The sequence below is a fragment of the Mixophyes fleayi genome, chromosome 3, assembly GCF_038048845.1.
Source record: "Mixophyes fleayi isolate aMixFle1 chromosome 3, aMixFle1.hap1, whole genome shotgun sequence".
NCBI lineage: Eukaryota > Metazoa > Chordata > Amphibia > Anura > Limnodynastidae > Mixophyes > Mixophyes fleayi.
Window position 1 is genome coordinate 173,491,997 of NC_134404.1, and position 288,358 is coordinate 173,780,354.

The 288,358-nt window shown below is 37.9% G+C and overlaps 1 protein-coding gene and 1 long non-coding RNA gene across 5 annotated transcripts; one reads left to right on the forward strand and one right to left on the reverse strand.

Annotated features, from left to right (window-relative positions):
• Positions 1-59,337: 59,337 nt before the first annotated feature.
• On the reverse strand, positions 59,338-195,837 carry EPHA7 (EPH receptor A7). 4 transcript variants are annotated; one of them, XM_075202790.1, is made up of 18 exons: positions 195,494-195,837; positions 192,302-192,366; positions 188,732-189,401; positions 137,287-137,442; positions 129,944-130,279; positions 99,172-99,296; positions 89,664-89,832; positions 89,269-89,377; positions 87,577-87,632; positions 84,345-84,458; positions 77,034-77,219; positions 76,548-76,609; positions 73,358-73,468; positions 72,938-73,147; positions 71,713-71,862; positions 67,833-68,026; positions 60,472-60,627; positions 59,338-60,335 (listed from the first exon to the last, which is right to left on the reverse strand). In XM_075202790.1, exons 1-18 carry the CDS (start codon positions 195,585-195,587, stop codon positions 60,221-60,223), a joined length of 3,078 nt encoding a protein of 1,025 aa, XP_075058891.1. In that variant the 5' UTR covers positions 195,588-195,837; the 3' UTR covers positions 59,338-60,220. The 4 variants fall into 4 exon arrangements, with proteins under 4 accessions (XP_075058891.1, XP_075058890.1, XP_075058893.1 ...); XM_075202789.1 differs by having other exon boundaries at positions 84,345-84,470; XM_075202792.1 differs by lacking the exon at positions 73,358-73,468.
• LOC142144215 (uncharacterized) lies at positions 173,284-178,369 on the forward strand. The gene is made up of 2 exons (XR_012689672.1): positions 173,284-173,339; positions 177,249-178,369. It is a non-coding gene; the product is annotated as an uncharacterized LOC142144215 (long non-coding RNA).
• Positions 195,838-288,358: the final 92,521 nt, after the last annotated feature.

Consider the following 288,358-nt stretch of genomic DNA (forward strand, 5'->3'; position numbering starts at 1 on the left):
GTCTCCAGGTATACACTTTCTCATTCATCATACTGCATTCACTTTTTTCTGGCTGGTTTCATTCCTGTTATATTTTTTGCCAGATAGAAAGTTCTTATTTTCCCATGACAGTCTACATTACAAATATTCAACTGAAATTGTCTATTTTCCCACCATTTAGAATATTATTATTAATGTTGGTTTACTACACATAGGGAGCACTTTCATACCCAGACAGCAAAAAAACTTGTTATATTGGTGTCCTAGTTTTGTGCTTCAAAAATAAAGGAGCCCTACATAAATACATATAACATGCTTCATAGGAGGGCACCATTATATTCCATCCCTACAGTTATGAACATTGAAAACATGAGCAAGTCATTTTTATTGATAATTTAAAATAAAAACACACAAAGGAATGTAGCCTACAACTATTAATTCCTGGCTAGACTAGATCCATGTTGGCTGCCCATTAAATATAATGCTGCTGGCCCAGCTAGAATGAATATTGCTATAGTTATACATTTACATTTTCCATAATTTGAATTATAGATGTAACTGTAAATTGATATTCAGTGTAGACACTATATAGAGCTATACAAAGATATTAACCGTAGTTCTTCCTTTGTATTCAAGGCTGCAGATTCTATTAAATTCATTCTGTCTGTTGAGTCCATATTGCCTGAGGATAAACACTATTAAAAGAACTTTTTTTTGCAAACATTACTATGGTTGTTATACAACAAGTTTGTAATTGGACGTCTTTCCCACTTAGTCTCATATTTTGCTTTTATGAAATGCTGACCTTGTACAAAATTAAAACCTTACTCTGCAAATCTTCAAAATTACACACAGAAATCTCTTTTATGCTTTTTTTCCACACGGAAGATTGGACTGATCATAAAGGCAACTGAATGTGATCTGCAATATGACCTTGAATACATGTGATATTTAATTTAGCTTAAAATAACTTTTCTTAAAGTAAAACTAAAGCTTAAATGAAAATTGCTCTTGCGTGTGAGTTCAATTTTCACATTCCCAAAAATATAGACAAATGATTTCAGAATTTTAAAGGAACTAGAAATAAATAAGCTCTATCTTGGGAAGGTGCAATTTACTTTGGATGAGTTTAAGACATGTAGTTGTGTTGCAGCTTCTGTTCGGTTTGAAACCTCTTTCTCTTATTTATAATATATTTATAATGTTTATTTATATAATATTTATAATAGGCAATGCACACACATTTATGTGAAAATATGGTATGGAATTTTCCAAATGTAGTATCATTGTCTTCAATGTTGTGTTTTTTGAGCTATTTGTGTCATTTTTGTGACAGAAGATAGCAGCATTTGCAAACAGCTATATGGGCCTACTTCATCATCATCATCACCATTTATTTATATAGCACCACTGATTCCGCAGCGCTGTACAGAGAACTCATTCACATCATTCCCTGCCCCATTGGAGCTTACAGTTTAAATTCCCCAACATGCACACACAGACAGACAGAGAGAAACTAGGGTCAATTTTGATAGCAGCCAATTAACCTACTAGTATGTTTTTAGAGTGTGGGAGGAAACCGGAGCACCTGGAGGAAGTCCACACAAACACGGGGAGAACATACAAACTCCCCACAGATGAGGTCATGGTTGGGAATTGAACTCATGACCCCAGCGCTGTGAGGCAGAAGTGTTAACCACTTAGCCACATTCAAATTTAGAAAGTCTGTTCTCTGCTTTGGATTTTATTTGCGATTTACTGCATCAAAAGCTACATACCTCATTTTGCCTATTTTTCAGAGATATCCAATAAAGTCTTTAAAATCCTAATGAGGTCCTGCACAAACAGACTATTCAATTTCCCCAATGGGGCAGTCAGTTCTCAACAGACTAAACCGAGAGAATCCTACTGAGATGGTTAAAATGATTAAGGGACTATTGCCCATTTTCAACTAAATAAAATAAAAAAAAATATTGGCTAACTCTATAAAATAAATCCAGTGGATATAGAGTACTTTGAAAAACACTTTTTTTAAATAGTCAAAAAAGAATGTAGTGCTTAATATCATGTGAAAACTTTAATGTGTTACAAATAGGCTGCACAGACATTAGGAGGCACATTTACTATATGGCGGTTCCGTACAACCGCCGATTCCCAGAGATTTGAAAGCATTTTCTTCAAGCAGCAAATTTATTAAAGACAAAGCCCTCCTAGTTTTGTCTTTAATAAAATTGTCATTGGAAGAAATTGACTTCAAAGCAGTGGGAAGTGGCGGTTCTTTACTCTCTGTCCTGGGGTATACTACTGTAAACTTACTGAAAGGCAGAAATACATCACCTATTTTCATGCTTGAAGTTTATATTTGTTTTTCCTTCTCAGATCTGCACTAGTTATCATCCAAGACATTATGTCAGGACTGCATTTTCTATATCATTGAATACAGATACTCTAAAAGTAAATATCCACATTTTAGCATGTTTAATTGTCTATTGCCATGAGGCAATGTTTGTAGAATACAGGGGTAATGTCTTTAATAAAAGTGCCATTTTAAAACATGGCTTCAAATCATTGTTTCTACGGAACAGCTGCATATGTATTAGGTGTTTCAGGGTGGTCATTAGGTGTAATTTGCTATACATTTGCTTATAAATGGTGCAATACAAAAAAGCAACTAAAATGGTTTCTATAGAAACTAAAATTAGAGTGAATGGACTAAGTAGGAGCCATTCTTTTTCCTTTCACAATGTCACAGACCTTGTATGGATGGTAAACAGGGTTATTCTTCGTGAACAGTTTGCACACCATGGGCCTGATTCATCAGTGACATAAATGGGGATTTTGTGTGTACAATCTGTAAAATCACTCTGCACACAGAACACAGCCATATTCAGTTCAGTTTTGAGTGCAAAAGACACTAACTGCAGCCTATGATTTAAGGTAGGGAGCAGGGCAGGGAAGGGGCGTAGTCAGTGTACAGTGTACATTCAATCTCTGGGCATCTCTCTGGTACTTGTATTTCAGGAGTATCTATTGCTCCAGCTACAGGTCTAGTCTAACTGACAATTACTAGTGATGACAACTGTGTATGCTATTACATGTGTTTGCAATCGGAAGCAACTTTAAAAAATTATTTTATGCACCGTAGACATTCATAAAATACTACTAAATTTATTAAATAGTTCACCGTGTATGCCCTTCATCACCTTCACCATACCTTACATAAAATAACTAACTTATATAAAATAAAGACACAGAGACCTGGGTAAAGTGGCAAACTAAAGTATTTTATTATTATACCTAATTATTATGGTGGTGGAGAAAGAGCACTGCGGATCCGCTCTAGCTGATACCTGTAAACAAGCGTGGACATGGCGTACTGCCTTAAGTCCACCCACTCCTCTCATGACCCCCAACTGCTTGGCCGGCCCTAACCTGGCGTCAGAGTAAACTGCACTCCCTTGCTACTCACTCACCCTCCCTCACTGAGCCGGGCAAGGCCCCTCCCCACTGAAGGGACAACAGTTACAGTTGCATCGAAAGGGGACAGATACCTGCAGCCAATCACGATAGTGCCGTATTTATCAGCCGCTGATCGCAGTGCCTTCCTCCCACGCTGCTGCCTTAAGGGCAAAGCAGCCCGCCACCATCCAAACCAACCACCTTCCTCAGCTCCAACCAAATCCTCTCCATAAACATCTCCAACCCCTCATCTGATAGGTGCACACCGTCTCTCCTGTAGAGACTTACCCTGTCTGCTGTTATAGCTGGGTGATCCACCACAAATCCCCCGAGGGATCTAATTACTTTCCAAATTTCACTATTTAGCTTCCGCGCCATTATAAGGATCTTTTTTAACGGGATTGCAGATCTCCAAGACAGCCTTGGGACCATAGCAGACCAGCCAATCACGGTTGTTGGCCATGTAGCCTTAATATAACACAAGTCCTCTCTCATCTGAATAATCAGGTCCAGGGATTTCCCCTTACCCAAATCATTCCCTCCTTAATGGATAACTAGGATATCGGGGGCTCCCCACTGCTCTATCAGATGTCTTAACCATGGCAAGAGATTTTCCCAGACCAAACCCCGATTACCTAGCCAATAAATCCGACTATTCCCCATACTGAGAACTTTGTCTTAACCTTTGCCTGCTTGGCTGCCCAAAATATGTATGAGTGCCCGATGATGCAAATGCTTTTAGTTGCTACCACACCACCTGCAGGAAGTGATAAAGTGTTAAACACTGCAACATTTGCATGACCATCACACACAGCACCATGGTGCGCATAAAGGATGACATAGGCAGCCGAACAGACGAGCATGGAGCATAGCTGGCTAAAGGAAAATGGGAAGGGGGGAGAAACAGATTCGGGGACGGGTAAGTTACTCAAACGAAGGTAAAACCCGATCAAACCCCAGAGGCACACCACTAATCAGGTCTTCCGGGGGAAAAAAATGTGAGAAATCCCTTCGCGCCCTCGCTCAACGCGACGAGCAGATAAGCCTTGGGTAACCAGGAAAGGGGTAGAAGGATCCAACAAAAGGTAAGCAGAGGTTAAGAGGTAGAGATATACATAACAGCGACAAACAAAAACAGCTTGAAAGGAGAATTGAAAAAACAAGGACATCAATAACAAATTCACACAACAAAACTGTTCAAACTTTATAGATTAGTTCTAATGTAGTCTTTGTAGGCTGTGGATTTCCATCTACCAAGTGACTTTATAGACTCCACCGATGACCCTGCCAAGCTGCGGAGGTGGCCGCTCCGATTCTAAAACAGTGGGTGCTGTAAACCAATGGGTCTAGACCCAAAAACTTAACTGCATATTTCAACAACGGGTTGAATTCATATCTTGTCAGCTGCACCCCATTTCTGTGTACCAGAAAAATTGGGTTAACGGGCCTGATTTGCATGAACTGGGTGGTCAATTTGACCGGACATATTTCCTTATCTTTCTGGCCCTGAATCTGCAACCAGCAAACTTTGCCTCCCTGATCCGTCTTAGATCTGGCTATTTTACAGCTTAGTTGATGTTCCCATATGACCATTTCTTTAGCAAGCAATCCCATGGGGATATGCATCTTGGACTGACCCACCAACTCTAAGACCCTGAAAGCCCCAAAGAATGCAAGGCTAAATGCAGTGCGAAACAACAGAACTTCATAATCGTCCCTCGCTACGTCCGCCAGCGCCCGCATCACTTGAGGTAACATTTGAAAAGTGATCGGGTGACGCATGTTCGCTGTGACCGGCCTCTCTTTTGCCCAACTTTTCAGCGCTTTAGATATAAAAAAACCCTTAGTGACATCCACTGCGCTATTCAGCCGTGCCATAAACGATATGTCCGCCAGGGAAGATGACATACTCGCTTTGGAGGCGCCCTCGTTGAACTTCAGCCACATAAACTCCATAACTGCGTCCCTCTGACCTGCCTCTGACAAGTCTCTGGTACTGCTGAACTTGACCCACTGCTGCCAAGCCGCTCGATACACTCGCAGCGTGGATTGGGCTAGATCGCGTTCCACCACACCCCTTTTGCCAGCGTGATGATCTGCCAAACACAAGAGGGACAGGGAATGCCGATGCTATTGGCCTGAGGGAGTAGCTCTCTGAATCTCCTCCACTGAAACCGTGACAGCGCATCCGCTATATCATTTTTTACCCTCGGGACATGACGAGCGTTGAATGTTATTTTGTGCTCTAAGCAGCGAAGGATAAGGTGACGTAGCAGTGCTATAGTCTGCGGGGAAGACACGCTCTGTTTGTTTATAGACTGGATTACTCCCACAGCTTATTTACCCGATCTCCACGGATGTAACAGATGTCTACAAAATCAAACTATATATATATATGTTTTAAATTTTATTTTGTATTTGTATGGTATGCGTGCTACTATATAGTAAGACTCGCAAATTTTATAATAACTCCCATATGTGTTTAGAGAAAGAAAGGGGGATCTGATAACCTAACATTATCTGAGCAGATTTATGTATAGTTCCGTATGGGGATAAGATGCTGTGATTTTTATAATACTTGATTAATGAGCATTTTAAATATATTATGTGCTAAATGTTTCTTTTGATTATTATTCTAATTGTTTTATATTGTTCTCCACTGTTTTTTACGTTATCTGTTTGCTATTTTGAATTAGAATGAGCAATATACTATTAAAATTAAAATAGAGACTGATATTAATGATGTAGCGGAAGTGTAATGAGGCAAACCTGCTGCAAATTGCTCTATAAAAGCTAACCGGTTGTAGATAAAATCCACAACTCCTGACGAAGTTGTTTAATACAAAACGCATACAGGGCTCGAAATGTATTGATCGTGAGGACTGCCTTATACAGTTCATAAGTGTCATCCTGATATTTTACATGCTCATACTTGAATGATTTCTAGTACGTGTACATCTTTATATGATTTTAAGTAATAAAATGGAGATAATGCACTATGGAAGCGCCCCTGTTTGATTTTGTATATATATATATATATATATATATATATATATATATATATATATATATAAATTTACTGTGATGGTGATAAGGGGGCACAGTGTGATAAAGATGGCTTCATGACACAGTGTGATGAGGGGGAAACTGTAATGGAGGGCACGTTGTGATAAAGGTGAGGTGTGATAAAGATGGTACCATAATAATTATGTTTCAATTTGTTTCAGTGAGTTTTATTTCAATAACCAATTCGGTTTTTATACAGCTAACATGTGGTAGCTACATTGAAAGTACTATCATTCTATGGATGCTTATTACATAAAGATCCTTACAAAGCCAGAATGTGAAGAATGGGGAAGGAGGGGATTAGAACTTGTAAAGGACTAGCCACACCCCCACAGTAGGTTGACCATGCCCACTCAATGATTGTCACTCCCACTTAAATGGGGGGCGGCAGTGCCCTATCTCGCCCAGGGCACTAAAATGTCTAGTTACGGCACTGGGTACACATATATTATGCCACTATTTCCACTGACTGAAGTTTGCTGACTGAATTAGTCTCCATAAACTTTAAAATAATTACAAAAAAATAGTTAAATTAAAAATGGAGCATGTCCATGATAATTCTCCTTAATCATATTCAGCTTACTGTGTATATTCATTTATGTATATGAATCATTCAGCCACTAATGGGAATAAGATTATGCTGTAGTGTAAAAATATGTAAAATATCCCTGAATGGGAGTTTCATGGTGCATACTCCACCCCCTACCAAATTAATTTACCATAGAACATCTACTCTACGTAATAAAGTAATAAATAGCATCATTTCCCAACCAACTAAATTCACATCTATCAAGAAGACAGTTTCCATAGATGTCGTAACTGCATTATGTTCAGGCTATGTAAAAGAACTGAAGCCTGTGTTCAGGATGTGCTTATATTAATGAATGCATCACTTGTAATACAAAGAACTGTGTATATCTAATAGAATGCATATGTAACAAACAGTATAAAAGTATTTAGGAAACTAGAAAGATGGGGCAACAGTCTTGGCTCACTGTAAAAAAGCATAATTATAGCAGCAACTCTATTATTAACTATTATTTTCACTTGTAGGGGACTTTTTCCCCATTTTTCAGAGATTTTTGGTTCTTTATGTTTGGAAACACACATATTGAAATGGAAGCATGTAATTGCTCAGAATATATTTTGTTCTCTTAGTGTTTCCTCTCAATGTGCAGACTTTTAGGTGAATATCTGTGATTTTAGAGAAGGAGAAGTTGTTTTGATTGCTTTTTTTAAATGTAGAAGAATATGTCCTGCCGTTTATATTTTAAATTCGGGACCCCACCATGTGATTGAACTATACTAATGTAGATTTTACTATGTGCTTAGTTTCCTGCTGTATTCCTTGTTCTGGAGAAAATGTATATGTATTCTATAGATGCTTGATTTTTTTAATTTTTTTAAAAAAAGTTTTGTTTGTGTATAAACTATACATGCAATTGTTCAAGACCAGCAAAAGAGGCCGGTCCTGAATATCTTCCCCTTCACCTTGATAAAGATACAGATGTACTAAAATGCGTTGATGTTTCTTGGGTAATTAGTAGCAGTGCTTACCAGATGGATATCTCATGGAGAAAAACTCATATATGAAAGATTTATATTATAAGTGCGATTAATTAGCGTTCTTGTTTATTGTTTTAAAAATGTAATACACAAGAGAAGTGGTTTTGAATTCCCTTTCTCCTTTGTATGCATACAACAGGAATGAGTGCTCTTCAACCATTACTTTACAATATGGAGTCCTAATAGTAGAAAAGAAGTTCACTGCTATGATTAATTACATGGAAATTGATAATTGTATTCATATGAGTGCACAATTGACAGCATATATTTGATGGTTTAATACATTTTTGGCCTTATTAATTTTTTGGTGGTTAAATAAGAAAATTTTATATAATTCCTTTTAGAAATTATATTATATTTTACAAGTTTAAATGTCCAACATTTCATCTATTGCATGCTGTGGAGTTCACTTGGGTGGATATTATTTATAACCTCTATCCAATGGAGTATGCATGATAATATCACTGGGAAGATTGAGCTGTACATTGAATTTCATTTAATTCAACTCATCCTGTAATCTCTTTGATTTTTTGGATACTAAACATGAGAATATTGTCATATTAACGTTTATCAAAAGACTTCCTAACTTGAACATTTACAAACCTGTTCACTGTTTAGTGCTCATTTCTGCATGTATGAGGAGTAAAGGGATTGCAGCTTGTGATTTGTTTTCTACTCACATTCCCCCTTCACCACCATTTAAAAATGACAATATAAATTGATTTGCTGGCTCTGTGTTACAGAACCAAAGAGCTAATGGAAGGTGTGAATAGTAGTATAGCTTTAAGGTTTTTTCTTGTTTTGTTTTGTTTTTTAAAATCTCGAATAAAAACTGTATAAAAATGTGTCTGTATACTTATGTCGCTGATCTTTCAAGTTACATTTATCTAAAGGTATTTTCAATTTTATAGCAAGCGTATACATATGTTTAGCGCAAAAATACAGCCTTGATCATCATGACCTCAGAAAGTTGCAAAAGGCCAATGGGATATCATGATTACAGCATAATCAGAAGTAAGGAAAGTAATATATAAATATAGTCATGATTACTCTAAAAGATATGAGTACCTGTATGTAAATCACTTGTAGTAAAGTCGATTGATTAAGCAGCCTGAATTAAGTAAACATGACGTTTTATATAAATGTATTGTTTTTAAACCAAGATTTATGAATTATGAATAATTCATAAATAATGTAATAATGTAATTAAGTTAAATAGTCAAAGAACGATGTTGTATACCTGTAACCATAGCAACCGAATAAGCGCCCAACCTGTGGCTGGCAACCTGTGTGGTGTGTGCCTCGGAACCTATATTGCTTTAATCAACACATTAGACTCTGAACCTATATGGTAGGTAGTGCCAAGCTGGTCTGACCACTGTGGATCTCACTATTCTTGAGTATTTTCTGACACTCACACTATTTAGGAAGTCTTTGGTTGCTCCTTAAAATACTAACAAAGCCTATTTGATACACTAAGAACACAAAAACAGAACATTATTAAATGGAGTTTAATGTCATGAAAACGTCACAATACTTATTGTATGAAAAGGCTGGCAAATTGGCATGCAAAAATACCAATTGAGAATAGTTTCTTAAAAGTAACAGTAATAAAACCAGAAAATTCACATACTTTACTTCTTGTCTGTTATCTGAGGGAAGACTAGAATGTGGACAGCTTCTCAGTAGGAGACTGACATCCCTAAAACAGATAATTTTGTAGCATCATGTTAGCATTTTTAAACATTCACATCTTACCTGTAAATACCCTTTGTGAGGTCACTGTAAGAATACTGTAGAATGCTAAGCTGTTTTACCAAGCTGTTATTGTTTTTTTTCAAAACAACTTCTGGTCAGAAATTCTAAAATCAGTCTATTTCTGCATTACTTGTCTATCTACACGGAACACTGCAAATAGATAATTCTTTTGAATCCCCTAACTTTGTGGCTGTCATTCTTGAATCACAATGTTTATCAAATTGCTTTTCTTTGTCTCCATCCATGGCATTATCTTTAGGACTTTCACCCCTCCACAAACACAAACATTTGTTCACATTGCACCTTCATTACTCCACTCACCTCTAGTTAACATCCATGAACTGTTGTCCTATTTATTATCTCTAACAAGTACAGCCTCCTCCTGTCACCAGAAAATAAAAGGTCAAACATCTTACAATCCCCTTATCTATCTTTCTCTCTCTCTGCTTCTATTAGCCGGTGATATATCACCTAATCCAGGTCCCCCACACTCCTCACACACACATACATCAGAGCACTACCATTCTATAGCAAACCTCATACACATCACCTGTCTCCACTCTCTTCCAAAGTCCTTTAAATGTGCCCTTTGGAATGCACGCTCTGTTTGTAACAAACTTACCTCCATACATGACCTCTTCCTCTCAAAAAACCTCAACCTTCTGGCAATAACAGAAACATGGCTCATGCAATCAGACACAGCCTCACCTGCAGCACTTTCACATGGTGGCCTCCATCTCACCCACACCTACAGGCCTGAAGGCAGACAAGGAGGTGGGGTTGGACAACTTCTCTCCCCACAGTGCACATTCATAGTTCTACCAAATGTCCCTTTACTCGCATTCACATCATTTGAAGTACACGCTATTCGCATTTTTAATCCATTCTCTCTGCGTGTTGCAGTGATCTATCGTCCCCCTGGAGCACACCAACAATTTATTGAGGATTTCTCTGCATGGCTCCCTCACTTCTTATCTTCAGACATCCCCACCCTCATCTTGCATGATTTCAACAGCCCCATTGTTAACCTCCCTTCCAAAGCTGCTAACAAACTACTCTCTCTAACTTCCTCACTTGACCTCTCCCAGTGGATTGAATCATCTACTCATCAGGACTGCCATTGCCTTGATCTTGTTTTCTCTAGACTATGCTCAGTTTCTAATTTCCTTAACACACCCTTCCCCCTCTCAGATCATCACCTTATCAGCTACACGCTCACCCCCACTGCTCTAACCTCACTACTGTCTAACTCTACCAAGCCTCCTCATACCCGCAGAAATCCGAATTCTATTAATCTTCAAAAATTTTCCACCTCTCTCCAACACCTTCTATCCCCTATCTCTACATTCTCCTCCCCTGAGATGGCAGTACCTCATTTTACCAAACCTTAGCAATGGCCCTTGATCAAGTGGCTCCAGTGACTCTTCAGACTACACGTCAACTTCGATGTCAACCGTGGCACACTACAGAAACGCGAAATCTTCAAAAACTTTCCCGTAAAGCAGAACGTCACTGGTGTAAATCTCGCACCTCTACTGACTTCTTCACATATACTTCTATCTACCGCTCTTATTAAAATGCTATGAACACTGGAAAACAAACATACTTCCGATCTCTTATCTATGCTCAGGCTTCCAAACTCCAAACACCTTTTTAGCACATTTAAATCTCTTCTCAATCCTCCCACCCCAAACCCTCCGTATACTATCAGTGCTCAGGATCTTGCTTCCTACTTCAAGGACAAGATTGATAAGATGAGACTAGAAATGGTATCCTCTTCCTCGACAAGCAATCAGCTCAATTCCTTCCCACCATCCTCTGACACCCTCTCTTCATTTGACTCCAAAAATGAAGAGAAAATTTCTGCTCTTTTCTTATCTTCCTACTCTACCTCCTGTCCTCTTGATCCTATTTTCTCGAAAATTGGTAGATTCCTGTCTCCTGTGCTCATTTCACCTCTAACTAAAATCTGTAATCTCTTGCTCTCTACTGGCATCTTTCCATCACTATACAAGCACGCAGTGATTACTCCTATTCTAAGAAAACAAGATTCCGACCCAAACTCTCTCTCTCAAATTACTGTCCCATCTCTCAGCTGCCGTGCCCCTCCAAGCTTCTAGAGACTTGCCTACACTCACCTCACATGCTTCCTTTCCGCAAACATCCTGTTGGATCCTCTTCAGTCTGGCTTTCGTTCTAAACACTCCACAGAGACTGTGTTGACTAAGGTTGTCAATGATCTGATTACTGCTACAACTAAACGCCATTCCTCTCTCCTAATTCTCCTGGATCTCTCTGCTGTATTTGACACTGTTGACCACTCTCTTCTCATTCAAACGCTGCAATACCTACGTCTTCAAGACACTGTCCTATCCTGGTTCTCATCCTATCTTTCTAATCGCTCTTTCACTGTTAATTTCTCTGGGGCCACCTCTGCTCCGCTTCCTTTATCAGTTGGAGTACCGCAAGGCTCAGTGTTAGGTCCTCTGCTGTTCTATACCAATTCTCTTGGAAATCTAATAAACTCCTTTGGATTTCAGTATCATCTCTATGTGGATGATATCCAAATTTATCTATCCTCTCCTGATCTCTCGACATCTGTGTTATCCCGTGTAACTGATTGTCTTTCTGCCATTTCATCTTGGATATCCACTTGCCAACTCAAGCTCAATCTTACTAAAACAGAGTTAATAATATTCCCACCCACCAACAAGAGCATACCTGACATTTCTATCTCTGTTGATAACATGACCTTAAACCCCACCTCTCAAGCTCGCTGCCTAGGTGTGGTATTTGACTCAGAACTATCCTTTGTTTCTCACATCAATTCTATATCTAAATCATCTAAAAAACAATTGCAGAATTTGCACATATCTCACACAAGACACTGCAAAAACCTCAATTCATGCACTTATCATCTCCCGCATTGACTATTGCAATTCCCTCCTTACTAGTCTTCCCCAAAACAGACTCAAACCCCTACAATCTATTTTGCACATAGCGGAAAGATTGGTTTTCTATGCAAATCGTTATTCCTTTGCTGAATCACTCTGTATGTCTCTACACTGGTTGCCTGTTTTCTACCGAATCCAATATAAAATACTTTTACTAACCTACAAGGCCATCAACAAAGCTGCACCAACATACATCTCCTCTCTTGTCTTAAAATATCTCCCAACTTCTGCACAAGATCTGAGGCTCTCATTCACTCTCATTACATCCTCCCATTCCCGGTTACAGGTCTTTTTTCGGGTTGTACCCAATCTATGGAATTCACTCCCTCGCACAATAAATCTCTCCTCTGGTCTACAAACTTTCAAGCGTTCTCTGAAAACCCACTTCTTTAGACAAGCTTATAATATTCCTCAACCACCCTCTTAACCTCACTAGATTACCCTATTGCCACCCGTTACACAATTTCACACAAGACAACTACCCTCTGACCAACATTGTTGTGTGACGGGATCATTTAGCTTACCAATCACTTTTACATTTGCAGTCTGGCTGGACCGAAATGCAAAATGTAGACTTAACCTCATGTATCTAACTCCCATTGTCCCATAGATTGTAAGCTTGCGAGCAGGGCCTTCTGACCTCTTTCTCTGTTTTACCCAGTTTGTTTCTTACTGTATTTGTCCCCAATTGTAAAGTGCTATGGAATATGTTGGCACTATATAAATAAATGATGATGATGATTTCTACGTTGCATGATTTGTTGCTCTACCAATTGGATTTTGACTTTGCTTTCCTAATTGGGGAATTAGTTTAGGAAATCTATATGGAATCTCCAGAGCATTATTATGAGAACATGTTCCCAGAAGAATAAGTATGTTTGGAACAAAGTGGCCAGTGTTGGTACATCAAGCTAGACACAATGTTGATTGACATGGAATTTGTACAATAAGAGACTGGCCACTGTCTATACCACAAAATTATAGATGGAAAGCTGTTTATCATTGTTGTATATGTGGATGACTTGTTGCTTGCAGGTCAGAAAAATCCCATAGACAGTATAAAAAATCTGTTGGGAGGAATTCGGATTTAAATACTTAGGTCATGCATGTCACCTTTTATAAATGAGAATTTCACAAAATCTGAATGTTGGAACCTTTCACCATAGACCAACAAAATTACATTGAGTCTATATTCGTAAGCAATGGATAACAGATGCTAAACCAGTAAATACCTCAATTGATAAAAATACAAAATTAACCAAAGATATGTCACCAACAAGTGAATCTGAAATAGAGGAGAGAAAATAATTCCCCTATCAGAATGTAATTGGAAGCTTAATGTATGCAAGCTGTGGAACTCATTCTGACATCACACAAGTAGTGAGTCGAGTGAATCAATTTACAATAAATCCTGGAAAACTGCATTGGACAGCTGTTAAGAGAATCCTGAGATAACTGAAAGGTACAAGCTCACTAAAACTAAAGATCTCAAGATGTAAATCAGAACTAGAGACTTTCTGCGATGCAGATTTGGGAGCAGACGATCTGTGGAATAGGTATTTGCAGGCATCTTTCCTGCACAGGACTTACAAACTTACAGCACCTTACATATCAACCGCAGCTGCTGGGAGCAGTAGTTGCACAGTCACAGACCACAGATGCATCACACAGGCTTTGCATATAATACAGCTCACCCAATCGTAGACATATAGGCGTCTACCTCACAGATGCTCAGGACCTCCATTCCAATCTCCAGGGCCTCTCTCCTTTTGTTAGGTGCAAACGTCCTCTCATCCAGGGACTCCTCTGCCATGCAGTCTTCTCCTCTCTTACAGTCCAACTCCCAATTAGATGCGCTGCACTGTGCAGTGACCCCCCCCCCACCCCCACCCCCATCATAGTTTGAGGATCTTTCCAATGCACTACTCCTTGGGGTACTTGTAGGAAAGGGCTTTCCAGACTTTTCTTACTCACTGCCTTTTATCCTGTAGTGCCAACACTGGTACTACCATTTTGGGGTACCCCTGAATGTGGTGATCCCCCTGCTGTTAGTTGCTATGGCCCTTAGTTGTAAGTAGTTTAGACTCTTCCCCTCTTTCAGCTTCACACTGGCCCTTGTTACTGCCAATTTACATGCTGGGACCACCCCCACACTTTGAGGAGCACTCTTCTGTTGCCTCTTGTTATTTGGGGGTCTCAACACCCCCTAATGGGGTAAAAAAAAAAAGCATGCTTCCACAACACATGCCATCAAGCACTTTACTTTTATGGTGCTCTCCTTTCCTTTTTTCCCTCTCTCCCTTTAATTTTTTAATGGGGCTGCCTGAAAATATCCCAGTCTCTATACATACAAAATTGTAATTTTTTATGGTTTAATAGGTTACAAAAGTCTTGCATTTGATCATATTTTTTTAGAATTGTACAACTATTTGTGCTTATGTACTCACCAATATAAAACATGTATGCAGTGCACAGTTTGAATATTTCACTATAAACAAAATGTATGTGTTACGTTTAGACTACAGGTTATCTACACATAGTGAACACAGTCAGTTTCTTTGATCAATCAATACTTGTGAAAATACAAACTATTAATCCACTAGAAGCTAGTGACATTCCCGAGGTATATTAATGGGGATATGTTGGTATTAAACCAATAGGCTGCATTTTCATCATTATTGGTTCAGCCCATAGAATGTCTGTCCTCACTGGGGTTAGGCAACATACACTTATTAACACTGTCATACAGCATGCATTTGTTAAATTGCCTAGATGTTATTTTATTTAGAAGCAATATACACTTCTATTGCATATAAACAATATCACACGAGACAGCTACTAAATAACAATGTATAAAAAAAAAGTGAGTGAATTTAAACCTTGTATTCTATTTCAATGAGTTGTCTATAGTTACAGGGTATATAATGTGTGTCCTGTGAGGGACTAGTGACAACAGTCTATTAGTACCTCAGGCGTGGTGACCATTAGCTCATGAAGACTGGCCTACTCAGTATTGTGGGCTGCTGCTTTCATAATGCTTGGACTGGTTGATGTATCACGGTTAAACCTTCAAAATTCAAGATCTGTTCAACATCTTTGCAACCATTTCCTTATGTACTTCATAAGGGAATGGTGACATGCCTCAGTATTGTAAAGGAAAAGGTACTCCCACTCATTTATCAATTTAATTAAGGTCATCTTCTCTATGTGAGAATCTGACTTCTCTCTGCTGTGTGTCCATATCGCCATAGATGGAGTACATGACAAACTGCCACTAATATGTCTTATATTTATATGTATGTTAATGGTGTTTTATTGTTGCACAAGCAAAACCTGTATACATTACATTTCACCAGTATCATAAGCACCAACTGTTGGGCATGGGAAAAATAATAGTCTACTATGCAAATATGAATATGGTAAGTAGATTTATACTGAATCTACTAAATAAAATGTAGTAAAATACTGTGACACCAGCAAGAAACATATTGTAATGCTATGTAATGCAATACAATAAAACAACACTAATAATGAATGTCTATAGCAGCGGCTCCCAGGGCTGCCGCGGCACTGTCACAGGGGTGCCGTTGCAGGAGGAGGAAAAAAAAAACTTACCAATTCAGCGGCGCCCGGAACCCAGCATCCTCCTCCCTCCTTACTTCTCACTGAATGTCAGGCATGCCGTCATCACACCCGACATTCAGTGACAAGTGACAGGAGAGAGGGTGCTGGCTCCCAGGCACCGCCGAATTGGTAAGGCAGAAAAAAAGACAGAAGAAATAGGAGAAAGAAGGTCAAGTATGGTAAGTAAAGATACGTAGGGGAATGGTAATAGGAAACAGCAATAGAGGGGCAAAAGATTGAAGGAGGGGCAGAGTGAGAATGAAGACGGGGCAGAATGAGGATGCAGAGGGGGCAGAATGAGTGCATGCAGAAGGGGCAGAGGGAGTGTATGCAGAGGGGCAGAGTGTGTGGATGCAGGGGCACAGAGTGTGTGAATGCAGCACAGAGTGTGTGGATGCAGCACAGAGTGTGTGGATGCAGAGGGGCACAGAGTGTGTGGATGCAGGGGGCACAGAGTGTGTGGATGAAGGGGCACAGAGTGTGTGGTTGCAGGGGCACAGTGTGTGTGGATATGAAGGAGGGCACTGAGCGCGTGTGGATATGAAGGAGGACACAGAGCATGTGTGGAGATGAAGGAGGGCACAGAGTGTGCGGAGATGAAGGAGGGCACAGAGTGAGTGGATGTGGAGACGCCGGCTCCACACATGGGCCGCGGGCCAATCACGGCGCCCGGCCACGGACCAATCACGGCTCCCGGCCGTGATGAGGTCATAGGGAAGCGCCTGGCCCGGAGATTTCGTCGGCGGCCACGTGGGAAGCATCCTGTTCGGCGGGAAGTGAAGCGGGAGGAAGGACGTCCGGACGCAGCAGCAGCAGCACCCTCAGCAGCAGCAGCACCCACAGCAGCAGCAGCACCCACAGCAGCAGCAGCACCCACGGTAGCAGCAGCAGCACCCTCAGCAGCAGCAGCACCCACAGCAGCAGCAGCACCCACAGCAGCAGCAGCACCCTCAGCAGCAGCAGCACCCACGGTAGCAGCAGCAGCAGCACCCACGGTAGCAGCGGTAGCAGGACCGAAGAGGAGTTACGCTGACGTCGCGAGCGGAGGACCTAGACCAGGTAAGACCCCAGTGGGGACCACCCCTCCCGGGCCCACGCCCGCAGGCTATCGGACACTCTTTACCCGGGCCCAGGGCCTTCTGCCGACGTCCATTAAGTCTGTCTTTGTTCCCTCTATCCCTTTTCCTAACCGTATCACCCTTGGGGCAGAGTAGGACAGGAACACACACACTCTGCTTTGATATTATACTTTCCCGTGTTAATAGTGTCCTGGGTATTGTACTGTGCAATTGAGTATTGTATTGTGAGTATTGTACTGTCAATTGAGTATTGTATTGGGGGGGTATTGTACGGTGTAGTGGGTGGTTGGGGTGTGTTGTGTCTCCCTGCAGGGGTCGGGAAGTGGTGTGTTGGGACTGATCGCCGGGTGGACTCAACTCGTCCCCGAGCCGTGCGTACGGCCTGGGAAGGGCAAGTAGGCAAGCTACATCCCACCCCAGGGAGAAGGACCGAGGAGGGTCTCCCGAACCGGTAAGTATTGTCTATCCCCTTTCCCTTCCCCCTTCCGTGTAGACCCTGGTGGGGCAGATCCTTGGACGGCGATGTGGCACGACTTCTTCGCGGGCTGGGAGAGATCAAGGTCTCCCTCGGTGCCTTGGAAGTAGTGTAGCACAGCCCTTCTGAGTTCCGAGGGCGGTTCGGGCGTCCCGCGGTTCCACTGTGGCAGTGCAGCCCTGCCCTGGTGAGTTCCGGGGTTGGTCACGGCCGTCCACGGTTCCATTGGGGTGTCTGGCCTGAGTTCCGGCAAGGTTGCCTGACGGTTCCAGGGCAGACGGTGCCTCGCGGGGTAGGACGGAGTCCGCCCGCACGCCGGCAGGAGACTGACGGTTCTGGGTGGGGACTGTGATACCTCGCGGCACACCGCCGGCGGAGTGAGTCTTGTCCCCACACTTGTGGCCCTCTCCAGAGGGGAGTAGGGAGTTCGGGCGAGAACGTTCTCTACCCCGAACTCTTGAAGCCGCGTGGCTTGGCCAGAATAAAACGGAGAGTCGCCAAGCGGGGCTGAGTAACCCTCTAGTCCTGGGCGGCATTCCGGACACCCCCTCCCACTTCCCCCATTGTTTTCGTGCCTCTGTTCCTCTCGCACGCAGGAAGGACCGTGACTGCAGCAGAAGCCTCCTGCACTTGACGGGTTCCGCCCATAGCGACCCTCGGGATCAGGTGAGAACCTTTCCTCATTACAGGGGACCCTTCGAGACGTTCTTCGGGAGTATCGCTCTCACATGGAGATGAAGGAGGGCACAGAGTGTGTGTGGATATGAAGGAGGGCACAGAGTGTGTGTGGATATGAAGGAGGGTACAGAGTATGTGTGGAGATGAAGGAGGGCACAGAGTGTGCGGAGATGAAGGAGGACACAGAGTGTGCGGAGATGAAGGACGGCACAGAGTGTGTGGATGAAGGAGGGCATGGTGTGCGTTAGCTGTAAATTATTCTTTGACAGAAATATAATTGAAAAAAATATATAAAAATATTCTTTTCCCTTGGATTTATGTGTATTTTTGCATACAACTAAATAAGTATTTCAGTCTTGACCTAAATACTTATTACGATTTTTTGACCCAACTACTTATATAACGGGACTGCTCGTTGATTATTTTGGAGGGGTGCCTTGAAACAATTATGACACTCTAAGTGTGCCGCAAACTGCAAAAGTTTTGGAATCACTGGTTTATAGTAAGGTACTTAATTTAATGTTTTGAAGCATGCGTTTACTGTGATGTAGACCATTACATAATAGGTATTTTGGCAGTATCACTATCTTTAATACACATCCACATGATAACTGACAATACAAACTATTAAAACAGATATGAAATTAAAAAACTACACGTGCTATGTATCTTATACTGAGTCTCATTATAATAACATTTCATAAAACTTTCATTCTTCCGTCCATAACGAAAACCTCTGTTTTATTACTTTAACTTATCTTTATGATGTATTCCCCCCTGTACAAATTGCTTGATGTTACATCTCATAAATGTTGTGCCCTTTTCTCAGTCATTCATTTGTAAACTTGCCTGATGAAGAGGCCTCTGTGCTCTGAAAGCAAATATAAACATTTATTTTGGCTAGCCAATAAAGGTATCACTCCTATAATACTTTTGTCTTCTTTGACACAAACTTATTCAACATGACATAGATTTTTCTGGCTGACACGGTACTGCAATAAAAAATTATTTTTTTTGCTACACATTCTGATAATGGAAGATACCCCAAAGTACCAAAAACAGATGGATCTTAAATACCTACTGAAGAAACTGGCACAACTGAATATCAACATCTTCTACCTATCCAGATACAAAATGGAGAATCTTATTCCCAACGCCTCATAATCAGGAATCCAACTCAACACACCTACAATACTCATGTCTCACAAAAATGTTGCTACAGATCATCTGAACAACTGTGAAATCACCTTATTTGACTCTTCTATAACAAGAGGAGAACTATACAAGATAATATTAATTCTCTAAATACCACAATACAGGGACCTGTGTCATATACAACCAGGAAAGTACTAGGTGATTTTTTTAATAAATTACAACATCACCTAATCATAGATAAGGAAAATAAATTCAACAGACTAATGATGAAAGCTGGTCTCAATGTGACAGACAAAAAGCATAATTCACATAACAATTTGGATACATCATCATCTGTAGTGAACCTCTCACAGTATGATCCAACCACAGTGGAAAAGAGTGTTTTATCCAAAGGACTTACATTCTGTCCCACAAAACTACTCGACATGGCTCAGTTTTGCAGTGATGTGGAGGAATTCTTCAAAAGATTGCGGCTAAAGGAATTCTTTTATGATAAAACAGATATCACATTACAAGCTGATATGCAACAAGAAAATGCTAGAAAGAAAAAGAGGACAAACTGGACCCCACAGCCGGGACATAACCAAACTATGGATCACTATATAGAAATAAAGTAAAATCTGAGATTTTGGACAAACACCACAAAGTGACACACAATCTCAATGTGGAGGAGAGGAAGGCTATAAAATCAATACAATTTAACAACAATATTATCATTAAACAAGCAGATAAAGGAGGAGCTGTAGTAATTATGAACCCATCAAATTACATTCAGGAAGCATACAGACAGCTCTCGGATAAAAAATACTACACTCTGATTATGGAAAACCCCACCAAACAATACACAGAAGAAGATCATCCTCTCTACTGGACCTTATACTTGACAATTCCAAAATGGGTACCTTCTATTATTGAGACATTAACGGAAAATATTTCTGGCTGGATAGAGAATGTTCTAAAACCCTTGGTGAAATGTCCAGGATACCACAGACATTCTCTGCAAACTTTCAGCCCTGGGTCCACTACCAGAAGGCTCCACACTGGCAACTATGGATTTGGAGTCTCTATACTCTAACATACCCCACAAGGATGGCATAGCCGCATGCCAATACTACCTTCAAATAAACAGTCTAGCCACAGAGATGACCCTGCAACTGATCAGGTTCATAATTACTTTTCTTTTGGGAAAGACATATACCTTCAGTGTATGGGAAGTTCCATGGGTAGTAAGATGTCACCTAAGTATGCTAATCTTTTCATGGCTAAACTAGAGGAGGAATTCTTATCAACTTGCACAATGAAACCTCTAGCATGCTTCCGTTATATTGATGATTTGCTACTAATCTGGACTGGCTCTGAAGATAAGTTTCTGACTTTCCATAAAAACTTCAACAAGTTTCAGCCAACCATCAGACTCACTCTTGACTACTCACGATCTCAGATACATTTCCTGGACATGATCCTGTACAATAAAAACAATACTATACAAACATCAGTCTATCCTAAACCTCCAGGCCGCCAAGCATATATGAGATGGAACAGGTATATAATTTTAAAATATTATGCCGATTTATTTAGCAATTGCTTTGTATATGCCAGACTTGAATTGTCCTCTACTTCATGAGTGTAGACAAAATGTTTCAAAGTTCTTAATGGTTCACTTTTTAAGCCATTTACCCATATTCTATACCAGAGTTTCCCAAACCCAGTTCTCGTTGAGCCCTAACAGTACAGGTTTTCCAGGTCACAAGTAAAATAATTATACCACCTGTGGATCTTCTGTGTCCATCAGTGATGAATACACCTGTGCTCCTGCAAGCAGATATGAAAAACATGCACTGTTAGGGCTCTCTGAGAACTGGATTTGAAAATCCTTTCCTATATAAATATATTAATTCAATCAAACATGGAATCATATATATTACATTTTCCTTTAATAAAAAATAAAATTTGGAAATCTAACACAAATTCATAGAAGATTACACACTCTAATATTCCAAAGAATTTAAAAGTTCTTGAGTAATATAGACTGGCATGACATATAGGTCCTCTTTGATAAATGTCATGTGACAATATCTACAAATGTAAATTTTCAAAATGGAATCACACAGTTAACAACCCAAACTGGGCATATCAGTAGACTGGCTGACTGAATGGATTCCAATGGCCCTATCTTACCTGTTGATGACCGCACATACGGACTAATGAACTCATTATTGTCATTTCAAACACATTTTTTCGTGTACAGTATCTGTTTAGGGGATTTTTTAATGGTTTTTATTACGTTGGTCAAAATATGCCTAGAATTAAGCAATTTCACAAAGTACTGCTGCGAGTTTTAAAATATGTCCCATTAAAATATAGGGAGGGTTGATCGTTGGTTTCTGGGATAACTGACCACCCTGAGAATTCAAATTGTCTTGCAGGGAGGAAAAAGCTGTGTCCCAACCAATAAACCAATCAGAAAACTCCCTAAATGCTCCCTCATCCATGCCAGGTCATTTATATAATCCTGTTGCACAAGTATTGCCCCTGATTCGCTCCAAATCCTTCCACCGAAACCACCGTCTTAGCCGCATGATTCAATGCTTACCTGAAATACCAAGTGCATTTGTGTAAAAGTGGGTATGTGATATCACAAAAGGGTATTTAAACGCAGGATGACACCTTTGCAGATTTGTAAAAGACTCTTACTGTCTCCAACAGAAATGTTTTTATCTGAAGCTAGAAGATAAAAACAGACAGTATTTTCAAATTACTGTACAGAGGAAATTATCATAGAGAAAACTGACATAGAGACCTCAGATGCTCCCGAGTGAGCAATGCAGGGACTATATTTCTATCCAAAGAAATATTGACATGCGCAAAAACCGAAAGAGATATATAGAGAACCAAATATCTGACTATGGACCACGCCTCCCATACTATAGAGTGTAGTTTATACTTTAGTATAGATAACACATTTGTTCTGCTGAGAATCAAAGCTAAACTATAACTATAGCACACATCTTTCTATTCAAGCTTTGATAGAAAAAGTCTTTGCTTAACTTAATACTTACTATTTCATTAAAACTAGCATAGGGAATGCAAAATCTATAACACAAAGCTTTGAAAATAATACATTAATTTTAAAGTTACAGCAGTACAGTGCCGCTTACATGTAAGCAGTATGTAGAACTTGGAAGCTGTGTATTAAAAATAGAATAAAAAATAGGTGATTTTATATTGCATCCAGTGCTCAACCAGGGAATATTTTAATTATAAGTAAACTTCGGTATCTTAAGTCTACCCTTAAATATTGTTCCTATATTTACAATACATATGTTTTATCTAGGCTGTTAATGTCTGTTCCTAGGAAAAAAAAGGGACACGGTGTACTCAAACATATATACTTTATTGTTTTAGCTATTTCATTATTTATTTTAACAAAACTGAGAATTTTACAGTGCTTTAAACACATCTTAAAATCAATCTCATCATTCGAGAGAAATGATCACTTTGAACAGTCCATATCTTCCGCACTTATTATTCTCAGATATTTTGCAGCCACAATCTGTGTTCTCTGAAAGGGAATATCAACATACTCATATTTACTTTGATGTATTTAATATAAATCATCCAGCCTATCTCTTTCATGTGTAATTGATATAAAATGCACATCAACTTTAAGACTTTTATTTGCCTTGCTCAAAAATGTCTTTCTGAGTAATACATAGCAACTAATATGAAAATCCAATAAGGCCTTTAGCTCTGATAAAGAGATTGGTAAACTGTAAATACTACCATATATTTTGCAAGATAGTGTTGTGATGTAATCAGATTCAAAATCTCCACATTAAAAATCTTGTTAAGACATCTTATACAAATTGAAATTCTCAAACTTTAAAAAATAAAGTTATAGAGAATCAATTAGCTGAGGACTTTTTTTTACAATACACAAGAAGTCTGAATAACAATATAAACTATTAACTATATACTTATCTTTGATGCTTTCTCACATCAGAACACACTTGTAAAGAAAGACCTTAAGACGGCTGTGTAGATAGTTTACTTTATTTAAGCATGTACATTATAGATAGATAAGTTAGTTAGTAGTTAACATAGGACATTCGTGTTAGGTCAGGTAGAGGTTTGTTAAGTTAGGTTAGAGTTTAATTTTGATAAGGGTGAGGGGCACGATCTAGACTAGCAGTCAACTGGTTAATGTTCCTCGAGTTCAATGTTCCAAACTGTTGGGAGTTATAGTTGAGTTATGTGTCTCAGTGATGTTAGTCAATTAATATCTGGGGTCTCATGCTGTATGCTGACCTCAAAATAAAATTGTGTTGTACCATAATCCTGGTGCCTGTCGAGATATCAAAATACACATGCACTCACAACGCATAATACAAGACAGTTCCTATGTGCCTTACTGCCATCAACATTTATTTATATAGCACCAGCAAATTCCATAGCGCTTTACAATTGGGAACAAACATTAATAAAACAATACTGGTTAATACATACAGAGAGTTAAGAGAACCCTGCTCGCGCATATAAAGTATTTTCTTACAAACACAAACTCTAGACCCCCTGTCATTCTTGAACTGCTGTCGAGAGCAGTTTACATCCAATCCTATTGTCAAAAAAGTCACACAGGTGTACCCCATTTTCAGTCCAAAAGTCTTGCAGCCACTGTCCCAAAGAAACAGCCCTGCTGAGCCATAGATATATTTCTATCTATATAATTGTATGTACGGTATATTTTTACTCTCTACTTTTCTCACTGTACCTCTTTTCTGTTGAGGAACTAAATTTCTCATTCAGCCTCTAATACCAAGTCTACAATGACAACACCCAACTCTGCCCCACCTCTACTGATCTCTACCCTTCTCAATTATCTTGTGTATCCTTTGTATTTCTGCATCTTCTCCACGTGGATTTCACAATGTTATCTAAAGCTCAATGTGTCCAAAGCAGATTATTACTTTCTCTCATACCACAGTCACTGCCTCCTCTCAGATCTTCCTCACCTTCAATAAGAATACTATTTTCTCAGTCTCCCACGCTCACTGTCTTGGTGTCACAATAGGCTCTACCCTCTGCTTTATTCATCATATCCAGTATCTCTATCATTTCTGTTACCTCCACCATGATGCTAAAAATCTTATACATTCTCTCATCATCTCTTGTCTTGATACCTGCAACCTCTTCCTATCTAGCATTTCCCTCACCTATCTATACTTGCTTTAATTTATTTTGAATTCAGCAGAAAGACTGATCTTCCTCTCTCACTTCTCCACATGTGCAGACTCAGGCTATGGGGTAAATGTCATATAAAATTACACAGGAATAATACAATAATAAAAGGGGTTATGGTTAATGAAATAAACTTTAAACTCAGATATAAAGAAAAACACATATAAACCACATAAATATGACCATGATATGGTAGGGTTCCCAATTCCAGAGAGTCCGTCCCAGATAATCAGGGCTGTAAGGAACAAAAAAATTATATGGTCTGCCACAGACTTTGTAGCAACTCCAAAAGAAAGAGGTAGGCTAAGATAAAAAGTCCTAAACAGAACTAGGAGGCTGATATCTGCTCACACAACTGGGAAGGGTAGGTAGTGCACTTACCTTCCTCCCCAGGTAGACTCATGTAGACAAAAACAAATTTCACCGCACCATATACCAAATTGATGTAGTACTCTATCCCACCTCTAGGAGTGATTATAAGGGACTATAAGGGACTAGTTTCCTAGGAGAGGTAATCTGTATAGGAGTCCAAAAGAGATACATGGTATCCTATAACCATACCACTATATGATAGATAGTTTTGGACATACTATTCAGAAAATCTATTTACAATATACACCCATTATCATTATATTATCCAAGTGATATTGGTACAGCGTATTATACATCATTATTGAAAGAACACAGTGAGACAGCATAGTAGTCTTTTTTACTACTTCTTAACAGTGTTTCACCTAGTACATTTGGTTATCATGTTCATTCACTGAGTGTTTTTAATTATTTCGCTAATGTATCATCTGTTTATTAAAATAAAGATATTATCTTTAACAGACATTTACTATATATACTGAATCTAAAAAGAGTGCCCTGTATACACATATTCCCATCCCCTCCCTTTCTTCTTCCCCTTTTTCAAGACTCATGTAGACGTCTCGGTCTGGTTCCTCCTTCCGTGGGCACTGTCCTTCTGGGCCTGTTTAATCAGTATGTGTCACGGGCACTAGGAGTCTTTACCCAGGGATCACCAGGTGATAGACTTACCAGAGTACTATAGATGGTAATATGATACTCTGGTAGCGGGGTGATCACGGAACAGGAGACAGCAGATGGTAGAGAATGCTCGAGGAAAGTCTATGACTAGCAGCACTGGTAATATACAGATAGTAGTACACGAGGAACTGAATGGACAAAGGAAACGTGAGGGTAGTCAGTGGTCTGCGGTAGCAAGTTGTACCACTGCTATAGTGAGGAGGAATGTCCAGCAGCAACGAGGAGGTGATGAGAGTCAGTGATCTGCGTTAGCAAGTTGTACCACTGCTATGTGAAAGGATACTAGAAACAGGTGACTCGGGAAACAGGGATCAGTGGTCTGCCTCTAGCAAGTTGTACCACTGAATATATATGTGAGGAGGAGCACGGGGAGAGAACTGCAATACAGAGTATACACGGGCACACTGAACTTGATCCCACGATGATATGCACAATCTAGTAATGACTGAACAGCACTGCACAATAATACAAAGTCACAGGAACTATCCGGCAAAAGATAACACAGTCAAATGATGGCAATAGTCTCAGCGGATAGTACTCCAGGGGAGAACAACTCAGTCCAGCAAGATATGCAATACACCAGCACAGTCAATGAGAAGTATGCATACCGTGGTTCAGGAGCAGACTATCAGACAGGAGTGCAGAGATACCTGAACGGCTGGAGGCCGGCAGGATACGAAGTCCCAGGAGGGGAGAAGCGGTAATCAAGTAGGTGCAGCGCACAGGTAGGTAGACCAGCGGAGATGGGAACAAATACTCAGGAAGCAGTAGTATATAGGACTGGACACCTGGAGAACACTGAAGTGTAGAGATGGTCTAGACGAGATGAAAGCAGCGAGGCATTGATCCGATGCAGACAGGCGAGTTGACACAGGCAGGAACACTGTAGAAGCACGGAGAGTAGATCAGCTGGCTGCAGACACGAATAGAACTGAAGAGTAGCGGCAAGCAGGACACTGCAGGTACACGGAGGCAGCGGATAGGAATCAGCAGGTGCAGTCTCGATGAAACACAGGAGAGTTGAGATGAGCTGGAACTGTTGAGCACGGAGACAGCGGATAGGAATCAGCTGGTGCCGTCTCGATGTAACACAGGAGAGTTGAAGTAAGTTGATAACTGTAGTGCACGGAGGCAGCGGATAGGAATCAGCTAATACAGTCACGATGAAACACAGGATAGTTGAAGTGAGTTGATAACTGTAGTGCACGGAGGCAGCGGATAGGAATCAGCTAATACAGTCACGATGAAACACAGGAGAGTTGAAGTGAGTTGATAACTGTAGTGCACGGAGGCAGCGGATAGGAATCAGCTAATACAGTCACGATGAAACACAGGAGTGTTGAAGTGGTCTGGAAACCACAGGGAGTAGAAGTGGTCTGGAAACCACAGGAATCAGCAGAGCTGAATACACGAGGAAACACAGGAACACCTTCAGAGGCTCATGGGGAATGAGACTCCAAGATCAGGCAACGAGGTATGGAACTCAGGTGCTTTAAATAGGGAGTGTTGCCTGATCAGCCAATTAACTAAAAGGAACATGAACTGAAGGTTTGAAAGGGCTGCACATGCGCAGACCCTCAGGATGGTGGACGGCCACGGTTCCTAAATACACGGGAAGAAGCACTCACAGTCTGGTGAGTGACAGTATGTGAAGTGGAACAGAATCTAGATATTTTTTTAGATCTGGCCAAAAGGATTACACCTCCAACTGCAACCAATACACCTCCAACTGCCCCCACTCCATCATGCCTAAAAAGAAGGAGAAACTCCAGAGATCAAGAAGATCTAGGGGATGGAAAAGACATGGGGGCAAGGCCAAAGACATGGAATCAGTTTTAACTCAAAATGGCATCTTTAATCTGAGCCAAGCTCATTTGACAGCCCCACAGACCAACATCTTGAGTAAAGGCCTTAAGTTTGCTCCTGACAAAGGACTGAATAAGTTCAATGCCTACATTGATATATATAAGTATATCCGTAGGATCACACTCAAAAAGTTTTTTGCAGATCCCTCGAGATCTATGGCTAGTGTCCCGACAAACACAGGGACTGACACTTTTGTACATACTAATTTGAAGAAAAATTCTACATTCTATCCCAGATACGTGAAAGGTCCTTTCATCACTGCATTCGAAAAACTAGTTGAAAAAGATCTTGAAGATCTAAAAGTCCAAAATATTGGGAAACATTCCAATACCACGGCTTTAGAGAGGCTGGCTATCAAACAACTAACGAAATAATCGAGATATAACCATCAAACCTGCAGATAAGGGGGGAGGTGTCACAATTCTAGATACCAATAATTATCAGGAAGAACTCATGAGACAACTGTCGGATGAGACCACATATGAGCCTCTTAAGGGAGACCCTACAGCTGGGTTCCTTAAAGATCTGCAATTATTTTTGAGTGGAGCTGCCATCCGGGGTATCATCAATAAGGAAGAGTATCAATTTCTCTCCATACAACACCCCAGGATCCCTGTGATCTATCATATGCCCAAGATCCATAAAACTCTACATAATCCACCAGGTCGACCGATAGTTTCGGGTATTGGATCCCTGACGACGAATCTCTCAAGCTATATCGACTTCTTCCTCCAAACGCTTGTTGGACGTCAAAAGAGCTACCTGAGAGATACGGGTCACCTACTAGAGCTGCTTGAAAAAATTAGCTGGGAACCAAACTTTCTCCTTTACACATGTGATGTGGTCTCATTATACACAGTTATCGACCATCAGGCCGGCTGTGAGCACACCAAACGCATTCTTGATGATATATCAGATCTCTCATCTGAGCAGATTGATTTTATAGTTGATGGGATATCTTTTGTTCTTAACCACAACTATTTCAATTCCAGTGGGAATTACTACAGGCAGGTTCGTGGGACTGCTATGGGCGCGAAGTTCGCGCCTAGTTACGCGAACCTGTTTGTGGCCCACTGGGAAGAGCAGCACATTTGGAATAACAACCCCTTTACAGACCACATTGTGGTCTGGCGCAGATATATAGACGATGTGTTCTGTATATGGAAGGGGGGACGTACCCAATTAGATCTTTTTATTTCATACATCAATGATAACCAGCTCAATCTTTCGTTTACTCATACCATCAGTGAGCATAAAGTTGAATTTTTGGATCTAGAAGTGTACGTGGAAAATAAAACGGTATCCACAAAAAACTTTTTTAAGAAAGTGGATTGCAATTCGTTCATACACACGTCTAGTAGCCACCATCCAAACTGGCTGAACAACATCCCTAAGGGACAATTTACTAGGCTCAGGCGTAATTGCACACATCTAGAAACATATGAGGAGCAAGCTCTAATTCTGAAAGAGAGATTTTTTGAAAAGAGCTATGATCCAGAAAACATAGAAACTGCTCATAATCAATTAAAGTGCGTGGATAGGAGTACCTTACTCCAGAAAAAAGAGACAACTGTGGACCAAGACCCTATCAAGAAACCGATGCTTCCGTTTATTACAAAATTCAATAAAGACTACAAAAAAGTCGAACAGATCTTTAAGAGGCATTGGCATATACTCTTAGGAGACAAAGATCTTAAAGATTTATTACCATCTAAACCAGCCTTTGTATATAGGAAATCGGACAATCTTAAATCCATACTGGTCAACAGTGGCACTGCCCCAGAGACTGGCAAAGGGGGTACCTGGCTTAATGAAACCTCTTCTGGTTTTTTCCATTGTAATCGTTGTGTGGCCTGCAAGAGATGTGGGATTAAGGACACCAAAGCGGTCACTACATATACATCTCGGGCAACAGAAGTTTTCCCAATTAAAGAGAAACTGACATGTGACACAATGGGTGTGATCTACCTACTTACCTGTCCATGTGGAAAACAATATATTGGGCGTACGATCAGGAAGCTCTCAGTGAGAATAGCAGAGCACCAACGTAATATTCTCAATGAGGTCAAGACGCACAGTGTGTCAGAGCATTTCTCACTTTGCCATAGGCATGACCCTTCAGTATTAAGCTTTATAGGGATCCTGAAAGCAAAAAAATCCTGGAGGGGAGGGGATTTTATTAGATCCATATCACAGCAAGAATCCAGGTTGATATATACGCTCGAGACCCTTACACCACAAGGCCTGAACATTGAATTTGATTTAAACCATTTTTTATAATGGATTCTATTTGCAAATCTAGTTAGCTCTTATGGTCTTTTAGGAGTGGTTCTTCAAACACCACTACATGATGCTTTATATCTGGTCACTATGTATGGCAGCCTATATGTATCCATGTGTAGTTACTTATGTTTAATGTGGTATTTTCTCATTTAATCTGCTTTTACACTATGTGGTTTTGGTGGTTACAACCTCAACCGCATTTTTTTCTGCATTTATTTACTATAACCTGTATTATTTATCGCAATGATCCAGGAGTACACCATGGGAGGGATCAGCTGTCTGTCTGTCAGAACAGCTGACCTATTAGGAATGTCTTCCTGTTTGGAGCCAGTCTATAAGGGCTGTGTTATATCCCCATACAAACACTCTTGAAAACTATCCCTGAGGAAGCCCCTACTGGGGTGAAACGCGTAGGTTTAACATTTCATCCACATCTACTAACATTTTACCAGTGGGCGCTACTTTCATTCAAAACTCTTCAGAGACTGAAGCGCTTACTCGGGTATTGGCGCATGCGAGAACTTTCCATACCATCCTAGCGGGCTGTAGTCTAATAATTTTGGTTGTGAGTGCTCGTTTTGAAGACTGCTCGATAACAAGGCTTCTACACTCCAGGACAACTATCCGGGACCAACCTCACCTGAAAAATTGCTGGCGCTATCTGAGACGTGCGGGCGGACTTCACATACTGAATAAACAGGCCCAGAAGGACAGTGCCCACGGAAGGAGGAACCAGACCGAGACGTCTACATGAGTCTACCTGGGGAGGAAGGTAAGTGCACTACCTACCCTTCCCAGTTGTGTGAGCAGATATCAGCCTCCTAGTTCTGTTTAGTACTTTTTATCTTAGCCTACCTCTTTCTTTTGGAGTTGCTACAAAGTCTGTGGCAGACCATATCATTTTTTTGTTCCTTACAGCCCTGATTATCTGGGACGGACTCTCTGGAATTGGGAACCCTACCATATCATGGTCATATTTATGTGGTTTATATGTGTTTTTCTTTATATCTGAGTTTAAAGTTTATTTCATTAACCATAACTCCTTTTATTATTGTATTATTCCTGTGTAATTTTATATGGCATCTTTTTCTGTCCCCAGACACATAAATGCCTATTAGCACCATAATTTCTCTGGTCTACATTTTTCTATAACATACCTCTCTATTTGCGCTGGGAGATAATTTCAATTGTCCATTATAAACCAGGGGTGTGGGACTATTCCCCTTCTCTTCTCCCCGGCAGCCTCTTTCTCACTATCAGGGAAGCGCAGACTCCCCACTACCTGTATTATGGGGTAAATGTATCAAGCTGAGAGTTTTCCGGCGGGTTTGAAAAACCAATCAGATTCTAGCTATCATTTATTTAGTACATTCTACAAAATGAAAGCTAGAATTTGATTGGTTGCTCTAGGCAACATCTTCACTTTTCAAACCCGCTGGAAAACTCTCAGCTTCATACATTTACCCCTATATCTTTAAACACTCTCTGAAAATCCATCTCTTTGTTAGTGATGACCCTACTCCCACTTATACTACCCACATTATTTCACCATTTGACACTGCTTTCAATTCCAAGGTATGCTATCCATGGATTGAAGCTAAGCTATACACACTCAAAGGAATTCTTTATTATGCATGCATTGATCGATCAATTAGAGAACAGAGAGAACACAACACCATCTGTTCTGTTTATTACAATCAAGATTACACATTCTTATAGCACTCGTATCTTTTTGCATGCTAGAAAAAGTTTCTAACACCTGACATCATATGTTTAAAATAATTGGGGCTATAAATCTGTCATGATTTTGGCCTTGCAAAGTAAAAGTCAAAACCCTAAAAGTTACAATTTTATAAACTAATTCTTACCAGCACTTCTCTTATCTACTATTTAATGTTTCACATATCTCCTGGAACATTGCCACGTCCTCATTATTTTTCTTAAGACTTATACATTATATTTGAAACAATCTTAAAGGCACAATACACATTATTAGCTGACTTCTATATTATATTTAAAGCAATCATAAAGGCACAATACACATTATTAAATTATTTTTATATTATAATTTCTCACTGCAGAGCACTGCGTTGCATTACAAATAATAATAAGTGTCGTTTGAGTATGTATGGGTTTTTTAATATTGCAGCTGTAGGATAACATGCAAATACATGTTCCATGTTTATTTAGCCAGTGTGTATTTGTTCTAAGTGTGCTTTGTTACAAGTCTTCTGACACATTTAAATAGCATAGTAAGAGTTACACATGAGTTATGTTCTACATCAGAGAAGAGTGTAGAAGAATTTACTAATATCTTCCTCCCCTATTTCATTTACAGGTAAATATTTCTCACTACCCCTGCACCAGCTATTTTTAAGAGATCAGATGTGCAATTTTGTCTTTTAGATATATGGTATTATAACCGTTGATTTGTTTGTTTAAGAATTGTATTACTATCTTTGTAGTGTATGAGTTAATTCAAGAAAGGGATCACATGGCTCTTGAGACTCTAAGTAACCAGCAGTGTCTATGTATATAGCCAGTGTAGATTTGTTACAACTTTTTACAGAAAAGTTAAACGCAGGGTGAACAGGAATGTTCATTCTACCTGGGAACACAACAAGGACAACATTCAACAATTATCTGTGAGCTCTGATATCATTCACCTCATGCACTTGCAGTGCACGCTGCCTGGACACTCTCCGCTGATCTGTTTCTCAACCTTAATTCTTACAGCTGCAGTTTTATTACGGCTTGTTGGTTTCACTTATGCTTCTGCTTTTTCCACTGTCAAACCACACTTGCTTCACCACTTACCCTGAATCTTTATCTGGCTCCCCAGCTCCCCCTTGCCCAGTGATCATATACAGCCACCTCAGTGCACCTTCTGCTTTGTCTAATGTTATATAATCCCTCTCCACTCCAGCTGAAGATCACTGTCAAATCTAACTGTTTTTCACTCTCTCCTTGTATAATCACACCATTACCGCTTGACTTGAATCATTCGCCCCGGCTGTGACCATCAAGCTTTGTTGGTCCCTGCCCTCAACTGTGCACTCAAAACTTACCTGTTCTCTTCAAAACAATGCTCCTGTAGTGCAAAATGGCTCTGCAGACAGTCACACACTCATGCTGACTTCCTTCACTTCAAGTTCATACTTTTACAGTTTGGCCCAATAACTCTCTAAACAAGTCTTCTTTAAGGCTCTCATTTCTTCCCAACAGTCAAACCTCCATTGCTTTTTCCCCCATTCAACTCCCTTCTCTCCCCTCCCCCACTCCCACTCTCTTCCTTGCTCTCTATCGACTTTGCTACCCACTTCATCTCAAAAATTGGGTCAATACATCATGACATCTACTTCCATCAGTTCCTTCTTGCTCCACCCTCTCCCATTTCATATCCAGTTTTTCCCCTCTCTCACCCTCCTTTGTGGATGCTATCTCCTTCTCCTCCCCAATATGACCCCCCCACTTGCTAGCACACCCTCCTTCTCTTCCTTCACTCTGGTGTCTGCAGATGCACCCTTCTCTCCTTCTCACCACTCTCCACCTGCCCACGGGACTCCATCCCCACCCACCTCCTCTGCTCCCTCTCTCTTGAGGCCTGCTCCCAACTTGCTCACCTCTTCAACATATCCCTCTCCTCTGAAATCTTCCCATCCTCCATTAAACATGCTCTCATCTTCCCCATTTTCAAAAAAACATCCTTTGTCCCTGCCTCTCTCTAATTACCGCCATATTTCCCTCCTTCCTTTTGTCTCCAAATTTCTCGGACAGGCTTTCTACAACCATCTTACCTCCTTTCTCTCTCCTTACTTACTCCTTAACTCACTTCAATCTGGTTTTCACCCCTTCTCTCCACCAAAACTGTGCTCACTAAAGTCACTAATGTCCTTTTATTCGCTAAATGTAAAGAACACTTCTCCCATCTTATCCTTTTTGACCTCTCTGTTGCCTTCAATATTGTTGACCACTCCCTCATTTTGCAAACTCTCAAATCTATAGAGCTCTGTAACACTGTCCTCTCCTGGTTTTTTTCTTACCTCACTAACCACTCCTTTTCAGTCTCTACGCATGACACCACATCCCCCCCTCTTCCCTTACCTGTTGGAGTTCCCCAAGTTTCCATTCTTGGCCCCCTGCTCTTCTGCCTCTACACATTCTCCCTTAGTGTCCTCATCCACTCCATTGACCTCCAGTACTACCTCTATGCTAATGATACTCAAATCTATAGTTCATCCCCTGACCTCTCCCCTTCCCTTATGTCTCATGTTTTCTTTTGTCTCTCAGACATTTCATCATGGATGTCCCAAAGCTTTCTAAAACTCTATATTTCCAAGACTGAACTAATCATCTTCTTCCATCCCCCCCTTTCACATCCAGAACTCTACAACCTCTCCCCTCTCTATTTCTGTTAATAATACAACCCTCTTTTCTGTCCCTCAAGTCCAATGTCTTGGGGTCATCCTCGACTCAGCCCTCTCTTTCAAACCTCACATTATGTCCCTCTCAAAATCCTTCAACTTCCACCTCCAGAATATATTCAAGATACAAAAATCTCTTATTTACTCTCTTGTAATCTCTTCAAGACTACAGTGACCTCTTTTTTTCTCACCTGCCTGATTCTCACCTTGTCCCCTTAAGTCTGTCCTCAATGCTGCTTCCTGCCTCATTTTTCTCTCCCGCTGCTATACCTCTGCTGTCCCCCTCCTCCAGATGTTACATTGATTCCCCATGGCCTACAGAATGAAATTTAAACTCCTCACCATCACTTTCAATGCTCTCAATCAATCCACCCCCACCCTTCATCTCCAACTTCATCTCTTCCCGACACTCGTCCTCTCTGTTTTGCCAATGACCGCTACCTCACCACTTCACTGATCACCACTTCACACTCCCATCTCCAGGAATTTGCCTGGGCTGTTCCCCAGCTGTGGAATGATTTCCCATGCTTCAACAGGCTAGCCTCTACTCTCAAAGGCTTCAAGTGTGCCCTTAAGACTCATTTCTTTATTCAAGCCTATCAGTCTTCCACCTATCTCCCTTTTCCTAGCTTTCACCCCCACTCCACCAGTCAATACCACCCCATCTGTGTCTCCCCCTTTCCTTTAGGATGCAAATAATGCAAGGATTCATCACTTGAACTCAAATTTCAATAATGTCAATTTCCTACAAATCATTTGTAATTTCAGTGTATGCTATTGACAAAGACACATTTTTTATGCATTATTAAAGTACTATGGCACAGGACCCTAACAAAATATTTTTTTCTGGCTCAAAATTATTTAGTAAGCACCTATTTCCAACAGTAAAATAACAGAAATGGAGGCGTTAAATAGAGGGAGCAGACCATTTGGGACAAACACATATATTAGGTCTAAGCAATCACATTTGTACACATTGACACTGTGCTTAAACAAAGTAAATTAAAATAAAAACATATGGGGAGACATTTTTATATAATCTTGAATTTTTCATAGTAGAAAAAGGTTGCTTGCTCAGCATTTTTCTATGGAGTCATTAATGAACTGATGACATAGAGTAAGAATCTGCAAATGCTTTTGTGGCATCATGAAAGTTTTCTGTGAAGTGTGTGTATATTTCATCAGTGAGTTAAGCAGAGCATTTTGCATAACATGAGAAGTTGACTTGGAACAGATAAAAAGCATTACTCTGTATTGCAGTATATGCATAATATTATGCTAAACTATGCAAATGATCCACAAGCATAAGCATTTAATTTATTGGTGAAAATATGTAATGATTAGGGAAGGACAGGGATTGACCATATTTGAAGATGTTCCCTTTTTAAGCCACAGCAGATTACAGCCCCACAATTTGTCATGAAACTTGCATTATCTTTGAGAGAAAACAACTAAAATGAAATTTATGAAGCTGGAATAATAAAGACACAGAGCACAAATGTCATGCTTTGTGTCTGTTTTTGATACTTGACCAGATTGAAAAGGTAAGCACATAGCTGTGTGCAGCAAGATGGCCGCAAATGTTAAGGTGAAGCATATTACTCCCTCTAATGTGATAAACTGTGTGAATTGTGATGTTTCAATGTTCAATGTGGTCTAGGCACAATATTGTTCCCAAATTAAAATAATTAGTGTTGCAGGATTATGATCATAGACTTGCAAGGTGCTACAGTGCTCCGCATTGCGGTACAGTAGGGAAAACAGGACACACATAAAACAGGGACATACAACTTAAACAAAATAAATGCAAACATGAAAACAAAGAGCATGGAGGACCCTGCTCGAAAATGTGGCTTTTCTGAGGCATTACTGTGAATATTATTATCGGGGATAAATTAAAGATTAAAAAAAGAGATGGGTTTTTAGAGAACCTCTAAAGATTTAAAGACTGTGGTAAAGTCTGATTGGGCGTGGTAGGGTGGTAGGGAAATCCATAAGTGGGGAGAAGCATGGAAGAATTCTTGTAGAAGGGAGTGAAAGGTGATTACCATAGACAAGACAAGGCACAAGTCAGAGGTAGATCTAAGATTGAGATTTGATTTGAGATGTATGAAGTAGTGGTGGTGCTGAGGACTTTATAGATAAGGAGAGTCATTTGAATTGGATTCTGGAGGAGACAGAGGTCAGTGTAGAGATTTGCGAAGTGGTTCAGCAGATGTGGAGTAGTGATAGATGATCAGTCTTGCAGCAGCATTTAGGATGGATTGAAGTGTGGATAAATCGTTGTCGAGAATGCCAGATAGCAGGAAGTTGCAATAATCAACACAGGAGATTATGACATAATGTATAAGAGTTTTGGTAGCATGTTGAGTAAGAAAATAGCGTATTCTGGCAATGTTTTTAAGGTAGAATGGATAGGACTGGGAGAGAGTCTGGATGTGAAGTATAAAGCAAAGGATGGAGCCAAGTGTGACACCAAGGCAACGGGCATTGGAGATTGAGGAAATTGTGGTGTTATTGACAGTGAAGGAGATTTGAGGGGAGGTGGTGACTCTGGAAGGAGGGAAGATAATAAGCTCTGTCTTGGACATGTTAGGCTTTAGGTAGTGTTAGAATATCCATGTGAAGATAACTAAAAGTAATTTTTATTACACAAGATAATGCAGAAGGGAAGAGATCAGAGGAAGAGATATAGATTTGTGTGTCATCAGAGTAGCGTTGGTACTGGAGGCCAAGGAACAAATTAGTGCCCCAAGAGAAGTGTACCATAAAAAGAAAAGTAAAGAACCCAGAACACAGCCTTGTGGGACTCCAACAGATAGTGGGAGTGGAGGGGGATGTCCCAGAGGTAGAAACACTAAAGGAGCGGTTCAATAAGTAGGAAGTAAACCAGGAAAGAGCTGTCACATAGGGGAATGGAGTGAAAGGTGTGAAGGAGAAGAGGGTGATCAACAATCTCAAAGTAGCACGGAGATCCAGGAGATTGAGTAAAGAGAAATGACCCTTAGACTTTGCAGTAAGTAGATCTTTGATTACTTTTTTGAGAGCAGTTTCAGTGGAATGCCTGATTGCAGAGAGTCAAGAATAAAGTGAGAGGACAGAAAGTGAGACAAGCATTTGTAGATTAATCTCTCAAGTTGTTTGGAGGCAAAGGGGAGGAGATAAATAGGATGTTAGCTGGAGAGAGAGGCTGGATCGAGAGATGGTTTCTTTTGAATTGGTGAGATTAGCTGGTGTTTAAAGGAGAATGGAAATGTGACATTGGAGAGAGACAGGTTGAAGAGGTAAGCTAGAGGTCGACATGCAGTGGATGAGAAGGAGTGGAGAAGTTGGGAGGGAATAGGGTTGAAGGGACAGGTTGTAGGATGGGATGATTAGATGAGTGCAGAGACTTTGTCTTCAATTAATGGAGATAATGAATTAAGGGTGGATTGTGGCTTGAAGGTGAGTGGAGTGGGTGGAATTTTGCATTAATAAATAACTTGTTGATTTTGTCTTTGAAGTAGGTGGCAAAATCATGGGTGGTAAAGGAGGAAGTTGAAGGAGGTGCAGGTGGGCAGAGTAGTGAGTTGAAGGTGGTAGAGAGGCTACGTGGGATAGAAGCCTGGGTGGATATTACAGATTCGAAGAATGTTTATTTGGATGAGATACTTAAATGTTTATGGTTCACACAAAGTCTACAATGCACATCTCAGCACTTCGATAACAGCAGCAATCAGGGCTGAGGAGCAACATTAGATTGAGGCCCATGTGTATCCTCCAATATCAGCCTAGCTTTGCAGGAGCAAAATTTGCATTACAGTAATGCAAAGCTAGTAAACTAGCATTTTATTGACTTGCTTTTTACCTTTTCCTTTCCTCCAATTAGTCTACACTGTCACTATCCTACTCTCTTCAGTCATTTGACCACAGAATAGCCTACTACTCTGCCAAATACTCCTGCAAATGGGCCTCTACTTGGGAGCTGCAAATATGCAGTCGAGATTCTGAGAGTGACACAATTAATCACAACTAAAATGTAAAATATTAGAATGCTTCAAAATTGGGTGAGATGCAGAGTATCGAGCATAAGGTGTAATGGTTAAAGGAGAATACGAGCAAAAGAGGGTCCTGCTCATGAGAGCTTACATCCTAGAGGGAAGGGGTGGGCACAAATAGGGTGTCACTGAGTGGAGGAGTAGCAGAGGAGATAGGGTGAGGGTTGATAGGCTTGAATGAACAATTGAGTTTTAAAGGCACGTCTGAAGCCTTAGCGGTTAATCCAAAAGGTCACATTCTACAGGTAGGGAACAGCACTGACAAAATCCTAGAGACTGGAGTGGGAAGCGGTATTCATTGTGGTAGTATGGCGGCAGTCATTGGAAGAGTGGAAGAGAAGGGAGGTAGTGTGGATATAAATGAGCTTGGAGATGTAGGGGGGGAGTGGAGTGACTGTGGAGGTAAGGGGGATAAGTTTGAATTGGATTCTGTAAGAGACAAGGAGCCAATGCAACAACTGGAAGAGAGGGGCCGCAGAAGCAGAGAGGAAAATAAGAGGTAGCAGCATTTATATAGTGCAGAGAGGTGAGGTAGGGTCAGTTAGGTCAGAGAGGAGGAGATAGCAGTAATCTATTTGAGGGATTATGATATAGTGAATGACAGTTTTTTGAGGTGTTTTTTTTTAAGTCTAATACTCTGCTAGGGAACCTATATGTAGCCAACAATGCTAGTTAGTATCTAAATAGAGGGAACAAATGTTGAGAAAGATGGACATACCCTTGAAGTGCAATGGCAATAATCCCAAGAAGCTAACCTCCTCACATACTGTAACCTATTACAATATTCCCTCAAGCTCTAACCTTTCAGTCTTATTTTGCAAACAGTACTCCAGTAAAGTATTACCTTAATATGTAAAGAATGGAAGTTGATAAAATGAGGACAGCAATCTTTCATTTTCTGTCTTCGGTTTTCACAAAATCTTCTCTTGTTTCTGCTGGTTACTAAGCAATATAGTCCATGGTTTAAAAATGTCTTCGTTCCAGCTCTGACACCCCAAAAACACCACCACAGGGGCATGGCATGTCTCCTTTTATCCAATTGAACATTCTCTCTTACTTCCCTACATTTTATTATGCCGTATATCACAAACCAATGTATGTGATATCCTATGTATGTGCAGGATATTCATTTATTTCTATCTCCATTGTGCCAGCGGTATACAGAGTGCCCCATTTTCATGCTTTGTGACACTGTCGAACTCGCACATCTTTAAACCCCAATAAGATTATTAACATAATGCATAATACATGTAACAAACTATATAACAATGCAGTACATTTCCAAATCTAAAATTCATCTACATCTAACTTTTATATTCGTTATTTCTTCAAAAAGTGACAATACATAAAATTGAGGACTCCATTGTTGGGAGGCCTTAAATATAAAATACATCAGACACTGACAGTGATTTCTTATGTAATCACAAAAAGAGGCTATTTTAACAATAAAATATACATTCTTTTCTCAATTGCATGTCGATGACATTTTTAGCTTTAGTCAATAAAGTAATGCAATTGGTCGTTCAATATTTGATATTTAAAAAACAAAATTAAATATTAACTAAAAATTAGTACAATTATGGGTATTGGAGATGCTAGATAAAATGTTAAACTAAGGCAGATCTTGGTTTACAATGTGCTGTGTATGCCTATTGCTAGCATAGGGGCTCATTGAGAGTTGGATTTACCTCTATTTTTTGCATAAAATACGCATCTCATTATTGCACGTTCACACCATTATCATCATGAACATTTATTTATATAGCGCCAGCAAATTCCGTAGCGCTTTACAATTGGGAACAAACAGTAATAAAACGATACTGGGTAATACATACAGACAGAGAGGTAAGAGGGCCCTGCTCACAAGCTTACAATCTAATGGGACAATGGGAGTTTGATACACAGGGGCATGTGCTACATCATATTGCACATTGGAGCAGCTAGAATGTAAAGGTGAAAGTATTGAGTGGGCTGTATGTGCATGCATTCGTCTTATATAGTTTTTAGTATATATCAATGACATGCATCTACTTATGTCAAGAGAGGCAGAATGGGGACAGGCAAGGATGGGTCAGCACAGGCCAAGTGCAGTAATTGCATGTTCACATAATTGAGCCACAAATAGACAGAGACACATCAGCATAAATCAGACGAGCTGAGAAAGTTGTCAATTCAAAGGACAGAGAGACTCTAATTTATTCCCCCATCAAAATCAAGACAATAAATTCAAGAACAAGAATGATAGGCACATTCTGCTCGGAGTGGAAAGAAATAACCCAAATTTTTCAATAACATGGGCATGTCTTGATGCTAGACGAGAATTTAAATAAGACTCTTGAGGAAAGGGTGTCTATTACATGGAGACGCTCCAAAAACCTCAGGGACCATTTGGTTCATAGTTTCCTCATACCTCAGAAAAATATCATCTAGGCCAGCCATTTTATTTAAATGTGGAGTTTGTAAAGCCTGACAGTGTGTAGTGCAGACTAAAGAATACTCAGACAAATTCTCTAAAGTTTGGAGGATTAAACAATTTCTGAACGGCAACTCACCCAATGTTGTGTACTGTTCATCATGTCCTTGTCATCTTTATTATGACTAGCAGACCTTTTAAAAAGAGAATCTTGGAACATGTGGGTAATGTTCACAATGCCACTAGGGACAGGGTAAACTTCAGACCACTCACCACGGTAGCCAGATACTTTTTAAGATGTCACAATAGTGATCCAAAATATCTAACTGCATTTGCCATGGAACATGTAAACCTGGGCCTAAGAGGAGGGGACTTACAGAAGGAGCATCTGAGGCGTGAGACTAAATAAATCTTTCTAATGGGAAGCATAACCCCCCATGGCTTAAATGACAATAACAATTACTTGTTTTTTCTTTGATCTGTGGCTGATTCACTCATGAGAAGGATGTTATAATAAACACTTTGGAATGTTTCTCACTTTTTGTGGTCTATATATTTTATTTATAATTGTTAATTTTATTTCTTCATCCACCTCCCATTTTATCTCTAAGTCTTCACTTCGTTTATCCAATACAGTTTAAAACCCAACTTGTTTTCACTTTCTCACTTATTATTTTTTATTTCACCCATTAATTTTTTTCATCACTATTTTCAATTTCATGGTCACCTTCATAATTCTATTGACATAACTTTCCTTATTAGGCACTTTTAACCACTTGCATTTTCATATCTGTAATTTTATTAGTTGTTTTTGTCTTTGTTCCATATAAATAATAAATAAATAATAAAATAAATAAAAAAAAATATTAAACACACTGAAACATAATATTTTCTTATTCCCCCTTTCCCATAAAGAATATTCCACATTTTAACACTTTTTCACTCGTTAAATACTTCATATTTTCACCTTAATAATTTATATTAATTCATATTACTCTCACCTTGTTTATGAGATTTAATTTTATTTTGACATATTTGCTTAGCAACTGGATTTCAATCCTAGTATTCTAATTTTGATTTAATGTCAGATTTATATATCTTGTTAATGCATTAATAAATTAGATATTCCACTTTAATAAACTTGTACACTATGCCATTACATTTTATTTATTATTTGCTTAGATACCATTATTATCATTTTTTTATTTTGTCCTTCCAAAGTGGGTTTAATCCCTTACCTGGGTTTACTTATGAAACTGATGAATGGCTTATAGTGATTGATACTTTCCTCCCTCTCATTCATGTGTTTGTTTATTTACTTTGTTAATCCAATCAGATTCACACACAGGTGACACTTTAATGGCTATATGCGGCTCTGTTTGACACTTAGCGATCACATGATGTGTGAATTATACCGTACTGCCGGGGGAGAGACGTCACTGTTGGATGTGTGCCCTACCCTTTATAAAGTCAATCAAGGCATGCCATCGGGTTGCCTTGTAAAAGCCTATAGCGAAACACGCATCAGCGTTCGCTGGGCTCGCTGTCAGTATTTTACAATTTAGCAATTTTGCATTACAAGCAGTTAGATTTAGGTTTCTATTCTAGCTCTGTAGAAATCATGGCTCATATTAGGCACAAATTCAAAGCCAAAATACACTCTTGTCATTAAGTGAGATTGTAATTGGAAGAATACACTCCTGTCTCCTAATGATGAATGATCCTGTAATTGTCAACTAAGATCTAATAGGGGACGCTTTCATTCAGCCAAATTTGGCTATGCAAAGTAACAATGTAGTTGATTGATATACTGTCCATATATACTTTAGGATAGATGGCGTGGATATATTTTCTTCTGTGAGAGGTAACCACACTATAGAAGTAACAAACTTTTTTGAGCATCAGTACTATCACAGCATAATCAGGCTGTCTAACCAGCTAAACTAAAATCGGTTATATTGTAACTTTGCACCAAGGTCTACTAATTGGGGATACTTTTAATGCTTTAATAATATTGCCATTTGGATATCAATTTATAAATATTTTCCAATTAAGATTTGAGACCCTCTGAAAAATAATTTAAGATTTAGCTACTTTATTACAACATAGCATTACTAGGACAGCAAGACAGGATAGTTTTTCTACCTTTTTAACAGTATTAAGTATCTCTTCTACTGTCATTACAATTTCCTTTTGTTTAATATTTCGCTATAACTGTTTTTGATGTACACCAATAAAAGATATAGATATTTAATATTTGTTTATCATACATCGTATAACCCAAAAGAGTGCCCTAGAAACACAATTCTTTCTTCTACTTGTCTTCTCCGAATCATCAGCAAATGTGCCTTTTAAGATGTGTATCTCTTGCAGGTGGTGTAGGTCTGGTGCAACCTTACGCAATGACTATTATCAGCACTATATAGCTCATTCTGATTGTCTGACCTATTACTGATATCTTCACCTGATAGTATTTAATTCACTATTATTGTGGCTATGCTGTATCAGGTCACTGCCATTTATTTGCATTACTTAGTTTACCTTTCCAGTGACTACTGCAGGAAAGATTCCCAATTATTTTTTGAAGGGGTAAACAGATCTCTGTATTTAATGTAATTTTATTTGTATTTTGCTGTTGTATTTAAATAAATTCTAACTGGAACATGCCATTTTTTAATTTATTAACAACTGTCAAGAACAATATTGTCTCTTGTGTATACAACACTTCAATAAATTATTATATTGTGTACAAATTGGGTAACATTTTCTTGCATTTACTACTAACACTGTCAAGCCACACCTTTATGATATCTCAAAGCTTTCTCTATGCTAAAATGGGGGGCACTTTTTTTGCCTGACGTATGCCTGGTGCAAAATAGCTGTTTTGGACCTGGACACATCTTGAGCTTGTATCCGACTAAACATAATGCATGTAAATATGCTTTCTTTATATGCGTGCAAATCTAAATCTTCAATGAAGCTTTATTTCTTCTGAGGCATAGCAACAGCAGAGTATAACAAGCAATTCAAAATATATTAATCCATCATACAAATCAATTGATAGAATGAACTGAACTCATAACAGCAGTAATTGTACTAATATAAGTGTGTGTGTCTATCGAATTGTCTATTATTGTGTCACGGGCTGCGGGTCCACTCCTGGCCACCGCAGCTTGCTTCTCTCTGCTTCGGGCGTCCCGGCCGTCACCATGACAACCAGGACGTCACTTCCACCATCGTCATCCCGGTTGCCTAGGCAACAACTGGGACGCTTGTTTCTCCCTGTCGCAGCGTCCTGCCAATTGTCAAACAGCCGGGCTTGTTTGCGGAGTTCTGTATAACTCAGCCTCCTATTGTTGATTGGTGGGTGTTGCATTAGCCACCTGGGCTGATTAGTTACTTCTGGGCACTCTGCATTTTCATTGGGCCACATCACTATTTAAGACAGTGAGGGCTTAGCCTCACTCCCGATTATAGCTTTTTGTCCCTGGTTGCTGACCTGCACCTTTCTCCTTCTCCTCTGCTGTTTTGGATTGAGTCTTTGTGTATGACCCTTGGCTTGCTTACTGAACTTTATTGGATTGCCTGTGACCCTGACCTCTGCCTGTTTTCTGGATACGTTGCTTCCTGCCGGCCCTGACCCTTGCCTGGACTTCACTCTGCTGCCTGCTGTTGCCCCTCTGACCTCGGCCTGTTTCTGGACTCTGCTACTTTTTACCATCAGGCCCTCACCTGTGCTGCAGTAATATTATAAACTTGTACTACTCTGAGTTAAGACCTGGGGGCATCTGAGTACCTGTGAGCACGTACAACTCTACGGGAAAGGTGGCTGCTATAGGTGAAGACCTCTCCTGCCTGTTCTACAAGTTTATGATATTTTCTGCCAGCCCTAACATATAGTGACATGTTATGATTATTTAAGCTCCTATCTACATAAATTTAGAGTTACTAACCTTAACAAATTGCCTCTAAAATTTATGCATGTTTGCTAATTTTGGAAGAATTATATTTACTAAACTTAAGCAAGTATCTGTAGATTTTATGATTTCCTATCTCTACTTCTATTCAATCGACTATTTGATTCACTTAATTAATTATTTCAGATAGCTCCTCAAGCTATATCCTTCTCTAAATTCCTTATAAAACTCTCTGTAAACTTTATATGACTTCTATTCTGCAAAAAATAAAAAAATAAAGTATTGAAAGCAAAATGGTCTAACTTATACAATAACATTGCTTACGATTTACCAAAAGTTAATCTAAAATATAATCAATAGAATAAGCAACACAACTATAGACAGAAAAATAATAATTTCCAAAAATATCTAATCACAAAGGGCTCCTAGTCAAGAAAAGCAATCACCAAGGGGTCCATACAGTTCTTCCTGCTCTTTACTAATTTCTTTGAAATTTTCACTTACATTACGTTATCCTCTCCAATTAAAGCAAACACTTTACCCTGACTTACTAGGACAAAATCCAGAGCCAATCTATTTTGCTACACCACTTTTTTCATCAATCTCATCTCTTCATTTAAAGATTGCATAGCTAGTCTCATTAACCATTTTATCCAAAATTTCAGCTAAAGCATTAATTTATAAGATTAAATAATTAGACAATAAGATGGAAAAATACTAGCACCAATTCTCTACCACATATCCATGCATTTTCTCTTATTCCTGAATCTACCACAGATAAGACTAACTTTCTAGTTCCAGGAACTAAAACATACAGATAGCACATTCCTTTGGCATGCAATGGAAGTCAAGTATAAGCTATCCTATCACAAATATATAACATTAGTTAAGATGCAGGTTTTATTGAAAGTAAAATATTAAATATAATGCATAGCTTCTGATATGGTATAAGTTTTATTTAAAATGAAAAAAAAATTGGTTGCTAGTTTAAAAGTCGCAACTTTTTTTACATTTCTTTTTTAATCAGAAACTTTAATTAGTACCCCTATTAAAGAGCAGTGCCCGCATTTACAGTAACAACAGTCTATATTTGTGGCAGACGATGGTACATTTTGCCTGTTGTTCAGCTCCTACTGAAGATCTTTTAGGGTTCAGCTGTTTGTTCCCTGCATCTTGACTTCTGTCTAGTCTGAGCTTCTGTGTAGGTGTGTCACCTTGTGAAGAACTGTTCTTTGCATCCTTGCTTTCAATCAAGTCTTAGCTGCAGTGAAGGTGTGCCTTTCATGAATAACTGATTAGTGAGCTGCACAATTTCAAAACCCTTCTGCCTTCATGTCTGGCTAGTGTTAGAGCGGATTACATTGGATGTGCATGCTTCTTGACTCCCGTATCTTGTCGAATTTATCTTGTCCAAGTTTGTTCCTGACCTTGTACCGGTTCCTATCTCTGCATTATTTGTATTTTGATGCCTGGATTGCATCATACTAATCTGCTGAGTTCTGGCTGTGTTCAGATTGGACTCCTGACATCTGGTGGCATCATTCAAGTCTGTTTCTGTTTGTCTCATGGCGTCTTCTACTGGTCTGCATCTACAAACCATTCATATATAGCTCAACTCAGAATCCCCATGTACAGACTATGGTAAATGTACTTTTCTCTCTAGAGGGACTTCACAGTGATTATTGCACTCTTTATTAATTTGCACCAGTCTTGCTTCAAGAGCCATTCTGCATTATCTTGCCATGCCAATTATTTCAGTATTACACAAAGAGGGGCATCGCAGTGATTAACTGACTATGTGTTAATTTCCATCAGCATCGCTTCAAGAGACATTGTGCATTATACAGACTTCCCTAAAGGCTGTACATCTGCTCCAGTAATACTTCTAAAAATATTGATGCAACTAAAGACTGTGTAACTCCTGCATTTCATAGTGACATTTACTCAATCCTGCATTACTGCAATGTTTATTGTTGTTATTCCTGTTTGCTCTTGATTCTGCAATAAACTCCATAACATTTTTCCCTACAAAGCAATCTCAGTATTCCTGTGCGCACCTAACAAGATTTGACACTTTTTCAACTTATGATCTAAATTTTAAATTTCTCATAGTCAATGCCACTAAATAAGTATTCCAAAAACTAGACTATACTTAGTACATAGCACTTCTAGTACCACAAGTGTGTAACATAAATGGTGCCCCATCATGAAATAATAAGTGTTGTTCCTCTCAAAAATAAATATTGCCCCAATTAATATTTATCCATTAATAGAATTAATAATATTTTGCCCCTTAATATAAAGATAATTTAATTTTGCCCCTTAATATGAGTAATTTTGCCCACTAAGATAATTATAATTTTACCTACTCTTATGTTCTGAATGGCAGGATAGCTCAAATAGTATGCTGTTTGATCAAGCACTCCTCTAAAAATGAAGTCTATGTTTCTGGTAGTTTTTCTGGCGGATGCACGCCACGCTTTGTATTCTTATTATGACTAAAATTCAGGCCAACGATTTGTAATCTGGGGACTTTGAAAATGGTGCTTTCTATCAGTTCGTCCTTCCATACATCTGCGGTTTTCAACCCACACAACAAAATTGCCAAAATCCGATTTTAAAAAATATCACAAAAAATATCTCACACTAGTTCCAGCAAGTGATTTGTAATTCAATATAATATTCTGTCTTATTTTAGCTGTAGCTATACTTTCCTTGAAGGTGGAGATTTTGGGGTGTTGCAGCAGAACACATTCATTTTATTAATAGATAGGAAACAAAGTTGATTTTGTGGCTATGAACTTCAGTGGAGCAAGTGGACAGATATATACTGGATATTTTCCATGGGGGATGGCTAAATGGATCCACTTCTAAAACGCTAGCTGACCCTCAAATCCCTTTGCTCTCCATGGGCAATGGCCTTTGTCAGACTCCTACCCTCCACTAAGTGATGAGTGGGCCCCAGTAGGGGAGGATTCTGTTCAAAGCAAAATGGAATCACAAGCTAATTTAATCCGTTACTGTAAAACAAATAATTCCCTAAATAAACATAGAAACAAAATAAACTCATTCTCTATTAATCCCTTCATTTCAGAGTACCTGTTACATGGCAATATAAATGCTCTATATGGATCCAACATTAAAACACTTATTGCCAGCATCATTACTGTTGCAAATCTGTATACCTCTAATAAAATCAACATATGAGACATTAGTTCTTATGAATTAAAAACTAAAAGTATGAGGTATTGGTTTATCAACATACAAATTAATACTTCATGCTTTCATGTTGTTAGATACATACATAATTGCAATAGTAAGGACAAGCACTGATAACACCTATGCTTTAGTTTTGAGTACAATGTTTTATTTATAATATAGTGTAGTAACAGGTCTACTACTGTAGAAAGTATAAATAAATAACACTGGTTGCTACTTTTAAAAATGAAAGTTTGAGAGCCATTTTTACACCAAAACCTCCAAAATTTTTGGAAAAATAGGTTATGACAAAATATAAATACCACTTGGTTAGTAGAACAGAATTCTATTGGTTTTTACGCTGCTAAATGTAAAGAGTATACTGTAAGAATTGCTGAGCATATTATAAATATATGTAATAAGAAAAAAAAAATTACTGTACACAGAGTTCCAGAACATTGTCTTCTTAAATTGGGATTTGAAACCTTCCTAACATTATAAAATTATTAGTATATCTAATTATCCATATGTAAGTGAATATGTACAGATAAACCAACCTCTATTAATGAACAATGGCTGGAACATTCCTATGCAACAAATACAATCATAGAAATAATAACAAAAATTGTATTTATCAGGAAAGAATTCAAGAGCTGAATATATTTAATACAAAGGAGATAAGGGACAGAGTTCATATGATAGCAACATTCAAATATATCAAAAATAATAGAGCTTATGATAGCAATATTATAAAACAATAAGAGGATATCTAGAACAATGGTACACACTTTCATACTAGGGGGATCAATACTGAACAGTAACAAGAAATATTTTATGTTGTACAGAAAGAGTGATTGATCCATTAAATAGTCTGCCAGTAGTTCAGTTGGGACTCTTATAATAAAAAAAACTGCTAATGCATGAGACAAGCATATTGCTATAGTTGAGACGTGGAGCTAAAATACTTTTTTTTTATTTTTTTTATATAAAACACACAAATAGGAAATATTAGATGGACTTGTATGTTTGTTTTTTGCCATTAATTGTATGTTTGTATGTTAACATCTTTTAAGCCATTTATTGAATTATAATTAAAAATCCCTTAATCACCTTTTTTGAGGAATTGTGATGTATTTTTTATAAACCAAGACAGCTTAGACTACAAGGAATTTGTAGAATTATGTCTTTGTTTCTGCAAACACAAGGGACTCAACCTCTTGGATGCTGCCATCCAACAGTAAACGCTAATGTGCAGTTTGCAGACACAATAAACAATTTGGTGCAACATAGCACAATGCTTCCTCTGAAGGGTTGTAAAGCTATATTAGATAAAATGTGTTTTAAAAGTGCGGGGTTATAACTATGTCCAGTAGACTTCATGTAGCTAATAATATGCACTTCCTGAGTCTGCAAACATTTTGTGTGAAATGAACCTGACATCTTGCTTGCTTGCTAGGCATTTCCAAAGGCATAATTGTGCATTTCTGCATAATAAGCTTACTGTATTATTTGCATACCAGAAATGTATTCCCCGGATAATAAGTACATTTTACTATGAAAATGGTATACATCACAATTTATTGTTATGGAAAACTAATTTCAGCATTATTTTTAAAAATAAAAACATTGGTCCAATGATAAGCACACTCCAATGCTAGTATAATAATAAGACATCATAAATGCTACAATGCTTCAGATAAGATGTTTGGTTACATAGGAAACGGAATCAGTAGCAGAAAGAAAGAGGTATTAATGCCACTGTATATGTCATTGGTCCATCTAGAATACTGTGTTAGTTCTGGAGGCCATATCTCCAGAAGGATATAACTATACTAGAGAATTTACAAAGAAGTGCAAATAAAATGGTGCATGGCCTACAGCACAAAACTTACCCCAATAGTCCAAAAGATATTACTTAATATGTATAGTTTGCAGCAGAGAAGGGAATGGGGGGACATGATAGAAACTTTCAAATATATCAAGGGTTTTAACAATGTACAGAAGGGAGATTTCTTGAAAGGAAGAGATGTATTAGAACAGAAGGACATGAAACTGAAACTGAAGGGGAATTTTAGCTACAATAACAAAGTATCTTGAAAGGATTTCTTATGTTTATGGGTCCAATACTAATAGAGAGTAGTACAATTGATGGATTTGGGTCATAAACAACAGATATGGGTCATGCTGCTTTTCTTTCTCAATCAGCAATCAGGAATTTCAGGAGATTTGTAGAGTAGTGAAGGATAGTGAGAACACAAGGGAATCATTTTGCAGTTTATTTCCCAAACCCCACATTGCATGGATGGTTTTTACCAAAATAAAAAGCAAATGGCCTATAATTTGTGGGTGAATAATCTGCCATATTTTTTCTCTCTTCTATAAGAAAATGTTGGAATATTTAGAAGATCAGGATGTTTCCAAATATATAGCATGCATAGAGATATCAATGTTTGGGGATGACCTATGAGTGCACAAACGTTTTTAGGTGCAAAAGATGATGATTATAGACACTGGATCAGGCAGTAACAAAATGCATCATTTAAATGGTAAAATATAAATGTTATATCAACTTAACCCCTATTGTGTGTAAACTAAAGAACTATTGTAATTTTTAATAAAATTTGAATGAGCCTTGCTGATTCTGTCTTATGGTGTAGCCACATACACTTGGTAGTACTCAGTATTACTAAATTCACAATAACATTTGTTTGTATTGGCATAAGCATTTTCTTTTTAATCAGATGGACAAGATGATGTAAAGTTGAAGTTAGTTCAAGTAGCATACAGTACTAGCTACTACTAATTGCTTGTAAGTAAATTCAAGTATACATTTCAAAGTCCTTCTGAATACACCTATGGGAGTTTTCCACTGAACTGTATTGTGACATTATTTTAATTGTATGTTATGTATGATTAAGATATGACTAAGATCAGTAACTGCACTGTATTAGACAAGTAGAATCAATGAACCTCCAAAAACCAAGCTCTAATGTAAGAGGCTGGGAAAGACAAAATATCTATTAACTAATATGTATATACTGATTACATTAACTGTTTGTATTTGTCATGCAGCTATCCATGTACACAAAATGTTAAGAAAAATAAAGAGTAGATCAAACACATTTTCCAAGTTATGAGATCGGAAGACATAATGGTGACTGTTAATGGCATATCTGACACATGTATTTCCAAATGTATTGAATGGTATATGTTTATAGACACAGAAGAGTTTAAAGGTCACATCCATGAGCCAATCAGGCCACTCGGCTAAGCAGTTACATTCAGGTTTTGGCCATAATGACCTCTTGCACGGATATTTAGGGAATTGAATCTGCCCCTACATATTAACTTTATGTCATGGCATATCTTCCTGCAAACACGGTGTTCATAATTCACACTCTTAGGGCTAGATTTACTAAGCTGCGGGTTTGAAAAAGTGGGGATGTTGCCTATAGCAACCAATCAGATTCTAGCTGTCATTTTGTAGAAGGTACTAAATAAATGAAAGCTAGAATCTGATTGGTTGCCATAGGCAACATCCCCACTTTTTTATACCCGCAGCTTAGTAAATCTAGCCCTTAGCCTCTTTATGTGGAAAATGAAATCCGGAATGGACCTAAATAGAACATTGAAGGCTGCAAGTTTAACAATGTTACCTGTGACATCTATTATGGTATGTTGGCAGGCTGCTTGTCTGTTTTTCCCAGTTATTCTTCTTTGACAAGATACCAACCAGGTCTGCAGGAGCAGACCAGAAGCATGTTCTTATTCATTAGGATTTGTTATGTACCTTGTCATATCTAGGGACTTTAGATTTTTATATAGGTCTTGCATTATTCTGCACTCTACAGCATTATATGCATTGGATTTTGAATTTGTGAACTGGCTACCTTGTCTATACAAGGTAGCCAACATGCTCTGTCTATACAGAGCATGTTAGCCGTCTCACCACATCACCATCGTGCTACTGCTGAAAGTTTATAGATCCACCGGAATACGTGTGCTAAAATACAGTTGCCCACTTCTATATTTGAGAATTACTCCTATTTATATGTGTATTCTGAATCGCTTCAGGAATTGAATTGCGTTTACAAAGCCTCACTGAAAAATCCACAGTTGGCATTATTTTTTGTAGATCATGGTTTCTCTCTGGTTGTCACAAGATACAACTCACAAATAGAGTTGAGGAGAGTACATTACACTGAAAGATATAATGGTGATATTCATGGTAACAACATTAATATTATCAAAATTAGTAACACCAGCAAAGTGGAAGGATGCAATGAGTCAAGACTTAGAACATAAATGTTACCGTGCATCATCAACTTTTGCAAATAAGATCTAGCTGTGCTGTCTCGTTACCACTGGTTTCTCCCTGACAAAATATATTATGTTATTGTTGGTGCCATGCCATCTACAGACTGCTGCTTAGATCAGAGCCAGAGAGAAAATGATATCTTGGGTAATGTCCAAAAAATAGTTAATTTACCAACTACTAAACAGCTAAAGAGCAAGTAAAGCGATTTAAAATAAATATATATCAAACGATCTATATTACTTAGCGGAAACATATACATGAAATAATTAGAGCATTTGTAAAGTTTATACATAACTGACATGCTAAATATGTAGATCATCCTTTCTTTTACTGCTCTGCAATGAAGTGTCATGTTAAGAGGGAGGTGCTTTTCTAACTGAGCAGGTAGAGTTTGAGTGACAGCTTGGCAGCCTTGTTATGTAGAACTACATTGTGTGAATAGGTGGATTCATAAATGGGGCAGAGGCAATCATGTTACAGCAACTCAAATACCTCCATTTTCAGCATTTAAACATGTATCAGATACCATTACAATACGGTCCTTAATATATGGGATAAGTTGCTTGTAGTGGAATTGGTAATACATTACTATTAAAAAAAGTTGCACTGAAATGTCAGCTTAACACTGAACAGTGTATTTTATCCCATAGTTCATATCTTAAAATTAAAATGTTTGGGTTTAGTAAATCTTTAAAAAATGGCGATATAACTTCTGAAATGGGAAAAAAAATTAAAACCTAGAAGTACCAAAGAAGGTTAAAACACAGATGCCATTCATGTTATTAATGGGTCAGTACAAGTTTTGGCCATGTGTGAATATCTATACACTTGTAAGGAGATAATATTTTCAAGGGTTGAATCCCTGGATTGCATGTTCAATTCCATGTTTTTTAATCTGTAGCAAGTGAATAATTTACATGTTTATCATCCCAAAACCCTCACCTTGTGGACCAAAGGCTTCAAGAAGAGCAAGCACATACATTATTATATTTAGAGAAATAGAAATATGTTATTGTTGGTCACCCAGTGCCTCATTTTGAGTTAGTAATTCTGCACCTTGGTAAAACCATGTTAAGCTGTAGAACAAATGTAAAATGTGCAGATAGCTTTAGAGTTGGGAGAGGAGCACATTCTAGCACAACTTTCCATTTTAGTGTAGGTATTTGTGTGCTACATGCAAAAGCAGGAAAAGTTTTTTTCCAGCATGCAGAAATGAAATTGCATTTGCACCCCATTCATCACAATGTGGTTTATCCAAGTGTAAATTTGCAACATTCAGCTCCAAACTCTAAATGAGGCCGATAAAGTCTATGCCCCAGCAATTATTTGGGAACCTTTGTAATTAATGCAGCATTTTGAAGAAGCCACATATTTAGTAAGAAAAATCAGTAAAATAAAGTCTGCCTTTATGCTAATACCATTGTTATAGTATTAGCACATAGCAAAAATAAAAACTTATAGCCAGAGCAATAGATAAATATGTGTGATATTTCTTGTCTGCAATATGGAACGCTATGAAAGCTATGAAAATGTGTGTTCTTGGTAAAGAAAAACAGATCGAGGAAGTGGCCAGTGGGGGGTGAGAAATTTGGTTTAGGCAGATGAGGCAAATGCTTTATCACGACCTACAATACATAAGAGATAATTATGTGTACCACACTTAGGAAAGCATCACATGAGATTTTATTTTAACTTAATAAAAAGCTCTTTTCCTACTTGCTCATTTCACTCTCTCATTTGAGAAATACTGATCACAATGAATATTGTTGATGTGGAAGCGTTAATTGTTTAGGAGGTGGACTGTAGAAAGCACCATGCCTGAAATTTGTTTTTCCTAGGCAAGGGATAGTTTCACAAACAAATGCATTTTTTTTTGTGAACTTTGTATTCTATACTACCAACCAATACAAAAATAAATAATGATATTTGGTTCAACTGATAAAATATTGAGAAAGAATGTTCTGATGACACTGGCTAACTAATCAGATACATGTGATGCTGTAATGACATTCCTGGATTATACAGTTCCCTTTAGTCCTATTACTGCCCAGTTACCCTGCCAGTGTTTTACCAGTTACATTCCTTCTTGTCACTTTTGTTACCTTATGTTGATATAATTAATTAAAACCTCTTTTTTTTCATAACAGTCTTTTAATACATAACAAAGTTCTGCAATTGTCTAGTATTTGTGTAGGTGCATGTACTCAACCCATATGTTTTACCTTACCATAGAATGGTTTCTGTAATAAACACTGTGATAGAAACTAAACGCTTTAAAACTTCATATGAAGGTTTTAGAAATACAAATCCTAAAGGGGCAATATCCCTAATTATTTTACAAAGCAGAATGTGGAAAATTTTGCCAAGGTTCAACTGATGTGTTGTCAAGAACCATAATTGTTGTTTCCTGGCCCCCCATGTGCAGTATGGTGAACCGTACAGTGAAAGTGGAAGTGAAGGCTTCATCATTGATAGAAGGATGTTGTGACATAATCAGGGATTTCAGCGAGAGGACACTGGTTTAGCTGCTTTATTTCATCTATGCCAGGGTTTCCCAAACCCAGTCCTCAGGGCTCCCCAACAGTGCAGGTTTTCCATATCTCCTTGCTGGAGCACAGGTGTATTCATTACTGACTGACACATTGTAACAGATCCACAGGTGGTCCTAATTATGTCACATGTGATCCAGAAAACCTGCACTGTTGGGGAGCCTGAGGACTGGGTTTTGGAAACCCTGATCTATGCTGACATTTGAAGAGACCTGAAACAGACTCCCCTGGTTAAGAAAAATTAACTCTGTCAAAGTAACAATAAGGGAAAGAACAAGAAAATTTATTTTTGGCTATTTCTTCATTGTATAATGTGCAAAAAAAAAATATATATATATATACATATCAAAAGAAAGCATTACATGTCCTAGACAAAACAATGTGAACTTCTCTTGCACACACAAAGTACTTTAAATGTGTTCTGGTTATGAGGGTATAAAATAACACTGGTCATTAAGGGGCTAATTCTGAACTATGTATAGCTTCACCACAGATATTATACCAAATACCTAAAACCAAGCTAGCATAGCTAATTTTTGTTAGATATTTCAGTATTACACTAGTGCTATATTACTGTAATCTTCTATTTAGAGCATCCTTGGAACTATCTTGACATTTTGAACAAACCCACAATGTTCCTTAAATTCAAAGCACCACATTTATTTAAACGGACGCCTCAATCACATCTCCATGACAGCACTAAATGTCCTCATACATATTTAAATGAATGAACGTTAACTGTCGCTTTTGTATTCTGATTTTACTAGTAAGTTTCTGCACAGTCTTGCATGAAGCACATCTGATTGCAATCAAACTATAACAAAAGAGAATGTTGGCTATGCAATATTTATATTGTAAGTCTACCTGCCTGCCAAAATCCCCATGGTATAAATGCTGGCTCTGGCCTATGATGCATTCAGAAGGCAGAATTGTCTGTTGCAAAACACACAGTTTGTACAGAAAATGATTAGCAGTGGATGCAAAGCTGCTGGGTTTCTATAAGAAGCAGGTGGTGACCTTTCCTTACATTTTTGATTGTTTTTCTTTTGGTTCATATTGATGGAAATATTGAGTTAAATTTGTTATGTTGCAAACCCAAAAGAATCATGACAGTTCTTGAGAGCTTCTGAAGACCTTTTTTCCAGTTTAATTCAAAAGAGGTTTTATTGATTCCCTGTATTTCAACACAAGCATTTAATGATTTGTCCTTAGTGAGAGATTCTAACTTTCATTGTCAGCATGAGTCTGTAAGCAAGTAATCTACTTGATTTGTCTTCCTTTTACCATCACGTATATCCCATCTGCACAAAGCTTTCAGGCTATAATGAATTGCATTTTATATTGTTTATTTAAAGTATTGTTTTCCAAAAACTGCATTTGCATTTCTTTACATAGTTACCACTTTTTTAGTAAATTCTTCAGTTGTCCATAGCTATTATATAATGTCACCTTCATGTAGGCAATGGTGCATCTTTTTCAACCATCTTCTGAAAATATTTTATGTCAGGACTGCACAACTGGTGGTCCGTTGGGTGATTAGAGCCTTTCATGACTTTTTATGGCCCTCAACTCTCTGTTGTTTATGTTTGATCTGGCCATGAGCACGTATTTACAATAGTAATTATGGCCCATCCAGTGGAGAATTTACACAGTAGATGTATGTGCACAGTTTAAACTCATTGCTTCTGAACATAAAGTGCAATCCAGCTCCCCATGAGCTGCAAAGGATGCCTCACTAGCCTTGCTCACACCATTGTATTCCATTGTCAAGACAGTATGGGCTAAAGCTGATCGGCACCTTTACCATGCTGAGTGACAATCACTTTGTCAAACCATTAATCTGAAATGAATGTGCTACATCTGTATATGACTGTTGGCATGGGTGCTGCAAGCCATCCTTTGGGACATATGTAAACAAGAATCAGCATTGATTTTTTTACTAAGAATTTGTACAGAATTATCTCTGATTAATTTCTAATATGTATTTTTAGAAGCATTGGTTTTGCCATCATTAGCGAGCCACTGCTTGTTTATTAAGATACACAAAAAGTGATGAGTATGCGCCAGTGCTTACTTCCAATATTCTGTGGACTAAAGGCTCTGTCATAAACTGTCATAAAGATATATACATTTCTGATAAGCACTGATATCTAAAAGTGGTAGGAGGTAATAAAGAAGCTGCTTGATGTGGCCATTTATGCGTTGGCTACTTTAATAAATTAACCTTTTCCATAACAATGAAAAGAGATAGGGAAATTTTGAAAGATGCAAATAAGTAACGTCTGTTCAGGAAGTACTTCTAATAAATTTAATTTGCATGGAAGCCATTACAGTGGATGCTTTACAGAGCGATTGCTGAAACTAATCCCACCTACAAACTGTATCACTTTTATTAAGGCTCCTTAATATAGGATAAAGTTTCAGTGAGGCTATTTATAGTTCTTTACATGCTAAGTAGAAACTCCTACCCTACACTGCTGGACTACGATGAGAATGAAACAGTTTGTTGGTCAATCTTTGTGTATTCATAAGGTAAACTATTTACACAAAGGTGGGCATGTATATGATAATTCCCAGAATTAATTTCACATTAACATATATTGTTTATTTTGTAAATAAACCACATAAGACACTTACGACAGTGTAAGACATTGCTGTGTAGGACACTTTCTATAAATGACATAATGAATTGCCTATACGCATACATAAAGGGAAACTAAAACCAAAATATATATGAATCCAATATGACCTGTCACCAAATTGCTCCTTGCTTTGTTTTTAATCTATAAACGGCGCAAATAGCACATTTATCTCAAATACCTGTAGTTTATAATAAGTTCTTGAAAATATTAATAGTAGCTCTTTAAAACAAATAATCTTGCATGTCAGTTATCTATTTCTATATCTTTTAGAAACACATTTAGAGATTTGTAACATTTTTGCAACTGGTTGTAGTCAAAGAGTTTCATAAAAATGTGTGTGGTCCACATTTTCTACTTGTCAGTCCTTTTCTACAGTGTGCTGAATCTTTCATTATGTGCTTTCATGCCCATTGTAATGTTATTTATTGAAGGCACTTTGTAGTACTGGTATAAAAAATACCTTTTCTGTTTGTTGAATCTATCACGATTCTATAAAATGACTTTTGGGCACCATCGCAGCATGCTTGTCTTGAAATACTGACCCTGCAGGGCAGAACTACTTCGTACTATCACACTTGATTTCCTGATAAAAGGATGTACCTGGGTGGTCCCATAAAAAAAGAAACACAAATAATCCTCCAGCAGACTGCATTATAGTTCGAAAAATATATTTACAGTCTATTACAAAGATTACAAATGGAAGTGTCTATGAAATGGAAATTCAGTAAATGTATTTTACTATTTTTAAGGAAACATCTTAGAAATGAAAATTGTTCTAACAAATAAATAAAAGGTCATAAAATAACAATGTACAGAGAATTAAATTGACTGGAAAGTAAAGTAAGCAGAAGAGAATATCCATTTGTGTTTTCTGCAGCCATCTTTGGTCCTATATGGTAAAATACATTATGTAGCATTGAAATACCTGTTTTGTGAACCTCTGCAAGTAAAATAGAAAAATATAGTGCATTTTCAATGTATTCAGAGCTCACTACAGAGAAATGTGTATACAAAACAAGACAGTATAAATAAAATTTACACACTTTACACTGAAACATTTACAATTTCTGTGGACGCCCACAAAATCAAAGGAGACCGATTACTGATCAATCCCTGGGATCCTTCTTTACACAACCCAAATCTGTTTGGAAGGACATGATTCTACATGATGGGTTGTTCACCAACTAAACATATTTTACAAATATATCTCTTGCTCTAAAGATATACACAAAGGGAATATCTAGAAAGACACAATTTATTATTGCTTCTGGTAGACAGAAAAAAGGCAAAAAAAACCTTCTCTCATCAGATATTTATCTATAAAAAAAAGTCTATCCTAATTACCATGTGATACAGTTTAGCTATTCATGTGTGTTGTAAGATGTTTAACTCTTCAATGATAAACAAAAAGCTACCTTTTTCACCCTGATATATAATGCTAAATATAAAAGCTAAAACTGTACAATCAAACATGGAGTGCATTCAACAAGATCTTGTACAAAATATAATTTGGCTATTTCAAATCTATTGTTGTAAGAAAAAAAACAAACTGTTGATTCTTCAGTCACCTTGCACCTAATTGCAGGCAGTGAAAGGTTTAGACAGTGACTTTGCCACAAGAGTCTTCTTTTATTGAACTTGACATTCACATAGGGAAGGCTTTATATTTTACAGTACTGGTTTCTGGCATGTAGTTTGGAGACCCTGTTTTTTTCAGAGAATTAAATAACTCTCGATTTTAGCAATTTTTTAATGATAGAATGTTTTTACTGTGTTTTCTGTATCAAAGGTGCCATGACTGCACAGAGTGCCATTATTGCTTTGTATTCAGCAAGTCCTTAGAAAATATCTAAAAATAAACAGATATTAACCTGCAGAGTTTCACTTGCCTGCTGTTGATTTTACCAATGTCTACATAGATATCTAAGTAAAATGCCTGAATAACAGCATTTAAATTATAATTCAAACCATGCTAATATTAGTCTCCTAATATGTGTGCAATTAAATATATCAACCTCCTCCCCCCTCAAAAAAGTCTAAGGGGAATAACACATTAAAAAATAAGATTATATAATAAAACACAGCTTAAGGAAAATAGTTTGCCGTATTTACCAACAATCTTGTGATTTTTGTCCAACAAATATATTTTTTTCTTTTAAAATTATTTATGTACATTACATTTGAAAAAGTCCATTGGGCAAAAAGGAGGTTAGAGAGCTCTGTTTTGTTCTTTTTTTTCAGGTAGTACTTTGTTATCACTGCTGTTGTCCTTGCCACGTGCGTTTGATCCAATTTCTCTCTTAGGAAATGTCTGGTGGCACTTAGGAGTTCAAGTCTGTAGGTGCTTGAGGATCTAGTTGGTTTTTATCTACTGCAAAAAGCCATAGTATAGAGAACTCAGTTAACTGAGCAGATTCTAGCAGCAGTTTGTGTAAAGTAAAGGCCAGTGCTGTTGTCTCAGTCCTACCTCCCTCATGAGGGAGGGCTGTCTATCACACCTGTATTCCTGTTCCATGAAGGTGTATCACTTGTGCTCTCATAGTTTGAATACTGCTCATGATCTTCTTCTGATGGCCAACCAATGAAATCCCTAAGCTCATGACATCACTGCAGAGAGAGAGACCATTTCAGTATATGTGTGTATATACATATATGTATATTTATATATATATATATATATATATATATATATACACACACACACAGGTATACCACACAATAATAGCATTCATTCGTAACTTACTTAATAGTCATCCTGGCAACAGCTTCAAGGGAATTGTATCCAGCTGAACTGAAGTTTTCTTTATACCGTTCCATCTTAATAGCTTCTAGCCATTCACCAATTGAGCAGAATGTAGAGAAATCAGGGGTGTTCTGATCCAGAAGTGGGCTTACTGGTCTGAGAATTAAAAACCAATACAAAAAACAATCAGTTTAACAAATGATTCACACACCTCTATAGGATTAAAAACTATGTCAATGAGAATGAAGCACACAACATGGTGACCTCGTAATGGTTTCTGAATACAGTTTTTATGAGGTTTAAAAAAGTGAGCTTCCCCTTTGATAAAGTGAAGGCTAGTACTCACATGTTATGCTGCCCTGTTATAGCATTGGTTTCAAAATTGTAATTTGTAGATTCTTAAAAGGGTTTGGTCTCATATACATGAAGCCTGAACAAACACATGTTCATACATGTCACTTAACCTTGACATATTGGTATGTATATATTTTGCTCACAGAAATGTGTATAAAATCATCTTGCTGATATGTCAAGATTGAAACTGGTCCCCAGTGTGATGTTTGAGAGGGATCAAGAGTTGATTGGTAAGAAATACCTCTTTTTGATTGGTTTATTTAATATTGTCCATAGTAAGTGTATCATGGAAATTTCCATAACTCTTCCCTAATTCTGTCTCAGTAAGAAAATGAATGAAATTAAACTTAAAAAAATACCAGGTTATTTATCTACTAAGCATCCTTGAAGATAAGTGTTTTCAACACTTCTCTTCATCAGTTTAACAATAATGCAAGATTTTTTATTTTTCTTGGCATTCTTTTATGAATTTATAATCCACTTATGTATTGGACACATCCTGCTGCAACTGGTGTAGTAAAGCACAGCCTGCCCCCGATTTCAAAAGCACACACATTTTGAGATCCGTGCCTTGCTAAATCTGGGTTGGCGCAAAGCCGACCCAGATTTACACAAAATATGTGCCTTTAATACTGAACGCGGGTTGTGCTTAGAATACGTGCCTTGATGAATCAGGCCCAATGTGTCTAAAACTCAGACTAATGTGTCAGATTGTTGTTAATGTAATTAACACACTGTTCTATTGGATATTAACTGGGGGGAAAGCAGACATTGCAGGGATGCCCATCACAATTTTTGTAAAGAGCTTAGACATTTCTAGCTATGCAGCTTGGGAGAAAGGAACACAAGAGGGTTTGGTGTGGGACAGATTAAGTTTCCGGTGATGTCGCTGGTTTTAGTGATAAAAGCAGGAGCATGAGAGGAGGTGCCAAGTGGGATATCATCATCATAAAAAATGATACTGAAACCTACTGATTTTGTATCGAAGGGGAGTATAAAAAGTGAACAACACTGATCTATGTGGTACTCAAACAAATAGAAGAAGAAGCAGGTAGAACCTTTTTGGTGTGCCGAGGTGTGAGGAAACCACCCTTAACTGGGACAGTGGTTACCCTCCGTGGGATTCAACTCACTCGGGTATCCCAGAGTTTACCCAAAATACGGCTTTATTACGACAGCACAAAACCATAAGATGTTCACAAGGTACAAGGTAAATGGTAGCATGTACCCTCCAGCAGCCTCTTGCACTCAGCACTCCAAAGTAATAATCTCAGTAGCTTTCAGAATCATATCCTTCCACAGTATTGTCACTACCGTTTAGGTAGACAGTCCTGTAGCCCCCACCCTGGCCTACTGGCTCACACAGACCCTGTGCTAGTAGGATTTTCTACGGCAGCATTGCAATGCTTGGCTGTTTGTACAGGGACTAGGGTTAAATGTCTCATCCACCCCTTTTAGCAAGGGTTTAATAATGGATACTTAAATTATTTACCCAATAGACCTATTGGGCTAGATTTACTAAGCTGCAGGTTTGAAAAAGTGGGGATGTTGCCTATAGCAACCAATCAGATTCTAGCTTTCATTTATTAAGTACCTTCTACAAAATGACAGCTAGAATCTGATTGGTTGCTATAGGCAACATCCCCACTTTTTTAAACCCGCAGCTTAGTAAATCTAGGCCATTGTCTCTGTTACCTTGATTATACAATGGAATGGTTTGACTGAATTAGCTATTTGTCTCGATACACTAAACAAAGGATTACAATATTACATCAGGGAATGACACTTTCACGCTTGCATGAAACATTAAGACATTTGACACATTCTGAGTCTGTGTTACATTTTGATACAATAACATTTATATGGATACATATTAATACACTAAATAATAAATGCAGGTAGCGCTCAACTCCGCTAAAACAAGAGCAGCTATTATCGAAGGGAAATATCCTATCCCTTTAAAATCTAGTACAATAGTAAAATAATTGCGCTCAATTGTCTTTCAATGAGTATTGTACTACATATTAATACACTAGCTCAAGTATTTAAATCTTCAAGTTATTAAGTTATCTATGAGTTGGATGTAACTGTCACCCTTTTAAAAATTATTAGCAGCGTAGCAGCTCTTCCAACACACTCATGAGGTGGCTGTCCAGTTTCATTTTTGATTTTATATTAAATGTCATCCGAATCCATCCAATGGAAGGCTGAGAACATACTCCCGGATCAAAGTTCTGTCCAGTGTACACTAAATGGAGGTCCAACCGGGGCCCTAACCCCCATAAAACCTGGCCAGGATCCAACTGGACCACCTCACATTGGTTCCATAGCAACTGGTGCATTGGTGTCTGAATGCAGGCTCAGAACCAGCTTCTTGAGTCAAAGATCTGCCCAGCGTACACCAACCGGAGGTCCGACTAGGATCCTAACTCTCTAAAACCTGAGATTTCTGCATTTTTATGTACAAATAGAAATAGCAACTCCTTTCTTGTTATTGCAGTGTGTTGGGGATATCTTTCTGTATTTCTTCCTTTTAGGATAACCCTACCCTTTCAAGCACCTGCTATGAACCTATAAATTGATTGAGCTACTTCCACTTCTGTATTGTTTGTTTGAGAGGCATGTTGGCATCAGTAGCTGATGGGTAGTTCTTTTACTATACTACCATTTGGAGGAATTTGGGGTACCTCTAGGTAAGTTATCTCTCAATTTAAAACACATATATGTATGGCGAGGGTGGCTTTCCATAAGTGCGACTGAGATGCGACTGAGACTTCTGTATTTTTATGTACAAATAGAAATCGCAACTCCTCTGCTGGTTACAGCAGTGTGCTGGGGGGCTATTTTTCTGTAATTGCCCTGAAAATTTGGCCAGGATCCAACTAGACCACCATGCGTTGGTCTCATCCCAATTGGTGCAGCTGTGTCCGAATGCATAACTGTACAGACAAACAGACCAATGATTTTTATATATATATATATACGATTTCTCAATGCTATTTCAGCCTGTGTAATACATATCATTGAGAAGTTCTAACCTAATTACCTCTCAGATTACCTGTTGACCTAGCTAATTAACTTGGGCTACCACCTAGCAATGCTAACAGTCACTCAGACATTGTTCTGATTACAAACCAGATCTAAGTTACACCTCATAACAATGGACATTTGAGATAAGTGGTAATTACTTTAGCTAACATAAGCAAAATGACTTCTGCGGTTGTGTTATTTTCACACAATATAGCAATATTATTTATATTTCTAATACATACAATATTGCAAGTCATAGCAAGGACAAAATGTACTAAATAACATGAAATAAAAATACACATAATACACCGATGCTCTGGTGTATATACTGGACAAAGGATTTAAAAAGTACATTAAACTGTGAGAAACGCGTGATGAATAAAATGTTCTCAGTCCAGTGGGACCCCGTTTCATAACACAGGGTTGCAACTTTTAACTCCAGGAGCAGCAGAGAGTGGAAAGTACAACTTGATCTAGGACAGGAGAGGAAAGGGATAGGATAGATTAGGGTTTTTAAATGGTCAGAGAGGTATTGCATGTTTGTTTGTGCATGCAAGATTATCTATCTTGGATAAGAGGAGACAATTAAGTAAGATTATGATGCATATTAAAAACTGTGATCTGAGATAAGATAAGAGTAATTGGTTGAAAATAGAGAAAAGGCAGGTAAAGTTGAGATCAAAAGAGTCCTTTTGAAGTGGATGAATTTGTAAAGCGCTATATAAATAAATGTTGATGATGATGATGATGAATTTGGAGATGGGGAAATCATTCATTATACGACAGTGTGTGGCCTGTGGCCAAATTTATCATGTAAAACAGAAGAATGCTTGTTCTAAACAGGGATTATTTTTTTAGACCAAGAGTCTCTCAGATATTGCAGTATCCTCATCTAGGTGCACACTACAGGTTTTTCACATAATTATCGTGCCAATTACACGATAAACGATCCTTAGGTCCGATATTGCATTAGTGTGTACACTCCCATGATCATGTTTTATCTACCAAAGTACATTGTATTGTTTCATTTGATTTTATAAACTGACTAAAAATCAATATAAACGATTGAACGATGTCGGGCAAATTCTGAAGTGTGTATGCACTCACCACTAGCAGTGTAGGCAGATCTCTATAGAGTTTACAGAGCCATGATCTTTCACCTGATGGTTATGAAAGGTGTATAGTGTGTACGTATGAATCGACATGCTGATCAGGACTTTCTGTTGTTGATAAAATCACTAATGTTATCACATCGGGAGAAATTTCCTCTAGTGTGTACCCAGCCTTACTCAAGGCAATTCTTTAAAAACATACAGTATATCTATACGACATCTGGAGACTGAGACACCAATCCCAAAGACAATAAATGCACCAGCTGGGTCTAGGCTGTGATGATGTATGGATGAGATGCTACTTGTCAAACAAGAGCATACATGGGGCTCTTATGAGCAATGCTACTGCAAGGAAAACAACTGAAAAACAGCGAATAGCAGAATTGGAACAACAAATTGTCAGCATGATAGCAAAACACCAGTGCTTCCCAAAAAGCTTCATGTATATCAGACTAATTGTTGTCAAGGGCCAGCTCAATCAGCTCTTATCTATGAAATCTGCTGAGACACATCAGTGTTTCCAGCAGTAGCAACGTGAAAAGGTAGACAAAGCAGACACACTCCTATCCCAGAAACTAAGAGCATATCGAACCAGCACCAGAATTATGGCAATAAAATATTGCAAGGGTCAATCAACTTGTATGATATTAAAAAGATAGCCGTTCACTCTTATGATTACTATACCTCTATTTGTAACTTGGCCCTGCAATCCCCAGCAAATAAAATCCAAAACACAGGAATGCTTGTATTCATGCAATCTCCTATGTCTATCACCACCTCAAACACCACAGCTCAACAAAGATACTGTATATTGATGGAGAAAAGAAGTGCAGCCTAAAAAAAGCTTAGAAAATCTGTGGAACCAGGTTACAACAAATTTACAGCCCTTCACTACAAAACTTTTGCTGAAGCCCATATTCTCATTCTATAAGACCTATTTAATTCCATATTGCAGTGTGCTAAATTTATTGGAGTAACCACCAGAGCCATAATAGTGGTGATCCTAAAGCCAGGAAGAGATTTAAGCATTTGTGGCAGTTGTGGAGTGACCTCCCTTCTCTACATTGATTTAAAAATGTTTGATCAAATATTAGCCACAAGCCTGAGCTCAGTGATAGCCTCACTGGTCCACCCAGACCGGGTGAGCTTCATACCAGGTATTGGATCATTGATCTTATCAGCCAAATAACAGAAATTTCCAGCTATGGTCCTGGCCTGAGATGCAGAAAAGGCCTTGATAGGGTTGCATGGCCCTTTAAGCAGCAAACTTTCTCCAGCATGAAAATTGGGGAAGCATTCGGTTGAGGCATGGCAGCCTTATATCACAATGCTATAGCTTTGGTCCTAGCTAACAGCATTTTCTCATACACCTTTCAGATAAATAACGATACTAGGCAGGGCTGTCCTCTGTCTTCTTTAATACAAGGCCAATATTATTCTAACCATTGCTAAATCACAAATTACTATCACATATAACTTCAAGAGATATGTGTATATAGTGAAATATCAAACTTAAACATTAATGCAGAAAAGACAGAGGCCTTAGACCTCAAAATGTTACTATACATCCACACTTTTATAGATAAAACCTCAGAAGAGACCATTGGCTAAACATTTTTACACAATCGTGTAATCACTTGAGATTTTGGGACACTGCACACATATTTGGAAAGATTTTTCCAGAGGGGAATAAAAATCCTCTGAAATACCTGATTTCAGAGAAAGGATCTCAGAACTTAAATTTTATCCACATTCAACTAAATGATAACCACAGACCCCACATTAATTAACCTTACCCACAGTTGATTGGTGAAGAAAAATATTATATGATCTACTATTAAGCAACTGAAAGAGGAAATTATAATCTAATATCCTAATCCCAATCAATAGGTTGTTTATACTCTGAGACATCAATTTTAATGGGTGAATAACCATTCCATAAGTTATAATTAATGAGCTTGAAAATAAACAAGTCTCGCTTTTTTATATAAACTGAGAAATAACACTGTTAGTGCAATCAGCTATTGTTGTTTATATTTATTTACACAATTTATATATTCACTTATACATAACACTTATATTTCTCTGTTTTTTTCTATGAATACATTTGATATCAACTAAAAACAGAATACATTTAATACTAAGAAGATATATAATCCAAGATTATATATAATTGATAGGACTGATTGAGCACAGCGATAAGGTGTTTAGCAGAAACGTTGTGTATCGAGAGGTTTTAGAACAGTAAGACGATGGAGATTAAGGATGTGGTGATGAAGATGAAGGATGAGGTGATGGAGAAGAATGATGAGGTGGTGACATGTGGACAAAACCATGTTAAAAAAGGGCGCTTACGTCGGGAAGTAACGATCTTCCCTTGAGGAGGCCTGGCCTAGCCCCAAATGCATGACAAGAACTTTTTTAACACCTTAAGTAGCTTGATTTGACTAGAATGCATGAGTATCATGCACGGGTTAACTTGTAGTATATAAGATTGGTGCAAAAACACTTTCTTAACTTCATATAACTCTGGATAACTCAAACAATCCCAAAGGATGAAATCATTTTGAGACCCGTGAAAAGTATATAAAACAAAAAGTTCTTGTAGTTTTCCCCTTTTAAAAACATAATTAAGTTTAAAAATAAAATTAAAACAAAAACTTTTAGAATCTAGTTGCCAGAAAGATCCCAAAATCAAGGGTTAACCTTAAGCAAATTGGCCATATGAACAAGAAAACATTAAACCTAAAATTCAATCGTCTATTGGAACTTGGTTTTCACATGTATATATGAATATAAATGTAGTTTATAGTATCTAAAATTTAAATTTAACAAAAGTAGTTATACAGTAGAGAGGACTCTTACCTGTTGCAAGTTCCCATCGGAGTTTTCAAGCTGTTGGGGTTCCGGATCATTTTGTCTAGAATACCAACAATCTGTTCAAACTTGGGTCTTTCTCCACGCTCCTTTTGCCAACAATCTAACATTAGCTGATGCAGACCCGCAGGGCAATCCATTGGTGCTGGTAACCGATAACCCTCCTCAATCGCTTTTATAACCTTAAAAAGAAAAACACATTTTAATGCAATATTTCTTCCTGTATATATGTCTGCCAGTCCTTATTGTTACACTTTGATTCAAAAATCCCTCAGTGCTTCCTAGCATTTATAGCATACATAAATGATTAAGAATTTATTAAATATTTTGATATTTCCTTGGGGTCACCACAAAACCAGTACTCAAATCGTTTTTTGTGTGTTTAGTGTAAATTGTATAATTAAAAGTCAGAACTAAAATCAAGCTAACTTGCTGCAGTGAAAGTACAGGAATGTACATAACCTGGCTTATTACTGAGCTTTGATCCCTGCCATTCAAAATCCATTACTTTAACACATTCACATTTTGTGATGTCATCACATGCAAAATCACATAAATCATCTATTGTCCAGTAAATAAGAAAAAAACCAAAACCATCTGTCACAGAACAGTTGGCCTTGTCTTCAGCATTCTTAACAGCAAAGGCGTTAACGACAAATGCAACTAATGCAGAATTATCATTTTAGAGGTACGACCTGTCTATAACTGTACCAGTTACTAGTGACATGCACTTTCATAAATGGAAATGCCGAAATCCACAACAATTGATTCAAGTCATTACACCTATGTTAAAATAACAAAAAGAGTTAAATTTGATCCTACTGTGTTTTTGTGCTGATCCATAGTTTCACAATAGAGAAATCCTTAACTACAAATATGGTGGTTAAGCTAAAACATACTACTGTAGACTTCATTAAGCCCTGGAGACCAGAGTAGAAAGGCATTCAGAGAATCAATCAAAAGGACATGTAAAAGGTTAAAATGATGTTAATAGGTAATTCATGTCATTGACATTGTGTTACAAAGCACTTGTAAAAAATACTAGTGCAGTATTCATGCTCCTGAATATCATGCAGTGAAAGATTGTCTGAAACTGATTTGCGGGAAGACATGAACACAAAAGACTTTTTCAACCTGCACATAACCGAGAAACAGGTTTGACTGGTGAGCACCAATTAAATCCCATCATGTTGATAGTTCAATCAAATGAAATAACTATATAATAAATATAATAGATTTTTATGCATACATTTATACAGTTTTATCTGAAAATGGAGAAGGTGAAATTGTTAATTTTTTTAAGAACTAAGGCTTGTGCAACTTTCAGCAATATTAGATTGATAAAATGTTAAATAAACTGTAACAAAATAAGCAGTTTCCTTAGTCATTTTAATTTTTGTAATGTTGTGATAGTTGTTAGCAACAACTATAATAAAATTAATTTAATCTTTTCATGTACACAGCTCTAAAAAATAAATATGACGACCTTTCTGCAAAGTGTTGATTAATCAGTTTTTCTATCTGCTGGGCTGTCCCAGTAAGCTGGCTAGCTAAAATCCATGTTAGGTGCAAATCCAGCTGGTGTATTTCTGTGCTTACTGTCTGATGACAGCTATCTGAGAGGTGAGAACTCTTTTTACTGTTGTCTGCATGTGATCTGCACCACCTTCTGCTGCACAAAATTTACAGCAGTGAATCACAGTTTAATCAACATTCCAGTCAGTATAATTACTTTCTTCAGCACCTGGGTAAAGAGAAAGTTCAGTCATCTTTGCTTGCTTATGGTTAACTTCATATAGGCTGATTTGGGTAATTGGGTAAAATATATTTTAAGGAAAATTAAATTATTGTTTTTCTATTCAATATATTCAATTTATCAGTCCTTGCTAAAAAACCCAATGTGCTCATTTAGCTTTATACTATGTTACTACAATAGGGAAATTGTATAATCTTTTGAATCCATGGAAAATAGACTGAAGCAAAGTGACAATAATGCAGTATTTAAGTACAAATGGGTTATGATATATTTTAGCATAAAATATTTTACTAAAACAAAGAAATTTCTTGAGTGTGTATTTTGTGACTTCCAGGCTTCTATGGTAGCCTATGCAAAACATTCTTGTACGGGTGAGTTTATCATCCAACATTCAGAGAGCAGCATTAGCATCCAAAAGGAAAAAAGTGAAAGTGGGCAGCACACAGAGATACCCTTAGTGGAAGCACAATATAGACACATTTTAAATAACAGTGCATATGGCTATAAATCTTTGAATACAGTTTGCATTTATCCTAGCTTATTTTCTGTCTATTATTTATTTTATCCCTACTAAATGCTGTTAAATGTTTCATTTCTTTCATTAGCAGGTTTGGGTCATATATATATTATTTTATAAAATGTTAATTAATATCAACATTAAGAAGTATGTGTCAAAATGCATTATGTGTGCATGCATGCAGGCCCGGATGTAGTAAGCCACATATATTTTGGTCTATGGCAACAGTATTGCAGGGGCGGGTTCTACTTTTTGTTTCATGATCTAACCACAATGTTTTATGTTTTCTTATAGTCCTGCAACTGTTCATTTGAATTCAATACAAAGTCCGCTATTTTTTTTAAATGTATCTAAGGGCATAACTACCAAAGGTGCAGGGGGTGCAGCTGCTATAGGCCGACAGTTGAGGGTGTGCCACTTTCCCTGTCAAAGCCCCATGTGTATATGTACGTTGTTCACCATTGGGTGGTACATGAAGACCCGTACAAAGCTTTGCTATGGGGCCACAAATGTATAGTTATGCCCTTTCATGTGCCTGTGCTTATTCTGGGTTGAAGGGAATGGGTCTTCTAGGGCACCACAGCTTCCGACTGTCTCAAATTTCCAGGGTGTAAATGTATGTGGGTGTAAGTATGCCTGATGTAAACCTGGTGCATACACTAGAGTTGCAGAGGTGGCTTTTTTTAAAGCTTATTTTTTTAACGCATATGCATTCGCCTCAGCATCATCCCCATTGTCTTCAATAATGGTTTACCCAATGACTACTTGTCTAAGGTGGAAGAATACTGCCCATAATAAATACAATCTATGAAAAGGTAACCTTAGGAAGTATAGTTGTTAGTTCTGCTAGAAAACATGGTTTCAATATGAGATACATCTGTCAAAGCATGCAAGCTGAAAGACAATAGCTGAAAGTCAAGATTGTCAATTGATGAACTGCTTAAGATACGACTGACTTAGATTTAAACTTTTAAACACTACAGCAGCTGACTTTTGAATTGACTGCTTCAATTGAATCCCTTCATAGCTTATGTCCAGCTCCAGGATAAATACAGATGAGCGTCTTCTAACTCTGCAAGCTAAACAATAAATGATAAACACTACTTCCCATTCGCCTGTTTGAATGTTAAGCAGCTGTAGCTTTACAATCATTTTATATTCTTGTCAGAGATGTTTATGTTTGCCAGTAGAGCTTGAGGAAGGTGTCAAAGATATAAAACTTTACTGAGTATCTAGGGGAATGTAAATATTTATTTTTTTTCCCAACCCCAAGGATTTGTTTGCACATATTTTGACAGTCCATGAAATCTTTGACACTGAGTCCTGTCAGATGTTAACAACTTTGCATTCAGCAAAAAAATGTCTCTTCACTTAAACTTTTCACATCTTTTTCAAGATGTGTGATCTCTAAAACAAATATACACAAGAATGATTTATTTGACAGAAATACAATTGGTGTATTTAATCTAAAAACAAAATATCCTTATATTGTTTGTGTGCATAAAAAATATAAATTACATGCTATATACATTGCCAAATATTTAGTTAATAAAGTTAACTTGAATATGTTAATCCATTTAAAAATGAAAACTTACATCCTGATTTGACATATCCCAGTAAGGCCTTTCTCCATAGGACATTACTTCCCACATTACAATACCATAACTCCATGCATCACTGGCTGATGTAAACTTGCGGTACTGGATGGCCTCCGGAGCTGTCCATCTGACTGGAATCTTTCCCCCCTAATTAAAGGAAGGATACTAATTACTAAACATACAAATTGTGCAGGATCTTTGCCTGGGGTAACTGATTCTGCTATCACAGGAATTACTAATAGTTACTTATTTTTACCCACTGGTGTTCAAAAAGCATCAGTGACACCGCAATTGTACTTCACACTTCAATAACCCCCTTGCTTTCACTCGTAGTGAATAGACAAGACAGCATTCAACTTATGCAGTAGTGCTGCAGCTGCTCCAGACTGCAGGTGCAAGTAGAAGTTGGTATGGGGTCGTTGGAAACAAAAGGTTCCTTCCTCAAACCTGTTTATAGGATTTAGTAGCATTAAAAAAATGAACTAAAAGTATGCTATTTAACGCTAGTGGGTACTGGGCCTTGGGGTGCAGAACATGAAGATATAACATAGTTGACTATTATTGTAGTAAAAGTATATTTAAATATAATTGCATTCTTATGTTATAAACTCCCTAAGTGATATTTGGCACAACATATTGTGGAATAAATATGTGTCTTATAAAGGGAAACTAAAGGCAGATATTTAAAATGGACATATGAAAGCGCAGACACAGAATTGTTCATTAAACTTTGTCTGTCTATCAGGCCTCTTCCCGGAGACAGAGCTGGAGTACAGTTTATTGCAGTGAATGGAGCATTATGCAGTTAAGACAATCTGAGTTATCCACAGCTAAAGTAACCAGAGAGCACAAGATTGCCCAGATTCCCTACAATATCCTTAGCTATGGTGCAACATTTACCACAATCAACTGTAATCTCTCTATAATTGCTCCTTAGTCAGACCTCAAAGGTTACTATTGCCCTTGATTTTTTTTTTAGGCCAACCTAACTCAATCAGACACACATTTACAGGCAAACATGGAAAGAAAAAAAGGAAGACACAAATAGTTCAATATGAAAAGGCATAGGAGATAAAAGTGGAGGTAAGAAGAAATATAATAGAAGTTAAATATATTTAACTAGTTATATGTGTATTATATATTATGCTACAATGAGTTTTTTGCAAAAAATAAGTGAGCCAATAAGTGGTATCAAAATGTATATAAATAAAACAAAACGTACAGTTGTTGTGTATACTGCATCTTGGTCATCTTCTACAACTCGAGACAAGCCAAAATCAGACACTTTGCAGACAAGGTTACTGTTGACAAGAATGTTGCGTGCTGCAAGATCCCGATGAACATATCCCATGTCAGCCAAATATCTCATGCCTGCTGCAATTCCTCTTAGCATCCCCACCAGCTGAATGACTGTGAACTGCCCATCATGTTTCTAAAGACAAGAAGCAAATATGCTCAGTTAAGACTGAACTTTCCACATTGACAACAGAATGGATAATATGACTAAATGGCAATGACAAGTATCCTTTTGACAAGTATGTTTCCATGATGTTGAATTGAAAATGTATTTTCTCTATACAAATCATTTGCAAATGAACATATGAGAATTATGAATGCTGGAAATGGCTGTGAGCGCTTTTACCTGTGCATTTGATCCCGGGGTGTTTAGTGTTTGGACTTTTACAAAAGGCATTGTCTGAGTAGATCCTGAGCGTTTAGATTTTGGAGGTGAAGTAAACCATTCCAAACATTTCTAAAGCAGAAAATGGTCACAGCTTAGTTTGCCTTACACTTAAATAGTAACTTATGGGAAGAAAAAACAAATATATTTGAATGTATTCTGCTGGTAACATATTTTCTTTTTTTTTTACAAATACTTATGGCTTTTAGTCTAATTTTATGAAGTCATGAAAGCACATTGATATTTAAATTATTTGGGAACTCATTATTTACTGATTAAAGGGCAAGATAAATGTAATATTAATTTATAGGGATTTTTTTTATATATATTATTTAATTATTATATTATCCAGGCATTATTTAATATCAAATTGTGCAACATTAATAATTATATCCACCATTAACCACCATTCAGTTAATCAGTTATTATAGAAAAAATTCCCCCATAAGTTAATAATAAATTCATGTTGGCCCTTAATCAATAATGATTGCCCAAATAATTTAAATGTCAATTGAGCTTTCTCTTATGTTCTGTATGGCAAAATAGCTCAAACAGCATGAGCTATCAAGCCATTCAGAAGCAGGTATTAAAACTGTCCTTTTAGGTGGTTGTTTTGATGTCTTTTTCAATACACCACACATCGCCATCCATTTTAAATTGCACCTTTAAAGCGCTCTATAGTAAGCGGGACCACTTAACCCTCCGCGATGTGTGACGGTTTAAAACCACCACCATACTCGATTCTTAGTAAATCTAGCCCTAAGACTAAGAACAGATAATATCAAAAAGTATATCTTGTACACACAAAAAAGAATAACTGTATTGTACAGTTGGTCGGTATTCAAATATATGAACATTTCCAGGGACAAATCCTGGAAATTAATTACACATGACAATTATGATAATTCACACATAAGTTATCATAATGCAAGATATCATTAACAATGCTTATACTTTTACATAGCTATTGAATGTATAACAGAAAAACTGCACATCTTTCTTAAAGAAATACCACTAGAACCTAGAAACATGGCTATTATTGCTCTATTGTCATCACTTATTATAAATTATCAGAGAATTCTACCAATAGACTTGTCAGTTAATATTTTGGATGTTTCTCTTTATGAAATACAGTTGTATTCCTACAATTATACAATTACTGTGATCGACTGCCTTTCTTCATTTATGCCTTGGGAATCAATAGTTTAAAATTGAACAACCAGAAAATGTGCTTATTTTATATATTTATTGAGTTAGTTATTGATTATGAGGCTAGTATCCATGTTATAAACATTAATTATTTAAAATCTAAACACATGACAAACTTTAATTTGTTAAATGGTGTAGATGATACTCTGAGAATTTGGCATACCGATACAGAATAATATGTATTGTGAGTGTGGGTGCAAAAATGTATAATCTTCTGGTGCCAAAGTGGTAGCCACCTCATATGCCCTTTGCATCTTGGGGCTTGAGATTTTGTGTGCTGAAAAAAAAACTGCGCTGGAAATGTATTTTATCTATGTTTTTGTTTATCCTCCACTGACTTTGGTTATATGAGTGGATGAGAGCACTTTGTCATTTGTCATGATATTGAGTATATGCCTTTAGCTTCAATTTGACGTCAGCAATGAAAATGGTGTGAGGCTGACAGCCATACCTCTAAGTATGTTTACTAATGTTGACATTATCTGCCACGTTTACTACTGGTGACATTTTTGGAAATACTACTGCTTGTGGCTTATTACTGGGCAATAATGATACTGATGTATATACAAGTGGGCATTTCTGTATATTACTGGGAATAACACTGAAATTTAGTGGACCTCACCACAATGCTGAAAGAAATGGCTTCTATATGTTAAATCTGATAGCAGGCATGCTCCTTGGGTCTCTTAGGAATCCAAGAAAGACCATTGGCTATGAGAATTATCAGGCACTATAATGTCCCAGCTCTGGAACTGACTCTCTATAAGTCCCTCTAGAAGAGCACTAAAATATGAGAACAGTTATTACATTGCTGATGCTATCTAGTGGTTCAAAAATGCTCTCATGAGAATCCTCAGTGCATTGATCTCACAAAAGGGGCCCAATGGACTCTAATCTGTTCTTGTTTTTTTATTAATTATTTTAGTTGACCATATTATAGAATGGAATAAGTTAAACAAAATATACATATTTTTTTCCAGGCAATAGGTTAACAGCTATACTATATTATGACAACATGATATTCTACAGAGACCTTACATTTGATCTCTCAGACCTTTAGATCTCACATTACATTTGCAGATAAGTCTAGAATGAGAAGGGACCTGCCACAACTGCACTGCCATCCTCTCCAACTTAAGGTTAGGGTACATATTCAAAATATTTAGGGGTTTGGAATGCTGATGATTACATAAGATCCCTGTACTGCTTGTTGCCGCTTAAACTGCAGTGGAAAATATGTGCTTGGCTCCTTTATAGTGAGAGAACTGTAAAATTAAGAATCAATATATTTCTATACCAATAAATATTCTGTTTTACTGCTCTCTCAATATAAAGGAATTTTACATACATTTCAAAATGCAGTGAGTAAATGTAGGACAATAGGCAATCTAGGAAACGTATCTGATCATCAGGATTCCTAACCCATAACTATTTTGCTATATATCATAATAAATATATCATATCGAAAGTAAACAAAAGTAAATGTAACTGCTAAATATAGATGTCAATGGCAAACCTAGGTTGTTAAACTGAGATAAAAGTAAAATATTAAAACTGAACTGCATGTATTTGCACCTAAAATCAAACTGTTACTTTTTCAGATGGTTACTTCTATATTCACACATAAAATTATTATCTTGTGAAAATTACATTATTGCCATTTAGTAAAACCTATATTAAATATCACCTGACAAACCATGGGACACATCTGGTATAAAGGGAGAAAAAAACTAAAACTCATACAAGGGACTGTACTTCTTCACTTGCCAACCACAGTGCACCACTAGCATTTTTCAAAGCTTAATGTTTAGATTTAAGGAATAGATTTCTCATTCCATACCAATCCAATCTGCTGAAGGGAAGGTAAACGTAAACATATATTCCACGCCTATTTATGAAACACTAAACATTCATCTTAGAACAATATATGGTTAGCACTCACCCTTAAAAATGCATCTAGAGCTCCATTTTCCATGTATTCAATTACAATCATTACCGGTTTTCCTAAAAACATGAAACATTACATTGTGAATCCCTTCCCAAAATAGAAACTGCATCAATTTTGATAAGAAACACCTTGCTCTGCTTGAAAGTTTCCATCTAAGGAGTAGCAGAAATGGAAATGAGATAGGCAGTTTTAAGCATCTGTTTAGAGCATGGAAATAATTTGAACACATAAATAGTCAGAAACAATGTCAGCATTTGATGGAGATGCAGGAAAGAGACACTTTTAAATGCAGAAATTTACTTTTCTTTCCATAGAAAAGCTATATTACATTTGTGTCTAAAATAAATCCAGGAGAAACCTTATATTTGTTTAGTAATTTCAATAACATTCATTTGTACATTATAAATATTTACAGCAAGACTGAAAACATTCTTTTCAAGTGAGCGAAACCCCAAATCCACAACGGTAAGATTTGCTTACCACGTGTTACCACTCCTTCTAAATGAACAACGTTTGGATGGTCAAACTGGCCCATTATACTTGCTTCACAGAGAAAATCCCGTCTTTGTTTTTCTGTGAAGCCAACTTTAAGTGTTTTTATGGCAACTGCTACGTCTCTCTTTCCGGGAAGCTTCAGCCGACCACTACACACTTCTCCAAACTCTCCTTGAAGAGGGGAAAAAAAAGGTAGAATATCTTTCTTAGTTTTAAAAAAGAATTAATGAAACAGACACAACAATCAATGTTTAACTGAATTGTACAGTCTATTCTAACACGCATATTTGCTGTGTATTTTGTGTGTACATAGGTCAACATGTAGGACCTGCAGAAACTTTAACGAACTCAAATATATTACATACTGGATGAACTGACTGATGACCTGCAAAAAAATTGTATTTTTTTTAATCAAAAATGTCCACAAGAGTAAAAACCTCTCAGTAAATTACATTTAGAAAACATCCTAAATTTATTTTAACTTTTTTGTTCCTAGTTTATTTGTACATACTAACCTGCCTTCCCTTTAAAAAGCAGAAACAAAGACAAAGCAAAAAGAATTCCACTAAAAGTGGTGCCGTCACTTCTGAGGTAGCATAAAAAATCTGTCAGTTTTACATAGCTCACGTGTTTTGCACAGCATTAAGTGCAGCATTCTGCTCAAAACAGTCCAAACCACACTTGAACTGCAAGCAAATAATTGTTGATTCTAAAAGCATTGGCATATTGCTGTGAAAACCCATGTACATGTCTATAAAAGCTAAATGTAGCATATTAGAGATAGGGTATTAACACCAACAAATGACAGGATGGGCTTTTACAGACATAAAAGAATGTGGTTGACCAGGACAAATATTGTTACATCCCGCTTTGTAATATCAGGAGCCTTTTCTGCACCAGTGGTTCAAAAAAGCAAGTCACAATCAGGAAGTAAAGTGGTATAAGCAGTAGTCGAAGTGGGCTGGTATACAGTGGATTGCAATACTACCACCTCTTCTACTGCTTTCATTGTAAAACTATCAGATTCTATTCACTTAGATTTACCATCCCACCACTTCTAAATTTTCATACCGCCACTTCTACATTTCCACTTACGCCACTGGGTAAACCCTACACCTGTCACACTGCAGAGACATGATATTCTTCCCCATTAGCAACCACGCTGCAGAGACAACATCCACTGGCAGACATGTTGCACAGATAACCTGTATTTCCAGCTACAATACAGAGAACACCCCATCCCCACAGTTTTCATTGGTAGTCACACCACTCCACCATGATTCTGTGGGGAACCTCTTTGTTATTATGTATTAACAGTCACAAGCCAACTACTATGCCAAACTCAATGGTGCACGCAGGGGGGGTTTCTGGGTCTCAAGAAACCCCCCCCCGCCGCTAAAAAGTGCCCTACATGTCGGCACTGTAGTATACAGCAGCCGCGGCTCTGTCTAAGAAGCGTCCGCGGCGGTGCTGTATTGTATACAGCACCGCCGCGGATGCTTCTTTGACAGCGCTGCGGCTGCTGTATACTACAGTGCTGCCGCGCATGCGCGGCAGGTCTCTAGATTTATTTATTTTTTCCGGGGGCGGAGGAAACCCCCCCTGACAAATCCTCCGTGCACCCCTGAAACTGTTGCCACTCCGAACGCATTGGCTTACAGTCCTTGTTTTGGGAACAGATGGAGGAGAAATGGTGTAAGATGTGCTCAGTTTGTAAAGTAAGAAAGGCGGTGTATATACTAAGTTAAAGCAGGCAGTGGAAGACACCCAACTTGTAGAACAGCAACACTGTCAGTTTCATCTGCAGGAAAGAACACATTTGTCCTCCAACTCCTTCTCCTACACTGTAACTTTGCTTCAGTATATAGTCACTGAATGAATATCTCAATAATTTTCTTTGATTATAAATCATTGAAACTTAGCCATTCACAATCTGGTAAGCAAAGTGCTTATGGAAATCACAGCAACCATTGCCAGTTGGAGAAGGAACCAGTGGTCCTCCATTTAAGCAGACCAGGGTAGTAAAGAAGAGGAATTTTGGAGTAATTGTTATGAAGAGGTATAGACTTGTTTGTTCTGAGAGATGTATAAAGGCAGGTTGTGAGCTTTTAAATATGTATCATAATAAAATAGCACTTATGAGCATACAATAATTTGAGTTAATGACAGTCAATGCAGTACACTTCTGTTAATAACATTAGATTTCCCCCTCTCAATGAAACTAATTGAGCTTTAATATATGCTTTAGAATATAGACACAAAAAGCTATTTTCTTAATATACAGTTATCTCCCTTTGTAATCACTCTCTCTTTATTTATGTCATTTGTGTCATTGTTGCCAAACATACCTTTAGCAGCAGGCAACTTTTTATGTATGAAATAACTAATTAACTGATGACGTTTTTTAGAATGCATTAAGAATGTTTCCTTTTGAGTCTGAAACCAATTAACACTCGCTACTTGACTAATGCTGGCCACACATAGATAATGTTAGTTGGCCTGATTGCTAAATAACAGAAAATCAGAGTGGAAACAAATGTGGTGGGACAATCACAATCAGATTAAGTAGGGCCCAAGTAGCATGGTCTAGTTTTTATCAAGCATGCAATCTGTATGTGTGCAGCCATCAACTCATTAAATTGTATTTTATGAATGATAACAATACTATTGAACCAGAACAATCTTTGATTGGGATAGTAGGTTGTTTAGTCATCAAACCCTGAGATGTGTCCATGTCGACAATTGGAGCAAAAATGGCCACCAACAAGGGATAATTAATATCAGGTTACATCAAACTGCTTTCATTGCACAATGTGCTGTAGCTTTAAAAGTACATACACACAATAATGTGTCATGTCCCCCATTGCACCTACATCACAATTGTTTTCTATGATAATCATATAATATATCATATAATCATGTAACACTGAGCCTACTAGGCAATATGCAGCGGCCATATTAAATTAATTAACTTATGTGCACAAGAATGTATGCTCACATATTTTACAGAGATTATACAGTAAACCAACTTTCCTAGATATAGAAAACATTTAGATACAACTAGATATGCACACATCGAGATCAGCTCATCTAAGAACCGACTGAAGGTAATATGTGGACCCTTTATACCTATCTCATGATTTTGTATCTCAGTAAATGGAGAAACAAATTACTTCCCTGGTATGAGGTGGACACTGGCTGGTATATTGCCATTTGTATTCTGATGCCTGTGGAGTGTAGAGCTCCTGATTGCCCTGCAAGTTACACATTCTGACACTGTCAGTCTCTTGTTATATGCACTGGAGGTTAGGCAGCTAATTTATTTGATATAGGAATACATTTTCAACACCGTAATATGGATAATTTTTTTCTAGCAGAGGATGTATTTTAGAAATAAATTATGCTAAATGTACATATATGGCTGTAGAGGCAATGTACACTTAAAGCAACTGTGTAAGTGACATGTAAACATTATTGTATTATTATTATTATAGTTTTATTATACTTTCTCCAAAGAGCTATCTGCGGTCTTTAAACATATTTTATTACAAAACACACTGTATGATTACTTTAATTAAACTAAATCACAATGTATTAAGCAATTTGTTGTGTCTTTTGCTAAAGCAGCCATAAACATGTACTATCAACGACAATAAACACGATTTATTGCCATACCTTTACTGTTCATAAATTTTTACTAAGGAATACAATAAAAATGCATTTGATTTCTATGTATCAGTAAGACTGTGCTTGTGAACGCTATGAATGTTACTTGAGGTGTACCTCACGGAGCCATCACAATGAAGCTGTTTGTATCAGGCCCAAGGTTTGCTTTGACAGACAATAAACAAAGGACATTTCGTGCAGTCACAAAATCTCATAAGACTTCTTGTTGTGAAATTCTCTTATCACAGATTTCAGAAAATTATATACACACTGTATAATTTATAGATCCTGTCCCACTGTCGTTAAGCACTGCATCCTGTCATTTGATATTGAACTGATATTTAATATCTTTGTGCCACTGACAAAGTGCTTTTGTTTTTTAAGCTTGTGTTCAATTATGTATTAAATCACTAAATGAGATTAACTGTTTTCACCTGTAGGATTTATCTAAATAGAGTTGTTCTTAGGATAACTTGCTTACTGCTAAACAATTATAGTCTGAATATGTGTTCTGGGAAACGATTTAAATTTAAACATCTGTGTCTCAGCAGTGACACACAAAGGAAATAAGCTGCTTTTAAAAACTGTCCCACAAAGTAGAAGGTCAATGAAGAAAATCTTGTATTTCGGATGACTTCCTCCTCTATATGTAGCTATTTATTGCTGCTGCCAAAATGGACATTGTCAAACAAATACATTTCCAATTTCTCACCTGTGCTCAGTTTTCTAAAACCAAATACCTATTAATACATTTAAATCACTACTTAACCCTCCCATATGAAACTCCTTGACCTCCATCACTGCCCAATCAACAACCTGCTCAATTCCTTTCCCGCACCCTCTGGCCACTTCTCATCATTTGGTCCCATACAAAATGAAGTATGAAGTATCCACCCTCTTCTTCTTGTTCCACTCTACTACCTCTTCTCTCAACCCATCATAAATCACTTATCTATCTCTTATACTCACCCATTTATAACTAATATCTCTAATCTCCTCTTCTCCACTTGTATATGTCCATATTTATTCAAGCATGTCCTATTCTAAAAAAAAATAATCTGACCCAAACTGACCCAAAATTCAACTTCTTGAATACACTCGTCACATACTTCCTTTTCTCACACAACCTAATGGATACTCTACAGTCGGGCTTCCATATGCAACAGAGACTACAATGACTAAGGTGGTCAGTGATTTCATCACTGTTAAATTAAAGGCCACTGCTTACTTCTAATTCTTCTTAACCTCTGTGCTGCATTTAATTATGTTGACTACTCAACTCTCATATATGCATTCCTTAGGTCCTCAGAACACTGTCTCTTTCTGGTTCTCATCCTACCTGTGAAACCATTCTTTCAGTATTAGTTTATTTGGATCCATCTGTTCTCTTTTTTCCTCTATAACACAACTCAGTCCGAGGCCCTCTACTCTATCCATACCACTTTACTTAGTAAACTAATGAGGTCCTTTGAGTTTCAGATGACACTCAAATGTATCACCTCCAGATCTTTCATCGGGTATTCCTGTATTATTGAATGTCTTCCTGATATTTCATTGTGAATGCCATTTTACCACCTTAATCTTCCAAAAACCGAGTCATAAATCTTTCCACCAGCCAGGAGAATCTACTTATATGACTACTGTATTTCAAGACAACAATAAACTGCACCCCTCAAGCTTATTATGTAGGTGTCATCTTTCCTCAAAACCGTGTTCCCCCCCTTCCCCATATACTTTCACATGCATTTAAGAAAGATCCCCAGAACATTTAAATACCTCACATGTGATCGTGCAAAACTTCAATACATGAACAACAGTGACTATTGCAATTCCTTATTACTGGTCTTCACTAACCAGAATTTCACATTTCAAACATTCTTCTACTGTTGCTCCACTCTGCCAGTCCGTGTACTTTACAAAATTTACAATATAAAATACTTCTAGTAACATAAATAGAAATTAAGAAAACTGCACCAAAATACATCTTTTTACTTGTCTCAAAATACCTTTTAACCCTGTCCCTCTGTTCTGCCCATAATCTCTACTTACTCATTACTTGCTCACATTCCCAGTTACAGAACTTTTTCAGGCTTTACTGATCCAAACCTTCAATCATTCCCTGAAAACACACCTCACCTTCAGTCAAGCTTACTAAATTTCCAACTGACATCTTAAGCTCTCGGAACAGACTAAATTATATCCAACCATCTGCATAGTGCACACAAAATTTAAAAGTATTCACTTCTATACTCAAAAAAACAGTTTGCGCCCAAACCAACACTGATACACTTCTAAGCACTTCTTCCCATTTCAATCTGGCTAGACCAATTCGCCAACTGTGGCATTCAGCCTCCATTATTAAACTCCTATTTCCCCTTTGATTGTAATATTGCGAGCTGGACTCTCTTACCTCATTGTTATGTGATACTCAGTCTCGTTTTATAACTGTGTTTGTTTCCAATTATAAAGCACTGTGGACTATGCTTTGGCTTTATAAGTAAATGGTACTAATAATAATAATAATAATAATAATAATAATAATAATAATAATAACAACAACATATATTCTGTTTCCTGGAGTATCAAATGTAACAGTCAAAAATTACAGATTAAGTGGTAAATATGTGTGACATTCATTTTAATATGTAGAGTAGTTGTATTTGCACAGTGATTTTCCTTCCTATGATTTAAACTATAAACCCTATGTTATTTTATATGTTGAAATGAATTCCCCATATACACGTAAAACATTTATATTACTCTATACCTCTGCTAATGAAAGTGCATGGGTGAATTTATAACACCTTAGCAATATAAATCCATCGACTAGATGATAGAGTTATAATGCGATTTGAGACAGTTATTCATATGACACCAGATCAATTAGGAAAAATCAAATCACACATGATCTGTTGAAAGAAAATGAAAGGTTTACTAAACTGAAACTTGTTACATATTTTTTTATTTAATTATAAGCCTACATTTTATATTAAATAATATTGTTTTAGATAACATGCACATTTTTAGTTTAAAGTACGAATAAAACTCAAAATATAAACTGATCTGAGTAATATCAAGGCAATCAATAAACATTTAAGGGTAAATAAAACAAGGATATAATTGAAAGTCAAAGCAAAGTGTGAGGGGCACAAAATAGGAGTAAAGGAGGAACATAAGGCCCCACAACATGCCTGCAATTTGCAATGTTTGTTTTTGTTTTTATAATTTATGCAAAGAATTTACATTCAAGATCACAAGCAAAAATTCATTTTGCAGATCTGCCTGTTTCTTTCAAACACAAGATAATCCTATTTTCTTATGTTAGGATAGAAATACATTTTAGATGGAGGGCTGTATTTAGTTACAAGGGCTTCCGGCAGGACAGACCATTATAGAGTACATTTTGCCTTGAAAGGATGAAATGTTAAATTCATAAAAGGTCTTTCAGGAGAACAACATCATTCGTTTTTTTCAGAGTTTTGCTGAAGTGACACTACTCTGCATTTAGAAATGCTGCTTAAAACAAAAAGGTTCAGTATATGACTTGTAATTATTTGCCTGTCATATCATGTCTGAGATTCAATCTTGGCTAAATGGAAATGTTGAAAAAAGAAGATACCACTGTCTTACCTGCACCAATCACACGCTCGATTTTTATACAAGATGCATCTAACTCCTTGGCAAATTGATGGACAGCTCTATTTGGATCCTCATAGGTTTCAGGGTCAATGTAGGTTTTGGTGCCTGGAAATTTAACTGTAATGATGTCAGAAAGCAGAACAGTGATGAAGGAAGGCACGTATTGTGCAATCAGCTAGGACTTGCATGTTACAGAGTTGATGGGTAGAAGGCATTTGTTTCATGAGACCAAACACATACAGTATAAGAATCAGGATGTGCAAGCACAGCATGATCAGCAGTACGTACAGACATGCATATTAAGTAAGATTCACTGAAAATAATGTTATTACTGAGAATGCTAATAAAGCACAATGTTATTTGATGAGTTACCAACAGCTACATAAACAATCCTATACTGTTATAAGGCTGGTTTGCTGGAATGCAAATGAAAAATGTTATGTTTAGTTCATCCAGAATTTTTTAGAAACCAAATCACTGGATAATTCAGCCACCAGCAGAATGTGACATGTGCACTACATTTGACACATGAATCAATTTAAAGTCTCAGGAGCATGTATCATTTAATAGACAGATGATACACGGTCATTGACAAAGTGGAGTTTAACCTCAGCAATGCTCATTAAGTAAATAACTTAAGGATATTAACAAATGTGTTTGTGACACAGTTAATTTGCTGCTAATATTGCCCATAAAAATAGATAACAGCATAACACAATACACTCCAGTTTTGTATAGCAGGAGTACTTCAGCCAAGATCACTGTTTAATTATAGAAGTTGGAACTCTGGAAAGTCTATGCTGCTGCATACCTCAATGAATTAGCATTCTGCAAAAGTAAATGTAGAACTGGTCTAAAAAGAATTTAAAAAAATACCTAATATTGATTAACAAGCTTCCATTTATGCAAATTGAAGTGTACTGTATATATAGGTGGTAGTCATTTATTCGGTCATTATTTAACTGTTTCTACACATTATCTTTTAGAAGGGAAGATGATGTAAGGATTGAAAGACTGGTTATTTTACTTATGACTGCTTACTGCAATGAATTTGACTTTAACTTCATGTTTCTACACAAATTCATAAGACAATGCTGATTAACACCACTGAAAGGTACCAGAAACCAGTGCTTTACTTGTGTTGTTGTTATTAATCAATCTTATTGTATCAAAACACTTCCAGGGTGAGTGCAATAGTGAGAAACAATATACAGAACAAAGATTACTGAATTAATGAAAGTTTCCTAGAGAGACTTGCGTTTCTGACTCCTTATTTAGATGAATCTGAATTTTCTGACAATGTTGGGCAACAGTTTGTAAACAAGGTGCAGGATTCATTTATCTTTTAGCCTTTCATTTACATAATTTAATCACTTATTCTGTTATTTATTTTAATGTTATCACCAGCAGACTCTTATCGGTAAGTGTGATTAAAATACATGAATGGGCAAGAGAGGGCATAGGAAACAATAGGTTAACCTCCTACTCTGTGATTTCAGGCAGGCAGATGGAGAATGAGCTACACTCTCATTTTCTATGATAAGCGGCCCGGATTCCAAGTAACCTCGTGCATCTCAAACGGGTCTCTGATGGTTCTTTATTCAAGCTGTCATAAAACATTTTGACAGGAGAGAACTACTCTGGCATACCAACATGAAATAGTGTTGGCTGGGATATCAAGGCATTGTTGGTATGAAACCATAGGAGGAAATAAAAATGTAAATTGCAATTGCTTTAGTAAACACAGACATTGTTTTTTAAGGAGCTTGATTCAATGAGAGAAGGAAGTGCACAGAAAAATAAGGTACAGTATGGAAAGAATTCACTAAGCCAAGTATAATGCTTTTTTCCATGAGGAAAAAAAAATCAATAAAACGGCATTCATACAACTTAAAACTTGTTTTATAGAAAAGAACAATAAAACACAACCAACTGTAAATAGCTGGTGACTACTGTGTTCTGTTGCTGCTGATGCAGTCAGATTAAATTAATCACAACCCTTCTTTTCAATGCATGCTGACAAACTGGATCAGCAAAAAATAAAATGCAGTCTATTCCAAGAATATGTTGCTTAAAGCTGTGATTCTTGTAATTGTGAATGCATAAGGTATTATGAGGAAGCTATTTTATGTAAAAGCCAAAAGACCAACAGTAAAATGCATCCTGACTTTATAAAAAAAAAAATAATCTGAACTAATAACAGCACAATAGAAAAGTAATAAAAAGTGTAATGTAAAGAGAATACAATATGCAAATGCCCATAAGCATTTTAGAAAAAAAACAGTGCATTGAAAGAGATTAACGTTATAATGCAAGGGAAGACCAATATCTATTCCTACAATAACTTACATAGATGTTATGTCATTAAATTATACTTCATAGGTGTTATTTCAATAAGTAATACACAGCTTAAAAGTCAATTTTGTAAAAATTTGTTTTGTAAGGGAATACATTAAACTGAAATTCCCACCCACCATTAACAATGAACATAGGCATGGTAGCCTACTGCATCTGCACTTTTTTAATTTCTGTCATAAATACAAATGAATTGTATGCTTCGTCTAATTTCCATGTCCTCATTTTGTCTCAGAAGATTGATGCTCATATATGATGTCATTGCTCTTATTTATAATTGCTTCATCTTTCTGGGATATTTCGCAATTGTCATATAGCAATCCACATTAACACTAAAATAACAAACTGGGCCAAGAGAAAACAATTTTGCTCATATGTAAATGGGGATTATTTGTATATATTATAAATACAGAAGTTACACACTGTAGTTTGTGTGAAACTTGTTAGTCAAATCATGTTACCATTGACTTGTAACAAACATATTTCTTGTACTTAAGAGCAATATTTGAATAAACAGCTCCACTTTCAGGACATGTGCAATGATTGCATCCCATTATGATTGATTGATAAGAGATTGTGCAAAACAAAACCACGAGCAAAGATCACAGTAACTTTAACACTGACCTTCAAATTACTGACTCTCAGGGGAGGTCTCAAAGATGGTGTGAAAGTAATAATTATAGAGGTGAACAATATAACTGCTTGTTTTAGAAATATATGTGCTAAGTGGAGTCAGGTTCACCTGTGCTTCAGTAAGCCCTGTAGACACACTGAAGTCAGATCATCACAGAGAGAAGGTTAATTACTATTATGAATTGATAAAGTTAATATAGAATGCTTCCCTAAAATAAAGAAAACAAACACTTACAATGAAAGTAAAGCTCTTCGTCTCCTTCCTGGTCAGCCTTGCTGTAACCACAATGCCTATGAAACATAAAATGAAAAAAATGAAAAAGAATTAGGAATTTATATATATTTTCTGAGGATACAATTTATTAAATATACTCATGTACAAATAACACTAAACACAACAAATGGAATCCTACTATTTGATTTACAGCCGTATACTCTGAAAAACATACTTTAAATGGTAATGTTATGTCTAGTAATGTGCTGTATTGGAGCTGAATGAAAAAGAAAATCAGAAAAACAGCACAACTAAGTACTCACAGTAAGCAAAAAGATAGTTTGTTTATATCAAGAACGGAAAAGAAAATTGCAGTACATCAAAATAAAAACGCAGAGCTTTTAATCTTTCCAGCCCAGTTCATGGTGAATGAACTGATTCACATCAGTTCCTGCCTCATTGGAGCTTAGTCTAAATTCCCTAACATACACACAGACACACAGACAGAGAGACTAGGGTCAATTTTGATAGCAGTCAATTAACCTACCAGTATGCTTTTGGAGTGTGGGAGGAAACCGGAGCACCCGGAGGAAACCCACGCAAACACAGGGAGAACATACAAACTCCACACAGATAAGGCCATGGTCGGGAATCGAACTCATGACCCCAGTGCTGTGAGGCAGAAGTGCTAAACACTAGGCCACTCTGCACCTTTGAGAGGAAATAGATACTCTACCCTTATCTTTTGCAAAATATTAAAGAATGCCACAAGACATTTTTGATACTATAACAATGGAGAGCATTTGGCTGTGACTAGGTATGCAGTCCCCCATATTGTTATATAAAGGAGCAGACATGATTGACAATACAGATGGGGGGCTACATATGGCAAAATCAGCCGCATAATCTACATCTTTGTGTTTGAATAATCATGCCATATGTTCCAAAGAAAACTCCTACAACAAGTAAGCTGGCCAACTTGTCCCAGAGTCTTCTCTCTGGTCATTCCAGTGAGCCAGATTAGAGGCAGGGCAACTGGGACAATAGTCCCACAGCCCCATAAGCTAAGAATGCTGTATGTCTTGCAGCACCCACCTCTTTTTGTTGTACCAGGAAGTGGCTTGAACTGTTCACAGGGAGATGTGCATGTCCACTTTCCAGCAGTGCAGTGTTTGCAGACCTGCATATGCACATATTGAATGGGACATGTGCAGGTTGGGTGAGCAGTGAAGTTAAAGTGGCAGGGCGTCAACAAGGTAATTGCCATCGAGACACCACAAATCCTAATCCGGCCCTGTCAGCCTCTACACCCAACTAAACATCAATTCAATCAGAATTTCAACACAATCATTGTCACGCTCCATCCGTTATGCTTTGTAGCTCCAAACAACATTTAAATGCATAGGTTACAACATTCTATAAAATTACTCGCCACAAAACTGTCAATAGTTCAATACTTTCCTAGTGTTCTCAGCCTGTTTTTATTGAGACTATCATCCAAAAAAAAAAATACACAGTATCAACTCATTAATGATTCTAATGACAAAGACGGCTCTGAATAGTCAGTGTTCTTTGCATTAATAGTAGTGTATTTGAGGGGGGGGGATCCAATATCATCATAATCATAGCTCAAGTTTTCTACTGATCGAAGACCAGAAAAATAATATGTTTGTTTGATTTTTGTGGTCTGTTTGCTCCAATGCCCATATTTACCTTCTTCCTATGATGAAACCAAAGACCATGAACACTAAAATAATAGTGCCAGCCACTGCTACCACTGCAATTATTATAACAGGATTCTGCTCACTGGATACAGCAGTAGCTGCAAAAAAACACACAAAATATGAAAGATACAAAAATGGAATCATGTAATTAAATATAATACTAACCAAAATTCAGATCCACAAATACAACTGATTGTTTTAGAAAATGTCCACATATTCCACTGGAGGAGCATGCATGGCTCTTGTTATTTATGTGACTTCTTGAGATATATATATACACAAGACTACAACATTTTTATTGGAATTCATCTTTTATTTTGCAAAGTAAATAATACTTCAGAAATACAAGTAAATCTGCTACATAGAAAAAAGTGGCAATGTTACCAGTAGCCTCCTCCAGCGTGGTGACATCAAGCCTAGGACTGTACATTCCATAGCCAGCAGCAGTAAAAGCTCGAATTTGAAACACATAAACTGTTCCAGGTCGAAGATTATTGATTGAAACAGATGTTGATTTTGTTTTCAATGTAGAATATGTACGCTCTCTTTGATCCTAAAAGACACAAAGTATATCTCTGATATGCTGTGATGTGCTTAAACTACTTATATAAATGGTTGGCAACTGCAGTTTGCATCAGTAACTGGATTGAACAAGTCCTTCATGCCCATCGAAATATGTATTTGTTGATTAGGGTTGAGATGCAACAGATGGCATCACAATTCTGAAATATGCATGTGACTGTTAACATGTAGAATATGAATATGATTGAAGTGGTAGTGGAAACCAGCGAGGAGATGTGGGTTTCTGACATGACTAAGAGGAGTGGTGTACTTGTATATGTCTAGATTCTATAGTGGCTAATTGGGTGGTCTTAGAAATATGGTGACATGTAAACCAAGTAAAATAATACCCACATCAATTATACAGTCTTATTAAGAAAAAAAGTGCTAAGGGTAATATATACTGAAACATAAAACTGAATGTTGCAGATGTTCATATAGTTGTTCTTGTATTTGTTATTTTCCAATGCATTCAAGGAAATTACCATTTTTCGTTCAAAACCAAACCTGGACATTTAAGCTCTAGTTTCTATGGTTTATTTATTTTTTTTGACACTGACTTGACGTTTACAAGATTAAAACTTTGCACCCACTTAGAAATAAGGTTGTCTAAAGAGGTTTTCAAGGTGATGGTGACAAATGAAGGAGAGGCGTGAGTAAAAATGACTCAAGTAGGCAGAAAGGTGGTGATGTTGTGGTAATTGTGATGAATTTCATGTGATGGACACAGCAGGTGCTAAAAAAAAACAGAGGATTGTACAAGAACAAGTAATGAGCGTCTCTATCTTTATAGACTTGACTGTATGGAAGGCAGCATGCTGGGTGTGAAGCCAGGCCTTGGAGCAAATTACATGGTTTATGAGGTAGGAAAGTAGTATTTGAGAAGTTTATGTTCAAGAGTTGATTTCTTTGCGGTATTATATATGATATGTAGGATATTTCATTTATCATGGATGGGTTGCAGAGATCAAGTAGGATGAGATTTATTGTAAAATAAACAGAACAAATAACAGGAATTGTGTGGAACAAGACAGTTAAGTTACAGTGGAGGTCAATACAGAGATGCTCCTCACAATGAGTGGTTTGGATATCAGAAAGGTAATTGATTAATGGTAACAGATTGTTTGCTTCAGTACATAAAACACCAAGGGCTAGATTTACTAAGCTGCGGGTTTGAAAAACTGGGGATGTTGCCTATAGCAACCAATCAGATTCTAGCTTTCATTTATTTAGTACCTTCTACAAATTGACAGCTAGAATCTGATTGGTTGCTATAGGCAACATCCCCACTTTTTCAAACCCACAGCTTAGTAAATCTAGCCCCAAATATAAAAATAAAAAAAATCAACAAGTTACTGATAATAGAAAAAGTGTACAACAGAGGTACAACAAGCACAATTTTGGCTACACGGTATTTATTGAACAAAATCATTGGTAATGCATGCCTTTGGTTAGTACAGCAAAGTCAGCTATGGTGCAGTAAAATTGGGAACACAAGCTATGCAGAGAGTGAAATAATTTATAATACATGTCTTTCAGACACAGCTAAGCTATGGAAATACCTCTGCAAGAAAGGAAACCTGTACTGAATTGCAGGGTTGTACAACAGGAGGCTCCAAAGCTTTTTTGACCTCAGCTTCCATGAAAGATACATAGATTCTGTTGTATGGCAAAAATACATATCCTTTTTCCTGGAAATATGTCACACGGCTCTCATTCGGGTTCCATAACCGAAGACCAAGACACTCACCTGTCCCTCATTAAGCATACCTCAGCTCCCGGCGTTGGATCCGCACATGCGCAGACGTAGTACCCGTCTGTCCGTTGCAAGTTTCCTATTGGTTCTTGGTTCTGGCTCTAAACTTGAAAAGGCACTTCCTCCCTTTCTTCTGGGCCTGTTGATCAAGTTACCTGTCTTATTAGGACCTTGCCTATTCCCTGTGTGTCTACTTGGATCGTCAGTGCCTCTGCTGTGCTGCTGTTCCACGGGCTATACCGCTCAAGCTGCGTCTGTCTCCGCTGTGTTGCTGTTCCACGGGCTATACCGCTCAAGCTGCACCTGTCTCCGCTGTGTTGCTGTTCCATGGGCTATACCGCTCAAGCTGCACCTGTCACTGCTGAGTTGCTGTTCCACGGGCTATACCGCTCAAGCTGCACCTGTCTCTGCTGTGTTGCTATTCCACAGGCTATATCACTGAAGCTGCACCTGTCTCCGTTGTGTTGCTGCTCCATGGGCTGTACCGCTCAAGCTGCACCTGTCTCCGCTGTGTTGCTGTTCCATGGGCTATACCACTCAAGCTGCACCTGTCACTGCTGAGTTGCTGTTCCATGGGCTATACCACTCAAGCTGCACCTGTCACTGCTGAGTTGCTGTTCCATGGGCTATACCACTCAAGCTGCACCTGTCACTGCTGAGTTGCTGTTCCATGGGCTATACCGCTCAAGCTGCACCTGTCTCTGCTGTGTTGCTATTCCACAGGCTATATCGCTGAAGCTGCACCTGTCTCCGTTGTGTTGCTGCTCCATGGGCTGTACCGCTCAAGCTACACCTGACTCTGCCGTGTTACCGCTCCACGGGCTGCATTGCTTAAGCTACACCTGTCTCCGCTGTGTCACTGCTCCACGGGCTTTACAGCTCAAGCTGCATCTGTCTCCGCTGTGTTGCTGTTCCACGGGCTATACCGCTCAAGCTGCACCTGTCTCCGCTGTGTTGCTGTTCCATGGGCTATACCACTCAAGCTGCACCTGTCACTGCTGAGTTGCTGTTCCACGGGCTATACCGCTCAAGCTGCACCTGTCTCTGCTGTGTTGCTATTCCACAGGCTATATCGCTGAAGCTGCACCTGTCTCCGTTGTGTTGCTGCTCCATGGGCTGTACCGCTCAAGCTACACCTGACTCTGCCGTGTTACCGCTCCACGGGCTGCATTGCTCAAGCTACACCTGTCTCCGTTGTGTCACTGCTCCACAGGCTCCTCCACTTAAGTCACATCAATTTCCATTATCGTGCTGTCTGGATCATCTACTCTGCATCCGTCCCTGTGGCTTGGCTGCACTGCAGGCTGTATCTCTCAAGCTGCTTGATTTCATCTGCCTTTGTTGGCTGGACTGTTCCTGCTGCATTTGTCTCTGTTTGCATAGCTGTATTACAGGTTATTCCACTCAGGCTGCACTTATCGTTATTACCCTGCTGGCTGGACTGTTATCTGTATCTCTCCTATCGTGCTGCCATATTGTGGTCCCAAATACTTAAGCTGCACTTGTCGCTACCATTCTGCTGCTGGACTGTTCATGCTACCACTACTCTTAATTATGCCATTATACTGCTAAGCTGTATTTACTCCTGTTACACTGCTAGTGGAACTGTACACATTGCTATTATTCTCCTTGTGTCAATATACTACAAACTGTTCTGCTCAAAACTATAGTCATCATTAAATCACTACTTGTATTGTTCATCCTGCATCTGTCTTCACTCTGCTGCTTGGTTGTAGAGCTTACATCCCAATATCCCCAGTGTGTCTGCATACCACTTACACCTACTCCCCTGGGATCCCGCCTGACACTCCTGGTAGGGACCGCAACCTGCAGGCGGATGCCGCTAAGCCCAAATCACCTTGCGGTGATCCCTGGTGAACACCATCCATCCATTAGACTCCGCGCCCTGCTGGGAGTAGCACCAAGTTGGGCAGGTCCAAGAGTCCAGAGTATTCAACCGTGACAACATAATTGGATAGCATCGGGTTGTAGAGTATGCAGCTCTTTTGTATCTTCCAAGTTATCTGAGGTCATATATTTGACCAAGTCTTAAAATTTGATTAATCTACGCTGAGGCAACAAATAACCCATAACAGATTGAATTTTATTATTTGTTATTTATTCAACAAAAAATATGTGAACGTGAAGAAGCTATGTAACCTTTCCGACTCCGCCATCATCAAAATTCTTGCCCTTTCCTCCTCTCTTGGCCTCACTCAGTGGACCTCCTCCCCCACTCACTGTCTTGGTCACTCCCTCGACCTTGTCTTCTCTCATCTCTGTGATCTCTCTGACTTCTCCAACTCTCCCTTCCCACTCTCTGACCACCATCTCCTCTCCTTCACTCTGTCCTCCTCCCCTACTCCCGCCTCGCCTAAAGCCACCCTCACTAGGCGCAACCTTGATGCTATCGACCCCACCTCTTTCTCCTCCTCTCTTGAAACTCTACTATCACCTCTTCCCTCCCTGGTCTGCCCTGACCAGGCGTCCTCTCTCTACAACTTCTCCCTCACTATTGCCCTCAATGCTGTTACCCCGGCCTCCGCTATCCGCAGGCGCCGCTTTATTCCTCAACCCTGGCACTCCAAACTCACCCGCTTCCTCCAAAGGTGCTCTCGCACCGCTGAACGCCTCTGGAGGAAATCTCGTTCCCTGGCTGACTTCCTTCACTTTAAATTCATTCTCTCCTCTTTCTGCTCCGCCCTCTCCCTCGCTAAACAATCCTACTTTAAGTCCCTCATTTCTTTTCAATCCTCCAACCCCCGCTGCCTCTTTGCCACATTCAACTCCCTCCTTTGCCCCCCTCCCCCTCCTGTCCCGCCCTCCCTCTCACAGCTACTGATTTTGCCACCTTTTTCTCATCCAAAATTGAGGCCATCAGACTGAACACCTCCTCCTCCCCTTCTCCAGCCACACTCATCGCTTCGCCTCCCTCCAGCAACCAACTCTGGTGCTCCTTCTGCCCCACATCTGGGGAAGAAGTTCGCTCCCTTATTCTTTCCTCTCCTCCCTCCACCTGCCCGCTCGATCCCATCCCCTCCCACCTCCTTCGCTCTCTTTCTCCCACCGTCTGCTCTTACCTCGCACACCTCTTCAACTTATCACTCTCCTCTGGTGTAGTCCCCTCCTCCTGTAAACACGCTCTTATCTCTCCTATCCTTAAAAAACCCAATCTTGACCCGACCTCTCTCGCTAATTATCGCCCTATCTCACTGCTCCCCTATGCCTCCAAATTACTGGAGCGGATTGTCTGCTGCCGCCTCGCCAGACACCTCTCTGACTTTTCTCTCCTCGACCCCCTCCAATCTGGCTACCGTCCTCTTCACTCCACCGAAACTGCCCTGGCCAAGGTTACTAACGACCTCCTATCAGCTAAATCCAAGGGTCACTTCTCCCTACTAATCCTCCTTTGACACCGCGGACCACCCCCTCCTGCTGCAAACTCTTCTCTCCTTCGGCCTCTCTGGATCTGTCCACACCTGGTTCACCTCATACCTCGCTAACCGCTCCTTCTCTGTATCCACGTCCGGCTCCTCCTCCTCCCCCTACCCTCTCCCTGTAGGAGTCCCACAGGGCTCTGTCCTCGGCCCTCTACTTTTTTCGCTCTATACTTCCTCCCTTGGTGCTCTCATCTCCTCCTTCGGTCTTCAGTATCACCTTTATGCTGACAATATTCAACTCTACATCTCCTCCCCTGATCTTTCTTCCACCCTCCTCTCTCGTGTATCTGACTGCCTCTCCGCCATCTCCTCCTGGATGTCTGCGCATTTTCTCAAAATCAATATCTCTAAAACGGAACTCATTGTCTTTCCTCCATCCAGACTCCCATCCCACCATAACCTCTCTTTTGTCGTCAACAACACCACCATCTCCTCTGTCACCCAACTCCGCTGTCTGGGTGTCACCCTTGACTCCTCTCTCTCTTTTGCCCCCCATATTCACTCCCTTGCCCAAGCCTGTCGCTTCCAACTTCGAAACATCGCCCGCATCCGTCCCTTTCTCTCTCAGGATGCTGCCAAGACTATCATCCATGCACTCATCATCTGCCACCTGGATTACTGCAACCTCCTCCTCACTGGCCTCCCCCACTCACATTTCTCCCCCCTCCGCTCTGTACTCAATGTGGCCGCAAGACTCATCTTCCTCTCACGACACTCCTCCTCTGCCTCGCCTTACACTGGCTTCCCTTCCCCTACAGAATCCTTTTCAAACTCCTCACCACCACTTACAAGGCTCTCTCCCACTTTACAGCCCCCTACATCTCTAACCTCCTCTCCATTCACACTCCTGCCCGCTCCCTTCGCTCAGCCAATGATCAATGCCTCTCCTCCACACTTATCACCTCTTCCCACTCCAGAATCCAAGATTTTTCCCATGCTGCCCCCCTTCACTGGAATGACCTCCCTCGTTCCATCCGCCTCTCTCCTACTCTGTGCTCCTTCAAACGTGCACTGAAAACCCACCTCTTCCTTAAAGCCTACCAACCTTCCCCATAACCCCTTCATCTCCTCCACTCGCTCTCTCCCTTGCCTCATCTAGCTCCCCTTGTGCCTGTTCTGTTTTCCCTCCCTTAGGATGTAAGCTCACTTGAGCAGGGCCCTCTTTCCTCCTGTCTCCTCACCTGTTCTTCTGCTCCGTGTTTATTGCTTTAACCTGCCTGGAGTTCCTGAAGTACTGGTATCTCTGTTTATTGTTTTGTACTGTTTCACCCTGTATAGTGTACTGTCTGTATGGTGTACGGCGCTGCGGAAATCTTGTGGCGCCTAACAAATAAAGTATAATAATAATAATAATAATATGTGTGAAAAAAAGTGCAGCACATGATTCAGTAACTTGAAGAACCACCTTTAGCATCAGTACCTTTAAGTAATGATTTTCTCATATTGGATGATATTTGGCCCACTCCTTACAACACTCCATCAACTCATAAGTGTTCTAGGGCACTCATTATGCACTGCTCTATTTAGATCCAATGGATTTTAACTTGGCTATTCCAAAACCATGATTTTTTTGTTTTCAGTTAGTAAGTTGTAGATTCGCTGGTGTGTTTAGATCATTGTGCTGTTGCAATTCCAGCCAAACTTCAGATGTCGGACGGTGGTGTCACAATTTCCTGTAGAATACTCTGGTATAAAGAGGAGTTCATGCTAGACTCAATGGTTGCGAGATGCCAAGGACACGTGGCTGCAAAGCAGCCTCAAATCGTCACCCACTCCAACACAGTGCTTAATGAGGTTCTTGTGATACTCTGCAAATTGTTTTCAAACAGAGCATTATGCAGTAAGAGTAAACAACAGTCATACTGTGGTTTTTATTTTAATAGAAGGGAATTTTAACCTTGTTACATTTTTATGAAAGTTTTTCAATCTTTTTTTATGCTAGAGTCATGAACTTCAATATTTACGGTGTTGACAAATACCTATAGATCTGTGGCTGTAGCTTTTGGCTTCTTCACAATGTTTGGTTTGACTGTAAGTGAATTTCTTGGGATGCCCACTAACTGGAAGCTTTGTATTTGTCTTCAATGTTCTCCCTTTGTAAATAATTGTTCTCACTGTAGAATGATTGTTTGGAAGTTGCCTTATATATAACCTATGATTATATGAGCTCATTACAGATGTATTTTCTTTTGTCACAGAGTTATTATTATTATTATTATTATTATTATTATTAATTTTTATTTATAGGGCGCCACAAAGTATCCTTAGCGCCGTACAAGGACAAACAATGGCAAAGTACAAGGTGAAACAGCACAGTACAAGTAACAGTAAGCACTATAACTCTGGGGGCTCAGTCACAGCAAGAAAGAGAGGGAGGGGAAAGTGAGTACAGGCAGGTAACTATGGCCCAAGAGGGTGGGCACGGATGACAGGTAAAGAGTCACTGAGGGGAGCGGAGAGAAGCGAGAGGAGACAGAGGGCAGAGGGTAAGAGAGGAGGTGAACTGAGTAGCTGGAGAGCGCAGTTAAAAGTGATGGAAACAGGAGGTAGGAGAGCCCTGCTCAAAGGAGCGTACAATCTAAAGGGAGGGGAAGACAGACAGGTACATGGATGAGACGGGAGAGACGAAGACGGAGTCGAGGAAGGGGGAGAAGGGAAAAAGGGATGAGAAAGAGAGGAAGCCGACCAGTGGGAGTTTAGGCATGAGACTGGAAGGCTTTTAGGAAAAGGTGGTTAGCAAAAGAAGTTAGCAAAAACCAGCATTCTCCAGACTGCCAAAGGTTCTACTTATATAGGGTTGGTAGCACTTTCTAGCAATCAAATAAAAGAGTGCACATGATTAGCAGCGCCTGCTACGAATTAACTTCTTTATTCAAATGAAAGCACTATAGTTATACTTACTTTTTCACATAAGGCTTCTTCATGTTGGTTTAAGATGTGTTCAATAGATCATTTACTATTGCAGTAGTGTTAGTATAAGTATAGTCATACTCTTATCTCATATCACCGAAGGGACCCTGTTTTGGAGGGACAGTACTATGTTTGGATTCAATGCCCCTGCTCCTGTTTTCTATTACACTGCTCCTCTGATTCTGATATATTTATCTTTCTGGTTAAATAAAAAGTGGAATAGTGGGGAAATGTGTCTAATAATGTTGTTAAATGAACAACATTCTTTAAACATATCAGAACTTTAATATTACAAACTGCAAATGACATGCCAGTCAGCAAAATTGTCTGTGGTTTTAAATTAGCACCAAAAAAATGCCACTTTTATCAAATTGTCCTTAAATTTTCAGCAAAAAAACTAAAAACAAAGATGTTATTAACTTTATATTAACACTTCTATAGCATTTGCCTATATTGTAATCTATTTTCATACTGTTGTGATATATTGTTTGTGCTGTGGTGTTTTAATCTAGCTGAATACATTAAACTGTGCTAATTTGTATTTCAAAGCCTTACGGGAGCAAGCAGATGTGCCTATATATACAAACAAATGTGGGTCAGTCTTAAAGTTTCTTTTGGCCATTTGAACTGTTGAGAGATATGTGATCCCATTACACATTTACAACTTTCTCTATATCAAGATATCCTCTGGTCTCCATGACACTACAAAGCTATGGAATTTATTGGTGGATTCTCCAAGCAATCAGGCAGATTTCTGACCATGGTCTTTGAAACTCTTTAGTAATATTTTCTTTTAATGGGCTACACAGCATTATTCTGTTAGGAAAGAAAAAGCAGGAGAAATTAAATTTCTCCTGGCAGATGCCCCGAAAAGTGTAATAAGAACCTCTAAGAATGCTCTTTGATATCTTTATTTTCATTTTTGCCGTTAGTGCTGCTTTAAGAGAAGATAAACTGAAAAATAGTGATCAAAAAGTGAACAGTTGAAAAGATAATAGGTGTAATGTAGACAGTACATTATATCATGATCACAGCTCCTTGCACATGTGACAAAAAACTCATTGTTTTTATAGCATTGCATTTATTTTGGAACATAAGATAAATAAGCAAAAAAAAAAGCACAAATCAGTGATGTAGAACATGTACTAGTTATTTACTAAAACTGTAGTTTTGTTTTTATGATTCTAATATAAAGTAAAATGTTCTATGTGCTAACGGCTCTTACTTTCTCATAATACTTGATTTCATATTCTGTGATGACTCCATTGGGATGTTCAGGCTCCTGCCAGGATAGATCGACAATGCGCTGTAACACTCTCTCCTTCATTACCCCACTTACTTGAGACGGAGCTGTTGCAAGGCAAGATGATAAAAAATAAAAACATTTTTTAGCAAGTATCAAATAACACCACACCACATTTGATCAGTCTCTCACAGAGTGACTTCAATTATTTAATTACATTAAAAAAAAAAACCTTTTTCATAAAGTATAATAAAATTCAGATACTAATGAATATTCAAACAAGGGTTTATCCTGCTCATAAACTATAATCGAAATGTAAATTAAAGTACAAACAGCAGAAAACAACATTGTTGGAGTTAGTGCAAACAGGAATTGTTCGGATTATACTGACAATTAAGCAAATGAATTCTAATTAAGACAAAAATCGCAGGCTTTGAGATTAATCTCTTGTGCTGCATTGACAGGCCAAATATTTATTATAGATGAAAACAACAAAACAAAACAAAACAACAAAATAAACCTTTTACAACAATTTGGACCCTTCAATTTTATTGAAGTATGCCAATTATCAAGTAATAACTACATTGATTCACAAGCATACGTACATTCTTTCACCTAATGGTAAAATATAAGATAACATACTACATGATGAATAATGCAAACTGACACCACTGTAAAACTTACCGTCACTCATTGTAAACTATACTTTTATTAACGTGCAGGAATCTGACAAGGTGCATGTTGGCCTCCATAATCATTTGCTCCAAGTCGATTAAAGTACCTTTATGCATTTATATATCATATATTCTCACCCCCCACATTAGTATGACATTCATAACACAATCACTTTACAAAAATAGTCAAAAAAAACAGGTTTCAGAATAACAGTAAATGTCAATCTTTCGGCAACTGACAGACCTTAAAATATGTTCCATAGCTCTCAGCCTCACAGCAGCCAGAGACACGAATTGTCTGTTGTACTGGCACAAACCATCTATATGTTTATGTGAAGTAAATTAAAAAAACTAATAACAATGTGATTTACTTTGAAAGTTTTGCATACTACAATTCATAAAAAAAAAGTGTTTTGTTTTTTTTTAAAGGCAAAACATTCCTAAATAAGGAAAACTTCCTATAATCAGCACTTTTCCTGCCTCTGAATACAACCATACAGAAAAAGTTGTTAAAAAAAGCATTGAAAAAAAACAGACTAACATTGGGAAGTCCTTTTAAAACAGACTGTAGTAAGTTAATTTGCATAATTCTGCCTAGCACAAGGGAGTGCATATGCTAGACATTGGGGTAAATGTATCAAGCTGAGAGCTTTCCAGCGGGTTTGAAAAACCAATCAGATTCTAGCTATCATTTATTTAGTACATTCTACAAAATGCAAAATGACAGCTAGAATCTGATTGGTTGCTATAGGCAACATCTCCACTTTTCAAACCCGCCTGAAAACTCTCAGCTTGATACATTTACCCCATTGTCTTATGTGAACTCTTTGCGCAGGCTATGAGCAAACACAGGGGGTTGTGTTTGCTCTCTCTTTTCAGTCCTTTCCTGACCTGACCACTCCCCAATGATAACCAAGACAAAAAAATAAAATAATTATATTATGATTGTGCACACACCCAATTATGTCACATGCCACCACTAACCCACCATCATAAAGACTAGAACTATTTTCTATTTAATATTCTATAGCAAGAACATTTTAATATATTTTTCTGTAATATTTACCTTAGACAAGTACAAAGAGGAAATAAAAAAAAATAGAGTTAGATTTCCTTCAATACTTATTTACAGAGCCACAGTTACATACTTGGGGCTAGATTTACTAAACTGCGGGTTTGAAAAAGTGGGGATGTTGCCTATAACAACCAATCAGATCCTAGCTTTCATTTATTTAGTACTTTCCACAAAATAACAGCTAGAATCTGATTGGTTGCTATAGGCAACATCCCCACTTTTTCAAACCCGCAGCTTAGTAAATCTAACCCTTGGAGTGTGTAGGCAGACACACTGGACAACACATGTCCTGCACCATCCAATAGCAAGGCTTTATTTACACAGGCCATAAGTAATCACTGTAAAAGTGTTTTGTAATATGCAGGTGATATATATATATATATAAATAATAAATAAATAAATAAATAAAATATAGTGGCACTAGCCCTTCCTCATATGCCCAGTGTTAAATCCGGTCCTGCATATTGGTACTGGTCATTCAGCATACACAACTATTTTGGAGCATTACTACTGAAAGCATAAATTGCAGAGCTATCCATTTAAAACATTTCTTTTAAGATTTGATTATTGGGATATGTACGGGTTATGAGCCGAGAAATCACACATTTATTTCAGCAAAATATTTAGATTAATTTAATAGCATAAGTAATGCCCATAAAATGCTTTTAAATTGTTTGGGCACATGTTCTCTGACATTAAAGATCATACATCGGAGCTAGAGGTCATTTAAAAAATAAAATTATGCAAAAGAAATTGCTTGTAATTTGCACCCCTTGCACTATATTTCATCTATTTTTTTTCTTGTTTCTACCATTGCTCATCTCTGGTAATCGAGTGAAAAAAAATCAATGCATTTACCCAGGGACACCACTTGACTCCAGGTCATAAGCTACAGACAAGCCATTGCATGTTTAATTTAAATTCTTGTCCTATTGCATTCTCATAGATGTAACAGTTTTTGAAGCAGCAGAAAGCAGTTACAGGGAAAGCAGAAATAGGTGTGAATTACAGATGCATCTCCATGTCTCAAAACCTTCGATTAAGAATTACCTCCTTTATTCTGCAAGTACATCAAAATAAGACTCAATAGCACTGCCAGAAGCTTTTCAAGTAAAAATAAAGAAAAAAAAAAAAGCAAAGCATTTTTAGTGTACAAGCTGTTTCAATCACATATCTACCTGTAAAATCCTAGATTTTATATTACAGTATGATTCATTTGTTCTTTGAGGTTTAATGGTTCATCAATTCTTCCACTCGAACAAGAGAAATTGTCAGTGTGTTTCTTACACAGCATATTTAAAAACAAAGGGGGTCATGTTGAGATGTTTCCAAACTACGTTTTCGGCGTTTCTGAAACTAGTGCTTTGTGCTGATGCTCAGAAGTACAAAAGCAAATTAGATGCTGAAAATCTCCAAGTTTTCAAAAACACTGCATATTAGAGTTACAATTAGTTATTGATACCTTAAACGTATATTGTCAACTAAAAATCATTCATTTCATCATTATGTCTCACAGTTTAACCATCAATAAAAATGTATTTATTTTTTATTTAGGCCAGTTACTCAATTGTGTTAAAAAACATGCTCTTACTACCATTTTTAAAGCCAGTACAAGTATGCAAACAAATATGGGAAATAATTTATTGGTTCCACTTCTATTTGTGCGTGTGGTTGGCAGTGGACACTGCCTGGTCTATTAATTCAGTATCATCTATTGCCCCCTCTCTCCTAGCTATACACTGATTGCACATTGCATGTCATTCGCTATCATGATTGACACACTGTGTCATTGGCGTTTTTTCTTAATGTGAGTTAGTAACCGGCCTTAGTTTGTCCTCCCCAAGTAGTCCCACTTCCTTCAAGTGGTAATAATAGTGTTGTAAGGATTGTAATTTGACACTATTTTGTATACCAAGGACACCTATTTTAATACAATCAATGTCATGAATTAGGCATTACAATATATGACAAAAGGTAAATTTGGGTTAATAAGCCACTGTAAAAAGATATCCCTTAAAATAACAAAAAATATACAGTCAGTTAATACGTGTATAAAGACTGAAGGAAGACTTTAAAGTAGCAAGATGTAGAGAAAATATAAAGAGTATATAGGTAGACTAGTCGGGACAATTGTTAATTTTCTGCAAGTCAACAGGTACGATCTATTGAAAGCCAAATCTAGAACATAAACATACATCAGAGCATTATTGCATGCTTTATGTACAGTAGGTCTGGACGTTAGAGTAGGCAGGGGATGAAAGTGTGGAAGACCAGCAGTAAGCATGTGCCATTTCTCCTCTGCTACTGAGCTGAAAACTGTCAGTAGGGCAAATTAGAGGACATAATGGCCAATTGTAACTGGTTAAAATTGGAGATGGTGCCATCTCCTAAGAATTATGTCCCTGTTTTTTTGTTTTTTTCTGGCATGGATGGTTCAATGAATGACAGACAGTCCTTAACTAGCGATTGCAATGTAATCAATTTTTTTGCACTTAAAAATGTGCCATATATTATAATTTCAGTAATTATTTATTTTCTAACAAAGAGCAAAAGTGCAAATGTACATTAATCCATTTTAACCAATAATCAATTTATTTTCATTCATCCAGTTAAACAATGAAAGCTAACTGGTTTGCATAGGTTGCTGCATATTGGTCATTTGTTAGTAGCTTTATGAATCTTACAAGATCCTGCAAGCTCCATTCTAAACTAAATAACAACTTGCTAAATAGCTAGATAATAAGTAAGACTGCATCTTTAAGGACACAGAAAGAGCAATGTACTGTACTTCAACACAGCTGGGTTCCATAAAATTCATGGAGAAAATAGCTCATTTATCACTTTGTGCTGTGCGTTTAAGCTCATGTGATCTGCCATAAGCTTCATTGGCAAGAAACTTTACTAAGAATTAAATGGGTCCATGCAGGGGTATTAGCTGGCCAGCAGGTGTTCAATAAAATATTTTAATGTAGAAAGCAGTGACAGTATACACATCTCAGAGTGAGGCAAACTTGTTATACTACAAACTAAAATGTCCAACTCATTTTTTTATTGATAACAAACTATAATAATAAAAAGGTTTCACATATTGAAACAGTAGTTTGTTTACAAACTGAAAGCAATACAAGTTTTGACATTTCAGAAACAACATGTTTGGAATCAGCCTGAAAAGAAGAAAAGGGCTAACAATATTTTCTGTGGGAAGCAAAGAAATTGGTTTAAATTAACAGGTCCTTATACTTTGTTACATAAAGTTATAAAGGCAATGTTAGGTAACACCCAATGTAATACATCGGTCAATAAGCAGTATTTTTAGAAAACATCATTGGCTAGAAAAGGGGTAAGGATCTTGTTGTCATTATTTGACCATTGCAAAAATATACATCAGAAAAAAGGTCAGCTGTGTGAATTACAGAAGGAAATAATCATTGTCCTAACATGTATTTCTTCTATCCCAGGATGCCACCAGGTAAGTAGCTTAGCTTAAATTTATAAAACTTGCATTAATATAATTTTTCTTCAGTACATGACAGCAGAATAATTCACTGAATACTGTGCACTTAAATAGGGAGAGAACAATTCTATCTGTTATACTGATGCGGCCTTGCTAGTTATCTGTTTTCAGGATCACCTTCCACTAATCAACTTGGTTCAATAGCCCAGACGTATTTGTATTGTTGAAAGCTGTAAAGTAACGTCTATATGTTATGGAATCAATCCTGCTATTTAACAAACCACTTCTGTATGACATGAAAACCACCAAGCATGAAACTCAATATAAAGGGGAAGTCTACTGTACAGTCAAACAGCTGTCAAGCATAGAGCCACCAGTTAACTTATTGAATTACCAGTGTGTCACTTTGTTCTTGGGCTTTAGATAATCTAAAGACTTTTTTTCTTGAAGTAAATTAGATTGTAGTATTTAGTTGTTCCAAATGTTAAAATCTCTCCACAATCCTGTTTTTAGCTGCACAACAGCACTAAGAAAAAAAATGCTGACTAAATGTAACCCTGAGAACACTAATGAAAACCTTCACACATAAGGTAGAACTATGAAATTAATTAACATATGGTTTAGCTGTTAATATGATAACATTTATAAAGCAAATTTATAAAGCAAAAAAAAGATAATGGTTTTACAATTGGTTTTTTTTGTACAGTACATAAATATGATCACTCTTCAAAGGTCAAGGTAAGGTCCATACGATCAGATCTTATGTACAATCTTTAGGCATATTTTGGCAGGCAGAAATGAAGAATAATTTATATAGCTGCTTAAACTGAGACTGCAATGATTTGCACATCATTTTGAGGAAAAAAGTATCGTAATGAGCAAATTTATGGAAAATCTGTGCATAAAAGCAGAAGCAATTGATGCAAAGTCAAACCTAGGAGCCAGCAAGATCTTTTAGAAAGATGTGCATCTACTGACATCAATAGAAATGACACCCAAAAGCTAAGCGTCAGCAGTAATTTTACTAGGTGCATTGGCTACATGGAAAATTGCCTATTTAACAAGGATGACGCCACCACATTTATTCTGTTATCACCATCTCAGGAGGCTGATAACAGAAGAAAATGAATGAAAAATGCTTCATTCTTTGAATAAAGCATTTTTTCAATGGTCAACATTTTAAAATATTTTATATTCTTTTTTCCATATTTTTATCTTTTTTTTTTTTTTTACAAAGTGAGATTGACTGGCCAAGTCTGAGATTTCAGTTCCACTGCGCATGTATGAATGGATAGCCGGGTCTCGCATGCACGTATGCCCTCAGAACTGGTGAGTTACCCCTTACTGCGCCGTGTTAGTAATGTCATTTACACTCCGCTGGCTCCGCTATTTTTTATTGCTAAATGCAGTGATAGAAAATTACCTAGCTCCCCGCAAATTAATAAATGGACCCCTAAAAACTACAGTAAGAAGTAAATTATAGCTGCCAACTATACCTAATTTCCAGGGACTGTCCCATGTTTTAGATTTGTACCTGGAAATTTTTGCCATTGGAATTGTCCCTGGATTTCAATATGGAATATCTGCACATTTCTTATCATTTTGCATTTATCACTATTATAAATTCTTATTCCTTGGGAACTTAATATTTATTGAATAGGAAAATAAATAAATCAAATTATATCCAAATTCAAGAAGTATCACATGATTGTTATTCATGAATGTCTACCTATACCATACAGCGTAGTATGTCAACCTAGACTGATAGGCTGAGATGCACCTGCTCAGTACCAAAGTGTCCCTGGAAATGATTTAAAGATGTTGGCATCTATGACTAACTTCCTATCCAATGCAATATACTGGATGATAGCAGTGTTGAAGTATGACTACCCCCACATCATGTAAAAAAAAATATAATTATCAGTCTAGAAAATTGTTAGTTCCTATCAGTTTGTGAAAGTTATGTGACTTTTAAAAATTGAAAGCTTCAAAGTATGTTGTGTAGATTAGCTTTCTTGAAACCGCTTTTATATTGCCTGGATCAATTGATAGCTTTCATACTGGACTCCTATGAGCCTGTAGATAAAGTACGTTACTTTAACCTATGCTTGATGGTGGTATTTAAACATAGTGTAGCTAACAAGCATCAAAACTCTATGACAACAGACAAATTAAGAAAAAATCTGAGTAATGTAATCAATGTGGCTAAAAGCACATTTGTACAAATAGCAGACTCTCATGTTGTTAGATGACGGCATGCTGTTTAAAAATCATTAGCTGATTCGCTTGACTCTATTACAAACGTAGTTGTCAGCTCATTGTCCACTTTATCTGCAACTGTCAACATTGGTATTAATCAGATCTGATCTTATGTCACATTGCATATAAAAGTGCTAAAACGGATTCCCAAAGCTTTCGCCAATGTTTCTCCTTCAATGGGCTTTGACATATCTGGCATCTGAAGCTTTGCAAACATTCTGTAGTGATGGCAAAGCCTCATAAAGAATAACTAAATACTACAGTTATCTAGTTTGATTTGTCTAATTTTATAGAGGAAAAAAATTGCACATTTATTTTCTCATTCAATTTCCTGGAGATGGAAGGTGAGCAGACACTGATTTCTACCTGATGTTGTTCTTGTATGCTGTTTATCATAAGATGAATGCATGCCACCAGCTTCTGAACTAGAGACTTGAACCCACAGGCTCTGCAATTTGTTACCGTTTCCCAAAGGCAAAACAGACATCTTTATTCCTAGTGGTCTTTACATGTTTTCTTTTCCTTTATTTTAGTATAAATGTTTTATGACAACTGTTATTTATAGTCATTACATACGTGATTCAATTATGAATCAAATATTAATCTATTGGTAAAAGTATAGTTTTTATTTCACGTTGATATAAGCTTCATATGCATATAGCTTGGATAAGAGATAAGGAGATCCAAAGCAGAAACCAAACTTAGATTCCCAACTTTTAGGCTAAAATGCTAATTAATATTCAAAATCTGATTAGATATTTAAATTTCATAATAACCATAAATCAGCTTTTACGTGTCTAGTGCAGCTTCACACACATTATGTTTTTGTACAAGTTAAACACAAATTTTAATTATAGATTCTATTATTATACTTATGTATATAGTAACAGCATATTCCTTAGCACTTTACAATTGTCATCAACAGCTCTGCAATTTTCCCACACATAGTACACAGATTGTTATGAGGTTGGTCTGCATATAAATAATATCAGGAGATTCCCCTACACATGAAAATGATTCCATTTACGTTGGCAGAATATGCAGTTTACTGATCAATGTTACAATTACAGCATACACAAAAATTCAATTGTGTTAACATAAAAAACATTAAGGGCCTCATGTAGAGTCGGACGCAAGTCCAACTCGTAAATGCAAAAAGCACTTTTGACCAAGGATCCGTCTCAGTTTGCACTATAACCGAGGCAGATCAGTGTAAATTGCACCCAACTCTACACCAGGCTCTACCTCATCCAATCTGATTGTATAGTTTTGATTATACCTGATTGCAAGTTTTCCACAGAGAAATTTCTGTAGAATTCAATCAAAACCATGCCACATTGTACAACGAAATTGTAACCTGTTTGTGTACCTTCAGACTACATAGACATAAATCTGATTGACAGCTATGGTTTTAGCGTAGATTTGAGCAATATTAGCAGGTCGTGCAGATCTCCTTAGAGTCTTCAATTGAGTCCACAATGCAAAGGTAGATAAGGAGAAGGTATATAAATTTGCTTTCACAAATATAATTCAGTTAAGACAGATCATACATAGTTGGCATATACCTTACATGCACACATACAGTACACTTTACAGACTCTTTTTCTACACTGCATATTTAATATTCTACAGCCTACCTGTATAAACTCTCCAAACACAAGTATAGTATAGGCACTTTTGCACAAAACAAACAATATATACATCTTTCATGCTCATACCAACTGGGCAATGTGGACTGGCCTGGAGAAATAAAGCAACTTTGTGGGTTTAGTTATCTTTATATATAGCTGGCACAGGGAGGACAAGGCATAGAGCACAGGCCTAGTCGCAGCTGCACACTGAAAAGCCTGGCGTTGTACCTCAGGTTAAATGCATAAACATGTCTTTATTGTGCAATATATGAGAATTGTTGAAACTTTATTATGCAGCTACTATCTTTATGGAAACAACATGTTCCGCTCCATCCAATAAGCCAACAATTTCAGTATAGAATTTGTACTGAAATGTATGCTAAGAATGCTTCTTCTGTAATACACAAGTCCAAAGGGAAACAAAACATTTTGTCAAATTCTGAGTCAGTGTTTCGCTGGCTTATGTCATTCTTGAGCAACTTCTATAACAACACCATGAACAAATGAACATTATAAACAATTTTATAAAAACAGATTTTTTTAATTATTTTTTTTAATTAGTAAAAGGTTTGTGAACCAAGTCACTGCAAATAGAACTATTGGCAAAATAGTGCTTTCATCATGCAAAATATATTGTCTGAAAAAACAAAATGTAATTTCTAGCTTACTGAGTCCTACAATCAGTTTTCACAAACAATAAATAGTGCCAAACACACTGGATTTACTATAACTAATCACACATAACTATTTTTTCAAGTCTGATGTAGCAATTTTAGTTTTGATGCAAATCTTATATAATTCTGAAAAACAATAAATACTCACCGACTGCTAGAACCTTAATAATCTCAAATCCTTGGCAGCAATTCCAAGGACTTTCTGGTCTCTTTGAGACAATTAACAACATCTGCATAATAATTATTGTATGCTAATAGGCAGTCTCTATCAATTTTTCATTACATTTTTTCTGCAATATTAAGACGATATTACAGGCAATTCTCTCCATAAGGTCTGTGCTGAATAAAACAGAGATGTCCTGATTTGTTCATTGTGCCAGAAAACATCAAAGACATATCTGTGCCCTTGCCCACAACTATTTTATCAGCCAAGGGAATCATGATATTGTAGTCTTTTCCCTTCAATAAATCTGACATTCATTATAGCAGGAATATTGAATTATGTCATGCTTATATAATGATACAATTTGCTTTTTTGTCTTGCACAGATTTGACAAGGACCACCCAAACAGTTCTGTTTTTGTTTCTGAGATACAATAGTCCAAAACAAACAATCTAAAACGGAAATTCCTCATGGAAGCTTCTCCCACAGCTTTTCACTTTCAGATGTACACAAAAATACTATGATAAAGCTAATGTTTTAGCTATTACTATCACAATTATCTTTAGTTGCTGCTCTCAGGTTTTAAGTATATAATATGCATTACCAAAAACAGTCATGTGTTTTAATGATGTTTTTCAATGTATTTGCATTACCTTTATGTTAAAAAGGTTCACTCAGGAGTTTAAGACACAAACTGAGGATTTCTGGGTAACATGAAAAATGTTAACATACAATGTTAACATCCCTATTTTCAAGGGTGAACTCCTTTGACAATAAAGGACAATTCATTGACCCTCTTGAGGTGAATACAAGCAAATAAAGCAGGCAGCAGCCAAAAGATGCAAGCACAAGTGGGTATAAGGGCCACTGGAGCCAACAGGTTCTATCCTCATATCTATTTACATGTTTGTACTAGCATTAAAAAACTCTATCAAAAGCATGTTTTTTAACACTAGTGGGTTACGGGCCTACAGCATGCAAATAGGTTACCAATATCTGAGTATTCTCTTCTAGGTGTGCCTTGTGAGTACTTTAGGAGGAACTTAAAGGTCAACGGTATTAGTCCCAAGGTTATGGCACTGAAGGCCTCATGTAGACTTGGACACAATTTTCGCGCAAATTGTACCCCCAAAAAATACATTGAGAGAGAAAAAGTTTTTATGTCGCACAGGTTTATAGAAATAACAGGGTGGGAGTCATTTTACCATATGTTTAAATTCCTGAGGTGATATTCATATATTTTGTAATGGGTGCAACCACTAAGATAAATTTAATAACAAAAAAAAGAGAAATAAGAGTTTATTTGATGTGGTGCACATAAATTGCTTCTTATTTCTGATATTACTAGATTGATGACTCTTAATACTTGAAAACAACTGTATTAGTCTTTAAAACTTATTTAGTAAATAAAAACAGCGAATTTGTGAGCATGTGATTAAATCAAATCTGAGATTAAAACTGCTGGATGCACTTGCTATTATTTATTGAGGTATAAATGACTTGCTTTATCAGTTGGAGTCTCACGACCTCATTTAGAGTTGGACGCAAAGTCCGTCTAAGAAGTGTAGGAGTAGGAGTGTGCCGCAGCTTGGTAGGGTATTACGAATGGCATGCAACCCCAGTCATATCCCACTCATAATACCCTACTGAGCTGCGAGTAGTTCCTGCAGCTAGCTAACTCCTTGCGCCACCTAATTCCTGCCGCACAGTTTTAGCCCTTTTTTGACGTGCGTTGCATCTGCACCTCACTGCTTCTATGATTTACTTACGGGGTCACGTCTTCACAATTCCGCGTTCCGCCCTTTCTCTCGTAGTGAGCCGTAAGCTGTCGCAAGTGTCAATTGCGTCCAAGATGCAGGTGGAACATACTTGCAAACTCTCCCAGAATGTCCGGGAGACTCCCGCATTTCGGGGGAGTCTCCCGGACTCCCGGGAGAGTGTGGCAATCTCCTGCATCTGCCCACTTCTGAAGTGGGCAGACTTGGGCATAATTAGGGGCAAAATGCGCGATTCTCCAGGAATCGCAATTTTGGAGCCCCAACCCCCACACGCCCATCTGCCCCAGGGAGGCTCCCGGACACCAACGCTAGAAAGCTGGTAAGTATGAGGTAGATATGGTGCTTGCTGCACATGCATGATAGTGTTTTTTTGTTCGATGCGCCTAAAATGGACTTTGCGTCCAACTCTAAATGAGGTCTTTACTGTTTAGACTGTTTGCAGGAAGCTATGTATTCATTGTCATTCATTCATACAAGGTGTATTGCTAGCTGCCTAATACATGCTCCATTTTGTCTATGGGTTGTGTGGAGCTGTAATACACCTAAGTGATCTTAATCATCCCACTACTTGTTAGTATATTCTTTCAATACACCACTTATTAACATTTCAGGAACTCCGTGCAGTCAGCTGACCACCGATGTGCATTTCGCTTGGCAAACTGCTTTATTAGGGCAAACCCGATATGTGAAAGAGCGAGTTATTTAAATCACATCTATCCAGTCATGGTTTACGTTGCGTCGTCCAGTTTAATCATATAAATGATTCCTTGCTTTTGTATTCAGAATTACATTAATATTTATACTACATATAAATTATGTTATATTCATTCATATCATGTATGTTCTATAAATTTGACAATTTTGGTCCAACTGATACATTTGTTCATTTTATAATGTTTTCCCTATTGGTGAACTGATATTGCATTTTACAAAGGATTTGAGTACTAAGAAATGTCAATCTAATAATATCAAGAATAAGGAGCATTTTATGTGTACCACATCAAATAAACTCTTTTTCTGGTTTTTTTGCTAAGGGTATGTTGAGCCAGACTCATCTAAGTTGAGGGTCATCACAATCATTTAGTACATTACACAAAGGTTCAAACATCCTCAAGCTCCCATTACTTGACAGACGCATGTGCGTCTGAGTCTCAGTGTACACAAGTCACTTTGCTCCAACATGCCCCATCCTTCCCCCATTATGTCTCTTTAGTCAGAAAGGGCCACAAGCAACCATTAGCGCAAGATGCGACTCAGTCTACATATGGTCACAAACATAACTACTGCTTTGTGGGCCTGTGCAGAAGTAGTAAAGCATATTAAACGCAGACCATTTTATTTTGCATTCAACTCTACATGAACCCCTGAATCTGTAAAACATGAAATGCTGAAAAATGGCTAGTTTATTTGTATTTGTGTGTATATATATATATATATATATATATATATATATATATATATGTCACTTTTCCAATTTCAAGACTTAGCCACTATTGAGAATTGCACTGTGTGATACTGCAAAGAGCTACGCCAGTGCTTGGTGTGGTCCAAACTTTTTATTTATTTTTTTACACTGCAAAAAACGCTCAATGTCTCAATAAGCTTAACCCACTGTGTCTATTCATCACTTTCTGTAGCCAGTAAAAGAGTCCACAATTCAACCCTGACTTGCAAAAAAAGAATGTCCTTTATTAGTAACAAACTTCAATAAAGAAACTAAACTAAATCAACACTAATCCCCCTTTCAAAAAATAAAATAAAAAAAAAAAACTGAAAAGCACACAGCTGGTGCAATGCTGGGCGGAGGATTAATCAAACCTAATCTGCAATAAATTCAGGATGTGATCTCTTCTGACCTCATCAATGAAATCAGCTGAAAGTTACTTTATAAATCCTTCAGTCATTCTTTAACAGGATGAAAGCTTGGCAAATCGCCCCTCCTCCCTCCTTGAAGAGATTACATTAAGAAAAGCCTTAATTTCAGAAATTCTTCAATATGTTAAAACAAGCTTGCCACAAAGACAGCTTTAGTTCTATATTTGAGCAAATTGAGGGGGGGAGTGTTACCAAAAGGATATAAAAAAAAAGGAGAAAAAAGATTTAGTCTGGCTGTTTCTCTTCTTTTATAAGAACCATTTTACGCATTAAGCCTTATCTTGTTATTTTTATTCAAATGCTAATTTTGATAGAGATTACTAAGAATGAGATTTGTCAAGTACAGTAAAGTGGCTATTCAAAATTATACAAAGATGCTGTTTATAGCAACAGCAAAAAATTTGTTGCAGCAAAAGGTATACTGACTATTGTGAATGCAATTCAGACATGCCACTTAAAAAGAAAATATGCCATAAATGTAAGCAATGTTAACTTTTATTTAGTTTTAATATGTATTCAATAAAACAAATGGATACAAGTTATTGCCCACAAGGAACTTATTTAGTGAACAACATTTTTTTGTTCTACAAAGCCGAAACAAGAGATTTAATAGTGCCAACTAATAAGCAAGAGAGGCCATGTATATTGCAGAGTAAGTATTTTTGTAATGACAGAGATATCCTTTATCAGTTTTGGCAATTCACTCTTGGATGCAATGTTACACTTAGACTAAATAGTCAAGAGCTCTGCACTCAGGTTTGCATTCAAACTGTATGGCCTGAACTCACTAAGTGGCAACATGGAAATGTACACTGGGTTCTAGAGTAGCACCACAAACATGATAATATATTCTACATACTTGTAAACTAACATAGAATATAGAATAAGAACAGGCACTGAGATTCAAGTACCCACAATAAATACTATTAGTACTAGGCAACAAGTCAATATTAAAAACCAGGGGCATTGTTAGTGAAAATCTTGGGCCTGTTCCTGGGAATATGAGGCACATGGCAGCTTTGGACTATATTTTACATGACATCAACTTCAAACCAATTTAAAACTTTAACAAAAAAAGTCAGATATTATTGATAACTCAATCAATGTGGAACAACTTTGGTACCGAATGATATACAATAGCAAGCAATATACTTTAACGACTTGCTTTATAAACTGGAGCATTATATAAAGTGTCAAAAGACAACTAAATCCCAATCTTGATTTTTTCAAAATTGAAAATATAAATATGAAGTTAAAATGCATTGTTCAGACAAACTATAACTTTCTACTTCAGCAATGTTAAAAAGTAAAATTTAAGTTTTACATCCCTCCCAGCCCAATCCAGTGAAACCAATTTCACTACTCTAAGGCACTGTCTAAATTGGTACTGAAACAAAAAAATGGATCAAAAGATAAACACTTAAGTGGGAATTCAATTTCCGTGATTTGCTGCCAAACATCAGCACAATGTTCGGCTGTGAAAATTTCTGTGTAATACAGTACCCCAATAACACGCATTGTCCTGCACACCAATAATAGGGTCCACAATGTTGCATCGCCGAAAAGTGACCTTGTGACCATTCCCGAGAAGCTCTGGGGCACATTGTGGACAATTTAATTCCCCCTTTAATGTCCGTTATGCTTGCTTTGACACTACCAGGCAATTAAGTAATAACACTTCACATAATTTAGGCATAAGCATATATTTAGTTTTAGCACAATATTACACAGGCATTAAAACATATTACTGTCCAAAAATTGATTTTCTAGGTCTTTAAATATATAGTGAGAAGGGTAACTTAAAAACAAAACAGAAGGGCACGTACATTGGAAGAAAAGTTTGTACCAACAGATAAATAAAGATAGATAAATTAGTAAATAGTTTAAAGTACTATGTGACTTAGTAATTATATACTAAAATCCCCTGCCACACCTGTACTTAGAGCAAAAGAATCTGTTCTGTGCTCCTATATCATTCACTAAATCATAAACCAGACAGGGATAGAGAAGATAATTCACTTGGCCTCACAAAATAAATTAGCCATAATTCCAGAGTTGTCTCACAGTAAAGATATTAGCATTACAGCTCACATTAGTACTATAAATCCCATAATTGTGAACATGCTTTCTACATTAAAAACGCATATCAGTTATAATCACCTAGAAAACTGCCAGAGGGAAAAAAAAAAACACCCTGTTTATTGACAATAGATAGGATTATTTGCAAAATAAAAACATGGCATTGTGGAAAGAATCGATTACACCTTATTGAAATATTAATATGTTTAGAATACCAATAGTATATTTTCTGATGCGCAGACATAACAGTACCACAGCTGTCTGCTTTACAGTACATGCACAGTATGTGTAATAAGAATTGTAGACACATAGAAAGGCTCAATACATTTGGTATTCTCCAAGTAATAGTTCTGCAATATTGGAAGGTGAAATTGACTGTGCAACTTACAAGTGTGTATACTTAAGCCCAATGATAACGTAGAGAAAGTGTCGGGATGCGGCTTGAGAGCGTTAGAAGTAAATGCCTTACTCTATTTGTCTGCATTCGAATAATGTAATGAAATGTCCACCATGCAAAGATATATAAGAAGAAGGTATATCAATTGGCATTTACAGACATAATTCATATTAAACAGATCATACATAAGGCCTGATGCTGAGTTAGGAGCAAAGGAAAAAAAAGGACCAAATTTGCACCTTGGCAAAAGCATACTGCTTGGAGGGGGAGGTACATTTAAAATGTGGGATTTATAGTTGAGATAGGTCATCAAGTATTTATGTAAGTATAATAAATACTTGTGTGCTACATGAAGAAACAGCCAGTATTTTCTCCTTGTGTGCAAAAAAAAAATATTTTGCACCCCTTGCATTGTAACATGGTTTGTCCAGGAGCAAACTAAGGCTGGGTACACACTACAGGGAACTTTTCCCAATGCGATATCCTTAACAATTTTACCAACGATTAAAAATGAAAATCCCGATCAGCATGCTGATCCATGTACGCACACTAAACACATTTTACACAAATTACCTTCAGATCTGTGCTCTTCATCTGTCATAACCATTGGCTAAAAAGATTGTGACTCTGCACACTCCAAAGAGATCTATTGAGACTCCCGATCGTGAGTGCATACACATCTCAGGATTGGAACAACAGCGTTTCATTGTTAAGCAAGATTTTTAGTTCAGTTTAAATATCAAATGAAACGATACAATGATTTTTTGAACGATAATTTTTCATCGTTGGAGCGTACATACTAATGCCATATCGGGTCAAACGGTCGTGTGATTGGCCAGACGATTGGCTGAAACCCCCCATAGTGTGTACCCAGCTTTACTCCTTTCATTTTGCTTTGCTCCTACCTCAGCATCAGGCCCATATCTGGCATATACTTTTGTATACTTTACATATCTATCTATCTATCTATCTATCTATCTATAATCAAATAATGTAATAAAGAGTCAAAAGAGAATAGTGTCTTGACAGTTATTAACAAATGCAAAAGTCGTATTTACCATTTCAAATCTACATATATACCAACACAAATATAAAATGCTAATCAAATTAGCAATCAGCCAACCAGTATAGAAACGCACATTTTACGCAAATAAAACAGACATACTCCCAACGCTACATGAGCTCCATTATGTGTACAAACATTACTAAGCCTTTTTTTAATAAAACTATTTTTAAAATCCATAATAAAGAGATTGAATACCTTAATGTTGCTCCTGATACAGACATATACAGCTTATACCTGCAAAAGATCCCTGAACACCTGGAAGATTGAATGTCTTTAGCTTATTTATTTATAAGAAATAATAACGCATAAATAAAATCACATACTTAAATATTTAAACCTGTATTATTGCAGAAACACTGAACAAAACTAACACTATTATCAGCTTGATTGTTAAACTGCTGAAGCGACAGGGCAAAAAGAACAGATTTCCTGCAACTGTTTAAAACGGAGGGCTGCCAAATGAGAGAACAATTGGCTAAGCATTAGTGCACATGGCTCATGGCTCCTACACAGATCTACAGACATAGATAGGCTAACAAAGCACTGACATATCGGACACAAACAAGATTATTGGAGGCAGTACAAAACTCCCAACAAATTCAGTGTTCTATACACCTGTGCCTGAAAATGACTTGATGGCTTTACACTTATATGTCTTCATAGTTATTTTATCAATATGCAAATACTTTTACCAAGTAGATAAACATGCCAAGATACATTGGGTATCATTACCAATATCAATCATAACAGGAGCAATTATTTGTCCTGTCATCTAAAACAGAAGGCCATGCTGACCACAGATTTTAATTTAAGTTTAAAGTTAAGCTGTGCGTTAGTATCACATATCTACTGATGTCCTGAGCATAATAATACAGTTTATTTACTCCTGGGTCGAGGCTCATTCTGATCTCCAATTTGGTCGACAAACATAGAAGCAGCACCAGAATAAAAAGTAGCTTTCTGACCTTTATACAGACCTAACTCCATCCACCTTGTACATGGGTAAATGATGAACTTTTTATTTCTGGATTCTGGTGGTGTAGATTACTTGTTTGTACTGATGCAGTGTAGGTACACACAATAGCAGAATAGGTGAACTATAATACACATACAGTGTTATGGTAGCTACAAAAAGAAATAATATTTTGTATTTTAAGTAGCTTGTATTTTTGTATAACTGTTCAGTAAAATATTGGCAACTATTATTCAGAAAACATTACATCTTTGCAATTTTGTATTTGTTATCATGATCAGTAGCTATTACATTGTTTTCTTATTTGAGATAAAATGAAATATTAGCTATAGATTGCACATGATAATTTGACCCCCCCCCCCCCCTTCATATTATAACATTGGAAGAAGCAGTGTTATTTTAATAACGGTTTCTGTGTAAACGGAGTGCAGACATTTTCATAGCAACACACGTTATCCCTGTTTTTCCAAAGCGTACTTCTCCTTTTATCTTTCAGAATGCTATATAGCTGAATCAGAATTTTAATCAAATCAGTCTGATGTTTCCTATCAATGAACACAATAGTGCAACAATGGACACTACAAGTGCCAGCTTAATCAATCAGTTACAGGCTACCAGGGCTTACTGGGATCAGCAGTGCCACATATAAAAATACTATTTTTGCTGATTTTTAAACATTATTACCCCATGAACCACCTATAGGAGGTGTTGGCCTCATTATCTAGGGAATTCAGCCACTTGCTGAACAAGTTGGGGCGGACTGTATCCCACTATGACAAGGGGACCCCCACACTGTGGGTTTACCCTTATACTGTGACCAAGCTGACCTGCAATAGCCTGGTGCCAGTTTAATCAATCAGTTACAGGCTACCAGGGCTTACTGGGATCAGCAGTGCCACATATAAAAATACTATTTTTGCTGATTTTTAAACATTATTACCCCATGAACCACCTATAGGAGGTGTTGACCAAGCTGACCTGCAATAGCCTGGTGCAGATTGGCAATTTTTCGGGGATCCCACACTGTTCATTCCCCCACAATAACAGTAATCAGCCTGTGCTATGAGTGTTGGTGCATAGTTCACTTTCAGGGGAGTGGGTGTACACAATTTTTTCCATTTATTTATCTTTTTTTTACACTGCAAACATCTTTGCTCCAGAGGTTGAGCCCCTGCAATAGATATTTCTGCTGAAAGGCATATCTGCGTTTGAGTCCACCTCTAATTGATTCACAATTCCGTTAACATGCACTTACTGTACTCGGTCAACACTTAAGTTCCACTTTACTCACTCCCCCCCCCCCCCACACACACACCCGTTCCACCTCTCCAAGTGCAAGGAGATGCAAATTACAGAAAAAGCAAGGCCATGAGTATTCAGATATGGGGGCACACTGATTTTAATATAATACTAATTTAAAAAAAACTGATGTTTCCCTTCTCTTATCCTCAAAAGAAAATTCTCTTATAATTTAGTCCAAATGATTAATCATACATTTTTAGAACCAAACTTTGCTTTAAAACTATGTCATTATTGTACCAGAAAGATGAACTAGTACAATATATATTTCAATGGAAAACTGTGAATGAATGTTTGATTCTAGAAATATATCAATAAACAAATGGACATAAAACGGAAAATAATTTTCTATGGCATTTTGAGGATTAAAGAGGGGAACCCTCATTTGTTACATTGTTTTTTTAATCCTATCTTTGTCACTTATTTTTTTCTTTATCCACAACAGTATTTTAATTAATTAACAGCTTCATATTTCACACAAGAAAATATATTGAGAATTTGGGAGATATAGAATATTGATAATTAACAATAATAATAAAATATGGATTTTTAATATTAGCATTATGTTGGAATCAGAGAGAGCCATAATTTATAATCTATGCTTGCTACTCTCCTGGAATGTCCTGAAGACTCCCGAATTCCAGGTTGGTCTCCCGGACTCCTGGGAGAGCAGACCATCCTCCTGCATCCTGCCCACTTTCTAGTAAAGTGGGCAGGATCCTCCATGCGGCAAAATTACGCGTTTGTGTCATTTGCGGGAACGGGACCAAAATGACGCGGTTCACTGCGCCCCACCTCTGTCCGACATCACACTTAACCTCCCATCAGCGATCTCCCAGAGGTTAGGTAAAAAAAAGTTAAGTATGACTCTTGATCTTCTTTTATTTGTAATTTTCTATATGAATCCCCCCTCCCCCCACACACATTCGCACAATTGTAAACTATAGATAAATAAATAATAGAGTAATTATTGCAGGGTATATTGCATCTGTATATTTCTTTATTTTTTGTAAGAAGACACAAGTCAAGGAAAAATCATCTTGATACAGACATATGCAAATGTATTTTTGTTGACTAGAGTCCAACTCTAAATGAGACCCATATTGTTTGAAGTGTAAGGTTTCTTGTAAGGCAATACTTAAAAATTCTCAATGCTTTTCATTTGAAAAACAAAAAATGTTTCCTGCAATCTTCGGCTTAATAGACACTCTTAAATCTGTGTGAGGCGTAATTGCCATACAGACTCAGTAAGAACATCATTTTCTACACATTGAACATTTACAGGCATTCTTTTAATTAGTTTCCTCTCTGTAAATGATTAAACTTCAACTTGCAAGCATATACAATTAAAATAATTTCTCTTTTTGACTCTGATATAAAATATTCTTTCAACATAACTAGTTTATGTATTATAGAGTAATTTTTCATCGAGTCCTCTTAATAGTTAAACCCAATGACTTTTGTTTTTAATTAGCGTGTTTCGCCCAAGACCAGATTTAAGAGGACCATGCATCATATGACAACTAAAAGCTATGTTCTGCTCAATTTATAAGAGGGAATAACTTTTCGGGTTTCAAGTTTCAACACACATAACATTGGGAGCACATCCCCTTTTCTGCTTTAAGAAAGAAAAACGGCTGATTAAAATATTTAACTTTCTTTTAAAAGAAAATGACTATAAATGAATATAAAAAATACCTTCCAATTCTCACTGGCAATTAAACAAAGTTTCTAAGAGTGGGAAATATGTTTCCAAATGAATGTTCCGCTTTGCATACTATGGGTAAAAGAGCAACATATGGTTCTAATTATTGCTGGTCTCTCTGCAGGGCTTTGCTATGTAAGTTTTGTCTCTCCTCCCTAAAGCACCTTGTTGCTGAAGTTCACAGATCAGGCGCTTTTAATGATGATCTATTTATGGCCATGTGCCTCTTGGTATACATTTTAGAAATGTCAAGGAAATATCTTTCAAGAGAAAGCCCTTGTGACTTGCCCATTAGTTTAACCTGACCTGAACTTCACTTTTAAATTGGTGCTACTGCAAAAACTACACATTTATATAATAATTGGAATCCTCCCTTGCTCCCTCCACCTATGAGCTAATCTGATTTAAAAAAAACAAAACCTGAAGGTGTTGATCTTAAATGATGAAATTAGTAGGCAGTTAGAGGTGAGAAAGGATTTATAAAACACAGGGGCTTTCATGCAATTCCCTGCTATTCCTTGGTCCTACTTTAAATAGCAATCTGAGTAGCCAACATTGGTTTTCTGGCCTGTGTGGTAAAACAGAGCCACTCAAGCACACACAATTCAGAAGGTTTGCCTGCAATAAAGGCCGAAATTGGATACTTGGTAAGATTAATTACCTAGATAGGGTCTTATAATGCAAGTCAAATGGGAAAGTAATTAAAGTGCACCTTCCATGAAAAATATTCATTACTGACGTATCAGGTGACAGATAAATCAAAAGGCATTTAAAAAGCTATAGGTTAACCTTTAACGGGTCTTTTCCTTTTCTAGACTTCCAAAGCAAGTAGTGATATTGAATTCACTTATTTAACCAGGCTCACATTATGTTTCTAAGAAGACAAAGGCATAGATTGTAATGGAAACTGCAAAAGAAAAACCCCAAAAAGCAAACCAAAACAATAGGACTGTGTCTGAAAACAAAAAATTCAGATAAAGGAGAATCAGTGGACTGTCAGTTTTATGATTTGTTTCCAATTCTGTTATTTTACCTTAGTAAAGGATTGCAGCAATAAAGAGGATGCAAGGGATAAATGAATATGTTTAGTGGTCCCGAGGGTGCGATTTCTGGAGATGAAAGGCATTGTACACTTTAACAATCAAGTACAGCTGTATATTAGAGAAAATCGAATAACACAAGAAGTTTCTCACATCAGTAGTACTAAATAAACTCTTTGGATCAGGCATTATTATAGAAGTGTCGATACAGTTATTTACATAATTCAGTAATTATACAAGACAGTTATTTTATGTGGCAACAATCATTTTACCCAGGGGAATGCTAGTCATAATTATTAACACATTTCGGCCACTCTGCTTTATTTCTGAAACACAAGATTTAAAGAAGTTCACAAGAATATTATTAGGCCAAAAGCACAAAGCTGGTGTATGTACTGCTGGTATTCTACAGTTATCAGCTTTCTGCCACAAATCCAAAATTCAAATGATAAAACTACTTGTGAATAATGCTACTTACACTACTGTATGAGGCCTTAACAGAGGCTTGTATTTACGCAGATAAAAGAGGGCACAAATGGCTCACATTGGTCTCTGACTGTAGCATATATTTTATAAGTTGTAGTAGAGCAGGGATTTGTTAATTTGTGACGTTTACCCAGAGGGGCAGATTCAATAGACAATTCAAACAAGTTATTTCATGCAAAATAACAGTTTATTGCAGATATATATATATATATATATATATATATATATATATATATTATACTAGACAACGTCAACTGCCTGTGTGTACATACCCTCAAAGAGAGGCGGTTTGCATGTAGCTAAAACAGATTACTAATAGGAAGTCTGCTGTGCAGAGGTAACAATATCTCCCACCATGATTACAAGTTTCTCTGAAATACATTTAGCCCTAAAACATGTACTTATATATTTATGGATCATACCAGTAGTTCTTTTAAATAAGACAATATGTATTTAACAATCCACACATGCTGCAATATCAGGCCTGTCCCCAAATTTTGCAGCATGTGTAGTCAGCTTTCAGCAGTACATTTGTGTGATTAAGGTGAAAGAGAAGCAATGTGCCCTGGATTTTGAAATAGTTAATTTGGGAGGAGTGAAACAGCCCAATATACATTGTAGGCAGGGGAGGGCTGTCATATTTTAGCCCAGGGGCAAGACTCGACTCATCAGCCTATTATACTGCTTTCATACTGCCGCCCCGGCAACATCCCAGGTTCATATACCTGTGATATTGCTGGGGCACAGAGGCTCCCACGGAGACAAATTCCCGGGTAGACCCTGTTCATACAGAACACGGGTCTGCCCGGGTCTCCATGGCAACATCACAAGAGGAGCCAATCAGAGCTTTATAATTGTGTTTGGTGAGACCCAGGTTGAAAAACCCGGGTCTCACCTTTCATAGTGCAGGCGATCCGGGTTGGACCCGGGAATTACCCCACCAAAAGTCCCAGGTCTAAATCCCGGGTTTTCAGATCCAGGATTTTTTTACTAACACCATTCATACTGCGCCTGAACCCGGGTCGTCTGGGATTGCCCCAGCAAAAGCCCAGGTTTTTCATGCAGTATGAATGGGGTATTAGGAACATTTTAAAGGGAAAAAAATGCAGGTGGCCCAGTGACCCGCCCAAGGTAGCCCACTATGGGTCCGGCCCTGGGGCAGATGGCCTCCTGCCCCCTAGCTCAGCCTGCCCATGATTGTACGTATGTTCATACAAGTGAACTATGCCATCATGCAGTATGTGTTTTCATATGTGTCAGGAAACAATACATAGCCAAATCAGCCAATGTGTACAGACACAGTATCAAATTGTGCACAGCAAACAAATGTGTCCTTACATAACTATTGACTCTGTTTTGGTCTCAGTTCCTACCTCTAGGTGATATGTGTCCCTGGCCTGTTCTATTAAAATGTGGCTAACTTCAAATGAAACTAATGTATTATTTCAGAACCAGTTTTCTTTTAGCAGAATCTTATTTTCCTACACCTAGTATTATTGTATAGTAATGTGTATTTTACCATGCTGTTACGCATCAGTTCTACTGAATCAAGTGAAAAGACAAATTTATGTTTGCACAGAATGCCAAAAATAAAACCTTTTCAACAATGAATTCTCAATAAACAGAAGAAAATGTATGTTAGCTCCCTAAACTATCCTCCACTCCCACAATACAATCACATATGGTAAAATAGAGAGGTGCTGAGCAGGTTTTCTCACAAGCTTGTGCTGAAATCAGTCAAAGTGAAAAAACAACACCTGTCATAGGATTAAAGGCAAAATACACAACATATAGTCCTGGCTTCTGACAAAGGTAAATGATTACACGTGAAGACCCTATCATGTTAACACCTGATGCTATTTCAACATGAAAATGTCATTCTCATTGCTCGCATGTTCCAGATGGTTAATTTATCCAAACTAGCTGCACAAAACAAAACATTTTAAATGTTAGTTTAGTGTATATGAGCCATTTTAAAAATGTAGCTATTGGACACGGCAATCAAGGCTATTTAATCCATTAAAAAAAAACAAAAAACAAACAGCAAACAGTAAAAGTGTAAGTAATGTCACAACATATAATAATGATAAGTTAGCAATGTCACAGCACTGCAGCTGTTTCTCTTATATAGGGGGTACAAAATCTGTTTTTGTTGCTTTGACATTATGCAACTACTTCTTGTACCAATTGTACCTGGTAACTCTGCTGTGTAAAGATTTGCCTGGGAAGATGAATTCTTTTGTAAAACAACAATTTAGTACTCAGAGTGACCTAACAATGGGCAGCTTAGTGCCGATAGGGGAGTTGCTTATGTATAACTATCTAACACCAATTATGCTCATGTTTTCATGTCACAACCACTAAAACAAGATTTTGTTCTGCACATAAACTATTAAATTAGATATACTGGGTCTGATGCAGAGTATAACACAACTTGGATGTAATTTACGACCTAAAAACATGCAGGCACAAAAATCATATTTTAACTAATACGCTGCGTCGCATGCTTCTCAAGGTGCGACCAGCGCTGCATCTGTAGCATATACGCCAGGTTAACGATAGGTATACTTACACCCACATTCCAAGAACCAGGTCGTAAGTGCCATAACAATTTGTAAAGATTTGTTTTCATAGGGCAAACGCTTTTGCTATAAGACTTCCTATAATACAGCAGATCTTATTTGTGAATAAAAGTAAAAGTTTTTGTTTATATACACACAAAATCCTATAATAAATGTACGATCAATGAAGAAACCATCCAGTAGTTTCAGAGGTGAAACCACAAACAGTAAATCAGAGGCGGCTAGCTAGTGCTGGCGATTGTGATTATTATCCTTATGTAGTTGCACCAGCCCCTACACTGGTTTCAAATAATACAGTTGTAAAAGGCATATGTGTGTCTGCATTCAGATGTGCATTGGCTTGTAATTCCACAAACACACCCTTACGGTACATGGCCTACATTAAAATGCCCCTCCCTCTTCCGTCGTGCCTCTTTTGGCGCATCTAGGTGCAAGTATGTAAGCGTGGAACACAGACATGGCTACTTTCAGAGATTTTTGTGTGCATGCGCAGAGCGAAAACATGCAATTTACACTAGGCAAATGGGTGTACATTCAATTCTGCATCAGGCCCAATGTGTGTAAATAGTAGAGTTTCCCAATTTTGTGCGTATCACACAGCTTTTTTTACGGAGAAAAAGGCCTTGGAGGTTTTGTTATTAGCTAATAGCTAACAAATTACGCCTGAGCAAGATTCACATCGCCACAAGTAGGCTGCTTATATAACATTGTTAAGTGATATTACCAACTGTGTAATTATGACATTGGAAAGATGAGAATATAATCACAAATGCCTTAATTATCATGAGTTCTGAGGGTGAAATAAGAATAGCCTGGTGTAAAGGTCCAGTTGTGTAAACAGGCAGTACTTTGACCAGATTTCTTCAGCTTTACAACCTGGCACACTGAGAAGCTGTAGACCACCAGAAGCAAGAGGTGAACAAAACTGTGAAAGAGCACAATTGAGCAAATGGCTATTGTAACACTAGGAACAATGATTTCTAGATCTATTTATATGCATTTTACATGCATTAATGATGCATGTAAAATGTATAATTCAAATGCCAGTGGGTATGTAACCCAATTATTTAACTAGAGACTTTTCACTGTCAGTCTTCACCCAGTGGCTAAACTACCATGAAAAATATTAATATTTATTTTATTGACGTTATTTGTTTCTATATAATGGTCTTATAAATTGCCAAACACTTAGCAATAGAGAGTTGCCTGAGTAGATGGTTAATAGTTATAGTGCAAGATAAAACAACTAATTAGTGTTGGCTATATAGACATATGCTTGACTGTACTGTATAATGACTTCTGTCTGTAACCAGGTCACAAATTTATCTAGGATGTATTGAAAACAAGAGATGGCTCTCAATATATTTTTTCCTGGTAAAATACATTACAAATAAATAAAGCAGTGCAGTAATGTGCTCTATAATAATGGTCGCAGTGGAGTCTGGTATCACCAATCACAAGAAGGGCACACACTCTGTTGAGCAGAACTGAGCACAAATTACCCTATTTTAAGCTTTACAAAGTCCCTCACTAATTTTCCATATGCAGATAGTATCCTTGTCATCTTTAATTAATGATTTAATCACACTGTGCACATAAAAAATATCACCATTTTCAAGCTCCCTGTTACTCGATATATGATAAGGATTGTAGAAGTCTTTATACCAGAATAAACCCCACATACATATGTTTATAACAAGTAACGATAACTAAAACATTCTGTAATGTGTGTAAACATCATTAACCTACATTCCATTTTATGTGAAAGGAAAATACAATTTAATTTTCAAAATTCCGTTTAGTATAAATTAGTATTGTCGTTTATATTTTAGCACAGAAAAATGTTTGACCATCGTTAACACGCGTATGGTAATTATGTTATCAACTGACAAATCAAGTAGAAAAGTAAAGTAGTTCTGCAACTGTATTGTTTTTAAATGTATCCTTCCTTTGTCCTTGTGTTACAGAACAGACTAGCAATAGCAGATCTGCACGAAAATCCCTGTCACATACTTTGCTACAGGACATATATCATCCCTTCCAGCTCATCCCTGTTTAAATTTACTGGCTAGCAGCAATTACCTCTCCCTCTGAGCCTGACCCACTAGTAAACGAAATACAGATTGCATGGCTAATTTATTCTCAGCATCACAGTTCTTAATTGGACCTCTTTAGTTGTATGCTACTATATGCCACCACAGGATGGTATAATCATAAAAAAATTAATTAATATTCATTTCTTTCTAGTGGAAATAAATGTTTTTCCATTTGTAATTGATGCATATGAAAAGTTAGTTCTGGATTATGGTCTCCCATTTACCCCTATTACTTAGATCAGTTATTTAAAGCTGTTAATGATCCATCTGGATCAATGTCTTCGCTTGTAGATATAATTTACTGCATTGTTGGATTAGTACAGATGTTTTTATAGATGGCTATGCTCCATTTGACTGGCTGGCTCTCCACATCATATTTCTGTAACTAGGCACAAATGAAACAAATATAATTATAAAGACTTTTTTTTATGTAATTATGAAGACTTTTCATTTGATGCTTAGCTGCAATCAGCAACCAATTAATATTTTTAGCACTATCTCTTATGCATATAAAGAACATAATAATTATAACTGCAAATTATTTTCAGAATGTCATCACTGTCCATATATGAAAAATAACTGAGATTTTCATTTTATATTGAAAAAATGATCAAAGCAGAAAATGTGACTTTATTTAGGGCAACAATGTGTAGTAGACACAGTGCAATCATTTTGTGTTTGTTACTATGGTTGTAGTAAGTAGTTATCACAAAAACAATGGAGGTCATTTATGAAGTGCACTCAATGCGCACTGCGGAATGCTTTGCTCTTTCACTGGTGTGTCTGGCTGATCCACCAAGCATATGTCAAGGTACACTCTGACTCTCTGCTCACAGGAGAAGCCTTTGTAAGCTAGACGTGCACCTAGGTGTGAGGTGGGGCAAGAACATCTCCATTGTGCAAATGTCTAAATGTCACACCAGTCTTCTATCACATTAGAATCACCATTTTATTAAATAAACTTTTCAGATTGTTCTCTTAAAAATGCTGCTTTTTTTTTAGCCCAATTTATGACTTAAATTAGTCATAAGAGTGAAAGAACACAGGCACTGTTTTACTACATGTGACAATTTTGGGTGTGAAGCTTTTTTTTTTAAAATACTCATAGTGCGCCGCAATACGTGTTTCTCTGTCAATTTCCACATGGTAGAGGAAAATTTGTCAAATTAAAAGTATAGGAAGAGACAACAGCTCTAATGTAAAATGTAAGCAGTTTTGCAGAGTGGAAATTACCATATGTCACTCCACACACCAAAAATGTCCCCCACTTTATTTTAATGATTACACTCAGTAAAAAAAAATATTTTCCTGCACTGTTCTGCAAAACTAATTGGAACAGTGTGTCTACTTCATACATTGCAAGGAACGCATCATCATCATCAGCTATTTATATAGCACCACTATTTCTGCAGCGCTGTACAGAGAACTCACTCACATCAGCCCCTGCCCCATTGAAGCTTACAGTCTAAATTCCCTAACATACACATACACAGACAGAGATATTAGGGTCAATTTGATAGCAGCCAATTAACCTACTAGTAAGTTTTTGGAGTGTGGATGGAAACCGGAGCCCCCAAAGGTAATCCACACAAACACGGGGAGAACATACAAACTCCACACAGATAAGGCCCTGGTCCGGAATTGAATTCATAACCCCAGTGCTGTGAGGCAGAAGGGCTAACCACTAAGCCACCATGCTGCCCATACACCCTACAAAGCTTTTCCACTCTGCCTGGGCAAACTTTGGTTCGTCCACAAACATTGCTATCTGCACTCCAAACCCATGTTTCTTAGAGGACATCTACACAAACTTGAACAAATCAAGGTGGTTTTCAGGCTATATGGCTACGGAACTCAAGAAAACCAGAGAAATAGCACAGAGATCAATGGATCTTTAGGCTGCACTATTTCTGCTCTCAGCTCAGGCAGCAGCAATGCACACAGTTAGAAAGAGACTGTAAAAATAATAGTGCTGACATCATTTGCTTAGGGTAATCTCTGAGTTGGGTATTGCTGCTGTCCGTGCGGACAGAAGAGGCAGTGCTCCGTAGAGAGAAATGGATCTCTATGCCACACGATTTCTCTTGGGGATTTCTCAAGATGAGTTCTGTTTTGAATGAAGGTCATGAAACTGTTCATGTGGACAATCCCTAGATGTAAGCGATAAATGTTGTTTCTTTAAATATACTTGAAACTTCATAAATTATAAAACAGATCTGCTGTTTGTACTCATTAATGCATTAAAAGTGTGCCACAATTTAGGTGGTGTCTGGTGCAATAGTTAAGATAATGTAAATTGTATAAACAACCACACGTGTATTCCTGCCTTACATTTTCTAACAAATAGAACTGTTTTGACTGCGCACTTACAACAACTTACCTTCAGTTAAATTACATATACACAATGATAAAATAAATACACATATTAATGCATATAAATTGCAATTTTATATATTAAAATACTTATTTGTTAAATTTTTATATTAACATATTTTTCATACAATCTATATACATGTTACTGCAGTGACATTTGCAAGAAGTGTCTGCCTCTTTCAGACTACTGATCAGTATATTTGATTAAGATGTACTATGGTACTTTGGCAACAAAGTGCAACTAGTTCCTTATGACTGTCATAGAGATAGCCATGAGAGGTTCCTATTGCAGGCAGTTCCGTCTTATGAGTCTGTCATGAAGACATTCCAGCCATGAGACTTGTTAGGGTGATTCACTTTACAATTGATTATGGTGCTCACCAAGATGTCAGCAATGACAGATGGCCTTAACCTCCTACACTTCCTATCAAGCAATTGCAGCTGAATTATACCTCATTCCCAGACTAATAATTCTTTGAGACTATGACAGCATTTTGAGAACTGCATGAGCCTCAAAGTCCATGCAATCTCATGACAAATGTATATTAGACTTAGATATCTTTAAAACGTAACATTGTATCCAGCAGTTTATTAAGCACTGGATTTGAACAGCTTACTGGTAAAATCATTACATTTAGCATTTAGCCAAGGCAATGCACCACCAAGGCGAAGAGCGATACATAGTGAGGGAAATTGTTCATAGTTCTATTGCTTGCAAAAACTGTGACATTTAGACAGGGTGGTTTTAGAAACAAAATGCCATCACTAACTGTGTCAAGTTAAAATCATGCTGCAAGGACTTTAAGGTGCTTATTTGTTGGTCGATTAGCAGTTATAAAAATGTGACTTGTGATGGGGTCCATCGAGCAGTAGCCTACACAAAGTAGTAACAGTATCGAAGCTCTAATAGCACACTGGACACATTTTTCATTAGTGAAATTCCCCTCTATTATTTTGATAAATGTGTAGCAATTTAGTCTTCATACATATGCTACACATACTTCTCTTTAACTGTAACAGTATGTTAGGCATGCAGAACAATATTGAATAATCAAATATAAAACATTGGACATACCAGCTTGACCAGTTGTAATACTGACTGCAGCAAATAGCCTTTGGGAACGGCTCAGGTCTGAAACTCCATTCACAGCTTCAACTTCAAAAGTGTAGTTAGCATGAGCGAGCAGGTCCACAATAGTAATACAAGTATCTACTAATCCACTTTGCTGAGGCACATATCCCACATTGCTCCCACAGGGTATGCATTCCCCCTGCTCCCAGCTGCATCTTTTACATATAACGCGATAGGTGACATCATTTCTTCCACCATTGTCTGCTGGTGGACTCCATTCCAGGCTCACTGTAGTCTGGTTGATATTGTAAATTAGATTCTGTGGTGCTGACGGTGGTCCTTTTAAAGAGAAAATGAGAAGGCATACAAAATTACTATGCAAAAAATATGTCTTCCTTCCCATGATAAACAGCCCCCAAAAATTCCCTAACCATTACTATACAGTTTTAATTTAAATTGCATTTTGAGATTCTACAGTGACCCATTTTCAAGATCAACTTGTGTGTGTCTCATGTGCTCCACTTGCAATGGTGCAAATTCAGTGCTCCTGTTTAGTTACCTCTGGCCCAGCCTGATCCTTCTCTATTAATAAATCAGTCATAAATGCTAACTGATAACTGTTTTTATGAACTTTATTTGAGTTTAATCAAATCAGGATTGTAAAATAATATATGGATTGCAAGCAAAGCGCAATGCGTGCCTTAAGTTGTGCACACAGCCTGCATTGATGACCTGACATAGAACTACCTTGAGACCTTACAAAAGCAGCCTGCTTGCTTTTGCTTCTTTGTGATGTGCTAGATGTAATGCATACACTAAACCAGTTGTAGATATTAACTGCCCAAATTGAGTGCACATGTGCAAAGATGCCAGATGCCATACAGAGATGCCATCTACACAGCCGAGCACAAAAGGGAGAGCAATAATCTAAATAATGGGCAATGCAGCCTTTGTGCAGCTTGAATCAATTGTAGGTGACAATGAAGGAGAGAATATCTTAGTATGATAGTTATTCCTATCACAATAGGATAGGAACACCTTAAATATTTTAATATATAAGAAGAGTTTGAAAATTTCTAAGTGCAGTTAAGTACTTGTGACGCCTGCATCTTTTTAATTTACTAATGTACTTTCAGGTCCAGTTTTCAGCTTTTAGTTGACACATGCTCAGTATATGAGAGAAATCCCTTAATTTTATTTCCATAATAATTGCATCTCAATCTCTTTATTTTGATAAATATAACACAGCACAAATATTTTTTTTTTTAGTTGCTACATTAGACTGAGCTATCTGAAAAGATATTGATGTTGCTAAAACTAGTTATGTGAAAATTGATAGAACTGGGGAGAAAAAGCAATTCTACAAATTCAAAATAGTTGAAGTATGTTTATGAAGACGAGGATTGGGCTTAAAAAAAATTCTTACAATACAACATTGCTGGTACACATCCACACTCAGGATATATCTCCTTTTTTTTTATTTTTTATAAATGTTCATTTTGGAGAATCAAAACGATACAAACAAAGAAGCAACAAAAAATCAACAGTGGTATTAATACAGTGTATGTCCACAATGTAAAATACGCAATATTAAGAAAAAAACAACGACAACAAAAGAATAGAGATAAGACAATAGCACCATTATGTCAGTACCGTTTGACTCCGAATTTTGTATAAGAAGTGAGGGAGAGGGTTGAAAGGAGGGAGGGAAATAGACGGCGTGGCTAGAGCCGTGAGGAGAAAAAGGGAAAAAAGAAAGAAATTGAACGGAGGGCTTGTGTTTATTAAGAGATAAGACAGGGGGAGCAAGTAAGTCGCTGATAGTTAAAAGGGAGAGCAAAAGTTGAAAAAGGCTAACCAAGGAGACCAAATTTTGTTAAAGGATTTGGAGGAGTTGTTAAGAATGCTGGTCATAAATTCCATACGCTGTATATGCCAAACTTTGTTGATTATAGATTGAATAGAGGGAGAATTAGGCTGTTTCCAGTCCGCTGCAAGTTGACATGTGGCCGCTGTTAGAATGTGTCGAATGAGTTTGTTTTGATGGCGTGTAGCCCCAGGGATCCCTAGTGGCAGGAGAAAAAATTTAGGCTCCAAAGGTACAGAAATCTGAAGTATTGCATTTATCAAATTATTCATATCAAGCCAGAAGTTAGTCAGCTTTGGACACTTCCACCAAATGTGGATGAATGTCCCTTCCAGGGAGCAGTTTCTCCAACAGCGGTCAGAAGTATCAGGTAACATCTTTTTAAGGCGAGTTGGCACATAGTACCATCGATATAAAACTTTGTAGACATTTTCTTTGATTTTTACTCATATGGAACTAGAAGCAGCATTCTCACGAATTTCACTCCAATCATCGGGGGTCAAGAGTTTCCCCAATGTCCCTTTCCCAGGCCAATTCATGGGGGTCTCTCTATCTATTGTGTCCAAGGAGAGTTCAGAATAAAGGGTAGATATTAGGCCAGCCGTAGATGATTGACGGAGGCAACGGTACTCAAAGGAAGTGAGTGGGCGGGCAGTGAGCCAGCGTTTAACTGTGTTATGGAAGTTACAGATTTGTAAGTATTGATAAAAAAGTTTAGTAGGGATCGTAAATATTTGCTGAAGATCAGAGAATTGAGGGAAAGTATCAGTGCCGGCAAGGTCATTCAGAAACCTGACACCTTGAGAGTGCCATGGATAAAATGCAGTAGGCTTGAGGCCAGGGGGAAAGTCTGGAGAGTTAAATAATGGTGTAATTGGGAAAGGCTGAGGAGAGAGAGCGAATTTCTGAGAAACCGAATCCCAGATTGTCAAAGAATGAGAAACCACAGGATGAAGCGAGACTCGTTTTGGTCGACGGAGTCTTGGGAGCCATAGGAGAGATGCAGGGGACAACAAACCCAGAGCTTAGGCCTCAATGTGGATCCATATTCTAGGGGAGTTGGAGCAACACCATGGGACACACTGAGCAAGGTGAGCGGAAATATAGTAACGTTTAAAATTAGGGATACCTAGGCTGCCACCCAGTGAGGACCTCTGCAGAACCTTCAGGCGAACTCGAGGACGCCTACCTGACCAGATAAATCGGGAGGTTATGAATTGGAGAAATTTAAATACGTAGGAAGGGACGAAGATAGGAAGGGTCTGGAATAAGTAGAGAAATCTAGGGAGAATATTCATTTTAATTGTATTGATTCGACCTATCCATGAGATCAGACACCGGGACCATGTGTGTAGGTCGGACTTCGCTTGAGTAAGCAGGCGGGGAAAGTTGGCTTGAAAGAGTTGGTGGTATCGTTTAGTAATATAGACTCTGAGGTATTTTATTTTTTGGAGATGCCATTTAAAAGGAAAAATTTGTTCCAAATGAGGCTTTTCAGGTCCGGTTATATAGAAGTCTAAGACCTCAGTTTTATCTGCATTGATCTTATAGCCAGAAAAATAACTATAGAGATCCAATTCGGTCAAAAGAGAGGGCAGAGAAGTGGTTGGGTTGGCCACAGTGAGTAAAACGTCGTCAGCGTATAGGGCCAACTTGTGCTCCATAGAGCCCACCTTAATACCCGAAATCTGTTGATTAGCACGAATTCTGACAGCCAGCGGTTCTATCATGAGGGCAAAAATGAGTGGTGAGAGGGGGCACCCCTGACGAGTGCCGTTTGAGATTCCAAATGGTGTTGATGTAATGCCATTAACTGAAACAGTGGCCGAAGGGGATCTATATAAAGACAATATGCCACTCAGGAATCTGCCAGAGAAACCCATCGACTCAAGGACTCCGCCCATAAATGACCAGGAAATACGGTCAAACGCTTTTTCAGCGTCTAAGACCATAATCAGGGAGGAAATTTTACCCACATGAATAGAGTGAATTAAGTCGATGGTCCTCCTGGTATTGTCCGGTGCTTGTCTTCCAGGTATGAAACCGACCTGGTCAAAATGAATAAGGGAAGGCAGGAGTGGGTTTAATCTATTGGCTAATATTTTGGCATAGAGCTTCACATCAACGTTAAGAAGCGATATGGGTCTATAACTGGTGCATAAGGTGTGGTCTTTCCCTGGTTTTTGGATCACTACAATATTAGCTTGAGTGGTGAAAGGGTCGAAAGAGGCGCCTTCTAAAATGTGATCAAACAGGGAAGTCAAGTGGGGTTCAAGGACTTGCGCAAACTTTTTATAGTACTGTGCGGTGAAGCCGTTTGGTCCTGGGGCTGAGGAAGAGATTTGATAGCTGCCAGGACTTAGTCTTGTGTAATAACAGAGTTCAGGTGGGAAAGCTGGGCTAAAGTAAGCTTGGGGAGTGGGGAACTGGCCAGGTATGCGCCCAAGTTCTGCTCTAAAAGGTCCACACGCGGCGGGGGCGGAGGAAGGTGATAGAGGAATGAATAATATTCTCGAAAAATACGTAGAATAGAGGAAGGGTCATATGTAATCGGATCCTGAGCTGTCTTATGAAGCTTTTCGATAAGACCTGCTGCCCGTTTTTTCCGTAATTTGCCAGCCAGCACAGAGTCCGCTTTATCTGCTTTGTCGTAAAAGCGTTGCTGGAGTTTCTGCATTGTACGAGACGCCTTCTGAGAGAGAAGGGTGTTCAACTGGCCCTTCAGAGTATCTATTTGCTTCAACAGACTAGAGTCTGGGCGGAGTTTGTGCTGGGTGAGCAAGGCGGAGATTTGCTGTTCAAGTGAGGATATCTCTGCTGCCGACCTCTTTCTAGCTGCAACAGCTGTACTAATCAATTCCCCACGGATAGTAGCCTTGTGAGCTTCCCACACGACTCCAGGCGCCACAGAAGGGGACGAGTTCTCCAAAAAATAGTTAGTGATAGATGTGTGGATGGATAGTGCGGCAGAGTCAATCAGAAGAATCTAATCATCCAAGCGCCATCGCCTAGAGCTAGGAGGTTGGTAGATAAGATCCAATGAGATATATACTCCTGCATGGTCAGTCCATGAAAATGGAGTGATTCCTGCTTGGGTCGTATGGGATGTGAGAGAGTGAGATACATGGAGCATGTCAATACAGGAGTATATCTGATGGGGTGCCAAGAAATGAGTATAGTCCCTAGCCGTTGAATTTCTGAGGCACCAAGAGTCGTACAGGTTGTATTGCTTAAGAAGGGAGGCTAAAGTCAGAGAGTCTTTTTAGGGAGGATGGGGTCTTTTTTGTAGAGGGAGGGGAAGATTTATCTAAGGACGGATCCAGGACTGCATTAAAGTCTCCACCTATTATCAGGTGCCGCGGTATATGTTTAAATAGAGCAGTGAAAAAGGAGCTTTGTCCTTGGTTAGGGGCATAGACAGATACCAGGGAAATTGGGCAAGAGCGGAGAGTACCAAAGACTATCAGAAAACGGCCCTCAGGGTCCGCATATGTGGAGGTATGGGAGAAAGGAACCTTACTGTGAAAGAGTATTGCAACTCCTCTTTTTTTGCAATTAGCAGATGCAAAAAAAGTCTGTGAAAATTGTTTACCTTGGAGTTGAGTATGAATACCTGTGAGCTGAGTCTCTTGTAAGACTATAGGCTCCCAAGACTATAGTGCGCTTACGAGGGGAGTTAAGCCCATTTACGTTAATAGAGAGAAGTTTCAGCACCATTTGAACAGGGTGATTTCTGTCTCAGGATGCAAAATACGGATAAAAAGTTTTTTCCCGTCCGTACTTGTCCTTATTTGTCCGTAGAAGTAGAAGATATATCTCCTTTTTATCTGTATTTGCTTCCATTTTTTATTCCGTAAGGCCTACTTTATTCAATACATGCAACATCATTAATTATATGTTCCCTATGTACTATGTCTGCCAAGATGAGAATTAAAATATATAAATATTTAGAAGAAAACAAATTGGATTTACAAACTAAGCAACTTAAAGGACAACATGCAACTTTTCCATAAGCAAATTTTTCAATAGCAGAAGCAATGTTCTGAGTGGATATCAGATATTTATTATGTTTATAAAAGATTTGTCAGTGGAATGGCTGCACTAAGACAGGATGTTCTTGTATAGAGCTTCTTATTATATAAAACTGTCTTAATATCAAGCCTGTGTTCCTACTCACCTCTGTCCCACTGTGATTGTATTCAACATGAACACATTTTTAATGGATGTAACCATTTATATTCATTGAAATCTATAGTAAAAGTAGTGCCAGTACAGATTAACACTTTTACAACGGCTAAATGCACCAAATATAGAATAAGGAATGTTCATTGAGAGTTCAGCACTTGCAAGTGTCAGTCTGTAATGAAAATACATTTACCACATAGATCAGTGAATCTCAGTAGTAACACAAGTGCATTTAGAAGAAAGTAAAACAGACTCTATGTCTATGACCTTGTATCATGTAAAGTAAATTGTAAATGCTGCCAGAATAAACCTGTGGCTACCTAACTATATTCAGGCTCAAAGACCACGCCTTTTCTGTCTATATAACTGAGACTTGAATTTAATTCACACATAGCTCTTTCGCTTTTCTACATCTCCACATTTCATTTTTTTCATTGAAACGTTACTTCCTTTACAGTAAAGGGAATTGAGTAAAGCCAAAGTTATTCTTCTGCTTAACATCTGCACTTGCTAAATATACTTGTGTAAAACAAAGTGAAATGAAAGCAATGAGGTTAGAGTCATCTTAATGTACTGTATGTCTATTTGAGGAAGGAGATCTTTGCACTTATGTAGTACTTATAAAGGGGGAAACTTCTGTCATGCAACTGCTATGGAGGCCAGTACAGTTGGGTGGTAGAATCCAGAAGATAAAGTGTGTCTGTAAGAACATGATCTGGTTGAGCTGGTTGGATTCTGTAGCTATTGAAGATAAAAATTGTATCTATAATTCAGGCAACTACTTTAGAATAAACATACTTAAGGGCCTGTTTAAGAAAAAAAACAAAAAACCCTTTCAACTGTGAAAACGGGTGTTTTCCCAATGTATTTGGAAAACAACTAAATTTAAAGCGGCGGTGTGTTTAAAGGCAAGATTTGCCTTTAAACACGTTGCTCTTCTAAATTTAGCTGTCAAAGTTGCCGAATATTGGTGATTTGCAAAAATCGCTCCTTAATACATTTCCCCTCTGGGCCGTTTTGATGGTTAACAGAAGCATCTAGTATTAACAAGATGTCACAAATTAAAATACTATTTTACATGTAATGCATCAACAAATATGACGCATTCAAGAGAAGCATATTGGAGATTGCATGAAGCTAAGGTTCCTTCTTCAGTTTCCATTTCAATGTGGCAACTTTAATTAGTAAATATTAAGAATAAATGAAGACTTGCCATTTTTGCATAACGGGATGCCAAATTATGTATGATGACTTATTGGTTGATTAAGCAATGACATTTAAATGATGAACTCACTTGTACATGCAATATACGATGGATCAGAATAGGCTCGGTAATAACCATCTTCACAGTCGCAACGAGATGAGCCTTCCCTGTCTGAGAAGCTATGTGCTGGGCACCGGGAGCACTGCAAGTCTTGAGATGAGGACTTATAGAAACCACGTCCACATGCTAAAAGAGGAGGAAAAAAACTGAAATGAAACATTTACTGCAAATATTAAACACTCTTAGTGTCTGCTTTTTTAAGTAAGCTACATAAAGCTTTACTGATACTTGCATTCAGTTGCAAAAAAAACCCCTACCCTTACAAAATCCCACTGGTTTTAGCTTTAAGCTAAACTATAACCATAAATGATGGCAGGTTTTCTAAGCTTAAAGAATAACTTCACCCAAAAGTTAAAAATTTAGTATAGGAGTTTACTTTGTTAAAATAAAATGCACCATTCTACTTACCTGGGTGCTTCTGGTCCAATGGACCTCCAAAGCCATCACTATTCAGCCTTGCTTTGAAATAGGCAGCTATGAGGTCTATGTGCTCCTCCCCCATGAACTTCCTATACTCATGCGTTGAGAAGTTCACAGAAAAGGGTCAATAACACCTTTGCCTCCTGTTAATGGCTTTGGGGGGTCCGTGGGATTGAGGTAGCGGTAAGTAGAACTTAATTTAGTAGCATCCATTCAGTACTAAATGTTAAGGTTTGGGTGGATATATTTTTAACACGATTATGTTATTCCTAATGAAAACAGATATCTAAATCAACATTATGAATAAATAATATAGCATTTGAATTAGTGAAGTATCTTCTTACAGCCCTTGGGTGACACTATGAGTATTAATGTGCAAGAGGAGCTTTTAGTCCATTAGGTCACTTTATAGACTTGCTTTGAGCCATTGTATGTTCACATGAAAATATACATACAAAAAAATGTGTTTTCTATTGAAGCAGCTTTTTATAATCCTGAAACATCGAATAAATCCAAAACTGCATGCTGTATGCACTATATATAACGGTATACTGACATATAGTGACGTATCACTGAAATGAAACATCTTCAGTTGTTAGAGTACAACTGAGGAGTCAACATTATCACTATAGCAGTTGTCAAAGAAAAGGGAACAAAAGCATAAAACACATAACTGATTTAATTCCTTTTTTTACATATGCTCCTTTATGTGAAAAAAAATCTATTGTTCAAGTTGTGGTACAGTGACCTGTCGGTGAATCATGAGAGAAGTATTTGGTGAAGCTGATGCAGCAACTGCAATGCTATTTAGCTTTTATACGAAACGGATAGTACCATGTCTGTGGTCTGAATATATTGATGTCTCATTGTTAAATCCCAAAAACAATAAGAAAGAAGGAGTGAAAATGGTATCCATAAGAGGAATTACTTCACGATCTATGCCTTTCAAAGGCAACACATATGGCTTGTTAAATATTTAATTGTTTTTAGACATTTTATTTTATTGAGTTAATATTGTCGCCAAAACTAATAGAATGTAGAGATCAAAAGCAAGCGTTGGTGCGGCAGACAATAGCAAAACACTACAAGTCACAAACTGTTGGCCATTTTTACCATGCAAAATATAGAAATGCTCCGATTTTCCAGTACAAAAAAAAACATGTCTATTATCAGGACTTTAAACTTTGCAACATTTTCGATATACAATGAATCATATGAATATTGTACTCCCTTGCCTTTGTGCATTTTTATTTTGCATTATAGCTGTCACAGATCCAGAGCATCCAATGGAGAAGCATTAGCAGTATAATTCTGTCTGGTTTGTTTTGCTTTTTTGCTAATTTTTCTCTTCACAAAATAACTTATACAAAACGAACAGAACTCATTTCACATTACAGAATGCTACAAATGTCAAAGCAATAAAGTCACTGTGGTGAAATGTCATTTATTTTTCAAAATTAACATGTAAAAAAATGCCACAAGCTTGTGGTATTTTAGATGTCAGATGTAAATTTGTACACTGGCAGCATAGGGAGATATTGAGAGAGAGAGAGACACCTGGGAGGCTAACAGGCAGCAATGAAAATGCAGTCAAAGCTTTGCATAATGCATTCTTGTTGTATTTAAGCTTTCTTTATTTGGCTTTCACAGGTTATTGCACTAATGTCATGCAAAGTATCAGCATTAGTAAATATCTGTTTAAACTGCAGAAACTAAACTTACTTAACTTACAGAAAGCCAGTCACCCTCATACATTTACAAAAGTTGCCATGTATATTTATCAGAGCTTTCATTCCATCGCTTTGAAAAGCTAAAAAACATGCCAAATATAAAGATACATCACAAGATGAAAGAAAGGAAACTTGATGTCTAGCATTTAGTTTAAATACTCAAATGCCATTGCTTGCATTTTAAACGTTTTGTATTTTATGTAGTAGAAAGCCCTACACATAGCTAAGAAAAGTTAAATAATATATACAAATATCTGGAAATCCACCTACACTAATCACTAGGTGATATACTAATTAAAAAAGCGTAGAAAATTACAAAACAAATGCATTAAACAAAACAGACAAACAAGAGTGCTAACATGCCCTATGCCCAATAGGGAAACGTTTCACTACTACAGGAGCTAGATACACCAGGCACATGCATTATCAATGCCTCAAACAGGATAATTCAAATATAGCTGTCATTAATAAAGATTTCCCATGAAACAACTGCCATGTGCAAAATAAAAATAAAAGCATTCAACCTGCATATCTTATAAACCTATACTCTCAAAGGAAATACTCCCAGGTTCCGAGTGATAAAAATAGAAGAAGTCAGAAATAGGAGGAAAAAAGTGTCAGAATATCAAGGAAATGTAGACACATTTTTCATTCTAGTGCTTCAGAAATCTTAGTTAGAATACTTAAAATATATTTTTATAGTAACTGTAGACATCATTTGTAGGCTTCACCCTACAGTGTAATCAGCCTTTTAATGATAAAGTTGTCTGAGTGGATTATTACGCACGGCCAAATGAACTCATGAGTAGAGATTAACCGGTTAATTAAATCGGTACGTAAAATGTAAAAATGCCCCTGACATGTTCACAGTTCATATTTTAAAAATGTTAAAATACTTGTTTTTAATTATTTAAAAATATTATTTAAACAGTGTTTGAAAATTTTAAAAAATTAAAAACACTAATTTTAACATGGACAGTGAACCTCGAAAGAGAATGGCGTACCTCAAACATGATGAACTGCAAATGTTGTATGTAGCCTGCGAATGTGAGCCGCAAATTTATAACCACAAATTTGAATCAAGGTCAACTGATGACTGTACAGTGAATATGTTCATTGCCATCAAACTGATAACATTTAATTGAATTTCAAACAGGTTTAAAATTATTGAGCATCTCAAGTCCTGACTTAAATTGTATTTTGAGGCACCACTGAATTGTTCCGGGACACAATTGTGTTTCGTACTACGCCATTAAACAGTACACACAGCATCACTTTAGATGTAGGTGAATTTTTGGATATTGGAAATAGCTGCAATAAATTATGCCCAAACCCCACACTTTCATACACTGTAGCCATTGCATTACCCACCAAACACACACTGCAAATGGTTTCTCAAGTAAAAATAAGCAAATAAGAAAAAATAGGGAGTGCTGTTACAGTAAACAGATAAGGTGGCAGCCTAATGTCTTTTTTAAAATAAATCCCACCCCTTCACCCTTAAATTAACTGTGGTGGTCCCTGTACTGGAATCCATGTCATTGCCAATATATATCATAATGTATCATATATTTTACTGTCTCTCACCACCGCTTCCTCTAGAATGTAAGCTCTCAATGGCAGGGTCTGCGCTATCTATTGTCTAATGTCTGTTTACTGTCTGACTCCCTTGTACATCCTTTCATGCATATTGCTGCACTTTGCATGAGTCCCCATAGCATTACTCCCACTCATCTGTGCTACTTATGCATATTATCTTATCTTTTTGTTACTTTCTTCTGTATCAGATGCTACGGAACCTGTGGCGCCTTATAAATAAATAAAAATAGCAGAACCTGGTTGTCGTGGTCACTGAAGCAAGTGCCAAGTCTATAGCCAGCACAGTACAGACCTTATGCCTAGAGAATACAATCTTAGGTTGTAATGTAGCTCAGTAATTTTGAGGAAATGAGGGTTTATGTAATAATGGGTACATTATGCCATTCTCTATATAACATAAAATAATATACTACCCAATGATTATAAGTGATTATTTGAATAGGAAAATGGCTAAACCACATCTTGAATATAGAGTACTAATTATGGCGTCTGTCCATCAGAAAGACATAGAAGAACTAGAAAAGGTTCTTAAGTGGGTAATCTTTTAAATAAAGATAATTGAGGGGTTACATTATAAAAAAAATGGGTAAACATATTAGGTTTGATTTGAATTGGGAAAACACCCAATTGATGATTTAATTCATGTCAAGCTCAATACTAAGATTTGTATTATATTATTTCATACTAAGGACTGTACAAGTAACACTGACAGATTCAGTGCGACTGGAGCAAAAGTGGTTTCTACCAAAGAAATGGGTTTTTCACTGTGAGGGTGCATCGTCAGGAAGGGTTTAACATCTGCCTGTGACACGTTGAGTCTTTGTGATCAATCGTTCACATTTATATGCTCTATTGCAATACCACAGTTTTAACAAATGCCATGGGACCATGAACGAAACAAGCTGTCCATTACAAGCAACACACATGGGTGGCTGTTATACTGGCAATAAGTACGGAACCTGTGAACAACAACTGATGTGGTGAAGTCAGAGTCAGTAACTAGATTTTCCTTTCCTATCTTACAAGATGTAATTTGTAGCTTTAACTAGTAACTGATTGGATTAATTCTCTAGATCCCAATAACCACAAAGCTAATGGCCTCTGAACAATGTCATGCTAAGTAGGAGCATAAGAAATACCGGTGTAAACTACGAAAACTGAAAAGATATCAATTGAATTGAATTCAACTGAATATAATGGCAAATATCCTCGTGCATATAAAAACACAATGAAAATGATCAACAGAACAACTGAAATAAATGGAGTTGTGTCTGTTTTCAACCTAACAGTGTCAGTTTGGTTTATGCAGGGGCCACTAGTCGATCTAGTTACAAGGGCCCATTTTTTTTGGTTAAAAATATTATATTTATGATGCAAACATGCTTTTATACTATTAATAACCATATTACAATATTGCCCTTGTTATTCAATTATATTGTCATAGCTAACAGTAAAGTCACTATTTTCATCACTCAAAACATACTATGAGCCCCACTTAGAGTTTGCCTAGGTACTTGAGGCTTCACTGCTAACTTTAATGTCTAATTGAAGCCTGCTAACCAACTCAGCGGCAGATTATAATAACTGCAACCATCAGTTGCCAGAGTGGTAGGGGTTCCACAGCTGCAGTCACATCCACCTTGGAGTATTGGTTTTATAGTAATACCACAATGATAAAAAATGTTAAGGCTATATCGCTATTTTGTTTATTGCCATGATATTACTGAACAAAGTGCAGAGCTGCATGTTGTTTTTTTGTTTTTGTAACCATCATAAATGACACGGCATGGAGCGTGTTGGATTGAAGGGGCATGGCTTGTTGCTTGATGTATGTCTGACAAGTAGTCAAAACTCACGTGTGGAGTGGGGTCCAAAGGTGTACTTTACAGCCCTGGGGCCCAGATCATTTTAATTTACCACTGCACTATGTTTTATGTTACACTGCTACTGATATTATTTCCTGTAACTTATTCATGTAATCACAGTTATAGTTTTGTGAATATCAAAACTTCATCCAGGTCTTAAAAACTTCAAAAACTTGATAAAAAAATAAACTGCCCAGCTCCTTTACCTCAATATTGGGGTTCCTCCCCGGGATATCAAGCCTCCGCAAAGGAGGTCCCAAGTTGCATTGGAGTGTAATATTGGGCCCATCTATTAACATGGTGGCAAGCCCAGATCACCCAATGGGGCCTGCCCGCCGCCGAACGGGGCTGGTTGTCCGGGTCGTCTAGCAGGGCAATTTGCATTGCATGCCCTGGCCATAAAGGGGGATGGCCCTGCTGTGCTAAGTGCGAAGACTCGCTAACCTTTTTGTGTTTTGGTAATCCAAAGTGGTTATCCTTTTGGGTTTTTTTAGATTTGTAACGTTTTTAAAAAGTTTCAATCATGTGTGTTACAATTTAGATAAAAGAGCAAATTATGATGTTGAAAAAATACCTTACTGTAATATCTTACAACTGTCAGGTTTATTAGCTTTCTATCTGTAAATAGCCAAAAAAAAGGACATTTTGGGAGATAGGTGATAAAATATCAAGATTTATTCAGAGGTATTAGTTATTGTGTTTTATGAGTGACTGACAATGTGAAAATAACAAATAGAGGACTTTTAATTAGGATAATTACAAGCACAGTTACAGCACATATGGTGAACCTTAAGTACCAAAGTCTTAGGATACACAATGTGAGCTTCCTGTCATGTTAGTGTCTACTCTGCTATAATTCAGCACAGAATGCACAGCTTGCAGGAAGGGTACTCCCACAGTCAGTGCTGCTGACCTCATCTGGGATGGACAGGCCCAGAATCTTTATTTTAATCATATTGACAGCTCACACTGGGAGTAATTACAACAATCAGACTCAATTCCAAACATCCTGTTTCACACACACAATGCAATTTCTCAGACAGAAAATGAACTGTATATGATATATGGCAATTCAGAAAATGCATATCAAGATTTATGACCAAACAAAAGTGCTTAGAGTATTGACTAGTGTATTGAGAAGCCACAAATCTGCTGATTAGCAGAATACTGCAATAAACAAGGCAGACATGGTTTGACATATCCTTGTAACAAATATACAGGTAAATATTAATTACATTTTTGCACCACCAATTTGTTCTGAAATATTGACAAAAAAAGAAAAAAGGTTATGCTGCCTATTCCTTACTAGTAGTCCAAAATGTTTCTTCTGTTTTCAAACGTTTTAAAAGTTCTTTGAGAATCAGAACTTTGGTTGACTGTGTAGAAAAGTTGCTTTCTTTTGTCCTTTAGTTTGATGGACTATATTGTTGACACTTATTTCCATTCCTTTGCCCCTGACATTAGTCAGCATCTGACTGATGATATGTCCCCCAACAAATGTGTTTTCAAAGTCGCAATTTATTAACACATTGTGTCTCTTGCATTCATTTTATCTCATATGTCCTTGTTTTCAATGTGAAACCAAGTTTAGTTGTGTCATGTCCAGTTCCCTGTGTCCAGTTCCTACCTTATACAGGATTTCCTTGCTCTTACCTCTGCCTGACCTTTGTTTCTGATGCTGTGCTTTATATTGACTATTACAAATTTGTTACGTACATTGCTACTTTGGAGCTTCCACCCTTGGCCAGCAGTGGTTCATCTTAAAAATCCATTTAAGACCTTCAGGTCCCATGAAAGTATTCCAAATACGTATATGAAACTGTCATGGTGTAAAATGAAAAATAAAGGAACAATAAATCATATCAATGCCAGTTGCAGCAGCAGCTAGTGGCTGCTATGACTGCACCCAGGTCAATACATTGGAAATTATGAATGACTAAAGCAAGTGGTGATCACGGCAAAAGCTCAGGAGTAATGATGCCATTAAAATTGTATGTACTGGTAATTTGTGGAAATCTTGACGTTAAGAGTACCTGCACCAATATGAAAGAACAAAATCAATGCGAGTGCCTATAATGAAATGCCTACAATATTTGTATTATATATCATAATACACAATTTAAGACAGTATAATATGATGATGAATGTTATTACAGGGAAAAATGAAAACAATTGGTGTCCCCTGAATCAGATTTTGCAAACTTACTTGTGATGGAGACTATTAAGGAAAGGATAGTAATGTTTCACGCCATATTTCTTCACTTACACTGCAGATAGTCAGCAACTTGTAATAATTCTAGGCTACAATAACATATTAGTGTATTGTAGGCATATTATTGCAGGCTTGCTTTGGTGACCTTGTCATTTAAACCAGTTTAACATACAGCATTGACAAAGTTGTTTCAGTAAGCAGGAAGTCTGACCTAGTTAACAATGCTATATGTCATAAATTGTGCCTATTGTGTCAATTTACTTAATACTATTCTATTCACTCTTAATACTGTATTTGAAAATAGTGAATAATATTACATCATGAATGAAGCGGGTGCTCAGAAATATAGACTGCCCTGTTTGTTCCCTCAGCTACTCTGTGCTCTTATATATATTGTACATCTTATCTTTGTTGTTTATATCATCCTTTTTACTCAGTGAATTCTAAGTAAAAAAGAAAAAGTGTGTCTATGACAAAACAGATGAAAGTATCTCAGTTTCCTGGTAGAAAACACTCCTTTGTGTTTCTTCTTTAAAGTACTCCGGCAGAATTCCAAATAGTGGAGAAAATATGACCCCAGCCTGTTTTTTACTCTAACTTTAAGCTTAAAGGGAGTGGCATACCAGACAACCAAAGTGTCCCCAAAGGGTCACAATACTGTGTCCAATACAAAATGTCAAGGGTCGCGTATGTTGTTGCCAACTAACTGACCACCTGGCTCTCTGTAACGTTGTCAATCATAATCGGGCTAGAATAGCCTATAATGACCCAGTTCATGAGAAGTGAACCCCTCAGGACTACTGTCCAGACTATGCCCTGGAAATCCCACATCCTAGCTTAATAAATAGGCCACTAAATATCTTTTTTTATTTATATTCCTCTTTTATTTAACATTTCCAAATATATAATATTTCCTTTAGGGTTTTTCTTTATAAACCCTTATCTTTCTATTCTTTTCCCCTTTTTTTATATATCTCATTTCTCTACTATTTTCTCTATTTTTTTTTTTTTTTTTTAAAGAAAATATAACAAATTTCACATAAACTTGTACAAAATAAAACCTATTAGTACAATTAAATAAAATGTCAATGTTTTTCCCCTCTGGACTCCTAGTTGGGCTGGTTGGTTGGGGAAACCCTTAAGTGTTCTGCTTGAAGAAGAGGTAGATGAGAGTGTTTTATTTTATACACTCCTGTAGCGCCGAACATGATGCTGCTCAACCCCCCTGCTCTCCTGTACTTATCCTTACCATCTACGCAGAGCTTCCTAATGTCCCCAAATTCCCACCTACTCACGCTAGAGGGGAAATTTTGTCTTTCCTTCCCTGCTCGCAAAGTGGCTGAGGGACTAGTGACAGGCTCCCAGCTGCGGTCATAACCTACCAACTGATTCTTATTGGGTGCTTTATGAAAAACCTCTGTTTAGAAATGATTTAAAGATGTGGCCTTAGAAAACATCCAAGTGGCTGTCAATGCCATTTCCATAATCTATGAACCCCTTCACATATTGATTATAAATGAGTAGCCTAAAATCTGGTTTTATAAATATGCATAGTGCATGTGTGTTTGGGTTAATGTGCATATTTAAAGTGATATGCACCTTTTTCAAATTCAGCATGTCAAGTGCTGAAATCTTACTTTCACAGACCCTTGTTTTGCATTAGTAAAATGTGGAATGTTTACTCATTCTAACTGATGCATATCACATACAATACACTTTAAAAAAAAAAAAAAAGACACATGTGAAAGGGCTCTATTTTATTATGCAAGACTTGTATTTGTTTCCAAACTTTATTTATTTCTAACCAGCAGTGTATTGTGGCACTGCTCAGAACATACTTCCATGAATTGTCTGCAGAATATTAATTCTATCCTTCAAGGCCAACTTTTACTTAACCTGATGAGTGAAGGATAAATATAGTGTTTCCGTATTTTCTCTTGTGGATTTGTGGAATAATATTAGGCTTCTCTTAAATGTACTGCAACCATTGTAAATGGTCCAAATTATTTTATTGTGATAAAACTTATTTATCAATACTTGTATTTTAGTTTTGCTAGACTGCAATCCTAGTTGTATGCACAATATTACCTCATCACATAATGGCAATTACAGGACATGAAAGTTCATAACTATTAATGAGGCTTTGGTGAAATTACCTTTCAATGAAGTCTTCCAAATTGCTCTAATGTCACATTTTGTACTATATCCTTATTTTTACATTTCTATATATAAATGTATTCAGGTTTTTTTTTACTGATTTTTATTTGTGAAGATAAATTTGAATATTATAAATATTATAATAACACAGCTTTATTGTCAATAAAGATGATGTAAAAGCTCAAAGGACAAAATGAAGTTATTGTTTCTATGGCCATGATACCAACAATTATAAAGGCATGGATGTCTCCCTCATTTCATTAAAACTGGACACTATTAAATGCAAAACATGAATGATTAATATATGTTTTTAATTAATATTGCCGTGTATAAGCCACAATTTCTCAACGCATTTCAAAACGATGGTTGTAGAGTCTGCCCTAGTTCTTTCCCACCATCTGCACTTTCTTTCCTGCAAACCATCTACTTTTCCCGCGTTTTTTGGGTGATGTCTTGTATTCTGTTGTGTTTATCATTTTGAGCCAATAATCTGGGCAAACAAGAAATTGGTGCCTGTGGCACAAGCATTAATGTGAACATTACTTGTACTTTCTGATGGTTTTATATTTCTCATTTCTGAAGAGTAAAACGGAAAAGTTTCCCTTATGAAACAGGTGGCTCTAAAGTGGTAGGGGGTCTTTTGATGTTATATTGTCACTTTTGCATAGTTCGCCTCCTCAGATTTTTTTTCTGTCTTCCCACAACCCCAAGTGCACTTCAAGTTTGCAGAGGTATCTGACAGCGGAGAGCAGGCAGGCACCTTGATATGCACTGGGCGGACCATTTAAACACAATTGCAACTCCAAGGGGTTTTGCTTTGCGCATTCAGGAGGTCATGTAGAGTCAGACATATGTATGGCTCCTTTTAGCAAAAACAGTTGGTTTGTTTTTCACAAAACGTGTCTCATCTGCTTTCAGACTGAGGCGTATCTATCCCTTGCACCTCTCTAAATTTAGAGGGGTGGAAAAGTGGATGAGATGGGTCGGCCAGGGTAGGCATAGTGCAGTAAGGGCGTGTTAATGCTTCTTACTCACTTATCTCACTACTACTAGGAGGAAGTAAGCGCAGATATACCTCTTACCCCCTGATGCATTTTGCATATTATTCCAAGTCACACGCATCTTAACATACGTATGGCTTAGAATACAGGCATCCATGCAATTTACACTTACATTGTAAGTGCACATTGCGCCCAACTGTACATGACCCCTTAAATAAGGTCCATTTTGTGACTTCATTAAGCCTTTGTGTTAATTGCAGAGGTTATTGTATGTTTATTAAAATGCAATACATTGTTTTAAAAGACAAAAAGTAAAGAAAAAAAGAATATGAATGAAGGTTGATGTTAAAGAGAAACTGTCATTTGTCACATAACCAGGGCCTTTTATATGGGAGCAATAAACATTTAAGGAAACACAGTTTTTGTATGTTATCTGTATTTTTTGATGCTTGAGCTTCCCGGGAATGATACTTTTTGGCAAGTTTGACTCTGTCTCTTCCCTCTTACAAATGATAGGTGAAATATTTGTTCTGAAATTATTTACAGGATATATAATCTTATTCTATTTATTCCAAGCACATTTAAAAGCATACGCAGCATGCTGACAAGTTAGTAATGACTGCACTTTAGATCATCTCTACTTGCCACATAGTCATCTTATGACAAATGTAAAAATAAATTGTTAAAAAATGTTTAAAGAATCATGAAGAAGGTGGAGTTGGGGAGTGTGATCACACCAAGGACAGGGTTCTTTTGAGGATTTACCTGTGGATATGAAGAACAAGTGTCCAGGCACTGTACAGCAGTGAGCATGATGCCATGGAAAAAACACTGGTCAGATAGGTAACCTGAGCTGATGGATAACCATAAGATAAGGGCAGAACTACAAGCCCAAGAGGTCCAGGAGATACTGATAGCCATGTAGTACAACAATTCGCCATCTGACACCAAATTGAAGAAGGATATAGGCTGAGGGAAAACTCTTGGCTTTGATTCCATCAAATTTCGGGTTAAAGTGCCTATTCGACACAAAACTGAGAGAGGATGAGGCACATAAGCTGGAAGGGGTGGTTGTGAACAGAATGGGAATATGCATGTGGAGTGGGTAGCATGTGTGATTTAAAGTGCAGAGGTTATTGTTGTGGGTAGCATGTATGGTGCGAATATTTGATTGTGTCTGGGAAGCTTGTATTCTTTGTGTATAATTTGCCCCCTCTTTCACTTGGTACTATGTATCAGTGAATTTACTGGATGTCATTTGTGTTTTAACTGTGCACTGCAAACTGATTTTATTCTCTCTTTTGTTTTGTTGTGTGTTGTCCGTTGCACTCGCCTTTGCCTCATTGCACAAGGAATTCAGAGCAAAGAAGGTGGATTTTGCTAATGATGGCTGTAACAGGGAGTTACATATAAATAATCAGTTAGTTACCAATATTAAATGAAAAACTATCACATTCGATTTTTACTGTTCACTCCAGGTGTTTATATGAGCTAAAGGGTATGGAAATTGAACAAACTTAATGCTGTGCTGGAGTAAAGTTTTGGCACTCTGCCAAAGGTCCCATTTTAACTTCAGCTCAGAGATGATGTTAATGACTATTTCAATGCACAAAGAAGAACCTGGCCAGCAGGATGGTGCAACTACATAAATGTATTTAGTATTACTCAACAAATATAACACTTATAAATAAAAATAACCCCGTTGCCCCCTTACTTTTTAATCAATAACATGATCATACAAGCTGCTGAATGGAAGAAATCATTAAGAGTTCAAGTTAGCGAGAAGTGAGTCCAAAGTAAAGGAGGAAGGTTCTCTGACTATATTTATGTGTATTCATGGATCAAAATCAAAGGCAACAGTGCTAAATGAGATTTATACCACACCACAAAACAGTTGGATGAACCATCCACCAATATTTGGCTTATGTGCCTGATTAAATATTATGAACAAATGCCTTTTTGTACACAATAGTTTCACATTTTATGTGGACATCACTGCAATAAGTATTCAATATGCAAATCCCAATCAATATTTTATGTGGTGATTGATATAGAATAATTTTCATTCAGAGAGAGAAAATGCAGAGCAAATAATGATCATTAACTAAGTTTTATAACACAGAGCCGTCTGATTATAGTTAAGGACTTCTTCTTGACTGCTATTGGTTGCAATTTCCTTATTTGCCCCTGGGTTGAATACCATGCATATGTTAGTATATTAAGGATTAATCAACATAACAATTTAATAAACTGAACATATGCACAAAAAGAGTCTGGCTACTTTTAAAATATATTTTTTTCTAACAGTGGTAGCAGTTGAAAGGCTTAGAAAACTGATTTTGACAGTGATACTTTTGGGACACGGGAAATATGAACACAGTCTCAGCATTTTTGATACAGTAGAAACATTCAATATGTTTGATGAGTGGTACGAATTCAAGGTTCTTGAGAAAAGACTAAAACATTGTGAGCTTTTGAATGATGTGTTATACAACAGTGAGAGTTTCACTGTTTTAGAGAAATTGTTGTCTATTGTGTCTATGCTGCCTGTGTTCATTGTTTGCTGTGAAAGAGGCTTAATTTTCTTGAATCTCATTAAAAGTTGAGGTCAGGAATAGAAGCAGACAGCTTAAGTTACCTGGTGGTGAGCAACATGAAATAGCTTCGGTGAAAGAAGTTAACCTTTCACAGGCTGTGCAGCTATCACAGAAATCTAGTGAATGAACCTGCTGGTGAAGCATAAAGGTAGAAGAGATACAGTTGAGATATACATAACATCTCCATCTATCTCTCTCTCTCTCTATGGGAGGGGGTCAATTCAGTGCAAAGACCCATCAGAGCCTTGCATGATGAGACTTGGTGCTATGTTAGGGTACTAAAACATCAATGATCTTTTCTCGCACCTCGAGGTGCAAGTATTCTTACTTCATCTATTACCCTGCTGTGCAGCACACTGAATGAAGAATCAAACACTAGGTCATGCTCCAACTCTTTTGTCACTTAGGAGTTTGTCAGGTAGGGTGTCCTGGCATCAGGCGCTTATAATGTGCTATGTTTAAGAATCACCCAAGGCAATGGTGGAAAAATCACAATTAATCAAACAGATTTCATCATACAATGAATACACTCTCTGAAGCCCAATAGAAGCATCTCTGAAGAATAGAATTGTGTTACAAAAAGACTTTCTATTCCTCTACTAAACTAATCAGAATCAATCTGAGAAACATGCACACATCATACATACACACATATTGATAGACAGCTTTTACAACCAATCATAAGTTCTTAATACACTTATACTGACTCCCTAATTCTGTGTGGACTAATGGCCACTAAAAAACACTAATCCCTGGACTAATCAAAATCACAAAAAAGGTGGTCAGATCTAGTGCCATAAATATATATATATATGTATATGTGTATATATATATATATATATATATATATATATATATATATATAAATATATGGTTTGTTAAATTACTCTAATAAACCTTAGTAGTAAAAACATCATGAAGAGTCAGAAGGAAAGATTAAAAAAAGGGTGTTAAAACTTTAAGGATGCGTCTGCCTTGTTAGATCATATGCGGTGTCTTTTCTGCCTCTGATTTATTCTAAATAAATGCCACTCTTTATAAAAGAGGAAAGTTAGGACTATGTATATTTAAACATTAATCATGCTACTACTCATTTACAACATACCCATAAACCAGACGACTCTCTACTTCCTATATTTAAAGGGTACAACCAAACCGCCAATCAGCATCAGGAGGAGTGCCCAGTTCTCCTTTTATGGATCTACTAACAATCAATGAAAACTAGGGCTCTATCAGGTTATCACTGTAAATACTAACAGCAAACCCCCTTATTTAGAATAAGGAGACAAAGGCCCCTAGGCATAACCAGAGTAGTGGCTTCTTAGCCCCCTGTAAATTCAATTCTACAAGACATACAATTAAAAAAAACAATCAACTTGCATTAAATAGCATTATAAAAAGGATAAAATAACAGGATGATATATAATAAAAACGCATTAAACAAATACAGGTATTGATTAACATAGATGCAATGTGAACTCAATAATTACCTGGCATTAAAAAAAACTAGAAGAAATCTATATTTTGCATTTACAATTAAAAGTATGTATAAAATATTATATTTTAAGAAAAAAAATAGAAAGCATACCAGGAAGAACTAAAATGATAAAACTTAAACAAATAGGAGTTATAACCATTATTTAGCTTTATAAAAATGGGGTTGTATCATAACCTTCATTTAACCCTTTACATATAAAAACATTAAGGACCTCATTTAGAGTCGGACACAAAGTCTGATTTAGGCGCATCTAACCAAAAAACACTACCACGCATGTGCAGAAAGCTTCAAATCCGCCTGCATCTTGGACGCAATTAACACTTGCGACAGCTTGCGACTCACTACGAGAGAATGGGAGGAACGTGGAATTATGAAGGCGTGACCATGTAAATGCATCCTAGTAGCAGTGAGGCGCAGACGCAACACACGTCAAAACAGGGCTAAAGCTGTGCGGCAGGAATTAGGTGGCGCAAGCGTTAGATAGCTGCAGGAACTGCTCACAGCTCGATAGGGTATTACGAGTGGGACGCAACTGGGGTTTGCTTGCAACTCATAATACCCTACCAAGCTGCGGCACACTCCCAATCCTACAATTCTTACACAGACTTTGCGTCCGACTCTAAATGAGGTCCTAAGTGTCAGGTTCCAGAAAGTCTACCTTTGAGCCAGCTAATACATATTTTAGCCCTTTCTAAACCATCTTGGATTATTATTGTGTTGCATGTGACTATATGTTTCCCCATGCTCCAATTAATAAACACAAACCCCACTGGGTGTACTTTGACTTCTTTATTAATTCTAATTCAGGCTCTATTAGAAGTATTATTATTACTATTATCCTTTATTTACAGGACGCCACAAAGGATCAGTACTGCCATACAGACAGTATAGGTCGAAACAGAGTACATTGCATCTCATTATTTTTTTTATTCTAGGGAATTGAGCCCCTTGCAGACTGGGCTGGAGATGGTGTCATATTATTACAGGGGGACCCCATAGTGCCTGTTATAGCTTGACAAACCTAGCCTGGTCTTGGTTACCACTTTTAAAGTGGAACCCCAAGCTTGCAGCCCCATAACCTTTTAATGGTAAACAGCATAGGTGCTGGTTACATTGGCTGCAGTCAAAATTAACTGTAGTTCATGTGTGTGTCTGTGTTTTAGGGAATTTAGACTGTAAGTTCCAATGGGGCAGGGACTGATGTGAATGACAAATATTCTCTGTGCAGCGCTGCAGAATTGCTGGCGCTATATAAATAAATGATGATGATACTGTTGTTATCATCCGTACACATCTTTACAGCAGCTCCTACTTTTGTACCCAATCCGTATCTCTACTGCAAGTGCAAATTACTTACAACTTTAAACATGACTGCATTTTTCCGTGCATACAAAGATTTGTACCGACTTTTTATCGGCTGTAATTGGACATATGTCAAACTCTGTTAGGCCCTTAATGTCTAATGAATACATTTGTTTAGGAATCTATTTATGAATGTGCAAAAAGTCCTAAATCTGTCAAAAACTGGAGTCATTAACAAATTTAGGGCTTTTTCCTCTTTAACAAAGCTCCCTGGCTGGTGAAAACTATTGCCGAGTATCGCTGACTACAGCCGAAGGCTTCTGGCGAAGCTTCTGCATGCAAACTGCTGCTGTCCTCCTCTCGCTATTACACAGGCAATAGCGAGAGGAGGACAGCAGTAGCAATAGCACAGGCCCCCCACTGAATAAATGCTTTATTATTTAAATAAAGCCTTTGTTCCTTCTATTTTTTACAATTTATTTTAGCAATTATTTTTGCAAAAGTGTACCTGGAAGACTCACTCAACTTACCAAGTTAAATTTAAAATTTGGCAAACTACGATTTCCGATAAGCAGTGATAAGGAAACTTTCATATCCAGAAAATCATATCTTGCCAAATTTAAAAAAAATAAAAAAATTATATATATATATATATATATATATATATATATATATATATATATGTATATATTTACGTATATATATATATATATATATATATATATATATATCACACACACACACAACACTTAACTTAAAAGACCAAGGCCCTAGGTTTCTAGAATAATCTGATTTTGTGTCTGTATCTACAGCTGCTAAGTATTCCATTAGATATACTTTGTTGATATGCTAGAAACTGGAACACCATGGGAGACCAAGCAATGAATAAAGGCAGCTCCTTTGATGCACATATGATACTTTGGATGTGCAGTGCTCTGTTATTACTTATTTGAGAGCAAATGAATCATCGGCACAGTGCACCATCATTTGAGGTTCGACTTTTGCATCCCTACAAACATGTTACTCTGAAGTAGAAGATCATTATATAAACAACTTGGCAGACTTTGGTAAAAGTGATTATTGTACTCCCACAAGTAATCACTGAATTACCTTGCTTGCTTGACGACATAATTGTACTTTTTCTACAAAAATGTATGTATTATGTGATTCGTATAACAGTGCATTTAAATTATTTATTCCTGCAAGTAGTTTTAAAATAAAATATATTTGTAATGTACAGGAAAAAAATAACAAATGCAACGTTTGTAAAAATTAAACATAAGTTATGCAGGATATATATAGGAGTCAAAGGGAAAACACATTCAAGTTGCAAAACGTAAAGCTTCCAGCAGATGCATTTTAATAGAACTTATTATTTTGTATTCATTTTGACTTTCATTATGTTTAAAAAACCAAAATAGTGAAAACAAACACTTTCTAATATGTAAATTTGAATAGTTGATGTGTTATTCACCAAAAAGAAAACTTTCACGTCAAAGGGGAACAGTGTGAAAAATCATATCCCAAAAAAGGAAGAGACATCAGTAAATTGGAAGTTGTCATAGGAGGACACTTTCTGATAGGGATAGACATTAATTAAAGCTGCATGCAAATAAAATTGAGCAAATAGGTGGTATTAATAGCATATATGTTGAGAAAAACAAAAAACCATTAACAGAAATGAACTGTGCTGACCCAAACGCAACAAAACTGTAAATAGGTAGGTTCAACTTTATTTTGGATTGTCTTTAAACACCACTTGTAAAGAAGGCCATTGCAGAAATGCATATACTTATGTAATAAGCCCATCATCTAGACTAGGAGCAATAGAAGTATGATCAGGTCATCCTTTAAATCTTTTTAAATCAATTCTGGTTGGGTGTACTTTTCAGTAAAAAGAAAAAAAAGACTTCAACTGCACTTCCTGTGCCCATATAAAGACAATTACATCAATACACACTGATGGATGATTGGGAAGTGTAGTCAAATCACAATCTCTAAACATTATTGAACTTTTGCAATAATATCTATAATGAAAAATGTAATAGAAGACACATCCTGCTAGTTCATTCCTCAAATCACAGTACTGGTGGAGGAGCTGTTTGGAATTTCTAACACAAAAAGGAAGGTGGCATGCTGGTACCATAGGGTAAAAATTATTCTAAGTAGACATCTCTTTTCAGTCTAGCTATATCACCTATATAGATAAAGGACCTTAATGAAAAGACAAACAGTGAAGCAAGACCAGAACTTGGAGATATTACCCACCATATACATCATTGCTGAATCTGTCATTCTTCACAAATTATCAAATTTAATCTCTTTGCTGTATTCAATTTATAACATAAGCTAATTATATATGCAAATTCAAAATGTAGGCAATCTTTAAGCACGTGCATGTCTTCTAATTAAGATAATGGCAACATTTTACTTGAGGCAGAATACAAAGAATGTCGACAGTGTAGTCACAGCACATGCCGTTTTCAAGATCAAATGAGGCTTGAAATAGTGCTGTATATTTTTTTCATTTGTATTATAGCATCATTGTAGTATATTTATTAAATACATCCTAATGTATTATAAAATAGACTGCTACCCACTCAATTGTTTTGCATTTAGATTTTCATTATGTTCATTTACATTCAATAGTAAAAAAAATACTAGTATTATATAATAAATGTTACATATGTTACAGCTTTGCATTTGTTTGTACCTCTACAGTGGCGCACGCGGGGAGGGGGGGGGTTCTGGGTCTCCAGAAACCCCCCCCCTCCGCTAAAAAAGTGCCCTATATTGTATACAGCACCGCCGCGGACGCTTCTTTGACAGCACCGCGGCTGCTGTATAGTACAGCGCTGTCTAAACTGAGCTGCTGCGCATGCGCTGTTTTTTTTCCGGTGGAGGGGAAACCCCCCCTTAAAAATGCCCTGTGAGCCCCTGCTCTACATCACTATAGCAGGATGGGCAAGGAAAATTATTGTGGTAGCAGTCAGCACTGTATGAACCGTGATCATGTAGTAGATACGTGCATAGGTAGCTCCATGACAAAATAACTTAGTCATAAGCAGTGTTCCACAGACACATTTGTAGCAATATGAAAACTATTTCTTAAGGTTGACTTGTCATCATTGATTTAACACAAGTACCACGTTTATGTAGTTACGTAATATAATGCAAATAACTTCATTTTTGACTCCGTTAATTTATTTTGCTGGAGATGCTTATTAGAATTGCCACTCTTTAGTGATCTGTATTTACGTTAGATGAACCTTGGCCAGTGAGGAGCCTAAGGACATCCACAGGAGCCCTTCTCCTTTTGTAATCAATCTCTGGACTTTTCCTGCCTTCTCTGAGTTCTTTTATAATCTGAAAGCATTCATTATAAGGGTGTGTGGCAATCATCTCCTGCCAGAGCATGCACAATAAATTTAAGTGCTACCTATAAATAAGTTCAGGTGACAGGGATTTCACTAACTGTACAGGGTATATAGTGAGCATGGGACGCTTTACCTTGTGCGAAAGTGGGTTTTACAGCATTATTATTATCATTGATATGCAAAACGTCCTAATGCCCTTCAGTGCCGTACAGTGGATGTGCAGGACATACATAAAACAGGGACATACAAGGTAGGCAAAATAGATGCTTATATGAAAACAAAGGGTAGAGAGGGATGGCATGCCAGAGCTTACATTCTAAGTGGAAGAGAGCACAGTTGAAATGAAAGGAATGAGTGGAGATTGGGACAGCTGTGAGGGTGGGTTTTCATAGAGCTTTTAAAGAGTTGATGGCTGTAGGAGGGTCTGATCGGGCGAGGTATGGTATTCCATAAGTGGGTACCAGCACGTGAGAAGTCTTTTAGGTGGGAGTGAGAGGTGATTAACAGAGGCGAGGCACAGATCATAGGTAGAAGAGGGTGCGAGGGAAAGTATTTTGAGATGAGATTTGATATATATGAAGAGGTAGAGTTGATCATGGCTTTGTAAGTGTCAGTCATTCGAATTGGATTCTGGAGCCATTGTAGAATTTTGCAAAGTTGTGTGACTGATGTGTTCTGGCAAGAGAAGATCAGTCTTGTTGCTGCATTCAAAATGGATTGAAGAGTGGGGGATAGCTGGGTTAGGGGAAAGCCAGATAAGAGGAGGTTGCATTAATCAAGGTGGGAGATGATGAGAGACTGGATGAGAATTGTAGTTTCATCTTGGGTAAAAAATGGGGTATTCTGACAATATTTCTAAGGTGGAGGTGAGAGGACTGGGAGAGATGGTAAGGAATAAAACAGAGGACGGGGTCAAGTGTGACACCAAGACATTGTGCTTGGGAGACTGTTAAAAATGTGATGTTACTGATAGGAAGATTTGAGGGGAGATAGTAACTCTGGGAAATTAGAAGATAATAAGCTCTCTTTTGGCCAAGTTGGATAACACATTATCAAGAACAATCTACTGCTTGTTTTACCTTCCATGTTCCATTTAATCCTTGATAGTAAGGGAACATCAAATCAGTTAAGCATATTGTTTTATGTATCCTTGCGCTTTTCAATGATCTACAAGTAGTGTACATTGGTAATTTTGCATGCAACACCATGGTAATTATCATGTTATAATTACTTTGTTTCAAATGTACATTTTCTATCCTGCGTTACCTAAACAGAAAAAAAATATATATTTTAATTCACATTAACAAAGAGCCTATAAAGGCAGAAACAAAAGTGTTGAAAGATTTAGTAAAAGTGACACATTACTCACTCAGGCAAAATGTTATATTTAATTTGTCCATCTACTGTTTAAATTGAACACTTTTAAAGGGATAGACTATATTTATTTAAGTATATCTCTGATTCAGGAGTATGCTTGTATGAAGTGGTCTTCATTTTCTTGTGTGTCTTTACTGACAACTATGGGCCTGATTTTGAGTTAGGAGCAAAGTAAAGAAAAGGAGCAAATTTGCACCTGGACAAACCATGTTACAATACAAGGGGTACAAATTGACTTATTTTTTTGCACGCAAGGAAAAAACTGGCTGTGTTTTCATGTAGCACACAAATACTTGATAGCTTAATTTTTACACTGAAATTAAAGTTGATCTAAAACATGCCATATCCCAACTATAAATCTGTCCCTACATTTTAAATTTACCTCCCCCCTCTAATACAACATGGTCTTGCGAAGGTGCACTTTTGCTCCTTTTCTTCACTCCTAACTCAAAATCAGGCCCTATGTGCTCCTACTATAGTAGTAACACGAGTGGGCATAGTTATACTTACGCAATCTGCTACGTCATTGCATCTTTAGTCTATAAATAACAAGTGCAAAATGTGTAAACTTTTGTATGCATCTGCAATTACTTTTTTTGTTAACCACATGGCAGCAGAAACATTGTAAAAGTACATAGTAAAAGTGAAGATGTTGCCTACAGCAACCGGTCAGATTCTAGCTGTCACTTTTTAGACTCTACTAAATAAATGACAACTATAATCTGATTGCTTGCTATAGGCAACATTTCCACTTTTACAAACCTGCACTTTAGTAAATATACCCCAAAGATTATGTGGGCCGCAAGAAAACTAAAAATATAAAATAACCATCGGCAGCATAAATAGGTAATTCATTTGATAGACAATCAAAAAACTGTCATATAAATGTACTTGGACACCAACTCACCAAGTAAAGATAATGTTTTGAGCCCAAGAAAGCGAACTGTTCTGACTGGGTTCAACAACATTCAGCGTGGGTGGAGAGGGACAAGCATGTCTTGTGACACCGATGGGGAAGGTTGACTGAGCTCACATAGAAAATGTTCTGTTGTTTTCAGTGAATTTTTAAATCATTTAACCGAATAAAATAAAATGCTGCCGCACGCCTTGTTTTCCCGTAGTAACGCAGGGCCGCAAAAAAATATGCGTTTGGGCCACATTCGTCCCATGGGCCTAAAGTTTGACATGTCTGTAGTAGAGAATATGATTCATTTTCTGTCTCTTTAGAACATCCAATGTTACTTATCAATGACTTCTATAATCAAGAGCAAGTATTCTCAAAGGAGCATTCCATATTAGCTAAAATATTCGTATTCCATTTATACGTATATTGTGAGTATAATATATAAAGCAAATGTTATACACACATTTTGGTATCTGTTGTTATATCGGGTAATGTAAGTCTAAAAAAGATGGTAAAATTCTCTAACAGACAGATAATAGGCAAGATGGAAAAAGTGCCTAATAGTTCTGTAAATGTAGAATGTGCAAATTGTGCTTATTTAAGGTGTGTATACCAAAGGTAAAACACTCCTATTATTTAATAGTAATTAAAAATATAGGACCTCAGTTAGAGTCGGACGCAAAGTCCGTTTTAGGCGCATCCAACAAAAAAAACACTATCACGCATGTGCAGAAAGCCCCAAATCCGCCTGCATCTTGGACGCAATTAACACTTGCGACAGCCTGCGACTCACTACGAGAGAATGGGAGGAACGCGGAATTGTGACGACGTGACCATGTAAATACATCCTAGTCGCAGTGAGGCGCAGACGCAACACACGTCAAAACAGGGCTAAAGCTGTGCGGCAGCAATTAGGTGACGCAAGCGTTAGATAGCTGCAGGAACTGCTCGCAGCTCGATAGGGTATTAAGAGTGGGACGCAACTGGGGTTGCATGCCCCTCGTAATACCCTACCAAGCTGCGGCACACTCTCACTCCTACACTTCTTACACGGACTTTGCGTCCGACTCTAAATGAGGTCCATAATGTGTACATTTACTTTAATAACATCATTTTCTTTAGCTCTATTGAAATTATTTCACCATAATATAGTGTGTATAGCTTTCAGATTTTTCCAATGGGAAGCCAACTCTGGACTAGTGAAATCAAGTTGTATTTTAACGTATTCCCCTGCCCTACTCTTAAACAACGTGGAAGTGTACACATGGTTTGTTGTGCTTAATGTTAACACAATTTCTTACACTTTAACTGTCATTATCTATAGATGGCAACCTATTGTGCTTGATCATTATATTTTAATTAACTATATACACTAAAGTAATAACAAAAACAACTCTTTATATACACACCAAATTATTTGTGTAAATTTCAAACTGTGACAGCCCTAGATTAAGAAAATTAATTAATTTACATACAGATTATAATAAACAGAAGAGCAAATTTATTAAAACTGTTCCCAGGCATATTTGTCCTTTTTTTGCATTTGGTTGTAGTATCTCACATGTTTCGGCAGAATTTGACCTTAAGTGTTCCATGTGAAATTCACATTTTAAATTTTTGTTCCGCCCATCCTTTTTACTTACCCCAACCACACCACAGAGAAGAATGAATTGTGACTGTTGTTCTCCCAGCTCTATTTATATACTATAAATTCTACAAAATGCAGAATGTAGCATTTACATATACAGTGCAGAATTCTGTGGAACAGAGAAGTCAAAGCAGAAATCAAATTAAAAACATTTAATTTGTAGGTAATTACGCAGCAACTTCGCTCATCTTTAATGTTAAAGAAAGTGACTCTAAGAAGGCATTTACATACAAGAAGCAAAGGTACAACATCAAAGTAATTTATCGCTGCATTGTAATATCATGTATGTCTTTTTGCACTGTTGCACCTGTTTTAAAAGACGTATGCATGGATTAGTGAAGCAGCATGTCATTCCTTGTATGAGGTACAAATGTTTCCTCCTTATGATGGGTCAAGCTGGCCAGACATGGGCAGATAATGCTACCTTAAAAGCAGAATGTGCCTACTTTTGTACATTAATGCAAAACTAAAATTAAGCAGCTGCCTAAATGATATAGCAGACTGTCATTTGAGCTGATATTTTTACTTTTTCAGCCCTGTACATTCCAGTCTCTGAGAAGACATTCAAAACATTTGCAAAATGTTGTGCAAAACAGTTTAGTTAGACAATGAAAATGCACAATGGGACATTCGCCAACATATATGGATAGCGCAAAAAAATCTGAATTACTGCAAATTAAAATGAGAAGTACCTCTGCATATTTCTGAATTATAAATAACGGCTTTGGCTTATTTCTGGTAGTAGCAGCAAATTAAAACTAAAGATTAAGGAATAATGTACACATGATATACAAAATAATATTGAGGTTATGTAACTGTAGCTCAATGCACCTTTATTTCTGTTATGTCTTTTTTATGTCTGATAACTGAATTCACAGCTTTGCTGACAATACCAAAGAAAAAGAGCTTCAATCCATACAAGTGATTTCTACAGAGACCAAGCTGCAGAATAGGTGAGAATTAACCATTATTCTGAATAATGAAAGTGGGCTACATCTTTGCACTGAAGCTCTCACCCCCTCCCCATTAGATTAATCAGAAGAATAACTATTCTGTCTCCCATGGTAGATGCAATCTAGAATGTCCCAGTGTGCTCTTCTGCCTGGTTAACTCCATGGGAACAGCTGGACACAGTGACAATGTTAAACCAGCTGTTAGCTTTGCCAATCTTATTTCTCCCTTCAGACAGAAACAAAAGAAAAACAGACACATCCTTCGACACCCACAGCTCACAGCAAGACATTGTGCAATACATCTTCAGCTGACACTTACACAAAGACATTGTATTCTTACACAACAAAACCTGATAATAAAAGTCTAAAAACCTGTACTAGTTCTGGTTGGGCCTGCTTAATAAGCCATCATTTTTAGCTACTATACACCAGTCAATTACATATCTCTCATCATTCCCGATTACAGGACTTTTTTCCGGGCTGCACCCACTCTATGGAATTCTCTCCCTCGCACAATAAGACTCTCCTCTAGTCTACAAGCTTTCAAGCGTTCTCTGAAAACCCGCCTATTCAGACAAGCTTATAATATTCCTCAACCACCCTCTTAACCTCACTACGTTACCCTATTACCACCTGTTATACAACTACCCCTTGACCAACATTGTTGTGTGACAGGATCATTTAGCTTATGAGTCACTTTTACCTTTTCAGTCTGGCTGGGCCGACTGCAAATGTAGACTTAACCTCATGTGTCAAACTCCCATTGTCCAATAGATTGTAAGTTTGCGAGCAGGGCCTTCTCTCCTCTTTGTCTGTTTTACCCAGTTTGTTAGTTTACTATGTTTATCCCCAATTGTAAATCACTACAGAATATGTTGGCTCTATATAAATAAATAAATTATGATGATTGGTCTTCTTGGAACTGGGGCAATCTGAGTGCACCACCATGTACACACAAAGTGGGCATGTTTCACTGCTTGAGAGTGTGCCATGTGCCCCCGGGGGCATGCCTAGAGCTATATCACATTCAGAGCTATACCACATTTAAATCTTCTCAACCTTAAGTTACTGTGAGCACTAGTGGCAAATGCATGCCTCACCAGCTCACTATGATGATCTGGGACATAGCTCCAAACTTCTCTGCAGCTGAGACAAATGCCCTGCTGTTGGGACAGTCCACTTAAGTTAGGACAGTTGTGATGTGTGTAATTACTTTGTTATGGTTCTGACAATCTGTGATTTAGAGATTTGTTATAGATTGGGGGTGTGGTAAGATACCTACCTACCTTAACTATCTAACCCGACCCCGACCAAGGTATTGCAGTGTTAGCAGGCATTAAAAATGATGTCTAAGACTTTTATTAATCAAGATATACCTATCACAAATTTACCTACCCCTGCCTCATCTCCTCTCATTGCATGGGGCTTCAATAAGAAGCTCTGCTGGGACAAAACAGTATAAATGAACACACTCTCAATTGACAAGGCTGAAGTGCATGCCTTATCCAGTTTGTAAGCATGAAATGGGCAGCTGAAGTCATAACCATCTTGTTGGAGGACTTTTCTGTTAAGAATTAGCAGAGCAATTACAGCAGCAGCGCATAGCCTGTGGCTGCATTTATTATACTGCACCACAATAAAAAATAAATACAACCATATAGATAGTTTGTTTTACAAATATATTTTATAAAGAATAAAAAGAACAAAAAAATGATAGTAAACATTAAACGCTGGATGGTATTAAAATTGTTTATTATTTTTAGAACTGGACATATTTGGCCTGACTTTTCTTTGAATGCAATGTGAATGCAACTTTGCATTTAAAAAAATTGCTTGTAACTTGTACACATGTACGCCTATATTCAAGTACATGTGTATTTCAAGAAACTTTTCCATTTGAATCTGGGTATAAGTACGCTCTGGCTATACGTTACGTGCCATAAGCAGACAGACACAGCACACTGCAGAATACGCAAATGCATACAAACAATTTAAAGTCCCATCAGAATGCATGCCCAGAAAAAATTCTATCAAATAAATTAACAACTCTTAATACTATATTCATTAATATAAACACATTGTTGTTTTTTTATTTTTACATGAAATACATAAATCAGGAGGTTTTTAATGTGTACTTTGCATACAATGCAACTCTATAGTTTCTCTTACTACATACACATGTCCTGACATGCAAACGTGTCAGTCATGGGTATTAGTTGGCTTTTACACCTGCCCTGTAACTGGTGGAAGCGATACAGCTAAAACACACATACTTAAGAGATGCCTGGAGCTTGAATTGAATGACTGTGCATGTGCTCGACCATGGCCCATGGCACACGCCCTTATTGACCATTGCCTATATGCGTTTGGACATAAATTGGATACAATTGTGTTCACTGGGATAAGGTTCGGTTCTGAGCATGCACAAAGCAATTTCATGCACAATATATTACGATATACTTCAATTCTGTGCAGCAAATATGGCCAGCTTTAGTAGTTTAGTTGTATTGTAGGTAGGTTTAGTTAAAAAGGAACATCAAAAAAATGTGTTAATTAAAATTATATATGACAAGACCTCTTCCCAAAAGTTGTATTGTAAAATTGTATTGATTTATTTTTTGTAGCATGTCACAACCATTTGTTTGATCCCATGGTTACTTTCATATGATTAGTGCAATCTTAGACACAATTGTCGTTACTATGGTAATAGCTGTGCGTTATTACAATTACTAATTTCTCCGCTGATTTTTGCTCGCAACAGTTGTGCTTTAAAAAATAATCTACCCCATGAATATTTTATTTTTCAGATGTTGTGTCCTAATACAAGCTAATATACCAACTACTATTTCCCAGTTTGCATGATGTTTAGGGACTAGCTTATCTATGTCCCTTCATCCTCCTCTGGCCTTCCTTTACATAAGAGTATATCTAGTTATGTTGGTATTATGATAGATCATTGTTTACCAGATGAAATGTAGTCATAGTGAAAGCTTTGTTTTTAAAGGATGTGTCAAAATTTGAGTACTTTTGTTTACAGGTTAAACCAGTGTTTCCCAAACATATGCAGTCCGCGGCACCCTTAGAGTCTCCCTAATTTTTTCAACGCACCCCTCCAAAATTATTACCGAGCAGTCCCGTTTTATAAGTAGTCAAAAAAACATAATAAGTATTTAGGTCAGGACTCTGTGCCCTCTGCATCCACACACTCTGTGCCCCCCGCATCCTCGCTGTGCCCCCTCTGTATCCTCGCTGTGCCCCCTCTGTATCCTCGCTGTGCCCCCTCTGTATCCTCGCTGTGCCCCCTCTGCATCCTCGCTCTGTCCCCTCTGCATCCCGCTGTGGCCAGGAAGAGAAAAAACAAACCAAAAAAACAACTTACCAATGCGACGGTGCCCGGGCCCCAGCATCCTCCTCCCTCCTCGCTTCTCACTGAATGTCATCATACCCGACGCATTCAGTGAGAAGCGAGGAGGGACGAGGATGCTGGGTCCCGGGTGCCGCCAGATTGGTAAGTTTTTTTGTTTGCTTGTTTTTCCTCTTCCTGGCCATTTCACCCCTGTGACAGCGCCGCGGCACCCCTGGGAGCCGCATCGCACCGTTTGGGAACCTAGGGGTTAAACATCCTCTATCCTATCTCTAATTGTTATTTAGATATACTCTATAGCAGAGTTTATCTAGAACTTAGTGTTCCTGCAAACTCTTATCTTTAGGGGGCATCCATATGTTTTCCTCTGGAGAAAATCTATTCACACTACTAAGTTCAGAGAACACTAGGTTTGTGAGGCTCTGCTAGGGGTGGACATAGACAGGGGAATACATATGATTTATCCCTCGAAGATGGAGAGACTACAAAGAAAGGTAAATGTTAGATACACTTTGATAGTGTAGCCATTAAACAATTAAACATAGAACAGGGGTTACATGTTAGACTATTATGGTCTATTTGGCACATTTATTACCAAAAATGACAAAAAGGTGAACTTTAATGAATACTAGCAGAGGTGGCCTAAAAATAATCTAGAAACATGTGAGCCAAGGCTCACATTTATAATCCTACCACTATAATAAAATCAAATCCTGACTTCTCTACTTTGACAAAATGCAAATCAAAGGGAAACATTATCCTGGTAGGGTACATGAACATATGCAAATAAAGTCTTGCAGATTTGTATTTTTCCATCCACCACATACGCTGTACAGGTTTGAACTGTTATAAATACATATTATTGTGCAAAGTGAATACTGAATGCATTTTACAATCACAGAAAATTATAGTTAACGTTTCTGCAATATAATACAGACTGTAAAAACAATTATCACAGTAGCAAATATATAAGGACACAAGTATACCAGGACACAAATATGTAGATCAATGAAGTTATGTTGCTTTTTTTAAAATTAAAGTTTGTGTGCTAAATAATGTTTGAGAATAAGTGGGCATCAAGGCTTTCTAGATTTCATGTGTCACAAATTTACAGTTACAGTTTTTATTTACTTTGCATATTACTAGACATAAAATGAAATTAATTGAGCACTTAAGGACCACTAACTACTCCCTCTCATGTGTTTTGCGTGAACTGTCGCTAAGTTGTGGACACCTCCAAATATGACAAGTCTCTACTGCTTAAAGTTCATAAGAATATGTTATCCACAAAATGAAATGTCCCTATTGCATTCATGGCTAGAATCGGGTGCATTGCTGCAGATAATATAAAACTGGGCACCTACCCACCTGTTTGTCCAGATCCTCCCAATTTAAAGAGCAAATAAGTTCTCCTCCTACAAACAATGCTAAATCAACGTGTGTGTTTATTGAAATAGTTGCTTGACACCACAAAGTAGAAAGAAACTGCTTTTTCTTTATACTAAATAACACCTAGCAACTACAGGACAGCTATCTGGGTTAGCAAATAAGCCTGATATTAGTTTTTAGTAAATGTATCCAATGTGTTTTTTTCACAAACTCTGGAGATGTCTGATTTAATGGAACATAGTAAAACACATATTTAAATGAGTCCCTTACAGCTGACCATATAAATACACTGAGATATAATACATACTATATGACTAGTCAGCATAAAAAGAAATGCATTATACAGTGGAATTCCCAAAATAATTACACCAAATGAATTTAATAACTTTTAAAGAGCAACTTCTAAAAATACCGAAGACTGCAATTTCAAAGAACACATACACATATTAGCAAACAATCTTTGAACAAGAATGCAAACCTGTATGGCATCATTTTTTTGGAGTATAACGTTACATATACAGTACTCTTAGCTTCGGCAACCAGTGGCTAAATATTTGTATTAGAAATGTCCCTAACATACTCCAAAGCAATGAAAAGCAGGAATAAAACTGCAAGAAACATTAAATCTTAGCAATTTGTTATTTAAAGGGATTATACTATCATCTTTTAAATTAATAATATTGCTGCCATTAGGACATTGATCATGTTTTGAATTTGACTTTATTATCTAACTTAAAAAACAGCCTTTTTTCTATACATTCTCTCTTTTCACACTTTCTACACTCCACATACTTCAAGTTAGTGACACCGGGGCTCATTTGTTAACATTTCATTTCTAGAGATATGTCAGACGTATCATCTGCCCTGCCAAGCTGCTGAGAAAGGTGTTATAGGTCTCAACCTCTGACATATATATTTACAGACTTTTGTCACTGATATCAAGCTTTGACATTAATAGAAGCATGAACAATGCAGCATGAAGGAGTCTAAACGCCCAGTATGTTTTGAATACATGTCATTTTTGAAATTTTTTATTTATATTCTTATTTATATAAAATAGCTGTTTATTCTTAAACCCTCAGTAGGCAGCAAATGTACTAATCAACTTCTACTGTTATTGCTGTTAAATGTCATTGGTGTTGCCATCTATTTTCTCCCTTTGGAGATCTACACCATCTCCTTGGCGGCAGCAGTAGCTACAGGAGCAGTCTAGGCTGGGGAGCAGGGGGGCATCTGCTCCCCGGGCTGGTCCAATAGTGGGCTACCTTGGGCTGGGTTGCTGGGCCACCTATTTTTTTTCCATTTGAAATGTTTCTAATAGACTGCTGAGTAAAGTCTTGCCCAGAGCCGGATTTAGACCTCATAGGGCCCTAGGCAGGATACTGTTTTTGGGCCCCCTCCCTGCAACAATCCATAGCACTATATTTTTGCAGCCTGCCATATACCCCTATAGTTACGTAGAAGTGAAAGCATGTGCCGCCGCATGCCTACCATATACCCCTATAGTTAAGTAGATATGAAAGGAGGTGAGGGTGTGGCTTGCATCTTTGGGGGCGTACCTAACATGTGAAAAGAGCAAGGCCCCCCTGCTGCAGAAAAAGGCACCCCTAAATAATTACCAAGCAGTCCCGTTTTTTTAAGTAGTTGGGTCAAAACAACATAATAAATATTGAAGTCAGGGCAGAAATACTTACTTAAGTTGTTTGAAAAAATAATACGCATAAATCCAAGTATGTGCTCTTGTCACTTTTGTCCCTCTATCATCACACTGTGCCCCTTCATTGTCACTTTTGCCCCTTCACAATATCACATGTGCCCTTTCACCATCACCTCTGTGCCCATCACCATCACCACCTCTGTGCCAATCACCATCACCAATTCTGTGCCCCTTCACCATCACCACCTCTGTGCCCTTCACCATCACCACCTCTGTGCCCATCACCACTTCTGTGCCAATCACCATCACCACTTCTGTGCCAATCACCATCTCTGTGCCCTTCACCATCACCACCTCTGTGCCCTTCACCATCACCACTTCTGTGCCAATCACCATCACCACTTCTGTGCCAATCACCATCTCTGTGCCCATCACCATCACCACTTCTGTGCCCCTTCACCATCACCACTTCTGTGCCCCTTCACCATCACCACTTCTGTGCCAATCACCATCACCACTTCTGTGCCAATCACCATCTCTGTGCCCTTCACCACTTCTGTGCCCCTACACCATCACCACTTCTGTGCCCCTTCACCATCACCACTTCTGTGCCCCTACACCATCACCACTTCTGTGCCCCTTCACCATCACCACTTCTGTCCCTTGTTTACTTACCTTTCTATTGCGCGCTGCTCCTCCTCCATCAGTCCGTGTGGGGGGGGGGGTGCCGCGAGTCGGGGGAGGGGAGGGTGCCGCGAATCGGAGGAGGGAGGGTCGGGTGCCGCGAATCGGTCCCGGCAGCCTCTCCTCCTCTCTTTATCACTGAGACACTGAGAGGAGAAGAGGCTGCCGGGACCGATTCGCGGCACCCGACCCCCCCTCCTCCGATTCGCGGCACCCTCCCCTCCCCCGACTCACGGCACCCCCCCCCCCCGCACGAGTCGCGGGGGGGGCGCGAGTCGGGGGAGGGGCCGAATTTTTTTTTTTCCTTTTTTTAAAATTACTCCTGTCCCCCCCAGCTGTGCCCCCCGAGAGCCGCTAGGCCCTAGGCAGGTGCCTAGGTTGCCTAGCGGTAAATCCGGCCCTGGTCTTGCCCCCTGGGCTAAAATTTGCCAGCCCTCCCCTGAGTAGCTACCACCTAACAAGGAGAACAAGGGTCCTGGCTCTATTTCCAGCATTGAGCATGATGCTAAAGAAGAACATAGGATTACATATAACTGCTCTAAGCTCGCAGATAACTATAAGAGTGCCCCGCAGCATGAAATAGAGAGCCTTTGCTAGAGCCAGAAGAGTGTAGAAGTTCACTTAAGGTTCATGGTACGGGACAGTTACCAGCAGCTAACTTTTGGTAATTCTGCAATGACTGGTTTGTGTTTCACATCTCAAATGTGCACTGTCTCTCTTTATTCCAACCATGCCTCATAACTAGTAACTGAAGAGAAATGCATTTTACCAATGGCTACTTTACTGTTATTGTCTAATAATGCTGCTGCTTTACAATAGCCACAAGCAATTTCACCACTAGCAACTAAGATTGTTATTACGCTACTTTGTTTAACTAGTATTAACATAACCTCTTAGAATGTAAGCTCATTTGGGCAGAGCCATCTTTATCTTCGGTTTTATGTCACTGTATGTCATTTGTTTGTCTCATGATTCCCGCCATGTACAGTGCTCAAAACCAGATTAACGTTAGGGCTAAAGGGGCTATAGCCCAGGGTCCTCTGGCAGCTGGGGGGCCCTAAAAACATTTTTTTTTTAGTTATGCTTTTTATTTTTTAAATAAATGATTTATATATTTTCTTGCCGGCAGACGAGCAGCCAAGCTGGGCTCAGCTACACTCTACTTCCTGGTGGCTGGCCCCTTCCTAGCGACCAGCCCCCTTAACAACCGTTCTGCACGGACCCCAGGCACAGTGCAGTTGGGATGCACTGTGCCTCTCCCTTCTACTCACTGTTCGGATGCTGTCAGGAGCCAAGCAGACAAGAGGAGATAAGTAAGGTAAGTAAATAAGGGTGTAATACTCGGGGGGAAGGGGGGAGGATATTGAGATGCTGCAGGGGACGGGTGAAGCTGCGGTGGTACTGAGATGCTGCTAGGGACATTGAGATGCTGGGGGGGAAGGGTGAAGATGGTGGGGGCACTGAGATACTGGGCTGGACAGTCTGATGCTGCTGGGGACATTGAGATGCCTGGGGGGTGGACAGAGCTGGGGGGGGGGGCACTGAGATGGTGGGCTGGACAGTGTGAAGTTGCTGGGGACATTGAGATGCTGGAGGGGCGGGTGATGCTGGGGGGAGGGCACCAAGACGCTTTTGGGGGACAGTGTGATGCTGGGGGGGGGGGGGACAGCGTGATGCTGGGGAAGGGGACCGTGGGCAGCAGGGTGGTATTGGGGTAGTGTGGGGAGAGGGGTGGTATTGGAGCAGTGTAGGCAGCAGGGTGGTATTGGGGCAGTGTGGAGAGAGGGGTGGTATTGGAGCAGTGTAGGCAGCAGGGTAGTATTGGGGCAGTATGGGGAGAGAGGTGGTATTGGAGCAGTGTAGGCAGCAGGGTGGTATTGGGGCAGCAGGGGGGCTCACAGTACCTGTAGCCCAGGGGCCCACAATATCTTAATCTGGCCCTGACAGTGTTGTATGATATGTCAGCGATTTATAAACAAAGGATATAATAATAATACTAATAAACTGAAAATGACAGGTGATTGACACTACTAGCGCTTTAATTGTGAGAATGTTTGCTCAAGAAAGCTTCCTCTCTGTCCCAAAATTTGCAAACCCTTAAGGATTAATTAGCATGGTGGGCATCATTAAGATTACAGCCACTGGCGGGAGGCCAGGAAGCCCTTGGAGGACCCTAAAAGTGAGTAGAGTAGAAGTTACCAAAACCAGAAACACAGTTATTTTTCATTATTTATTTTATTTTGCCTCATGATTAGGCCTACATGCTGTTTAACAAGTTTAGAGACATGTCCTTATTAAAACACATTCTGCCAATATTATCACAATTGAAATTAAATTTATTCTATGCTCTTAGAAAACAAAATCAGGTTAGGTAAGCAAAAACACAGATAATACCTTACTTAAGTATTCCTGTGGCTCACCACTAAATAATAACACCTTTACAATGAAATAAAGAGAGCAGAAACTACACATTTTTTATTATTATTCTACCAATCCCCTCACTCTTGCATCAATGTTATCAGATGAACACTCAACATTTTCTTTACTTATAGCATTACTCTTTTTATTTCCTCTAAATGTAAATCTCTGTTAATTATAAAAATAAAGTTCAGAGTTATTTAGTGGTATCATTCATTTGTATAAGCATTCATAGGTCTTTTTTTAGTATAATGTTAATCCAATTAACCCCCATAAATATATATAACACATACACATAATTATTTGTAATTTATAATTTGATCATTAGGTTGAAAAGGTAAAGTTCAAGTTATTAAGAAAATCATACTGAAAGGAACCTATTGCTATTCCAACAATGCCTCTTTACATATAAGTATTAGGCAACCAGCAGTGGTATTTTTCTGAAGTGTCATATGTCATTATTTCCAATGTAACAGGAATGTCTTTTATTGGCTGTGTCACTGAATATTAACCTAATTTACACTTGGTTGAAAATTGTCTTGTGTCACCAATAGAGATGTCCCTCTTTAGCTGATCTGAGCTACAATGTGACAGAAAGCTGCCACAGAGGAAGATGGATGATTGAACAGACTGAACTGTGCCACAATAGGGGGGATAAGGTTCAAACTGTGCAGTTTCTCTACAACAAAAGGCCCTCTCCGGGCTCGCATTGGCCTTCAGCTTTATTGGTGTTAACAGGTCCAGACATTTTCATCGATCAGTTTCTATCCTTCTTAAACACAAGAGCTTGCCCTCTTCGGTGAGCTAAACCCTGGCAAAGATGTCTTTTTTTTATAATTGCTTCTCTGCTGTCTGTTGGGAAGTATGCAATCGGACAAATGAACACCACGTCAACATAGAAATTGCTTCACCACTTATCTCAGGTTCCCTATGGCATTTAAGAGACTGTGATATGTGTTTAGCCTTAAGATATTAACTATTTCATGTCTTTTGTATTGTTGTAAAGTATTTCTTTTTCAATAGAAAATATTTTATTAAAAAAAATATTTTATATATATTGTACTTCAAACTTTAGGAAAATGTAAATATCACTTGCAATCATTTTACATTTTTTGCATAATTACATTTTATTGCTTGATAACCTGCTCTGTAATAATCACTCAATACAAAAATAAGGAGCTCAAACTTCAGTTAATGTACATTCATTAGAAAATAAACACATAGGAGTATATTTACTAAACTGCGGGTTTGAAAAAGTGGAGATGTTGCCTATAGTTTTTACCAAGCACTATAAAGTTATAAATCATAAGCCAAAAAATCCAAAGCAATGATAATCACTATGTCACAGTGCTGCCCATTTTTATAATATAATTTATATTTTGCATTCTGCATTCTAAAATTGGAGCACCTCTACCATGAGATGCACCCAACTAATGCAGGAAGACCTTTAAATCTGGTTTCCTGCCCAACATTCAGTTCCATGGAAGCTGGACTCTAAAAACATAACGGTCTTGGATACTACAGAGCCTCACATTCACTCTAGGTCCGGGGGTATCAGGCAGGCAGCCTATACAGTCTGTGCATAGGCTGTCATATTGAATACTGCTAAATACGGCCGCATCATTCATTAATAGAATATTGTACTACTGCTTGTAATGCTATAATTCTATGAATGAATGACACAGTCACAGTGAGTAGTATGTGATGTGGCCGCCTATGCACGGAGTTCCATATCTGTAAGTAGTGGCTAGATCCCCATCAGAGTCACTGTGACATCACTAGGTCATATGGCTGCAGCAGTCACATGGCACACAGTGCAGGAGGCTGGTGCAAAACTTCCTGTTCCTGTGTGGTTACTGGTGGAGAAAAAGGTAAGAACATATTTGCCAACTTTTGTGTGTTTGTGTGTTGACCTTCAAGAGATCCCAGGGGGAGGTGGGCATCTGGGGCGGCGCTAGAAGCGATGACGCGTGAATCGAGTTATTTAGCCCCACCCACTTCACTAAGTGGGAAGGATCTGGTAGGTTGCCCTGCTCTGTCAGCAGGACTCCCAGAAATTTGTGAGTCTCCCGGACATTCTGGGAGAGTAGGCAACTATGGGTCAGAAGATGGGGTAATTTAATGGGAGGGGGGCATGTGTGTGTGTAAAGCTGCTTGCCAGAGGGGGTATATTTGGGTAAAGCATTTGGGCAGAGGGGGCATGTGTGAGTAAAGCATGTGGGCATTTCTATAATGACAGTGTTACAGGGCTCCTTCCCTAGACTACAGGAGCTCTGTAGCACCAAATTATTGTTTCCTCTAATGAGAATATATTAAATTATTCCTTACCTTGGGCTTTTCACTGGCTAGCTACACCCCCAATTGTATGACCACACTCCCTTTGACGGCGTGTCGCAGCTATATGGCGGTGCTCACATTTACATGCTAGTAGACTATAGTGGAGCCCCATGAAGTTGATGTCCCGGGGGCCCGAAATGCTACAAATTGTGGAAAAAAGTTAAGAATGGTTTAAACTATATAAAATTAAAAAATAATTAAAAAATTATGCTTTAAAAAAAATCTTTATTCAAATAATAACGCATTATTTTAATAATTTTGTACTGTTATCGCCATCCTGAGACGCAAAAGTACTGCAGAAATACTTGTTAAATAGGCTTCCTCATGCAAATTTGAAAGCCAATGAAACTTATCATAGGCAATAGCAATGTTACACCCAGCTGTAATACATTTCACATATCAGAGGAAGCAATAATGTTTTCGCCGGCAATAGGGCTCTATGCCATTTCATAAGTGTGTCCATTAGGACACTTAAAACCAAATGATTCCAAGCAATAAAACAAATTGCCATCAAATGGTGGTAAGATTTAGGGCAAGTCAATATTAGTATTATTGTATGTTCTGAACAGTATGGAAAGCACAAGATAATAACATTTTTCTGTAAAACCAAGCTGAATACTGTAATATAAGATCTTATTCTGCTTGAAAATTTATCAAAGCATTCAGAAAATAACTAATCAAAGTTTAGCGCTGTTTGTAATATCAGTTGTGACAATTCAGAATGTAATATCTTCTGCTTATCCAGAACCTAAATCAAATTGAAGCAGCTTTGTTCCTGTGACCTTGGCTTTACCATTTTTAGACCTATAACAGAGATAGATACTGCTCAAACTATATACCTCTGGTGGTAAAGAATATTTATGAACATACAAAACAGATCAGACAATAACACAGTGATTATAAAAAATATACACATCCCTTTGTTGTGATTCAACATTTTATTTTCTTACAATATGGAAGATTTTAAAGACAAGAGCCCTGTCAAGTCTATTACATACAAATGGAGAAGATATGGCAAAACTGTGAATTTGTCAAAACAGGACTGTTATGGAGTCCAAAAGAGGCCTATGGAAAGTCTAACAGAGCTAGCCATGGCAGAGAAAGAAGCAAATGTTCATGGACAACAATAGCCCAGTCACTTCATAGATCTACACTTCATGGGAGGGTGGAAAAAATATATATTTTTTTTTAATAAAACGCACATGAGATCTCACCTAGAGTTTGCCAGAAAACATATGGAAGACCCACATACTAAGTGGAAGAAGATCCTATGGTCTGATGATAACAGCATTGACACAACACGATACCAAGAACTCTATCCCTATTGTGAAGCATGGTGGCAGGAGCTATGGGGAGGCTTCTCTACTACAGGGACTTTAAAACTTGCCAAAATACTAGGCAAAAAGGTGAGAGCAAGTATTAGATAAATCTTGCAGTATGCAAAAGGTTTTTGTTATTTTTTACATTAGAATACTTTATATTAATTAGAGGTAAGAATTACAGAATATTGCTATGATTCCAGGAAATAAAAATAAATAAAATAAAATGTGAAAACAATCCGATATAGGGTGAATACTGTTTATTAAAACCACTGTACATGTGCAAAACAACCTTAGAAACAGTAAATTACAATGTTAGAACTCACTGACTACAAAGATAGTTTCCATTTAGCACACAAGTGTGTTTTGCCCTTCACTGACACTTGCACATTCTGCTGAACTGTACTTATTCAGTAAGTTTCAGTAAGTAGAGAAACAGCAGAATATGTACACATTTTGAGATAATTTTTGTTTGTTAAAAAGCAAATAAGTAATGATGAACATTAGGGACCTCATTTAGAGTCAGACGCAAAGTCCGTTTTAGGCGATATTCAACAAAAAAACACTACCACGCATGTGCAGAAAGACCCAAATCCGCCTGCATCTTGGACGCAATTAACACTTGCAACAGCTTGCGACTCACTACGAGAGAATGGGAGGAACGCGGAATTGTGACGACGTGACCATGTAAATACATCCTAGTCGCAGTGAGGCGCAGACGCAACACACGTCAAAACAGGGCTAAAGCTGTGCGGCAGGAATTAGGTGGCGCAAGCGTTAGCTAGCTGCAGGAACTGCTCGCAGCTCGATAGGGTATTAAGAGTGGGACGCAACTGGGGTTACTTGCCACCCGTAATACCCTACCAAGCTGCGGCACACTCCCATTCCTACACTTCTTACACAGACTTTGCGTCCAACTCTAAATGAGGTCCTAGGAGTGGAGGTTGGTAATATACCTCCTCTCTTGCACTTTAATTTGCCTTTGCTAGCTCATTAGTGACCAGATGGGTCCTGCTCATGCAGATCTTACAACAACTTTTACATGAGGACACTAAATATGCAGGGTGGTGGTGGAGTGCTCCATAATTAGCGGACAATGTACATTTCCTATCTCCTCCTGTACATTTCTTAAATAGTAAAAACTTAATTTACAGTTACAGTATAGCACAGCATACCCGTTTCTTGTGGGTGCAGTAGTTTCACAAGCTCACTCAGCAAAAACTTCTCTTTGCTCTCCGATATTGATCAGTCTGCATAGCTTTGAATAAGCACACTTGCTCCACCTACAGTTAAATGTAACATTCCAACTTCTGTTACTCACAGATCCAAACAGGCTCACCAGAAGTATTAGATCCAGTAGCATGAAGACAAACCAGCTGTCCCAAGGAAATCACTGCTCTCAGTAAGCTCTCATTTTAGAGTATGCTCTCTCTTTAGAGAATGAACTGGAGTACATTGCCTGCCATGTTGCAAGTGACAGATCCTTGACACAAAGCTACCAGTAGCATCCCTCCCCCTGCTCAGTGATTACCTACTTTCAGGTGGGTTTCACTCCTTCCACTGATCTTGGGTTCCTCTCCTGGCTTTCCCACTCTAGCCAGGCCAGAGTTATATAGCACCACTTGGTCAGGTGCAACAAACCCCAAATAGGGAACTCAGGACCTCCTGACCTACGTCTTGCGCTTCGGCATTTTGATTCTCCCCCAAGTATTGGAAATCCCCATGCATTTTATAGATACATGTTCCTACATGTTGGTCTGTGTGGAACCCTTAGATTCTTCATGCCTTTCCACTTGGCCACACACCCTGCACAGATACAGTCGCCCACAAACGTCTACGAAGACCATGCATCAGCTCCATCTCGCCCTCCTGGTGACCCAAGCCTGAAGTCATCAGGGGGTGGTCCCATGTTCACGCTGAACAGAGTTACAAATTAAGAGAGTATAATGTGTATTATTTAATATGGTGAACTGTATTTTATGGGGTTATTTGTTGTGAGGTATCGTTGGAGTGAGGAGACATAAAAGGTTAGCTAATCATTGTAGAAATCTTAAGACAATCAGCTGCTGGAAATCATGTCTGCGCTTCACAGTTTTCCTTAATTTAAACTCATTTATTTTCTAGATCTGGAGAAGACTTTTCCTTTTGTGCTGCATAGACACTCTTGCGGTCATCTGCCAGCACGAAGCAAGTGCTGCCAGGTATGTTTGTCTGTTACTATGAGCACTGAGGACCTTCAATAGCTCACGTCAGTATCAGCAGTGCCAAGTATGCCAGCAGTAGTAGTATGTTCAGCAATATGTACATCAGTAGTAGTGTCCTCTAATATGGAGAAAGCTCCTTCTCTTCAAAAATAAAAACATCACAGTACAGCTTTGGTTTGCAAAACTGAATCTGAAAGAAACACAAGACTTCTGGAACAATGTCCACTGGACAGATGAGACCAAAGTGGAGTTGTTTGGACTTTATGCACAATGCCATGTTTGGAGAAAACCACAAGAATCTCTTAACAAATGTAAAGCTCAGTTGTTGAGGAGCGAGGATCTGGGCGCCTCACAGTCATTGAGTCCACCTTGAAATCTTCTTTATAGCAGAGTATTCTAGAGGAACATGCCAAGCCATCTGTCTAACAACGGAAACTTGGCTGAAATTGGATCATGCAGCGGGGCAATGATCCTAAGCATGCCAGCAAATCTACAGATTCACCAAAAAGAAAACCAAACAAAAGCCCAGACCTCATCCGTATTGAGCTTATGTGGCCTGGGGTTAAATAGAGCTGTGTATGAACAAATGTCCTTATAACATCAATTAACTAAAGCAGGAGAAAATAGTACAAAATTCCTCAAACTCAATGGAAGGGACTGACAGACAGTGATAACTTCAAGTTATTGCTGCTAAAGGTGGTAATACAGCAAATGAAAAATGTTGTGTACTTACGTTTTCACACATGGCTCCTTCATGTTGGTTTGTTTTTGGTAAAGTAGTAAGGATAGTAAATATGTCATGTGCTATTTATTCACATGAGGTTCGATTTACCAAAAATTGGGATTGCATGGACCACATGATTGCTAATTATGTCTTGATATGTGACAACACAGATTTGAATAAGAGTGCACTTCACATGACTGTATTTTGCCAATTGTCACATTTGAGAGTTTTAGTAAGCGTCCACCAATTTTTAAAGCAAGAGTAAAAGAGGTCACAAATCAGGTTCTATTTGTGTTTTATAAAGTTTGCAATTTTTACAGTGTGTGGTTTTATCACAGTCTCAATTTGCTTACTACATAGACCTCAAAAATTATTTTCTGAGAAGCTGTATTAGTACATTACAATTCTGTTGGCCATGACACGTGACAGGTTACTTGGATCACAGTCTTATAGGTATATGCTTTTCACAAAATGGGCCTGATTCAATAAGGGATGTATACTGAGCGCAGTATGCGTTTGTTTTGAAACAAGGAGCGAATGTGAAAATATGTGAGGTGATGAATGCAGGTGTAGGTCTGCAGACCTAGTCCAATAGATATGTGGAATATAAAATTACAAAGGAACGTACAGGGAAAAAAAATGCTATTCAATTAAAGTCACCTGTTAATTTATATAGGCATTGATGATAAAACATAAGAAAATAAAAAAGGAGAGTTTTTTCACATAGTACATTTATTAGGATGTTATGAATGTCTACTATACATAAAATAAATTGTTACAATTGCACCTGATTGCAAACACATGTCATAGCATGCATTCATAGTCGTCGTCACTAGTAATCGCAACTTAGACTAGACCTGTAGCTGGAGCAAGAGATACAGCTGAAAATCAAGTAACAGAGAGATGCCCAGAGCTTGAATTGGATGCTACTGCCTGCGCTGGAGTTTGGCACGCCTTTACTGTACATTGACTAGGGGCGGCATAGGACCCTTCCCCGCCCTGTTCCCTCGCTGAAATCGTAGGCTGTAGTAAGTGTCCTTTGCACTCAAAGATTAATTAAAATGCTGCGTCCTGTGCCATGCGCAGAGTAATTGTGCAGATTATACGCACAAAACTCTGTTTACGTCCCTTAATGAATCAGGCCCAATGTGTATTAACCTTGTGATTTATAAATAGGACACCCAAGAAATAAGATTAACCTTTTCTATCACAAATTCTTTCAACATTGATAAGAGTTAAGCGAATGCCTGGCATGATGCTTTTTAGAGCTGCAGGGCAACTGTGGTGTTATGTGTCTAAATGGCTTGTGCATAATCTCACAGCATGTCTATCAATCAATGTCATGGCTCTCTGGGATTCCTGTCATCAGTTATCGTCTGAATGATAATGAATAATAAGTGTGCCTCGTCTGCTTACATATTCATATATGCTTACAATGGTGGTATGATCAGCAGGAGATTAAAATGTGTATTATTCATTTGATTTGCACACTTCAATAGAAAACAAACAAAGAGGAAACAGAACAACGCTACTTTAAAATACAGTTTTAGTCATGAAGAACATCCTTGCTTTTTATAAACTAAGGAAAGCATGGTTTGCTGTATTATGTATGTTAGTATAATTTCCATTTTTGTTTTTTACATTGTATTTTATACTACTAGTAACAGCAGAAAGTAGTAAGCTGACAAACAGAAGTTAAAACAATGAGTAATACTAATCTGCAAGCAATTATTTTGTGTTAGTTTTATTAGTAGTTAAGTAAGCTTGCAGACAAAGAAATTTCTATGACATCACTTGTTTTGCTCTTTGTACAAACTGGATCCGGTCATATGTACTGAGTGATGATTCAGTCTTCAAACATTCAGTGAAACACCCAGTTTGTAACATACAGCACACACTACCGACCAGCTCAGTGGTCGGAAGTGTGTTCTGGTTTTCCATCGTGCTCAGTCCAATCCGATTTAATGAAATCTTAACAGTTTAGGATGGAGATAGTATGTGAGCAGTGATTGTCCAATTTGGTTATATATAATGTATCCCTACAAGCAAAAGCCTGTATGTCATTCTAAGTTTTTAAATACAGAATTCACATTATCAGAATAGAGCGGTAGCACAGTCTATTCCAAACAATGGCCAAACTATAGCCATAGTAGTCCATGCAATGGCTATGGGGCCCAGCAGCACAGGGGTCCCTGTCCAAGTGGATATGGCTTCATAACAAATGTATCCAAGGAGTTATATGATTTGTAAAGTAATGAGAATGAGCTGACTGTATATAATGTGGCAAATTAGAAATTGACTATGGATGGAGCAGACACCATGGTGGATCTCTGACTCTATTATAGTGTGTAGAGGCTGTCATCACAGGTTTGCTATGGGACACAGATGTATTTAGGACAGTTATGATGTCCCTGATGCCAAGGATGAAATCAGTATAAATCAATGAGCATGGAAAGTACAGGAAAACAATGAATCAGAATTTAATAATAAAAATATCAAGATAAAACATGAAATATTTATACTCCAAATGCAATAAAAATTTGGACAGTGGGAAGTGCATTATATTTGTGGTACATAACCTTACAATGTCCAGAATCACAAATCACATTTCAGTGGTATATATAGCACACATATTAGTTAAGACAGGATTGATCATCATCCTCAACATTGTTTATTTAAACTCTCCAAAACATTGCAACACCAGTTTGAAGCTGTATATAAAGATACAACGTTTTATTTGGCCTTGCTTCCTGTTTCTTTAGATGATACTGGAAAAGTACTATATACACTAAAATTAAGATTAGGACAGTGTTCTATGAGTATTAATGAACGTCAGAATTTTTTAGAGAGAAAAATGCAGTTACAGATACAGGCTTATTTATCAAGATGAAAAGAAAGGATGAATTCTTTGGAGATAGGGCTTCTCCTATGCAATTAACATGCAGATCACATGATTCACGACAGTTTGTTCTAATATTCCAGGGGGTAAATGTATGAACGTGCGGGTTCTTCAACACCCGCGTGTTCAGCGTGTTCGGCGATTAAATTTCAAGCGGCGCTGCTATGTAAATGGAAGTTTCCCTTTACAATGCAGCGCCACTTGAAATTTAATCACCGAACACGCTGAACACGCGGGTGTTTAAGAACCCGCACGTTCATACATTTACCCTTTACATAGCAGCGCCGCTTGAAATTTAATCGCCGAACACGCTGAACACGCGGGTGTTGAAGAACCCGCACGTTCATACATTTACCCCCAGGAGAGTGTACGCTCACCACGATCATGTTTTATCTTACTAAAACACATTGCATCTGTTGATTTCGTTTTATAAACGTCCTAAAAATCCCGATCAGTAATGAGACAATGTATTTTCATCAGATGGTTATGAGATGAAGATCACAGATCTGAAGGTAAATTGTGTAGGTGTATACGCATGAATTGGCATCTTTCAATCGTTGGTGAAATTGCTACAGACATTGCATATGAAGTATGATTTGCATAGGTGTGTACCCAGCATTTCAGTGCTAACACTGACAGTAAATCCCACCAGAGAAAAGTTTCACGGGTTCCTATGGCTTCCATTAAAAGCTTGGGGAAGCCTATTTTACAGGGATTGCGGCCGTACAATCTGTCTTATTGTTATCACCACTTCAGGCTGGTAACAACAGAAGATATTCATCAAAAAAATACTTTAGACAGCAGAATATTTTGGGCTAAAATAGGAATTTATTAATCGAACGCTTCTTGTTCCCTTTCGGTACATTTGACGTACCTTAACACAGTTTTAACAGCTACACTCATCACAGTGGCAATGCAGTCTAAATACAATGAGATGTAGTTAACAAGTGTATACATATGCATCTAAATAGCAGGTGCATGTTTAAAAAAACAAATATTTACTGCATTTGTAAAACACATCTAACTGGATATAAAAAGCATATACAGCATACATAAACTTAATGTGGTTTATATATATTCTCAGTTTTGTTTTAAGACGCTTAAAAAACACATTGTAAATGTCAGTGTGTGCATTGTCTAGTTCTGTAGCCAAGCCCTACAAAGCAATAATATAGCAAACAGACCAGATGACAATAATATATATACACAGTGGTAACGAGGGGGCGGGTTCTAAATACCTGGGATTGGGTCTGCACTGAAGCTCTATTTTGGGACGGGGGGGCACTCTTTATTTTTTTCAGATATCAGCAATTTTTGGAGGTGCTGTTGTGCAGTGGGAGGCAATAGCATTGTCATGTTGAGCCCTCCTACCGCGGACGTCATCCCGCAAGAACAGTGGCCACGCCTAGTAGGAGACAGCACACTAGACAGAACATGCGCAAACATGAGTTGCAAATATGAAAATGTCTGGAACCTGGTGAAGACGTCTGGACCCTGGGGAGTCTGCCTACATATGTTTTATTATCATGTTTTTAAATGTTAATTGTGTGTATACATGAAATTGGTGGCACTACTGAGTGGCATAATATGAACTGGGGCCATTTCTATTTACCACATTATGAACTGGGGGCCTTACTGTGGCATAATATGAATTGGGGGCACTGTTGTGGTATAATAAGAATTTGGGGCACTACTGTGTGGCATAAAATGTACTCGGGGCACTACTGTGGCATAATATGAACTTGGGGCACTACATTAATACATTTCAAAGTACACAAGTATGACTTTTTTTATGTAATTACATAAGTTAATAAGAAGTGTTATGTTTATTTGTTGGTCCCATTACTATTAATATTACAATGTTATTAGCATGATAAAATAAGAAATAATGAAATGCATTACATATATGGGGCACTTGGGCTTTACTAAATTTTAACCTGCACACTGATAGAAAAGGGTTGCCGACCCCTGATCTAGAGCAAAAGTAATTCTACATAGCGAAGGTCTGGGGGTGGCGAGAATATTCTTACTAAGGGTAATAATAGTATATGTCTGAGCAGGTTATTTGTAACTATTCTGAGACAAGTTTCAGAGCCGTAACATAGAATTCTAGTGCCCTGGGCGACAAAGACAAATGCCGCCCCCCTGGCCCTCAATTTTAACCAAATTAACCTAAAATATTCCTAAATTGCGCCCCCCTTCAGCGTTGCGCCCTGGGCGGTCGCCCCTGTCGCACAGCCCTAGTTACGGCCCTGAGTTTCCCCCCCCCTGGTTGTGTATATGTTTTCTGCGTGTTTTTATTTTTTGTCTTTCTTTGAAACAAAAACTACTGTCACCCTAACTACCACAATATTCTTCATTTGGGACACCCTGCTGTTACTGACCTACAGCTATAAAAAGTTTATTCTCCAGATTTGGTTTCTAGAGAATTTTTAGATGTAATGACTATTGGTACAAGGCACCTGATTGTATGTGTTCCACAGTCAATGATACAGATGTTTGAAAAATAAAATTTTCAGCTGGATCTTTACAACAATGCTGGTCACAGGAGAAAGACCATTGACATTCTGTTATTCCGAGAGAGGGAGGGGTTATAATGGTGAATATCTTATTTTTGTGAAGTTGAAAAGCAGAGTAGGTCCATTACACTGCAGAAATAGTGGTGACCTTTAGTTATTCCTGCGCAGTGGTATATGATCATCTGACGCAGCAGCCAATCACGGTAATTAAATCTCATGCCTGATGTTAAAAACATCATTTTATCTGTTTCGTTTTAACATATACATATCTTCCACTAAAAATGCTGTTTTTAGGGCATTATCCCGTTGTCCTGAAAGTCAAGACTGTTGTTCTAGTCGACTATGAACTGGGGCCCAAATTCCCTTGTGGCGCCCCTGTATAGACACAAATAAATACAGAGTGTGAGCTGTCTAACATTACTTAGTAATTAAGGGATTAAAGCACATATATACAGCGCTGTATTACTTCTGCAAACACAAAACATCATTATGACTACTTCTTATCTTACACTGTCCTCTGTTTTTTTCTGAATACAACATCTCACACACAAAAAAGTGCTGCTCACTCTTTAAGACCCATGAGTATTGTGTTTTACTGCGAGTTTTACACATAAATCAAGCAAAGTAGTGGTGAAGGACAGTGAAATTGCTTGCTATAACTGTATTCATGGATCTATTCATGCGTGCATCTGACACTTGCGCTTCCTTAGGCTGGAGAGGTGAGATGGGCAGGGACCTGACAGTCTAACAGAGGCTCAGTCCAGTAGGGGTGTATTCACACAAATGCGTCTGTGTCCGACCAGCACGGTGATGCATATATGCCTGTCAGGAGACATATATTTTGCACCTGCTAGAGGGCAGATGGAAATACCTGATGATGATGATGATGATAATGGTGGCCAGCACTAGTTAGCTGCTTCTGATTGTCTCACTTCTGAAGCTGATAGGTGCTTTCTGCATTGATTACGCATATGTTATATGATTTTGTGTGTGTACTTTTAAAAATATTTTTTTTGCTACTTTCATTCATAGGTAAGAAAGGATTATTGTTTCTGCTGTATTATATTATGCCTAACAGTGAATGTGTTGTTTGCTATCAAAACAAATGTTAACAAACTTTTCTTGTGCTGATAACCAGGTTGTGTGTTTTGCATAAGTGGGTATATGTCTGCATAGGCGTAAGCCTGCTATAAACTTAACATATATGCTACAGGTGCAGGGCTGGACGTATCTTGAGATACCTTCAACTCAACATAATACGTAAATTCACTATTTTTGCAGGCGCCTTTTTTTTTTTTGCATAAGTTATGTCCAACATGCGTTTATCTCAACATCAGGCCCGTAATGTGTAAAAATGAGTTTGACTTTGTGAAGCACAGATTTCTTTTTGTTATATTCACAAAACACAATTGGTCTTAGTGCCAAGAGCACTAAGAACATTTTTATTATATTATTTTATATGTGTGTATGTATTTTTGTATGTGCCAAAAACAAAATAAATCCAGGTCATATTTCCAGCCTTCCCTGGGTCCTTTGGTGAATTTAGAAATAATGACACAGGCCTTCAGCTATAGAACAATTTGCTCTATTGTGCACACCTATCAGGTTAGGCCTTTACAGCAGCCCTCTGTTTTCAGGATAAAGGAATGAAACTGAAACCCCCTTTTCCTTTCTCTACTATGGTGAATGATTAAATCACAGTACAATTTAGTTAAAGCTCATCATTACATAGCTGATGCTTTTTGATGACTTGATTGAAAGAAGTATTTCCAAAAGCCGTAATGCTCATCTGTGTGTTTAATAACCAGCAATGAAAATGATCCAAACACTCGTTTATGTAGTCAATGATACAGCTAAATCATCCTCATATTCTATGTCTATTGCATAAAGCATCTCAATACCCCAACAACACACCTACTTGACATCAAGTTGGATATTCTGAACTTGGGAAAATTGTATTTATCTGTATCAAACATCTAGAAATAAACATTTGTAGAATGTTGGCTGGAATGGTGATTAGAAAGTTTATATAACTATTGTATTTAATTTTTGTAGAAAAGAGTCACCTGGATGCTGTATTTGTCTAAAAGCTTCAAGACGAAGCTGCAGACATTTTTTGAAACGTGTGCATTGTGCATTGACCACGTTACAATAGGCACTGATCTCTATTAAGATCCAGTGCATAAAAGAATCATTGACTGATGGAATTTTTAAACTAACAAGTAATGATGGTGGCAGCGAAACACAACATATATTGGTTTTTTAAATGACGACACTTTTAACATTTATTTTTAAAAACCATGCAAACAAGGAAACACTAGAAACAGGGAATTGACTAAAGCAACATGATCATGCATTATTAATGCTTAAGGCAAATTGAATCCTTCACTTTGTTTTTTTTTGTGTGATAAATAAATCGTATGCATAGCTGTAGGCCTTGATAAATATGTAGAGAGGAAGCCTGGTTTCCCAGGTGAGGAGTTACTGAAACAGGCAATATGACCAAATTAATTAAACTAATCGCTAGAAATATAGTGACACTAGTACACAAAATGAGTATGTTCTGTTAGCACCAGATAATGTACCGAATGTCTAAACACTGCAGTGATTTAGGAAAAGCTCTGCCTGTATTTTAACTTGCTGATGAAAGAACTATCGATCAATGGAGTTAAGGTTTCAACGGAATGAACTCAAATTCACCCATTCTACCGTGCACAAGAACACTACCAATAAGGCTTTCTTGGTTGTCAAAGGTATGTTTCACAATAAAAAATGTCAAAGCTAACAGCCAACTAATGATTTAATAATAATGCAGTTTAATATGCTTCTATTGAGACACACTCCTCCCCTTGTCTAATGAATTAAATAAACGGTGTCAAATTTTCGGTGGTATTTTTGTTTTCCCAAGGTCCAGATTTCATGTTTAAATTGGCTACCCAGATATAAATTTCAGATATCAATGTTATGTTGACTGCAGTCTTAGGTTGCATTAAGACATTTGGCATGCAGAACATGGAATAGGTTTGAGTTTCTGCAAAAGAAAGCTAACATAAGACCTGACTGAAAGAGAGATGGCAGTAAATGTATACTGATCTGTGGATCAATGATCAAGAGCATTGGCAAGTCAAACACTCCATCATAGCTATGGGGAATTCATGGTAAGGCTGCCAGGAAAAAAAAATGAGGCACAGTACAGAGGGAATCTGATGTATGTTTCTTGTGCAAAGCATTTTCTCTGCAGTTGCTTGGGACTCAAGCCAAGAAAGGGAATTATTGTAGCAAACAAACACAGTGCAACACTCAGGAATAAATGACAGCAGAAGCATATAGTCAACATCTTGCAGCTCTAAATTAAGTGCCCTGCTCAAGTAAACTTGTTCTTTTCATTTGTTTTACACTGTTCTAATTCAGCTATGTCTTTTTACTATAGCAAAAGAGTACACTTAAATATACAGAATATACTGCTAAGGTACCATTGTAACATTTAACATATTAACATATCTAGGAGAATTTAAGTCTAAATCAGTAAAGAGTAACAGGCGAGAAAAAATTACGGCTGTGTTCAACTTGGTGATCAAGTTCTGACCTCATGCACCAAAGAATTCTGCCATAAGCACAAAAACTGGAGTGGATCTAAAATCGGGTGCCACGGCTTTAATACTGTTATGAGCTTAGACGCACTGCAATGTGAAATGACTAAAATGCCTGGGAAACCTATTACCTCTTCTTCTAACTAGATTATTCTTCCAGCTTTAAAAAGTTGGTTTCAATTTCTTCCCTACAAGTGTTAATGAGGATTGTGCTCAGCAGATAGGATGTCTGATCAACTACACTGGAACTCACTAGTGCCTGGCAATTACAGATGAAACTTTATTAAAGAAAGTCATTTTAGTTTCCTGAGGATTGCAAAATTGCAGTTAGCATCTAATTACATGCAAAATCTATTTTCCTTTTTTTTTCAATATATATTTTTTTTAACTCCTAGCAAATGACATATCTACAAATGTTGGCATTTGCTTTAACATTATTAGGGTAATTTAACAATTTATATTTAAAATAACTTATAAGTCTGACTTGCAGGGATACCAAACACAGAAACATTTTTGCGTTGATAATAAAACCGATATAGTGTGGACTGACTCCATATATTACATGTTCCATGTGACAACAAATGTATAGACATCAGCATGTTCTATATCAATCTGTGGCAGTTAAACAACAAGGTATGTGTTTAGTGAGATGACTTGATTTTGTTACTGAGTGATAAGAAACAGCATACAAATCTCAGCCTTTTTATGTTTCAGAATGTGAAGTTTAGGGGCAACAGTATTTCCTGGGGAAAAGCATCACACACAACGGTACTAATACATATTTTCAATCATTTCAAAGATAAATAAGTATATGTCGCTGGCTCTGCTTGGCATGCCTCTATTGGTATGCATTTGGAGAAGCTGTGCACTGCAGGATAAAAATATCTTCCAATGTATGTGGCTGTTATCAGAGCTGCATTTCCCTCTGACATACACAGAAATTCTACATTATTTTTGCTACAAACATAATCAGTGTTTATTATGCCTCAACACTACCTAATTTTCTTATACTATCCAACACTGCAGTGCACCCAAAGTTCCTATTGTGTAAATTGATTTTTAAGATGGGAAAGCCCAGGCTAATGTTATGGAAGTTGATAACGCTAGTTGCCATTATTTTGTTATGCTAGACAAGAAAACACTAATTGGCTTAACCTACATGTGAACATATGTAAATTAAAACACTTAAACTTTACAGAAATTAGAAATTATAATTACAAATAATTAAAATACTTATTTAGATAATAAAAAATATATATTTAAAAATCACAGAATGGTTTACTCTCGAACAATCAAAATAGTGTTCTTCTTTTGGTAGTTCTTTGTATTGCTACAAGTTGTATACTGATCATTATTTTATCTACAGCCAATTTGCAAATTCAAGATTAAGACATGTCATGTATTTTGCATTGTTGTGTTTCTTTAGAGAGTTCAAATAGTAGTTGAGGGTATTACATTAAATTGGTGTAATAAGAGAGCTCTTAACAAAGGTGCAAATTGTACAGTGCTGTATCCCCTATACGGTCCTATATCTTGTATTACACATTGCATATATATATATATATATATATATATATATATATATATATATATATCAGATATCATGATTTCTTCTTAATCAATGTCCAGTACTTTAATATTAAGCAAGTAGTTAAAATGCTTCCAACTTACGTTCACATGTGTCTCCCTTTTGTTGATATCCCGCTTTGCAGATGCACTTTCCAATTGGGACCAGCCATTCACCTTCAGCACTGCAGTGCATCTTGGGAGAATTTTCTGCTTCCTCCTCTGCGCTGCTTACACAAGTCCCTCTTACTTCAACCAAGGAGGAGAATTCAGAGCCAGTAACAGTGTCAGGAAATATGGCTAAATTCTCAATAATAGTCCAACACTTTTTGTAGTATACTTTCACAGAAACTAAAGCAATGCAGGCGCCTACATCCTGAAATGCCAGGTAAAATCCTTTCTTCGAAAGAGGTCCAATTTCCCGAACCTCCGTATTAAGTTTCATTTTTCGTTCTCCAAGGTCTCCTTGGGTGAAACTTTCATCTGCAGCAATAGTGTCTATTTTCACATATTGATTTTCTCTCATGTTTCTGCCAGTATCGTAATCTGTTTCATAATAATACAAGTTAAAGGTTTCCTTACAAGTTCCTAATACACCAGGAAGACTATTACAATCCCTTAATGTGAACTTTAGCTCAACAAAAATCCTTTGTGCATTGGCTTTTGAAATCCAGTTAGTCCGTAGCCAGTTGTTCTGGTTGGGTTCCAGGACCTGACATACCTGATAAGTTCTAATTGGTGTGTAATTTTCATCCAATCCACTGATTTCTTCCCACTGAAAATAGATGGATTTCTTATCAGTGAATGTAACAAAGGAAGCATTATTTAACTAGAAGTTTACAACAAGTTCAGTATATTAATGTGTATATAATAGCATATATGTTTTATATGTCTTACATGTTATTGGTCACATAATGTATATTTAAACATGGTCTAAAAAAGAAAATGTAATGCTAATAGTTTTAACTACATTCACAGCTTCAATATAAATTGGACAAAAGCAGTTTGCATTTCCAAATGGTGGTGAAATTAAATGCTTGACTCAGTAATGTTCTAACTAACCCACTAAAGAAGTAGGACTGCAGATTTTGGGTGCATTCATTAAATTTTAACATTTGCTTTTCACTCAATGTTATATCAACTTCTGAAACAAATATGTGCCATGAGCCCAACTGTTATTTAAAAGAATGAAATAAGATATTCAGCTAATAATTTTGGATGCATGCCATGGTTGTTGTTAGTAGATTTACTAACAGATTTTTAAAAATAAGATTGCATGTAGGCTACATGATGCAGCATTCAGCAAACCAATGGTTTTGCATCTGAATAAGATTATGAACCCCCTGTTTTCAGTCCCTAATCCCCTCTTCATTTACATGTCACTCATTTGACTTTTTGATACATTTTAGAATGTAATAAATAGAATGCCATTATTCTGATGCATACTAAGTAGTTGAACTGCTGAACAGGTGACAGCAGTGAAGTTATCATTAGATTTTGTATAAGGGCAGTTATTGTGCAAATAGATACTATTAAGTGTTGTGTCATAGTGTATACATAGTACAGATTTATAATATGAATATGATAGGGAAACTAATACAATGTACAGTATGGATAACCTACAGCACATCTTGACCATTACTATTATTAGTTTACATATTGTGAAAAAAATATGTTCAAAGGTATCATGGGAAAACTGTATTCATTAAGTATTTACTTTAGTTCTACACCAAGTGCATCGGTATAAAGTATAGTTCAATAATTATTAATAGACTATTAGTACATATTTTTTTCTATACCAGAGGTAATGTTGCCATATGCTATTTTACCTACATACTAGTAACCAAATCAATAGTACTAAAAAGTTTGGCAGAGGAAAGTGTTTTTATACTGGTGAAATCTATATGAATATAATATGGATATCATCTACAAACCCTGTGTACAGCACACAAAGGTGACTTTCCAATATACACCCCAAAACTAAGATTGCATTTAAAAAGAAAGAATGTGTTTGGGCCTTCCTACCACAATTTGCCATGGCCACAATCCCCTATTAGTCAAGACAATCACATTAACAAGCATTCGATTGCAAATTGTCTTCATTAATAAGGCATTTTTTATTTTGCATACAATAAATTGAAAGATAATGAAAGAAACAGCTTTTGGAAGTTATTTATTATATATTATATTATTTGTTACTAGTTATGTTGCAGTTAATTGTTCATGTTTCTTCTACTTGTCTTTTCTTTTAGAAACAAATGTCAATGTTTCTAAATACAGAGTTGCACGTGTTCTGATTATGAAAATGTATTAAAAAATAACTGGCATATAGACATGCTATTGGTAATCCAACATTTTCTTTTTTAAGGAAAAAACATCATTGCCTACTTCAGCCCTTGCTTTTCAGTGTAATTTATTTCAGATATGATAGTTATCACTTTAACTGATTGAGCTTGGAACCAGTCTAAAATTGTAATAACAATTTTGTGAACAGGTAGCCATAAGAACAAATATGTTTAAAAAAAAAATAATTGGTACCAATTTGCAGAACACTCAGTAATTCCTTTGTAATTAAATTAAATTATAGTAAATCCAGGAATAATGTCTAATTACACATTATTATAGATTTATTTTTCAGCAATAATATATTAAATGTATTAGCTAAAAAAACATTATTATAGATTTATTTATCAGCAGTACTATAATAAATGTAATTGTCAAATAAATTACCAGTTCACATGTGCTATTATTCCAAACTTTTTTTTGAGCTGAGGTATTCTAGCAGATTTAAATATTGATGAATCGACCACTACAGTAAAAATCCACATAGTACAGGTTTATGAAGATCTACATTTTAATGGATTTCACCTTATTAGACAATGCTAACTTTTTTTTACGATAAAGAGAAAAAATATTTATAAATACTATGTTTTCATATAGATGCTAAACGTGTCTAAAAATATGAGATGAGCTCCACTTTCAATATGCAAGAACCTAGGGGATAGATTATATATATATATATATATATATATATATATATATATATATATATATATATATATATATATATATAAATATATATATATATATATATATATAAATATATATATATATATATATATATATATATATATATATATATATATATATATATATACATATAAATATAAATATAATATTACTTATGTCAATTGTTAGGTTCCAACAATCAATGTTGACGCGTCCCTTGGAGATAACAATATCTGATAGGTAATCCTCTGTTCCTTAGTAATTATTTCCTAAAGTACTGAAGTACTGAACCGCTACATCAAAAGTATGTTAATGTGCGATGCGGTGCCCTGTGAAAGCCATCTATAATGCATGAATGACAATTCAGTTTGTGGACTTAAACAGGACATGCAGAGTTACTGCAAAACTAGGAAAACGTATATACAAGTTTTTTTAGTTTTTAGAAATAGTCTAAGTATTAATTATTTGCTAATCCCATTTCAATAAAGATTTTTAACAATACTAGGTTCATTCCTATCTTTTGCAGGTGGTAAATTGTATAAACCCTAAATCCTTTGCTATTATGTTCTTAGACCATTCTGAAGTTCCTAAACCAATCTTCAGCTTGCTTACAGCGTGCCGAGCATGAAATCCAGCTTTCTCATGGAATGGTTTGGAAAATCTTACCCCACTGGACGGAGAAGAGATCCATTCCAATTCTGTCTGTTGTGCTTTGGAATCCAGCAATATAACTGTAAGACAAGTTATCATAACAATTACTATTATCATTTATCAATGTTTAAACCAAGCTTAGTGTTTCTAGCCAAACAAAATAAAGATATTAACACCTTTTACAAACAAAAAAAGATCCAAACATATAGCAAAAGGAATTTTGTACAAAATATTTTGGGAGATACTCCTGAAAACTCATACATTATATTTTATTACACGAGTTATATTTATTTCTACAAAAAAATATGCACAGTAAAGGCTAATAAACATGATGATTGCAATCAAAACTTTTTATGGAAACCAACTAAGGATGCAATTATCATGGTGTCTCGATTGGAATGAAAAACAATTCTACTGTAATGTGGTATTGGGCCTTTCCCTACTAACATTGTTAATATACACATGTCCACATAACGTATCCAAGAAAATAATGACCTGCTAGATATGAATTTATGATTTTTTAAATAATTCTTTTTTGTACAGAATAAAGTTTGTGTTGAAATACATTTTTTATTCATTTAAATTTGTGAACAGATGTTTAACATAATGTTTACATTACCACATTTTTATTGTCTATCTTTTTAAGCAGTGGCTTTAAGACAGTCACAATCACACCCTCAAAATGTTTGTCTTTGAATGTGATTTCTAAATACTAAACTGTGACCCAGGTATGTATTCACGTAATATGCAATCTCTATAGTCTACATTATTTGAGATAAGAGAACGAAGCTCTGAGCAAAACACAACCTCTGAGCTGATAAAAAAATAGTGAGATGTACTTTAGGTGCTACTGACAGATAGCAATATCCTACTACATCTAGTCATATTCCCTGGAAAAAAAAACACACCACACAGAGAGCTAAAGCACACTGAAGCCTTGTATGGGAAATTGAAGCTGACATTCTTCAAGATCACACTATTATCTCCCTTACATTCATTATTTCAAAGCTCACACTTTTGTTGTCTAATAACAAATGTTTCTAGTCAGAGATCCTTGCATGACCAGACTGTATATTATCACATGGAAAGGCCTAAATACCTGAAATGTTCTTTGTTTATAAGGGTCTAAGCTAGGCAATAAACATACCTAAAAACAAGTTGTGCTATGTTACTATGTTCTGGCCAATATAAGCACTACAATGACCTGCAATAAAACAACCACCACCATATGTATGTCTAGCACATTACATTATGTATTTATATGGTATCTGTATAGCATGTTTGATGTTGTGTTAAAACCAGGACTGTTCGCTATACTTGGTTTTTAGTATTTCAATATGAAACGCTGTATCATATTATCAATGTAAAGGGAAAAAATCTTACAAGAAAAATAGTATTAGCATCAGTATGTGTAAGTGTTTCCTTAAAAAAATGACTCAAATAAACACATCATTATTTAATCTTTAAACTCCATTAAATATATTTTATGTTGTTCCACAATGAAGTTGGATAGCCATGTTGAAGCTTAGCATGTGTGTCAGTATTACACCACAGCACAGATTTCTACATCACTTACTGATTGTAATGGTTCTACAATGAGACGTGTGGATTCAAGCAGAAGGAAAAGAAATAGATATGTTTTGCCTCCAAGCACTGGAGACTGATCTTTCTCCTCAAATCCAAATTCCCAGGGCTACCACTATAAACCTGCTCCAGGAAAGGCAGCAGTCTCTCCTTATCTCATGTTGGATGAGCTTTTTGTGTCCTATTTGGCTGGATCATTCACTGCTGATACTGAGCTGTGATTTGCATAATACATTCAAACGATTCTGGAGGCAATGTTCCTTCTGCAATCCTCTGATATACCTAGATGCTTTCCCATATAATGTGCCCAAGTGTTAAAGCATGACCTCTGCATTGTGCTTGTAACTTGCCTGAAAGTTTAATCAACACTCCCCCACTACCTTCAGCATCATCTCTACCATGTCATCTCATTGTCATGGCTCTCATTTCATTGCATCCCAAAAATGTCATAAGAGATTATCTCTCACTATAATAAAATATTTCTACTGGCAAACGTTATCCAAAAGGAAAAAGCAATTAGGTATTGCGGATAATTGCTCCAGTGATTTAAGCCCCATATATTCTAAGCTTAATGTATAGGCATATGCGTGTATATATATGTGGGGATAGATAGATAGATAGATAGATAGATAGATAGATAGATAGATAGATAGATAGACAGACAGACATGGAGAGATTGAAGTGTAAATTTAAAAGTATTGGTTTAGAAAATGTTAGTGAATAGAGTTTGAAGTTTTACAATCAAAACAGTAGGAAAAGTGGTGGTCTAACATTATATATATATATATATATATATACTTCCTACTTAAATTATCGAGTTATTAGAAGTCACTAAGGAGTTTTGTGACTATATAGGAGCACAAGGCTGAAGACTGAGTGTTGTTACATAGTAGACACTAGTATCTGCAATAATTTGCAGTAGGGGTACTTATGTATATATACACACTGCACATACTTACATGTGTATGTATATTATAGTATTAATTTAAACTGCTATGAAAATGTCCTGGTGGTGATCTGGTCCAGCAGTCATTGTGTGCAGTGTCCTGACAAGAGGGGACAAGGTTATGAGTGTAGGGGTGACAGCAAGTTCTGCTCTGTCTGACTGCTGGTCACTATGCTCCTTCTACAGGCATTACTTGGAACTTTACCTCTCAACAAACACACAAGCTTCGGATAAACCACTGGAATGTCACAGTCTGAGCTCACCTCTCCTTTGTATCCTCATTCTCTGCTAATCAAAATATCCAACAAACTCCACTAAACCTCTGTCAGCTCTGGACAGTGTAACAAACACAATACTACAATGGAAAACAAAAACTCCAAAATCAAGTGTCAAACTAAACAGAAGTGTGCTGCTGCTGATCTCATGTCTACTAATCCCCAGGAGGGAAATTATAAATAAAGATCATTCTGATTATAACGGAACAACAGACTCCTCTAGGGACAGCCCTAAACATAGATGTGGCGCTTTCTTGCCATGACGTGCAGACAGAGTTTCTCCACAATAGAGCAAACTCTTTAACTCTCCGTGTTCCTGACAATTGTCCACCATCCGCCCTCCGGGGGGTGCATTAAGGGAAACTTGGTCCTGCCACCCCCAAGTGCTCTATACTGTCTTACCTTCCTTCGCAGTCTGTGCCTTCCCGTTGTGTGCAACAAATAAAATACAGAAGCATAACGTAATCCAAGAGGGGCACCAGACACGAAGAACCATGGTGCATTGAACGAATGTGGACAGTACTTGAAATTCAAAGTCTTCTAGATGTGCTTTAAGTTACTGAAGACGTGGATGAGGGGTGATAATAGCTGCTGGTGTCCTTCCTGTATTACTCTCATGTGTTCATGCAGAAGTTATACATTCCTGTGCAGTCCTGGATGCTCGTCCCTTGTGCAGCTTCTCCAGCAATATGCTGAGCACCAGCCTGCCAGCCTCTGACTGCAGCCCGGCCGCTGCCTCCACACTCCAATAATATCAATTAGGAGTCAAGGGGGGCGGGAACACAGCAGGAGCAAGCATCGGGGAGACGGACAGCCTCCCGCAGCCTATCACAGCCCGGGAGGAGTCTTACAGCCAGCCAATGGCGGCACAGAAAGGGACAGGAGTCTGGTAGGTCACCAATTAAAGCATGGCTCAGGATGGTCCATGGCTCGCTCACTCTGTCACTCTTGACCGGTGAGCAGCAGCCGGTATGTCAGCGAGTGGTCCCGATGTGTATAGGGGTTGGGGGGTAATGGGCATCACCCACCCTGGCTCTAGCTATTTACAAGGCAAATACACACGTGTAAAAGCATCCCAGCTCTCATATTGACTCAGTAAAGCGCCTGGCAGCAGTACCTGGCCCGGGAAGTGATAGATGATGGCCGTATGGCTGTCAGTCACTCGGGTCTATCTGCTGTCAGGAGTACTAGGACGTGTCTATGAGCCAGAGAGAGAGAGAGAGCCGTCGCCGCGCTCGGCTGGCTCAGTAACTGATGAGGTGTTACTATCCCATTCACTCGACAGCCCAATAAAACAATTGAAGTGCCACCGTGTAATGGCCAAGGAAGAACTCCCATCCATCCTGTGTTGTAGCAGCAGCGCACAGCCATAAACATGTAAGCCCCTTTATTGGAGGCAATGAGCTGTGTCGGCTGCAGGCTGTATAACACCTCCGGAGGAGCTGCTGCTGGATCACAGTACAGGCGATTTACAAATCAATTTCTCCACAAAGATATGAAAACGGATCAGTAACTCCGTGAGAATTTGACAAGAAACATATCTGAAGACTATTTTTCTCCGGGCACAGCACCTCCCAAAGTTACTGATAGGGCGCTTATGTTTCATTATTACTTATAGTGCTAAGATGTGAATGAAAGGATTAATACATAAATGCACGGCTAATGGCAATGATTGATAGGCGCACAATGTAAAGAAAGAAGGACATTGGAACTTCTCTGCAATACATAATGAAGTTTGGTGAGGCCGCTCATTATGTGAGGCTGCATTCTTGTAAAGTGCAGCAATGGGTATCTGGTTGCTATGTCACTCGAGTGCTCTCAGCAAACTGAGCACTATCCTGAAATCTCCCTAGATCAATATTTTACTGGCATACATTTATCCATTTTGGAGAAGTATTCACTATGTGGCAATCTCTAGCTCTGGCACTTCCAGGGATCTGCATTGCAACACTCAAATGTTACACTATCCTTCTGTCTATACTATAATTCATTTTCCTAAATAGTGTTTCATTTAACTGTTTGGAGTCTGGAAATATTTGGATATGTTTTGTGTCCTTTTTGTTGTTTACTTGCTGGTATTAAAATGAATGTTTTTATATTTGACTATAGATGTTGGCCTTGATCCCTTGATTTTTGCAGTTTGCTGTTTGTTAATTCCTTAGGGTATGATGCTGATTGCCCATTGTGATTTGTATTAGAGATTAGTATGTAAAGAAAATATTAAGGAGTATTATGTCACACTTTATAAAGTTGTTATTTATTTAGATGGAAGCTAGTTGCACAAAAATCAACTCAAAAGCTCACATTTGAAAAAAAAATGATGACCCCTCACACTTAAAACCAACTTTTATTTTCACTTGCTACATTATGTTTATTGTATTTTGGTTATTTTGTTTGTCCTAAGTTTACAGCTGAATGACACTGATAAATGGATTCCCTTGTCTTTACAATATACAGATAGTTGTTTATTATAGCTCTTGTTAAAATAATCATACATTTTCTGAGCTTTGTTTCCTGTTCCTTGGCAAACGGTTCATTTACTATGCTGATTCTAAATTAAATAAAGTTTAGCATATTTTTCTAACAGTGAAAACATGGCTCACTTGGTATTCAATTGAAAATTGCTATTTTATAAACACTATCCTATAGCGCCACGTTTGCTGCCAGGATAAACTTCTTTGCTAACATGTGCAATTGTAACAAAAAACTAGCTTTCACTTCAGTACTCAGAATAACTATGCAAAGGAATACTGTCTGCCTTTGATTGGTAGTATTCACGCTTTATTCCAGAGAAAGCTTTTGAGTACTTCATTTTGGATATTTTGCCTGTTTACCCACTCATTTGTAGTGGGCATGCCCATCTACCCAGATAGACTGTAAGCTCTTAGGATAGAGACTACCTTTTCTATTGTATTTAAATGTCTGATCTTGCAAGACTGCGTACATAGTGCAGCACCATATAAATAACTTACAGCTAATATAAGGAAGGTTGACTATTCTAAGTGTCTGTATTTGAAATGCTATATATACATTTGCAGTAAATGCACGTATATTACATTATTGATGCATATCGCTTACATTTCAATCAATAGCAACATATTTCAAAGCTTTAAAATATCAAAACATGCTATCATCAATGCACTGTGGGTAATGTAAAAGGGAAGTGTAGAAAATGGGTTCTCAAAAACTTAAAATGGAATGTTTTATCTGGTTACATCCTAGATCTCATCTACTTTACAGAAGTCTGTAATGTACAACTTCTCTAATATGTACCTTAATGCTTGACGTGGCATATATTCCTGCAGATTTAAAGTTATAAACATATCATATATACCCAAATACTTTTCAGTATATCAAAAAGGCGGATGTCATACTCAAATGTTGCATGTAGGTAAGTAGGATGTAAGAAGAAATTGCCAGTATTTTTGTCAAATTGCATTGTCCACAAAATATTGAATGTAGAATACTTTCTTCAGAATGCATCAATGCGTGTTTGTTTAGTTGGTAGAATTATATGAGACAAGGTTACTTGCTACCTCAGCTATACTCTCATAGCGTTATTAGGCTAACATACCTTTTAGAGTGCAAAATGCTAAAAAATAGAAGTATTTAGGAGTGTTTATTATATACATATTGCTCGATAGTATTTGTTAGTCTCTTTGTCTTTGCAGGACGTTGACCATGTTAATCAGATACTCTTTTTTTAAACCGAAGCAGATCTCAGGTTCAGGTATTCAAAGTGCACAACATCATTATCCACTTGTCACCCATGCACAGTGAGATTTGCATTCCTAAGGAGCAAGCAAAGAATCCCTGGAGCTTTTAACTCCATGAACCAAACAATATGTAGGTCTCTTTTCACATTTGAGGGCACAGTTAAACCACATAAAATTACTGTTGTAGATTAAACATGCAGTTTAAAAATACAATATGTTTCTTGTTTTTGGTTTCAGCAAATTAAATCATGTATTGTTTTCCATCTTTCTAAATTGGACACAAAGAAATGCAGTGACTGGAAATAATAAAGCACCGTTTCTGGAGTCAGTTTACTGAAGCTGAGTTTAACAGAATTAGTTTGTAGCCGGTTCTTTAAATTTACAGTTTACAAGGAGCATATATGACGATGTAATCACTTCCCATGACGACTTCAAACATGATTTTTTATTTATCTCTACGTTGTTGTAAGAGACAGAGTTACTGAAGGTAAGGGAAACTCATTTTTAGTCTATGTTTGTTTGTTGGTTATTTCATTTTGAAAAAAATAGATATGATACTGGTACCATTTTGTATAAACATGATATGCTTTATCTACATTTTTGAGTAAGCAACTAGAAAAAAAATATGTCGCATTTCTGTAACTCTGCATTATACAGCCACAAGGTCCTATGGATACATCAATGTACCACGCATAATAAATCCTGAAGCTACATCAACAATAATCAGCTGTATACTCTCACAAACGAGAGAAATTCATTCAAAATTAAAATTAGTTGTGGCATAAACACAATACAGCTCCAATTACTGCACACTCCTCTAAATACATGCCCAAATGCACATTTTTTATATGTAGCCATATTTTTATACCCAGTCTTTATCTTAATTACGATTAGATATTGTTCCCTAGCTTTTCTCTCAAACAACCTGTGTATTACTTACATTTTTGACAATTCTTAATTTTGTAGGAGAGTTGTCACTTTTAAAAAGTCACCACTCCAAATGGCTAGGTAGCCTACTATAGTTCAGCTCATAGACACTTGGTTGCTATAGGCAACATCTCCACTTTTTCAAACCCACAGTTTAGTAAATATACACCTTGGACACTTGAAAACTATGGGGATTTTGACTTCCCTGTTTATTATTGTCACAAGAGGCGCAAAGCTGACTAGCTTGAGAAAATACTACCAGACATTTCAGATCATTTGGTTGTGGTAATGAGGATAAAGTGGAGTTCTCCACTGCTACAGAGGAACAGATACTCCCACCAGCTACCTCTGTGTTCAATTATGTCCAATCACGGCCATGTTTAAGTAAGATTAATTCACTTTGTTGTTCAAAAGTGCAACAGATTGTAACATAATCCACAGCATGACCATTATTTTATTGTCACCAGCCAATGATTTTCAGACACCAAGTCCTATTACTCTATCTCCTCCAGAATTTATGAGGGAACTAAGGGTCATTTATAAAAAGTGCAAACAGATCAATACCACTTTGTACATCACGCACCTTTTTTGCACAAGTGCTTGGTGATGTTGAAATACTTTTAATTAGACATCTTGAGCCTGATTCATTAAGAAATATAAAGCAAAAAAATGAAGTTTTCTTCTGGACAAAACCATGTTACAATGCAAGGGTGCAAATTAGTTTATTATTTTGCACATAAGTTAAATACTGACTGTTTTTTCATGTAGCGCACAAATACTTGATAGCTTTATTTGTACAATGAAATTTAAAGTTGATCTAGGGCATGCCCTATCCAACTATAAATCTGTCCCCACATTTTAAATTTACCTCCCCACAAAAGCAAAATGGTTTTGCCAAGGTGAAAAGTTACTCATTTTTTTTGCTTTACTTTCCTTAATGGATCAGGTCCCTTGTGTATTAAACAGAATACTAGAGATTGCAAAAAGGATATCAGAATTTTATGCACACAAATACCAGTGTAACAATACTATTTAAATTAAGGAAGTATTCCTAAAGTAGCATTTGAAATGACTTTTTCCACCATCTGCATTTTCATCTACCAGGATTAAACGGATCTATGAATGAACTAGACAGGCAGACAAATAAAATAATAATAATAATAATAATAATAACAGTAATAATAATAATAATAATAATAATAATAATAATAGTATAAGGTGCATAATAACATATGCTGTCCATCTGCCTATTCTGAGGTTAGTGAGTGACCCTTATTATTATTATTGTCTATTTGTAAGACACCATAGTAGGCATACATAAAACAGTGACAAAGGTACACAAAGTAAATGCAGAAATGAAAACAAAGGATAGAGAGGGCCCTGCTCATGACAGAGCTTACATTCTAATCAACCTTCTGATTAAAAAGCATCAACGCAAATACATTCTTTTGAAGCTCTGCACACTTTTATTTGGAACAACATAACAGCAACACTTTGTGGATTCACGCTAATGTTCTTGTAGAAAAACAGAGGACAAGGCACTTAATAACTAGATCCGTGAGAGTTGTTTTACAGTTTATGCTTCAGAGCTAATTAACGGAACTGTGACCGTTCCTCTATCCATATCTCACCCCTATTGCAATGCTCATCTGTCTGTGGGATCTGGAGATAATCTGGACTAAGATTTCCTCACAGATCTGCTGTATTTTAATCCATCAGTGAGTTTAAGATGTTTATACAAATAATGCTCCTATAATCATTTAGGGCTATTGTTGTTTTAAACATGTCAGCTATTTGTTACACCCCCATGCTATTCTATGATTAGTGCTTGTGTACAATACACAACATTAACAATATTTTTAATATTTTTTTTTTAATTCATCCTTTAATAAATAGAGTTGCTTTAATTGAGCTGATTTCTGATCTGCATTAATTATTACAATTAGCTTGAGAAAGGTGTTTACTTTAGTGCTTCCTATTAATATATGTATGTATATAATTCATAAACAAATGCATAAATGTACAGGAGTCTACAGATTTCCCACTTATCTGTTTGGAAGCTGCTTTGCAATTATACCTTATTTATAAATTTATCGATCTTACATATTTTTATTTAGCGCGTAAGATGATCTTCTTCCTGTAATTACCAAGAAATGATGACCTTGCAAGGGAAGAATGAAGATTTTGACAACCGAGAGATGAGACCTTTGCCTGAGTGGTGGTCCGGAAACTGTATAACATGCTGCTAATACCTGCTCTGGTATTCCAATGTCTGGCCACCGATGTCCATGAGAATTGTTTATTACTGGACAAAGCTCATAGGGCTCACTGACCAAAGCATCCTGATTCTAATGTGACGCAAGATGTGATAGTAAGGTTACACACCACTAACGAGAAGATCCCAGTGGTCTGCAGGGGGTGCTTTCCATTAGCTTTATTGAGGATAATTGACATATATTGCAAGACTTGGCACAATCAATGATTGCTATAAGAAGGGAGCTTAAAATGATGTATGCTATAAATGATTATTCCTCTTTTGCCTTAAAATACATTAGGACAAACAAGTTACCATCATGAATGTGCAAGAAGGCCTGTGTCAGTAATTATGGTCCTTGTAACACAGATACAGTTTAGTTGATTCCAATGGCAGCATAACAGTCTTGACGTAATAATAAAAAGGGTGCAGCAGATTGTTAACTGAGCCTGGGGCTCACCATGTAGAGGCTGCGATGTTGTAAACCAGACTGTGCAGTTTTAGTACAAGCAGCACTAGTTGAGGAAAAGAATGGGTATGTGGCAGTGGAGCATCTTGTTAACAAAGAGGTATCATTTTAAACGGTGACCACTGTGTGCTGACAGTGAGGCCTTCTTGCACAAATCTCAATGAGGTACATGCGATTTGTGCGCAAGGAGTCTCGCAGACTAAACAAGCAAAGGTTCTGACAGTATTTTTTTGGGACTTTTTGTGTGGGCCTCCATGAGTCATAGACTTGTGCCTCTCTGATGCAATGAGGCTATTTGGCATCTGTCACTGCATGACACATATGTGGGAACACTTACTCAGAGCGGCCTTTATAAGGGTGCATAGGAGCCTATACCGTTGGTCCTACTTCCCCGTCAATCTATGAGTCTCTCCTAGGTTGCTAAGTTGGATACTATTTCTCTGTATGAGACAATATGCCACCAAGGCAAAATAATTCTATTTATGGACATACTGGTACTCAGCAAACAATTTCTTATACCCTGGTTTATCACTTCTCAACCCACCGCACTGGTAGTCAATCTGCCTGGGTAACAACCATGTTGCTTTATTTTTTTTCTTTCCAGGATCAATGTATCTCCATTTGTAATGGCAGATCTTTATGAGTAGGGCTATTATCAGACCAATGTTTCTGTGTATGCTGATATTAGAAAGGTCACATATTCTGTATGTAGGCATGACAGTATAAGGCAATATCTGTAAAGTTTATTACATATAGTGTTAACTTCACATTCAAGGGAAACCCACCTAGCACAAAAGGATAACTACCTTATTTGGAGTTGTCAAAATCGCCAGATATACCTAGATACAGCTCAAGATAAATCTACATTATAAAACCATTGGTTTTCATTTAGTTTCTAAAGACAGTGATTAACTGTGAGGAGTTTTTCTCATAGTTATAAACTATATCAAATGATGATATAACTAATATAACTGTGATTAATATACTTGTTGCAAATATGAGGCAATACTTTATAATCAATCTTACCTACTTAAATGCACTGAATAGAGATTATTTTTAATGACTAGAGGGTTTAACTTAGTATAAAACTCCAAAGTGGATAATTTCCAGGGAGGTGCTTCCCTGCGCACCCAAGAGACAACTGATTCTAAAGCATTTTCACTTCAATATCAGTTCAGTCCTTCCAAGTGTATTCCTATATCCTCGAACTTCATCTAGGCTATGGTGTGAAGAGTGAACAAGGTGTAGTGTGATTAAGCTGTTAGAAGTGTACACAAAGTTATGAAAAGGTGAATATTGGGGAAACAGTCCTGTATTGATCCTATTATGGACACCTTAAGAATGGACAAGTAGTGAAGAAGATATCCGGTCTGCATGAGATACCCAGCCACCATCCCCGTGTGTGAGGACAACTGAGCAGGAACCAGAGCCCATCATGGTGCCTCCACCTCACTTAATTATACATGAGAGAATCAATGACCAGAAAAATCTAGATCTCACTAACAAGATCATTTAACTGCTGATTGGAGAGGAGTTGGAGTATTTAGAAAGCACAATGTGCACAGATGTGATGGAGAATCACCGGCCCTCACATCACCTAAGAAAAGAAAGAAGGGGGAGGGATCCAATTGGCCAGAATGCTTCTGAGATAAGCTGTATGATTTTCTTACATTTGGTATGCACTTTTTATACCCTCGCACATAGTGGTGTCGCTTGAGTAATATAGTTTCAATATTTGACTCCCTCTGTAAATTATTTATTTTTTTATTATTAAGGTACTTCAGAGATAACTGCCATCTTGTTTTTCCTAATGAGAGGGCTGATATATGTACAGCAGCACTGCCGTTCTCATGAAAAAGATATTTGTTTTATGCTTGGAATCACTATTTTGTATTTAGATGCGTGTTGCTTTTTCAAATTTCTCAATTCATTAGTAAAATTTAGCTTCCTGCCAAATTGACAATATTTGGGTGAATAGCAATAAGAAAGGTCTTACCTGTAGACGTTTCCAAGTAAACTGACAAAATAAGAATAAGAGGGACATGATGGGATGCTTACATGAGAAAGTTGGAGAAAACTAGATATAACATTAGAGAAGGAGAGTTGGGACAGAATATGGGATTTAGCTATGGGCTCTTCAATTTGTGTGAATACAAAATAGAATTATTATAGAGCCATGAATCATTAGTGTATGACTCACCCTCTGTACCCTATGTATCAGTTGTGTGATGTCACTGTGACTTTACACAACTGATACACACTGTAGACGGTATACAGGTTACTGATAATCACACATCTGAAACAATCTAAGCGGTATATAGAAGACATACTGATATCACACACCTGGTACACACTGATCTCACACACTGTCATGCCTCCTGTTGCCAACCAGCTTTTGTCTCACATGTCCCCATGCCCATCAGATTTTCCCTCACAAGTTCCTTTGTGCAACAATTTTCTCTCACATGCCACCTGCCCACCAGCTTTTCTCTTACTTACCCCCATGCCCACCAGTTTTTCTCACACATGCCCATGGCGTATGATCTTTTTCCTCACATACCCTCTTTTCACATTTTCTTTTTACCTGATTCTAATTCAGTGCTTTCAGCTACACAGTAACACTCAAAGGGGCATATTCAATTAGGATTTGCTGCTGAGTATGTAAAGTGTCATTACAGTACCGCAACATAGCGGATTTCGAAATCCACAATGTTGCGGTCCCGGAAGCCGTGTAGCCGTACCTAATCACGGGCGAAAATCCTAATTGAATATGCCCCATAATGTGAGGCTGAGCAGTGCCTCCACTCACATGTTCCTCTGTTCCCTGGTGCTTAGCCTCATGTGACTGAGTCACTAGTAATTAGAGATGGTCACTGACCCCCGTGTTTTGGTTTTGGATTTGGATTATCATCGTGATTTGGTTTTGGTTTTGGTTTTGGTTTTGTTTGGTTTTGTTTTGCTATTTTGTTGGAAAATCAATGTTTTTGGGCCTAAAGTAACCCAATTTAGTGCTCCAACTGTTTTAGAGATAAGTAATCTAATTGTAGAGGTAATATATCATCCAAAACACAGTTTAATTCTTCGTTGGTAGGCCTTTATTTATTATACACACAAAACAGATTGTCTTCCTCTCCATCTATGCATATTGGCAATGCAGCCATCATCTTTGGATATATATTACACCCTACACTTATAGTTAAATATGTAAAGAAATGGAAAAAGGCAGTTTGCTTTCTGTCTCTAGAGGCCCCCCTCCACTTGTATAAAATACCAAAAAATTCAGCCGTTATAGACTGTACAATATTAAGTGACATGGAAAAAGCCAGTTTGTTTTCTGTCTCTCTAGGCTCCCCTCCACTTGTATAAAATACAAAAAAATTCAGCCATTATAGACTGTACAATATTAATTGACATGGAGAAAGCCAGTTTGTTTTCTGTCTCTCTAGGCTCCCCTCCACTTGTATAAAATGCAAAAAAATTCAGCCGTTATAGACTGTACAATATTAAGAGAAATGGACAAAGGCAGTTTGGGGTCACTCTGTCTGTGACACCCTACCCTTAAAGAGAAATTGCCCAAACAGCAGCCTTTCAAGACGGTACGTGATATAGAAATGCCACAAGTCTCTTTCCTCTTTGGGGGTAGATTGCACCCTACACTTACAAAAAAAGTTTTAAAAAGATGTTATCGTCATCATCTTCAGCTTCATCCTCACCCTCATCAGTGTGTATGTCATCATCACAGACTATCAATTCATCGCCACTTGAATCCGCCAATTAGAGAACAGTCAGTACTTGGATGTCTTGGATGGTGAAGGCCTTCCTCGTGGAAGATGTAGTTCATTTTTATAAACATAATTTTCTCCACATTTTTGGGAAGTAACCTTCTACGGCGATCACTGACTAAGTTTCCTGCTGTGCTGAACACTCGTTCAGAGTACACACTGGAGGGTGGGTAGCTTAGGTATTGCAAAGCAAGTTTGTACATGGTTTTCCAAGTGGCCTGCTTTTCTTCCCAGAAAGGAAAGGGACTGTCTGACATTTCCATATCAATTACCTCTTGAAAGTAATCCTCCACCATCCTTTGCATGTTTATACTCGTATTAGATGGCGTTATGGGCAAAGTGACACATTTTTTCGAAAAATCCTTCAAACCAGCCCAGATGTTAAATTGTTCTGGTTTGCCCCCTGCGTCTTCCCTGCTTCTTTTTGGAAAAATTATTTTTTTACGAGCAGCAGCAGCTTGAGAAAGTGAAGGAGGACACGTCGTCAAGCCGAGGCCTAGTTCAGCGGTCAACTTGCTGAGCAATAGCTCCTTGCAAAAGTTCACATCTCGCTCATTTACAAGTAAAGGCTCAATGTAGGTCTTAAACCTTGGATCAAGCACAGTGGTCAAAACGTACTGATCCGAGTTCAAGATCTTAATAACTCGAGGATCATTGTGAAGCGAAGTACTTGATCGACAAGGCCAACATACTTTGCTGAATTGCTTGCTATTAGCTCCTCCTTCATTTTCTCAAGCTGCTTTTCCAATAGTCTAATTAAAGGAATGACTTGGCTCAAACTAGCAGAGTCTGCACTCACCTCACACGTCACAACTTCAAATGGTTTCAGCACCTTGCACAGGACTGAAAGGATTCCCCACTGTACAAGAGTGAAATACATCCCCCCTCCTTTCCCAATGTCATGGCTTGTGCAATATGCTTGGATGGCTTTGCGCTGTTCCTCCATCCTCTGAAGCATGTACAGGGTGGAATTCCACCTAGTTACCACCTCTTGCTTAAGTTGGTGGCAGGGCAAGTTAAACTGCTCTTGGAGCTGCTGTAATCTCCTAGATGCTGTGGCTGAATGCCTGAAATGGCCTGAAATTTTACGGGCCACCGAAAGCATCTCCTGCACCTCACGGTTATTTCGTAGGAAGCTCTGCACTACCAAGTTGATGGTGTGAGCAAAACAGGGAATATGTTGGAAATCACCCAGCTGTAATGCTCGCACTATATTGTTGGCGTTATCAGAAATGACATACCCTGGGGAGACTCTGAGTGGTATAAGCCATGCATCAATCACATCTCTCAGTTTGCGTAACAAATTATCAGCCGTATGCCTGTTAGTGAAGCCGGTGATACAAAGAGTGGCCTGCCTGTGACAAATGTTACGTAGTGGTGTACATGCTGCTGCTGCTGTTCCTGCTGGTGAAGGTGAATGACCAACTCAGTGGGCTGTCACAGTCATATAGTCTTTGGTTTGGCCACTTCCATTTGTCCACATATCTGTGGTTAAGTGGACAGTGGGCAGAATGACATTTTTCAGCGCAATCTCTTCATTTTTACACACTTTTTGGTATAGTTGTGGAATTGCTTTACGGGAGAAATGGTGTCGCGATGAATTCTGTAACGCGGACACAAAACCTCAATTAACTGTGAAAAACCAGCTGCATTTATTGTGGAGATTTGACGCAGATCTAACACTAACATTGCAGCCATGGCGTCTGTGATTCGCTTGGCGACTGGGTGACTGCTGTCATATTTGCTTCCCCTCGCAAATGATTGTTTCACAGTTAATTGCTGAAATTTTCTTGACCTGCCTCTGGGATGACGAGTCACCCCCAGCAGCAGCACCAGCAGCAGCAGTGGGACTAACGTGTTCTTCAGAGGAATCAATAATAGTGCAGGAGTCATCCAGCCTTAAGTGGGATGCCGGACTAACTCCGAGCGCTACTGAGGATATTGATGAGGATGGTGTGGTGGGTGTATTTTGTAGCCGTCGGGATGTCGGTGAGCGGAGGGTCTTAGCTGATGATGGAGTGCTTGTATTTTTTTGGGAAGAACTTTCAGCTTTTCCCAACACTTTGCCATGAACTTTCGTTAAATGACGTAACATAGACGAGGTTCCAAGATAGTTAAGGTCCCTCCCTCGACTAACTGTGGCTTGACATACACTACAAATGGCTATACAGTTGTTGTCTGGATTTTGGGTAGAAATAATTCCACACATAAGAAGTGGATCTTTTTGTTTTATGCCCAGGCATGACAATGGCCTTTTTCCTGTCACGTGCCAGAACTGCTGCCACTGGTGCAGGACTTACACAAACAACCTCATCCTCATTAACATCCTCATTAGCACCCTCGTCACCTACACAAATCTCCCCCTCATCCTCTTCTAATTTCAAAGTGGCATCCTCAATTTGGGTATCACCGGCTACACTTGGGCTATTAAGGCACACATCAGCAGAATGCTCACGATTAGACATCCCACTGTTGGATGGACTCTCCACAGGGATTGTTGTCATTTGTGAATCAGAGCAAACATTCTCCTCTAATGCCTTACTGTTATCTTGCAGCTCGGCTTTGACGCGTAACATTAGTTGTGCACCAATTGTAGGCTGGGTAACTTTTTGGGATCTGCCACTATTAGCCAAAGATGAAGGCCTCATTCTCTCTTTGCTACTGCATGTGTAGAATGGCATGTTTGCAAAAAAAAAATTTATCGGCACTTAACTTTTGCTCAGTTACACTTCTTTTTCGCTTCAATACAGTAAATTTTTGCACTGATTTGGAAACACTCTGTTGTTTGACATTGCCTTGGCCAGATGACGTACTGGGAACACTAACATCAGGACTGGTGACAGAACCTGGTTGCTCATTCTGATCATATGTGGACTGCTTTGAATCCATTCTGAGCACAAAGCACTTGTAGTGGTAAAAATTATTTGGTAGATACTGCTGACTGATATGACTTTTGACAGCCAGAAATATTTATGCACAATTAGGGGAGACACACCAAAAGCACTGAGGAGTGCTAAAAAATATTTGGTAAGATGCTGCTGACAGATATGACTTTTGACAGCCAGAAATATTTATGCACAATTAGGGGGGATACCCCCAAAAGCACTGAGGAGTGCTAAAAATTATTTGGTAAGATGCTGCTGACAGATATGACTTTTGACAGCCAGAAATATTTATGCACAATTAGGGGGGACACCCCAAAAGCCCTGAGGAGTGCTAAAAATTATTTGGTAAGATGCTGCTGACAGATATGACTTTTGACAGCCAGAAATATTTAAGCACAATTATGGGGGACACCCCAAAAGCACTGGGGAGTGCCAAATATTAAAACAAAATTATAAACCTCTATCCTCCTCTCTTCTATAGCAATTTTTGTTAGAGCAATTGCAAGAAGAATATTGTATTCTCTGTCCCTGCTCTAATCAGCCTGTGACTACACCCTGCTCTCTCCCTCTGTCAAATGGCGATGGATTGCTGTGGAGGCAGGTATTTATAATCTTCAAGTATCGCAAGAACCGAGCCCCAAGATCCGACGACGTCACAATGACGTTCGGCCTCTATTTCGATTCGGGGTGGGCGGGAGAGTACCGTGCTCCTCAGCTCGGTACTCGGATAGCCAAAGTTCGGGTGGGTTTGGTTCTCGGGGAACCGGACCCACCCATCTCTACTAGTAATACAGAGCAGCAGGGAGGACCTTCCCTGCTGCTCTGTCAGTGAGTGTACAACTGGGCCTGCATGTTAGCCTTCTATGAACCCTTTAGCCAGTGTCAGGATCTTTGTGCCACATATCGCTCCTCAGGTGCAATCTGAGCTCATGAAATTAATTATTAAACAGGAGAATTTGTTTTTATAATCTGGGCCTGGATGGCCATGGGTTCTATCCTGACCAGGGCACTATCTGTGCACATACTCTGTAAAGCATTATGTAACATGTGTGTGCCTATAAAAGGTTAATAATACTTTATTATGGTATTACTATCCTACTTTCTATATTGTACAAGGTCACTTGACTAGAAATGTAAAAATTTATGCTAAAAATACTTCATAAGTATTTTGCCATTATGTATGTAGGTGGTATTACCACTACCCACCTTATTGCCAGTTTGCTGAAAGTTTTTACATGTTTATCTGCATATCTGTTTCGTGCTTTCTTGTTTGAGTAGTAAATAAATCATTTGCAATGTGTTGTACAGAGAAATTACTTAAATAAATAAATAGACTCTTTTAATACTAGGGAAGGAAAATGGTACATAGAGAAGAATGCAGAAGTGTAGACAGAGCAGAGAAAATGTAATACCTTGTGGTGGATGTAAGGCTGTAAAACAAGTATACATAACTGAAAACGATTTGAAAGTGACACATTTGTTGCCCATCAGAGGGCGTATTGATAAGTTTGTCATGCATGTATATCGTTGGTCTACTGTAATCTCTAGGCAAATGTGTGAATACTTTTCTTGTGGTTAAATGTGGATGGAAAAACTAACCCAATGTTAAAATTAAGCTGCCAAGATTGAAATATGAATTTGAGTGTGGTTAAAATAGTTGCAAAATGTTAATGTTCACAGTGATTTAGCATGCTGTGTGGAATGGTGCTGTATTCCAGTGTCTCCTCGTTTACACTGTACCGTGTCTTAAATCCTAGTTTATCCCACTTGGACTGGAGCATGGGGTGTTTAACAAACATATACAATTTTTCATTCCCAGTGCATATGGTCTCTGCTCTGCTGCTCACTGTCTCTTGCACTCTCTCCCCATCAGGCTCAAGCAGATGAACATGAGAAATTAGAGTTTGCATGAACATGCATTTGAACATTTTCATTGGGTTTTTGTTTCTTTTTAATGCATTGTTTTTCACTGTTAGTTATTTGTTCATACACAGTTATAGCTGATTATTATATATTACTTATATTGCTTTTAATTGCCCATTGAATTTCCCTACACGTACAATGCATTAATAATGCCCACACCATAGAAACCTATGTAATATGTGCTACCCATATATATTACATATTCATTATTTTCCATTACCTGGTAGAAAACCTGCCATGTACACCTAAACATAATTTACATAAATACAGCTCATATTTGGGCACATACAAATTTGAATAAGTGTCCCAGATCTGCACTGTATGCACCATTCATAGGCCAGGTTACCTTAGAATCAGTGGTCGATGTGAGGGTATATATACAGTGGGATGCCATACCACTACTTCTCTTACTGCCTTCATTGTGAAACTATAAAATTCCATTCACTTACATTACCTTTATAAATTTATACCGCCACTTCTAAACTTCCATACCGCCAATTCTAAATTTCCAATTCAACAACTGCTTAAAATAGAATGATGGATTATGTAGTGTGATGCAGCAACAATGATATGTGCTGCCCTGTTTTAACTGTGATATCTACAATAGCATCTGGAACACATGAAAAACAGTCGAAAATAAATAGTGCAGTAGGTGCCAAGAGCAGTGTAGGACTATTAGTGAGGAAAGTGAAGAAAGGCTTAAGGGTTATTGGCATTATTTCTGATAACATTTGAGTTGTTACTTCTAGGGTTGTGTAAAGAAGTGGTTATATGTGGTAGGCATATAGTATTAGAACCCAAGTGCATTTTTAACTGCTTTTTCAGGTACCCATTTGATGCCTGAAGGCTCTCTGCATTTTTAAAGCACATTTTAACCTAAAATACAATCTGCCTTACATAAAAGGGCACCTAACAGCATTCACAAATGTATATGTATGGGTTTCAATAACTTGTCAGAGATGTTTGACTATGTATTTACATTTACTATGCTGGTGAGTGGGAGATATTGTTTTCATACCTCGCAATGTAGGTGTGACCATGCCACATGAGGGTGTGACCAGTGCTTTTGAAGCACTAGGCTGCCCCGTTCTCTCCTCCCTCTCCCTCCATACACCTTTATTGCATGGCACCCATTCACTGCCGCACTGCATGGCAGAGCTGTCCCAATCAGATGGCGGGACAGAGCGCTCAAATCGGGACTGTTCCGTCTGAATCGGGATGATTGTTACATAAGTGTTTTATGTTATTTAAAGTCAGAAGCCATTTCTGAATAAGGTTATACCCACTTTCTGTGGCCTTAAAGAAATCTTCTCCTCCTTTAAGATCATAACATTAGGTGTTTTCCATATAATATATTTTCCATTATTTAGAACACCATGCCTAAACTATACTAAATATATTTATAGCTTCATAAAATTGTTTAGCTCCTCATAGTACAGTATTTTCTGATGATATTATTCATATAACCACATGTTCTTAGTAAAGAACCCTCATTGTATGCTATTATTGTATTGCCAATTAGCTTTTCTCTATCTGTTGGGTAGACAATGAAAGCATATGTTGGATTGGTTGCTATAGTTTAGTGCAGATTTGCAGCTTTCAGCAACATTAGTAATTAATCCCTTATGGGCTAAAAACCAAATATGCATAATTATTCATCTCAACAGAGGTGGAAAGTAGTTGTACTACAAGCAGTAGTTGCAATCATACACTCTAAACATCTTTGTTTCTTTCCATGTTTAGTTTTAAAACATAAAATACTTTATGGACAGGGTCTTAGCCCAGTTTTTATGGAAGAGAAACTTACATCCTTCCCAGTCATAGTCCGGTGACCAATTTAGAGGATTTTTTTTTCCAGCAAAACATCAATGTAAATTAAATCTGAGGGTTTAGTACTTATATTATGTACAAGTGTTGTCATAATCTTTGTCATTACCGATGCCATAGATAATGCCATATGGGATATTGTATAATGCCAGTGATCTGTGATGTAATAATGTTTGAAATGTTCAATGGCAATTTTCAGGTGATTTTCAGAATTATGTCACCAGAAAATCCTTAGGGTAGGGTTGGGCTACATAAATAATAACAGCCTTGTTTCCTGTGTTTTTAGCTTTTTTAGCTCTTAAAACTTAACTGAGCTTTTGCCAATTGTTTTTCCGCGTTTGCCTCAAATGAAAACGTGTAAAACAATATAACCGCATTATTTCAATGCCAGCTTTTCACATGTAAGACACACTTGCCATAAATATCCAGACCCTAGACTAGAAAGCTGCACAATGCTGCCCCCTCTCATTTCTCTAATAGTAAAAGGATAAATGAAAAAAATGAAAACCTCTTAAACATAAAATTCTGAAGACTATCAACAATATAATATGTTTGACTCATTCATGAATTCTTTAACTATATGAGTCTCCGCCACAACTGTTCACAAATTATCCTATTGGTATATGACCATATCTGCATAATATTCTTCTTATCTTTGTCTTTCTACCTCCAGTTTCAAAGTGTCGGCTCTATTTATCAAACTGCAAAAGCCCAAATGTCCAAATTAATTTATCAAGTGGTTAATGCAGAAGAAATCGGAGATAGGGTGTGTAAACAAACTCATGAAGACATACAAAACCGGGAAGGTGCTCCAATGTCTGTGGTTGTGGCTGTAAAACATTGGGCCACACTTAATTATAGCTGTCCAACCCAGGGCTAGTTTGTGCAGGGCTACTTGCTTTTGGCAGAAGGGGAACAAAAAAAAAAATCATTACCCACTGAGCCCCTTTGAAAGGCAATAGGCATAACAGAACAGCAATGGACAAGACAACTCTGGGACATTTGCAACCACATAAAGCAAAAAGACCTTCAAACTTGAGAGCTATACAGTTTGCATTTCTTGCATTGAGAAAGAATGTTTACCATATAAATCAGTCAATATTCCAACAGACAATTTGACCACAGTCTGGTACATAAGGGCATTAATCGGAGCAGAATGTTCCTTGTATTATTACTCTACATATTGTGAGCAGGACATTTCCACCACCTGGAGAATGGGAATTAAATTCAGAAGTCTTCAAGCAATTCATTTACAAATTGAAGTGGCCACTGACAGATGCACAATTTCCAGTGTATGAAGAAGATAGATAATTTCCTCTATTTCCAGTGTATCATGAATCTCAATGAACCTCAAGTGAGCATACAGTTTTCCTGCAGTGACCTCATGTATTAAAAACAAATCAGGAGAGACAGGACATGAAAGCTGGAGAATCTCTGAATTGATCAAACTTTGGAGAGGAGAATAATGAACACTGCTTCTTGTGGAAGACCTCATATTGTACAGAGGAATCACACATTTAAGAGGTTAAGTTTACAATCTCAATTTTTCATCTGTAGTGATAAAAACTTGACTTATTTCAATAAAGCCCTTTCCTTAAAGGTGTATTCAAGAATATGACAACCTTTTCCAACAGGTGCAGCAGTAGATCTGTATCTTCTAAAGATTGTCCTTTATCACTACTTCATTCTTTGAAACATACCTTAAAACCGAACACCTTAAAAGACAAATGTAATGTTGTCACTTTAAAAAAAATTACATTTAATATAAAGATTTTTTTAAAGCAGTCAATGTATCAGATTCCCTATACCAGTTCTTCTCTAAGTGGATCTTAACTTTGACTTCAGGTGGTTAATGGTCATTATGTTTGAATCTGTAGATTCTATTCTCTTTAAGCTCTTTCCATGGAAAATTGTCATATTAGTGACAGTTACATCAGCCAAGAGACTTGAGCAATTGCTGGCATTCAAAAATTCAGTTTATATCTCATAATCTATACCGACAAAATTGTGGGAACTCTGCCCTCATTTATTCCAAAGGTTCCATCCTTTGCAAAAAAAAATCAAGAAATGATTCTTCTTGATTTCATTCTCAATTTTTAGGATGATCAACAAAGGAAATTCATATTTTGAATGTAAGAAAATGAGCCCTAACCTACTTGAATAGGATTAAAGATTTCAGGACATCAAAACATTTCCTTTTTCAATTCAAAGGAAAAAAGTAAATAAACACAACATTCAATAATTTTTTTAAGCAAAATGGCTAAGGAATGCGATTTTGAAAGCTTACTGATTAGAAGGAGTATCACCTCTTGAACGAGGCACATTTTTCAAGTTTGACGTCCACCTCACGGGCCAAATTAACCCTAGTGTCATTTTGGGCAAATTTGCAGAGCAGCTTCATGCTCAATTACAGGGACTTTTATTAAGCACTATGGAGTGAACATATTAGCCTCCAAAGACTCAGCCTTTGTCCTACATAGACTAGTAGTTAATTAGGGTGGGAAGTATTCAGTGGCTAAAGTCCCATCTGTTTTGTGCGTCCAGAATAATGGAAAAGAAAACAAAAATGTATAGTTAGCAAAAGGTTTTCTTTTTCATTCAGTCCAAAGACAGCACAAATTCCTGCCCTAATAAAATTTACTTTGGCACCTTGTATGTGCTTTCTCTTATTGCTAATGAATAAAAGCTGAGGTCAGGTGTATGTGTGGAATTATATAACACTGATCATTATACTAATTTCTCTAATTTACTTATCCTCTCTCTGACATACTTAGAGAGGGGCTAAACACCATCTGTTATGTGCTGCCTTTGGTTTCAAAGGAATGACAGTTTTGGCAAGTACACATTTATGTTATTTTGCACAATATTTATTTATATTTTTTTAAAAAAAGGGAAAAATCAATTTGAGCGTTCATAACACCAATATATGTGTTGCCTGATATCAGTGAAGCAGAGCTAAAAAAAATGATCATGGATTCCATTTTTACAAAAGCATTTCCAGCCATTGCTGAATGAGATTTGCTGCTCATGAAGACACAGAAGAGAATCCATAGCTGCATACATTGCTTGGCAACCCTGAATATTAGCTATTTGATTTGCCAAGGACTTTGTATGTATTTATACTACATAATTTGTTTTGCAGATGCTGAGAGCTACCAGAATGGAGGTTATTGTCTGTGTTTTTCTGTATACCTTCCATGTTGAAAAATAGAAAAAATAGAACATAGTTGAGACATCCGCTAAGTGGAAAACTACTTTATTTGAGGATTTTATTTCACTTGGAAGTATAACCAAATGCTTACAGATGTGCTGGTTCTGAATGAACTGATTACATTTCATGCCAGATTGTATGAACTACTTTAAACAAAGAGCAATAAACTTTAGATATCTGAAATAGGCGAGGGCACTAACGTTTCAAAACTTCATACTGTATTTAAAGATATAAAAGCAAATTAAGTAATTTCATCGATAATGCTATTAATAAATGTTTTAAAAACACATTTAACTCAAATGACATCAAAACATCTGTGCTGAAGACATATACCATCTATTTGCCATCAATGTCATTAGCCTGTAAAATGTATATTCAAGCAGATATATAACAGACCAAATGTAGATGAATTTGTTGATGACAAGTAGGCAGACAATCTAATTGTTACATGAAAAATGACAAGACAAACTATCATGACTCAATTGTAAAAGCCAATTTTAATATGTCAAAGATCAGCTAGAATATACAAGCTTTCAGACGTCCCTCTATCACTAGTTTTCATCTCTTTTACCTTATTCCCAACCACAACTGTTATGTTAGAGGTAGGTGGGTTCAGTTACTTTGTACAATACTAGTATCAAGCCCTTGGCTAGCAGAGTACACTGAGAATTGTAACAGTATATTCAGACTCACTAGTTGCTTTAAAGTGATAATATTCCTGTAAGTAGGGTTTATTTTCTTTGTAGTTATTTTATAACTGTTCAGCAAAGCATATGGTCATAGGTCATTCAGCACAAAGAAGCTTTTTGCATATTTGCATTTATCAACATGAGAGGCATACCTCATACTGCATGCTTGGCTGAATCAAAAAGAAATACCCAGCATAGACTACAATGGTATAGTGCCCTTAGCAGTGAAATGACTATGCTATAATAGTGCAATGTTGTTTGGTTTGACAAAGAAAAATTTTTTAACAAAGAATATGACATGCAGCTCTAAAAAATATATTGTTTTTAAAACAAATAATGTTCCTAAAATCTGGATAGTTGTAGGCAAACAGTCTTCACAATAACAAATCATAATTATAGGTTTACATCAGGATATAGAGCTTGTTATTAGTGTTTTCTACTTTCAAAATGTCACTCTTGCTGCTATAAACTGCATTAAAGTGAACTTATTTCAAATTTAATGCGCTAAGCAATCGATACACTTACTTAATGGCAAAACTGAGCTGTCCTTACTTTTAATGAATTTGTTAACATAAGAAACACTTACAATGTCAGAAACTACATGCACAAAACTGGAATTACTTTTCAAGTTATGAAGCCACGCCCATGAGGAACCAAAGGCACTATAATCACATAATCACATTGGAATGGGGGGTGGTTACAATATAGCAAAATTACTACTGTGGCGTCTAGAGATGGGGATGCTGCTTGCAAGAACTTTGGATAAGGAGGTAGACTTTCCTCCAAGCAAAGCTGATGGGTTATGGGTTCCTCTTTACAGAGGTAGTCAATTACACAATAGTCCTTCTTTAGATTATACACTAAAGTATCTTTCCTAGAGTCATAAGAAACATATGGTATCCTTTCCCTCACATCTACACTTAAGTTTGATTATTCAAAATAACGGAGTGCAGGATTGATAGTAACAATGATTTTCAACATATGTACCTGTTTTCTAAGGCTCAGGCCCATAAACAATAATCATTCTTACACTATTTTCTTTAACCATTTAATGGCTGGATGCCATCCATTATATGGGGTACCTGTACCCTAGTTGTGTATGTGTGTGTGTTGGGGGAATTGTTGCTTCCAACCTACTGTAAATAATATCTTCTTTGTTCTTTTAATATTCTGTCTGTACTTATCATATGGATACATTTTATATTAAATCGTTTTGATTTAACTGCATATATTTAGAACCTTCACTATAGAGGTAAATCTTGACTAAATTGAAACAAAACGTCCAAACAGCTGATCCAGTTACACCCTACATTTTTGGCTTTGAATAGCTTTCAGATATTCCTTTTACACCAACTCTTCCTATGACAGTTATTTAACCTGTTCTGTCATGGACTGGTTTACAGAATCCTTTGCATTGTTGTTTCTATAGTGTATTCTCTTCTCTGCTATAAGTACAGGTTGGATTTCCTATCTAAAGTTCCATCATGGTAATAACCAGAAACCAATTCTATAATTTTTACTTTTTTTTTACACAGTTGACTGCCTTCTTCATGGTAAATGTACCTAGTATTTTTAGTCTTCAGCTGGGGAAAAAGGGTTAAATTAGGCAGAGGCGGTTACATGTAAAAAATCTAACCATTTGCCTATTACATGACTATCTGTACTAGCTAATATCCAGAGAACACTAAAAATGTCTTCTGATTACTGAAGAGGAAAAGGCACAACAGCAAGAGGTAAATTTCATATAATCATTTAAATCATGTCAGAAAACACGTTACTGTGTAAAAATGTTGATGGATATTTTTGTTAAAAGTTATACATATTTAAATGGGTCCTTCACCCCCCCCCCCAGATTAAGGGCCGAATTGCTGCATTAGTAAGCAGCCTGCAGGACATTTGAAATGGGGCAGTGTTGGGAAACATAGTACATACTTGGCTAGCTTTAGCTTCAGTCTAGTTTTGTGTTCTAAAGTGTCACCTACTTATCCCTTAAAATCTCCTATTGCTCGACTACTGTCAAATTCACCTATCAGACTTCATGCTGGTCTGGCTCAGAACACTTTAATAAACAGATGTGTGCCTCTTCCTATGTAATGCAAGGAAAATTGTGTTAAATGCTTCAAATGCTTATCTGCTATTTGATAAGGTCACTTAATTAATCAAATATATGCTTATAAAACACAATGACACAAGCAGAGGAAAAAGAATTAATTGCAGTTGTAATTTTTTCATGTGTTACTACCTAACGTTACGTTAATCATTTTTATTTAAAAGTCCAAAAAGAAATCCAATAGTACTTAATGTAATCTTAACATGATTCTGTTCAATTACATTGTACGTTCCGCAAAGCAAACAATAGCCAGTGACACAAAGATCATCCTCTCTTTACCAGGGCAGAAGAATTTACCACCCACTTTATTTCAAAGCATTCTTTTACAGTAAAGTAAAAATATACATATATTTAACAATAATAACTGTACTGGCCAGACCTGTTTGGTTTATTTTTATGATGTGGCAGCTTTATCCCAGGCAGGTGGTTAGAAAAACAAAGCTTGAGAAGCATGTTAGCTAACAATGAAATATTTAAAAAGCACAGTAATGCTGACTTTTGTTGATCTTCATAAAATCTGTATCTAGAATTATATTGTTACCTCTTGCTGCTCCTTTTTGCTCCAATAAACTGTTGGATGCAAACTCTGTTAATAATTCTCTTCTAAAGGAAAGACTCAAATGTGTTCACATGAAGCATAAACTGCTGTTCTTTGTAGCAATAAACAATGGATCTGCATGAAGTTACCATACTCCACATTAAGATCTTATTTCCAGGGTTTAGGAAAACTGCTGGGCTTTCAGTTCAAGGCAAATAGAATTGCAAGAAGAAAACGTTGTCCTGATTTGGACTAATCTGTTCTATTGAAATGCTTAAAGTTAAAAAAAACTATTTTAATTTGTCGTTTTTAAATAAACTGATGTGTTGAGTGTTAGAATTCATTGCATTCCCTGCACACTTCACTACGTACAGGTTATTTAGTGATCTGTTTTCTGTTGATACTAAAACAGCTGTAATTACATTGTTAAACATTGATTAATACACAACCTACATCACTAATGTAGAAAACTAGCAACATTCAATGCTCTGAAAGATTTAGTATGAAATTTCACAGTCCTCTGGGGCAAGTGAATTCTGGGATTCCATCAATATTAATTCTTTTTAAGCAGGGCCTGATTTGCTTACACAGCTCCATTTTGTACTACCTTTACAATTTAGCTAAACAAGCATATTTTATTTTATGCAAAATAATTAGGTATACTGTCAAAGTTGTAGATATAAGTGATTAAAAAGGCAGCGTTTATTTAATGTGGTGTAAGCCTCATTTTTCACATGCATTTTACTTGTTAAATTGTGGAATAAACGATTATGGGATTTTCTGCTATATTGCAGTAGAGTAAAGCTATCCTTAAGCCTCACCAACAGTGCACATATCTTAAATCTAATCAGATGAGCAAATGGTAAACATATGGGGCCTGAATCATGAAGGCACGCATACTGAGCGCAACATGCATTTGTTTTTTAAATAGAGATGCTCAGGCTCGGTTCCCTGAGAACCGAACATACCCGAACTTAGCAAATCCGAGTGCCGAGCTGAGTTGGCTCGGTACTGTCGCGCTTTTTCGGATTTGAAAATGAGGCAAAACGTCATTGTTACGTCATCGGATCTCGGGAGTTTTGGATTCCTTTTTAAGATCCAACATAATGGGGGGTGGGAGGGAGGGCAGACCCCCATTTTTCTTTTCTGCCACTGCTGTGTGCCAATGTTTCCTAGATGTGCTAGGAACTGCTGTGTGTTTGTGTCATTGGTCTGGCGCTTACCATCCAGCCAGGTCGCTGCAATGTTTGTCCGAAAGTGTATGAAAATAATATTGTATCTGTGAGGTGGTCAAACTTGACTGCAAATGTCTTGAAATTAGTGTTATTGAGGTTAATTATAATGTAGGAACAAAAAAAGTGCAAAATTATGTGAATTTAGCATATTTTAGTTTTTCTAAAAAATCCAAAACCAAAACACACGAGGGCGGTTTTGCCAAAACCAAAAACAAAACACAAAGTTAATCCAGATCCAAAACCAAAACCAGTTCACGTGGGTCTGTGAGCATCTCTAGTTTTAAAATGCACGGAATTCCGGCATACATACTTCCGAATTAATGAAGGTGCGGATCTGAAGATACATACGCTGATGAATTGTAGGTCTGCTCAGATCTGCAACAAATAACACTGCAGGATACATGCAATACCTATGTGGAATTTAAATTCACAAAAGAACGCACAGAAAATATAAATTTTCAATTAATGTTACTTGTTAATAAAATAGTCATTAGTGATAATACAGTTAAAAAAGTGTTTTTCTTTATACTTTTCTTTTCCATTAAATTCATTTATTAGGAGGCTCTTAGTGTCTACAGAAGATAAAATACATTTTTACAGTTGCTTCTGATTTCAGTCACATGTCATAGCATGCATACTTGGAGCAAGAGATACAGTAGAAAAATAATTACTTTTGTCATGTCCAGTCTTGATTCAGACGTGGCTACGTGCGCTCGAGATCGGCACCCCCTTACTGTACATTGACTACGTGCTAATGACCCTTCCTTGCTCCGTTCCCTCCCAGATCTCGTAAGCTGCAGTAAGTGTCCTTTTCATACAAAGATGAATTGAACGTTTAGTTGCATATGTTCCGGTTCTGGCAATGCACAGATCAAATTTGCGGGTGGAGTACTAAAAATCGGCATTTATGCTCCTTGATAAATCAGGTCCATAGCATTTTCTAGGACACTAACTTTTCCACATCCTTCTCTGAGGAACATCCACAAACATCTGTGTATTGTACATACAAGTACCATATTTTCCTTTTTTGTACACGCTGGAGATGCAAAGGAAAAAGGTGGTGTTGCCCATATCAAACAATGTGAGTCATTTTCCTGATGCAGTTTAGGAAATTAAAGCAACATCTACTTTCTAAATATACATTTAGTTCATCCTTTAAATTTTACTAATTGTCTTACATTATCCTTTACATATAATATAACAATATTTCTGTTTGTTTAAGTTAGTGTTGTGTTTTTCTTTTGGCATGTCTATATTAAATATAATGCACCATATTTTTTTAACAGTTTTGTATGTATTGTTTTGTGTCTCATGCAAACATTTGCGAATAGTCTGGTGGAATGCAAGAAAAATAGACGATGAATAGCTTTGTATATATGTATATAACAGTGTGTGGGGAAATATCTAGCAGCATTTCACATACACCTGTATTGTACACACCTTAAATACCAAAATACAATTTCAATACATATTTTCACTATGCAAACATACTACATCGAAAACATATCTTCCTCTTTGTCTTTCTGACCATTATTTAAAACACTTCAGTGGTGCTATTTGACATGAAGCAACAACAGTATTTTTCTCAGCTTTGTTTATTTTCCTAATTACACTAAGCAAATCATGTATGGGAGACACAAACATTAAAATTCTAAAAACCACTGAACAAAACATCACAAATAAAAGTTCATATAACTGAGGATGGAAGTATCCAACCATGGACACCAGATTTTCCTAAATTCCCTTACATTTTCTCAATCACATATGATATGGGGTTTGTTGAGACCTGTTTTACAGATATTGTTAAACCCTGTGTTTCTGAATGTTCTACAGATCTCCATATGTTGGTGATACCCAGCTTAACCTCTGTATAAATATTTATATACATTCTAAAAAAAATAATATCATGGTTTTCCCCCGAGCAGGCATGGCTCATTCCAAAAGGCAATGCAAAGCCGCATGTGCTTTGCTAAGCCTCATGGAGACGAGCCCACTGACTGGATGTCTGACTTTTAATCATATATTATTATTATTAATATTTATTTATAAGGCGCCACAAGGCATCCGCAGCACCGTACAGAGACAAACAAAATCACAATACAATGGGAGACAGCACAGTAGAGTAAACACAGCAACTCAGTACGCTCAATGCACAGCTAGAGAGGGCGGGGAAGGGGGAGGGAGGATCCGCAAACGACGGGGCCCAAGAAGGAGGGCACGGAAGACAGGGAGACCCCCAGGGGGGAGGAGGGAGCGAGAGTGGACGTGGGGTGGAGGACCCTCGAGGAGGAGGGCTAAGTAGCTGGAGAGCAGAGTTAGAAGTGGTGGAAACAGGAGGAGAGATGGCCCTGCTCAGAGGAGCGTACAATCTAAGGGGAGGGGTGGACAGACAGAGAGACGCAGGGGAGAGAGGGAGAGTAGGGGGACAGAGGCAGAAGATAAGGTAGGAAGTTAAGTGGGAGACACAAAAAGCTTTAAGAAAAAAGTGGGTTTTTAGGGCCCGTTTGAAGCTGGACAGATTAGGGGAAGTTCTGATGGAGGGAGGGAGCTTGTTCCAGTGGAGGGGGGCAGCGCGGGCGAAGTTTTGGATACGCGCGTGGGAGGAGGTTATAAGGGGGGAAGAGAAGCGACGGTCAGAAGCAGAACGGAGAGGGCGGGATGGAGCATGAATAGAGAGGAGGGTGGAGATGTAGGGCGCAGTGGAGTTGGCGAGGGCCTTGTAGGTGAGTGTGAGGAGCTTAAAGAGGATTCTGAAGGGGAATGGGAGCCAGTGAAGGGCTAGGTAGAGGGGGGGAGACAAAAGAGGAGCGGCGAGAGAGGAAAATAAGCCTAGCTGCAGCGTTAAGGACGGATCGAAGGGGATCGAGATGAGAGTGGGGGAGGTCAGTGAGGAGGAGGTTGCAGTAGTCCAGACGGGAGATGATCAGAGAGTGGATAAGGCATTTGGTGGCATCTTGGGAGAGGAAGGGCCGGATGCGAGCGATGTTGCGCAGCTGGAAGCGGCAGGATTTAGCAAGAGAGAGGATGTGGGGGCCAAAGGAGAGAGAGGAGGTATAGCTGAATAGATGGACTATGACTCCCAAATAGGAATTAATAAGTTTGTCCACAATCCCAGAAGCAGTCAAAAGGATGTAAGTGAATATATTTTAATTTGAATCTATCAGAAATCTTAGGTAGTTTGATCAACAAGCAAAATTAACTTTTAACAGACTTTGATCTTTTAGGAATAGGGATGGAACAGTGCATTGCCTGGGCTTCATAGCAAAATTTGGGTATGAGCCTTGCGAACCCCCCATCCTGCCCATCCAGCAGAGTGAGTGGGCTCTACTGAGCATGCACAGTCTGGCATAGAGCCGTAACTAGGCATGTGCGGACGGTGCCGTCGCCCAAGGCACAAGCCCAAGGGGGCGCAGCAGCAGCCCGCTACCTGCCTCTCTACCTTCAGCCCTTAACTTCCACAGTGGAACGCACATGCGTTCCACTGACAGGAAGTTATGCATTTAGAATGCAAACTTGCATTCCAAATGCCGAACTTCTTCTCAGTGGAACGCATGTGCGTTCCACTGTGGAAGTAAAGGGCTTAAGAATCTCTCTAGTACACACATGGGAAGAAGGAACAAGCGTCATCTGTGTGTGTGATACATGGACACTCCCAATAGGAATTCTTATCTAGAGAAAGGGAATGCAGGAAGCTTGTTGTAACCCGTCTCTTCCCAGCTGCCACCTCTCCAGTCTCTCCACCTTTCTCTGCTGCTGCTGCTGCTACACAGGAAGCTGGACCCAGGTACAGAGGAACTTTCTACAGCGAATTGTCAATGGAGTCACTGCAGTCATTCACTATCCTGTGTCTGTTATTCTGTAGGTGCCTGTCTCTGTCATCTTGCTCTATTCATGTGTTCTCTTTCTGTCCCTCCCTCTCTTTATATATGTGTCTTTGTGTGTCTATCTCACTTTATTTCTGTGTGTTTGACTCATTCTATTTGTGGCTATTTCACTTGTTTTGTATGATTCTGTTTGCATACCTCTCTCTATTTTTATTGACTGCTGTATGTTTCTTAAGTTTGTGACTCTCTCGCTCACCTTTCTTCGCCCCCCCCCCCTCTCTCTCTAATTATGTTTGTGGTTGTCTCTCACACGCTCTGCATATCTTTGTCCCTATTTTTTATTGGTCTATCTCTCATATCCCACTAAGTGCAATTTTGCACACAGGAAAAATTAAATACATTGAGATGGAAAATAAAGTAAAAGTTCAGGTAGTGGCAGCAATAACTAATATCAGGGATGGATAAGACAAGTTTACATATTATCTGACATTTCCCCAGTGAAGAGATGTAAATCAGTGATACTGACAGCAGATAATAGCTGGAGATGAATGAGGCGGTAGTCACCTGTGAGAACCCTTGTACCTCACCTTACAGAGGAGCTTCTTCTTCTCCTCCATGCGTTTGTGTGCCGCAGACATGTAACAGAATTCTGTCAGTAAAGTGCTAGCCACACCCCCACATTAGGTTGGCCACATTCACTTGGCAAATTTCACTCCCACTTAGATGGGGGGCGCCGGTGCCCTGTCTCGCCCAGGGCACTAAAATTTCTAGTTACGGCACTGGTCTGGCATACACTGTGGATGTGCCCACCAGAAGACGCCTCTGGTCTACTCTTTTGAGATCAGAGCTAGGGCCTCAGAGAAAGTGTGTGGATGGGCAGACGGGGAGCGTGGGACTCAAACTGGAATGGTGACCCGGAATTGCAGGGCCCACTTGTGTCCTGGCCAGACCAATAATTCTACAAAAGAGTTCAGGACCAGCCAGTGCACGGAAAAAAATGTAAAAGAATACTGATAGTGTAATTCCTATATAGATAATTGAAATATTTTATCTCTATGATCTCAGCTCTTCAAAATGCGGTTACATCAGTGAAGAAAGTTGAACACTGATACATAGGATCTATTGAATCTCATGTACTCTTAAAACTTGTAGAACCTTGTATCTAATACCATATTGAAATGTTGACCCAAGGTTGAATATGAAGGTTTGTATTTCCATTTCAAGCAAATTGTTGAAGGTTTTCCTTTTTCCTGACTAAATAAGGAATCAATTGAACCTGATTGATTGGAATGGGAATTTGACACATATTGCATTAACTTTTCCACTATTTTCTGATGGAAATACGCACCTATATTAATCTCATTTCTAACGTACATACTTATGAGCTGCTATACAAATATGAAGTTTAGAAAGTTAGTAATCAGAACTCTCATCTTTTCCTATTAAAACAATAGAAATTGGCAGGAAGTCAAGACCAATGTTAGCTTTGTTATATTGTTGCAACAATGATGCAAAATAATTAGACCTTAGTGCTGCAAATAAGCTAATATTGTTTATTTTCTTTAGAAGGGGGTAAAATTAACACAAATAAATACAATTAATTGCAAATTATCTTATTATGAAGACTATTATTGAAGGATATGAATAAAATAACGAGTGGGTATCTCCTTTAATGTTTTTTTCAATGTATTGACTAAGCAGTTGTCTGTAACTATATAACTCTGAAACTCATAAGAATAAAAATTCACCATCATGCATCTATATTGATTAAGTACAATTGCACTGATATACTCTTCCCCCACTTGCATTGAGATACTCTAGTGGGCAGAGATGTGTGCCTTTGCCCAGCAATACAAAGGCACTATCACAGCTATTGCTTACTTATGTTTTCTAGAGCATTGGTGCAGGGTTCTCCATAACTGCTCAGAACCTTCACATTATGCACTGTATCAAGGTCCTTGGTCCATATGATCAGGATAGGCCCTGAACTATCTTGCAGAGAACATATCATATGAAAGACAGCACACCGGTGAGACTTTGCATCCTGCGCAATGCACACCCAAGTGTGACAGCAGTTAAAGATTGGTCACAGTGTTCCATTGCATGACAGCAGAGGTGGAAGTGAGTCAACCAAAACCTCTCTCACAGGTTAACACAGCTGCATGTAATATCACCTCCTGTTATCAATTGGAACCACATCAACCTGTCTTGATACAACACTGGTCATTTCTTGTTGCAGGATCTTACAAACCAGCTGTGATTACTCAATTTTCCCCTAGAAATAAAAGGAAACAAATTATAAGTATGATTCTTTCTTAATGTGAATGATCTTGAGACATGAGTGCCTGCGTTAGATGGATTAGCCCAATAATTAAATACCCTGCTTAACCATGACATTGAAAAACTTCTGGAGACTCTGTCTTGAACCGTAGCAGAGGTGGATGAGAAATTTAAAGTGGCCATGGAAATTGAAAGTGGAATAAGGTTGTAGACAGGACTTGTCATTAGTCAGGGTCAAACAATAAAATTCTAAAATAGTGCCTATGCAATCTGGTGCTTTCAAAAACCAGGATACTGGTCCATGTATAAACATAGAGCATAATAAAAGGAAAATGAATGAAAGCACAGATCTGCAAATATTGTTTAATATATTTATCATAATTAACATATTTTTATATATAGATATAGTTTAATTAAAATATAAAAGACAATACAGATCCTGGTCTTAAACTGACACCCTAATGCACATCAATTAGTAAGCATAAATACATTGATCTCAAAAACATCCATGGATCAATAGTTACAATGTAAAAATGTTCAGCAGTCCCTAAATTAATATTCAATCATAAATATTCGTTAGGTGCACCGATTGATAGTTTCATATAAATATTATCTCAATGGATGCAAAGACTGATATAATTGTTGCTTCTTATATTAGGGAGAGCACGTTGTAAACTTCTTATAGCATCTTCATATGGCCAAAATGTGTACAACATGCATGTTGAAAAATAAAAAGTAATGAAATGTTATCAATCAAAAAAGCTTAAAATTCAAGAGATTGTCTTTAGAAAACAGCATGAAACTGCTCTCCAATCTCTTCCCTTTCAAACAAACTGGCAATATTGTGTGCAACACTGATAAGTTCAACGTTCGTGAGCAAAGTAACATGAAGAGGGACATACCTCCTGACTATCCCTGCAGTCGGGACAAAGTCCTGACTTTAGGGAACAAACCTCCCTAATTCAGGGCTGACCCACCAGAATCAGGATTGATGGCAGATAGTGCTGTGCTCTCCTATCTGTGGATGTGGCTTTAACTACCTGTTGCTAGTGCCTTAATCTCAGTTAATGCTTGTCTAGATCCGGGCATGTTGGTGCTCTGTTTGGGAAAGGGATGGATACATGAAATATGGAATGCCAAGCAACAAGTGAATACTCTAGGCCTCCCTACCCACAACCAGCCCTGATATTAAATCAATAGTGCGCACATTTAATAATCAGGCTTTCCTCACTGCAACCAGACTCATCATTAAACTAATTACATTTACATTGAATAAATAGGTCTATTTCACTGCATCCAGACTTGATCTCAATTTAGAAATATTCAAATTTAATAAATATGCCTATAAACCCTCAACCATACCTGTCATCAAATTAAGAGCATTCACAATTAGTAAATAGGGCTATTTTCACCCAACCAGATATGATATCAAACTAATAATATTCATATTTAATAATAAGTCTTATTTACCCCCCAACTAGTTTTGACATTATATTAATAGTATTCAAATTCAGTAAATAGGCCCATTCCCCCCTCAACCAGCCAGAAATCAAATTAATATAGAATAGGCCTACTTATGCACCACCCAGCCCATAAATTAAAAGCATTCAAATTTAATAAATAGCACTCATTCTCTACCAACTTAGCCCCATAATTAATTAGTACAGTCATGTCAAATTCAAAACCCCAATTGGGCCAAATAATCAAAGTCTAAGATTTTGTGGGGTGAGAGAAAACTAAAAAGAAATAAATAACCATCATCAGCACAAACGGGTAATACATTTGATAAATAATCAACAAACTGGCATATAAATGTACTTGGACACCAACTTACCAAATGAATAATGATAATGTTTTGAGCACAAACAGTCACAGATTACCAGGTACCAAGCACCAAGCAGGTCGCCTGAATTTTGAAAGCATAATGACTGTGTGCGACAACATACAGCGTGGGTGGAGGGAGACGAGTGGAATCAATGCATGCACGTGTCACGTGACACTGATGGGTAAGGTTGACTGAACTCACATGCAAACTATTCTATTGTATTCAGTGAATTTAAAATGCGGGCCACATTACACTTGTTTTCCCATAGTAATGCAGGGTCGCAAAAAATATGCATTTTAGCCACATGTGGCCTGCAGGCTGTGAGTTTGACACATCTGAATTAATACCACCACAAACCACACCATCATTAAGCTAGTCATTCCATCACCCCACATTAAATGAATAGGCCACATCATTACCCTGTCATTAAATAGTCCCAACCATTAAATGAAATATCCACCACCAGCATTAAATAGCCCCCATTGTCACCCCACCAATAAATAAATAGCCACATCTACCATTAAATAAAATTCCCCACCCGCAGCCCACCATTCTAATGATAGCCAACACCCCCAAGCTCCAACCACATTACAAAGAGGTCCCAACACATATTTCCCTCTTATTTTCTTTTTCTTTTACTTCCATCTGATGTTACATGCTGTAGGAAGCAGACTGTTCTGCATACTTCGCGCCTGCATGTTAGGAGGTGTGTCACTTGCTGCCACTGGGGAAGGGAGGTGCCGCACACACAGAGAGACATTTAAGGGAGAGAAAATGAGGCATAATATCATTTTAATCAGTCCCGCTTGGGTTAGGGCGAGACCTGATAAGCTCAGACCTGGCCCCAGGTTCACAACCTAACTAATTTAAGAAAATCTAAAATAAAAATTAAAATAATTTAAAAATATGCCTTAATTTTCTGTGAGGCCTATAGCCAATCATCCCCAGAATCTCAGTGTCAAGTTCTTGTAATTCTAAGTTTGAAATTATAGCTGTGTAAATATTATGTTCTGTATAAAGATCATCAAACGGTACTACAGATTCCAAACAGTGCATTTGAAAAATATAGTAATAAAAGCAATGTTCAAAAAACAATATCAAATAATCCTGAATATGTTCTTCTTGCTGGTTCCTGTCCCCATGTGATAATACTCACAAGAAAATAAGATTGGAATGGCGTGTGAATACTGGATCAATCAATTGGCAGTTCTGGATGCTGATCGCCACTGGGCTTCAGAATATAAACATCCTATTTTTTTTTTTTCAGCGACGTGACAATATACACAGGATCTCAACAGTCAAACCTCGGAGCTTATAGGAACATGAGAATATGGATGACTGCCTGCTCTCCAGTTGAGATGGTGGATCTATTCAAGGAAGTTGCTTATTTGATATCTTTGTTCCACTCATTTTATTAAAGATTCTTTTATCCCTATAGGAATCGCCATAATTCCACTGCCTAATTTTTCTATATTTATATCTGTTTGAGGACTTGTACCTCTTGGGTGACGATAGGGCAGCATCCTTTTGAAGCTCCTGTTTGTTCTGTAATTATTGTATAACATTTAAAAATGATAATCTATTTATTATACATTACAACGATTTGTAAAACCATAAATCTGGTGCGTGTAAAACATAAAGCAGTTACTTTTTCATAGACTAGTATAATAATAAAATAATAATTCTGTTTTAAGTTTATTATTGTTCTTTTTTTAATGTTGCCCAAAATATTGATATATAATGTGTTTGGGCCCTGTTTGGAAAAGACTAGGGGCTAGATTTACTAAGCTGCGGGTTTGAAAAAGTGGGGATGTTGCCTATAGCAACCAATCAGATTCTAGCTTTCATTTATTTAGTACCTTCTACAAAATGACAGCTAGAATCTGATTGGTTGCTATGGGCAACATCCCCACTTTTTCAAACCCGCAGCTTAGTAAATCTAGCCCTAGATATTAAACAACTGTAGATCAGTGAGTTGCTTTGATTACCCAGGCCAAGTCTTATCTGTAAAGATAGCAACATAGAAAGGGAAAGATGCATTTTTGTACGAAGCCCATTTTATCCAGTTTGTGAAAATATTTTTCTTTAGATAACACTAATATATGTGAAAGGTGGGGAGGCTATAACACTTTGTACGCACCCAGATCTTTTATGAAGAACCTAATACTTTGCAGTTGAAGGAGAAAGCCTTTCACATTTTCCTCTGTGGATTTACTTGTCCAGTGAAAATGACCGATGAATAGGAAGCTGGCTATCATAAAAGAAAGGACTGTGGGGATCCTCATTAATCTGCTAATAGTTTTTTCTGTCATGCCTCTTCAAAGTTTCATGTCTTGTAAAGAATGCAATGGTGTGGTAGCAAAGGCAGCTTGGCCTTCCACTCATCACCAACATCAAGGCACATGACAACAAAGCTAATATGCCCTTTTAAATTGTCTTCTGCTTAACTTTACCATGACTTGGGTTAACTGCTTTCAAACAGAAGAACAAAAATCTGTTTATTTAACTGCACTTCACAAACCAAGGCCAAGTACAAAAAGCAGACGTTTTACAGAGAGAGTTAACGAATATGTTATAAAGTATTAGTAATTCCATGTAGGTTTCAAGAACTCGGTCTCTGAGTTTAGATGTAAAATTTAGCTGAGTTTTCCGTAAAGTACAGACACCAGATACAAACAAGGATACATTAGACAAAATAATTATGCAAAGTATGTTTTTGCAATGAATTAAGGTCTTGTGAGATATACCCAATCAGATCAATATAACTAATTTGACTTACTGTATTTCATTCCATCTGTTGCCGTACATTGACTCCATACATAGTTTAATTAAGTGTTCACTTTATTATAATAATGTAGTTTCAAGGTTATAGTGTTAACAAAATGGTACCATATAAGGGAAAATACTTTTTCGTATCTGTTGCCAATTGCATTCTTACAGTAGCTGTTACTAAAGTGTTGGTTATGTTAATGCAGATAAGTTAATATTGGTTAACCCATATTGATATGATTATAACTGAAAACTATTTATAGATTTTACATTAGAAAAAAATGGAATATCTCTCAGTTAACAGAGCACCACCTGTTGCTTAGGCCGTCAGTGCTTGGTTATGGGAGTTTAAACAGCCTGATTAGTATCAGCCCACCTCCGGATGCTACACTGCCAACCTACTGCTGAGCAAAGATCTTAGCAGTAATCTGTCAGACAAGGGAGGTGGCTATAATATTCAAAACGAGCATCTCGAATAGAACTAACTCCCTCAAAAAGAAAATACTTATTTGAAAACCCATATAAGAGATTCTTTTGGTTCGTGTGAAAATAATAAATGGGTATTGTATAAAGATTTCTGGAAACTGGGCAGACAGGTGTAGGCATAGGGGTAGACATTGTACAGTAAGCGTGTGTTAATGCTCCTTGCGCACTATACCGAGAGGGAATGGCCACAGATAAGTCTCAAGGAGGCATATCTATTGTGGCTGCATTCCCACTGGGGCAAGATTCGTGCTGCTGCTGATGACCATTTCATTGTATTAAAAGAAAGGAAATACATAATTATACAAAAAAAAGAAAGAAAATGAATGGGAACTACCGCAAAGCTTTCCTAGTCCTAGGACTGCAAGCCTAAGATGGTACTAGTAAAATCAAGAAGACAAAAAGTACCAGCACTAGCTTATGCCAGCCAGGACAGTTAGCACTATACTTATCTGACCATACTTGTGCAACATTGTCTTGCTGTAGTTTTTCAGGAGTTGTGGTCCCTAGATGTTGTATATGGAGATGCAGTTGTAGTCTGTAGAAGGTGGTTGTGTGAAGGTAGACGGTTCCTGGTATGAAGACCTAGTAGTTGCAAGAGGTAGTAACATGTTTATTGGAATGAGCACTATTAGGGTTACAAATACACTACAAGCAAATATCATGGAGAACATTGACATCAGCATCATCAACATTTATTTATATAGCACCAGCAAATTCCATAGCACTTTACAAAATATATTGAAATGTTAAAATACAGGTACAGTGGAATGAATAAAGTTCGGTATTCAGCTAAGTGTAGAGGTCGAAAGAGGTAGAGCAATGAGGAATAGTGAGCGGTGGGAGTGAAGGGGCTTGGCACGTGTGGGTAAGGGTTATAGGGGAAGGGGGTCAGTATAACATAAGGAAGGTATGGAGCAGGGGAAAGACAGGTTGGGGGGGTGGTTATTGGGGAAAGGTGTTGTGGATTAGCATGTGGAAAAGGATAAGTGTGTCCAGCAGGCTGTATAAAGTGTTTGGACATGCTGGTACTTTAAGTACTACAAGTACTAGCTTACACATGGCTGTCAGGACATGCTGGCACTCAGTGAACCAAAAGTGCCAGCATGTCCTGGCACCCAGGGTCCGTTGGCACCTGTATTGTACCATGGACTAAATGGTAGCATAATTATATCCAATTCTACATAAGGGTCTTTATCTGTTAACTCACAGAACAGGTAAATTGGATGTCACTGGTCTACATCTAATAAACACTGGAGGACATGGTTAACACCATAGTGTAATCAATATAAGTCATACTTGTGACAATCTGAGATGTATAGAGCTTAAAAACTGTCACGGCTCTGAGGTTTTTTGCAGATCCCCTGCCTCACTATCGAGGATGATGAAGGCCGAATACAATAATATTCACACGATAAGTTCACGGCTTACAAGCATCAATGATGACACAAGAGAAAGTAGTAGTGCTGCAACGTAGTGTATTGAATATTGGTATAACAGGAATAAATATATATTGGCAGAGATGAATACACAGCAATTCGTAGTAATGCAGACAAAATTCACATATGCATCTTCATAGTCGGTAACCCTTGGCAACAGCATGAGATGAGATACAGTTCAACGCAGTGATGAATAACAAGAACACTAGGATCCAATAGAGAACCACACAGCAGATGAATGTGAATCACTGGTACAGCTTACAGTCCAGGCAGAGTAGTATATAGAACTTAGCTGATCTGAGAGTATAGAGGACTCAACATTGCAGGTGGTTCTGGAATCGCTGATTCTATTTAAGTAAAGCAGTAAGCGTTAAACATCACCCAAGGACTTGGATGGACACTGACACATGCAGTAGAATGTTGCCTAGAAGTAGCAGAGATTTGAGTAGTATCTGAATCATGCGTAGAACTACAGGTAACAGGATTTGTTGTAACTGCAATGGTAAGTTTGCTGTAGTATGGAGCAACTGAACAGAGACAGGCAACTTGAGCCCAAGTACTAGCCACCGGCACAACAAGTAGTTCACAATAACAGTCCAGTAACCGGGTAGCAGCAGAGTAAGGATAACCCATGTCAGACGTGGAACTACAGGTGACAGGTAACTTGATAGTAGCTCCAACAGTGAGATGCAGCGATCTTAGCCAGCAGGTGAACAGCAGTGAGGAGTTTGCAGCTTGCAGGTGAACAGCAGTAATAGATTCAGCAAGCAGCGTGGAACTACAAGTACCAGGTACAATGGTTGTAGATGTAGAAGTCCAGTATACAGGTAACAGCAGTAGTAGATTCAGCAAGCAACATGGAACTACAAGTTCCAGGTATGGTGGTCGTAGATGTAGAAGTCCAGTACACAGGTAACAGCAGTAGTAGATTCAGCAAGCAACATGGAACTACAAGTTCCAGGTATAATGGTTTTAGATGCAAAAGTCCAGCACACAGGTAACAGCAATAGTAGATTCAGCAAGCAACATGGAACTACAAGTACCAGGTATAATGGTTGTAGATGTAGAAGTCCAGTACACAGGTAACAGCAGTAGTAGATTCAGGAAGCAGCCTGGACCAAGGCAAACTGAGTAACACTAAGAACAGGCAATGATCCCATAACCTTGGGAGGTTAATATAGTACTCCAGGACCAATGAGGTTTAGGGAGAGGTCCAGATCACAGTAACTAGGAACACCTGTGAAAGTAATGTCTCTGAAGCAGAAGCAAGCAGAATCATGGTTCTTAAAGGGAAAGTCACAACGCCGGCACCTGACTATGGGACCGGCGTGTGACAAAAAAACTACTCATGCTATATATTGAGAATTTGCAGAATTCGACATTGCTATTCCCGCTTATTACAATTTTGTGGCATTGAACAGATCCCCATAGGAAATAGAGGAGGAAACCGTCTTACCCATACTTGCCTACTTTTGAAGGCAGCTGTCCAGGAGGGGATCCGTCGAGGGGATGTGTCCACGCATGTTTAGCCCCGCCTCCATCCTCTTTAACAATGGAGATGGCTGCATCCGGGATGCTTGCCTTCTTTCACGGGAGTCTGGGAGAACTCCCAAAAAATCGGGAGTCTCCCGGACATACCGGGAGAGTGGGCAACTATGATCTTACCACACTCACAAAGAAAGTCTTGCTGGACATATGAATTTAATACTCTGACTCATTATGTTTTAATGATAGGATTTGATATTAATGTATTTTTAGAAAACTGAATTAATATAATGTATTTGGTACCTGCTTTTGATACATAATGCTGTATAGATGTCTTTAGTTTTCATGGTAAAGGTGCCTGGCATTACTTATCTTATTTGGGACACCTGTCTTTTTTTTTTTTTAATGACCAAAAAGAGTGTTATATTGTAAGTTCAATGAGTGGTCTTTGGAAGGAGCAATCCAAACGCGTAGCAATGGAATTTCAAGGGTTAACCCACTATACGATTTATTTTTCCTGTGATTCTGTAAGTGCAATTTTTTACCTTGTTATTACAGATTTTGAACACACTTGATCTATGGAAGTCTTTTACTTTTCAGTGCTCTGCCTGCATATAAAATCATGATAAAAGTTTAAACAATACATTATTTTATAGTAAAATTGGAGCGCTAAGTTGTAGATTTCTGCCATCATGTACATCTTATGTCCAATTCTACAAGCCCTACAGCCCATATAAAAAAAAATCCCTTATCTTGTGTATAATTTCATATATATAGTAGCACAAAACATTGTAGGAGATGATATTTTATTACAGTACAGTATATATTAGAGAAGGTATAGGAGCTCAACACGGATATAATGCATACAGCACAAGAAGTTCATAGATTGTACCAGCTAGCGCAGATTGCATATGTACTTTTAATTTTTACTCCATTATTCTAGCATATTAGAGTAGGAATATAGTTATGATTATCGTCATAAGGCTATTTACAAAAAAATAAGTGTTCCATTAATTTACTTTACCGAGACTTCAGAGAATAATAATGGCATGTGAAGCTAAACACCCCATTCTAACTAGAAAAATTGCAAGCGGTCACTTGTGATGTATTCTCTCATGTTGGCACCCTTCTTGTACTATTCACTAGGCCACTGCACACCTGGATAATTTTATTTCAGACCAAGTGCCCAGTCTTTGTCAAACTGATTGAACGAGTAATATTACTTTACTATTTCTGTAGTCGTTAGTTGACAGAAGAAAAAGAAGGACATCTGTTAAATCAGGGCCCTTAGTGGCCAAATCTATTATTAAGCAAAACCTTTCATTTAGTTATTATTTATTAGATGTGTCGATAAGTTTTTTTCAGACACTTGTACGGGGTTGTAGGCTATTTTATGGTAATATAAACATACAGTATTCTGTTAAGAGTATGGATGTCATGAATAAAAGCTCTATTACTCATAGTACAACACATTTTTTTTTTTGAATGGCTTGAATGGGATTAGTTACCATCTGTTAGAGCCTTTTGCGCACAGTTTAACTGTGCACCAGTTTTCATATGTTCTTTGGACATTTTTTTGTGTTTATATGGCATGTATAGTATGCATATATATAGATTATATCGTGGACATTTTTGTTTTAATAAATTGCAAAGGTGGAATCTATCCATTATATACTGCCCAATTCAAATGCCCGATGTCTATCTAAGATACATGTATTTTCTGCTTTACTTTTGAGAGTAGCTATTGATTTCACAGAAAAAAATAAGACAAAAAGAGTATATTTAATATCCAGCTGCATAGAAAGATGCAAGTGCATTGACAATCTTAGAAAAAGGGGTTATAACCGTGGTCAACAGAGACCTGCACAACTTATGTTTTTATCCATAGAGACAAGTTTTTTTGGTTATACCATAAATTATGCTGTGCGTAGACGTGGAAAACATTTACTCATGTATGTAGTGTACTTTGAAAATGTGAATTTATTTATTAAACTACAAACACTTTTTTAATTGAATACTTTACTGCAAAACACTTATAGTAAAATATGCAAATAACTCACCACTTCCTTGACCAAAAGTGGGTGTATCTCTGTCCTGGACATTTACACCTTCCACAATTTCACGGGGCAGTATCTCACGCAACTCCTCCTCATAACTGGTATATTCCACATGAAGTGGTGGGCCACCACCTGTGCCTCTTGCTGCCTTCCTCTCCTGAGCCATTTTTTCCTTAAGGCGTCTCTTGATGTCTGAAAATTGTTTGCAGCAGTGAGACACTGACCGCTTTAAAGGTAACATCGCATTCACGGCCTCACATATTTTAGACCACAGTTGGTGTCGCCGTCTTAGAGGAGTACGGGCTGCAAGGATTCCTAAAATAATCTCGTAACAGGGAACTTTATTGTGCACCAACACACAATTCTCATTGTGAGAAAATCTGACATTCCTCCCTGACTTGGTCTTCCTCCAGTCCTGTCTCCTCTAACCCTTTCTCGCCTTCCTCTGTCCCATCCAGCTCCATCTCCCTTTCCTCACCCTCTGCCCTCCTCCTATCTCTGGCCATAATCCCAACCACTGAACAAAAGCAAGTAACACTGAACTACTGACAAACACAAAGGACAAACTATACTAACTAATGAAACACGCACAACACACTCACATACAAGTAATAGAGACAAAGGACTAGGACTGCAAAAAAAACAAGACACAGAATAACATATTGTGACTTTACCTGCTTTTTGTTACTTGAATGAAAAAATACTTAATTGCCCTTCTCTAGCCAAGTGCCATCATTTTGTTTTGCATGGAATTAAATTACTAACTAATTATTTTTTTTATATTTTGTTAGTATACACTATCTTAGGTTGTTCTGGTGGGAATATTTTAAATAATGGCTTTTCCTTTTTTTTTACTTAAAGGCACAATTATATATTTTTTCTCTCATCATCTGTACATCATAATTCCATTCACAGAACACTCATATGACGTACCTCCCTTATTCACAAATATGACCTATGGTTATAATAATTCCTCCTGATCCTTTTGATGTGTTCCCCAGGTATATTATTTAACTATCTGGAGTGATAGATTCTGTTAGCTGGTATGAAACTGTTGCAGTATCCTAGTTTGTCAAACGTAAGTGTATTAAGGTTACCATTTTTTATTTGTCTCAGCGGATCAAGGAAGTAACTCTCTCTTTGTTATATTCCTCTGTGGATTCTAAATTGAGTAAATTGGTATTAATGTATTTAATTTGTTTTAAAGTCTCTTCTTGCAAGACAATTAATACTTCATCAACAAATCTCTGTCATACCATAAGGACATCATGAAACAAATTATTAAGCCATATGGTCATATCCTCAACATAAATACATTTGCATAGCTGTGTACAAGTTTCAAGCCCATTGTTGTGCCTGATTGGTTGTAATAATTCCCCTCAAACGTAATACTTTCAATATTGAATGTAAATTGTGCTGCAATAGGAGGGCATATTGTCTTCAAAATGTATTCAATATGGGTGCACTCTGCCTCATGCAAAATACAAGTATATAGCAACATATTATCACAAATGGCTAACGTATTTTATTGTTCCCATTTGATAAGTATCTTTTTTGTTGCGCCGCAACTGGTTGGAAGAACCAGTCTACATACTCAGAGAGTTAGACTAATCTAGAGGTCAATTCAAACCTTAAATCTGCAACTCTTTTCAAATAAAGCATGGTTAATGTAAAATGTGTAATACCCTTACAGTGCTACATATACCACTGCTGCAAATCAGTGAATTGTAACTTTACACCTAAGTATAAATAACATAAAGAGAAAAATTTGTAAATCACTTTTTTGCGCTATGGTTTCCCATACACAACTAATAGGGTAAGTCTAATGAATATAAAGAGCAGAAAAAAATACTTATATCGATTGATGGTGTGATGTTCAAGTCCTTTCAAGCGATCATAGAAAATTTTCTGATAGTAAACAAACCATGTGGAAGAAAGAGAATGTACAATAGTGTAATACTGTATGTTACAACAATATATAATCCTAAGTATTAATAATGTATAATACATTTTTTAAGTCTCCAATCCCAATGATTGTGACTATAAGACTGATACAATCAATCAATATTTCACCATGTATAGAAAAAATATTCCAAGTAGATATGTGGTGTGGGATACCCCACAATTCAATCTACTTATACCGTAGATTCTTTAAAATTGGCACTTCAAAGTATAAAACTCCGCTCCTCCCTTCTTCTCCAAAACCTCTCGATAAATGTAAGAAAAAGAGAGGTATACTTTTTAGATGGTAGTTAAAAACATTTATTGAATAAAAACATAAATGTTTCTACCGCAGGGTAAATAGTGATCAGCGTATCACATGTGAACCTTCCCAGCGGGTAGATCGTACACGGAGAGACGTTAACCAGAAGTCAGTGTACGATCTACCCGCTGGGAAGGCTCACAATCATTGGGATTGGAGACTTAAAAAATTTATTATACATTATTAATACTTAGGATTATATATTGTTGTAACATACAGTATTACACTACTTACACTACATTACTCTTTCTTCCGCATGGTTTGTTTACTATCAGAAAATTTTCTATGATCGCTTGAAAGGACTTGAACATCACACCATCAATCGATATAAGTATTTTTTTCTGCTCTTTATATTCATTAGATTTACCCTATTAGTTGTGTATGGGAAACCATAGCGCAAAAAAGTGATTTACAAATTTTTCTCTTTAAAGCATGGTTAATGTTACTTAGTGTGCCTGTTCTTATAGCAAGTTTCATAATACTTTTTGTGTAAGCAGATTATTGTTTGTGTGTTGTCATAACAGAAGTACCAGACATTAAAAGTAACATTATTATTTTTTATTACATCTTTTGCTGAACAGCAGCCAGAACCAATCAAATAAAAAACACATTTTGTAAATAAGTTACCATCCAACCCCCCATTGGCCAACTGTCTGTTTCCCTCTCTGCCCCCATCCTATGCACTTGCACAATTACTATATAATTTGCCCTGCTAAATCAATTGGCCTTGTGGCCAGTGTAACAATCAGACATACAAACTGCTGGTGGCTAGAGTTAGTATCAGACCTTATCCTGGTGGGTGTAAAATCAGACCTTAGTCATGGTGAAAAGTGTAAAAAGCAGATCTCAGTACACACTCTATCATTTACATGTAAAACAGTGCTACATTAACTGCCGCTATCACTATGGTTGTTGTACTCCCCTTGCTCCTGAACTTCCATTGGTAGCAACAACATGCTATCTCCATTAATAGTGTCAGGAAACAGTTACTCGTGCTCTTCTATCCCTCCCTACATCAAAACTAATGGAAGGTGAAATTCTGTATTCATTTTCCTTATGCCCTTATCACAACTTGCACTTTATCCAAATTTGACAAACAAAATACACAAGGGCTCTCTTTCTCCCTCTCTCTCACTGACTGTCTATTATAAAATTTGTTGTTTCATTTTTCATTTCTCCACAATAACTGAGTCTTGCTTGCCTCAAGGGCCAAACATTATCAACCCTGTTCTGAGCTCACACCTCCCAGCTACAGTACACAGAAAGTAACTGTTGTCTCGCTGTTTCTGTCACAGTCACTGCTCATCTCAATAATCTATAGTAAAATAGAATATTGTCTAGACTAGTTCTTGCAAACAGAAAAAATATTAGAACATGTATCACTAAATGCAAAGTACAGGTAATTGTAAACCCCAAAAAAATCAATTAATGGAATATCATGATAAAGAAGGTCATCTTTAGTATCACGAGTTACACAAATAGCATTATTGTGCTATCATAATTTAAATTTATGATGAGCTGTGCCACTGTAATTTGTTTATTGATATAGATGTAGAAATTGCTATTAAAAATAAAGACACAAATTAATTATATAAATGTACTCAATAATTACTTTGTACCTTTAAGTTCTAGGGCAAGTCAGTAAAGAAGACACAGAACCAATTGTATAAACTAGAGATGCTCAGGCTCGGTTCCCTGAGAACCGAACATACCCGAACTTAGCAGATCCGAGTATCGAGCCGCGCTTTTTCGGAATTGAAAACAAGGCAAAACCTCATTGTTACTAGGGATGTGCACCAGCGACTTTTGAGGTCTCGTGTTTTGTGTTTTGGATCCGGATTTTCTCGATGTTTTGGGTTCGGATTTGTTTTGCAAAACACATGCCGAAAGGTTTTGGTTCGGATTTAAGGTTTTGGATTCGGATTTTTTTTGAAAAAAGCATAAAAAGTTTAAAAAAATCAAGTTTTTGGGCTTATTTTCACTCCTACGCTATTATTGACCTCAATAACATTCAATAACAAGCATTTCCACTAATTTACCGTGTATTCTGAACACCTCACAATACAGTTATTAGTCCAAAACGTTGCAATGAGGTATCTTTCTGGACTGCGTAGTGGAGTGGTCCCCACAATATAATAAGAAAACCATCAACTGGTCTTAATCACACCAAAACATGTACCTGGACTGCGTAGAGAAGTGGGTCACCACAATATAAATTAAAAACCCTGAACGTGTATGATTCGCACCAATAATGTACCTGGACTGCGTAGAGGAGTGGGTCACCACAATATATATATAATAAGAAAACCATCAACTGGTATGAATCGCACCGAATAATGTACCTGGACTGCGTAGAGGAATGGGTCACCACAATATAAATTAAAAACCCTGAACTTGTATGATTCGCACCAATAATGTACCTGGACTGCGTAGAGGAGTGGGTCACCACAATATATATAATAAGAAAACCATCAACTGGTATGAATCGCACCGAATAATGTACCTGGACTGTGTAGAGGAGTGGGTCACCACAATATTATTAAAAAACCCTACACGGGTCTGAATTCCACCCAAAAAGTTTATGGACTGCGTAGTGTAGTGTTCCCCACAATATTATTTAAAAATTTTGCAGCAACAGTCAACGTTGTTTAATATCTGATACACCTCTATCTGGACTGCATAGTGGAGTGGCCCCGGTACCCAATTTGGTACCGGGGCCACAATACCTCCTCCAAACATGGTACAGACCATTCGTCATTGAGATCCCATCAAGTATGTTAAAGACAGACAGGGTCGAAGTGTTATTGCTTGATTTTGTAAACCAAAAAACTGTACCTGTTGCACATAGTCGTGCAATGAAGACTGACTTTTTCATTTAAAGGCACCATATTTCAAGTGTAGTGTTTGTAAGTCATATTATACTTTTGGTAAAATTTGTTTATTTTGTTCCTCTTTATGGTAACTACTAATAGAATTAAAGTATTAAATAGAAGCGGCAGTTCCTCTTTATGGCAATTAGTAATAGAATTAAAGTATTAAATAGAATTAAAGTATTAAATAGAGTGGTATAGAGTGGTAGTGTGGTATAGAGTGGTCCCCACAATATAATAATAAAACGCTCAACTGGTCTGAATTCCACCAAACAAGTATCTGGACTGCGTAGTGGGGTGGCCTTGGTACCCAATTTGATACCGGGGCCACAATAAAATAAATACACCCTCAACTGGTCTGAATTCCACCAAACAAGTATCTGGACTGCGTAGTGGGGTGGCCCCGGTACCCAATTTGATACCGGGGCCACAATACCTCCTCCAAGTTCCAAGTGTAGTGTTTATAACATCTTAACACAACACTAATTCTAGCACGTCAAAACCTCTTGTTTTAAATAATGACAGGGCATTTAACTTTTGATTTAATTTATTGAATTTGTTGGCATTTTCTTTTACTTTTTGAACATGGCAAACGACTGTTGAATGGTCACATAATGCCAAAAAAATAGTTGCAAGATGGAATTGTTCTTGGGCCCTCCCACCCACCCTTATGTTGTTGAAATAGGACATGTACACTTTAACAAACCAATCATTTCAGCGACAGGGCCTACCAAACAACTGTGGCTACAATGATTGGTTTGTTTGGGCCCCCACACCAATAAAACAATTCATCTCTCCCTGTACAAACTAAACAGGCTCTACTGAGAAAAGATGTCGTCCTCATCCTCAACCTCTGATTCCTCTCCCCCTACAGTGTGTACTTCCTCCTCCTCACACATTATCAATTCGTCCCCGCTGGACTCCACAACCACAGGTCCCTCTGTACTGTCTGGAGGGCAGTGCTGTACTTCATTGAGAAATTGATTATTCATTTTTATAAACATCATTTTTTCAACGTTGTGAGGAAGCAACCTCCTTCGCCGCTCACTGACCAGGTTCCCCGCTGCACTAAAAACTCTTTCCGAGTACACACTGGAGGCAGGGCCGGATTAACCCGAGGTCTAACTGGGCTATAGCCCAGGGGCCTCGGGCATCCAGGGGGCCCTTCAAACTCCTCAGCAGCATTATTGATCGGTCGGGGGCGGGGGCGCCCCCGGCCCGATCGATGCTGCTGAGTACTGTCAGTGCAGTCCTCCGTCCCGGCGCGCTGTAGTCTGCTTACTGAGGATATCTCGCGAGAGTTCATGAACTCTCGCGAGATCTCCACAGTAAGGAGCTTACAGCGCGCCGGGACGGAGGACTGCACTGACAGGTAAGTGCTTGGGGGGGTCCTCGCGGGGGGTGGGGGGCGGCGGACGGCTCACATTGGGGGCCTCGCGGGGAATGGAGGGCCCCTTAGCCCAGGGGCCTCCATTCCCTTAATCCGGCCCTGACTGGAGGGGGGACAACTCAGTTAAAAAATAGAGCCAGTTTGTACAGGGGCTTCCAAACTGCCTTTTGGAGTTCTACCACGTCACTACCTCTAGTTAATTTAGATTGCAAGCCTTGTAAATATAAATACTTTGAAGATAAAAAAGCAGGCAGCACAGACTGTGGAGCTAGAAAGTGAAATTAAATGGACCACGTTACTTTGGTGGCTATCTATGCCCCCCCGCCCTACACTTGTAGTTGAATATAAATAAAGCAGCCTGCATAGACTGTAGAACTAGAAATTCAAATATACAAAGAAATGGACAAAGGCAGTTTGGTATCTGTCTGCATCAGATCCCCTCTCCACTAGGAGTAAAACAGAAAACTTTTCAGCCGTTATATAATCTAGAATATAAATAGAAATTGAGAAAGGCAATTTGGTATCTGTCTGCATCCTAATCATCAACATCCTCCTCAGCGCCATCTACATCAATATCCTCCTCCCGGTGTACAACATTCACACCTTCATTAGCCAAATCTGTAACTGGACTGTGGGTGATCCTTCCAGCATATGCAGAGGGCGTGCTGCAAATGCTGGATGGAGTCACCTCTTCCCGTACAGTGATGGGAAGGTCAGGGTTCACAACCAACAACACCCTTGGACTCGCCTTGGGGATTTGTGATGTCATCTGTTTAGAAGGCAGAGTTCTTTGCTGTTTTGTTGTTGTTGCTGACAGCATAACTCTCTTAAATTTTTTGTAGGGGGGGGAGGAGGAGGGCTTAGATCCTTGGGTGAAGCTGGACCACTAGTCATGAACACGGGCCAGGGCCTAAGCCGTTCCTTGCCACTACGTGTCGTAAATGGCATATTGACAACTTTATGTTTCTCCTCAGATGATTTTAAGTTTCTCTTTTTGCTATTCTTTGAGAACTTGGGCTTTTTGGATTTTACATGCCCTGTACTAGGAGATTGGGCATCGGGCTTGCCAGACGACGTTAATGGCATTTCATCGTCTATGTCATGACTAGTGGCAGCAGCTTCAGCATTAGGAGGAAGTGGGTCTTGATCTTTCCCTACTTTATCCTCCAAATTTTGGTTTTCCATTATATGTAGCACAAGAGAGCGTACCCCTAAGCCACACACACTCGGCAAAGCCTTTAAAAGTTATATGCGGCACAGGAGAGTAGCACTGGACTTATACTGCTGAATCAGTGAACTTTGTAATAGCAGTACCACTGGACTTATACTGCTGAATCAGTGAACTTTGTAATAGCAGCACCACTGGACTTATACACTGCTGAATCAGTGAACTTTGTAATAGCAGTACCACTGGACTTATACACTGCTGAATCAGTGAACTTTGTAATAGCAGTACCACTGGACTTATACACTGCTGAATCAGTGAACTTTGTAATAGCAGTACCACTGGACTTATACACTGCTAAATCAGTGAACTTTGTAATAGCAGTACCACTGGACTTATACACTGCTGAATCAGTGAACTTTGTAATAGCAGTACCACTGGACTTTTACTGCTGAATGTGTGAACTTGGTAATATTGCAGTACCAATGGGCTTATATACTGCTGGATTGGTTTTGCAAATTTGGTTATAATTTTTTTATTTTTTTATTTTTTATTTTAATTTTTTTTATAACTTTTTTTTTATTTTTTAAAAACTTGGGAATATTGGGGAAATAACTATGCCCTTAGAAGCACAGAGCACAGGACACAGCACCACTGGACTGAGCACAGAACAGCACAGCACAGCACAGCACAGCACAGAACTTAACTGAACAGCACAGAACTTAACTGAACAGCACGAGATATATCAGGACAGAGGACCACCTAACACACCCTCCCTCTACCCTGATCAATGCCCGAGTGAAGATGGCGGCGACTAGCGGGGAATTTATAGGATCCGAGTATCGCGAGATCTGACAACGGGATTATGAGTCAGAGCCTCAGTTTCAGATTTGAATTTGGCGCCAATACCCGGATCTGTCTCGGATCCGACTCGGATCGGCAACGTTCGGGTGGGCTCGGATTTCATAAATCCGAGTGCGCTCATCTCTAATTGTTACGTCATCGGATCTCGAGTGTTTTGGATTCTATAAGTACCGCCCTTCACGACGATCCAGCGCCATTTCACAGAGGGACACAGAAGGGGTAGCACAGTCTGTAGAGCAGTTGGGCAGCAACATAGGTAGAATAGAAAGAAAAGGAGGTAGCAGTGTTCTTCAAAGTCTACAGTAACATTCAGGGGAGCTCCATTGCTCCATTGCTAATGGTCATTGCTGAAATAGAATTAATAGGGCAGGCTTGGTTTTCTAAATCTGCAGGTCCATAATGTACAGTGTTATATAGGTAACACACAAAGAGGAGAGCTCCATTGCTCCATTGCTGAAATACAAATACTAGGGCTGGCAGTCTTTTCTTCTGACTTTGCAGTCAAATTGTACGGTGTTATATAGGTTACACACAAAGAGGAGAGCTCCATTGATCCATTGCTAATTGTCATTGCTGAAATATAAATACTAGGGCTGGCAGTCGTTTCTTCTGACTTTCCAGTAAAATTGTACGGTGTTATATAGGTTACACACAAAGAAGAGAGCTCCATTGCTAATTGTCATTGCTGAAATACAAATACTAGGCCTAGCAGGCTTGGTGTAAATCTGCAGTCAAATTCTACGGTGTTATATAGGTTACACACAAAGAAAAGAGCTCCATTGCTCCATTGCTAATTGTCATTGCTGAAATACAAATACTAGGGCTGGCAGTCTTTTCTTCTGAATTTGCAGTCAAAGTGTGTGGTGTTAACAAAATGGATTCACAGCAATACACAGAAGAGCAGAAGCAACAAGCAGCTGCTGCCACCAGTCATGATGATAGTAATCCCTCTACTACATCTGTTAAAGTACATGTAAAAGTGCATAGTATTTTTAAGTCACAGAAACAAAAATGTAAAAAAACTCCTTTTACCTTGGTCAAGAAAAAAAGACCTGCAATCCAGGCAAGGTTATCTGCAGAAAAAATAAAATTGCCAACATGCCATTCTACACACGCAGTGGCAAAGAAAGAATGAGGCCTTTCTCTATGAGTGCGAGTTCTGTAACTGTCACTGAGGCATCTTCTTGTAAGGTCAGTCGTGACAAAGCAAGACCGTGTTATTCGGACTCCAAAAGTATTGTCCAAATACTTTTACGTGTAAAAGCCGAGCTGGAAGAAAACAGTACTGCATTAGAGGAAAATGTATGTCCAGTTTCAGAATGACATAAATCCCTGAGTAGAGTCTATCCACGAGTGCTATGTGTAATGCTGACCATTCTGATTTTGTACCCATAAAGAAGGCCCCTTTCAGCATTTCTGCAGATGTGTGCCTGAACAGCTCAAGCATAGCTGGTGATACACCAATTGAGGATGCCACTTTGGAATTGCAACAAGATGAGGGGGATATTTGTGTAGCCGACGAGGGCACTAATGACGATGTTGATGAGGATGATGTTGTTTGTGTAAGTCCTGCACCGGTGGAAGCAGTTCATGCACGTGATAAGAAGAAGGCCATTGTCATGCCTGGATATAAGACCAAAAAAACACTTCTTATGTGTGGAATTATTTTTACCCAAATCCTGACAACAGTTGTCTAGCCATTTGCATCATATGTAATGCCACAGTCAGTTGAGGTAGGGACCTTAACCATCTAGGAACCTCATCCATGTTACGCCATTTGAAGTGAGTTCATGGCAAGCTGTTGGGAAAATCAGAAACTTATGCTAAAAAAATAGCAATGAGTAGCCCATCAACAACTAGGACCCTTCTCTCACCTACATCCCGACACCTGTAATCTACACCCACAACACCGTCCTCATCAAATATCCTCAGTAGCGATCGGAGTTAGTCCTGCATCCAAGTTTCTAAGGCTAGATGACTCCTCCACTCTCCTGGATTCCTCAGAAGAAATCTTGAGCATTAGTCCCACTACTGCTGCTGCTGCCGCTGGGGTGGATCTTCATCCCAGAAGCAGATTAAGAAGAAGACTACTAGTAGTTTACAACAGTTGACTGTTAAACAACCCTTTGCAAGAGGAAACAAGTATGAAAGCTGTCACCCAGTCGCAAAGCGGATCACAGACGCCATTCAACTATGCTAGTATCAGATCTGAGTCCAATATCCACTATTAATGCAGCTGGTTTTAGATGGTTACGTTAGGTCTTTTGTCCCCGTTACCAAATTCCATCACGACACCATTTCAGTACAAAAGCTATTCCTCACCTCTACCAGAAGGTTCATTAGAATGTAATTATTGGGATACAAAATGCCATTCTACCCACTGTACACTTAACCACAGATATATGGACAAGCGGAACTGGGCAAACTAAAGATTATATGACTGTGACAGCCCACTGGGTTGGTGATTCGCCTTCACCAGCAGGAACAGCAGCAGCATGTATCCAAGTACATCACATTTGTCAGAGGCAGGCTACTCTGTGTATCACTGGCTTCACTAAGAGGAATACAGCTGACAATCTGTTACAAAAACTAAGGGATGTCATTGCAACATGGCTTATCCTGCTTGGACTCTCCTCAGGATATGTCATTTCTGATAACACCACCAATATTGTGAAAGTATTACAGCTGGGTGAATTCCATTACATTCCCTGTTTTGCTCACACAATACACTTGGTGGTGCAGAGCTTTTTAAAAAATGACAGGGACGTCTGTGGCCCGTAAAATATATGGACATTTCCGGCATTCGGCAACAGTGTGTAGAAGATTGCAGCAGCTGCAACAGCAATTTAATTTGCCCTGCCACCAACTGAAGCAAGAGGTGGGGACAAGGTGGAATTCCCCCTGTATATGATTCTGCAGATGGAGGAACAGCGAAAAGCCATCCACACTTACTCCACAAGCCATGACATTGGAAAAGGAGGGGGGATGTATTTTAATCAAGCGCAAAGGAGAATACTTTCCGTGTTGTGCAAGGTGCTGAAACAATTCGAAGTAGTCGCCAATGAAGTGAGTTCAGACACTGCTAGCTTGAGTCAAGTGATTCCCTTAAGTAGACTTTTGGAAAAGCAGCTTGAGAAACTGAAGGAGGAGATGAAACAAAGCAATTGCGCCATGTTTGTCAGACTTGTAGATCAAGTACTTTATTCACTGCGCCAGGATACAAGAGTGATCAAAATCTTGAAATCGGATCACTACATTTTGGCGACTGTGCTTGATCCTCGGTTTAAGAGCTATGTCTTCTCTTTGTTTACAACTGACCAAGATCTGAAGAGATGCAAGGAGCCCCTGGTGTGCAAGATGACAGCTCAAATGTTACGTGACAGCACAGCGTTTCCTCCTTCAGTTTCTCACTCAACTGCTGCTAGGAAAAAGCTTAGCTTTCCCAAGAGACCCAGGGATGAGGCAGACAACACCAAATTTTGACATCTGGTCTGGTCTAAAAGAATTGACCAAAAAACGTGACATCTCTGCTGTTATTTCACCTGATCCAACTATCAGCATCCAAAGGATGGTGGAAGATTATTTTCACGATAGCATAGAAATAGTCACATCAGACAGCCCCTTTACATACAGGAAGGAATAAAAGGTAATTTGGAGACCCATGTAACAACTCCCTTTGCACTGTCTAAGCTGCCCACCCTCCAGTGTGTACTCGGAAAGAGTTTTCAGCACAGCTGGGAACCTTGTCAGCGATCGGCGTAGAAGGCTGCTTCCTCAATATGTGGAAAAGATGATGTTCATAAAAAAAGAACTTCACGTTCCACGAGGAAGGCTTTTCCCACCAATTACATGAAAATACTGAGACTTCTGTAATTGTGAATTCCAGCGGTGATGAATTAATAATGTGTGAGGATGATGTACACATTGATGAGGGTGAGAATGAGGCTGAGGATGATGACAACAACATCTTGCTACAGTAGAGTTCATTAACAGCACTTTTACCTTAGGTGCCTTAAGCCCATTGTTACCTTGTTTTGTGGGGGCCCAAACAAACCAAGCACTTCAGCCACAAGGAGTGGCACCTTTTGTGGCTGAAGTGCTTTGTTTGTTAAAGTGTGCATGTCCTTTTTAAGATCCAACATAAGGATAGGTGGGAGGGCCCAAGGACAATTCCATCTTGCACCAATTTTCCTTTCAGCTAACGCTGTGTGCCAATGTTTCCTACATGTGCTATATACTGTTATGTGCTTAGCAAAAATCTTACACACCCATTGATGATGCAGATGACTCAGCACAACATTTTGACATCTGGGGGTAAATGTATGAAGCTCCGGGTTCTTCAACACCCGCGAGTTCGGCGTCTTCAGCGTTTAAATTTAAAGCGGTGTTGCCTTGTAAAGGGAAGTTTCCCGGGGTCCCTGCAGCCCAGGGGGGCCCTCCGGAGGCAGAAAAAAAAACCCTGCAAAAAAAGAAGAAAATACTTACCGTGCTGTCAGCTGGCGATCCGGCTCCCTCCCTGGTCTCCTCCTCCGTCGCGCTGGCAGTGCATGTCGGGCGTGACATCATCACGCCCTCCCGACATCCATTGCGGAGCGCGACGGAGGAGGAGGCCAGCTAACAGCACGGTAAGTATTTTCTTCTTTTTTTGCAGGTTTTTTTTTTTCTGCCTCCGGAGGGCCCCCCTGGGCTGCAGGGCCCATATATATAATCTTTTTTTTTTTGTATATATAGGGGCCCCGGTGCATTGCTGTGCCCGGGGGCCCAAGAGGTTCTTAAGAGGGCCCTGGGAGCGATCAAATGAACCATAACTGGTTTCATGATCCAAGGACAATTCCATCTTGCACCACTTTTCTTTTCTGCCACTGCTGTGTGCCAATGTGTCCTAGATGTGCTAGGATTTGTGTGTGTTTGAGTCATTGCTCTGTCGCTTACCATACAGCCAAGGTCACTGCAGTATTTGTCCGAAAGTGAATGAAAATAATATTGTGCCCTGTGAGGTGGTCAAAATTGACTGCAAATGACTTGAAATTAGTGTTGTTGAGGTTAATAATAATGTAGGAACAAAAAAAAGCAAAATGATGTGATATTAGCATATTTTAGGAATTTTTATAAAAAATACAGATCCAAAACCAAAACTAAAAAACACGAGGGCGGTTTTGCCAATACCAAAACCAGAACATGATGCTAACCCAGATCCAAAACCAAAACCAGTTCACAGGGGTCAGTGAGCATCTCTAGTATAAACAAATAAATTACATTATACTCAAAATCCAAACACTGTTACAATTATCACATACCAATATAAAGAGGAAGGGTACTAATTTCAAACAAAAAGACTTCCTGTAATACTAAAAGATAATAGTCTTCAACACACAAGAGAAGGACCTTACCTAACAGCAATAATTAACCCAAATATACTTAATCAAAGCAACAGTACATACAATGTCGGTCACAATATCAGACCTGATATAAACAATGCAATAGAATTGTTGAAAAAAGCAATAATTAGTACTCAAAATAAATACCAATCCTTGAATAATAGTCCTTCAAGGTCTATTCTCCTTCTGTCACTGGAAAGTTCTCCTCAGAACAACCTTACCAGACTGCACCTCCCTTGGCAAATTTCATCCAACATTTATAATAATTTTCAAGGAACTATTCCCTTTGGGGACATCTGTTATCTTGTGTTCAAAGGATCCCTATGCATCTCTTTGTATGCCTGTTACTTCTACATTCCACACATTGTATAAAATAGTAAAATAACACACTGCTGTAAATACGTTATTTAATTTCGACACTTTGTCTTTCCCAAGATATAAAATCCATCTGTTTATCTCATTTTACCTACTATCCTCTGGGACATTACTTTACTACATCAACTTTCACTAATTTATTTGTTAAATAAGAGATGAATGATATAATGAGATATAGGGAGAACTAGTTTTCCAATCATGCAATCACATCAAAGATCCTTGTTAGTTATAGAGGCAGATACCAGTAATTACATATTACATTTTATATAACCTTATCAAATTTTATATTTTATTACACAATTTCTTATATATGTACCAGTGAAAACTAGCAAACAATTAAGCTCTGAAACCCAAAGGTTGTAAAAATGCTAATAAACACCAAACTTATGGCGTTGTTATTTTTCAACCCGAGTAAATGTCCTATACGCCTGTAAAATTGTTTGCTTAATCCTTTTTGACATCATGTTTAACTTGTCTCTACAGCTGGCAAGCTGCTCAGTAGCAGTGTCAAGTTTAGTACTATTTTTTTTTAACTCAAACCCACCTGAGTTGGTGCTGCTGAGAGAAATACTTTTGAATTGTGGAGTTGTCAGGGTTTCTGACAAGCTTTCTTCTCTTGAATGGTCCAAAGGGAGCTGGTGATTCAGATGAAAAGAGAAAAGAAGCACTTCATTTCCATTCAACAAATGAAAAAGAATATACAAAGGAAATAAAGACTTAATGTAAAACAACCAAATTCATATGGGAGTTCATTTAAAGGGTCATCTTCCAAAAGCTGGGGATATTGAATACATTTTATATTTGTTAATTAGAACACAAATTATTATTGAAATGCAAACTCTGAGATTTCCTTTAAATTAATAGCACTTTAACCATGGATATAATTTGACTAAATCAGATACACACTGCCTATATAGATTCACAGGGACATTAGCTGGAGTACTGATATTGAGGTTTAATTCACAAAATTCTATATTGTAAAAGTGTTCCATAATATTAAATATTGAAGAAATTATTTATTTATTAATTCTGTGTGAAAACAGAAAAGCTAATGGTTTGAAAAAGAAAACATTTGATAGGCGAAATGGGCCAATCAGTATCTCAACACCTGGTCAACACAAGGGGGTATATATACTAAATTGTGGGTTTGAAAAAGTAGAGATGTTGCCTAGAGTAACCAATCAGATTTTAGCTACCATTTTGTAGAATGTACTAAATAAATTCTAACTAGAATCTGATTGGTTGCTATAGGGGACCTCTCCACTTTTTCAAACCCACAGTTTAGTAAATACACCCCAAGGTCTAAAAAAGTCCATCTTTATCTGACATAGGACAGGAGTGAATGGGTTAGCTTCCCAAGTGGAAAGGGAATCAGACACTGCTGTTAGAAGCCCTTATAGCCATCCCATCCTTCTCTAACATTGCTATACTATGGGGAGATTACATTTTCAAATCTCAGACCTAAACCTTCTTTAGCTTATTATTTATATGTGACCAAGTCACATTTTTATAAAGGTTTCCTGATTTTAAATAATAAAAGCACATTTTTCTTTTCAACAATTCTTGGTTATATAAATATATTGGAACAATATATTAGACTCTAAGATAGCGCTATTTGGTCAGTGACCAGCGTTTAGGTGGAAAACAAGGGTCTTTCGTAGGTAATTCATTCTTGTCAACATTAGCTTTAATTAACAGCAACTGTACAAAAAGAAAACACTGGCTTAAAGAAAATAACTGTCTGCCAAAATCCAGTTGTTCTGGAACAGACCTCATTATGTCTCCAAATATGTCTCCTCTGTCTCAGCTAGCCCACCTTTTGTGGGATACCATACGTAATCTACTGACCTGTCCCCTGTGAATGCTAAGGGCATTTGTCCTCATTATAGCCTAATTATTGTAATGCTATCATGATCTCTTCTAAAATCTTAATGTGTCTTGTATAAATGTCTTCCAAAAAAATCGCTGTGCATAAGTAAACAAGAGGTTAATGTATTTTGATGGAAAAGACAGCCATTCTTCAGGGACCTATTTTCTATTACCTTGTTTAGCTTGTTTATTCAGAGATTCATATTTTTCATGTAAGACCTTTTTGTTGCCAACTTAAGAATCCCAAGGACTACAGAAGATTTGTCTCTTTCTTTGTTATAAAGGACTATACTTGGGTCACTCCAAGTTAGGGGTATAATCCTTCTGGAAAACATAATGGATCAAAGCAATACTTTTCAAAATCTATATGTAAGAAGACCTCTGTTAAACTTGGATTTAACCAGATAAAATATGTCAATAATATATACAGGCCCCATAAAGAATATGCAGGGATACTGTATCTCTCCATGGAACTAATAAACATAATCATGTTTCTTTTGTATATGGGCAAAAATAACATCCCATGTTAGATGTTAGATACTCTTGGACATTACTATAAATGTGAGTTTGAGTTTTACTGCTAACCCTCCATCACACCCCATATCATTTCCATGTCCTGTATATCATATGTCAGCATTTTTTGTTCAATAAATTATAATTATGTTTGTATTATGGTCCTAAAATATCTTGAATATAAACATTATTCACTTATTTATTTATTTATTAACTTTTTAACTACATATAGTTGTCAACATTTAAAAATAATTTCCAGGAATTCTTTTCTGGTATGCAGGTACAAATAAATATTATGCATACTATATAATTGGCCAGTGGTAGATATATTGTAGATTTTGAATACCTGATATGTGGACTTAACCCTTCCTATACTAAACATGACTAATAGATTATAATATCAAAACTATTTTTTATTTTTCTTGCAAATTACCTAGAATTAGTTGAGGGTTTGAGAGTCCGTACTGCTATTCTGACCCAAAAGCATTGGGAATCTCCTTTAGCACTGCTTACCTTACAGCACCTGTTAATGTTCTGATAGTTCCCATAGCACTACACTATAAAATGTTGGTACTGCTTGCTCAAATCACACATAACTGCCTCTTCTTTGAGGCCTAGAACTGCAGGTGAAGTACTAATGGGCTGCCAGTTGGGAACCAGGGAAAGAGACACAATAAGTACTGTAATATGTTCATAATATTATCTGTTTGCATTTAAAATTCTCAGTTTTAATAACCTACATGTGGATAACCTACCTATATGTGGAGAGTAAAAAATTATTTTGAGAACTGCTTCTTAGGATCAGTGGCGGGCTGGCCCGGGGGGCAGGGGGGCAGCGCCCCTCCTGGGCTGCTGGGTTAGACGCCTATTAGGGCCGGGGGGTAGGCCGGCCGGCCGCCCCCCGGATGCAAAAAACAGTTTCTCCCCCCGCGGCCGCATCCGATGTCATCAGATGCGGCCGCCTTAGCGCACAGGCGGCCGCATCACATGACAGGGGATGCAGCCGCGTCATCAATGACGCGGCCGCATCCCCTGTAATATGATGCGGCCGTATGTGTGCCCCCCGGCCATCCCTCTCCCAGCCCGCGACTGCTTAGGATTGACCTGAGTTTATTCCAAACATATAGAAATCCCTTTGCTGTTGTTCTTCGAATCAAGTCCATTGGATGTTTAAGAGCATCTTCTAATTTACCAATGAAATAGTGTTTTAAATAATAATGCACCCTTTGTGTTGATACAAAACAGAAGTTCTATGCCCTGGGTTTATGGGATTTTATGATGGAACCAAGAAACCTGCTATAATGTAAATTTAATTAAGGGGATGGGTGGGACTTGGAAATTAACAGGTATAGAAAGAAAAAGGCAAGCATGTGAAATGGCAGGGTAAGGATTATGTAGAGAATGAGTACATAGCCCCTTCTAATCCAAATATATATTGACCCTTCATCATTATGGCATCTTTTGTGCCTTTACACTGAACTATCTCTCAGTTTAATTACATTATATAAAGAAAAGTAGACAAACATCCCGAAAAGGAATAATTCTTCAGAGCAAAGAGATGCTAATTGCATGTACTTTTATCAGATAAGACATAAAAATGGGGGGGGGGGGGGGTCCACATGTAAATATGATCTTTGTGCTTAATGTGTGCACCTGCATCTCTATTTTGGATTGTATATCTTACTTTTAGTCACAGCAGTGTAGCACCTTAATAAATTTGGAATTTATGGTGTATGGGCCATTCTCCCCCACCCCTGGAATTTTGTATATTTTGAACATTGTGACTGCTTTCTTTTTGATCCAGCACCACACCCATCTATCCTTAAGGGGTATATTTACTAAATTACGAGTTTGAAAATGTGGAGATGTTGTCTATAGCAACCAATCAGATTCTAGCTGTCTTTTTGTAGAATGTACTAAATAAATGCTAGCTAGAATCTGATTGGTTGCTCTAGGCAACATCTCCACTTTTTCAAACCGGCAGTTTAGTAAATATACCCCTAAGTGTTTTTCATCAAAGCAGTTTGGTTTCTACGAATACTATTTGTAATTCAGAGGCACTAAATGAGATAATTCACATATTATAAAATTATAAATTGTTAGTGTAGGTACCCATCTGATAAAGGTCACCTTGTCGTGTTAGATGGACATCCACAGTTTCATCAAAATATGCAGTAAGTACTTCATGTTTATTCTAGAAGATATATGGTCAAGCTGACTGCAGAGTTTAACAAATATCCCTCTCTAATTATGTGTAAATATGGTCTCAGTGCTCAAAGTGTGTAGCTGCATCTGCATTTTGGATTGTTTATTGTACTTACACAGAAGTGTGAAATATATAATATATTTGGAAATGAGGCTGTGAGGACTACCCAACCTTTGAAATATATATTTATATATATATATATATATATATATATATATATATATATAAAAATATATATATCTACACTATTATCATATTCACCCTCATCATTGTATACATCATCCTCAAACAATACTAATTCATCCCCGCTGGAATCCACTATCACAGAAGTCTGTGTACTTTGATGTAATTGCCGATAATGTACTTCCTCATGGAATTTGTAGTTAATTTTATGGCAGAGCTGTCACAATTTTTATACAATTCTTTTAGACCAGACCAAATGTCAAAATGTTGTGCTGACTCATCTGCATCACCACTTGGTGTCTTGGGAAAGCTTAGTTTTTTTCTGGAAGCAGTTGCCAGAGAAACTGAAGGAGGAGACATCGTTGTGTCATGTACCACTTGAGCTGTCAGCCTGCTGACCAGGAGCTCATTCAATCTCTTGAGATCAGGGTCAGTTGGAAAGAATGAGAACACATAGCTCTTAAACCTAGGATCAAGCACAGTTGCCAAAATGTAGTGATCCAATTTCAAGATGTTGATAACTGTTGGATCCTGTCAAAGTGAATTAAGTACTTAATCTACAATTCCAATATAGTTAGCGGATTTGCTTTGTTTCATTTCCACCTTCAATTTCTCTAGCTGCTTTTCAAAAAGTCTAATTAGGGTAATCACTTGACTCAAGCTATCCGTGTCTGCACTCTCTTCACAGGTGACTACTTCGCTGGACTAAAGTACACTCAAATTCTATTTCGGCACGCAGACAGCATCTCCTGCATGTCACTGACATTTTTTAAAAAGTTCTGTATCACCAAGTTGATTGTGTGAGCGAAACAGGGAATGTGATGGAATTCCCCCTGCTGTAATGCTCTAACAATATTGGTGGCGTTATCAGAAATCACGTATCGTCAGGAGAGTCCAAGCAGGATTAGCCATGTTGAAATGGCATCCCTTAGTTTTTCATCATCATCTCTTTATTTATATGGCGACACTAATTCCGCAGCGCTGTACAGAGAACTCATTCACATCGGTCCCTGAACCATTGGAGCTTACAATCTAAATCCCCTAACATACAGATCGAGAGAGACTAAGGGCAATTTAATAGCAGCTAATTGACCTACCAGTATGTTTTTGGAGTGTGGGAGGAAACCAGTGCACCCGGAGGAAACACACGCAAACACAAGGAGAACATACAAACTCCACAAAGATAAGGCTATGGTTGAGAATCCAACTCATGACCCCAGTACTGGAAGGCAGAAGTGCTAAACTCTAAGCCAGCATGGGGCAGCATGGTGGCTAAGTGGTTAGCACTTTTGCCTTACAGCACTGGGGTCATGAGTTCAATTCCCAACCATGGCCTTATCTGTGAGGAGTTTGTATGTTCACCCCGTGTTTGTGTTGGTTTCCTCCGGGTGCTACGGTTTCCTCCCACACTCCAAAAACTTACTGGTAGGTTAATTGGCTGCTTTCAAATTGACCCTAGTCTGTGTGTCTGCCTGTGTGTGTGTGTATGTGCGTTAGGGAATTTAGACTGTCAGCCTTAATGTGGCAGGGACTGACATGAGTTCTCTGTACAGCGCTGTGGAATTAGTGGCACTATATAAATAAATGCTAATAATAATAATAAGCCACTGTGCTGCCCACAAACAGGTTGTATGCCTTTTAGTGAAGCAAATGTTACACAGAATAGCCTGCCACTGAAAGATCTAGCGTTGTTTGTTAGATGCTGCTGCTGAAGGTGATTTACCAACCCAGTGGGCAGTCACAGTCATATAATCTTTCGTTTTCTCAGTTCCGCTTGTTTCCATATCTGTGGTTAAGTGTACAGTGGGTAGATTGGCATTTTGTATCACAATTATTTTCTTTTTTTTAACCTCCTGGTACAGGTGAGGAATTGCTTTTCTAGTAAAATGGTATAATTTTGAAATTTGGAACACAAGACCTCAATTATCTGTCTAAAACCAGCTGCATTAATAGTGGGTATTGGACGCAGTTCTAATACTAGCATAGTCGCCATTGCGTCTGTGATCCGCTTTGCGACTGGGTGACAGCTTTCATACTAATGATTGTTTAATAGTCAATTGTTGTAAACTACTAGTAGTCTTCTTCGTGGTCTGCTTCTGGGTTGAAGATCCACCCCCAGCAGCAGGAGCAGCAGCAGCAGTGGGCCTAACGCTCATAGATTCTTCTGAGGAGTCCTGGATAGGGGAGGAGTCATCTCACATTAGCAACTTGGATGCAGGACTAACTTCGATCACTTGTGAGGATATTGATGGTGAAGGTGTAGATTGCAGGTGCTGGGATCTAGATGGGAGAATGGAGGTAGCTGATGCTGGACTGCTTGTTGCTATTTTTTTTAGCATAAGTTTCTGATTTTCCCAAGAGCTTTCCATGAACTTGCTTCAAATGGCGTAACATGGATGAGGATCCTAGATGGTTAAGGTCCCTACCTCTACTGACTGTGGCTTTACAATGCTACAAATGGATAGACAACTGTTGTCAGAATTTGGGTAAAAAAAATTCCACACATAAGAGGTGGATTTTTTGGTCTTATGCCCAGGCATGACAATGACTTTCTTATCACTGGCAAGAACTGCTGTAGTCTTTGTTTGAAAGTGTATGAAAATAATATTGTGACCTGTGAGGTCACAAAAACCAAAACCAAAACCCGAAATTAATCCAGCGCTTTTCTTCTCATTGAACACTAGGAACGGTGTTCTGGCACCTTTTTCACCAGGGTTTGCGGCTTCACCGCCGGCCTTTAAATTTTTTTTAAACAAACCCCCTATGTCTAGCGCTGTTGTGCCCTCCTCCCTTTGCAACGAATGTTGGGCGTGACGTCATCATGCACGTCGCACTTGACATTCATTACAGACAGAGCAGTGATGAGCGGTCAGCGAATGAAGAGGAGCCGTCAGCGACAGAAGACTTGAAAAGAAGACAGAAGAGAACAAAGGAGGCAATAGAAAGGCAAGTTAGAGAAAGAATAAGAAAGGGGCGCTCGTTTAAAGAAAGTGGCAAAAAAAATAAATGGTGATAAAGAAAATGAAAAACGCCAGCATGAGTGGGATAAACAAATTAGTAGGGGCACAGCATGAAAAGTCAAGGGGGATAAAAAAATTAGTAGGGGCACAGCATGAAAAGGCAAGGTGGAGAACGATAATGAAAAAGGGACACAGTTTGAAATGAAATGAAAGGGAGATAAAAAAAGGCAAGGGGGAGAAAAAAATTGAGAAAGGGACTCATAAAAGACATAAGAACAGCATGATGTGTGCAGTGTGAATATGGGGAGACCTAAAAGATATATATATGATTTTTATTAAAATAAGCAAAACATTATTGAATTTTGCTTGGCAGGGGGGCTCTAGATATGCTAGCACCGGCCCTCTCTGTAGCAGCACCGTATCTGTGTGCGTCCTGCTTCCGGCAGTGACATCACTCCCATTGTCAGCGGGAGGAGCCGCTATCTTGCAGCGAAGTGAGAAAAGTCTGCTTTGTAATATGTAGGTGTTATTTAAGGTTCTCCATCAAGGTGCCATATTGTCCTTTTATGTCAGGTCAAGTTTTTCAATTTAAATGATAATTTTAAACCATTACATCCGTATTTAATATGGTCAAAAGCAGTATACTTAATAAAGAGGGCATTTCTTATAAAGCTGTACCCTACAATAATCTGCAATGTATCACATGAAAAGTTTTTGTGCATATTTTGCTACAGGCAATAACCACCAACTTAGGCGGATATGTTGACTGATATATTGAGCAAATCCAGACACAACAGAGTTTGCAATGCAAATGTGTTCATATTTATTCAAAAACCTGTTTAGTTCATGTAAAGAGTCATTCTCCAAATGGGCTAAGTTGGCAGTGTGTATGTGGGCACACTTTGAATTTAATACATGTGTTGGACATGTTCTATATATAAAGGGCTAAAGTGACATCAATGGATTCCAGTATTCTGTTGTCAGGTTTTTATTCTGTAAAAATGTTTGTGTCATATTATTCTGGTATCTGGTTGTTCTATATATGCTATATGACCTTCATATAATTCTTAGCCAAATACCCTGATATATGATCAAAACATAACAGTGCCAGCTATCATAGTATGTGTCATGACTAAGATTTATTTCTTATTTTCTGATCTTTGCCAGCTACTGCGCCAGCTCTAACACTGGCTCACCGTCATAGTCAGCTGGTTTGTATCTAGTCTAAGGTCCCCTAGCCAAACCATCCGCTGTCAGGCAGAGAGAGATGAAAACCAAGATATTAATTTCCATACTGAGCACTATCTAATTTGCCACATTATTTAGTGATACAAACTTGTAACAGCCATACTGTATGTATGGCACTGCTCAGCTTGTGGCGTTGCTAATCTTCTGATTGGTCACATGGTCGAGTGCTTGCTGCAGGTTTCGACCGTTATGTTCCTTTACACAACTGACGTGTGAGGGTGTGTGTACAGTGATTGACTACTTATGAAAGGTAAATCATTTTTTTATTTGTAAAAATTGGTGGTGAATTGAAAATGTCTTTTTAATGTACAAGTGTGACCCCAATAGAAAAATGAAAAAAAAAAAAAAAAAGACTAATTACTTCTCAAACACCAGTCCTGCTAATAAAACCAGACACAACCACAGAACACACAAAAAAAACGATGCGTGTTGATATTTCTGAATCTAATCTTGAGAAGCAAAGCCAAAGTACAAATGACTGGCTGGACTCTTGGACCTATGGTCAAAAAAAAGATTTTTGCTTGAAAAATTAATGGTTCTGTGTTACCAAAATTAAACTTGGCTGTCTGCCTTGTAGAAAAGTTGGAACTCTTGGAGTTGAAACGAAAATGGGAATGAAACTTTCCAAAGCATAGACCAACAAGGAGATAACCTATTGTGGCAAAGATAGGAAGCAACAGTTGAGCTCACTTCGAAAATAAATATTTTGATCACAGAGAATCTGCTGCACATAAAGCAGCATTAAAAATACTCAACAAAAGCGAAAAAATTACTATTGAGAATGTTTTTTGTTACGTCATTATCTCAGCAAAAAATAACTGCAAAAATCTTTAGAACTGCATATAAAGTAGCAAAGGAAAATCAATCATTCCATAATTTTGCAAATGAAATTGATCTGCAACAGCTGAACAGAGTTGAAATATGTTGTATTCTTCATTCTACAAATGTGTGTATTAACATTGTTAATCATACAAGAGAAGAATTGAGCAAAACTTAAATAATCTGTTCAACCCAATAATAAAATTTCATTGATAATTGATGAATCAACCACAATAAGCAAAAAAACTATCCTCATAGTATATGTTCGATGCTGTATCGAACGTGTTGGAATGAATTCACAGATAACTTTGTTTTTGGACTTGGTAGAACTTGAAAAAGTAACGGCAGAAGGAATATTTGATTCCTTACTCCAATGTCTTCACTGTTACGGGATGACAGAAGATTATTTAAAAAAATATTTGGTTTCTCTGGCGTGCGACGACGCTGTTGTGATGTTAGGGTGTAAAAGTAGAGTGAAAAAATTGCTGTCAGAATGCTTTCCTTCTATTATAGTTTGGCATTGTACTAATCACAGAATATATATATCGGTAGGTGATGCTGTCAAGGAAACTTCAGGAATAAATAGATTCAAATTATTTATTATTAAACTTTATGTCATATACCATGCTTTGCCAAAGAATAGTAGAGAGTTGCATTTATGTGCAGAATTACTGGGGGCTGAGCTGCTGAAAATTTTAAGTACTTGATGGGTGTCATCTAGTTTGCGTACAGCTTTGGCTGTGTGGAATAATTTTAAATCCCTTGTATATCATTTTGAAGAAGCAAGGCATGATCCTACAAGAGATAAAATTGATAAATGCACTTATGATAGCTAGAAAAGAAGAAAATCACATCTACAGAATTTTTATTGGACCTAGGATTGATGTGTGACGCTCTCCAAGAATTATTAGAATTAAGTTTGGAGCTACAGGACCGCAACATTGACCTATACAAGGCAAATAATTAAATTAAAATACTGGTACAAGTTTTTGAAGAAAGAAGACATCACTTTGGGTCCTATTATAAATGTGCTGTTGATACTGTACGTGATATACACTTTTGTGGAGTTTTACTTCATGAAAAAGATTCAAGAAAGGATCCTCCCATTGACCCAAATACATTTTATACAAAAGTGAGTCAATCGAAAAAATAGCAAAGATGCTGAGTTGGCGTATTGGTCTCGAGTACTTGATCCAAAACATTAGCCTGAAGATGTTAATACTCAACTGACATTTGGAGAAGTGGAAATTAGAACCTTGTCAATCAGACTGCAATTAAATGAAAGATAAATGATTTGTGGATTCCGTGAATACATTCTCGAAAAGACATATCCAGAAAAACTGTTGCATTTGATATGGACTCTGAATACCATTCCCATTTCTTCAAGTGAATGTGCACGCTGGTTTTCGCAGATGAATCTAATTGCCAACCCAACAAGAGCTTGTTTGAAGACTAAGGGGTAAATGTATCAAGCTGAGAGTTTTCCGGCGGGTTTGAAAAACCAATCAGATTCTAGCTATCATTTATTTAGTACATTCTACAAAATGATAGCTAGAATCTGATTGGTTGCTATAGGCAACATCTCCACTTTTCAAACCCGCCGGAAAACTCTCAGCTTGATACATTTACCACTAAGACAATTTCAGCACTTTTATTATTCATCAAACTTGTCGGACCACCTCTGAAACTTTTCGATCCTTCAAAGTAGGTTAATCTGTGGTTACTCAGAGGACGACATTTGGCCATAGGTAATAACAGCAAGGAAAGGAGTTGAGAAGATTTGTCGGACGAGAATTGGACAAAACTTTGGAATTTACTATGAATAAATTAAAGGTATGTTAAGAATTCAATATATAATTCTTTTTTAAAAAATATTAACAAGATGTGAGTTTCGCTACCATTTTTATTACAAAAAGCACTGTATATATATATATATATATATATATATATATAGTTTATCACAAGCGATGTGAAATATATCACATTAGGGGGCTTTTACATATGTAGTTCAATATTTTAAGATAATTACTTTTTCTATTGGATCTGCTTTCCAATTGTTCAAATAACAGTTTTTTTCATTTTATATAAATATTGCAAGGCTTTCCTGTTTCACTTCACAGCTTGAGAGTCTGTCATTATGTAACAAGCATGCACAAGAATGATTATTGATGAAAACGTGCTCTGCAGATTGCAGAACATTTGGAAATTCTGGATTTTGAATGATAACAGTTGCTGCTAAAACCTGGTGATAGTGAGACAAAAACACTCACTTTTGGTTGAACAGTTGATATTAATTGACATAAACACCTGACAATTTCTTCATGTTATAAGTACAATACACTCCGGCTTTTCATACATATTTCTCAATGACACTATTATATTGCTATATTGTATTATCATTAACATAGGTCGTAATGGGTTCTTACCACTATAAAGCTTTTATAAAAAGTCAAATCTAAGTGTATACTTGTTGATTTTTCCTCTTAGTAGATAGCACAGTTTAGCAACAAGTTTACTAGCTGCATAAGCTGGCTAAATAATGTGATTACAAATAATACCAACTTTAACTTTATGTTTTTATTATGATATTTTGAGTGCTTCTTTTAAATTGCCCTTATAATGCTAATCACTGTTTGCAACTTTTATTTTGCAGCTTTTTTGCTCTATATTCGCAAACCTTTTTTAATCACATTAAGGTATTGTAGCACTAATAGTAAATCACCATTAGAGATAAAAATAGTTCCTTCCATACATATTGCTCTTTACACGTCCTTTTTAAATTTCTCTGAATATCTCTCCTTGTTTACTTTTTGTAATCTGGATTTACTAGATCTACTAAATGTTTACAGGAAGTGTTTTATCTGCATGTTAACATTTTAGTTCAGCTTGAAGAGAACTTGTCACTTTTGTATTTATATAATAATGCATTACAGTATCATTTTAAAAATAACTTTTTTTCTTTTAGATTTGCAGGCTTTAGAGGTTCTCCCATGCTGTATTATAAACCACTCATCCTAGGACAGTTTTCTGACACCCATCCTCCGATGTCAGAGCTGAATGAGGGCTAGTGCTGCATGTTACCATTAGATAATGTAATAATTAATTCACACTTTGATTGCATCATCAAGATAGCAGCTTGCATTGCTTGATCCACCAAAAAGTTGATTCAAGATAGGTGTTAGCTTGAATTTATTCTTACATCAGTTGATAAGTTTGGATTTCTCTTTGGTTTACTCTTGTACATCTTGCCAGGGCTACTGTTTTTTTGTAAATCCTATAGATGTATAATTTTCAACAAAATACTGGGTTTGTGCCACAACATTTGTATAGTGTTTTAATTTTTACTCAGTTGTTTAATTACTGATGAACTCAATGAACACTGAAATTGTACTTTACATTTCAAGCCTCACAAATAACTCAGGAACCTATGTGATTGGTGGTTGGCATTTCCCAGCATGGCTTTCTAGCCTTCACTCAGTACTCTAGGCAGTTGAAAGTACAATGTCCGACTGTGCTTGACATGAAAAATTTGCTCTCAGGTTTATTGAGGTGCCAAGGAGACGATATGAGTATCTCATAATTGGCATTAGAACACCCCATGTTTATTAGTTTGTGGTGGAGTTTGTTACATTATCATTTTATTTCTTGTTTTTTTTTACTTCCAATTAACTGACTGATGTTAAAAGTTAGAAGCTATACTGTTAAAGTAAAGACAACTTAACATTAAAAAGCAATATGTAAAGGCATATTCAGTGTATAAAAGTGTACTTATACTGTATTGTTGGGATTTAGAAAGTGAAATTGAAATTGTAAAACAGCAGTAGCTACACCCATTTATTTTTTTGTTTAGTCTAAATTAGCTCATACATTCGATTCTTTTGGCAACCAGAAAACGTAATGTGGACTTCTGAAGAATGTAAGATCTTTCTGTGCACCTGACAAGAGAGGTAGAGAGAAGAATTGCACCAGGAGGACCTAGGAATAGAACCTGCATCCCTAGTTGGGGTATTTTTTTATACCACCACCAAATGTGGTATCTAAATTTACTTTTATAATCCAACACCTACCAAATCTTTGGGTTTTGACCAGTTGTCCTGGCCACCAACTGAATGATTGCCCTAATGAGAATCCTGGCAAGACCATTGCAGTGTTACAAGGAATCCAATGGGAAATATTGAAACTTTTCACCTAAATCATGGTGAGTTACATGTGACCCAATGATGCGATACAATATCAGCACTTAATGCTCTGATATCAAATTTTAGCGAGAGGGGTTATTAATTGTTTTCTGCATTACAGTTGTGATACTGTAGCTTAGTAAGAGGATACATAAAATAAATTATACTATCCCACAATGTTAATTTTCTAATTCTCTAATATTACAATGACTATGTATCTAAACAAATGTATAGTTATGTATAAAGACGTTTGTTAGTTTAAAAAAAAAGTCAATTTCTTTGCCCCTCATAAGTATTATCTTTCAAAAATAGAAGGTTCTGATTTGAAGCTAGATGATAAAGAAACATTCTGAAGCTCACAAATGCTGGGTAAAAAGAGCAGCATTACAATGAGGAGCCTCAGATGGGCACATGTTCATTTTTGTGGTGAAAATATAAGCATTTCTGTACTGCGTGCATGCTAAAATGCACCTGTACCTGGAACCCCTTATACCTGGAGAGCTGGAATTCATAAAAAGAATAGGAATATACACTGTGAGATGGTCCTTATAGCAGTGTTTATATATAACTGACATAGCAGGGTTTGTGCATGATCCTATACTTGCTGGAGTCACCAAAGTCACAATGGAAATTGTGTTGGTAGTGTAAAGAAACTAAGGTTCGGTTTGCAAATTATATTGTTTCAAAGGAGAGTATTCTGAATTAGATATAAGTAAATTGCTTTAAAAGTACCTGTCAACTCCCATGATACGGTCACATTTCCGACTTTCATGTCGTCAGTTAAATTGACAACATGAAAATGTTGGAAGGCTAAATGTCTACAGTGCAATCGTCGAAACTCACAATGTTGACAATCATAATGGCACCATTAAAAGACCAATGGTGGCGGGTCTGGTGGCTATCTGACATTCAGGTTTCGGAAATGAGTACCCAACCCATTTATATATTGTAATGGTAGCAAGGGCACTGTATTTACAATGAAGTGTTATTTGTTAATGAAAGTCTTCTGCAAAGGGAAGTGCCTAAAGTGTGCTAGGAATGCCGAAGAAGATAAACTCCTAGCATTATCAGAAGGTGAGTGCAGAACACAAACATTTAGACAATTCATAGCCCATAACAGCGGACACTGGGTGTAAATTATCATCACTGCTGCTACTGTACAAACTACAGAAAGAGCGTTCCTTTTGGCATTTGGAAGTACTTGCAGAAATTAATGGGGACCTGTTTTGGGATGCACATGTAGAATTCTCAGGAGTGGTCCCCTGGAGCCTCATGAGGCAATAGGCCTGGTCCCAGTTGCAATCCATAAATTTACACCAGTGATATACATTGTTAGCCTCCCCTTTGCCGCTCCTGTGATGTAATAAAACAGGAATTATTTACAGTGATATGGACTCCTTAACTTAAAGTGTATAATAGTTAAAAAAGGCAATAATATTTCCAAACTAATCCTAAGTTCACACAGCAGCCAGCTTGAAAAGCACATTTGGCATATGTGGGAAGATGGCAGAGTTGTGAAAGACTCTGCCAAAATCATTACATAACAATCTCTAATCATGAAAGGAAATGCTTCAGTGTTTTATATTCTCTGTGAACATAGTATCATCTGCATTTTTAAACATATATAAAGTTTAAACATTACAAAAAGTAGGGATAAAGTCTGGCAAAAAATGACTACTTTAAATTCAATTCAATTCAATTCAATAAACAATTAAAAATACCTAATGGTGTTATTTAGTTTATGCTGACCTAGTGTAACACCTGTGTTGGCCCCACTGAAGCAACGTGCGTTATAAACTGAAAAAAAACAGTAACAAAGTAATTAGTAAACATCACACAGAAATAAAGTTGCTATGACATAAGATTAAATAACAATACGTAACACTGTTTTTCATGAGAGGAGCTAGATCTGTTTGATTTATCTGTGTGTATATTTAGTATGTTCCCATTTTTGATCATATGATATTACTCATAAGGTATGGACTTGGTAATTAAGGTTACTTAACGGTGAAGGAGAAGGAGCTTCTACCCCTTTTCCAGTGTTGTGACACATTTGCTAAACAAATGCCACAACATTGACACACCAATGTTAAAATATTGTAATAAAATATCCAGAATAATGATTCTATGTTAATATATTTAAATACCAAAGTCAGTTGCAGCTATTTTTCTTTTTCATTACAAGTAAAATATAGCTCCCATATACTTCCTGTCTCAGGAAGCATATAAATGTCTGGTTCATTCACTCATCATTTCTTATCTCGATTATTGCAACCTCCTTCTCACTGGCCTTACTGTATCTCACTTTTCTGACCTTCAATCCATCCAGAAAGCTTTTGCTAGGCTCATCTTCCTTTCCGTTTGCTCGTCTTCTGCTACTCCACTGCATAAATCCCTTCACTGGCTCCTTATCTGTTTCAGAGTACCGTTCAAACTCCTTACCCTCACTTAAAAAGCCCTAACCAACACTTCTTCCCCTTACATCTCTGACCTTGTCTCAAGTTACATACTCACCCGGCCTCTCCGCTCTGCCTCTAACCTCTGCCTCAACTCACTCTAATTACCTCCTCCCATGCCATGCCCACCTCCAAGACTTCTGCCATGTTCCCCCAATCTTTGGAACTCCCTACCCCTCCTCACTCAACTCTCCCCCAACCTTCAATCCTTAAAACACTCTCTCAAAACTCAACTTTTCAAGCTTGCCTATCCTTCCACCCCTGACTATCTTATCCATCATCTCCTCCATTGACTGCTATCTTAATTTTCTCCCAGTTGGTCCTACTGTCTCTCACCACCCCTCACTCTAGAATGTAATCTCTCATGGTCAGGTCTCTCTTTACCTATTGTGCCATGTCTGTCTACTGTCTGACTCCCTTGAAGGTCCTGTGTAGTGAAAATGGATGAATTACAATTAAAAGGAAAACCAAATAAAATAACTGTTGTGAGTAAAGCATAATCATAAGGGAATCATAATGGACTGCATTGTAAATACTGTATATCAAATAAATCCATATATAATTTGTGTTTCTCTGTAAATTAAATGCAGATGACTTCAAAGCAGAGCCCTGCTCTCAAAGGGTTAATGATCTAATGTGTGAAATGTCCATAAATACTCTCCAGTGTTACAAGATAACATTGTCTCCATTGGCGCGAACTAAACAGCTTGAAAGACCTCATTGGCTGCACTATGTCCTGGCATAACAGTGTTTTTTTGGCACCTAAAGAGATTTTGGAGAACCGTCCCCCAGCAGGAGAGTCTTACAGAAGCAGACCATATCATGGCTTGCTATATTATATATAGGCAAATATAATTCCATTTATAAAATACCACCTACAATCAATATAATGAGTTATCAACCACATATTTATAAACAGCATGATGAGGGCCAACCCATACATCAAATAAAGCTGTCTGTCATGCAGGTAATGAGAGCAAATAAGTATCAACTCCTCTAATCCACTTCACCAATGCCTCTTTGGTATCGGTAGGTTTGTAACTTTGTATTGGATTTATTATTAATAAAATTGGGCCTCTGTGACACTTCCCAGGAAAGATATGTTACATTTTAGAATTGGGTATTAAACAGGGAAGATATAAATTGTGGTTGTAAAACTGTCACAGGCCTTCCCTGTAGGACAGGAAAGGTGGCAAATTGTCTTTAAAAGATGAGACCACGAAAAATCACCAGACTGTTGGGAACTCAATGAACATTGATAAGCTGTCCATCTTCCAAGTCAATTTCCCTTGGCACAGAATATACAAGTCATATGTAAGGTTATACTCTGAAACTTTATCCTGTTTATTTCATTTTACATGTTTTGCTGTGTGTTATGTCATCTTTTATTAATTGTTTTTATAACCTATAAGCATTGTACTTTTTTGTATATTGAATCTAACATTTACCAAGTGCTGTCCTTATTGCTCTGAACAAATTCACTTTTTATTTAGAAGAGGTTGATTGCTTGGCTGTCTTGGTTTTTAAATACCAGTATGGGAAGTGTTAACCATTTTAGCTATCAGAGCGCAGAGTATGGGTAATTGGGTAATTATATCATAGGCATTCTAAGGGCCTTATACATAGATGGTGGCAGTTGGAGAGAGTTGTGGAATTGTGTGCCTATGTCGGCGAAGGGTTCAGCTAAATCTATAGCCCAAGGGATAGGTGAGCGTGAGATTGAGACTGGAATCCTGTGTGTTTCCTTACAGTAAATTTTCAAGTCTTGAGTGCGCAGAGTGCGGTTGGTGACAGGTAAAGATTGTCAGGCGTGGTTTCCTGACAAAATAGAGGTAATATGTTGCTTGACTGTTTGATTATTTGATATGTTATTAGATCAGAGAGCTGGTGGAGCTGGCAGAGTTTGCTATCCCTGACAATCCTGTCATGTCTTTTGCTGCACTCTGTGTGAGTCTCCATACCATTACTCACACTCAGCTGTGAACTTATGTATATTACCTTATCTATTTATTACTTGCTTCTGCATCTGGTGTTACAGAATCTCTAACACCTTATAAATAATTAAATAAATAATACTAATATTATAATCCCATTTGCATATTTCAAGTCCAGTGGTAAAATGTATCAAGCTGAGTGTTTCCAGCGAGTGTGAAAAGTGGAGATGTTGCCTATAGCAACCAATCATATTTTAGGTTTAATTTATTTAGTACATTTTACAAAATGACAGCTAGAATCTGATTGGTTGCTATAAGCAACATCTCCACTTGATATATTTACCTCCAGGAGTTTCCCTCTTTTGATCATGAATTCTGGTGGCTTATTGAGTTTGATATTGTGATCCTGGAATGTGGTCTGACATACTGGTTGGGAATCCCTAGCCTTCTTATTTAGTGTGATCTTCTTAATTTTCCAGGTGTCTTTATTTCATGTTTGGCATGTTTAGGAGCAGTTCTTACTTTTGACATTTGCTCACTTTAGACTTACATATCCTGTTATGCCTTGCACAATTGCTTGCAGTTTCTTTGCTCAGCCATGGCCTTCATGCAGCCATCAATAAAGCTGACAAAGTGGACAGATCACTATCTGCATATATTGAAGCATTTTCTCAGCACAAGTGCAGGATAGGCACATGCAATACAGAAAGGCTCAGTGAGATGGAGTAATGGTTTAGAAAGAGATTGTGAAAAGTCTCTCTTCTAACCTTAGCAGATGACTGCATGTCCTGTGTACAGTCCTTTGGGTAAAAAGTTCCCATAAAAGTTCTCTGTATTGACCCTTAATGTATTTGTACATAGTAATCATATCCCCTCTTAGATGCCTCTTTTCTAAAGTAAACATACCTAAACTGGCTAACCTTTTTTCATATTTTAATGATTCCATACCCTTTATCAATTTTGTTGCCCTTCTCTGAACACTTTCTAGTTCCAAAATGTGTTTTTTATATAGCGGTACCCAGAACTGTACTCAGTATTCAAGATGAGATCTTACCAACGATTTATATAGCGTCAAAATTACACGGTCTTCCCTTGCATCTATGCCCCTTTTTATGCATGCCAATACCTTATTGGCCCTTGCATCTGCTGCTTGACATTGAGCACTATTGCTAAGTGTATTGTCTACGAGCACTCACAAATTCTTTTCCATTTTATATTCCCCTAAATTTATCCCATTTAATTTATAGATTGCGTGCTTGTTTTTGATCCCTAAGTGCATAACTTTACATTTATTTATGTTAAACTTTGTGTTCCATTTGGCCACCCTATCCTCCAGTTTATTCAAGTTCCTCTACATCTTGCTCTGATTTTATTTTCTTACAAAGTTTGGTGTCATCTGCAAAAATGGAAACTTTGCTCTCTAAACCATCACCAAGGTCATTAATAAATATATTAAAAAGGAGTGGCCCTAGCACGGAACCTTGAGGTACACAACTTAAAATTTTTGACCAATTAGAAAATGTTCCAATTATCACAACTCTATGGGCTAGATTTACTATCAGGCGGGATGCGTGGTGGCTTGAAGCCGCCATGCATCGCCGCGGTTTTCCGGCGGGTTTGCATTGCAAACAGCCGGATTTACTAATGGGCGCATTTCATCTTCAATTTGAAGCCGCCGGCGATGTCACGGCGGGATGTAATGCTCAAAGCCGCCGGCGGCTTTGAATTGAACATGGCGCTTCTGCTTTAAATGACGGCGCTTTCGTGTGAGAGCGGTTTTTTTGAAAATTACACCTGTCTCATGGCCTGTTACTATTGGCTACTTTCAAAGTCAGGAGATTTGACATCACAAGCCCTATATAAATCACTGGCCTGACACTTTTTCTTTGATAGGGTTTTGAGGAGTTTTGAGAGAGGAGTTTGGTGGTTAGTGTTTTGAAGAGAGTTGGTGATAGTTGGAGTATAGTGGTTTGGTGGTGCGATTTCTGCTTGAAGTGTGAGTAGTCCTGTGGTATTTTTCAGTTTTGGGCATTTATTTTCTCTTTTTTTTCCTGTCTTGTATTTTTTGTATTTGTCTTGTCCTTTGTCTCTGTTACTTGTGTGTGAGTGTGTTGTGAGTGTTTCTGTAGTTAGTCTAGTTTGTCCTTTGTGTTTGTCAGTCCTTCATTGTTTTGTGTTTTTGTGTATTCATTGTCATTGTGAATATGTCCAGAGATAGGAGGGGAGCAGAGGCTGAGGAGAGGGAGATGGAGGTTGAGGGGGCAGAGGAGGGTGAGGAAGCCTTAGAGGAGTCAGGAGAGGGCAGGAAAACCAAGACAGGGAGGAATGTCCGTTTCTCCCATGATGAGAATTGTGTGCTGGTGCACAACATAGTTCCGTGCTATGAAGTGATCTTAGGCAACCTGGCAGCCCGGACTATGCTAAGGCGGCGCCACCAATTGTGGGCGCGAGTTTGTGATGCAGTGAACATGGTGGGGCCACTAAAGCGGACAGTGGCTCACTGCCGCAAGCGCTTCTCAGACATCAAGAGGAGCCTTAAAGAGAAAATGGTGGAGGAAAAGAGGGCAACAAGACGCACGGGTGGTGGCCCCCCTCTTCGTATAGAGTACACCACTTATGAGGAGGAGCTGCGCCAGATAATGCCCCCAGAGATTGTCGAGGGGATTAATGTGCAAGATACGGATTCGCCCTCCTTTGGCTAAGTAGTTGGTGAGTTTTTTGCCTTTTTTACTGTAACAGTATTAAAAGGTTTTTGTTTTTTTTTTAAATGCTTTTTTTTTTTTTAAAAATGTTTTGGTTTTTTTAAACACATTTTTTGAAAATACTGTATATTTTTGAATGGATTGTTGCTGCAAATACATTGTATGCTTTTTCTAATCCATCCAGAATCGCCTGGCCAACAGTTAACACCCAGTCCCAGGTCTACACCTCCACCTTCACTGAGGGATTCTGCCTCTGAAGAGCAAGCAGGTGCGTGTTCACTGTTTGTGGATGAAATAATGTAGTTAGATGTTTTTCTTTGCAGATGTTGGTGTCCATGTTATATTATTTGCCTTTTATATGGTTTGCAATGAGAACATAGGGCTAGATTTACTAAACTGCATGTTTTCAAACCTATAGATGTTGCCTATAGCAACCATTGAAAATGTTTTTTTTTTTTTTTTTTTTTCATTCTACAAAATGATACCTAAAATCTGATTGGTTGCTATAGGCAACATCTCCACTTTTTCAAACACGCAGTTTGGTAAATTTACTCCATCATATACTACACAGAGGGAGAGTGAAAATAGTAATAGCTTACCCCAAAGCACGGTATTGCAGCATTTGGCTGCCTGCATCATTATATTTGTTTGTTTAAAGATTTTGCTTTTCTAACCCCATCACCCAAACATAGCCCAATTGAGAATGTTTATTCCAAAGATAAAAAGTACATTCTTAAGCAGGTTGTATATGAGAAGAAATCAAGAATGCAAACATTGTGAAACAATCTGTATTGGAAAAAGATTACTCTTTCCTATCCAGTGTTCAGAATGCAACATACAAACATATTAGATCATATATACTTATCGTGATTTTTCATTCACAGGCCCTTCATCATATCAGGTACCTCAGCGGGAGTCCTTGGCCATGTCACCTGAGCCAGAGGATGAAGCAGTCATCACCCTCCAAACTGTGGATGCCCCTGTGTCTGGCCTCTCCGAACATGCACCTGGGCCTGCTGAACCAACACCTCCACCTTTGGACCCAGCCAGAGAAATGGCCCATTCAATTGGGCAATTTCAACAACTGCAAACCAGCTTTATGGACACCCAGACGAGGCACGTGTCTCACATTGTGGGCCATTTGAGGCGGGCACACCGCAGCAACTCTCAAATTCCTTCAGCATTAAATCGAATAGCAACTGCTATAGAGCAGTCCAATGTTGGTATGGCCCAAATGACTGGGGCTGTGGAGGCCTTACATTCCACTGTAAGAGAGGTTAATGCCAACGTTAACCGGCTGGCAGGCCAAATTCATTCTGAAATAATGTCCCATTTCCCAGCACCTTTGTCATCAGCCACCACCAGTACCGCTAGTACGCCTAGCAGATCTGTGATAAGTACTCCTCCAAGGAGAGGGGTGGGCGAGGGAGAGGAGAGAGTGGCTCCCGAGGTACTGATATGTCTGCGAAAAGGCGTCGCTAGTGTCTAAAATGTCTTTTGTTTCTATGTTTTGTTATGCATCTGTATGCATTGTACATTTATTTATATTGTGTTAAAATGCAATAAATGCAGTTAATTTTCAATGCATCTGTCTTTCTTTTCTGTAAATTAATCAAGAGTATACTGCTTGTAAAAAGCAATGCAATAATTTCACTTACACATTGACATCTGACTGTAACTTTACAGGGACGTTCACATGTACCACATGAGGAGTACACACTATCCTCTGTTTTAAGGTTCCAATCTTCTTAAAAATTTAAGGTAAAAAATAAATTGAACTCAAATCAAACACATTTTACAGCAATAAACGTTTTTCCTAGTATGACCTTACATGTAAAGTAGTTTGTAATGAGACAGTCTCTAATCTGCCTCCCCCCCTCTGTGCTCTGCACATCACCAGATGGGACATGGACCCCTACTTGTTCACTGTCTACTGCAATAATCGGTGGGGTAAGTTGATGTACAGCTAGATTATGTATCAAACAGCCAGCCAGGATAATATCAGACACCTTTTCAGGTGCATACATAGCCACCCCACCAGATTATTCTAGGAACCTGAACCCGGTTTACAAGAGTCCAAAGGTACGCTCTAACACACCTCTACTAGTGGCTATGTGTGCCTCATTGTGTTTGTGCTGTGCAGGGCCGGATTAAGACACTGTAGGCCCCTGGGCTAGGGGTACTGTGAGGCCCCCATTTTTCAAGCGACTTATGCCTAATCCGATATTATTGGGGGCTCGCCAGTAATATTGGATTGGGCATAAGTAGTTTGAGCTGTGTTCCTTTTAATATACCAAATCATTATTTTCAAAATGCCAAAAAAAAGTTAAATACAAAATTTTATTTTTTCTTACAAGGTTACTTATAAACAAATAAAATTCACAAATTTGTTTTGCGTAATTTCTTTGAAACAAATTGCTCTAAAACATCGTTAAATTGTAAGTCCTTTAGAATATCATTTTCTATTGCCATTAAGGCAAGTCTATTGAGTCTTTCTTGTGCCATTGTGGATCTGTAGGCATTCTTCAAAAGTTTCATCTTGGAGAAACTCCTTTCTCCAGTCGCATTAGTTATCATCAAGCACATGTAAATCCGCAGAGCTATTTCAACATTGGGGAATGAAGAAGTTAATCCATTGTTTGCTACAAGGTTGTAGATATCAGAAGCCCTTAGAGATTGAGCATTTTGCTTGAATTCATCAAATTCCGCTACAAAGTTCTTGAAGTGAAGAATTTCGGCCATAAATTCAGGCTCTGTGTCACCTGAGTAAATCTGCTGAAATTTGGCTGCTGATGTTGAAATGTCTGCATCACTCATTGTTGGGAATTCAACCAGGAAACCAAATAGTGAGTGAACATTTTTGTATGCTTCAATGCGATGTGCAAGAGCTGAACATAAGTTATCTATGATGGGTAGATATGTTTCCACCTGAAACTTCTCTTTTCCTCGCAAAATAACATCATCAGCATTACCAACACTGCTTCCTTTTCTTTTCGATTGTCGTTTCTGTTCATCACAGTATTGTGCATCTCCAACTTTATCTTGTGCTTTACTTTCAAACACTTCAAACTGATTTCGCTGTGTCTTCAAAAAATCTAGTACAGATTTAAGAAGTTTAATAGCTGTTTGAAGCTCCAGTGTTTCACCTTGAAGTGACTTGCTGACTTGATTGAATCTCTCAAGTATGACAGCCCAGAAGTCTGCCAAGAGAATCGTTTCCAATTTTGCCAGTTGTTTGAGAATAATATTTGCCTCATAACATGTGTCAGCTTTCTGATTACAATCTTCTGAAATTACACGCAAAGCCTTTTGAAAAGAGCTGTAGCCTTTAGACAGAGCCTTTACTGCATCAGCCCTTGCAGACCATCTAGTATCGGATGTCCTTTTAGCTACTAATGTAGACTGACTTCCATATTCATCCTTGAGGCACTGAAGCATTACTGACCAACGTTGAGTGGAACCAGAAAAGAAATTGTACATTTTTTGTACTAGATTAAAGAATGATATAGCTCCAATGCAGCTTTCCACAGCCCATACACCTACTAAGTTGAGGGAGTGTGCAGCACATGGAATATAATGCGCAAGAGGATTGATATTTATAATATGTGCTTGCAGCCCTTTGTAGCATCCTGACATGTTTGATGCATTGTCATAGGACTGTCCTCTTAGATTAGCTACATCAATACCAATTTGGTGGAAGTATTTTAAGATAATGTTGGCAAGAGCTTCTCCAGTGTGACGTACCATGATGGGAATAAAAGTGAGAAAACGTTCAACAACTTTATAATCTGATTTTTTAACATACCGAACAACTACAGTCAACTGATCAGTATGAGAATTGTCAGGTGTTGAATCAACACTTACGGAAAAGTATTTGGCTTCCTTGATTTCTTCTACAATGGTTTTCAAAACTTTGTTTCCCATAATCTCTATGATTTCCTCACATATTGTAGACGATAAATATGAAGCTTTTCCTCTTCCTTGATTACCATATTTTGCTATATGTGAACTAAGAAAAGGATCATATTCAGCAAGTAATTCAAGAATGCCAAGGAAGTTGCCGTTGTGTTGAGAATTGAGGAGTTCTGTATCGCCACGAAAAGCTAATCCACGGGATGAGAGAAATTTGATAGTAGAAACTACTCTTTGCAGTACTTTTGCCCAGTATTCCTTTTCCTTTGTGAATTCAATTTCCATTATGGAATCAATTCGTCCAAGATCTTTACCCCTAGAAATCCATGTCATCATAGAGGTCCTATGTCCATTGCTTTTTTCATGTTCTGAAATGCGTGTAGAAGCATGTTTCCAATCTGAAAATCCACCATGAGAAAACTGTGTTTTCACTCCATGAACACCATCAAAGAGAACGCAAGCAAAGCAATATACATTCCCTGTTGAAGGAGAATACACTAGCCATTCCCGTTTAATTGTTACGCCAGTTATGTGTTTTCGGAATATCAAAGCACGTGAACATTTTCTTCTCTGATCAGAGTATTCTCTTTCGGATAGAGAAAAGTCATCATCATGGTGCTGGCATTCCACGGGACCTTGCTTGCACCAAAAGTCACGTACTTCATTTGTTATATTGTCAATTGTCCACAAACCAATGTCATTTTGATACTCAAATGCAAGGTTATCTTTCCTCAGATGAACAATCTCAGATTCAATCCCTGTGGCATCAGTATTAGAGACATCCTCAGTAGAGACAACCTCAGTTATTGTTTTATCATGTGATGCACTTGTTGTTGGCTGTGGCTGCTCCTCTCCTGTTGTTGTTGGCTCTGGCTGCTCTTCAGCTACTGTTAGCTCTGGCTGCTGTAAAGCTGCTGTGCCTGCCTTGGGTTTGAATCCAAGATCAAATAATTTTGGACATTGGCTGAGCAGTTCTTCATGCTTTCGTGTCTTCTCCTGTTGTCTTTTTCTTTTGCTTGCTCCACTCTCAAACTTCTTCTTCTCTGACATAATGAATCTGAAAAGGTGAAACTATTAAAAAATATCAGTCCATCAGACCCTCACCCTTTGCCAAATCATCAGATGTCCCTGCTGCTGCCACATCACCTCCCCAGTCATTACCCCACCCTCCAACCTCAGACCCAATGTATCACCTCAGCAGCCACTTCTTCTACCCAGTAACATAGTGAATTCCAAAATTTTTCAGTTCAAGGCACCCTTAGGGTCTCCCAAAATTTTACAAGGCACCCCTTAGCCAAAATAATTACCAAGTAGTTCCCCGCCTTGCTTACCACTGGCCCTGACCAAGGCACCCCTGTGAGATCTCCAAGGCACCCCAGGGAGCCTAGGCGCACAGTTTGGGAACCACTGCAGTAACATATTTGAAGACATTGTACCAGTAGCGTTATAGACTTTGTATTCATTATGCACTGGCTAGAAGGAAAGAACACTTTCATCCAGATGGTAAATAATTTTCTTTTTAGGATACCCTTAGCAATATAAACCAAGCCAGAAATAAATTAGGTTCAGACAAATTGCACTGTAAGGAATAACATCATGTACATTAGTAAATATTAAATTTTACTTGTAACTTTTCTACGAAGTAATATGGAAGCTTTCACGCATCATAATAAACAAAATATGCAGATAAATATGGATATTTACTGGCAAACAAGGGGACATAAATGTTGCCAACACCAGAATTATTCTTCCCAAAGTCGTCCTGTCAATCATACAGCTTGAGGTCATGATATAGCATCAATTTCCAAAGCCAGGCCAGAAGAACTGGAAAATGGCAGAAAGCAGACAAAGGGCAGACAGACACGACCCCCAGGATTTGGTTTCAGTCAGTACAGAAAGAGAACATCAACCTATTACAGACCAAACTTAATATCATTTCATTTAGATTAATAGCCTTAATTATGGAGTTAACCATGCAGACTTCACCACATTGGTGAAGAATTAATTACACAACATATTCACTCAATGCTCAAGTCATATAACTTCGAAAAACATATATGTGAAGAAATAAAATGTAAGCACATTAACATGGTATATTTTTTTCCTTGAGGTTACCATTGTAGTTGAGACATTAAAACGACTTACATTAAATCATATCTTAGACCAAACGTTCACAGCGCACAACACCCTTAGATGATTACATCATATCTAGCTATCATGCAGACAGAAAAATATAACATTGAAATAAATAGTACATCAGTCAGTAAACTTAGAAAATATTCTGTAGAATAAAAAAGTGTCTATCTGCAGCCATTGTCGATATCCAAACTGGCTTTCATCAAAAGCCCCCTAAAAATATGGAGCTACTAAACTAATACAGAATACAGACACTTGCCACTGACCCTCTGCACATAAAATATTCTATAGTCCTTCATCAATAGCAACAAGCATATATTAACAAAGAGGCTTCAATATTATGGCACAATTCACAACATAACCAGCACATAGGGGATGAAACGTCTTCTACTTTAATAATTCCCAGCCGTGTGGGTCCAGAGTTCTCACAAAAAAATGACCAGCAAAAAAGATTATAGTGTATTGTGCTCCAATGGATTATTACATCACCACGTATATAGTGATTCCCCTGCATGCACACCAATAGTTCTAAAGTATACCAAATAAGTGTGCAAGCTGAAATTCAAATAGCTCAAGGAACCAGAAAAGCAGGAGATAGAGAGGTATAAAAGATGGTGCTAATAATAATAATAGGGGTCTCTCACCTGTTTTGGTCTATTTTGTGACTATTGCGTATGAATGCAAGGGAATCACTGTATACATGGTGATGTCATAATCCATTTACACATATTTAACTATATATTTTTTCTCTTATCTTTTGGCCTTTTTGTTATTCAGGATCTACCCCACCCCAGTCATGATAAGCTCCCAACAGTGCCAGCCATCCTGCTGCAATGCTCTCCAACCCCTCCCCCACAGTCATGATAAGCTCCCAACAGTTCCAGCCATGATAAGCTCACAACAGTTCCAGCCACGCCTACAATGATCTACCCCAGTGCCACTGTGTCAGCCTAGGCCTCCTGCAATTATCTCCCCCAACAGTGCAAAGCCTGTGTGTGCCAGACAGCACCCAACCCCCCCTGCAATTATCTCCCCCAAAAGAGGACACTGTGCCAGCCAGCCCCATGCAATTATCTCCCCCGGGCCCCAACAGTGCAAAGTCTGTGCATGCCAGCCAGCCCCCTGTAATTTTCTCCCCCAACAATGCACACTATGCGTGCCAGCCAGCCCCCAACCCCCCCTGCAATTATCTCCCCAAAAAATACAATGTACACTTGCCAGCCAGCCCCCCCCCCTTGTAATTCTCTTCCCCCAAAAATACAATGTACGCTTGCCAGCCAGCCCCCCCCCTTGTAATTATCTTCCCCCAAAAATACAGTGTACGCTTGCCAGCCAGCCCCCCCCCTGTAATTCTCTTCCCCCAAAAATACAATGTACGCTTGCCAGCCAGCCCCCCCTTGTAATTATCTTCCCCCAAAAATACAATGTACGCTTGCCAGCCAGCCCCCCCCCTTGTAATTATCTTCCCCCAAAAATACAGTGTACGCTTGCCAGCCAGCCCCCCCCCCTGTAATTCTCTTCCCCCAAAAATACAATGTACGCTTGCCAGCCAGCCCCCCCTTGTAATTATCTTCCCCCAAAAATACAATGTACGCTTGCCAGCCAGCCCCCCCTTGTAATTATCTTCCCCCAAAAATACAATGTACGCTTGCCAGCCAGCCCCCCCCCCTTGTAATTATATTCCCCCAAAAATACAATGTACAGACTCATGAGCTTACCTCAGTCTTCAGCGATATTCTGACTCAGGCTCTGCTCACTCTGCTGTCTGTACTGTCCGTTCCGCGGCGCCCAGCTGTCTCCTTACTAAGGAGATCTCGTGAGAGTGAGATAGTCTCACTCTCACGAGATCTCCTCAGTAAGGAGATAGCTGGGCGCCGCGGACGGACCATTGGCTGCAGGCTGTAATTGAAGGTGAGTCACAGTGACGTCACCTTCATTCATTAGGAGTCGGTAGTCGGTACAGGCTGTAGCGCGGCCGGCGGCTCGCTACTATTATACATAAAAAAAAAAAAAAACTTTCAAGAAAGGGCCCCTAAGGATGCCCGAGGCCCCTGGGCTGTAGCCCAGTTAGACCTCGGGTTAATCCGGCCCTGGTGCTGTGCAGGTGTCTGAGGATGCAGCAGAGGAGTCATCAGCCAGAAACCCATTTTTTCTTTTGTCAATTTGGGATTGCTTGTACATTCTATTAAGGGTTAACTATGTAATGACATATTGTGCATCCTGATTTTGGACAAGCACCAGAATTCTTGAGGATTTGTTGCAATTTAAAAATAAAAACCAAGTTGAAATCAGTCAATAGATTGCAGGGTTTAAAAAAAAACAACAACAACAACCATACACTGAAATTACAAGACAGTGTGCCCATTTCACATATACAATCTCAAAGGAGCAAACTTTGCACATGAAATGGCCCTTTATCTTATGTTCAGAATGGCTAAATAGTTCAAACAGCACACTGTTTGAGCAATCTCGCCGCTCACAAGCAGCTCTTTCATTTTGGTGTTTTGAATGGCGCTTTTCCGTCGGCTTTATTAACCGCCTAATAGTAAATCCGGCTGTTTGTATGTTGAACATTGTTGAAACCGTCATGGCGCTTTCTAAAGAGGCGGCTTTGAAAAAATAATTTCTGGCCGTTTGGACGGCGGGTTTAGCGTTAGTAAATCCGGCGATGGCTAAACCGCCGCCAAGTCGGCGGGTTTACAAACACGCCTGATAGTAAATCTAGCCCTATGTTTCCTATTCTCCAACCATTTTTTGACCCATGTACAAATATTGTTTCCTAGACCCAGTTCTCTTATTTTGTAAACCAACCTCTTGTGTGACACTGTATCAAAGGCCTATGCCAACTCTAAGTAGACCACATCTATTGTACTACCATGGTCTAAGTTCTCACTAACTTCCTTGTAAAAATTAATTAGATTAGTTTGACATGACCTATCCCACTAATAATCTTATTGTGCATCAATTAATCCTGAATATTATCCTTTAATATACCTTCCAGTATTTTCCCCACTATTGATGTCAGGCTTACAGGTCTATAATTTCCTGGTTGTGATCTCATTCCCCTTTTTAAACAACGGGACCACATCTGCTATTCACCAATTTCTGGATTGGATACAGATGAAATTGAATCAATGAAAATTAAGAATAGTGGTCTAGCTATTTCTGAGTTTAACTCCAATAATTTTATAATTACTGGTGTGGAAAAGGGAAATAAATAAATTACTAGAGTTTTACAAAGTTGTGTAGACAGAGAAAGGAGATTAAGGACTAATTATTGTTTTTATTAATAGTTAATATTTTTATTAATAGTTACTACAAGAAACGTATTAACTCATAACCATGGTCAACATGCAAATCATTGAATTCTGTTATATCCTAAAGCTGAGGGATTTTTTGTAGAGCTGTCCCCTTGTTAGGTAGTCAATGGGTCTTAATCTTTAGAGCTGTATATCACTGTAGCTGGATAGGTCATAATTAATGTTTGAGTTAGGAGTTATAAGTTTCCATTAATAATGTTTCTTGGAACAAATATCTGAGATTTCCTCAATGGATCTTTTTTTAATTAACTGTAGGTAGTGGACATATTGTGAAAAACAAAAACTACAGACATGTAATACACTTATATTAAGCTATTGCAAATGTATACACTGTATTGCTATCCTTTTACATATTAAATATTTCATTTGTAATTGAAACACTTAAGAAAATAATAACAGATGGAAATGTTTTCCACTTTAATGGTGTGAATTGTAATGTGCAATTAATAGATAAGCTATGGCATGCCTGTCAAAATAAATATGCTAAAAAAACTATCAGAATATTAAAAGTATTATCATAGAGAATGTCAGATTTATCAATAACAGCAGACAGTAGGTAACCATTACAAGTAGGTTTATGTAATGGCAATTAGAGGTGTTTTAGACTTGTGTAAAAGAACGGGACAACATTGACCTTACAATAACTAAAAGCACATTTTGAAGTTTCTCAAAAGAGTAAAAGTAAGTGTGCCACTATTTCTCAATTATTGCAAAAGTTAGAACAGTGTGTACATTACAATTTTGCTCCTCATTTCACATATACATTGTCAGAGTATAGACAATAAGCTTAAGGTCACCTACCCATAGGCATTAAATTACATATAATTACCTGCATTTTTAATGTACTTTCCAATACAAGCATGCCCAGCCACATATCTCCTCGCTCCATTTCATGCATTTAACACAAGTTAAACACATTGGACCTCATATAGAGTTGGACGCATTTTACATAAAAAACACAGTCGTCAAACCATGTCCGTCAAATGTTACCTCCATTACCGTAATCCTCCCACCTTTCCCTAGGCTAGCTATGTGCTGTGTGCCCAAAGAGTAACCACACCGCCCTACTTTGAGGTTCATCTTACTCACTGCTCCCATCCCGCCCCCCTCCTCCTTTCCTCTACATCCTCCTTCCTCTGTAGTCCACTATTCCTCCACTGTTTGCAATATTTCCTAAAAATTGGTTGTCTAATATTGTTCCCCATGATGCCTCACCCATCCGCTATGTACATTAAGTGTGTGTTTATCTGGGACTCTCCATGGTGAATTCTTTGTAATATTTGCATTTTTTTTTTTAGAATACTTTATTTTGAACAGTCAATCAAAATTATACAAGGAATGTAACAGTATAAGAAAACAGGGAACTGTTTTCTTATACTGTTATGTTCCTTGTATAATTTTGATTGACTGTTCAAAATAAAGTATTCTAAAAAAAAAAAATGTAGTCTCAAAATTTGTTTGAACAACAGAAATAATTAAGGGTATATTCTGAATCGGACACATCCCAAGATGCGCCCAGCTCTGTATAAGTAGTATATGTGCTAGTTTACCACCAGGAGGAGACAGTATCTTATTTTATGCCAGGGGTAACAAGAGATGCAGCTTGACAGTGTTAGTAGTAAATGCTGAAGTGACATTACCCAATTTTTAAACATTATAATACTGTAATGAAGTGTCATAAGTATAAGAGAACATATTGTTTTCCAATTTAAAAATCAAATAGGAATCTTCTTTCCTGCCAGGTATGCAAATATATATTAACTAATGTGAAAAGATAAACGTGAGTTCATATAATATACTAATGCTTAATTTTCTATCAGTTGGAGGGGTCCAGAGTCAATTAGTCTACCCTTGTTCCACCTCTCTAAACATAGGGAGGTGTGAGTGTAAGATGTGACCGAATCTGCATTCGGAGGTGCCTTATGGAGAAGCATACTTTACTCATAAAATGCACTTGCATCCATCTCTACATGATCCCATTGAGGTAAATGGAATGAACTCCAATGACTTCCCAAATACAAGTAAAAACACTAATTAATAACCATGGGTCTAATGTAGAGTTGAATGCATTTGCACCCCAGGTGTGAAAGAAAAGATGCACACATGAAAAAGTGCATTTATTTACATATCTTCAGTTGGATGCATCTCAAGATGAGTCCAGCTATCCATCACTAGCATGTGCGCTAGGTTTATATTAGGAATAACAAATGTGTATATTTATGCCCGACAATAGCTTAACAGTGTAAAGATGTGACTTGACAGCTTTTGTTTCAAAAATAAACTTTGCATTACCCTTTTTGTACACAATATAATAATGCAATGAAACATAATATAAGAGAGAATAGTATATTGACAGTTATTAATAAATCCGAAAGTCACAGTAACCATATAAAAAAATGATTAAATACAAACACAAATACATATACATTCAATTAAATAAAATTAAATTCATACATCAGTTTTCCCTCCCCCTTTAAAAAAATCAAATGCTCTATGCCACAGTCCTAATGGACATATCAATTAAGTAATGTGAATAGAGGGCTGCGACTTCATCTAATATAAAAATTAGACTAATGAAGTACGATCATCTAGAGGGATCAATCCTCAATCAGCCAATCAGAAGCAGGTAGCTATTGCGGCTGGTCGAAATCATCATCATATCTTGTTGCTCCAGCCCCCACTAGAAGTATACTTCCTGACAGATGTTCATGTATCTGTGTCCAGGTGTATTTCAGTTGCAATTATGTGAATATGCCGTTTCTATACTAGGTCTACACCTGATCATCTGTATAAAAAAACGCAGTCTTTAGGGAGACCATAAAAAGCGCTATGGGAATTCGGACCAAGTTACAGTCTTCTATGTAAGTGATGGGAAAGACGATCTATGAAACAGCAGTCCAGGCACTTTGCAAGTTTATTCTTTATGGTGTGACAGGGTGACTTATAGAGTCTTGGAAGGGATGTCTTTTTCTCGCAGGGCATTCTCTTATGTGTTCTAGAAGGGGTTAATTATGTTAGATATCACCTGGTGTCTATATAATTGTTGGGAGAGGATTTGTGAACTGACTTGTTGGTTCTGTTTGTAACTAGTGTTGGTAGAATACACTAGATATAGTTAGAGTTCAGATGAGCAGGTTTATTTTATGTTATTCTTTAATTTAACGTGTTAGGGCTGATGGCAAATATCATTAACTCGTAGAACAGGCAGAAGAGGTCTTCACCTATAGCGGCCTCCTTTCCCGTAGAGCTGTTCGCGTTCACAGGTACTCAGAAGCCCCAAGGTCTTAAACTCAGAGTAGTACAAGTTTATAATATTACCGTAGCGCAGGAGAGGGCCTGATGGTGTTAAGTAGCGAAATCCAAAAACGGGTCAAGGTCAAAGGGTAACAGCAGGCAGCGGAGTGAGGTCCAAGCAGAGGTCAGGGCTGGCAGAAAACAGCAAATCCAGAGAACAGTCAGAGATCATGGTTACAAGTAATCCAACAGAGTCCAGTAAGCAAGCCAGGGGTCATACACAGAAGAGTCAAACCAAATAACAAAGGAGCAGAGGAGCAAAGCAAAAGAGCAGATCAGCAGACAGAACCTGAGCGCTATAAACGGAAGAGAGGCTAAGCCCTCCCTGCCTTATATACCTGGAAGGGCCAATAGAAATTGAGGGCATGGCAGCAATCATTCCCCAGCTGGGAATGAGTTAATTTACAGCGTTGCGGCGGTAATGTGCCATGGCGACGGCCGGGACAAAAACCGTAAGTGACGTCCCGGCGCGTCTGAAGGGCCAGAGTGAGTCGCGGCCGCGACTCATAACAAAACACAGATCAGAAAGCGTGGTGAACTTTTGTTTTAATGCCAATAAAAGTCAGCTAGACTGTATTTAAATCTCACTAAAAGCTGCTGAGCCTGCCTGAAACGGAGCTAAATCCACTTTAGAACAAAATTTAGATTAATTGTCTAGAGTTTTCCAGATTAAGTGGCTGACCTACATAACAGTTGAAGGAAAATTTTATGGTATGATGAGACCAAAATATTTTTTTCGGAAACATCATTACAAAAACACTATCCATACTGTGATGAATTATGGTAGAAACATAATTCTATGGGGGTATTTCCCTGCCTCAGGTCCTGGAAAAAATCAAAGTAGAATGGCAAAAAGGATGGGCCAAAATATTAGAGATGCTCACTGACCCCCGTGTTTTGGTTTTGGTTTTGGATCTGGATGTCTTGGATGGTGAAGGCCTTCCTCGTGGAAGATGTAGTTCATTTTTATAAACATCATTTTCTCCACATTTTTGGGAAGTAACCTTCTACGGCGATCACTGACTTAGTTCCCTGCTGTACTGAACACTCGTTCAGAGTACACACTGGAGGGTGGGGAGCTTAAATATTGCAAAGCAAGTTTGTACATGAGTTTCCAAATTGCCTGCTTTTCTTCCCAGTATCCATATCAATATATCTCCTGAAAATAATCCTCCATCATCCTTTGCATGTTAATACTCATATTCGATGGAGTTATGGGCAAGGTCACACATTTTTTTAGAAAAATCCTTCAAACCAGCCCAGATATTAAACTGTTCTGGTCTGCCCTCTGCGTCTTCCCTGCTTCTTTTTTGAAAATTCAATTTTTTACGAGCAGCAGCTGCTTGAGAAACTGAAGGAGGACATGTCGTCAAGCCAAGGCCCATTTCAGCGGACAACTTGCTGAGCCATAGCTCCTTGCAAAAGTTCACATCTCATTCATTTTGAAGCAAAGACTCAATGTAGGTCTTAAACCTTGCATCAAGCACAGTGGCCAAAACGTACTGATCCGAGTTCAAGGTCTTAATACCTCGAGGATCATTGTGAAGCGAATTAAGTCCTTGATCGACAAGCCCAACATTCTTTGCGGAATTGCTTGCTTTCATCTCCTCCTTCAGTTTCTCAAGCTGCTTTTCCAATAGTCTAATTAAAGGAATGACTTGGCTCAAACTAGCACTCACTTAACACGTCACAACTTAAAATGGTTTCAGCACCTTGCACCAGGGCCGCCTTCAGTAAAAAATCGGGCCCAGTATGGGCCCCCCGTGCCACCCGGGCCCCCCCCATGAGCGCCCCCCCCATGAGCAACACATACTTACCTGGGGGCCCGCCCTGCGATCATGTGCTCTGCCTGTGACAGATCACATGATCGCAGGGGGAATGATTCCTCCACCCCTGCGATCGGATCCTGGTGCCTGGCTGTCACGGTGACAGCCAGGTTGAAGACAGAATAGCGGAGACCAGTGGCGGGCCCCAGGTAAGTCTGTGCTGAGCTGTTGTACCGGGCCCCCTGGTGAGCCCGGGCCCGGTACAACAGTACCCCCTGTACCCCCCTGATGGCGGCCCTGCCTTGCACAGCACTGAAAGGATTCCTCACTGTGCAAGAGTGAAATACATGCCCCCTCCTTTCCCAATGTCATGGCTTGTGCAATACGCTTGGATGGCTTTGCGCTGTTCCTCCATCCTCTGAAGCATGTACAGGGTGGAAATCCACCTAGTTACCACCTCTTGCTTAAGTTGGTGGCAGGGCAAGTTAAACTGCTCTTAGAGCTGCTGCAATCTCCTACATGCTGTGGCAGAACGCCTGAAATGGCCTGAAATCTTACGGGCCACCAAGTATCTCCTGCACCTCACGGTTATTTCTTAGGAAGCTCTGCACCACCAAATTAATGGTGCGAGCAAATCAGGGAATGGGCTGGAAATTACCCAGCTGTAATGCTTGCACTATATTGTTGGCGTTATCAGAAATGACATATCCTGGGGAGAATCCAAGTGGTATAAGCCATGTATCAATCACATCTCTTAGTTTGCTTAACAAATTGTCAGCTGTATGCCTGTTAGTGATACAAAGAGTGGCCTGCCTGTGACAAATGTTATGTAGTGGTGTACATGCTGCTGCTGTTCCTGCTGGTGAAAGTGAATGACCAACCCAGTGGGCTGTCAAAGTCATATAGTCTTTGATGAGGATGGTGTGGTGGGTGTATTTTGTAGCCGTCGGGGTGTCGGTGACCGAAGGGTCCTAGCTGATGATGGAGTGCTTGTAATTTTTTTGGAAGAACTTTCAGCTTTTCCCAACACTTTGCCATGAACTTCTGTCAAATGGCATAACATAGACGAGGTTCCAAGATGGTTAAGGTCCCTCCCTCAACTGACTGTGGCTTGACATACACTACAAATGGCAATACAATTGTTGTCTGGATTGGGGTAGAAATAATTCCACACATAAGAGGTGGATTTTTTTGTTTTATGGCCAGGCATGACAATGGCCTTTTTCTTGTCACGTGCCAGAACTGCTGCCACTGGTGCAGGACTTACACAAACAACCTCATTCACATCAACATTATCATTAGCGCCCTCGTCGCCTACACAAATCTCCCCCTCATCCTCTTCTATTTCCAAAGTGGCATCCTCAATTTGTGTATCACCGGCTACACTCGGGCTGTTCAGGCACACATAAGCAGAATTGCTGAAAGGGCCCCTCTTTATGGGTACACTAACAGAATGCTCACGATTAGACATCCCACTGTTGGATGGACTCTCCATAGGGATTGGTGTAATTTCTGATTAAGAGCAAACATTATCCACTAATGCCTTACTGTTATCTTGCAGCTCGGCTTTGACGCGTAACAGTAGTTGTGCACCACTTGTAGGCTCTGTAACATTTTTGGATCTGCCACTTATAGAGAAAGGCGATGGCCTCATTCTCTATTTGCCACTGCTTGTGTAGAATGGCATGTTGGCAATTTTTTTTTTATCGGCAGTTAACTTTTCCTCAGTTACACTTCT

Bases quoted from the DNA above. Each gene is read 5' to 3' on its own strand.
- EPHA7 (XM_075202789.1), bottom strand. From the start codon at position 195,587: ATGGTTCTTCGTGTCTGGTGCCCCTCTTGGATTACGTTATGCTTCTGT. The intron at 73,469-76,547 runs GTGAGTGCTAAC...TTTCTGCTTTAG, and splicing joins CTCTAGATGCATTTTTAAGG to AAATGTTTGGAATGGTTTAC. The intron at 71,863-72,937 runs GTACGTTTTGTT...TCCTTTAATTAG, and splicing joins ATGCAGTATACACAACAACT to GGGGGAAAGATTCCAGTCAG.